General features: G+C 38.5%; 6 protein-coding genes and 1 long non-coding RNA gene across 10 annotated transcripts; 5 read left to right on the top strand and 2 right to left on the bottom strand.

Moving 5' to 3' along the window:
- Positions 1 to 12,831: 12,831 nt before the first annotated feature.
- LOC135466282 (transcription factor COE1-like) lies at positions 12,832 to 52,495 on the top strand. 3 transcript variants are annotated; one of them, XM_064743696.1, is made up of 15 exons: positions 12,832 to 13,247; positions 14,239 to 14,392; positions 16,709 to 16,772; positions 19,442 to 19,497; positions 21,918 to 21,991; positions 22,627 to 22,695; positions 35,508 to 35,589; positions 35,888 to 36,008; positions 41,922 to 42,052; positions 43,778 to 43,904; positions 45,620 to 45,708; positions 46,001 to 46,193; positions 47,901 to 48,038; positions 49,228 to 49,373; positions 49,903 to 52,495. In XM_064743696.1, the coding sequence occupies exons 1-15, from the start codon at positions 13,117 to 13,119 to the stop codon at positions 49,939 to 49,941; spliced, it is 1,614 nt and encodes a 537-aa protein (XP_064599766.1). In that variant the 5' UTR covers positions 12,832 to 13,116; the 3' UTR covers positions 49,942 to 52,495. The 3 variants fall into 3 exon arrangements, with proteins under 3 accessions (XP_064599766.1, XP_064599767.1, XP_064599764.1); XM_064743697.1 differs by having other exon boundaries at positions 35,888 to 36,020; positions 46,001 to 46,178; XM_064743694.1 differs by having other exon boundaries at positions 35,888 to 36,020.
- Positions 52,496 to 108,273: 55,778 nt separating this feature from the next.
- Positions 108,274 to 123,054, top strand: LOC135466405 (KAT8 regulatory NSL complex subunit 3-like). The gene is made up of 14 exons (XM_064743855.1): positions 108,274 to 108,371; positions 110,317 to 110,557; positions 111,173 to 111,331; positions 111,912 to 112,002; positions 112,441 to 112,524; positions 112,855 to 112,956; positions 113,413 to 113,550; positions 114,040 to 114,249; positions 114,817 to 114,888; positions 115,360 to 115,434; positions 116,043 to 116,264; positions 117,190 to 117,324; positions 118,176 to 118,302; positions 118,585 to 123,054. The coding sequence occupies exons 2-14, from the start codon at positions 110,325 to 110,327 to the stop codon at positions 120,402 to 120,404; spliced, it is 3,468 nt and encodes a 1,155-aa protein (XP_064599925.1). The 5' UTR covers positions 108,274 to 108,371; positions 110,317 to 110,324; the 3' UTR covers positions 120,405 to 123,054.
- A 1,536-nt stretch (positions 123,055 to 124,590) lies between these two features.
- Positions 124,591 to 129,937, top strand: LOC135468508 (THO complex subunit 3-like). Its single transcript, XM_064746795.1, has 6 exons — positions 124,591 to 124,767; positions 125,498 to 125,654; positions 126,250 to 126,454; positions 127,059 to 127,220; positions 128,106 to 128,206; positions 128,954 to 129,937. Exons 1-6 carry the CDS (start codon positions 124,591 to 124,593, stop codon positions 129,115 to 129,117), a joined length of 966 nt encoding a protein of 321 aa, XP_064602865.1. The 3' UTR covers positions 129,118 to 129,937.
- A 1,408-nt stretch (positions 129,938 to 131,345) lies between these two features.
- On the bottom strand, positions 131,346 to 197,199 carry LOC135468266 (reticulocyte-binding protein homolog 2a-like). Its single transcript, XM_064746420.1, is given in 40 exon segments — positions 131,346 to 132,072; positions 132,849 to 132,920; positions 133,144 to 133,278; positions 133,688 to 133,948; positions 134,538 to 134,668; positions 134,904 to 135,062; positions 135,398 to 135,478; positions 137,791 to 137,878; positions 138,252 to 138,391; positions 139,001 to 139,370; positions 139,783 to 139,902; positions 140,373 to 140,468; positions 141,492 to 141,617; positions 141,925 to 142,101; positions 142,432 to 142,617; positions 142,827 to 142,988; positions 143,349 to 143,444; positions 144,719 to 144,781; positions 145,020 to 145,067; positions 145,365 to 145,540; positions 145,542 to 145,983; positions 146,693 to 146,910; positions 148,744 to 148,786; positions 149,106 to 149,177; positions 149,500 to 149,712; positions 150,089 to 150,859; positions 150,861 to 151,013; positions 153,149 to 153,650; positions 158,039 to 158,134; positions 160,631 to 160,743; positions 161,933 to 164,998; positions 165,668 to 166,393; positions 167,553 to 167,717; positions 168,306 to 168,515; positions 171,660 to 171,758; positions 188,947 to 189,090; positions 193,115 to 193,186; positions 195,690 to 195,743; positions 196,318 to 196,404; positions 197,079 to 197,199. Coding segments are annotated over 39 exon segments (9,918 nt in total). The 5' UTR covers positions 196,342 to 196,404; positions 197,079 to 197,199; the 3' UTR covers positions 131,346 to 132,024.
- A 295-nt stretch (positions 197,200 to 197,494) lies between these two features.
- Positions 197,495 to 225,932, bottom strand: LOC135467326 (janus kinase and microtubule-interacting protein 3-like). The gene is made up of 11 exons (XM_064745095.1): positions 225,224 to 225,932; positions 224,228 to 224,266; positions 214,190 to 214,426; positions 213,662 to 213,784; positions 205,710 to 205,856; positions 204,179 to 204,349; positions 203,476 to 203,547; positions 202,985 to 203,098; positions 198,961 to 199,086; positions 198,247 to 198,330; positions 197,495 to 197,575 (listed from the first exon to the last, which is right to left on the bottom strand). The coding sequence occupies exons 1-11, from the start codon at positions 225,338 to 225,340 to the stop codon at positions 197,495 to 197,497; spliced, it is 1,311 nt and encodes a 436-aa protein (XP_064601165.1). The 5' UTR covers positions 225,341 to 225,932.
- An 11,028-nt stretch (positions 225,933 to 236,960) lies between these two features.
- LOC135469374 (uncharacterized) lies at positions 236,961 to 241,134 on the top strand. The gene is made up of 3 exons (XR_010444319.1): positions 236,961 to 237,065; positions 239,612 to 239,681; positions 240,683 to 241,134. It is a non-coding gene; the product is annotated as an uncharacterized LOC135469374 (long non-coding RNA).
- Positions 241,135 to 253,007: 11,873 nt separating this feature from the next.
- LOC135468745 (uncharacterized) lies at positions 253,008 to 274,719 on the top strand. 2 transcript variants are annotated; one of them, XM_064747150.1, is made up of 8 exons: positions 253,008 to 253,426; positions 254,181 to 254,288; positions 255,630 to 255,721; positions 262,675 to 262,871; positions 263,872 to 263,998; positions 265,369 to 265,422; positions 266,268 to 266,366; positions 272,796 to 274,719. In XM_064747150.1, exons 1-8 carry the CDS (start codon positions 253,021 to 253,023, stop codon positions 272,892 to 272,894), a joined length of 1,182 nt encoding a protein of 393 aa, XP_064603220.1. In that variant the 5' UTR covers positions 253,008 to 253,020; the 3' UTR covers positions 272,895 to 274,719. The 2 variants fall into 2 exon arrangements, with proteins under 2 accessions (XP_064603220.1, XP_064603222.1); XM_064747152.1 differs by lacking the exons at positions 266,268 to 266,366; positions 272,796 to 274,719 and adding an exon at positions 264,710 to 264,811 and having other exon boundaries at positions 265,369 to 265,418.
- The last annotated feature ends 13,639 nt before the right edge of the window (positions 274,720 to 288,358 follow it).

The raw sequence follows: 288,358 nt of genomic DNA, 5'->3' as shown, positions 1-288,358 counted from the left end.
ATAATGTGAATTGGATATGGCGATAATCCGCTGGTTTTATCCTTGAAAGCCATGCTAATAAGAGGTTAGTTTTTATATACAGCGGCTTCTAGACGAATTGGCTTATGGAGGTTGGCTTCCTAGGGACTTCTGTCGTTATTTCTAGTGCCGGGATAATAACTACATTTTCAGAACGCCGGTTTGCAAAGGCTGAAGCCAGTGGTAGCGATGGATCATTTCTGACAAATGTATACATCAATTCGGCCCTTTGATTTCCCCACAGTATAAGGGATCAAATAACAGTAGATAGAGCGCCAGCCAATGACCCATTTTCACCGAGCGACATCTTATTGATTCTGCACGCTATACCGCCAAATGGCTTGGGACTATTTATGATTATTTCACTGATGCCCTCTCCCATCACCCCCCACATTCCTAACAGAAGCCCCCATCTCCAACCCCCACCCCCAATTTTCGCACCCCATCCCAGCTTTACACTAGTCAGCAGCGGATGCCTCAGAATGTAAGAATCACCCATACAGAAAAGTTTCCATGCGACGAGTTCTATGCACTGATCATACAAGATTACACACTGCATATATATATATATATATATATATATATATATATATATATATATATATATATATATATATATATATATATATATTGGTAACAGTGATCTTTCAATCGCGCACAAGTCTGTGTGAGCTCATTAAAAAATAAGACAGATTCTTGCACAAATTTTTAGATACATTAATATATATCCATTTATATATCTATAATGTTTTTCAAATTGTCACCGTTTCAAAATGTCTGCCCGCACTTCAATTTTCCGACTGATCAGAAGCAAGGGAGACAATCGCACAAGCAGGACCAGCCTAATTAAATTTTACAGTGTAGGACATTTCCAGGAGTGATGTTGCCTGCTTTAGCGTGACCGTGAGGCCACTCGGTACTTATAACCTATACAGACGGAAAAACTAACTCCAAACCAGGCGCATGTAGCGTGAATGGAAAATGAACTCGTAATCCCCAAAGAATTTCTCGTTTCGAGGGAATAAAAAATTACCCGTTAATATAAACAAATTTTTCGATATTACGGTGCAAGTGAGCATCAATAATTTGGGATTGTTATTCATGTATCCAGGCCTCGTTATTGTTATAACACCGATAAGTCATTTTTACAACTTGTCGGCCAACCCACAAGAGACTTCGTTTCATTTCCAGGTTCGCCATTTCATTTGGAGCACTCCATGATAGATGTCAACCAATGAAAGCTCGTAGTGAAATAGATTTGATAACACTGTGGCCTTTGACATATACTCTCCTGAAAAACATCAAAGCCATCAAATAATACAGTCCAAAAAATGATAAATAACTTATTTAAGCTTTGGCATTGTTGTAAACTATTTTTTTCTTTCTGGTTATGCAGATAACTTATTTGTATTAGGACGTTTGTGATTTGAAATGATACGGCGAAATTATTTTTCCATTTAATATAGAGGTCGAAGTTTTTGCAAATTTTTTTTGTTTTTGATTTCGGCTTGAATTTTTTCTTTTCATGAATAGTCATACTGCAGTTAGTCCACATTTTTCATGTTCGCAAAGAAGCATTATATGTCATGATACGCAATAAATAAACAAATACCATGCATAATCAGAACAGAACTGAAATATAAAACGCACGTCCATTTATTTTTGGTTGTCACATTTTTAAACAAATATATTTGTACACGATGTAAAATTTGCATATATACAAGACCTACTGCATCTTCCTTCGTAGGATATAAGTATAAAGTTCTTCAAAATACCGTTAAAATTACACCTTTGAAATTTACTGTGTAACGTACACTAAAAATGATTGTTGTCCATGAATCCCGACTTGCGGCTATCTTATCTTGAAACGTAGAAATATATGTGTAATGTATATGTAAACCATTTTCAGTTCCGCGAAAGCTTGTTGGTGCAAACATGTTGATCAGAGTGTGCGTTCTCGCATTATTTCTTACCTCGTATTTGGGGATAAATGAAACAAGAAAAAATGTTTGCAGGGTTAAAGGAAACATAAAATTTGCGGGTTTAACTTCTGAAAGTGCAGTTTCAGATGTGTTCAGACTTATAAAAAGGCCCAGAATGGGAAGTTCTGTCAGTAACCTGTGTTTGGTCGTAGGTTTCTCCTGGGCTCTGCACAGTTTTCTCCCACCATATTCCTGGCCGCCGTCGTATGAGTGAAATATTCTTCAGTACGGCATAAAACAACAATCAAACAAATGAAATAAATAACTTCTAAAAATACAAAATCCTCTTCATGTGATATTATTGCAAGAACAGTTAGAATATAACCCTAACTGGAGTAAATAAACATGAGGCCGTATTGCACCGGTTACGTGTGACCATTTGCCAGCCATCACACTGTCGTTGCTGCTCTGGTTTTACTCTTCGTGCTGTACGTCTTTAATTATGTGATAGTTTTCTAAATTTACATGGAATACAGACATTGTGCGGGAAGTTGGGGATCATTGTTTCTGTAAGATGGTGTATTTGTTTCGTTCATCCGGAAGTACAATCTGGATTACTTTTTCCCTGCAATAAATGTGGCCCCAAACTTTGAGTCTGTGGACAAGATCGCGCGCCACAACAATCAACCTGCACAATCTGCATCCCATCAGTGGGCCAAGACGGCAAGGAACGAGACATCGAAGCTCTCGCAACAGGGGTGTTGGGTTTCTCCGGGTCGCGATCTGCTCCACTTTACACTTCGTACAATAACATATATTGCCACCATGTGTTGTGTACATCTGCGTGGAGAATTCATTTTGTCGGAGCCTGGTGAATGAATCGCGCTGTACATGTATTGTTATATCGTTTACAGGAAAACCCTTTAAAAGCTGTTGTTTCGTAGTTATATACACAGCTACTTTGGTAAGATGTATTTTTCTGTTCAAAATTTACTTTTGCTCTTTTGAATGTGACTGTAAACATCCCCTCTAGCGCCACAGGTAAGAGGGTGGAGGATAGGATTGTCTATTTTCAAATGTAGTTTGTCAGAAATGACTACATTTGAAAATGGCAAAGCACTATATAGGAGCTGAGACAGTATCAATGGGGAATTTCCCCCATACCAAGATGGACAGTTTTGTCCAGTCATGTTTCAACTATAAACACACATGCAGTCGTTCGGTGCATGTATAATATTATAAGCACAAAATTCAAATAAATATGAAAGTCCTAAGCCTACTTGAATAAATAGTGTAATCAATTTGCTCAATATACATGAACAAGATCAGGACTTAATGGTTTTGGCCATTTTTGACAGTTATTTTTTACAGGATGTATGTATTGCACCGAGAGGTGTCTCCAGTCCAGGGATAAAATCTTACATTTTAAAACTGACAATTTTGAAATTCCCCTCGCTTGCATTTTCAGTGAAAAACGCTCTGATTGTGTTGAAATTGAGAACGGTCAGCCTTAAATGAGGCACTGGCGGGATAAAACCGAAATGTAATTACCCGTAAACCAAAATCCTCAAATGTTCATCACTGGGTCAACACTCTACACATATATCCGAATGTTTATCACTGGGCCAACACTCTACACATATATCCGAATATTCATCACCGGGCCAACACTCTACATGTATATCCGAATGTTCATCACCGGGCCAACACTCTTCATATATATCCAAATGTTCATCACTGGGCCAACACTCTACACATATAACCGAATGTTCATCACTTGTCCAACAGTCGACACATATATCCGAATCTTCATCACTGGGCCAACACTCTACACGTATATCCGAATCTTCATCACTGGGCCAACACTCTATAGGCCTACATATATCACAGCAAGACCTGAAAAACTGTGTAGGCCTAATAATTCAAAAACTCCATCACGGGATATGTTATATAATATCTGAAAACTTGCGAAATGATATTTATTTTTTTTCTCTCTCGAAACTGTGCACTGTTCTGATTCAATTCATATCACTTCTGTGGCGGTAATGGTAAGATGAATCGTTCTGACAGAATTTATCACTGAATATATTCATTTTTGCGAAGACTCGAAATTGGGAATAATCATGCTGTCTTTGTTTCCACAGTTGTGGTATATCAAATGCATTTTTACAACAATAACAGACACGCTTACGTGAATAAGATTTCCATACGAAGAATGTCTTCTGACATATGAGAATTAAATATAGGTTAATGCGATAGCGATGATACTGTTGTGCACGAACAGCCTAAAACTAGTCTTAAAACACGCATATAATTCAACACACATACACGTATATAATTCAATAGAAAATTCGCATTCGCTAATTATTAACATTCGTCGACGATGCACATATAGATTGTAGCATGCACGTACATTCGTTAAAATTACGTATATTTTTACATATTGCAATAATTCCATAACCATGTTAATCAGTTGATATCCAACAAATAACATTATTAATATATAATTTATTTTTCCACAGTTATTTCCGCATTTTTGTTTCACTGTGGACTATATTTTCTCAGCCATGTACAAAGTGTTTTCATTTTCGTTCATGCTATCAGCTTTGGTTCAGATTCAGAGGCTATAGTTTGGAACAGCATCAGTGCTGTAATTACAAACACTATCAGTAAACATGTACACCTTAAAATTAAAGGATCCAGTAAATGTGGTGTTGGGGCAAGACTGGGGTTCCTTTAGTGTTCGCAGAGGTTTACCCCAGCGCGCGCACGTGACAGACTGTGGTTGAGTGCCCCCTGGTGGGAAAATGGATCGCACGTGAATGGCCGACAGATGGAGTGTGGCGGCCCCGGTCTAACAAAGAAAGGTTGCGACAAACATAATGGCTGCGAATTGAACTAATTGATGATACAATTGAAACGGATGGCTGGAACGCCGTCCAGGGTTTAAACGTGTCTAATGACCCCGGACGCCGCCAAGTGTGGGGGCGATTTTACCAGTTCTGTGTTCGGATGTTTAATTTGTTTGATTAATTGTATATACCTGTGTAATTACCTGACGACTTTTAACAATAGCGGAAAATTAACAAACAAATGGTGCTCAGATCAACAATTAAGTTACATTTTATTGCCAGTAGTAACAATGTTTACATGTTATACTGCCTGTGTGATGAACGCTGGTTTCATATATTAATTTTTTTATTACCGTTGATAAAGAAAATATACGCTCCATTGACGACTGAAAGTTTGACTACAAGGTTATCGATTTTAGTATACTTACTTCTTTATATATTGAAATGTTCACAAACACGCTATGATTAAACATTTATTTGATGATGTCTGACAACCACAATAAGTGCTGCAATACAAATCATTGTGTAGATCATTTCAGGAACAATATTATATTTAACAGACCTGATGGCAGGGAATATACCGTTACAATATCTACATCTATGTACATTCATATTAGAATTCGGTAAGACTTCGGTAAAAACATATTTTGTTCAAAAAATAAAAACTAATAATGTTCTGTTAATCTTGGTGGAGCCTACATGCATAAACCATATTAGGCTACAAGACCTATACTGTCATATATTCAAAATATATACTAAACTGTCTTTTGTAATTCGTATATCTCCTTTGAAGATCTAAAAATCTGTTTCTAATATTCTTGAATAATTTCATTTGAATGTTTACATTATATTTTAAGAAACATTTTTTGTTTTCGGAATAAGAATGTGCATAAATCTACGCTATATCAAACATGCTATTTATTAATTGTGCGTGGATGATTTCAATGTCCTTATGGCAGCTATATGTCTATGTCTTTGAGTAGGTATGCAGTTAAATATAAAAGCCGCAAATAATATATATATATATATATATATATATATATATATATATATATATATATATATATATATATATATATATATATATATACTTCATAATTAATAAATCTATCAAGACCTATATGCAACGTTTGAAACTCTAACCAAGCCTTGAATTTTATTTAATCGTGGATCTGTTTAATGTGGTATGAAATCGATTGGTGCCAGAAAGGTATAATTCGATTTACGAGCAATAAATGGCCATTAACGCTTTGATGTCGGATAGGTCGATAGCAAGTACCTTTTTATTCGCCCTACACTTGTAGAATACTTATGAATCAAACCGGGGACCTACCTTGTGGTTGAGAAGGGCACTTTGGCACGTGACATGGGCTGGAATGGGCGGTGCTAGCCCAGTGGGACTTGCCTCAGGGTGTAATGATCTCCCTTTAAGAATACACACACCCAGGAAAGTTATCCGATAGAAAAGTTACAGCGTATAGAAAGGCCTATACATAACTCCTCGTGGTTATGCACTACAAAAAGGCTCGAATTTGTGCCGCATATGCTTGCCAGTTGCATGGTGTTATATGCACGAGAGACAATCTGGTGCTGCTTCGTTTAACATAGAATCCTGCGCGAGATTTCCAGCTCAAGCCTCTCGTCCAACCAGCCGACCACATTGCTCCGTGCCTCTGTATTTAGACCTGCGGACACAAGTAAATAAATGTCCGTTGTCAGAAAAAAACCCCCCAATTTTTATCATCAAAAATGAGAGAATTTGATACACTGATACATCGCCAAAAAATGCCCATAATAATCCGAAATAGAATGTAAATAGACTACTAACCTAGTCCGAGACAACAAGGTGTCGAATATTTGTCAGTATACACATAATGGAACTCAAGTCGATATGGTAGGAGTCTTCATGACAGTAAACGCGCGTACTATATGCACAGCTGTTTTAGTCTACGATGTGAATGCTCTCAAAACAGTGGAACTGAGCGTATTAAACGAGTGGAGTTGAATAATCAAGAAAAATATTCGTGAATTCCCCGGGCGGGATATTGGCGTTCGGTTGTCCAGGGTGATGAGATGTGATGTGGAAATCTGTACGGGACACGGTGAACCCGGTGAAAACTATAGAGTTTCGGAACGAAAAGGTTTTAAACGAAAGGAAATACTCCCCGATGGAGGTAAAGAAATGGTGGCCGTCTGTTGTGTGTCTCAGATACCCACGTGGCCTATAGATGGTGGGATTTCGGGAGCTATAGATGGTGGCGGAATGGAACCTTCTCCCGCAGGATACGAGATCGGAGTTAGGGATTAGGAGGGGAAGGGGGTTGTGTGTGGATGCAGATGCTGTACAGTAACTGATACTCCATTTACAGCAATGTCACGCCTTTGTAAAAAACCAGGGAATTATGCATTTTGCAAGGAAATTCACTGAAAAAAAAACTCCCGTCTCGGGAATGGTCCTACTTTATACATAGTACACGGGCTGTCACAATGTAGTCGTTCACATAAAGGCAATGCTGTCGGTGTGGAAACGACCTGGTATTGACACAGAGTAAGTGTGAAAAGTGATTAGCGCAATGATATGAATGGTCAATCAGGAGTCGTTATCCTCCAAATCAATGAAATAATGTGCGACGTTATAAACCATGGCAACTTGATAATCTAATTATCCGCTGAAACAACCATGATTAATGGCATTCATCATTGTTTTTTAGCTGAAGTGTATGTACTATACACTTTATCTGAAGATAAATGTGGTGAATGCAAATATTAAGTAAAAAAGTGAAATCGATAGCTTTTTCCATCAGAGAAGAGACAAAAACAACAACAAAAATGAGTTAAACAGAGATTTAATATACGGTTCGAAGTCAGAAAATGGATATGAAAGTACTGTGCAATTTCAACAATTCTATATTGGGAACTAGGACACCTTTTAAATATCCGATCGGCTATATACTGATAGGACGTGTATCTATACTGTTGAAGTCCATAAATGACTATATACAGAACATTAAATGTGAAAACTGAGAGCATTGGCAAAGATTCGATAAGCTAATATCGCCTGCCATTCATTCACTATATACCTGTTGCTTTCAGTTAGCTTATACATTTTACTTTCTTAGACTGTTAAGCAAATAACTCCGTCTTTTGTGTGGGTTAAAGTGTTTACACGTCCTTGACGCTTTAGCTGGGCCTAAGTCAATTTACATATATGACATAAAGGTAAACCGTGAAAAGGGGTTGGATATGACAGCTGAAAGTGTAACATTGTAGATTGTCAGGTGTGATTCACTCATCCAACTCCCCGCCCATTTTCGTTAGAGTATATTACCACTTCACTGCCACCCTTATAATGTACTTTGTCATTCATATCAAGTGTCAGTCAAGTCTTTTTAAAGTATATTTGATACCCTATACCTGTAATTCGAAAATACTTTGGACAAGAAAATTTTTGGATTAAGAATATTTCCTAACGTTCAATTCTTACAAAATTCACAAATCGGATAATTACAAATAAATCTATGTATATCGGCAAAGTATTGGAGATTGAGATAAATCAGAATCCGTAGTTATGAACCATGAAAATGTGTATAGGTATACCTGCTGGTAGACACACCAGGGAAGGTTCAAACAAAAGATGCACAAGTAAATATGAATATCTCTTAACATATAAAAGAAAATTAAAATCGTTATAATTTGCATCCATGTACGTTTACTACGATTGCTCCAAGTTAACGTATAGAGCAGGTTTCCTGTTGAAAATGTTAGCATATTGACTTAAAGTCTGGTCGTCTTTTTACTGGCTTTCTCGAAGCGCCTGAACAGTGCGCACATGCAGCGGGTATGAGCCCGAAATCAGTGGGCGTGGTAGAGCGGGTGTTAACAGAACACGCTGTAGTGGGAGGGATTAACTCACGCACACGCACCTTGTCGTCAAAACACTACACGTTCCATAACCGGCAAAAAGCACACTAGACTGTTGTTGATGCTGGATGGATTAACACGATCGTGTGAGGTCTATATACTCAGCCTGAATCGACCACATGAGGCCTGTTAGCAAATAGCATAACGTACAAGTCTCAAGAGTTACAGACCTTTGATGAAGTCAAGTACAGGTGTAAAATCCGGACTCCGGGGCAGGTGTAATGATAAGAACCTTCCTGTCTACCCTCGTGTGTGGCCTTAGGGGTTTAATTTATGTATCCCTTGGTACTGACTTACGCTCTGGAAGTTTAGACATGGCATTATGCGAAAACTATATTTTTTGAGAATAATAATAGGTTAATGCGTTTATTCAATCAAATGTCCATTCACTCAGTTAAAAATTGATGATTACAATGTTTTACAAGGCTTTACCATTGTTGATTAAAAACAGAAAGTACAACTACATCTGATGAGCACACCATTCGCAATACATACAATACAATTACGACTATTTGTATGTAAGAGTCTGCACTCTGCAGTGCTCAGCGAATTAACCAGAGCAAAATACAAGCTGCTTTGTTTGCCCACTTCTAAACGACTGCAAACACATTAACGTCACATGCGCTGTGCATTACACTTTCACACAGTTGTCCAGAGAGAAGAAAAACATTATATAACAATAAGTAGAAATGTCTTTAAAAAACATATAACTATCTTGTGGTTTTCAAGCTGTCCGTCATAGTTACATGCGTGTGACGTGTGGTCTTTTTCAAACGGGCTTCATAACCATATGGATTTATATTTATATACTATACTCCTCATGTGCACCTCATATAGGCCATGTCCATATATACCTTTTCTGTCCTATAACTGAAGATGTGTGTAGACCTGAAGGTCTATGGGGAACAATTAAATATTCGTGTTCACGAAATCAGTGCACAGACTTATCCACCCATTAACGTCGTTGTTGCATTAGTTCTTTGTTGATTGATGTAGATGCATGTATACCGTGGTGTATAGGTATAACGTCACACCGCGATCGCAGTTTTGTATCGATTTTAACTCGGCACACTAAAAGAACTCTAAAACAGCACTGGAGTGCAAATTTATGAATCCCGTCAGAAAGTTATTGTCGGACGTTATAGTGTGTGATACTGTAACTCTAGCAGCCAGCTCTTCTCAAATCCCTGGGGAGTCGACGTTTTATGTTCAGCAGAAAAATAACTCCTTCTGGAATTTAGATAGTCCTAAGCAATATAAAGATGTACGGCAGTGATGTATTACATAGAGTTCATTGACCTTGGCATGTCATACGATTGATATCCCATTTAATACATAGGTATCACAGATATGATTGCTCTCAGTTAAATATCCTTCATGATACCGTATATATTGACCATTAATACAGTTAAACTGTATATACATGTATATATACATGTACACATAAGTACAGTTTTTCCTCACCACATTCACCGCTATTATGTTCTTTTTTGCTTTCTGTATATAACTTGTATATTCATTTACTGGTCTTACGACCGGTAGGGCTTCCTTACACCCGAGAAGATTGTATTACGTCTCTATAATATAAGGTATAATATAAGTGACCACGACTATGTACATATCCCGTATTGTCACAATGTCACCTGGCTGGCCCCTGAAACCTGCCCAGTCTTTTAACATTATTTTAATTCACTTGTTTTAAGCTATATACAATTGGATTTAATTCAGCTATGTATGCTTTTCACGTTTGCCTGTTTGTTCTTGTTGTTATTGCAAACCCTGAATGATGATTCCTATTTGATAGTTGTATATTAGTATATGCAAATGTATATATGGAGTGTAGGTACACAAAATTTGGTCCACCAGTGTATCAGGCAATTTTCATTAACACAGACAATATTTTTCAATACACAATTTGAATTTGTATGAAGCTCACGATGTATATATGTTTGGAGTTTGAGATAAGTATACATGACATATATTTGTCTGTGTAATATAGATGTATTTTTCCAATTATAGTATATAATGTAATTATTTTATATTTTATGCAAACCTTTGACTGTCATTGTGTTAATTTGACCCAAAAAGATATGCAATAAATTATATCTGGGTATTTGTCCTGTACAGCAGACTATGCCATTTTCGCATTAATCCCAAGTTAGCACAAGATGAAGCCTACATCTTATGTTTCAAACTTCTCAGAAGGCAGTGTTTCAAGCAACTGTATTACAAATCCTATACTTTGATATTTTCTTATCACGTAAACGATATCGTCATTATATAAGGACGGATTGATATCAGTGCTATTACCTTATGGATGTGTTGACATCTTTGGTTCTGCAATATCGGCGAAAGAAACTTTGATACGTGAATAGAAAGTGGACTGAATAAAGTATGTATGTGAATCACCACAAACACAACAGTGTAAGCTATATATACGGCTTAATTGCATTAAATGACATCAAAAAGGCTTATTTTCATCGAAATATAAAAAATGGATTTTTTTTTTACAGAATCTGTCACTGAAATAGTGTGTGTCAGGCCTGAGGGTCTATGTACATCCCGACCCCACGAAGCATGACCCCCTCACAGACTGCTCCGCCCCAGGTCACAGCCCCTTAGCGCCTGACTTAACATTTAAGGTCTCTTCACGGGTTATCGCTAACACACTGCTGATTGTCTAACACTGACTTCTCTCTTTAAGTCTATTGTTTGTGAGATCACTTAACAGGTTGGCGAGTGATAAATCAATAGGTGAGAAAGAATACAAGGAGGGGAGCGGGTCTGGTCCTATTCGTCCACTTACAAGCCCCTCGGCCTGTAGCCCGTAGACAATTGACTTTCGCTTTTTATACAACGTCGTCTTCAATGGGAGCTGAAGCGATCCCATGTCGACCAGAATTCACTCCATCTGTTCGGTATCAGCCAAGCCACCGGCTTCCCGCATCGTCTTTAATGTTCCCTTTGAACAATACCCCCGAATGCCCTCTCTGGCTACACGACCAATCCATGTTATATGGCCCTAAACAGCTGATACTGGGGCTATCACACGGCAAATTGAAATCACAGTTGTTTACTGCACGTTTCATATATGTTTGACAAGTGTATCGCCACTACGCCACTGCTACATGCCAAAATAGCATACGACCATTTGTGAAAAGAGTTCTTCAATGGTATCTCGTATTTATTTAACAGTCTGTAGACTTATATTTAATATAAAAAAACGTGCAATCTCTCGATTCAGAAGTACGTTTGCCTTTTTTGTTTTCGGATTAAAATGTATAAAAGTTACAATAAAGAACTTATAAGAGCACAACACACGAAGTTTGTTAACAATGTAGCCTTGTCGATAGAATCTGCGCTGTCTGATCGGCTTATTTCGACATTTTGGTGTTGTGAGTATAATAGTAAATAGGGAGAAATCAACAAAAAGACAATTGTAAAATATTCAAATCCTGACGGCATTATTTAATCTAGATTATCATTATGATTATAATAAAATTCATATAGTATTCATATAGTGACAGCTGAGCAATTAAACTTCTACATTCCAGTTTGAGACAAGTTTTAGTTACACAAGTATGAAATATCAAGACGTTGTGCATTATCTTCAGTTAAAACAGAAAAATGTATCAAATTTCGAACTTCTGCTTTCTACACGGATAGTACAAGGCTATGGAAATAGCAGGACGTGGCAATGATAAGAAACGTGGTAGGACTGGCAACGGTAAGAAAACGATCAGCGAGAAAACTGATAGTTGAGTTAGAGAAGATTGTAACAGATAACAACTCTTGTCGGGATGATGAGACTCTTCTCTCCACAATTCGACTGCTTTCATCGCTTCTCTGGCCTCTTTAGCTAATTACATGAATGACAAGAGCCCTGCATACAATTACAAATAACATTAAGTACAATTTGATTGGCCTGCCCATGTCACCGCCCCTTTCCGCGCCCCAAAGAGGCGGTCTCGCGCGGCTGTCAGTGAAAGGGCGCGCCTGATTGGTTGATAGGATTGAACTGACGGCTCTCTCGCTCTCCCATTGGGATCAGTGATTCCCCGAGGAGACAAATACTAGCGTCCAGCGCTGAATGGCAACAAAACAGCCCCCGAGAGAGTACGGTGGCAGATTTTCAGAGCACGCGTGCCTATGTGCATTTCCCTTGCGTTGGGCCTCGGTTCATAACCCATCGCCGGCAAATAATATTTTGGCCCCCGATCGAGAAAGCGGAGTCAAAAACTGATGTCAGTTCGTACGTGAGCATTAAACAGGGGTTCTAGGCCGGACCAACACTCCGGGGTTTAATCATACCGCGGTCAAATCGCACCGACAGCAGGATCTAGTTCCGGGATTAGGGCCATCGCTGGACAAGTGTGTGTATGTCTACTCGCTAGAGTTTTTTCATGTTCGGGCTTCAGGAGAGTTTATCCAGCCGGGTGCCCGTATCTTCGATGAAGGAAGAACCGCTATCGAGTCAGTTGAGTGCAGTAAGAAACTGGATGCAGCCCACAGTCGTGGAGCAAGGCTCGGGGAGGTGGGTACTCTTATTTTGCTTTCTCTCGCAGTTTCACAAGCTGACGCCGGTAAGGGTATACTCTATATCTGTTGTGTTTTTGCCTTAGAGATTCCACCTGACACGGTTGAGACCGGCGTTAAATTCGCCGTGATATGTTAAGATTCCCTGTGCGGTTGCGATTCGCTTCTCCGGTTGCCCATGGGTCCCTCATCGAGGGTTATTCCCTCATCTGAGTATAAGCCTGTTCACATTTGCCGGTGACGTATTGGGACTTGGGTCCCAGAGTGGCGGAAGTTTAAGCATATCTCCAGTGGTCCGTTCGCGGAATCTGTACGGTGTAATATCCCCACCGAGCTCATTGTCCTCCCATGTGTCACCGTCAAACGGAATTCAGGTGTGTTTTTGCGAAAAGAGATCGTTAAGCCAGGGACTAGCTTAATGTGTATTTGCTTAGACAGAAAAATATCCCTATTATATCGCCAGTTGGGGTCCCTGGGTGAAGTGTGTATATACCCGAGTAGTTTCGATCTAACTCTTTTCCTTGGCACGTTGGTATCGAATACTCAAAGCCCCCAAGGCTCTCTCCTCCGCTTTTTCATCCACACTAAATCATGCATGATGAGGGAGAGCAAACGCGAGCTGAAACCAGCGTTGTCAATATGTTACTGGACTGGCATACGCATCATCACCGTGCAGTTCACAAGCTTCAAGGTTCCTTTGGATTGTCATGAGCAGCATGAGCCGCATCTCACCAACACATCGGATATACCTTTTCCATTTGCCTTAAGAATTCCGGAAATATGAAGCGATTCTAAACATATTGGTTTCACGGAAGATTGGGAAATTTTAATTTTAAGGTAGCCCACCAGGGCCACAATTCCGGAACTTTTTTTTACCCCTACCTGTCACAGTCTATAACGTTGTATTCCATTGCCTCCGCCATGATGGATCCGGTCCTTTAATCAGTTAATGGTATTTTCTCTCTTTCTCTCTCCACTCTTTCTTGCAGCGTCGGCCTAGGAAGGGCGCACTATGAAAAGCAGCCGCCTAGCAACTTGCGGAAAAGTAATTTCTTCCATTTTGTCTTGGCTCTTTATGATCGTCAAGGACAGCCAGTTGAGGTGGAAAGAACAGCTTTCATAGACTTTGTGGAAAAAGATCAGGTAAGCGGGTTCCACAAACTGTAATATAAGTGTTTCATCGCTGTTTATGTTATAATACTGTAATGAATCCAGAACAAGAGATATTACGGGGCTTCATTAAGTCACGTAGTCCAAGCTGTGGCTCTGTACAGATGTTAAACAGAAGAGAGTTAAGTCACTAGATACAGTGGGCAATATATTATTCAGGATTAGATCGCCTGGCACCTGTTTATAGTGGGAACTTAAGTGGGGATGTGATAAATTATAGATTATACAATTTGGTTTTTTTTTATCTAAGTCGTAATACATTAATATTTTGAAAGTAACACAACTTGCGTTATATTTTGTGTTCTTCTGGCTTTGAAATTAAGAGAACCACCAAACAATGAGGGGGATAAGCCAAAATCCATGTAGTTACAGAGCCCTGACCTTTTAATTCCAATGATATATATATGTTCCTGTGTTAATGTTATAGGTGTCACGTGCCATGGAAATCTAACTACTGAGAGTTGCACTGAAATTACTATGCCGTTACTTTTGCTGATCAATTTTGTATTAGTTTTCTTTTGACTTGCTCTATAAACAGATATTGTTAAGCAGATGGACATATATTTCCTGGTTTAATTTTCTAGATTTTCATGTGTGTAGTACAAGTAATATCGCAGGACATTTTGTTCATATTGCCCACAGTTGAATGCTAATTACTCACCACAGCATTAATCGGACAAATCAAGTGAATGCTAATGAATTTAAAAACAGGTAAATCACGTATAGCGATAAATTTACACATGTCTGATCTGCATGTATATTGTCCCTTGAATCTCAGCCATATTAATATGGAGAAATTTTCTGTGTCTACAATCCACATACAGGTGAGGCTTTGACGTAGTAACGCTGTTTATACTCGTTTATATATGTCATGTTGTTGCCTTTGGGTGTAAAATCTTGACTAGTGTATTAAATATAAATAATGAAACCGTACGCATGTGAGCTACTTAAATGAATCGGCAATGCATAAATGATTTGTTTAAAAGTAATTATAAAATCCCTGATGTTGTTTTAGAAAATTACCAGTGAATTTCTGGCGATAACAACTTAAATAAATATGGCAATTGTGCTCATGATGGTAGCTTAAACTTACTTGAGGATATTCCTCTGAGGATTAAAAATATAAGCGTAGTGAGTAATCATGTTTGTAAGTAATCGCTAAAGTACTGAAATAATACATAATGCGCGAATTGTAACGGTTTGCTAAATATTAGCGGAATGATAACCTGAAGATAATGATTCAGGAGATGAGAATAGCTAATGCCATGAAATAGAATCACTTCAGAATGGAAAAGAATTTGATAACTTATTTGTATTGAACAGGGATAAAATAGGATAACGACGACAATTGCACATAGGAATTATAGACTTACACCATGATTATCAAACCAACACGCCAAAACAATAATTATATGTACTCTCCATGTGAAACATTTCCAAAATGATAATTACATTTACAGATGATGAACAAAAACATGAATTCACCGGTGCAGTGATTACCACTCTATATATCACTGAATGTGGGGTTTCCACCCTGCATCTCAGTTCAGCTGTGGAGAAGATTTTTACATGCCAGGTTGACACCTAATCGATTCCTCTAGGATTCTCATAACACCGTCATGGAAATCCCAATTCACATTTGTTTACAAAGCAGATATTTATAAACACCACCAACACTGTGTGGCTAAAGATGTGTCTCCATGCTATGGATAATCGCGTTTGCATTGTACAGTTTGTTTCATAAAATATGTATTGTGACTTGTAGTTCTGCTTCAAATTACGTTCTTAAATCGTGCGTTTAAAATTATAACCTTTGGCAATCTGAAAAATTCTAAGTGGAAGACATGGAATTAAAATCCATGAATATATCGTGGTTTAGTTATTATGTTAGCGTTTAACAGCTAGTTCACAGGAGCCCATTAACAGCTATACTGCGAAGGTGTTTATTTAGTTTTAAAGAGAAACAACTGTTTCCAAAGTAGTAACCAGAAATAAATTCGTTCCGATGAAAGACTAAATGGAGAAAGCAGTTGTTATGGTGTCGCGCGCAGGTGGTCTTCACAGATGACATAAAGATGAGTCTGAAATGGTCATTTGGCTATCGTTTAACCACTCGAGCGTACGGCTCTGTCACGGGACTTACGTCCGGACTGGGCAATGGGTCATTGTTCCTGGTTCCCACCCTGAGGGTAAATAGGGTAGGGACAGCAGGCCTAGTTCTGTGATCTCACCGACCAGCAACATCAGTTACAGGATTCTGTAACAGTTTCCATTTCAATATCTCCACAGGAAATCGACGGACAGAAAACTAACAATGGAATACATTACCGTGTGCAACTTTTATACGCCAATGGTAAGTGTAAATCTACTTATATTTACTTTCGTATGAACGCGTATTGTACATATTTAAGCACCTTAGAATTACACTCCAGCTGTAAGAAGATTTCTGATATTTGTAAGTCTTCTAATAAATTTACATGCTGATGAGTTTTGTCTATTTCACAACCATCATAGTTCTGGTTTCAACCTACCGTGACATCATAGGCACCACAGAATTCTATGTATATGTACAAGCTCATGAATTCATCTGTACATATAAATACACTACATTAAAGTGGTCACTTGTTACGTTTAAACCAACGGCATTTGAGGGTACACTTTCCGAGTACACATTCAGGCTATTTAAAACAAAACGAAACGTCAAAGAGTTCATCCGAAATAAGCAACATACGTATAACAGTATTTTTTAAAAGGTAAACTTCTAAGCCGTTGTCATTTTTATTCAGATAAAGTGTAGCAAGATGCGTGGAGCATACACCTGTAAAATAGATACAGTAGGCAGATGTCTTCAGTCATGAGATGAAACAAAAATGTGCAAAGGCTTTGTTCGTGAAATGTAACTCATGCGTCTAATATGTGGACGTTTACGACAAGTGACGTCTCCATTTTCTGGGTTCGTCTTAAAGGCTGAATCCAGTGAAACTGTGTGTGGCCCTGGCCTAAATGTTCCTAGAGGAAACTCGGTTATTTCCAACCCACTCCTAATCCATGAATATTGCAGAAATATGCCCGTCACAACGGATTGACTTGATGTAATCCAATTAAGAACTGGTTTGGATGACCGAGTAGCGGCAGAGCTCGGAGCGAAAGGATGTTATATTTTAATGAAGAAGAACGTGGAAAGAATATCTGTGTTAATAAATAACCAGGTAGACTCTCTGTAGGTTGAGGTGTAAGTTTAGGGGACTTCATTTTCTGTTGCGAACGAGTAATACTGGGCTAAAAACACAATGCCATCTTTCCAAAGTAATTTCGTTTTACCGCCAAGACCATTCAGATTTTTTTTTTCGCCTTCTTTTATTGCGATACATTTGTAGTGTCTATCACAGGCTGCATAACATCGGTTACACAGGTAATGTGCTTGGTAAACAAAAGGCTAGTTCGATTTCTTCTGAACGTGATAACGACATTTGCAAGCACTTGAGCTGTAAGAACCCTCGAGGAAAACTCTTGAGGTTGGATACAAGAGGCAATCATAATCCCCCCGAAGGCATGTATCGATGTCATAGCGTTATTTAATGAGGAAGCGGTATCTCTGATGTGACATGCGCACTGACAGTGTCTATACCTCGTGCCAGTGACACAGGTAATCTTATCTAGAACCTAATTGTGATAGGACAATATCCTATCTAATTGTCTATTGCATATACGATCCAGTAATCAGCCAGAGTGCTATGCATTGTACTCCAGCATCATCAACACGGCCTACATGATTATATACAATACACACAACGACCAGTTCCTTATTGTTTGTTGCCCACCATTGTTGGTCTATATTGCCGGTTTTAATGTCCCCCTATAACATGTTTATGGCGTCGTCGGTTTAATTGTCATTTCGCCTCAATGAAGCACTCGGCCGTAGCATATACACACTGATTTTATGACTGGTCTCTGCATTGAAACCCCGGGTTAGATTGCATGCCGTTTCCACATATTTTTCATTTACGAGTAGATGTTTTCTGGTAGAAATTCCTTAATTTCCCGTTGCCTATTCGACCTGCAGTCTGGGGCGTCTATTATCGGGGCGCAGGGGGCAACCCATCAGCAGTGCTGACAGCGTTTAGATCAGCACGACAGATGGGAGAGCGCCGTTAGGGCACATTCACCCCTGTACTCTCTCAGATTAGATTTACTCTACAGCTAGTGAACATGCGCTATGAATACGGGGATAGCTGGCAATCGTCAACGAGACAAGGCCAGACACAAGCCAGTCGGCTTTTATCGGACAGTTGAAATTACAGGTCAATTTTAACCTATACAACCCCTCCCCCACTCCCACAATCTTGCTCATTCACAACAATCTTCCTCTTTCATAATTGTTCGCATTCCAAATGAAAAGTATGGCAATAATGAGACAGTGCCAAAATCAGACAGCGTCAATATAAAGAAATATTTTATAATTACATCATTAGCCAATGTTATTGTGTCAATAAGTCTCCTGATCAGGGGTATTATATACACCCAACCACGTGTGAGGAATGCCCATGCTATATAACAGTGAGCATTTAGGGCTATCATTCGCTGAAAACCTGCAAATTTCCAAGTCTGTATGTACATCATGTGAAATTGTACCGTTTGAAGCTGCTAGCAAGACTTTCCGGAGTCAGTTTTATAAATTAATATTTTTACAAGGTATGTTGTTATTTCATTTAATCCGTTAAAAGGTGTTAAAGGATATGGAAAATGATATCACTCACAGATTCAAATCAAACGAAAATTTTCAGTGCGACGAGAATCCTGTTTAAATGCTACGTGTATGTATTATTCATGTGTTCGTATCGTGCATATTGCAAATATATGGTCAACATGACTTTCATAATATTTTTTTTTCCGTGAATTTTTCAGTTTTAGCAGTAAACAATATATTTAGCTAAGAAGAATGTTCTACTTTTTTCACTTTGTAAACCTTAGATATAATTGATGTCGGATCCGTCATTAACCACGATGTACTTAACTCCACAGGTGTTAGACAAGAACAAGATCTCTATGTCCGTCTCATTGATTCGGTTACTAAACAGGTAAGTGCTACGTGTTAATGACTTTTTCTGAACCTTATCCGACGTAAATCTTAACATGACAACATGGTCACCTGTGAAAGCCACCGACTTTCACCAACCACTCAGACCTGACTGATTATAAACAGACTAAGCTGCTAAACTTCACGACTGCTTTGTTAAACACTAACAGGCGTAAGAATTTTTGTCACAAGAACAAATTTTCTTTTACTTATTGTACCAGCGACAGAATTGATATTATATTCATACACGAATACATAACATAATGTTTGTTATTTTTAACTTTACCCGTACAGTTTGAATATTGGCATGTTATGAATGTAAGCTAAACTTTCGTTACCTTTTCTTTCAATATACAAAAAATATTGACATTATTAGTTAATATTTCTGTGTATCAAGATGTCTGGAACAGACGCATTCTGGAAAAAAAATAAAATTTGCATATTCTAGGCCTCTTTTTGATCATCTGATTAATTTTGATATTATATTTGAAATTCTAATTTTCGCCCTAGGGCTACGGTGTTTTCATCAAACCCGTGTTAGTCAGTCTTTCCATACGCTGCCAATGAAAGGCTACTGCCTGGGTTCTGTTCGCCATTTGCTCGCTCCGTCCATCTTGTCTAACCCAGCACTGTTACACCGGCAGAGCAATTTTCACACCTGGTTGAAGCTGCTATTGATTACGGCCGCCTAGGCTATGGGCAATATTTACCGGGGTCACCCAATTATTTCACTTCGAGTGGCCATATTTCGTTTTTGCCAAGCCGGTCTGGAAAGCTGCACATATCCCCCAACAGATGGTAAATAAAATGAATGCGTTGACAATTCCAACTGGTAGCACTGCGGAGGATGCTCTCCAATATGCATAGAATGGTGCATTTGTTTTTGTTCCCCATTATCCGCTTATTCATAGCCAAATTGGAACACTGTTAACGAATTCCGTTTTCACACTTTATTGCCCATAAATAATGTAGTGTTTTATGTTTCCATTTTCCGCTGTGGCAGAAAGATTGATGAGTTCCAGGCCGCCCTAAAGTAACTGCGGATGAATGAATGAGTAAAGAAATGAATGGCTGAAAGAAAGGAGCGAGTAAAAACCGGAACAAAAATGTTTGCAAAAACAACTCAAAATGCGGAAAGGAATTGTGTATAGCCTAGTATAAATGTGTCACATGTTGTTTGCCAATAAATGTAGATGGAATGGAAAAAATCGAAATACTCTCGCTACAGATTTATAAATATATTATAACTTGCATATTCATGCTTTTTTTTTTCTTTTGAAACAACTAAATGGTAAATACAGATTTCCAACTAAAATCGGCTATTTAACATTTATAAAACTTGAAATGGTGGGCTAGCTAAAATTGTAAATATTCAACATAACCCTTGTTTGTTATAATTCATAAGTAACAATTATAATGACGTATATCGATACTCCTTTGTCAAAGTTATAAGACAGCACTATATGGGGTCGGAATTTGTGGCATATGATCCTGGCCAGGGCGTCCAAATTTTGAGTATACGACAAATTGCTGATGTAAAATAAAATTAGCGCATATGGAGGCGAGGGGATTTAAAGATAGCCAGCAGTCAGTATCTCTGGTCACCCAAACCTTCAGCCAGCTCTCTTGTCGGCCAGTGGTCAGTATAATTATCCCAGTCAGTTTACCCTTAGTTTTGCGGCCATTATCTAATGAGAACCACAGGAGATTCATGTCAGCTTTGAAATAAAACACCATGCCGAGTTTTACCCCCAGCTTCCCTCCATAATATGCTGACTATGCCGTAGAAAGAGGGGAAATGTCCCTACTTAAATTTGCGAATGTAGAAACGGTATAAAGCTGTGAACTGCATCCATGGTTTAAAATAAACCCGAACACGGAATCATTATGAATCATGCGTGCTTCATTATCTGTGTTCCAGATCTCATGCATTTTCTTACTTGGATAATGAGATGTGCGTAATGCTGTTATTCCAAGCAGCTTAGACCAGTGTTTATAATGTTATATTTATTATACACTGAAGAACAACATATCTCGACAAAATCTGTTATAACAAGACAATGTTCTATGTATAAGGATAAACTCCTTAAATTACAACAAATGTTACCCTTACTAAAAATGTAAATAAGGTGGCTTAAGAAAACAAATTATGTTAGTATTGCTCTGCTGTATCCCCTGCCAATATAATGAGTAGGTGTTGACTGCCCGTAAGATTTATTTACTGATATTATCTCATTTGTGGTCTTTTGATTAATTAATTGATTCTGCGATTAAACATTTGCTTTATTTTACGTAATATTCAACCAAATCAAACAAAATGTAGGATAATCTTTAAACTGTTGATTAAAATGGTATTTAAGCGAGATGTGTTATTTTTTCGTATGTGCTAATTCAAAACAACCAATTCGTTTCCACTTTCAGGCAATTATATATGAAGGAACAGATAAAAATCCAGAAATGGGACGTGTGCTGCTTACGCATGAAATTATGTGCAGGTGAGTAATCGGCCAGAAATTGGTTTTGATTAACTCAAAGCGCTTTTTTTTTTTAGCACGGAATGAAATATAAATAATAAAGAAATAAATAAATCAACATAATAAGCATAAATGAATTATTTCAAAGTGTAAATTGTATGTACTTTTAGAACTGAGTGCAGTTTCTTTCACTAAACACACTTATCAGATTCCGTCTGGCCTCTTCAGGGTACAGAGGTAGGATTAGTCCAATCGATACCCTCTCTGCTTTTACTCATGGTACTTTGATCGTATCGTAACAGCCAATGGCTATAATGATAAGTTTGATGACACGATATGTTATCTCGTCACCAGTTGGTTAAACTCTGAAATGCAACATTCCATAATCCAGAGATTTTAACATGGTGTATTTCACTGAATACAGATTCCAAATCAACTCCGGTCATTGCATAACACAAACATATAGATAGTTGATTCTGTTAGATATGATGGGATATGCACATTTAACCAGGCATGTTTGGGAAAATCGTAATGTAAATACAGAAAATGTATTTAATAATCAGATAAAGCATTAGGGTATACAAATCTGCTTATGTGTCAAAAGTAATTTTTTTTATAAAAGATTCTTATGCATTTTCGGTTATATTTGTTTTCAGTCGGTGCTGTGATAAAAAGAGTTGTGGAAACAGAAATGAAACGCCCTCGGATCCCGTCATTATCGATAGGTAAGTCATTTTGATTAGGAATATTTAACGAATCACGTTCATGACGTATACACAGAATCACTCCGCTGTCGAAACGTATACCTCAGGACACTGAATGAGTGGCAAGAAATAATTAATGACATTTATTTATGCAATGCTGTGTAGAGGATGTTGGCGTGATGAAGTTGACAGCTGACAAGCACAGCTGGAAGGCGCTTCTTCAGGTGGAGCTAATTAAACAATGCCGTTACTCTTTGACCAAATAATGAGATCACTTGCAGAGAAAGTTACAAGGTCTAGACTGAACAGCATCTCTTTAATCATAGCTGATGACAGGTTGTAACGATTAATGCTGTACAGGGTACTTTCATGCATAAATCGGTTAACTGGCAAACGGTTTTATTTTCAATAGTCATTTATGTTTATGAACCAAATAATAATAATAAAAAACTTTCAGTTCAGTAATGACAATATATGCCAAAGGCATGATAGTTCCTGTTGCACAAATATGTAAATATAGCTAGTCAGTCAGAAGTATCCGTTTGTGTTTACTTGATTTTTTTCTCACTGATGATATACAACAAAGAAAGGGGTTTTAACTGGTTTAAAATGGAGTGTCATTTTGTGGCTATGTTTTTCCTAGACGTAAGGCTACACGCGGACCGTTAAAGATGTAGGATATAGATTATAAGTGCAGATGTACCTATTTTTTCTTTGTTACCGAACCCCATGTTTGTTTGATTTTCAAAGATTTATGTTTTGCTCCTGGATCCTTTGTGAATTTTACGTTAGCATTTATGGCCATTGTTTAGTGTTGTGAAATAAGGCTCTATATACATGCAGTGTATATTTGCTAGCACTTGTTGTCGTGTAATTGATATGCCCATTGTTCTATGCCCAGCCTGGGTACAACCACTACGGGTTAAAATCTAAGGTGTTTTCAAAATAAATACTGACTTTTCCACCTCGCAGACTAATAAATAAACCCCCCAACAGAAATGCATATTCTTATATGGAATTCTCCTAAGCTTAGAGACGCCTTCATAAGTACAGGTGGCAATCGGTCACAGGGGCTCATATCTTAGCCTTCTATTTAGCTCCTTTATTCTAGGTTTTGTCTTTGGAATGAAATAGGTCAAATACAGTTTGTAAGGGGACAAATTTTACATATACCCCTGTCCAAGATTCATTGAAGGAATGTACACCAAACATAAAATAAGAATTTTGACTAAAGTCACTGTACACTTATTTTAAGATTCAGCTGGGAGGAGAAATTGTGCATCTTGCCGTCATGGTTCTTATATTTCCTTACACTTTACACCACTTTTGACACCACTTGTGTTCTTTAGCCTTATGCCACCTTTTTGGTACCATATTCTGCATCCTTATTACCAGTACGCTTCAGAAATGTAGATTTGGAGTCCTTCAAAACCAATGCCTGATTTCAACATCAAACTTCATGTCGGCTTTTATTGCAGTACCCATGGAAAATATTTCTTGCCCACTGTTCATCATTTTTAAACAAAGGCACACGTCCAGCCGTCAAAGGCATTGGACCTCAGTATTATTTGCATGGCCACCCAAAATAAACGACACGCCTTTGACTTGAACAAGTCATTCTATATTCCTGGCTTGTGGAAATAGCTAGACGAAAATTGCAGACATTAGCTTGGTAAGCCTGGGAAGATACTGAGAGAAATATTGGAACGATTTCTCCCGGCTCCAGTAACTGGCGGTGTGTCCGATCGGGAGGGCTTTGAGACTGAGGGCATCAAAGCCTGGCATTTTCACCCGCCAAATGACCTGGCAAAGACTTCCTTTGTGTCCAGTCGTACATCTGTTCTCTGAGGAGTCCTTGCATTAAACGTTCTTTTCGCTTGAAACTAGCTTTGCCTGGCCAGGCCCCCGAAGTGGAGAGTCGCGGAAACAGAGCGTTTTAACTCACACTCTCACGCTAGGAATGTCTCCAGCCTTTAACTAGCCCGACCTCACCAACAGGCGCCGATCACCTTCATACAACATTAAGACATTTCTGAAATTCACGTTGCCTTGGTTACGTTTCCCCACTTCTTTAAGGTCAGAATTTTTAAATATTCATCTGTACTTTCTGTCGGCTCAAAGATTTTTGTTTCTTTTTGGTTCCATCCGGTCTGCTTTGTTTCAATTACATATCCATTTCCTGGCGAGGAAGTCTTTGAGGAGGAGGGAAAAATTCGACCCATATCCTATGGATGCAAAGCCGAGGCGAAAAAATAATACAAACCACATATATACTCCTTTTTATATGCTGTGCGTCTAGATGGCTTCCACGTGGGTAGCTGTAATGGAAAGCACGAAAGTCCCGTTATAAAAATTCTACACAAACTTGGCTTTGAATGACCTCATTCTTTTATACGGTCGGGTCTATGGAAACTTTCTTTCTTTCGTCTTTCGGCCCACATTGTCGGGGAAGGTAAAAAGTATTAATTGTGTGTGTAGCCAATGTGTATATCACAAGATTTGCTGCCTAATGTATTGGCTGGCATTGACAAAGTTAGGTTTCTCTCTTGAATGATTGATGACGAAGGTACTTCACTTCCTGATGGCTTGTCCTAACCGACGGTTTATGGTTCTCTCTTGCCGTTACGTCGGAGTGAAGATTAAAACCCCGCCTTTGTGTGTAGATATTAAGCCTGTTGTCCAACGTGGTCCAATGCCACCATGTATTATTCATGTCCATCTCTAATGATTAGCTAAGTACACAAGTGTCCTATATGAGATTTGATTCATTTTCTCCATTTTGCGCGCCTTTCAACACCTGTTCAGGGGTAAATACGCTTTTACTCTCCCTAGGCGCGAATCCAAGGCATTCGCCCATTCTCCGGGCTGTTAACAATATTTGGCGGATCACCCAAAACCAAATTTTCCACCGGCCATTATTTTTCTCTGCCGTCCGGTCCAGCGTTGAACCCTTTATCACCGAGTCACAAATTAACCCGTGACGTTTAGCCAAAGGAAAAAGGTCGTAATGAATTTCATTTTCGCCAAAGGAAAGTGGCAATTTATAGCGGCTCTCACGCACGATACGCCTGTCGCCAAGTCGCTGCGGCCGGCTGACTTCTCTCCACACACGCTGGTCGTTCATGCAATCCCCTCACACATCGGCTTCTATCGAGGAATGTCAATACATTTGCCTCATTCACTCGCTCCTTTAACAGATCAATTTTATGTCGGCCACGGCCGTGTGACTGTGAGTGTTTCTCCTCAGGAATATTGCTCTATGTCGCTATCATAACTCCAATAATACAGTTTGTGGACGGTCTGTTGGGATAAGTGGCTGTTTAAGTAGAAGCCTTGCCCCGGGCGCACGATTTAGCCCTTTGGTCACGAGTTGCCCTTCTTTCTCCTTTAACCCTGCAGTTCCTTTCGTCAAATTAAGCTTGCTTTCCGTTGAATGATCTTGTGAGGGCTTGGACACGTATTTACTCTCACCTATTAGTCGCATCCTAAGCCTATATGCACTTTATAAACCCACGGCAAGATAGACGTTACGGGATAAATATTATGATCGGGTAATCGCTCCTGTAGACCTAATTATTATTTTGTTATTAAGCCTAATTATTATCTTGTATGAAACCCATAAAACTGAAAATATCCTCACCAAGCCCCAGAACGATACACGCGGAAAATGTTGACAGCTAACAGTGTACCATGCGTGAAGTGTGCCACTGCTGATAACGTTATAAGAATGAAGCTTGAAATTCATCGCTTCCAATAATTTTCGGTCATTCGACACCCCGAGTGTTAGCTGTCTTCCCTCAGCAGACGACAACGTAGTCGAGCACACGTGACCTGGAATACGAGACTCGCCTCTCTAAAGCGAGGCTGTCAGGTCTGATTATCCCCTTTCAAACATGGTTTTTATCGAACTCTGATTATCGGCCGAGTAGAAACGTGCTCTGGCCGTTGACTAAATATGGATTCTAGGTAGGCCGTGTAAATTACTGTTTACCATTGCAGAAATGGCGTAATGAAAGGGGCACACTGGTTAATGATGTCAATTGTTCACATTATAGCATAGCAGGTTACAAATTATCTGATCTCAGACATGTACAGCATTTCCGTATTATATGCACGCTTACAATTTACAGATAATCGCATCGCTAAGTTTTGTTAGAATATTTGTGTCATTCATGACTTCTGCATTTATTTTCAGAGCAGAATAAATATAGTTTTGTCCTAAAATGCCAATAAATGCGTGTAGACTAACATCAAAGCGTGTAATAACATTCTTTGAAGAATATTCAAATTCTTCCAAATATAACACTTATATTAGAAATACCCACTAGTGTATGTAGCCTGCCTGTACTGGTATTCATTTTGCTCACCGGGATATCATTTAGTAATGAAACTCTTGTAACCAAGATAAAAAATGTTGCCAACAAACAGTTTAGTTTGCATCACAAGTCTGTTACCGGAAGTGTAGCTTTTGTTTTCTGAATGCCATGTAACCCAGGGGATGTTTTACGTTTACGAGGACATTGAAGCGTTGGTCCCTTGATGTATTGAGTTAAATACGGGGCGTGCTTGGAGGTGTTGTTATTGATTGAGCCACCTGCCGACTTGCAGTCATCGGCCGCCGCGATCCTGTTCCATTTTTCACGTTGGCATAATGTGTTGCCCTTACTAAATTACATTTGGGAAGCCAGCGTTAGATCGATCCACCTATGCTTACCGTGTCTCTATCTTCCGGGATAATGTACTTCTCCTGTTTTGTCTCATGTCCCGCTAATATTTATTCCCCTTCTCCCGTGTACAGACCAGCGGTGAACCTATCAGGAACATTTCCCTAACCTGGCTGCGCGGGATAGACACGATGGTGCGGACAGAGAGCCCGCCAACGTGTGTTCAGCTAAACGCTGGAAGTCCGCTTTCCGGAAATAACGATTCCGGCTGTTCGATCATTGATTTGATATTACCCGGTCGCCTTTTCCGTGCATCAATGGCCATAAACTCCTCAAACAAAATTAATATGGCGGTAGAGGTTTTTTATATGCTACACCAAGAGATCCGCTGAAATCCCATTCTCAGCCATTGTAACAGTTACTCTGATGGACATGTTTGGGGCGAATTTGGTTGACGTGTATCGGCCTCTCATACCGGCGGCTTGGTGGACGGAGATACCAAACTGATTGCATGTCTCCTGCCAGGAGTTTTACTATTTCCAAACAAGTTGGGATGTAGCATAGTTAGGCAATCTACAAGGCCAAGCCACTTCATTTGACGAGCACAGTGTTTGAGCCCCCAACATCAAATGTATATACAACAATAATTAATAATAATAATCTATCACCGCTTTTTACATGTTATCAAGCAGAGGTTTTCAATACTTGGTTTCTGGTTTACCCAGACGGTTATAAACTGACCCATTCTATAGACACTTTGTAGTGTTGTATGTATGTAGCAGGCATGTGCTTTAGGACTGCTCGAATCACTTTGTCTCTTTATTTTACATTAACCTTCATCCCATCAACAAACCGCATTCCCGTTGTCTCCACCGTCGGCTAGCAGAGGGTTATGATGCTGACTAGCCTCATCAACATTCCCAAAGGGGACTCCAAGACCTCGTTGTAAAGAGTTTGAGAATCTGACAACGAGCTTCAGGTGTTGGGGCAGACGGTGTAGAGCGCTGGGCGAAACAAAAACGATAGTTTGCTTTGACGAGAGCGGAGTGTATCGACTGACGGCGGGATCTCTTTGATACAGCCCCTCCTGGCCTGTAACTAGCCCCACAACCCGGGTTTACAATAGAGATGATAGCCTCCACATGGGCGGATTCCTAACCGCCATTGATACCTAGTATGAGTTGGGCCCAGTGCTTAGACAGCATTGGGTTTCAATCTTCTTCCCATTGCCGTTTTGCGTAAATGTCACAAGCTTACACTAGAAAAATATTGATGGTTAGGGTCCGGACAAGACGAGACATATGCGGCCGCCGTGACCTCTTCAGATGACCCCATCCAGATAAAGATCTGCCCCTCGGAGAGAAGTTTGCTGTTCATCGCCGCCAGTGTTTTCCTTTCTTAAGTGGGCAATTTTCAGAGAGCCCAAGCCAGTGTTTATTGACTTGGAAAATTCCTAGCACACGAATTTGAGGTCCTCGTGGAACTTGGAATCTGGTTGTCTGCTTTTCTCTTGCTATAACAGAACGCTCGCACTGGTTGCCCGTTTTCGCCTTCTCAGCCCTGCTGGAGGGTTTAACCTATCTGTCTTTGATGTGCCACCTGTCTTTGACCATTTCCTTGTCCGTCTCACCTGTATCCGTTGACTGATCCTGTTTTAATGATCTTCTCCTCAAGGTGAATGGACGTCAAGTAAGCTGCAGGTCGAATTTCTGGTTGATCCATTCTCCACAGCGCTTCTTTGACAACCGACCCTTGCATGTCTGTTTTCTGAAGTGAAACCTGAGGACTTCGTTTTGAACTGCAAAGCAATATCGGACCATGAAAACAGATTTTATAGAAAGGAGGGAACAGCATGTATATCCAGGGAAAATATTCCTCTTTGCCTAATACATGTAGATTTCAAGAATTTACCACTGTCCAGTATTTTGTTATTATACATGGTCATGATGACTAGCGAAATTTGGTCCTCAAATAAGAATATACACATTGTAAATCTTTGAAGAATCTTGCTACTTTATTGTGGACCTGTTGTCATGGCAACTCTTCTCAGTTTGGCAGCTTGACTGTAGTGGCGTGTTATTGCCAATGGAAGATGCCTTCTACATAATTTAGCTGTACCCAAACAATGCGATACAGGTAGAAATCACATCGAGTTTGGGCAAGTGTTGTCCAAGAAATCTGCAGTAGATACATAATGTAGAGGGGCTAATAGCTCATTCCAAGACAGGCGGGTCATTATCCAGAAAAATAACGTGTGTTTCAGACGCCGAGCAAAACACCATCAAATATTAATTCCAATTAAGGTAGAAGTCCAAAGCCGCCGTGCCGTATAAGCCGCCATTGGATGCGTAGAGAAGCAAAGTCTGATCCACAGTAGCAAGTTAAATAGGAAACAAAGTCGCCTGTGTATGGGCGAGCCAGCTTGATGGATAGACCCATGAAATATGAATGATTATGAAAAGATCATTCAAACCCAAGTCATTGCTTTACGGTGCATAGTCATTTGTTTTCCGCGGAACTCAGACGCATGTATTATTTACCGCTAATCCTCAAAATGTCGTCTGCCCCTTTCAAATCCTGTCTCTGCTCTTTTGTCGGCTTATGTTATACTCCGTGTGTTGATGGCTATTTTTAAGGACAAAAAATCATCATGCAATTTAAATCGCCTTGTTTTACAACAAAAGAAATGTCCGCGTAGTACGCTGGCTAGTAGAATTGCCTTTATTAATTTCTAAAAAGGCATCAGCCGTTGAGCGTTTTGTTTTATATGGTTACATCGGATTTTAAAATTGATTGACTTATTACTGGATTTTCGTTTAGCGTTTACGCGCCATTTTCTATTGACGATAGGCCGTCATTATTATTCATAAATTCTGTCAGTTTCCACATACGGTACTTATCACAATTTGAGTTTATTTTCAGATTTTGGATATCTGATATTATTTTGTAATAGATTTGTCGTTAGCTGTGTCGATATAATACTAAAACATGACATTAAAAAAGTCATAAGTTTCCTTATTGAATCATTCATAATCCAGCATTTAAGACCAGATGAAGCTCAGAGAAGTCGACCGTAGCTGCATTGTTGGCTTCCTCTAAGTAAAGACCTAAACGGTTAAGGCGTTGAGCCAATTTGACCCGGGTACAATCCGTTCCTTTGTGGCTCCTTAGCCAAGTGTTCCTCGGGGAGTATCCAGTCTGTGTGCCCTTAGTCGGCCAGTCGTTTTATACCTACTCCCCCGAGTTGTTATTAAAACAATATTATGAGCTGGTAATGTGTGATCAATGGGCGCGTGGCCTGTCCTGGGGCGACGGTGGAATTTATCACTGTCTTCCTCACCAGATCTCGCCCTGCTTACAATGGACTTGGGCTGATCCAATAGACAGTCATTGACTGGCCGTGCCTTTTTGAATTAAGGCGCCAGTTTCCCTCAAGAGTACAAATGAAATCTGTCCCCGGACCATTTGTGCTGTTTTAGGCTTTTCACCAATCTGTAGTTAGCCTGGTACTCATTTCTAGCGTAAATGTTCGTATGGATTATGGGGCATAAGGCGATTAAGAATAGGGAATTAATACCTTGTTTTTGGCCTGGCATTGTAACAATGTGTTCAGATTTTTTTGCAAAATTATGTCAGGGTTTGTTTTCCGAAAGGGATTGTATCTTTAAATCCTTTTCGGTTGGGCTTAACAGTTCCGGTAGTTGAGGCAAAACGTCTATTTCCCAGACACAAAACAGGTCACCAACAGTAGCCAGCAATAAGATAATAAAAGCCGTCACGTTCATTTATCAAGTGTTCACGGCAGTAGCTCGGAGCGCTATAACCCCCTTTTCTCTACCATAACGATCTAATCAGAGTACAGTTGCCTTCCAAGCCCATAGATTGTCCATTGTTGTATCTGACGTCCCAGATACGCCGGGCCTTTCATATGAAAATGTAATACAATTTATGAAGTGTTGCCTCAGTGGGAGAGTCGTTTATGCACCCGTTAAGCGATCGCTACGGCTTCTTTTTCCCATTTGCATGGGCCTTATCCGCATTTCATCACTGCCTTATCAGTGCCGGCTACGGGACCAGGGAACGTCTGGCAGCGAGCTCTTTGACACCATCGGTTCCGCCACGCATGCAAGCGGGGACCGAGCACCGTTAAATATTGACTGTGCTCCGATCGCTTGTCGATCAGCAGAACCCCCGCCATGTTGAAACCTTCGGTGAGCTTCTCCTAATACATCACTCTCCCAATTTACAACCTAAATTAGATCATCGCTTCTTTTCTCCACTTCCAATGACTAATAGTGGAATTTACTCATTGATTCTTCAACTCGGGCTACCAACGCCTCGCCTCCCCTCTACTGCTCACAGATCAGATTCCAACCCTAGTCCTGTCAGGCCAAACCGACGGCAAAGGCCAGCAGACAGACGGAAACACGACAAATATTAATGTAATAAGTCTTCTAACTATATTCTTGACATTTTCCTATATTCACTGAAAACCATGCAGGCTTTTCTGAATTGGGTATCAGCATACGCCAGTTAGAGACGGCTAGACTGTTTTAACAAAATACAACACGTGGAAAAAAGTTATGCTTCTCTAGACCGAGTGGCGTAGGTGCAAAAGAAGCATCTTGTTTTTTTCATGGAAAGTTGCATGTAAGTGATACTTCAGGCATTAGCAAAGGCTGATTTCTTGAGATTGTATGGCGTATGTCATGCTGGAAAAGGAGATTTTGATCTGCTTTCATCGGAACAAATTCAGCTGGCAATTTTAGTGCTTTCCGACACCCCCCGCTGTTTGAGTCACAGCGGTGATGTCTGATGGCCCCAGGAGCGGCCAGATAGAGCCCAAAGCAGGGATCTTGGAAACCGAATTAAACACTCACACTGGGACGTTTTCAATAACATTGTCAACTCATAACCCCGGATTCCCAGCAGAAGATATATAATGCATGGAACACAGTTTGTTCTGTTCATTAGATCCACGGGAGCCAGTCTTACAGACAAGGTATTTCTATTGACTTCACCAGATTCTTTCCACCAAACGGCCTTATATTTCCGATCTGGCTCCATTGTCTACAGGCAATACTTGCTAATCAACGTTTCGGCTATAAATATCACCTTTATGAGGCTTAATTCTGTCGCATTTATTACGAACGATTGAAGGGAATTCTGTGCAGTTCATTGTGTTGACCGCAATGGATTCTATTGCTGCCCTTTGTGGGCTCAGTTGGCGGCAGACTGTTTTTTCCAATCGGATCTTCGACTCTTGCTTCCCCGTTTCCGCCTGCAAGTACCATAGCTAGGTAGTAATGAGTGACTGCCCTTGGGATTCGGGGGTTGTTTGGAGGGTTTACAGGCTGATCAGGCAGGATTTACAGGATCATAGCTCTAATTAACTGTGTAGGCCTTCTACCACCCCCAGTGGACCACTCGGCAATTAGGCAGGGCTTTTTCTGGCTCCCCGCCCGTGTTACAGCAAACCGCCAAGGTCCGGTCCCAAGGTGTTCTCCTTACAAAACAGCCGCGCAATGAACAAAAGACGTGATTCGTGCACGCCATCTTCACCATACAACGTCTCCATTCACCTGCAACAAGGAAAAATTAGTCTTTTCCACTGACGTCCGAACTAATTATCCATACCATCCGGATTGGGTTTGGGATTGATGCGTCGACTCGCAGATCACGTGACGTGCTAGTTTTTGCGCTTTTATACACTCTGAACCGAAGGATGAAGTGAATCATTTATGAACCTAAGCCAAAGCTCGTTCCACTTCCAGCGAACTAAAACACTGCAGAAATATACAAGGCCGTTAAGGCAGGCCTCGCGGCGGAAACTTGCCATAGACGACCATAACTGTCCATTGAGGTGGAAATCACGAGGATCAACGCTGTACGGAGATTGCCTTTAACCAATGGCGCCCCTAAACAACGCCAACAAAGGATCGTATGTTCATAACGTTGGCTTACTTCCGTTATACTTTTGTAAAGGATGCAGGATGGTGTTAACAGTCTGCTGATGTGATTCTGCTAAAATAGAGCAGAAATTCACTTTAGGGAATTGGCTAACCACAGAAGTCTCTAAGGGATGTTGCGCCTGTCATTTGATACACCAACAAGAGACAACACACCACGTATACAAATGTTTGAAATAAAATGGGCACGAAGACATCACCGAATTTTGTGAATTTCTCATAATGTAGGTAGAATTCATCACCCAAACTTGTTTTGAAGCTAAAATTATATGACTATTCAGATTAACCAAGAATCATATCCCGTCAACAAAATTTACCTTTGTTCTTACCTATACACAGTCAGTAGTTTCCCAAATGACCATGAAGTGTAGAGTGTAGCTCAGCAAGAATTTCTCTACGTTAAAGATACATTGATTAGTATAGGCTAAGTCCTACAAAGGACCGGTAGGATAATTACTGAGCTGATTCGATGTTTGTGTAACCAGAGCCTTCATCATGCAAGCTTGTCAACATCGCTTACCCCCGGCACCGTCTGAGCCGTAGCCGCCTTCACCACCCAAATTGAAACAGCCATGCAAACTTCCACACTCGCTCCTATATCAACCCCTCACCTTAGCTCTGTTCACTTTTCCAAGACGCCCCCGGTTTTTCTGGTCTGGCGTCATAGAGGAAGTTTTCAGCGTTGTGAAGACCTGTAAAATAAAGTGCTATACACGTTTGGTTTTATACGGTTGACACATATATGAAAAAATGAGGGTAGTAAAGGGTTGTTCTGTAGAATTCGTAAAAAAAAAACAATATTTGATTATTTCATAAAAAAACAATATGCTTTGTGTTTGACGACAAGAATTCAGCCGACAACTAATGAATGGTGACGAATTTAAGTGTAGATCAAATGGAAACCAATATTTATACAAATGATTCGAGGTTGAATGCAATATGAATTCATACATGAAGCATACATCCATGTGCACGAAGGTGACAGGAAAACCATGACGGCGAGTAATCAATGAGCATTTCTTATGCTGCCCATTATTTCAAATACTGCAAAAATTTGGTAATGGTTTTCCAAGAGTGCTTTTTTCTCTCTGCGGAATAATTGACTGTAGTACTTTACCCCTCTCAAATCTTAATGTCATCAGATAGTAATATTTCATATGAATGCCGCTTTGATCATCACAAATGGATTTGATTGCCAAGCTTGAATACCTTTTAGTAGCCATTTAGATAGAGAGATAGAGCTATTTAACGCAATTCATTAATGACAATGAAGTGATCTCCACGCGTCTCCCGTTTCGAGATACAAGAAGATTCCCACAAGTGTAGCTATCATTGGACAATAATACTGTTTAACCACCAACAGATGTGCTGCCTGGAATCCTGGATAAGTCTGTGTGTTTGCCGTGTAAGTCGATTGGTCAACGTAGCCCAGTTTTAAATGTTCACGGTCCACTTGGTGTTAATTAACACCGGTTATGGCCGATATCATTTACAGTGTGAAGCTTGCACCCCAGTACTTCTCTACTGATCGACTGCCGGTACTTCATTAGTGAGAAGCTTTCACACAGATACCCACAGGCACCCCGGCGACTAAAAACAAATCCTGGTTAGATAATCCTGTCCCTAGTCATCGATACACCCGCCATGTTTGTTTATTTGTTATCAGTAGATGCGTCAAAGGCGATTAGCTTATGGAAGACCAGTCGCAGCATAATGCGATGAAAGACCTGTCGAGGATTGATTTAAACTATTTGGTGTTGGTACACAAGGGAGCAATTTCCCCCGGAATCCGGGAAACACGTGAATAGGCCACTCGGGGTGTACTATAAAGAGGTTTAGCTATTGACGCTGTAGTAACAAGTCGATCATAAATTCCACAAGACAATCATGTTCCTTGAATTATTGAAATTCTTCACTGAATTTCGACCCTGACAAAAGAATCCTTACTCTCCGGTCTCAGATATACAACCTATCCGGCTATAGAGCCTCAAGGATTAAGCGTAGGTTTAGCTATTGCTTACCCAAAATGTCTCATCCCAAAAACTATGTATGCGTACTCTAGAAAAGGTTGTTCATCTTTTATTTTGCATCATGATTTATCCCTTTTTTTCAGTTCACTATAACGTCTAGTTAAAAAGCAATATATTTTGACGTTTTTACGAAATTATTAAAGCCATACTTTCAAATTTGTATTTTGTAGGTTTTTCTTGAAGTTTTTCATGAAGTGCAATCAGAATTGCTTGAAAAATGCTGGAAACCCAAGAGATATGAGACGATTTCAAGTAAGTGTCTATACAGAGGCAAACAATTTTTACGCACCTCAGAAATATCTCAAAGAGAACAATTTTTCTGACCTGTGGAAATATATTTTCATTTATTTTGGGCATTGTTTTTATTTTAGAAGTAACTGGTATTTTTCTTAATGCTATAAAGATATCATTAAGAACCTGAAGAAATGATAAAGTTTTCTGATTGAATTGGTTGAACACATCTTGCCTAGTGACAGAAAACAGTTGAAACATTCTGAAGCACAACTTATAGCCATCAGATTTCTTCATAATGATACATTTACCGTTACAGGTAGCCGTGAGCACAACAGTTTTACTAGATGGCCCGCTATTGGCTATATCAGATAATATGTTTGTCCATAACAACTCCAAACACGGCAGGCGGAATAGGCGTCTGGATCCCACAGAGGGAGGTATGTGGAACAGTTAAGTAACAACACCAGATTTTTTACCTTCTCTATGTTTTTCAAAAATCAGATGTGTGTTTGACAAGTGCGTGAATTGAAATACAACTTTCATGTAAAGGATTCAGGGCAAGACATCAAACGTGTTCCACAAAGCTTCTTTTACCATAAGTCAAATTGTTTACATGAAATTGAAGACATTTTTGTGTAGCAAAGGAAAGATATTTCGGCCTTGGAGTGAAAAGCAAAAGTTCAGATTTTTGCCTTCAACAAAGAAATATTTACCCCAAAATTTAAAAATATTACCCGTTTTCTTAATTGTATTAATACTTTGTGAAACAAGTCATTGCTATATTAGCGTGCTTTTATATAGAAAACGTGGCGTCAAATACACATTTGGTATATTACAATCGCTGTATATACGGCTGCATTCGTGATGTTTTGTACATGCATGTTTGTTAATCCAAGGATCATGTTATCATTTGTTACAGTTCTTTATTTTTTGTCAGTAATTCCACTGCAGATTAAAAATATTTATACTTACAGATGTCGTATACGTCGTATATAAATAAAATTTGAAATGGCTAAGGTTCTTTCAGGTTTAAAACAAATCACACACAACTTTAACTCATCATTATACAGGCAGTAATAATACAGCTATGTTGTTCAGTATCAGTATATAGGTGAATTATCAGATGGAAAATATAGAAATATCCCACGGATTTATCAGTGTGACGATGTTCATCATTTCGTTCTGTCCATTGGGTACAAAACAGTTTTTATTTATTTGCAAACCAGGTATTAAGAATATATTCTTATCGTTTCATTGAAACTTATCGGTGCAATTTTGTCAGCTTTTGTACATTGTAATGACTTTGTATAATGTCAAAATAAACATTTAGAGTTTTTCACTTAACCCCCACCGTCGGAAATTACATAACAAAAGTATTAGTTACAGGGTAGAATTGGGGCGATGGTATCTCTTTGTCTCACCCCTTCGTGAGCTGGTTAACTACTGAGTGTTGATAACTTTTCGTGTTATTTGACCTGCTCTTTCACCACTCCCCGCCCTCACAGGCTCCCTACCCCACCCCCTCTCCTTGACAGCTGGGAACTGGTTAACTAGATCGGTGGTTTAATTACTTACCACTGTGATCTTGCATTAGCTATGTAGTAAAACTTGGGCTCATTGAAATAGTTTTAACTGAAACATTAGTTTTTAGAGGAGGCTATATATTTCGTTAGAATTTCTATACAACTTTATGGGGCGTATAAATATAGTAAATATTTTTTCAATGCTTACTATGAGTAAGGGAACGGAAAAAATATTAAATTTTAAAAATTAAAACCGCTTCTTAGTCAGAATACTGTTAATTCTCCTTATTTTTCAGGCATGCTGTACTAAATATTTAGCTGTCCACAGTATTGGTTCTGTTTGTTTATAGCGTCACATTTAGGTGAGAAAAAAAACACACACACACACACACGCACACCGTCCATAATTTCTCGGGAAACATGATCGGAGGCAGGTTTGCCGGCTTTGTTGTTGATGTTGGCATTGTTGACCGTCTCTTTCTGTACAGTTTGTCAGACTTTTCTGTCTACGCTGATTACTGAATTGCATGCTCCTGAGGGTTAACTGGATGTCAAGGACTGGCAACCGCTAGTATACAGAGAATACAGTATTACAACGTCTTCAACTTTCCTCGTGATTCTGTGTACGGAAGCATTAGTGCATTGATTAAATGAGATCTCTCGTGCTTTGTTAATTTTCCCAAAAGCGTATTATATTTTGGAACCAAGTAGTCGCTAGCTTACGTGGATCCCAGTAGACTGCAGTATTGGAAATATAGGAATGTAGATCTGAATAAAACTGAAAAATGTCAAATTTGAAAAGGGTATGCTGCGAATGCATGCTTGTCTTCAAAATTTCCAGAGTTGGTAGCATTTAGCTTTACTAGAGTGTTAAATGTATCTTCTCGTGCAAATGTATATCACTAAAACAGTATGTAGAGATGAGGAGAAAAAATAAATTGCAAGATATCACAGATATTTTCAATGTTTTTAAAAAGGGAAAAAGCAGGAGGTTGCCGTTTATTCATTTGTCTGTAATCAGCCTCTTTGAACACTACGACCATTTGATACAGTTGTATAACTGAATTCATCACCCAACAGTTTCAACCCTCTTCACTTATTATTGATGAAAATCCCGTATATTTGCTTTCATACAGGAGATCAGTTCCATTTATCATTCGTGAAAGCCGCACTAAATGTGGCGCATGTCTAGATCATGCCTTTGTAGGTATCAAATTTTACCCGTTAAGGCAGTATAGGCCTTCCTTTTTCTTTGGTAAAGGAGCAATGGCATTTTCTCGTATGCTCAGTTTTAATACATGTTTTGATCTGTTCTAATCGTTTATATAAAAATGCGAAAGGTTCACATTAATCTGTCTGATGGCGTGATGAATTATTTGTGCTCGCAAATGGAAGCTTTCGGCGGAATTATTAAACATATTATATGTCCGCGATTTTCCGCAGATTACTTTGAATTAAGATAATATTTGTGAAAAACTAGACGGGCTTATAACGGGCCCGAGTTGATAATTTTATATACAGCTAGGAATTAGCCTGTTAATGGATTCGGGAAAGGGAAGATCAATTAAACATCTCCACGCTTTATGAGGCTGTTCAATTATGACGTCCCGATGACATCGTGCGAGGACAATGGGTCCACAATCAGTCATAAATCTGAACGGTTTGAAAACGGAGACGTAGCTAATCAAGACAGCTTCCACAACACCTCATGTCGTGTTGAGACGGACAGCCAGCATCCCATCAAAGCAGTCTGCCAACAGTAGAAACACACCAATGTGTCCTCTCTCCACGCAGGGACAGATTGTCCTCTTCGTAGCAGTAGAGCTGTGCATGGGGATAGGGTTTGAAGAAGTGATTAGATGGTTTGGTTGAGACCACGAACCTTCGTGGTGACTCTGAATCCAAACTGCTTGGAAGAGAATGAGGTTTGATCAGTCGCAAATGTGGCTGTGAAGAATGGCCCTGTCGAGTTTCATTCATGAACTGACAGTTAGAAGTTGTGTAGAACAGTAGTGTTACCTCCGCACCATTGTGGGAGGCAGAGCGACCGGGCGAATCTTTCTAACAATGTCCCGTCTGATAAGCCAGTCGGCATTATTGCCCAGCTGTACACCGTCCCCGCTACCTTCCATCTGGTCCTTCACTTCCCCATCTGCTTCCAACAAATTCCCTTCTCGGGTAAAAATAAAGAAAATAGGTAAACATTGTTGGTGTATTTCCTCTCTAAGTCCACCTAATTCGTTCCAGCGCTGAAGAATGGTAGATTCTATCGGCTCGATTCACCGGGAAAAAGGAAAGGAAATGCGAAAATGTCCCAAAAATGCGACCATCAAACGGAAGATGGAGAGAGCTAAGAGTACGAAATACCGTGAATGTAAAATCCAAGACTTGATGTCTACACGCAGTAATTGTGCAGATATGCTGCCGAGTTTTCAGCCATCGTTAGCTCCCCTTCCCACTGAACTACTCCTAGTGGTGGGTTGAATGCCTTTGGGGAATTTGGGCTGCTGATGTGTTTAGCCGTCATGAGGAACTGATCAGGACTACGACAAGGAGAACTTTTCCTGCCCCTATCTTTCCGATAAATGGCTTGACCCGAAGAAATCCGGACTCGCTTTCCCTGCAAACAAACAAACCACTGTTTAGACAAGTGAAGCACGCTATGTCAAAGACAACTCCTCTTGTAAAAAGATAGTACCTGGGTTTCTACCACTATGTCGAATGAATAAGGAACTATTTTACCTCCTTTGAAGTCGGCTGCTGAGCACTTTTTTATGGAGCGCTAAAACAAACAGAGCCTGAGTATGATTTCGTCTCTAGGGATTGTCCAGGTTACAAATACCCAAGTTAGGGAACGACGAACAAACATGATTTTTTGCCGACCAACCTCCCGTAGAATCTAGCGGTTAAATCCCCCAGCTTGTATCTCAACACATGACAGAAGGCGTTAACCGACCAACCTCCCATAGAATTTAACGCTGATATTCTTGCACAAATTAAAAAAATATATAAGGCAACAAAAATTGATGCAAATGACCTCAAAAAATTGATGCAAATGACCTCAAAAAATTGCTGCAGTACTTATACGTTACATATGTATTAAACTTATATCAGTGTGAAATCAATGTTTTGTTTATTTTTGTGTGTGTGTGTGTTTACATGTTGTTGATTATGCAAAGTATAGCAGCGTAATTATAGATTTCGATTTATGATCATGTGGTTTAAATTGTCTATCAGTTACAAACGTGCACTTGAAATTGCCTATCAGTTACAAAAATGCACGTGAAATTTTAAAGGCATATTGAGCAATTTTATTTTTTTGAAACACATACAGCCGAGATTTCCTTCTCAAACTAGCGAAACATTATGCCCACTTCATCTAAACTTACGTAACCCATATCAAATCTATATGTAAACGTCGGTATTGTTTGCAAAACAGCATGTTATGCGAACATACAGTAGATTTTTTCGCTACCTGTATATAGCTTATCCTGCTATCCTTCCGTCTGTTTGATGATGCTTATCGATATGAATTATTCATGGCGTTATGGCGTCATTTTGCGGAGCTGGTGGCCGGGTTCGGTCTTCGCCCAAGGTGTGGTTGAGCTCCCCGCTTTGGATCGTCACGGTTCAGCCTCCCCTGTCCCAGCCTCTCATTGTACGCCAGCCCACCGGCAGTGACTCACGCCCCGCCATCTGTCCACGTATTGCTGCTACATTCTCCAAATGTTCCACTCCAGCCTTTAGAGAATGGCTTCAAAATAAACCGTTACATCGCCTTTGTTTCTATTTCCGTACTTATAAAATTTGTCACAGTTTAATGGCCCTCTCTTCCTCCATTTATCCACCCCACGATCATGCTTCATGGTAGACATATCTGATGCTCAGAACAGAGACAAGGCTGTATAATTAGTTTGTGTATGGATAAGGGCTTTATGACAATCAAAGGTGACCTTGATCTAGCGGTAGTCCATATGTGAGGTGTGTATATATTTTGCCCTATTAAGCGAACAGCACTGCAAATATTTATTCATCGCCTTAATGTCAATATTTATACAAATAAGCGAATGATCTTTATTTTGACAAGATTAGTGATTTTTTGTTTTATTGTCACGACATGTGTCTAGGTTAATGAGAGTCAGGAGTGCGTCAGACCTGGGTCCTTATGTTAAAAGACTTATTAAATTTTCCATTTTTCTGCACAGATATGATGATGTTGAACTAGGTTTTACGAGAGTCATTGTCCAAGATCATGTCAATTATACAACTTAAACCTGTTCATTGAGCTCACATATATATATATATATATATATATATATATATATATATATATATATATATATATATATATATATATATCTTCATTACCATGAATACGGCCAATTAATCTGCAGTGGTAGACACGTGGTTTGCTTTGTGGCGTTTAGTGTACTTTAGGTAGAAATAGTTTGAATGTGGCGTTTTTTGTGACTTTCTTTTATAACGTATGGATGTGTTCTTGTATCGGTTTTAAAGTGTCTTTATGTATGAGTTATTATCTGTATGTATGAGACTAGGCTTTTTAACAGTAATGTGTAATAACAAGCATGTGGGCACCAGTAATATTTAGATACTTTATATATAATGATGTAATTAACGCAATTTCCAAAATTAGAACAAAAAATTAAATGTAAACTCAGTCCAGAAAAACTGTGAGCTTATCACATATAAAAAAATAAAGGTCTGCTCGAGTAATATATTGTTTCAAAAATTTATTTCGTTCTTAACATTATCTTCGCTACATTTGGCGATACTTACCATTTGTTCTGTTGTTTTCTAATGTTACAGCCACACCCTGCATCAAAGCCATCTGTCCTAGCGAAGGCTGGACCTCCGGGGGGACCACAGTTATAATAGTTGGAGACAACTTCTTCGATGGGTTACAAGTCGTATTCGGAACAATGCTTGTTTGGAGCGAGGTAAGGAATACAGTTGCGCTTTACAGATTATTGTCGGTATTATCTGTGTACTGATAAAAATGAACAACAGCGTAAGAGCTAAGAAAGTTAATTTATTTGTTTGACTGAGGGTTTTTTTCCTGTACACAAGAATATTTCGTTTTTGCAATGGCGGTCAACACTGTGGTGGGGAGAAACCGGGCACAGTCCGGAGGAAACCCACGCCCACCTGAACGCTGCTGCAGACCTTTATGACCGGAGACAGTTTATATGACAGTGGGCATGTTTGTGGATGGAGGATACCCGAGGAAAGTTAAAGGAAGATTGTGGCCATCACATATTAAATATGATGACACATCATCGATTCACAGGGGAAAAGTTTTTGCAGTTGATACAATATATAGATTCCTAACATGATGATCGCTTTATGAGAAAATTGCTTCTGACTATTCGTTTCACCTCAGGCTTTTATCGCAATGGATTTATTATTTTTTTCATTCGATGGTTAATTGTGAATGATTAATTTCTTAACGTGATTATGCTTGGCCTTTGAGCAAACCAGTGATGAACTGTAACCCTGATTGCCGTACGTCTGCTGGCAGCGACATGCCACCATCGAAAAGCACCGACCAGTCCGTGTCTTCATTAAATTAGAGCTCGAATCCGGAACGAAGGTTCACGACATAATAACAATCATCAGATGAAATCAAGATGGTAAAATGACGGGTAAAGATGAGCTGTGAAGTCAAAAGACAAATGGCCTTTTTGTTTTGAACTTTAGTCATTGCCTGCCGAGTGACAAAGGCGAAGAAACGTTGTGGAATTGAGGAACAAAAGACATAACGCCAAGACGCTGAAATTGACGTTGTCATAATCTCACCCGTTCATCAGATCTTATCGAGATGGCTTCGTTACTGTTAGAGATCAAAACAGCCACACAAAACTGATTTAGTCGACCTGTGAGCCAACTAGTGACTGTCAAAAATGAATCATCCGTACTAACTACGGATTCCCTGAACTCACTCAGAAAACACGCCCAGAGAACAAAGTTTCAAATTTGAGTTCATTACCCTCACACAAAAACTTAACCCGTTGAAATACAGCCAGATAAATGGACATTAATGTTAAATATTTCCAGCTTAATGAAAGTTGATAGTTTTTTGCCTGTCTCCAATTTTTCCCGTAATTTTTGATTCCTTTGTTTTTCACAAAGGGTATAATTGTGAAGTAATTACTTTTTTGCCATTATATATATTTCATGTTTTATTCATGTAGCTTTGAGGAACAGACTTACCACTGGTTTCTGTGATTCAATTGGCATTTGGAAAAATATAAATCTGGACAGCAAACTATCGGACGAATTATCCATTCCTAAACTTAAGATGTAAAAAATCTAGCCGTATGACATTCCCTGTTTGAATAACGTATACAAATCCTCCCCTAGGGAATTATTGTGTATAATAACTGCATATAATGGATTTATTCTTTCTGTCGAGAAAAAAAAAGGAAGAGGGGGAAAAGAGAGAAAGACAGAGAGAGAATTTAATTTGCATCCAGCTCCTTGTATTTAATTGTTGTATACTCTTCAATTTACATATGCTGAGAAGGGGGGGGGGTATATATGATATGCAATTACTTGACATAATTTGTTGCCTCTTTCTTGGTAGTTCGCATCTTAATATAATTGGCTTATATGTTTTTCCGAGAATTCATCTTAATAATTCTTATGACTTTTTTTATCCACAGTTGTTGACGTCACACGCCATTAGAGTACAGACACCACCTCGCCATATTCCCGGAGTGGTAGAGGTCACTCTGTCGTACAAGTCAAAACAATTCTGCAAAGGTGCTCCGGGTCGGTTTGTTTATACAGGTGAGTTGTTGTAAATATTTACGTGATAACAATATCAAGTATTTAAACAACAACTTCTCATCTTTATTTAGCATCTCATTATTTATTTATTACCCTTGACAGATTACGTATTATATTGCTTTGCGCAAATCACTGGTGATATCTTCTGAAAAAGCAACTCCGAATACTTGAAGTAGTTTATTTTGTTTGTTAATTTTCGCAGCAGGACGATACCTAAATAAATTACCACTTGGCATCTGTTTCATTATGTCCACCATACAAACAAATACAAATGGGCCTATCCGATTAAAGCCAGTGCAATTTTCTCAAAGAACGATTTGTAAGGGTCGAAATTGCAATATCTAAATAACCCTTCAGTTTTCCCAATAAACAACGACAAATTCTAATCTGAAAAAAGCAAGCCGTTTAGTTATCTTCTTTTTTCACCACACACACCTAACATGGATAACTCTCATTCAAACTGATTGTAAACTGTCAATTTTCTGGAGACAATTTCCTCGACACGTTGGACCTGGCCAAGTCAAATCACAGCACCTACCAGGTCAAGGAGAAAATATCGGGTAAAGAAATTCCCTGGTTCAATTTTCTCCCCTTTTGTCGTGTTGTCAACCGTACCCGTTTAAATCCACGTTACGCTATAGAAAAACAGCAGAGTTTCAACCAAAACCAATTCTGGAGAAATTTCGGGTCAAACAGCTGCGGCGAGCAGACGATACATTCCCGCCAACTTTGCTTTATCAACCCAACGCTTCACAAACCGTTCAAAGTCCAAACTGTGTCAGCCGAACCCTTTCAGCGAGTTTAAATGGACGAATTTTTCGACTGTCATAATGTACGTGAAATGTACAGAATTATGTTTCCAAGTCGAGGACAGGGTTGTCAGAATGGAGGCGAGAGATCTTTTATAAACGTCTATTGTGGTGGTTGAATAAAGTGACAAGTGCAGACGATAACACGGTCATGATTGTCATTCGGTTCAAAGGTCACGTCCAACTCACGCCGCGAACGAGATGGCGAGCTGATGGCGTTAACGCCATTCTCCTTTGTATGGGCAAATCGACTCAGCATTCCGAAGAGACTTCTTTGACAGAGACATTGTCGAGGACACATTCGATTGTGATTTTCGTGCAAAAATTTATCCAAGCGAAATTGGGTAGAGCTGTTGGAAATAGCAGTATACGAAGTAACAGCGATGTTGTCAGCTTCAGGTGTCGTACAGACGTCAGTCCTAGCTGTCCTGATTTGTCAGCCATGATCGGGAGGAAGACAGCCCGTAAAATTTGTAGTCTTATGTTCACTTTTTTCATGGATTTTTTCAAACAGTAATAAAGATAGCCGTCATTTTTTGCCGAATTCTATCCGCTCTTGTCAGGTGAAGTTTATGTCCGTTTAGCATTTTGTTCTTACTCCACTAAAATGTCCATTGCACATCTTTCATCGTTCTGTCGGACGGGAAGAAAACACTCTGGAGCCGATATTGTTTTTTCTTTAACAGATCGTCGGATATGTTACTTTCTGAATGACTGAGGCATAACAACACGAAGTCTGAAGCAGTGATAAATGATCTACATAAATGTATACTGTAACTAAAACCGCCCTGCCTAAAGCGAATGTGTTCGCCTAATCCCTTGCCTCAAGCACACCATAACTGACTACCAAAAATGATCATGAGACCAACAGTTCTTATTTTAGCTATTGTTTTATTGTACTTACAGCATTAACAGAACCAACCATTGACTACGGGTTTCAAAGGTTAATGAAATTGATCCCCAGACATCCGGGTGATCCTGAAAGGTTACCGAAGGTGAGTTATGTCCCTTTACCTTTTATCCTAAAACGTCCAAAAAAGAGAGGAAAAATAATGCTAATGTAATATAAAACATCGAACAGACACATATATCTTCGGTTTTAAATTGGTTTTACAATGAAGATTTCCACAATGTCTTAAAAATCTGCAAAATTTTAACACTCTTTGATTGCAAGAATCGAAATGAAAACTCTTTAATTGTCTTTTGATATGCTAACCATTAACTGTGGTTGTTAAGAAAATAATTCAGTGTTGATCATAATATTGCTGTTGTTTTTTTTTCTCACAGGAAATCGTGTTAAAGCGGGCAGCCGACCTTGCCGAGGCTTTGTATAGTATGCCCCGGAATCCCAACCAACTGTCACTACCTCCACCACGCTCGCCGGCCATGAACAACAGCTCGGCCATGTCCGGCTTTAACACCTACACTGGTCAGTTGGCGGTCAGTGTCCAGGAGGCAGCTAATGGTCAGTGGGAGGAAGGTTGGTTGGTTCCTCTGTCCAACCTCCATCACAAATGTGCTATTTCGTCTATCCGAAACGCACTTCTGTTATCGTTGTGGTTGTTTTGTTGTTTTTGTTGTTGTTGTTGTTTTTTCCTCAATCTATCAGCACAGACTTCACAGATTTCGTGTATCTATCTACACCTTCTTTTGTTGTTACCATTCATCACACATTTAATGTATTTCATCTTCCTATTATGCACCTGTTTTTTGTTTAGTTTTTTGGGCTTATCTTTCAGTACCCATTCCCTTTATTTCTTCTATTCATCATACACATATTTTTCTTGTTCCCATCTTTAATCACACATTTCCAATATTCGTCAATCTTTCATACACCTCAACTGATGCTTGTCTGCTTGTCATCACAATTTCATGTATATTAGTCCGTCCTTCATGCACTTATTTTTGTTTTTCATCACACATTTCCTGTATTTTGTCTATTCGCCATGTGTCATTTTTCTTCTTTGTGTATCCTTCATCACAAATTCCCGCCAATCTGTCTATCCAACATAAACCTCCATATTCTACATTTACCTGCGTTTTTTGTTACTTTTTGTCATTACAAATGTATCACTTCCTCATGTTCAAACATTTCACACACGCGCTTCTCTATCTGTCCGCTTTTTCAGATGCCACAAATAATTATTTTTCATCCAAAAATTGCCCCTTCGTCTATCCTCCATCGAGAATGCTTTAATGTGTACATCCTGTCACAATCAACTAAAAGTGTCCGTCGTCACAAATGTGCTATTTCGAGACTACTATTTCGTTACCCTCAAATGGTCAATAGGTTACTTTTACTAAGGTAACTTTAAAATGTCGGGTGCATGTTATTAACTTGCTCTGTGTGCTTTAAGACGGTTTTATTCCTTCTTTGCAACGTCATACACAGCATATACCCGCCTTTACCTATATAGTATATAGCAATATATTTTTTCTTCACCAGTTTAAAGTCTTTCGGTTTTGTTTTTTCCTTATCCAAGTTTATTCAAAATCCAAGTCCATTAGCAGTTACTTTTAGATTTAACTCACACCTCTTTTCGCTCTCGTTTTGGCTAATGATTGTTACCGTATAGCCCACCGCAGTTAAAAGTCATTCCTGGATACCCTAGAGAACTTGGCCGGAGTATCCATGCGTTGTCATAGCAACCACGTGAAACTGTTCAGCTCTGAAAAGAACATCAGCTCCATACATTAGCGAGCTCTTCGTTATCACCGTTCTTTCTCGAAGCGCATGAATATTTTATCACACCTTTCGACTGCAAAAATTGATATCGGATATTTATCGCTTCTATTTCCATGTTAGAGAACGTCATATGTCAGGGAAAAACCTTAAAATATTGATGCGGCTAACATTGATTTGTTGGAACTCGGACATTTATTTCTAGTCTAAACTCCAATCTTGTCTTCTGAGTTTTGCCAGATTTAGTACCTCTTTGTCTCGCGGCCTTCCAGAAGGCGGTGAAAGGTTATAGATATAGATTTGAAATTCCACGCGGTATGGGATAAATGATACTTGTACGTATAAAAGCTTTGACAGACCTTTCTTTTGCGCTTAAACGGACAGATATAGTTTGTTATTTATTTGGTACGTCTAAATGGAACAATGTGCCATGAGAGAGACTGGTCCTTTTTTTGGCGTTTTTAAAAATATTTTTCAATTAACTTATGCTTTGTTTAATTGTAGGTTATGGTCGAGGTCAGAGTTCAAGCGTCTCTCCGCGAGGTTATGGCTCCAATGGTTCTACACATAGCAGCAGTAGCAGTTACAGTACGCCCAGTGTCAATGGTTACCACAGTACACCGGGAGTATTAGGCAATATGGGTAAGTTCTCTTCACTTTTTGGTTTTTAAATAATAAATTCTTACATGCATTGCGCTGTTCTATGGAGGAGAATCTTTTATATTTTTCAGAAAATCTTCAGCTTAATTTCTAAAAAATATTTTGGTTTCCCTTGTCAATCTTCCTCTGTTGGATGATTTGGGAAAGAAAAACTAATTCATTTCAGGCACTGTTTAGTCATTTGTTTATTGGTTTTTTTTTCTGTTGTTTTTTGTTTTGTTAATTTACTGAAAACCACGTTTTTTCAAACTCTGCATTATTAGTAGATGTCGTTTCATAAATCCCAAGAGGTCTTTTTTGATAGGTTGACTTTTGCTCTATGGATCTGCTCAGCAATTGGCTGGCAGCAGTATAAGTGCATGGCCTCTGATCAGGATATCGCGACATAGACATAGAGTATATGTCAATATTTTTATCCACCAAAAAATACTGTTTGGATTTAATAAACGTAGGCAGCGGATGGTCGAGGTATACACAAAGTCAATGTTTGTGCCGAATTACATTCGATGTGAAGGATATCTATCAGGAATCAATAAATTATGAGAGGCGTGTCTTTTGGGGGAAATCGTTGAAAGGGATAGGAAAAGTAAATGTTAGCCTCGACGTGCCAGCCGCGTAAGAGTGGCTCTTGCCGGCAGATCTTCTGTTTGCCCCGTGGTGCCCCTAGAGGGAAGAAGCTGACTGAATGTCAACAGATTACTCCGCGGGTGAACCTCCTCTGGGATGTCTGGTTGGAAGGGCTAAATGAAACGGATAGCAATGTTGATAAGAGGAAATGTAGAACATCCATTCTTATTGTCAATTGCCATTTTACATCCTCATTTGAGCAAATGTGATTTCCTGTGGACCCGGAAAGAATGGCTCACCAGCCCGGCCAGGCAGGTTTTTTTTCTCTTTCCTCAGTGGAGACACAAACGAACCGCCAGAGCAATGTCCAGGAACTGCGATTATGTCCATGCATGCCAAATTGCGTCAGCTGAACACTTAACATAGAGGAACTCGGTTTTCCTCTTCCACTGGCCTGTCATTTGAGTGGTCGCATTTCTTTGTCTTGTCTTTGTACTATGGATGGAGTGGTCAGTTTTTGTCCGTGCTTCTCTTTGTTTTTTTCCTTTTTTGTTATTGTATCAGCGGCATTTTAAGAGTTCCGTTTGTTCTTTTTTTTTTGCAGTAGGGCCTTCTCTTACACCTCCACAGCCCCACCAATCTGTCCCTAGCTCCAGCCCCTCCGTCGGGGGATGTGCCCCAGGGATTTTCTCCTTCTCACCTGCCAATATGATCTCTGCTGTCAAACAGAAAAGTGCTTTCGCGCCAGTGGTACGTCAAACTTCTAGCCTCGTCCATCTAATGCATCTGCGTCTTTGACACGTTTGCATGGTGGATGGGCAAGTTCCTTCCTTTGCAAGTACGTGGCTCTTGCAAACATCACGTGCATCGGTAGAGAAAACCCTACAAAAAGGCAAATAAATGTCAAACAGTTTCAAAACGGCAGCGCGTGGATGGAATCCATTTTAAAGCCTTCCGGGACAAATACCTCAAAATTCAGTGGAAATAAAAAATACAAAGAACAAATTTTACAGAAAATGAATGCTTTAGTAACATATATTTTACTTGCTTGGAATGTTTACCGTTGGTGGAAATGCTGTTTTTTAAATTCAAGTCTACTTGCCTTTTGTACGTTTTCTTGCCTGTGTTTTGCTTGGTTGTTTATAACTTTGTTTAAGTATGTTCGGTATATACTTCATCGCATTTGTACTTCTTACCTTTGATTACATTTATAGTTCTGTCATGGATTTCGTTATATAACTGAAAACAGTTCTTAATAGTTTTTTTTCTTTTCATGTAGGTATGGGAGGAATCGTATCTTCGCCATTTTCAAGTATGAATCCGTTCGCACTGCCGACCTGTAATGGACAGACGTACGGAAGCTCAATTGTGTCTCCTGCTAAGTAGTCTCCTCATCAGAGATGACTTTGTTACTTGTATCCCGGACTTCCATGAGACAAGCCAATCGGTGGTCTCCTTCTTCAGACGCATGGGCGAGTGTGTAACGCGTGACAGACATTCTATTGGCGGAAGCGTTACTACGGTGTCGTTTACAGGCAGTTGATCATGTGTTGGGTGAACTGTAAAGTTTGTCAACGCCTCTCCGAGCAGCGCTGTCATCGATCTTTGCCTCGGCTACCTCACAGTTTATTATTTGATGCTCCGTTGGGAGTGAAGTACCTCTGAACGGAGAAGAGATAGTGTTCCTGAGATGTGACTTATATGAGTGTGTATTTATTAAGATTTACAGTCAGGCCATAAAAGGCTGATTGATGAACCATGACAAGACGGATTCAGAGAGACTTAACTCACGGAAAAGTCGGAAGTGAAATTTGGACCGTTGCCAAGTGCGATCTTAACTCATTCAGGTTAATGCTGTTGATTTAAGATTTCGCGCAATTTAAGATCTTAGCGTAGTAAAACAAAAGAAAGTTGTACTATATTTAAGTTATTTTATTGAGAATGCCATCTTTGAACTTTTATTGGAAAAATTTTAAAATTGTGTATGTTTCTTCACAATGCAAAGGTCTGTCGTCAAGTATTGTGCTAGTACCTGTATATCCCTAATGTACACCCAGTCCTACTCATCCACCTTTACTGCGCATGCACATTTGGCAGCCTTTGGGTTGAAGCTTTACATTTTCCCGCCACTATTACTTTTCGTAAAACGGTGTTTAGAAGGGTTGAATGTCCTAATGGTCGATAGAGAAGCCATATGCTATGGGTATGAGATTTTGTTAAGGAATGTGTGACAAACATTGCAATCTGGTATATTTATCTTGCACTAAATCAGTATTAAGTCATTTCCACTAATTGCATAAAACCATATTTCCATACATATTATGTATGTATCGCCTGGTTATGAGTGGTAGTTTCAATCGTCATTATAAGTCAAGAGAAACTCACTTTGTCTGGAGGCTATGTTCATTAGTCGTGATATTTTTGCTAATAACCTGCTTGATTTTGATACATCATCTGAAATAGTATTTTTACGCTCACTTGGCGTGACCCCAATTTTTTGTCTTAATCGCGTGTTATTTTTTTCTGACTTCGGCTTTTTAAAGAAAAAAATTTCATAAAGGCAACAAAATCAATGGATTATCTTAAATTCCTTTTCAAACATACGTGGCGAAAATATCCTAGCATATCCGATGAAGTGCTATACAAAGTTTAAATGACAAATACTCCATTAGGTGGTTTTATCTTGACAGGCCGTTAACATGAATTGCTCTCTAGAGATTTTAACATACATTAATCAAAGGCGAATCTTTTAAAAATAATTTCTGTTTTTCAGTGTTTTTCTGTAATTTTGCTTGTATTAACCGCCGTACCTTTTACCGCATATAAATTAAACAAACGAGAATGCCTTTCATGGTATAGCAGTAAAGTCAGAGACAATCGGCACCATTCTTTAATTTGTGAGAGCTTGGTACATAATACTTACGATGTATATCAGTAAGGCCCCACCGACTGAACCCCATTTTTAGCTATCCCCTCATAATGGGTCATAGGAAATTATTTTATGTATATAGTTTGTACAGCATAATTGTGTGTCTGGTATCTGGATACGAGGAAAATCGGAATGGAAGCGAAGGTGTGTGGTTTTGTATATTTTTTTCGTTTGCATGAAGGTGTGTGATTTTTTCATAAATTATCATTCATTTGTGAAAACAAAGACGCATAATTCTCTATGGTATTTTGTGTGTGATGATGTTATACTGAGAGACTGGTTTATAAAAAAAAACTGATTACAGATATTGTGAAAAATACTCTGTCCCCTTGTGTCAAATACTGTTATAGACTGAGTTTACTTTCTCATGACATAAACATGTGGCATAGTTGCGCATGTGCATTTTCTAGTCATTTTTTCGCGCTCTCGCAACATTAAATCAGATGTGACGTTCATAATTGTGCAATATTGCAAAAATCTTTTCTATTTCTTCAATCAGCATTTTAAGTACATTAGCAGTGCATTTTCTTAAACTCTACTTTTCTTACTGGGTGCTGTTATTATGAAGTTTTTTTTTACTTCCCACTTGTTTTTGATAACACTTACCTTACCTTCCTGTTTTGCCTTATTATATTGTTTGATGGATACAGAAGATAATTCCCTGCGCCAGGTGGGATTGTTATTTGACGGGAGTTATCCGGAATATAAGAGGCTGGTCGTATAATTTGTTCGCTGAAAGACACTCAGAATATACCTTCGAAAGAATCTCAAAGAAATGCTCACTGCAAATACATAAATGCTACAACAACAACGTCACAATCAGGGCGGTGGCAAAAGTACTCTTTAAATACAACTATTTATTGACTTATTCATTGTCTATTTCTTCGAATTATGAAAAAAGGTTTTAACATTTTCATAAAGCAAAATAAATATTAAAAATCGAACCGAATTATACTTGTGTCTATGTGTTCAAGATTTTATTGTTGTGTCGCTTTAGAACTTAGACCTATCGAATAGGTTGTCGCTACAAAAAGAAGATGGTTTCCTCCCATTAAATCTTATCATTCAGTGAATTTTTTCTTAATTCTTCTTCACAGATTTTGAATCAAAGTGGTAGATTTTAATGGAATAGTATTCCGTTGCATCTTTATATTTAGTTTATCTCATGCATAAATACAAATAAAGTGACTCGCAAAAAGATATGAGTAATCAGTCTCAGGTGGCCGCAGCATATATATTCTACATAAATCTGTGCGACAGGCAATGCACCACTTTAAACTGCAAACTTGTCTGGAGTCGCCAGAATGGAGACGCACACCTCTTCTGAGGTGGAGGAAAGGAAGGTTGTTTATGCTAAATAACATTCAAATGACTCAATCCGCTCAAATTCTGTAAGCGGCTCATACGTATATTTCACGCATTTCTTTATTTTTTTTTCTAAAATAGTTACTAGCAGTCTGAATAATTGGGACCCTCAGAAAAGCGTGTATAATATACGTGGGACCATAGTTTGGGCATATTGCTATGTATGTATTCACGCATGCTTTTCTAAAGGTATTCGTAATATATAACGATCAGAGGCGGAACACTGTCATGTGCACGAGTAATCTATATCACGTGCGGTTGGTATAGCCTCCTATCGTCAGCGGCATCCATACACATTTACACAACGGGACGCCTATTTGAGTATTCTAACAATATAGCATCTGACTGCAGCCACGTTGTGTACTATGATTTTCAATTACTGTCCTAAACATTTCTGTATTAAGTGCCAGAAGTAACAACGCACATACACGTTACCACATTCAGCAAACTCGTACACGCAAAACCATTACAAAACATAACACGTTTTCATCATATTTCTTTACAACTCCATTTACAAAAGATCTGAGCTGTTAGTTTACCCCATGTTTTGGACAAGTTAGCATATATCATCAGTAAAATTCATCAGCAATGGCATTCAATGGAATCTTAAAATTTTATATCATAACCATCTTATTAAGCATATAGCAATGTCAAAAACCCCCCCACAAATCCCAGGCTTAAATTCCGTTACACTGGAGGGAGATAAGCAACATTCACAATGACTTGTTGAATGTTTCATGTACGTATCTGAAGCAGATCTCACAAGCTCGTTTGTGTGGCAAACTTCTGGGGACCATCCAGGTATCAGGACAAGCATGATTATCTGGAAATGTCAGGAGAAAAATCAGCTCTAAAAATGATTTTCTTGAGTTACATACGCCCTAAACAGAACATACAAAATCTTACATAAAAAGCTTCTCCCTGGGTAAATGATTTGGATAACAATAGCTTTGCTTCCTGATTATGAGAACAATAAAATCTCCATCGACATGGACTTACCAGCAACAAATTTAATCAAGTATTATATTTTGACACACACATGCACATGGAAATTCTTTACCCATTTGACAAACTAAAATATACCGTAAAAGTCCCTGCCTCAATCTCTCAGGTTAGGTATCAAACCCTCGAATTCAATTAAGTATGTTTGGTTCACTGCATGGTTACCATGACACATTCTGCAGTTAACAGCTACCTTTACTGTTGTCGTAGAATCCCTATAACTATTAATCGTAAATTCGCTTTTCGACATCTTCTCCTCTCCATTACATACACATTTTTTATCTAAACTGTGGAAGAAAACCATCATTCTCCCGGGATAACAAATTTTATTTTCAAACATACTGTGTCTTCATACAACGGGTTAATTCTGAGTAAACTGGCTATTAAAAGCAGAAGGATTTATTTATTTATTTGATTGGTGTTTTACGCCGTACTCAAGAATATTTCACTTATACGACGGCGGCCAGCATTATGGTGGGCGGAAACCAGGCACAGCCCGGGGGAAACCCACGACCATCCGCAGGTTGCTGACAGACCCTCCCACTTACGACCTGAGAGGAAGCTAGCATGAGCTCTTGGTGAGAGACTCCTGGGTCATAATGCTGCACTAGCACGCTAACCAAGTGAGCCACGGAGGCCCCAAAAGCAGAAGGAAGAAACGCTCATAAATTTGAAAAGGGTAATGTATTCAACATCAGTATGAGAAAAAAATGAAGAAATTTACATCATGGAATATTTATAAACGATATACAAAAGTTTCAGCAGTTTTAGCACATTATTTGTTTTTCTTTGTTTGATTTTTGATTAACACCACACTCAAGAAGTTTTCACCTATACGATTTTGAAACGATGAAACACGTGCAAAGCATGTATTTACACACATGTAGGTGTCCACTAAACTAAGATGACTAAACTTAGATTATAGACTTAGATTGACTAAACTAAACTGACCTCTGCTGTCACAGATTAGTTTTACATAAATACTGAAAAAGAGTGAAACTCCAAGAATTGAAGCCATGCGCGATAACTAAATATTTCTTCAGTTATTATGTCTCCGCCAGGATTACACACTATGGGCCAAATTACACCAGAATATATATACATGGACAGTGTTAAAACCAGCCGGTCATTGATTGCCACATATGCTAAGCTATAATGAGCTACCGTTACAACATATGCTAAACTATAGCGAACTACCGTTACAACACATGCTAATCTATAACGAACTACAGTTACAACACAGGCTATGCTATAACGAACTACCGTTACAACACAGGTTATGCTATAAGCAACTAGGATTACAAGACAACATATATATGGGACTACCATTACAAAACAGGCTATGCTATAAGGATGGACTACCATTAAAACACATGCTATGCTATAAGGAGGGACTACCACCGGAACACACGTCACGTTATAAGGAGAGACTACCATTAGAAAACATGCTATGCTATAAGGAGGGACTACCATTAGAACATGCGCCATCCTATAAGGAGAGACTACCATTAGAAGACATGCTAAGCAATAAGGAGGGACTACCATTAGAACGCAGGCTATGCTATAAGGATGGACTACCAATAGAACACAGGCTATGCTATAAGGATGGACTACCATTAAAACACATGCTATGCTATAAGGAGGGACTACCACCGGAACACACGTTACGTTATAAGGAGAGACTACCATTAGAACACATGCTATGCTATAAGGAAGAACTACCATTAGAACACACGCTATGCTATGAGGAGGGACTACCATTAGAACACAAGCTATGCGATAAGGAGAGACTACCATTAGAACACTCGCTATGCTATAAGGATGGACTATCATTAGAACACACGCTATGCTATAAGGAGGGACTACTATTAGAACACAGGCTATTCTATAAGGCGGGGCTAACATTATAACACATGCTATGCCATAAGGAGGGACATTAGAACACATGCTAAGCAATAAGGAGGAACTACCATTAGAACACATGCTAAGCAATAAGGAGGGACTACCATTGGAACATATACTATGCTATACAAGGTACTACCTTTTTAACAAATGTCACAGTAATTGTTCATAGTAATTACCATTACGTTTGAAAAAATCACATTCTATGCTATAAGGAACCACTATTACATCACATTCTATGCTATAAGGAACCACTATTACATCACATTTTATGCTATAAGGAACTACGATTACATCACACTCTATGCTATAAGGAACTACTATTACATTACATTCTAAGCTGTAACGAACTACAATTACATCACATTCTATGCTATAAGGAACTATTATTACATCACATTCTATGCTAAAAGAAACTACGATTACATCACTTTCTATGCTATAAATGGGGCCTCCATGGCTCAGTTGGTTAGCGCGCTAGCACAGCGTAATGACCCAGGAGTCTCTCACCAATGCGGTCGCTGTGAGTTCAAGTCCAGCTCATGCTGGCTTCCTCTCCGGTCGTAAGAGGGAAGGTCTTGCAGCAACCTGCGGATGGTCGTGGGTTTACCCCGGGCTGTGCCCGGTTTCCTCCCACCACAATGCTGGCCGCCGTCGTATAAGTGAAATATTCTTGAGTACGGCGTAAAACACCAATCAAATAAATAAATAAATAAATAAATAACTATGCTATAAAGAACTACGATTACATCACCTTCTATGCTATAAGGACGTACCATTACAACACATGTTATGCTCTAAGGAAATACGATTACAGCGCATGTTATGCTATAAAGAAGTACTAGAATATAGTTTACTGATTTCCACTCTCTGTCCATGCATAGGTTATATTGTGGCTTTGTATATAATAGTGTATAAAAATTTTATTTCAAGTCTAGTAAAGTATAGTAAAACTGCCTGCCATATCTGAGGTAGTTTGCCACTTTTCCCAGTTTTACGTGCAAATGCTGCTTATCAGCACCCAGGGTAATCACCCTGTGTGGTTTTTGTCGGCTCCGGTCTGGCCCCTGCTCAGTTGGCCTTCGTAAAATGCCACTTGTGCTCTCTTGAGAGATGCTATAACTAATGCCATGTTGTATACATTTCATTGGAAAACAAACATAAAACAAATAAACGTGTACATACACAATCATAGCGCTCTTTGTTTTAACAAAAGTTTCTCATCGGAATATTTTCCAACCTCTCTATACACCACTTTATGGAGCGATGCAAAGTTTCAGTATCTGCAAAGCAAGATTTCTTGAATTTCTGCAGAGCCATAAGGGAAGAAAAACACTTAAAATATGTAAATACGACATGCCTTACGAATTGGGTATTCAAATATCAGTCTAAAATTGTACAGGCTTATATTTTCACTGTAAAGTTTATAAAAACACAGATCATATTTAACTGATTTGTTTGATAGAACACGCCTGTAGAGATAGAGCATATAATTTATTTCACCTGCTGATAACAATGCACTTCTGCGCAAAATTGCGCGGTATAAGGAATGTTGCCTCTGCATTAAAGATTTCAATCTATCTATATTTCTACTGCAAGTTGTCTATCTGATTTTATTTCTTACCTAATTAAGCCAATGCATTTTTGCTTTCTATGTTCTTTATGGTTTTTCTTCTACGTTTAGTAATCTTACGAGTCAACTTCGTAGCCTACTATCGGTGCACAGATGTCTATTAGTAGCACGCGGCAGATGTGGCACCGGAAGTATTCTATACGTTCTTGTCCTTTGATGTTTTGGTGTTGACAGTGTTCAATTCTCCGTCGATGACACTGAAAATGTGACACACTCAATGTGCCCTATGTTCTAGTCCTTTCATATTCTGGCTGTTGGTCGTTGTTCAAATGTCTGATATAAAAACAGCTTGATTGTAAGCCCGAGGGTACGTCAGTTATGTCTTTCGGAGCTCACATAAATTTTTCTGTCCGAGTCCCGGCCAAATCGACCATTACTGATACAAAACTGTTATAACTATAACAATTAATGATAGTAAATAATAAAAGCAACCAATTCCCTCAAATAAAAACTAAATACGCTCAACACCCATTCCATAAAACGGTTTTACCGTGTAGTTTAATTATTCATTTGATACATTATCTGACTGGAATAGATTATCTTATATATGTATATAGGACAACGGCTATTGTAAGCTGTTTTAATAATGAATAAATGATAAATGATGACTTAACACTGACTGTAGTCCAGTCGTATCGTGTGTTAAACTTTTATACATTTAGCTATTTATTTATCTATTTATTTATTTATTTATTTGGTACCTTACGCCAGATATTTGACTAACACGAGAGCACTTATCTGTATGGTACGCTTACAGCGAAAGCAGAAGAAATGTGTTAAATAAGTATATAGACCTACTGTTATACCACAATAATCTCCTGAAAAAATATAATATTTCATTGAGAAAGAAAAAGAAAGTTGCAGGTTGAAAAGCAGGATTTGTAGCCCCCCACGCACGGATTTTGCATGGTACACACTGCGTCTGAATATCTGAATCGCTGCTCATTGCTTAAATTCTTGTCTTTTTCGTGCATAAGATAACATAAATCGTTGAAATGCTTTATTTTAGGTTTTATTGTCTATGTGTAGAAACTAGATAACGAGGAAAATTCCATTCTTATACTGAAGTGTGAAGGCTATAAGAAAGAAATTAATAGAAACAAATGTTTGGCTGGAAAAGAATTACCTGGGCTTATTAAAGTGCGAATTTACATGATGCCCAATAAGATAAAATAAGATGGATCAGTAGATTTTCCCCTGACATTTTCCATTGCCTCTCTTTGCACAAACATGCCGATTGAGTTTTTATTTCCCAAACAATGCTAAATGAATTACGTAGAATAATAATCTTCAACAGTAGATGTCACCCCGCGTACAGTTTTAACCGTCACTATATATAGAATAACCATTTTATGTTTACAAAGCCTATTAACTGGATGTCGATTACACTTAACAATATACCATTGATTCTCCATGGGGAGATTCTATATGAATTATGCAGACATAGCGAAGCACTTTTGGTATATATTACTCTACTTTCTGTATTATATATAAATCTCCTCTATCCATGCTGTTCATGCATGTGGCCTCAGTAAACACATTTTCGGGTTTTCTTAAGATTTGAATGAGTTTTTACATTCAGTCCCATTTTCTTATATTCTGACCTTTTTGTGGCATTTTTCAGTATCCTTCATGTTCATGCAAATCTTACTATGAACCAAGCATATAGGCTCTGTATGGTGTATTTAGACGCGATGACCTTCTGAAGAAACTCACACATGGTAGCCTTGCTTATAAGGATATTTTTTCTTTAAGCTGTTGAAGTTTCGGGTGATAGAGGGCGCTTTTTCGTGTTCGCTGCCATTTTGCCGTCCTGTGGTTATCTATCATTTTTCCTGTCCTTTTTCCATTTTTACGTTCGATCCTCGCTTATGTATGCATGGCTTGTCTGCTACAAATTTTTCAATTGCTCTGGCCAATTCCCTGAGTGTACGTCATATAGTTATTGTGGACAGGCTTGCCTCAGCAGTCACGAGCGTACGTGGAGGGACTGAGGCCTATCTCCGCCCCTCTCCCTCCCCGGGGACCGTCTTCTCTTCCCTATACTACATTTCTAAATTGCTGAGGTTAAGAGTCACACGATATCCGCCTGCTAGTGGGTGATTAAACTTTTAATCACATGCTACTGAAATGGAAATATTCTTGTATTTCTGACAGAATTCAATTTTTCCCTACTCCCTCGGCACCCGGTAATTGACTGGCATAGACTTCGAAATGAACATCCCCAGTGAAATTGTTGTGGGGAAAATTAGTCTTCCGCCCCCACGGGAAAGGAAATAGAAATGAAAATGGGAGCTCGTTCAGCGTGTCTCTGGAATATAACATTCTCTAAAAGGCCTTAATTGAATTTATGGATAATACTTGTAAGAAATTTAGCCATTACTTTCCATGATATATGCATTTGTCTTGTTGGTGGTTGATCTGCTGTCTCGTTTTGGCCGGTAATGCTCATTAGTACAGGTTGTATCCTAAAACCTAGGGCTCCCGGAAGAGGGCGCTGGGTCAATTTGGCTACAGCGCCGTCTAGCGTTAGAGCAGGTCCGCAGTGGCTCATAGTCCGCGTTCGTAAAACTTCCTTCCGCTCACCTTCATTTAAACACCGTCCCAACGTGCCCCTAAAATAACGAAGTAAAACTGTCTGGGAAAGGCCGTCAATGACCCGGCACGATTTCCAAATCACCCATGAGGATCTACGAAAGCGAAACAAAACCATTAATTAGGAAAACAATTTGCGGGGCTGTGATCTCGAGACTTGGTTACGGTGTGTGATGTTTTATAACCCGCTCCTGGGGCGCGGCTAACGCAGACTTTGCCCGTCTCCCGGGGACACGGACTACGGTCATTCACTAAATTAAAATTTACACATCTTTAATTTTTATATTGATAGGCTTCCTTACAGGCGCATTCAACGTGGTTTGACAAGTTGAGGTTTTTTTTGTGAGAAAAAATACTAATGAAATAATAGGAAATAAATAACATTTAAAGCACATTAATTAGACTGATGTGAACTGCGATGTGAGGGAAATGCATCGATTTCAAGCAGACACATCAGTGCAAAGATCTAAAGCAGAGTGGGGCTCGTTTAAGCCTGTTTCCTGCAAAGTGTTTGAGGTTTGGAGAAGCATAAGGAAACGTTGATCTGTTCAATGAAAATAATAAAAGCTTTGAAGTAAAGTATGACTTAGTGTTTTATGTCAAATGTTGGTAAGTTTAAGATGGCCTCTAAAAACTCCCCCCCCCCCCCCCCACAACAAAGTGTGCATGATCGTCGTCCTAGAAGTGAAACCTTCCAGTGACTGGCATAAAAACCCAATAAAAAAAATTAATATTTACTTACTTTTTTTCTCATTGGCGTTTTACGCCGTAGTCACGAATATTTCACCTGGACGACAACGGACAAGATTATGGTGGGAGGAAAGCGGAAATAACCCGAGAGAAAACCACGACCATCCGTAGGTAGCTGGCAGACTTAACACGTAAGACCGGAGAGGAAGCCAACATGAGCTGGTTTTGAACTCACAGGGACCATTTGGCGAGAGCCAATTGTGCGCCAGCACACAAACCACTGACCACGGATGCCCCCATACAAATAAATAAAAACACAAACAGTCAAACATTGACCATTCTAGAGCAATAATCCCCGAAATAAGGTAAAATTAAAAATCGAAAGAAAAAAAAAAATCAGCGTTCAACAAACGTTCGGATATAATGTTTAAGCAGTAAAACACATTCAATGACTTGTAATAATATACCTGGAGAATACATATTCATTTTCTAATTGTAAGGCTGGAGTATTCAGTAAATATTTAATAAACAGATGCATGTTTATGGCAAATGTTTATTTCGTGTTGATGTTGTTGAGCAAGATGCTTATCGATATAGACATGAGTTCATAGTTAGAAAACTTAACGTAACACTAACGCAAACGTTAAAATAAGCATATAAAAATTTTCAATCCATCAAGTTAGTGAGCAGCATGGTTAAAGGAAAAGCCCTATAAAAATAGAAGTAGGTATCACTTAATAGACCACTTAAAACTATGCATAAATATACCTTCATTTATATTTTTAGATTTTTGTGAAGAGAGATAAGGCGTTCAAACGTTTGAATTATACGGAGGGATTTATGGACCATACTATCAGAGGTTAGGAACTCTGAGGTCACAGAAAGTTTATCCAACTCTCAACACGACCCTGAGTGTTGGAGTAACTCTTTCTACTCATGACTAAAAAATTACTGAAGTAATGTTCACAAAAATTTCTTCCTTCTGGTTTTCAGGAACAAAAGGTGATGTGACGTCAGAGTTCCTAGATGCCGTCAGTATGGCTCATAAAGCCCACCATAGAATTCAAATATTTGAATGCCTGTCAACACTCTTCAAAAAATCTATAAAAAAATTAAATGGAATTATTTTTACGCATAGTTTTCAGTTGTCTGTATGACGACCCTTACTTCATATTTTAGGTTTTTTAACTATAATATATTTTTATACGATATATAAAGTTGTCCACTAACAGTGAGTATATAAATGTCACAAGGGAACAATTAGTCTCCATAGAACACGTCGTGGTGACACAAGGGGCATGAGACTATTGAATCATGCATGATCATCGTGACGTTTTGCAGGGAAGCGCACATGTCACCGTTGACGCAACACTCCACAATATAAAGCCATGCAACGTGGACATTTTGAACGAGTGCTTGTTAAACCTAAGTGGCAAATTCATTAATTTTTGAGTATAAGCTTTGACAACATTGTATGTTGAGTAATTCTAGCCCAACGAGGTCTCATAAATTGCTATTTACATCACCGCATTTTATGTATTTGCTATCACGTTATACAATATTCCTGGTTTACAATCGGTACACTTAATTTGACATACTAAAGCCAAAATATACCATTTTTCAAAGTGATTTTTCCACACCTATACACAGCTAAAACATAACGTGAATATTTTTCATTGAAAATTTAATTATACATCAGTCTAAACTCAAATAAATTCTTAAATTAATGACTAGCTGTTCAAGCAAAACAGTATAAAATATACTACGCATTATTATATATAATATACCGATTGGCTTGTGTTAATTGGTGCAGTTCCATGAAGATTTCATTAGTACCTTACGTATATTTTAATTTTAAGGACCATCTGTCAGCACTTCGAGTCAATACCCAAACGGATATACCCACGCGTCAATAAGCTGAGCTGTCCATATGTTCGTTCGATAATTTTAGGAAAGAAAAATTACGCTAAAGGCACATGGTAATCAGATAACCTATCAGCCAAATCAGCAACTGTGGAAAGAATCTAATTTATTTTGAACTATGCATGCTTCTACCATTTGGTATACACTACAAAACTATCTTCTAGTTTCTCACGAATTTGCAAAGAACTATACCGGGGGCTAATACGACATTCGCGTCCAGTTACATAATCTAACAGATAAGATTAATTTTTTTTATTTATTTCGTATATATGTTGGAAACAATACGTTTATTTATTTCTTGGATGCCTACATTTATCATTTTTGCGTATAATTTCTGCAAGATTGGGCGTATTACTCTGCGTATATTCGGTAAATATTATTATAGACCTATATAATTATACAGAGGATTGTTTCCTTGCTTAGTTTTAGGTTTACTCATCTTACATGTCTGCAATGACCTCGTCATTGCGTTTTGGCGTGTGGTCATATATACCCTTCAGATATATATATCCCGTAAATAGGTCGGGCTGGCAAATAGACAGTTGTTCATTGCGCGTGAAATTACCTCCCCCTAGAGTGCTTATCGACCTGACTAAACCTACCTCCCCGCTAACGAGATCTACTTGTGTCTGACACCTCACAAACACCACGCTAATCTCAGGAGAAATTTAACTACATTCAATTTCTAATGGCCAATCCCCACGAGTACAGCCCGCCAATGACTGGTAGCTGTTTGAACAACGAACAGGACACGTAAAATGTCGTGTTGCCCTATTGTTTATCACTCGATGTCAGCTGTTAGAAAAAACTTTTTACAAACCACACCTGAATTTCTGTCCACATTCTGTTTGATCCTCCTGTATTCATCTTTCGATGGAAAAATCGCGTTTCAATTGATTTTGTTAGATATAAACATAGACAGCAAATATTAAAGAGTTTGGTTTTAAAACACACAAGGCTGACAGAAGGGTGTTCTCCTCCGCAGTCTATTCCATTTGCTTATTGGATGGCTATTTCATGGCTCAGGGTCTGTGGATGGAACGGAACATAAAACAGAAATAAAACGTTTCAAAATTAAGCCTAGAGGGAAGACCATGAAGAATGTTTTATTCAAAAAAAAAAAATGAAATGGTACAACGCAGCGTTAAAATCATACAAGAAGATATTTAGAAGTTTTAAATTTATGTATATGATCATATCGCTGCAAGGGTTTATGAGTGATCAACGTGCATATGTTAGTTTACAAGTATCAGTAAATAGATAAATAAATTTGTAATTCTACGTCTATATGAGACCGTGTCAGCGTGCTGTTTTAAAAATTTTTTTTTTTAAATTTAAGGGGTAACTTGGGAAAAAATGACACTCTTTTTGTTTGGAATTAATGGCCTTTTTCAGTTTTAAGCTTTTGAAAGAAGCATATTGTGGACGTGTCAACTGGTGACCGACCTGCAACAAACCGGGTTTTAATCCTACACAGCAAACCCTTCCACAAAAACGTTCAATTCTTTCTTCCTCTAACAACAAGAGCTTGAAATCCGGCTCATTGTCAGTGATGTAATAATGCAGAGGAGCTGAGTTAAAATAGAAAAAAGAAGAACACATCTATAATTCATGATATTGCCCAAGCCCTACGCTGCCTTGTGGTCGCCAAGTTTATGATTTTTGACAAAGGCTGTCCGTGTTTATGGGCCGTGCGGCTCTCCGCCCGCAACTCTGACATTAACAGAACCCTATTTTCCCCTTCAAATATTCCCTTTCAGTGATCTATCTTGTCCGAGCGACATCAAACGAACATTCCTAATTCACTCGTCCCATCAATATTTCATGGCTTTATCATTTCCTAATATTTCGCTAATCAATATGGACTCCATTATTCATGGGGATCCATTGCCCGCCTCCTCGTATTCCCCACCCGTTCTGGTCAGCCTCGCGCATGCAGGTCAAATTAAAGCGGGCAATGCTCAGACTTTTCTGACTCAAATTGTGCGCTAACGTCTCTATCATAGAAGGTGTTTCGTCTTAAAGCTCTGAGAAAACTTGTCCAAGGACAGCAGTACCTCTTACATCGTCATGATACAACTGTAGGATTACGTCTCATGTTATCGACAAGTGCAATTTCAGCGTTGCACGTAGTTGCCGTTAAACCAATAAGCTGAGCTTTTTGACCTGGACAGATGCATAGCCACGTGCTACTCTGGCAGGGAGTAAAATTGAGGCTCACGGATACATTGCAAGGTCACTAATAAAATTCCGTCCGTTTTCACGTGCATATGTGGAAAATTGACCCTAAATGTCTATTGTTGGGGTAGAGATCAGCTCGCTGCTAGACGGCCCAACAGATAGCCCGACAGAAGCTCCCAGGGGGAAATACGATAATTTGGAGTGTCATATCAATTCCAGCCAACAGTGGCGAAAATTATATGCTGATTCGATCAGCCTCCACACGTCTGGATATGAAATTTCACATATCCACCATTGTAACGCAATCCGCCCTCCGTATTTACAGCTGATCGGGTTTCTACATACGACCTGAATGTTTAGCGAGAGTTATGGCGCGCACTAGTCACTGCTCATCCGTCTTCTGTTAAGGCTCGATACAAAGCGTTTTCTTTCCGACGGAAACTCTTGAAAAAGAACAACAACATACGTCTAGTCAAGCAATAATCGGTAGAAGTGACGCATATGATAAAAAAAATCTTATTTAATAAGTGATTCGTACATTTCTCTCGAAAGGTTTCATCGATCTCAAAGGTCTGTAGGAACAGGTCTAAACTACCACAACCATATTTTCCTGATTAAAAATGTTATATAGGACATCTGTTCGTGTGAAATTCTTGCGAGGTCCTGTTGAGAAATTGGAAAGGTATGTCGCTCACTCGTACCTTGCACTCTGTACATGACAAAAAGGTGAACAAACATCATGTGACGTAACAGCGTTCTCGACTCCAGCTCCAGATTGATTAGGCCCCAATATTGAGAATTCGAAAGGTTAAACTCAAAAAGTTGGCGGCGCTTTCAGTTTTATTCATGTTGTCGTATTTTCTTACATTTAACTGTGATATCTCGATTATGCAACATCACATAAATAACAACATACACATTTTGCTCCTGTTTACAGAGTCAGTTTTAATGATGGTAGACCTACAAGTCAAGTGGATTTCGTATTTTTCGATAAATATATTATATACAGCACGGCGAATAAAGGTTCTGTTATGTTTCAAAATAGAAGGAGGTCAAAAGTTTGCGTGTACTTCGTTTGTTATTTACCTATATGTTACTGATCTTAGTGTCCGGAACTGTTCTACTAATGAATGTTCGCGTTGCCTGCAACATCATGCCCTATTACTGACAAATCAGGTAAAATAGATACATACCAGCCATTCTTGAGTTTAGACGTTTGGAACCATTGTAAAATCAGTTTAGGGCAAGTAATTTATGACATTTACAGGCCCATAGTTAAATTTTTCTGTGGGAGTCAAGGAAAAATCAAGCTCGTCCGGATAAATTTCAGAAAAGAATATTGATAATCTCGCATAATTAGACCTTATGATGCTCGTATGATTCTCAAAGTGAAGTTAGTCCTGATCACTGCATGTCTGGTTAGAGCACAGAATTCCCGTTATATCGGAGGTAATAAAGTTAGCATTACTGTATGCTAAATCCGCGGATCTTGAAAATTTCATTTCGCCCAGATTTATTTATTAATTTTTTTTTATTTTTGCCCACATGTTAGTCGTTGCGCACAGTGATGGAATGACACGGAAAGACAGTTGAATATATTTAACCTCAGCATTTTATGTCGCCAACAATTTTGACGTTAGGCGATGTATATAAGCTTAAAACATACCCCTATATGGGTTTCAGTCACTTCCAATATATACCGACGTAGTCAATGTATAAACAGCATACTAACGTTGTAAGAGTCACAAATTACCGCGAGACAAATGTGTGTGCTAACTAATATCATCTAACAATGCAGAGACAGCTCATGAATATGCAAATCCGAATATGACTCCTGTTCTGCCAACAACAATTACGTTTATTTTGACAATGTAATGAATTCACACCACTCCGGGACCGACTCGGAATACGGCCCGCTATGCGGGGTTAGACGTGTTGTATAAGTCGCCCGTGAAAGGCCGTCAACTTGGTGGTACCCTCAGGATGGTAGGACCGCAGTGAGCCAGCATGGTCGGAGGTACTCACGATGGCCCTTTGACATGAGCTGTTGCGCCGTGACGAAGAGAAAAGGATGAAATCGAGGCTGATATTACACAGACTTTTGCAGATGGCCTGGGAGCGCTCTAAAATATGATTGGATAGAAAATTAGCCATTTGGTGGGCATACTGTCACAACCCGACATACATCAGGCTAGCAATGGAAAGCGATTATCCTTTCTGTAGGCGTACCCAGCTCTGGAACATTTCGAAAGTCATGATGTTCAACACAGCAATCAAGCAATCCTGGTATCCATTAAGAACTGTTGCGATGAAAATGTTTTAGGTATATAATGGGAAAAACTATTTTAAACATGTGCAAATTCGTTTATCTTAAGCAATGGAATTATTGAAAATACATTCGAAAGCATGTCGTTTGTTTTTGTGTGTGTGTTTTTTTTAGTTACGTAGGCATAATTTTAACACATAAACGAAAGCATGAAAATAATATGCAACTAATAATAATATATGCAATAAATGTGGGTATTCGTATCAAAATGGTGTCAGTACCATTATTAAAGGGTCCTGGTGTATGAACTGGAACTCAGAAGTTCCTGTTTGTGGCTTGTCACCACGTCATGCAGACTGCTGTCTTACATAGCCGCCTGTTCATCAACACCCAGACTAAGCCGGTCGCTTTCACACGAAGGTGACTAAACTCAGGGAGAACAAAATCAATTTGGGCCGAAATCTAAAGTCTAAATTTCCATGTGTCGACGTCGGAAAAGAAGGCGAGCCGATTACTGCGGAGAAAACACATGCTAATTACCCGTGTTAATGTTCTTCTCCGTGTAAAACCAAAGGATCCGCCAAGACTGAAAGAGTTAAAAACAATAGCTTGTCCAGAACCATTAGCGAGGATATTCTCCAAGAGAAACAGACATGGGAGTGTTTGACAGGAAGCCTGACTGATGAGAATTCCCTCTCTTCAAATCGGTTTATGTTCTGTTAGAGGAAACTAGGGTCGTGGTCCGATTTTAGGTCAGAGTTAAAAAGTGAATTAGTGAATAATTCAAAGTGTCAGACTAGGACGAAAAGGAGCGGCGGGAAGCGAGGCTGCGATCCTCGGCCTCAATGCTAAATCAATCATGCGCGACGAAGTGAAAACAGAATGGTGTGACGATCAGCCGGCCTTAGCCGACCCTTCATCAATGATTTATGCAGACAAGCTCCAATGGCCACTTCTGTCAAACACAATGTTGTCTCCATCTTTCATCTTCGGACATTGTCGGCTGATTGCAAAACGAACTAGGGCACAATGACGTTCCTGGACACTGTCGGGAGTTTACCTCAGTATCATGCTGAAATAATAATATTCAAAGCATTTTTTTTTTTCACATTCACAACTTCATCAGTTCAAATCCCGAAACTGGTGACTTTGCTTAAGCCCTACATTCCTTCCTTCTTTTGGGCCTGCATGACCTTGTATGAAGCAGTCGCAACATGCGCCTGATGTAACATGCATGAAGCTATACATAGATATGTCACCATACTAAGTGGGTCAGACACAGCGTTCATAATGCTTTGTAAACTGTGGTCCAACCACTTCAGGCCTGCATAGCGACTTCCCGGGTGTTACCAGATATATATATATATATATATATATATATATATATATATATATATATATATATATATATATATATATATATATATATATATATATATATATATACAAATCAGTGTCTTGATAAAACAGGAATAACACTGGGATTTAGTGTCAGATTATACTTCTTACTTTATTATGTCAAACCTGTTGTCTGGCAAAAAATGTATATCTGCAGTGTAAGCCACAAAATATAAGTGGTCACCATCAAATATCACAGTCAAACATCATCATCAAACATCACCGTCAAACATCGCCATCAAACATCACCGTCAAACATCACCATCAAACATCACCTTCAAATATCACCTTCAAACATCACCATCACACATCACCGTCAAACATTACCATCAAACATCACCGTCAAACATCACCATTAAACATCACCGTCAAACGGACAGAAACTTGGACAAATGCAATAATCCAATAAGAAAAACTTCAGAAAAGACCGGCCCCCATAGCACAGTTGGTAGAACGTCCGCTTCGAGAGCGGTAGATCCAGGGTGAATCCTGGGCCGAGTCACACCTAAGACCTTAAAAGAGGAAATTGTAACTTCCTCGTTTGGCGTTCAGCATGAAGGGGAGTGATGCAACGACTGGTTGACCCGTATCCTCATAATGGCTTGGGCAGGCTGCTTACTTGCCTTCGGTCAGGAGTCTCAGTGGAAATCCGTCCTGCAACATTGAGGCACATTACATGTACTCTAAGGATTCCTTCGTCGTCATATGACTGAAAAATTGTACGAGGTTAAACCCCAAGCACTCACTCACTTACTTCAGTATGGAGAGTAAAACGAGGGCAGCGACGACAGTGTTACGGTTCGTAAATGGTTACACGTAAACGATGAAACCCGGCATTTTGTCAATTTATTTCAGTTCGAGTTTATATTCTAACTATTTATATAAATGCCGAAAATGTAACATTTTAAACGCCACCTTGCACCTTGGCTTAAGCGCAATTAGGTAAAAAAAATTCTCTGGATTTTCTTCCAAGTTTCATTCTCTTTATCACACGATGCGTTTATTTTATCTTGACCTAAGCCTTATAGCAACATTTTTCTCAAGTGTAGCTCATTTAATGTGTAGATGAAATCATACCTCAAAGAACTGCTCATACAAGAATTTTCACGTGGATTCTGACAGCCATATCCAAGAGTTCCCGTCGGAAAAAAGCAAAACTTCCAACACAATCATAAAGTATTGAACACTTCCAACCCTTGAACAAGTCATATATCTTTCCCACCTTTTCCATGTTTAATTTTAGTGATCTGACCTGGGTAATTTGGACATTTGTTTCAACGATTTTTCCTGAGATACATAAATATTTAGAATGTGTACATTGAAAACAGTGTATATTGTGATACCCTAATTTCCTAAACATTCGAACGTTTTTCGTATACTCTAGAGTCTGGGTCAGTTGTCGCGTGGCGGTTGATAAGGAATGATTTAATTGATCTGCGCATGTAACAAGAGGTTCAACAAATCAGGGTACGCCACGAACGACAGACGCTATTACAGATAGGCCAGTCACCTGTTACAAATGCTTGAAGAGAAATGTCTACAGATTCCAAATTGAATACCATCTTTAAAGTCATTGTGGCCAACTAAATTCATAGCTTGGGAGATGGAATATCTCCAGTGGGACGATCGCTAGTCCCTGAGTTATTGTTTTAATTACTCTGACGGCCGATTACTGGGAGGTATACCCCAAGAGGTTGCCCTCCACTAGTTCATTGGCTTGCCAATTGGCGGGGTCGTCGGCGGATTGTTTAATGTCCCCTTTTGTCTTGACCCGAACTAAAGGTGCGCCAATTAATGTTTGCGTCTGGTCCCTTCGGTCTATAGAATAAGTAAGGGCAGTTGGCTCTCCATCATTGCTGGCAGTTCAAGGGTGCCTTGCATACAGATAGAGGTTAATACGGCATCAATCAGAGACTTTGTGAAGACTCTTTAATTGTTCATCAGGACAAACAACAGAGGAAATCAGCGGCGACCTATTCCCATGCAATTGGCGACAAGACAGTAATTGAAATCTAAGCATGGCTCAGCATAACAATCCCACAAGAGACGGGATTTGGCCACCGAAAATCTCCATCTTTTCTTAAACTTATCATTGAGGTCACATAGGCTAAGACACAGTTGCTTCCACCACTGGCCGAGTCAGAATTTAATCCAGTTTAATGGGGAAACGCCCTCGGTACTCAATTAGCGAGCCCACATTGTTACGCCATCTTAGCCGTCTTCGGATAGTTCCCTAAAGGCATGTATCGGAAAGACCATCGCCTTGCTTCTGCTTTCACGACTACCCCAGGACTCCTCCAATCCCCATAAAATCTTTGCCGCCACCGTATACCAACACACTATAGCAGTTGTAAAGTCTTTGATTATGTCCTTCAGAAGTGTCAACTCCCAGGGGTGCAGAACAGAAATGAACTGCCGGCTCGCAGAATACTTAAATCTGTACTCACTGATTTACAGGAAGTTTTTCTGCAGTAAACCCTTTCTGTTTGAGTCTGAATCATCCATCAAACTTCCAACAGACAAATGTACGCATAATATTGAACATTTTTGGTACATATCGTTTCCTTTAAGCGTCTTGAACGACGAACAGCCAGTATAATCTTTTTGAAGTTATCTGGGAATCTTAGCCTCTGACCATGACGATCCAGAAGGACGAGAGTCAATTCCAGACTAAGATATAAAATTACTCTCTGAAAACAAAGAATTCAGTAGATCTGCACTATTTTTCTGTCGGCCATATTAGCGCACTATTTTCCCGTTTAATGTATATAGTTGCAGGGCACTTAATACAACTTTAATATATGAATGGTTCTCACATTCATTCGTGTTCTCCGTAATCAATACCACCTAAACACATTTTTTACAGCATATAATTACAAACAAATCCTGTTGCCATTGTTCTCATACTAAATTTCGGCTAAGAGTTATTCACAAGAGAAATTTCATTAACTAAATTGTAATTAATGAGACATTTGTATCTAATCACTTATAGTTTGAGTCGATCTAGATTTCCACACGATGTTATTGATTAATTCTAGCGATATGATCTTTAATCAGGTAATGACTCGCAAACCCCAATAAAAACATTGGGCAGCTAGTTACATGGAATTTTGAGGGACAGCACATTTTCATAGATCACGCAAACCTGATGAATCCTTTCATAGGACAGGTCAAACTGGCTCCTCTAAAAATAATACATGTCAACATAATCAAGGTTTTATTTCAATTTCATTTCATTTCATTCTCCAGCCGCATTAACAACAGATGTGGGTATAATAACATATAGGGTTAGTGACGATTGTTTATAAATTCATAAGAAAGTTCTTATAAAAAACTATCATTGAAGCATCAACGATTAATGACTACATTATAAGAGATCATCAATCAAACCGATACAAAAAATACACCATACAGGGTTAAAAGTTCCAATTGAGAGTTTAATGTTACGGGCTCTAGGCGTTTTCCATGATTTTTACCGTTTAAAGGTTTAGGTTTTTGTTGGTTTAGCACGTGACACAGCCACCCCAATGACGTTTGACATCCCTGATCAATAATATGAAATGGAATCCCCAAATGTCCCATTTATCAGCATGTATTCATTTAAGCTTATTGGGCTCTGGTGTTTCTTCTTCAGTAGACACGGATATTCCATAAACACACGTGTTAACTGTCAAAACTAGATACTTATCAGGATCGTACATCATCCTGAGGTCAGAGGTCGAGCAGAGCGTGCGTCAGTCAGTGCGGACGATTTGTCATTAACGCGATCACAACCGAAGTATATATATATATATATATATATATATATATATATATATATATATATATATATATATAGTGTTCGTCAAACTCAATATTATTTTGGCTGTTGAATAGTTCGTTCATTAAACATCAGTCTTGTGGCTTTTGACTTGAGTCACCTTGTACATGTATAGGCCATGATATTTTCATTTTAGCTTTCGATTTAAAGGCTAGATTTTCGATCAAAAACATATCGTGACTGATTTAAATACTTTTCACAGATAATATGACTGATTTGGTTTCAGACTGATCTCTTAATACGGCATGTAATGTGAAACAAGGTCCGCTGACCAAATATTCTTGCTGTAACATCAAAAAACAAAACAAAAAGCCTACCCCCCCCCCCCAACCTTCACACACACACATAAAAAATCCCATCCCAATGAAGAATTCCAAACGTGTTAAGCAACAACATGATGACAAGGACTCCTGATTTGTACCACAAAAGGGAATTCAAAGAAACCGGTTCACAACGACAAGATGCAATTTTTTGTGCGACTTTATACATTTTATTTGATTGGTGTTTTACGCCGTACTCAAGAATATTTCACTTATACGACGGCGATCAGCATTATAGTGGGAGGAAACCGGGAAGAGCCCGGGGGAAACCCACGACCATCCGCAGGTGGCTGGCAGACCTTCCCACTTACGGCCGGAGAGGAAGCCAGCATGAGCTGGACTTGAACTCACAGCGACCGCATTGGTGAGAGACTCCTGGGTCATTACACTGCGCTAGCGCGCTAACCAACTGAGCCACGGAAGCCCCCAGCATTCTACTAAGACGTAATGTGAATTGACACGTTATACGACTTTGTTGAATGTGTGAATTCTGCAAAGCTGTATAGGAGGGCAGCTTAACCATTTGCTCAACCGTTGGAAAGTTTTACACGTACGGCAAATGTAAGTTACAAAACTTCCACGCAGTATATACCAAAACAAGTGCCTAAAAATCTCAGGTCGTTAGTTTTTAGAGTAAAATATCTTTACAGGAAGGACTGTTTGTGGTGGTGTGTTGTATCTGTTCATCTCGTATAGTCCTGCTCATTATTGTGTCTACGGACTAGGCCTACCTAACGTCGTACAATAAGTCAATACTAGCCACCGTAAAAGGCCTGGCAGATCCACTATTCTGTATGTGGCCGTGTATTAGAGTCGACAGACCCAAGGTGACTTCTGGCTTTCTGAAGAGACAGGATGTACTCGGCTCTGTCCGCGGCTCGAAGAGATTTTGTCCTCGTGGGACGTCCAACTCTGTGGGTTTTATTTGAACCATTGGTAGTATAATGACTTGGAGGGTCAATGTAAAGCTGTTACAAGGTGTTAGGCGGCCTGAGAGCTTTTTCATTTGCTTTTCAATCCCGACATCCCAAAGCTCCAGACGTCTTCACCTCTTCCAGCGCCCAACACCTCGTAAATCTAAGCCGAGTCCGAGCTAAAAGCATGATAACCCCTTCTCGCCACGCCGACGACGGATTTAAACACTGTAACAATGGCGAGATTAAGGAATGTCTCATCTGTTGTCCACTTTTTGAGACTTTAGCTGAAGAATTATCTGTCTCCGATCGCCTTCTCCTGTTGGATACGAAAACCAGACACATCGTCAGTTCACAGCCGTGTAACATATAAGCCTGTAAAACTGAATATAGGCCAAATGCCTCACAAACCCGCCACCTTTTCTAGGTGACAAAACCTATTTAATCATCAGAGTTGCATTTTTTAAAAAATGGCCTGGGAATTTCTGTATACTTTCATCTTCCTTATTTCCAGTTTTGGCCTTGTATACATTATCTAATTCGAGAAACCTCAATCTTGTTGGAAAAGCACAAGGTATGTTCTAGACGACTGAGAGAAATCAGTATTTACATCGTGGGCCTTGCTAGAATATAAGATAACAAAATATGTATCTCAGTGGAGCTTTGATAGTGGATGTTCATATATTTTTTTCAACGATTTAATTCAACACGACCATCACACAGCCCCTAGCCCCGGGTTATTCGGAATTAGACACAATCATGAAGCAGAGTGCCACAGATTCTAAACACAGTGTCCATATTTAATTTGTCCATGTTAAGAGGATTATACTCATTGTAAACCTTAAGAAACTTAAGAGTGAAGGCGTTTGAATAGCCTTCCACCAAACCTCAAGTATCAACATATAACAAAATCAAAAATCATTACAGATAAAAGACATGCAATGGTTTAAAGTACATGATAAAAATTTAAACACTTTGTTCCTTAGATAATATCAACTAAGTGTGATGTTACCAGCTAAAGGACATTGTCATTTCCAACGTATGGTTCATCAAAAATGCAAAACCATTAAAAGTCTTGTGTTTAGTCGATGGTTGGGTTTTGCAGGTATATTTTTTATACGAAGAATCCCATTAGTGAACCACAGAGTAGTACCACATATTTTTCCCTCACTATTGAACACTTATAGCCACTGACATTTCGTCCACAGTTCTCTTCTGTATATCACCAAAAGAGTGATCTCAACGGTAAAGTCACCCACCCTTACCTAACTTCAATATGTATGTATGCTTGGGGTTTTAGGTCGTTCACCCAGTCACATTATACTCACACCGGGCTGACGATCACGATCTGATATACCACATCTTGTCTTAATCTGTTACAAAAAAACTATAACGGTTTCGTTTATAACGGCAAGATATCTAAGGATACAGGCATATGCATGGTGTGTACATATCTCGCATATTTTAGGCTTTGTATCTTGTGTGGCGATTTCAATCTATGTCACTAGTTATTTCTTCAAAAACCATATAGACAAGGAAATTCTATAATCGCCATGTTTCAAAATTTCTTAATTTCTAGGTCGGCTTAACCCAGAGAAAGGGGCCGTAAATCAATCATGTTGAACAAAATCACCAAGTCGGATACATGACCATTTGCAATCAAAGCGCAACTGAAATACATATTTGTGACTAACGCCAATTTATAAACCAGCATGGTATGCCGTTTGAATCTACAAGTATCACTGAAAATTGTTATAACTGACTGCCCCTTTCTTCATGTCCTAATTTCGTACTCTGTATACATTTTCTTCTAGATCTTTGATGGTTTGTGATGAATGTTGCTTTGGAAATTAGTGATTACTAGTGATTACTGACCAAGGAGGTCCATTGTGGATGTCCATACAAATATCTGTGTAAAGATGGCTTGATTCAGTCCATATTAAAATTAAACAACAAGGTATATAAACTTCGAAGATGCCGATAGTAAACAAAAGTTGAATGGTTTTTAGAAATATAACATTTGTTCATGAAAATTGCTGAACATGATCAGCACCACTCATTTGTGCTATGGAACTGTATGTACTAAATATGTTTATACCTTCACATATTTGCAAATTGCTAAACTTCGCCTGTGCCAGGAGTTAACGTAGGCTGAACAGTTGATATTGACTAAACTTCATTTGAATATTTATATATTTCACGAGCTCTCTATCGTGCCTCGAAAACTTATAATTACGTCAACCGTTTTTAAATTCAAGAAACAATTTAACACTTTGTTCCATTTGTGTTGATTAAATTTCCGGATGAGTAGAGATTGGTGTCAACGCCGGAAAGAGGAATAATGCTGTAATTGGTGCGGATTTTCGCGAGCTCATTCACGTGCTCTGAACCCAGTGCTAGCGCCATGACAGCACGCTCGTTCGAAGCACCGCCACATTATCACCAGAATAGTCATTTTATGCCGCCTTCGCCGTCTTGCTTGTCCCAAGAAGTAATTTATATCGGTTTTCGTTTTACCCAGGAAGACATTATGTCGGTAAAGTCTGGTTACAATGTCATCTAAACAGTGCCTAGTCATGCCAAGGCGTGTTTGCCCAGTTTAGTTTCCCTCCATCAGTAAGAGTCCACAACACTGATGACACGGTGACGCTTTCAATCATGCAGCCCGCCGAGGGATCAGGTGCGCTAAGTGAGGCAAAAATGAAGAACAATTACCGTAACATTAACCCAGCCCTTCTGTTTTTCAACCCGTACTGACAAATCAATTTTCCCCTCAGCATTTAGTGCAGGCCCGTTCATCGCATTGGATGGCACAAAATAAGACAGCGTTCTTTGGTGGCAGCGGTGGGATGAGTAACTACCGAGATCTTATCTATTCCGACGACACTTCATTACAAGTGGTCAGGAAATCAGCCCTTCAAGTACTTCTAAACGAGCTCACATTAGTGGTATCCTTAAATCAGGCGGCAGAATCGGAGAGCATCTGCAATACGTACAGTAATCCACGAATGGACTCTATCTCGCTCCCATCTCGGATTTTCCCTGCTAAGTAGTCTGCGGTGAAATCCAGCGAATTGGATAGACAAATCAATTGACGTGCATCAAAACATTGTTTTTTTTTTCTTCCTGAAGCAATAACAATTACGTGTTATCCGGGATATTAACGTCCATTTCCTTTGTGCTTAGGATAGCTACATCAGGTCAAAAAAACAGACCGGAAGAGCCTCCACTTATGGATGCAACGATCATCTTCATGTAGTTGTGGGTGGGCAGCCTCTTTTCTCAATTGAGGTAATGATTTGAAGTCAGTCAGTGTTCCTAACACTGGCAAAGAAAATCTGCTTTCATCTGGCAGATGTTAAGCATGTCTAAAAACTGGACTTCAAAATTTCATGTTCCATTCCTAGAGTTTTTAACGACATCACAGATAGGACTCATTTTGTCTACGTCTAGGTGGAGGATGCCATCCGTGAATAACTAAAAATAAGTGTCATATATAAACCCTTTGGCAGGCTAATACGCATGCTGACGACAAGTGTTTTCCTGTCAAATCTTACAACTGGACATTTGCCTTACAGGACTAATCCATCTCCTGTCCACACAAAGTGGCCAATATCCGCCATCATGAAATCTTCAAAGGCTGGACTGTCGACCCTTAAGCTAATCCTATCTAAACACTGTAGAATCCAGTCGAGAAGTCTTAATCCCCTTGCCTGGTTCACTATAGAACAAGACATGTACACGTTAATAGTTAGTAGGGAACAAAGCGAGTGACTATGCATATGAAAGAAGGAGTCGCAGAACCGTTAGACCTTGTACGTGGTCTAACTCCCAATCTGACATTTCCTTGGCGTATTTCCTGCCATACTCAAAGTTGCTTAATTCTGAAACTCCGACTCAGGCCGACGAACACTCAAAAGATTTTAGTCATTTTTAGACTTCTCAGCGGCTGTCCATAAGCTTTGATCATAAATACAATTACATGCAATCGTATAAAACCATGTTATTTTTATTTCACACACCAAACTAACGATCCGCCAGTCGTTTTATATTTAACCCCAATTAAAACTATTCATATCTCCATGAAAAATGTGATAATCCCGTAAATTTAGGTAAAATACAATACGAATTACAGCAATACGTTAGCAATAGCAATAGGTCCTAGTAGAAAGCATATAAAATGTTGCATTACTGTAATGATACATTATTTACATATAACATCTGACTAAATATCACTCACTCAGTCTCCCCCAGATAATGGCTATTGATCATTATTCATCTTCATGTATATTTATATAACAAATGAGAGCAACAATTAATGTCGTCGTGAATGTATTTCGACATGATCTGCCCTACATACATACCGCTCTTTTATTCATCCATTATCTTAAAGTGTATTTTTCATGAAAAGCAGTTGTAGTGCTAAATATTCCTTTGACTAGCAGTTTGTCATTATCCATGTTAATTCCTATTCAAGTAAACGGAGAACAATGCTTAATGCTGCCACGATTTCCTTGAGACATTAGCTTCTACACATATATATCGTCATATGGTTCATTCATTAACTTCAAATGTGTACTTTAGTACGGAAATTTATGAATAACTATTATAGCGCTAAGTATCCATAGCTTTCTATCGCGATTCTTTTCATCTCCCCTTATACTGTCTCCAACTTTACAGTGTCCATACAGATTTGGCGCTTTGCATTAATCCGTTTTCCTCCATACTTCAACGTTTGACCTGGAATCCAGTTTTCCACAACTGACAGACACAATGTTCCCTGTCCTACGTTTTTACAAGCTTTTTGAAACGAACATCATGAGCCTTAGACAAAACCGCTGAAAGACTACAACGAATTTGTCGCCGTACAAAGACTCGTAAAACGGAAATTTATCAGCACATTGACTCTGAGTAGTGTAGCTCTTTTGGCGAGGCGTTGCTAAAAGCCGAACAGATGGACAGCGCCTGAGTCATGACTGACAGGCTCTGAACGTGAAGAGAGCTTGATGTCAGGCGCGCGCGATCTGGGTGTGAATGAAATCCTGAACTCAAACACGGGTATGGAAGTTAATTCAGATTTTACCTTCACTGAATACTTTTTCTATGTACTATACCGCCGCAATGCTCTTGTGGATTACTGGGAGGTGGTTGTTTATAAATATGTACTATAATTGACTTTAAACCTCACTTGTGAATGAAGGTCTCTAATAAAAGAGGCACAACAGTCCTGTATAGACATTTAGTGCACCGCACTATAATGGCATTGTAGAAATATGAGAAATCTGACTGGCAAATTGAAATAAATGTCGTAGTGACAACATTTAAATTAAAACCAGTAATATATCTGCCCTATGAAGTATATAAAAGACAGCAACTGAAATGCATTTATATTGATTGAAGTATTTGTCGTTGAATATCCTTGAGTACGGCGTAAACACCAATCAAATAAATTAATAAATAGTATTTGTCGATGTCATCGCTTTGTTTTCACATGACAAGAATATCTAGGATAGAAGGTAGAAAACAAAACTTTATTGACTGACTTATTTAAACCTTACTAGTTACTTACTAAATCTGGTTATCATTGTTTCATTCGAAGTCTGTATCAAGACTTGGATTCCGCATTGTACAATCTTTAACTGTCAAAAATTATGTTGAAATCTTAGAGAAAACTTCTCATTCGCGTCTAGATAAAGTTGAGAAAAGTTTTCGTCAACTACTCACAGGTTCTAATTATTTTTGTACACAAATGATATCAAGTCCTATTCTAATTTTTAAAGACTATAATTTCATGGATGAATATAACACAAAGCACTGGTCACACCGAGATGGTTATCAAAATTCCGGAATGGTAAATGGATTGGATCACGGACAGTCCACAGATTCAAATAATTGCACTGACCACATGTTGGCCTATACATACACGTGACCGCAATCAGCATACATAAAATCAATCATAGTTTTCGAATCTTGACCAGTTGTGGGATACCCTTCATTTCTTTTATTTAATTTAATGATAAGCAGAGTGATAAAGCTTGACCAGAGCTGTGGTCACTTTCTTCTTGAGCACTAACTGGCTGAAATATTAATGAGCTTGGTAATTGCGCACTATGACTGCGTCCTCATGAGACTTCCAGCGGTCAGTCTCGGACACTGGTCAGATGTCCCAAATGGTCATTGCATCAGATGGCAAAGTGCTGTCACTTGTACAGATTTGTTCCAGCCTCATTTAACAGCCACCGTTTGGCTATTACATCTCTTATGAGTTCAGTATAATTCAATAAACATCACTAAGATACCAATTATATTTCGCAGTATCTGGTTAATCTTGAAGCACCAACCGCCAATGATTCACGCATATCGTGCTGAGACAATTACTAAAATTTCAAGGTGCAATAACTCATCAGAAGTTTATTGCGTCTGGAGACAAAATTTAGCCTCCTTAAGATTTTCTTATTCCATGATTTAAAGCAAAACTAATTTTCATCTGTCGGCACATCAATATTTGAAACATTTCAAGATAACCTAAAAGCTGTGTTATTGCGAAAATTTTCTGAACATGCAGATTTTGTTCAACAATATATTTCGAATATTTGAATAAAAAATAACAAAACAAATGCGTTTTCATATCTGGTATATATCAGCATACATACGTAAATATGAAGTAGGCGAGACAGCTGGTAAGTTAGGTGTCGAAAATAGACCAAGCAACCCTCCATGAATAGCCCGCAACGTCATTATAAGCAAATTCGATAAAGTGTCAAATAAGATACCTAAACCTATGAATAATAATTCACATTCCTATAAGCAGTCACTGCAGAAAATGTAGTTGCATCAAGGCGCTTTTCGTATCGCACAACCTGACATTCATGTAAGTGTGCAAGACAAGGACCTCTCTTCGACAATTTCCGCCTTTACTCGGCTTTACTCGGTAGAGCTTTGATATCGCCCGGCTGTATTGAGCGGATGTTAAGGTTATTGATTAGCTCTGTTGAGGAGCTTGGGGTATAATTATGAAACAGGTGCCCAGGGGATAATTAAGTTATTACTTGACACACCCTTTTTAGACAGTCAATAATTGGCGGGATTTGCTTCAAGTAGAAGTGTTCACTTCAAAGAATAGCCATATTTAGCGGTTTTGGAAGCCAGTGACAAGATTTATTGCTCAGCGTGTCGCTGAAACTGTATAACCCAGGGCCTCGTGGCTAGCCCTGACAATAAGAAGCCGGGAGACTCGGCAATACCTGGAAACATGGGACCGCAATAATAACGGTGCATTCTACACGATTCTCTCCATATCTTTGAGTCCGTGGTGGTGATTACACCAGCTTTAACTCCAATATTCCACAAATTGGCGTTAAAACCTAATCAATCATTTTGCCCATTCTTGTGTAAAGGTCGGGTTTATTAGGAATTGGGAACAGAGTTTGAGTCCAACCCTAAGCACAGTCCGATTCATTGTATTGCCTACAGGAAGTCAGGCTTATGGAACCGGTTTACTCTAAAGACAAGGTCATTCTGCTCCAGGTAGACTAGCGCTATCTGGGTGGCAAGGGAAATATGGTATATATGTACAGGTGTGCTGGGAAAGAATGGTGTTTATCAAATGAGTGATAGGCACAAAAACACAGCACAGTATGCAGGTTACTCCGAGAAAGGGCCTATAATGCATTGTTGGCAAAGATCAATATTTCAACTTTTGTCAACATCATTATTACAGCTGTAAACAATACAAACCAAATTCCTGCACCTTTTTTGGCATTGGTCCAGGACTGCATGGTTAATATATGCAAAGTACGTGACGGAGCTTATATGCGAATAGGTATACGTGCTTAGAATACAACGGTCGGTACAATTATAAACAAGGTTTCTATACCGGGCCATTTTCCTCAAAATGTAAATTATTCACAGTTATCCAAAAGCTGTACACCGTTATTAAAGGACAAGAGTGTCACTTATAATGTAATACTGGACAGCAGAAATAGCTATTCCAAAATGGAAGACTATATAAGTTCTACGCATAAGTGCATATATTTCCAGTTGAAAAAAATAAACGCTCATCGGCTCTGAGAGCACAACGCTGAGAAGCTGAGAGCAAAACGAAAAAAGCTTATAAGCCGGGTATCTTATGGCCTTGTTTAGTATCGGTGAAGTGGTTTTTGTGCGGGGTCGGAGCGATCTGTGAGTCAGCCTGCACTGAGCAACTGTCCTTCCATGGCTGACCAAGTGTGACAGAGGGCGTGCTATCCCCGCCGAACAGGGGCAGATAATCGTATGGGTTCAGTGGCCACATTTAATGGATCTTGACCCCGGAGCCAACAGCGACAGAAAGAAATTATCTGCCGAAAAATGAAATCTAATCAACACTAAACAGCCTCCATGGATTCGCCGTCTTTCGGCAGCGGTCGAAACAAACGGTGGCAAATTTGGAGCCAGATCGAGTCGTCAGTTGTCACAGGTTTTGGCTCGGTCGCATAACCTTTATTATTGTGAAATGTCTTCGCTTGAATTCGAGATTAAAATTCTATTTGATGAAAACGGACACCGCATCTCTTTGGCCCGTGGAATCGAGTTTGGCAGAACAGGTCAAGCTCTTCAGAAATCCACTATAAATCAGAACAAAGATTTCGTCTCCTGTAATTCAGCAGACGACGTGATCCGAGTATTTATACGCTTATCAAAACTCCATGGGATTTATAATAAACACTCTGTGAGAGCTGATATGTACACAGCCACATACTTTAATGGGAAAGACCTTGCGTGTTTCCAACATCATAGAAAATTGTTGACTGCTTCTCTTTTTGTGATTCCGTCCTAATTTCGTACTTCATATACTTTCTAAGTTCTTTGGTGGTATGTGTATGAACGGCGTTTTGTAACTTGACCTTGCCATTATTGACCTGGAACATTCATCATGGTTGACGGTTGATATACGAATGTCTGTTTCGACGCACAGACTGACACTTAAGAAGAAATCCTTTGACAGTCTTAAAAACAAAACTTACGATATTATTGTCGATAATTACCAAAATCTACATATACATACAGTTCCTTAACTTAACTAAACATTTTAATTTCGCACTTAAGTTACTTCCACCCTGTTTGTACCAAAACAATCGCGCCTTTATATACCCCAAAGTACTTATGTCAAACCGCTTTCCAGGATTAAGTCATTGAAAGTTGGTAAGTAACTGTTGTAGAAGATATGATCCAATCTCAAACAGGAAGAAGTAAGTTGTATGACAATAAATATAAGTTTTTTGGCTCAATCTTGGATCGGGTCACACCTAAGACCTTAAAAGACGAAGTTGTAGCTTCCTCGCTTGGCGTTCAGCATTAAAGGGATAGCGCAACGACTGGGTGACCCTATCGGTATAATGGCTCGGGTGTGGAGGCTTACCTGCCTTTAGTAAATCGTCTCAGTGAAGCAGCACGAGATAAAAGAGGTGGAAATTCGTCCTGCAGCGAGGAGGCACATTACATACACTCTAAGGATTCTTTCGTCGTCATATGACTGTAAATTTATTAAATACAAGCGTCATGTCCGACATTCGTATACCATTCGTAGTCCGTAAAGGGCGTTCCAAGTCCATAATCGCAAAATCCATTTCCAAAACAACGTTTAACACTCAAAGCTCCCAAAAACAAACGTATGTAAGAAATTATACAAATAGGAAATAAAGCCAGTAACACACAAGCGAGAAGCGGTCATCAGTTTTCAATGACGTCAGGCAGACAGTTGATATTCCAGGCATGAATTCCATATCAAAGTAAAAAGAGTAAAAGAGAGTAAAACCCGATAGTGCACGTGATGGTTGGCAAGTTCGACGTTAAACTCTAAGCACTCACTCACTCTTTTAAATCGGGTCCATTCGCAACGGATATGCAAATCATAAAAAGACTCGAATATGGAGAGTAAAACCTGAGCAGCGACGATAGTGCACTTGATGGTTGGCAAATGCATGGTCACACGTAACGGCTGAAATTCGCCTATTTGTCAATTTACATTAGTTAAGGTTTTATTTTAAAATTGCTCATGCCAGTGCTTTGATTGTAACAACTTCCTCCACAACCATCGCTTAAGCAGAACTACATGAAGGTCAAACAAATGCAGTGGTGTTAGTTATTTACTCTAACAATTTCTCAAATCACCTCACATTACAGACATAAACAATAGCATCAAAACAGTGACGATATAGGTATTACGTCTCCATGGTAATAAAGATATGAAATCTTTGTGGAACTAACCTGATAACAGACGACAAACGAATCGTGTCACCGTATTACATCTTGTGACAGACGACAAACGAATCGTGCCACCGTATTACATCTCGTGACAGACGACAAGCGAATCGTGTCACCGTATTACATCTCGTGACAGACGACAAACGAATCGTGTCACCATATTACATCTTGTGATATTTTGCCTTGAATCGAAGGTAACTTCAAACATTACTAATAGTCAAAGTGGTGAAGAAACATATCTGGCGGATCATGGCAATTGGTAGCTCAAACATTTTAAGTTTGAATTCATTATTCCCGGTTAACAGGCGTTCGCTATATCTGACAAGAGAAAATATCTTCCTCAAGAAACATTTTAAAATATAGGTAGATACAGACTTAAGACATTCGTGGCCCGTTCACAGAATAAACCGAGAGTTACGTACAAGTATTAAGTATGTAGGGAAATATTACCAGATCAGCATGTGCGATCACGCAAGGCAGTTCCGTGCCTGTAAACGTTACATGTGAATGTGCTTTGTAAAACGGATATAAGGCGAGGTAAGTCTGAGTTGGAATTGCTTTGATGCGCTTGCAAGCTGTCCATTCAGTTATTATAAATACATCTATCAAAAGTTAGCGTCCCAAATAAGTCAGGAACAACAAAGTACGCCACAACAAAAATACCTGCCCTCTTTCAATTACCGTTTGCAGCAAAAATCGACCGTTAACTTCAGCTCCAATGAATCTACTAAGTAATTGATTTTCTTCACTTCCAAGACTTAAGAATGACAATAACAATTGCATTTTCGCACGGAAATGCCTCATAAAGTTTTCTTTTTGTTTTTGAAAGGCTATAGGGCTACGGCAAGTTGTAGACTTCACTACATCGTGTAAAGAAAAAAATACGACTGTTATCTAATCACACACGCCTATAAGGCTGTATTTTGTGTTGATGTCTGTCATGATATCTGTGTCGGCATGATTCCGCCCTAATTTCATACTTTACATACTTTCTTAGTTCTTTGGTAGTTTGTGTTATACGTCGTTTTGGGAATTGGCCTTGCGATTATTTAATTGGAACGTCCTTATTGTACACGACTGGTATACGAATGACAGTTTCGACGCATAGATGGTATCGATTTGCTGCAAGTTTCATCGATTTAGACCAATTTAGATCATGTTAAAATATGTTTGAACGAGATCGCCTGTTCGATCCCACCTCTCTCTGGGTCGAATGATGCGTATTTTACGTCAGGGCATTTGTTCTATCTGACGAACTGCACTGTTTTCAAACGGATCCACAAGCTTAGGTATGTCTGTGTGATGGGTGTGTCACTTTCAGAATGATAAATACATATATCTTCCCATAGTATAGCCTACATCTACAAACTCCATCATCCCATCAACTGAAAACATTAATCATACACCATTCCAGTTTATAACGCGACAACCTTACCAGATGGACATATTGGTAACGTTCAAATCAAAGTCATTACGGGTGCATGAAGAAACCATGGAATATAAGTTATAGGACAGTCGTTATCAAGAGCAAGTTAGAAGACATTACTGTTGAGTCCCACATGTAGTTAATAATAACAAGCAAAGTTCGCGAGAACCGTCTTTGTTTTGAGGGATTCATACCTGTGCTAACTGCCTGTGTTGTGAAAATTAAATTAACCGTTGTAGGAGTGGTGTTGCCATGCCAGCGCTGTAACGGTAGGAATTAGAACACAGACACATTCCAGACAATGGAAACAAGCGCTGTGGCTCAAGGCCAGTTAAAAAACACGACTGTTTGAAATTGACAGATTACAATAACAAGGTAAAAGCCCACGACTGATTAAGTTACAGCATTCAGACACGAACCAGAGGACCCCAAAGCTTTTTCAACGTCGCACCGCACAAAAAATGCTATAAGTAAAACTGACAAAAAAAGCTATGTGAGTAGGAGAGGCAGCCATTTTTCTAAGTTTACCGGATTTGTAAACTCCCATTACATATATCACTGACGGCCTGGTTCAAATATTCGCTTTGTTTAATTTTTAATTTGGCTCTTTGCAATGGGTTACCTGAGGCGCAGAGCTCCAAGAAACCAGTGACAAATCTGCCCAATAAAAGGAAGTCATTATTTAACGTTTATCTCCAGAGAGTTGTTTCACCACCTTTAGTCTGCGACTTTTTTGTATTCCTTGTCTGTCTTTTTATTGCCTTTTTCTTTTCTCTAATTTCCTAGTCTCTATCATAAATTTGCCGGATTACGCAGAAAAGCGAAATCTAAAACCAATTTTAAGTGTTAAACTAGAAAATAAATTCTGTCAATGCAAACAGTAAGGGATCTTGAAATTTCAAAGACAACGATAAAGGCCCAAACTTGAGTCATTCTGAAAGGAATTTGCCATGATAATACAGAGTTATATTCATTCCAGCGTCATTGCTATAGAAAACGTCTATCACACCAATCTCATACTTACCAGTCCAAGGTACGAGATAAACAGCAATATACGAGTGACTGTGATACGTGTCACAGAGACGAATTAACTGTCTACAATTCACTATTCCATTTATTTCAATCAGAGCGAACAGAAACAGTTTCGACTTGTGTGGGGTTTAATATCCCGGTCGTCAGTCAATTTGATATGAGAGTCTTTGCCACAACAATCCCGCAAATGTACGCCATGCTGTTCAGATCCACTCATCGGTTCTGATTAATGGCCGCTACGACATTCTGACCATTGTGCGCGAGCTGGCCGAGCGCGATTTGAGGAGGATAATGAAGGCCGTGATGAATGGAGATAGATCTGTAGCCGCCAAGAAAGAGGAGGCAATGTAACAGGGATGTCGGAGCGTGTAAACAAAAGTCTCTACAAGTGCTAGTCGCCAGATGATTGTGTCAACAACGTCACAGGACGCGTCTGATGGATGCGCACGGCATTCAGAATGATTTCTGTATTAACCGGACTGGAGATTAAATCGCACTGAAACATTGATAGGAGCAGACGATCGCCCCCATGAATAATGACAGTAAAAGAATATTTCGCCGACGATAACGGGAATTGAAGCTTGAAACGCTTTATAAACGGCCAGAGACGAGAAAGGGAATCCGGTGTTAAAGGCCAGTATTACATTATCATGTCAAAAGCGGCCAACTAATCAGGATATTGGGAGGCCCGGCTACCGGGGAAACCCTGCGCGAGGCCAACACAGGGGGCGCTGTTTAATAGAATATTGGAAAGTGTAACTATTCTCCCCCGCTAGGTGGCGTTTTTTTTTTTTTTTTTTGGCTCAAGCCGAACCGAAGTGGCGTGTTTTTTCGTCTGTTGACAGAAGCATTGGGTGGACGACCGGAGACAATGAAGGCTTTCCCGTTTCCATTGCTTAAGCGGGAGACAAACGGGAGAGACGCAGTGACCAAACAGAGACGGGTAGCTGTCGTGAATTATATTTGACAGTGTTATATTATCTAATTGATGAGCAAAGCTAGCGACCCCGTCCGCCCGCACACTCTCATAATAACTGGTATTTTCATTCTGTTTCTGCCCCTTTGATACGGCCCGGGACAACCTTAAGCCCTCTTCAAATCCCGTGCCGGTCTCGTCATGATGGAAGTGGAAGTCAAGGATATTATAAGGATCATAAAGTCAGCGGAAAACTGTGTTTTAGATATGACCATTACGCAGGCGGGTTGCGAGAAGGGTGTGCGGCAGATATGGGTTTTACCGGGCCTATTTATGGGGTAAAGTGAGTGATTGGGTAAGCGGGAATGAAGATCGAGTGGTTCGCCCCAAAGCTTTTCACAGCTGAACAAACTCAATTTCCCTGCTTCTCTGTTGAGCGAGAAAAATTATAGAGTGCTCTGGGCAGATTAGGGTTCATTCCAACAGCCTCTACCTTAGCCAGGCGGCCCTGGTCCTTGGAGACTATTTCCTATTGTTGGTAACAAATTCCATTACAGGTTAAGCGCATGAGCTATAACACGGGATAACGTATAACGCTCGTGTGACATTGTTTTAATAGCAGCTCTGGGGAGTAGGTAGAAGATTGGTCCCTTGCCGACCAGCAAACCATCTCAAGCAGTCTGGTCGGCTCCCCGAGGAGTGGATAGGTTTAAACGGAATACATCATTACACAGGCCAGGCAAATTTGACCCGCCAAGAGGGCTTTTCCCCTGATACCCTCACATAACCTACGCATTTTTCTTCCATCGGGGACGTCCCATCGCACTACAGACGATTTGTTTTTATTATCCAAGAAGCTGTATGAATATAAACACCGATACAGTATTAAGCCAATGTGGCGTTCAAGTGAGCAGGTATGTATATCGAACACAAAAGTCCATTCTCGCCACTCTCGAGACTTCAGAGTTGCCCTTAATGGTTGGGATTCCGTCAAAATTGCACTAAGATACTTTACGTAATTTTGACCAAATCCGGTCGCCAAAAATACAATACATTTTGTTGTATGGATGGGTGACTAGACCACAGGCAATGTACGTGTCAAAAGGAAGTGTTATAGCCTCACTGGTACATTGATACTTTTCTACACGCGGCAAAAGATCAAAGACAAGGCTTACTAATTAATTAGCCCCGTCGCGTGGAGGAAATACATAATCATTTTTTCATGATCGAATGTTGTGCTAGCACGCTTATAGGATGCCATAGTCTAATGACAATCTCTCTTCATCTCAATCTGCTTGATTCGAAATGGAATCGGTTTGGTTTTAGTGCGCCTGTTGTGCACATGCATTTTTTTCAGAATAGCTATGTTCTTATACGGCTCTTATTCATTGACACTTCTTGTTAAAGAGAGTAATTAAATTTGCCTACTACAAAGTTATCTGATTGTCCTATCCTAACAGCTTTTTCACCCACCTTCCTTATGGCGCATCAATTGTTAATGTGAATGGTGAGCTATATTTCCGTTCAGCACGTGATTCCACTGCTTACTCATATAGCACAATAGTGACCATCAACCAACCATCGTTGCCTTTGCCTCTTTATATATAAAATTTTCAACATTAAATAAGTTTCCGTCTTTTTGTGGTCTTGGCTGTTATATAAACAGGCTTAGACTTTGTGGTATAAAATTTCTTTATTTGATGTATTTATAAATACAAAGACCGACAGTGTTTTGCTCCATGTTTCATCGTTCCTGATTATGTGATGTCTAATTGCGTGCTCAAGGGATCGCATAACGAGGCTGTCTCGTGACATGTGCACTACCTAAACAGTGAACAGCATCAAAAGGCATCCATATGGTGACGTTGAAATAACTACATGTTAAGGTTAACGACTTCTTAGTCTGTTTTGTAAAAGCTACCAGAGAGGCCTGTACAAAAATCTCGTAGACTATACATCACTCGTGAAGCATTAATTCTACTGTTTTAACGTACACGTCAAATATTGGAACGTCAAGTTTGCAAAAATATGTATGCATTCTTGCAGTTTTACGTCGTACTTAACAATTTTTCATTAATATGAGGACGAAGAGTCCGCCGGAGTCCATGCCGCCAAAGTGCAGCCGCCTCTGAAGTATCATGCCGAAGACACCAGACATGACAACCCCTCCAGTCACATTATGCTGAAACCGGACCAACCAGGCTTGTTTCCTTGTTGTGACCTCCCAATGCTGAGCGCCAAGCAAGGCAGCAAGAAGTACCATTTTTAAAGTATGACCAGAGCCTGATTTGATCCCATGCAGGCCTCCTGACTTAATTCGAGGGTTCGTCCTAACTATTAGGCCACTGGAGCGGTTGTTTACAAAGGTAGTCAATGTTCCAAGACTTACGATACTGCCAGGACTAAATGCAATTTTATTTCATACTGGTTAATTTTGTCTTTCAGAATAAAGCCAGAAAGGGCGATATGTAGACATTTCGATTAGACCTCTCTCCTCGCCTGTTACATGCATTGATGTAAGCTGGCATATGCTGGCTTCTTCATAGTTAACCTGCATGCATGTTTGTGTGTTATAAGCACACTTTGCGGCTAAGGTATGGCCCAGAAAACACATTAATCATGAGTCTCTTATATTATTTCAACATATCGCGTTACTTGGTTTTGAACTTAAAATAGTACAGTTTAAAATGGAGCAACTACATATAGTACTCCTATACGTTGGCGATGAGTGGATTCTGATTGTCTTACTGGTCTCACTCGACAGGTTTTATACACTGGAGAACAGGAATATGGCGTACAGCTTTAGTCAAATGGCTGTCCATCAGAATAATCAGACAGGCAGCATCAGTGCCCTCTATCCGCGTGTGGTTTTGTTTATTTTAAACTTTTCGTTAGACGGCAGGTATGTTTGAAGTTTTGAGGGACTGAAAAAGAACAATTTAATAATTCAACATGAAATGCGTCGGATAGGTTTCCTGCAACACCTACAGACCTGTATAAAGCACAATTCGTAGGATTTTGTCACCATCAGTCGACCCAATGCTTACATATAATCATGTAAAAGATGTAATTTGCAGAATTATTCACTTATGGAATTTGTCAGTGTCCAATGACCATATTTAAACTTGAATCTAGCGTTAAATTGTTCAAAAAAGAATGCCCAACTAATGTCCGGTAGCGGTAACAGACATTCATTCATGTACAACGTTATATTCTAATCAACCAAAGCAAACATTTGTATGCTAACCTTTTCTGAGAAGAAGAAGAAATGTTCAGATCCATGGTTCAGACACGTGGTATTCGCTTTTAAGGCATATCCTCCAAAACTGAGAAAGTGAAAAAGTGGAAGCTGAAAATAATCCCCTATCTGGCAACGGAAAACAGTGAAGGATTTCGGGCTTAGAAAAGTAGAGGTACACTTGGCAAAACTCCTTGTATCATCGTGGCGCTGCCTTGATGACGCCTTGGCAATGTGATTCAAATAAAAAGACACCTTTACTACTCCTAGTCTCTGTTCTAAGAGAATGGTGGTCAGGAATACCGGTATAGCTCTGTCCATGTGCTCACCAATGTGTAGGAATTGGCAGCGATTCGTTTGTGTGAGTTGTGTTTTACGCCGTACTCACTTATACGACGGCGTCCAGCATTATGGTGGAAGCAAACCGACCATCCGTAGGCTGCTGCCACAACTTCCAATGCATAACCTAAGAGAAAATCAGTATGAGCTGGACGTAAATTCACAGTGACAACATTGGTGAGAGGCTCCCAGTCATTGTGCTGCGTTAGCAGACTTAGCCACGGAGGCCCCTCCGTTATGTAGAGGATTATGTGAAATCTTGACGTAATCCCCCATGGTAATTCCCTACTCCAGAAACCCTGTAATCTGAATAGTATTCCATGGCACCCAGGCGCAAGAATTTTTCCATATATTCGGACGGAGTGAAATCAGACTCGGACATAATTTTGTGCTATTTTTATCGGGAAACAATGAGGTCAGATTAATTCTGTAGAATTGCCTTATAACTACTGTGAACAAATCTGTAAACCGAGCAGAGAGTAACCCAAGACAAATCCGATGAAAGGAGGCATCTCTAAGAATTTCGTCTAGGAGTTCGCTTACGATAATGTTATCACAGTCTGGGCCACAGACTGACGAAGTGTCTGAGCCGGAAGTAGAAATATTTCCTGGCATTAATCTGATAATAACACAAGGCGCCGATCTGCACAAACTCTTTAATAATCAAAGAACGTTTGAAAAAAAATTCCGACGGCTTCGAAGACGGTCGATTTCCTGTCGCTGTAATAGTTTCGTGTCGACCCCATGACTGTCTGTCTCCTTCCGGTACCGGGTTCCATTATTCTTGCGTGTGGCAGCCAGGTACTCCAGTCAGTTTGTTCCGGCGTTTGACACGGGTAAAGGTCAAACATTAACTTATATTGCAAAAAAGTTGAGTTCTGCCATTGTCACCAAAATCACCGCGATAGAAATCTATAGCAGTTTGAACGCACTAAAGGTAGAAGATGCGTGTGGTTCATCTGTGAGATGTTGCTTTGGTGAGGAAGCACTGTAAATTCGACTACTTTGCACCTTAATAAGAAAAAACAGCTGCTAAACTGCATGCATTTCACAATAATTTATTCAATTTAAGCAGGCTAAAATTTATAAGGCAACATTAAAAGTTCTTAAAAGAACTCTGTTGAGTGACTTGAAATGTTTTTAGTTGAGCTAAAGGAATGCTTTTTGAGTATAAATAGTCCCTACCTTCACCCTGAGAAAAAATATTGGGAAGATTCATTTCACACCTCTCTCGGCCATACATTTTTTAAATGTGTCTTAAGGGTTAAACCAGGCGAAGACGCCGTTTACATGCATCGATGTATCCTACATGAAGTTTAAACAGCATACTTTTTTATTTTTGTTGTATTTTATTAGTATAACCGAGATGCACAGTTCAAAGTAAGTAAAATCGCGAATACATCGAGAAAATCGATAGTGCAACCATGTTATCGATTTTGACCAATAGGGTGCGAGTTATATATGTAACCCAGAACGCAGCTGTTTCCACCATGCGATCCACGTTTTGTCTTTTTGCCATATGAGCAGAGTACGAGTGATGAGATATGGTGTATGTTTCCGGTTTCTCTAGCTTGGCGTATTCCATCCAATGTATCAACACCTCTTTCGAAAACCTAAGGTTATATTATTTGCTGTCTTTTTTATTCAACAGACACGTCATTTGGAAATGCTGTTCGTGTATATCGTATTAATAATATACATGTATCGATAAAAATTTCACCATATCTCATAAGGTATGCACGTGCTCACTAGAACCAGCTGAACTGTGTTAGAAGTAAGGTGTGATAGAACTGTGTAATGATACTGGTGAACAAAACTTTTCATTCTTGTTTTTCCACATATAGTAAATCATTCGCTATCTAATTACAGTTTTCTTTTAGAAGGCTTGCGACGATGTATAGATGGACTGTATGCGGTTAAAAAAAACAGGTTTGCCAAAGTCACTTGAAAAAAATACTTTTTTGTCCCAAAAACATGGTTATTGTGGTGAATTACCCAGGATAACAAGCGAAAGTCACAAATTAAACCGGTAAATTATCCTTCATTATGATACTTTATTTCAAAGGTGTCGAAGGTGTTGGTTAAAATACTTGAGTCTCTTGAGAATGATGTCAACCTCCTTTATGGGCCCTTTTGTGCTGCAGTTTTCCCATGATACTATATTAAGGGCCCGTACTTCCGGCGGTGGTGTTGCAGAGGAAACTGAGAGTACTCGAGAGCAGCGCCCTCTCGTGGGATCTTGTATCACTACCCTTTCAATAAACTGTGTAATCTGCCGTGCTAAATGGTCACCAAGGGGCTTCGCAATCCGATAGTAAGCATAACACGCCAGCCAATGATCGTTATAAGGAGCAAACTATTTGACAACATGGCGCTATAGTTTTCGCCGCAAACATTGTCAAAAAGAAATGGAATTAGGGACAACAGTACAAGCTAAAGCCTGGCTCGATAAGTAATTAAGTTGAGGCGGTGGTTACAGGGATAGCGTCTCCTGGGAACGAGGTAATCTGTTCAAGGAGTTGGCTCTTACACAGCCCTTCGTCGGCTGACAACCAAAGCCAGTTTACTTCAAACCCAAAGCAGAAACCGGTGGCCGGAAAAAAGCAATTTGAGAAAAAAGGCGAGGAAAAGACAATTAGGGAGGTGAAAGATTAAAAACACGAAAAGCAACAATGCTAAAATGGATTTCTTTAGACCGTCTGTTTTAAAACATTTAAGCGAATGTTAAACTCTCTGAAAAAAAAAAATACCCCATTACGTGAGAGGTTTCTGATGTTCAGAGAACTCACTGTCCGGAAACAAAAGACATTCATCAAGGCCGAACAAACGAAAATCAACAACGAAAGCAATCCCAAATTTTGTTATATGGCTCAACCATTTACACAATTTTTGTTGTGCAAGAAGTAACTGAAAGACGTATGGAATTATGCCCGAATTCCACGCGCAGAAAATCTGATCAATATGTCTTCAATTAGAGATAAATGAGAAAAGGAAAGCACTATCTGTTTTACCATATCATAACGTTACATTTCCTCACGCTTTTCGTAAACTTGTGTACGTTATTATGGGTCGTCCATGCCGACTTAACTATTTGATAAATAAATATTGGATATTTTGCCCTTTAAGATAACAAATTTTGGTCCATCTGACTCCATTGGTGACAATGAAACTAGCATCCTGGTGATGACAAGCGGACATTAAAGTAGGAAACGATACAGGAAGCCCAAAATCGAAACGTGAAACCCAATATGAAATTAGGGAACGGTCCTGGCATATCTTCACAAACTACTGACCCCTGAAAACTGTCTTTATCCATTTTAACCATTGGCCGAGGGTCGAGCGCGCATCGATTCCCCCCAATAGGTCGCTCTACATCCAATTTGCAGTCACAACACGGCTGAGTGGAGAGGGCCTTTCAGCCAGCAAATGACAAATAGTTTTGCCAGTCAAATTGAATCGCTAGCCCCATTGTAGAGGTCGCTCCGAAGACTCTTTTTCCCCTCCCTTTGACGGGAGTTTCTCTTGCGATCACCTGGGCCAGAGCCGCCTGGATATATAGCTCCACATACGCGCGGCTATCATTGGTCTCAGTTCCGGCATAACTGAATCTCGTCAGCGCCAATTGCCAGTAAATATCTTCTCGCTGCTGTGGACCTTTTTAGACTTATCCAAGCGATTCCTGTACAGCAAACTCGTCCGATTGCTTTGCTATGATTGAACGCGACAACGATTTCCGATGACTATAGGGTGGGAAGTAAAGAGTCAGACGAAGTGTCCTATTTACCGGCCACAAGTGCGCGTGTCTCTAACGTATCAACACTGACAGGTCTTTATTACAACCAGTTGATTTCAGCTGAGTTGACTTTGCAAAGTTGATGCTACCGAAATTGTCACTGTTTACGTCTATGTTCTTGGTCTATAGCATCTGCCATTTCCATTCTTCTCTTATTTTAAGACGAATAACGAGATATAATAATAAGATAGCAACAACAGGCAACAGGCATCACTTTGACGTCAGATCTTCAAGAACATTAATTCCTAGCAACTGAACATTTTAGATGATCACATTTAACTTTCCTATACCGACATTTATCTGACCGAAAAAGCTATATAGCAATGATTTATTTAAATTGTCTGAACGGAGCTGCCGTGACGTATTAATTTCCAAGGGCCTGCTTATCAGAGACCAACACATTATTATGGCCTCATCGCCGCTTTGGATTAGCCTGGAACTAATTGTCCGTGAAGAGCATCTTCCGGCAACTCTCACACACAGCCCTTTCATCACGTGGCGGCGGTCGATGACGCTTCGGGCTGAATGGCTTTGACGCGTTTCATTGGCTCCGTATGGTGTTGTCTTTACACCGGAAACCGGAAGCCGTGAATTAATCAGCACACGCGCGCTGAGCAAGTGATTATCTTATTTAGTATTTCCGAATATGTTAAGATCCATGCAATTATTTATATTGAATGGTCACTTGATGTGCAATCATCCATATGTTGGTGTAGTCGACATGCGCTTGGATAAAAAATATTACAAACTTGACGAACACCTATATTTTGTCCCACATTCAGTATTTTGTCGCATATGTCAGTCAAATTGAAGAATTATTACTAAATATAGTTTTCTGGAAATTCTCCCTTTTCATCTTGTCAACTCATTGAGATAATGTCTAGGACAATTGTTTTGAGGACATTAAAATTGCGAATCTTATATTACTGTAAACCGCTAGATGACCCACGATCACCTGAACGATGTCCTGTAAGATGGCTGCTCTCCAATATAGACATATATATAGTCTTCCATTTTGCTGCAACTTTTATTTGAGTTTAATAGTGATTATATTACACTCTTTCTACCAGATTTATAGGTGAGTTATCACATATTATGCAACTCTTTCGATTCCATCTTGACTTTAAGTACATATTAATTATACCATTAATCCATGACCACACATACTCTTAGAAAAATCAGTAAATATCGATTCTGAATTTTGAAAGTGACACATTTTCAAAAATTCCAGCCCTCCCTGTATCTTCATTTGTTTGCGTTTTTTCACGCGATATTACATGTAATTGTGCAGAACTAAGCAAAATTTGAAGCTCGCGACATCACAATTTGTTTATGACCTTTAGCGGCCTGTTCACAATTAATTGATTGTCAAGGGATTTACAAACCACCATTTATTTCAATGTTTATTTCACTTTTACCTGTAGGGATTTTCACATCTTAGATCCTATATATAGTTATATCACATGGCTTATATGTGTTTTCCCAATCTCTGTTTTATCCATGTGGTCGCATTTCCTTGCATGTTTAGTACACTCCATGGTGTAAACGTGCTTCCAAGCGGATATCTTGCATATTTTGCATGAAGAATGACATTTCTATTCTTCCATTTTATGGCTTGGTAAAGGTTGATGAGACTGACTGTGGCATCGACTCTTGACGACCTGTACAATCCAAAATATTACAGGCGAGGTGACTTTTCGAGATTTTTGCTGAAGACCACACTACCGACAAATGGACGAAGATTCTTTGATTGGATAAACCAGTGAACAAAACTGAGAAAAACTTAAATGGTGATTGGTTCATATTTAGGAAAGATTTCTTCTCTCCTTATTCTAAACCTAATAAGTATTTCAATATTTACTCTTTTAATACAAGAGAAATATCACATCGATTAATTTGACATATGTTTTGATTTGAGGATTTATTTATGTCGACAACACCATATGTTTACGATTGAAAAGGATTTTTTTTTTATCATTTACTGATTTCCGACATTAATGAAGGGCCACGTTATACATCATCAGTTGTTTCAACATATACAATCTTTAACAACCAACGTACAGGAGTTAAATTAAGAGGTTGTGAAAGACTTAAAACGTTGCAGTTTAAAATTCTTATGTTAAGGCCATTATAGATTAGCATATAAACAAAATTAAACTTAATTTGCAAACTACCGTAGAGATTGGATACTCCAGCATGAGAGTATATCATTATAAACTTTATATTCTCTTATCGTGAGTACAATCGTTGAGATGTAGGCCTAAGACCATCTGACACTGGCCGTTCTCTCAACATGTCTCTCCTTAAGTTAGCCAATAGTAAGAAGATTTTATCTGTTTACATGCAGAATTTTTTTACGGTCATTTTAAAACTAAGACTGCATTTTCAACTGAATTCTCTCTGATTTAGCAATATTTTTTTTTTATTTTTCATTGTCTCTAGAAATATTCCAAATATTTTCTCAGCGTATGTTGAAAAGGGATGTAAGCCCTGCTTTTCATAAAGTCGATTTTTTAAAATTGGAGTAAATTGGAAGGGTAAAAAATTGGCGACACGCACTCATTTCAGGGGCCTTTCCATCATGTTTATTTTATAGTGGGCAAATATTCGGTCACGCCACAAGCTGAGAGGTCTGTTTGGATTGTAACTCGGTCTTGCTTCTAGAGAGGCTATTGCAAATGCGCTATATAAAATCCCCAGAAAAAGTCTAAATTGAGGCAGCGAGACCGTAATAGCAGCCCTCCCTTGGGTATATCGGCTTTCAGGCAGGGTTCGCTTGCCTCGGTTTATAAGGGATTATCGGAACTAGTCTAATAAAAATATTGATAGCGTCCATAACTTTTTCCGGCTTACATTCAAATCCGCCGCTAATTTCGTCAAAACTGAGAAATCAAGCGGAAAGAGTAGGATGCGCTCCTTTTTTTCTTCCCTTTTTTATTTATCCATCACGGTTTGCTGTGTTTTATGGGGAAAAAAGAAATAGATGGCAAATAGACAATGTGTATAGGTTAACCGGAGAGCGCAATGGCCCAGGGGAGGCGAGAGCAATGCAAGGGACATAACTCCGAGATGCTACCAAAATAATCTAACTAGCGAGTATGAAGAGGCAGCCTTGGTTACAAGTCTACCAAACTTCCAGAATGTTACCTGCGTGTCCTACACTGTCACCATATATATATATATATATATATATATATATATATATATATATATATATATATATATATATATATATATATATATATATATATACGCAAGAATATTTCACTTATCGACGTCCACCATCTTGATGCTTTTTGCGTTTTTCACGGATAGACTTAGTCCTATATCTGTTTATGACAAATCAGTTTGGGCACGAAATCATGTATGTGTGAATATATAAACTGATTTGTCATAAACAGATATAGACCTAAGTCTGTCCGTGAAAAACACAAAAAGTATCAAGATAGCCGACGTCGTATTATTGATATATTCTTGCGTATGGCGTAAAACACCAATCAAATAAATAAAATGTTTTTCAAACATATTTTAACTCACGTAATTCATTCCTATATTCCCTTTTGGTGTATTTGGCGGCGGCCTCGCTGACTCCATCGTTAAAAGCATGGATCCTTGACCCCTGAAGTAGCAGGTTCAAAACCAGTTGTGGAGTTAAGTCAAGAGGTATGCCAGTTACCCTATATGACCATTTGGAGTTTGTTTGGAACATTGGATGGTATTTCAACATGAAAATTGTAAGTTTCAACTCCAGAAATAATATTTTGTGACATTTATTTGCCTCTAAATGTGCACTTTTGTGGGCGAAATTTTAAGTTATTTAGGGTAGCTGTTGGAGAGTTGTGGATTACTCCGGGCAATCTGGATTCGCCCACCATCGTATAACTAATATGTCATATGTGCATACATTGTCTCACGCGCGCACCAAATTTCAGTATGACCTTGCAACAGGGCAATAAGTGACGGACTGACAACACAAAATGTGGCCACAGCATTCCGTCGGTGGGGTGGGTGGGGGGGGGGGGGATGTGGTGGTGGTCTACTCCGACTACTCCAGTTCCCTCCATCTATAAAAATTACAGCCGTCGCATAAGTGAAATATTCTCAAGTACGGTGTTAAACAACTGGCAAAGAAATAAATGTAAATTAGATTAATACGTAAAATATATCAGTTCTGTTAAATCAAATACACATTTTGCTGATACACGTTTTTCAAATTTATTATAAACGGATTTCACTACATCGTACATGGAACACATATAGTCTCATAATTATCCCTTTTCCATTTTACGTGTACAAATGTGAATCAGACTGTGTATTTCATATCATATATCTCGTTCCATTGATTAAAGGACACGGCTATTGTTAAATTTTGTTCTTAGTATTTATGCGAGACTATACTGGCCAAAATGTCAAGCAATGCCTTGCTTACAGCTGTATATTGCCTGTTATAGATAGGAACTATCTTCTGAATCCACTTGAAGACCTTGGTGAGGCTTATTTAACCTAAGTACGTGCAGTTTCTTTATGCATGTAACTATTTTTAATTTATGGCAAGTGTAATGTAACTATCAATAACAAAATGATAATATCTTTATTTAACGAAGGACACCTGGTCAATTTACAAACGAACTGTTTTTCCCAAGACCTACTAGATGCATGTCAGAATATGAATTCATCGTAACACATACTTATAAGACTGAGAAAGCAAATAATCCATGAAAACATATATATATATATAGTGAATTAAGTACATGTAGCTAAACAATAATAATAGGAAGAAGACGAAATAAAAAAAATAGCAAAACAATAAATCGCAAAAAAATAAATAATTAAATAATAAAAATAAATAAATAAAATATTGCAGTTTAATAATGAAACTATGTTGACAAGATTGAGTACTGGGTGGCAAGAAAATAAACCATTAAAGAAAAGATCTCATTTGCCATATTCGGTACCGCGATGCCTAGATTTTAGGTGAAAATGAGTGAAAAAATAAAGCGGAAGTCAGATTAAAATGGAGTAACTTAAGAGTTTGTGTTCTTATATCACTGAGGGACTAACAGAATACAGTTTGTCTCCACAGATCTAGTATAGAATCAATCTTTTAGCGTCAAATCAATCTTCTTGTCAAATTTAATCTTTCAGCGTGATCCTTTATCCATATGTGCGGAGATAACACAATTTGCTTTTCAGAAAATGCACGGTGGCACATGTCAAGGTTTCGAATTGCGGCCACTACAATAAGTGATCAGAGAGCTGGGTGAAGGCATATCACTCGATCCAGCCTTGCAACAAAAACGTCGCTGGCCAGTGTTTTGTAACCTACCCTAGATCCATGTGACAGTCCTTACCAGCCAATCACAACGACTAATTGTCGCTAGTCCCGGAAGGTTTTCCGTGGTCAGCGGTATTAATGGTGAATATTATCCCAGAATTCCTCCGAGGACGGACTGTAAATAATAGGAGCAGTTTGAACTGGTCTGCTGTTTGCCACCGAAACCCAATGGGATTACCCAGGTCTTGTCTTACAATCAAAAATCCATACACCGGTCTGGAACTACCCAGAAGCTGGTGCCAGCGACATTTCCAGTCCAATTCGGCTAAAATATTCTCTGCCATGACAACTCATTTAAGAGCGGAGGCCAGCTATCAGTAAGGTCCCTGTAGGCACTTGATCAAGTTGCTTGTTCTCACAAATAATTATTTCGGTCAAAATTCAGCCAAAATGATTTTATTCTGGCGCCCGGGAGCTGCGTGTGGATACCACGGAAACGGCTCTGGAGGCCCATTAACAAACACAGCCAAATGATATTCACACTGGACATTCATAACCTACTATTTAGAGGTGTCATATCGGACCACACATATCACAACTATATTCCACAATATAACGTACTATAGGGGAGCTGATCTACAAATAAAGACATATTATAATAAATGACCCCCAATCCCAAACGTTCTCAGAAATTGTTTAAAGGTATCCTGACGTGACATTTGTCAGAAAATGTGCACATTTGTATTTGACCATACCTCTGTCTCTATTTTGCACAGCACAACAACCAATCCATTAAAATAATCCTCAGAACACATAGTATACAGACAATATCAAGACTACACACTAATGAAATCTTTTCTAATTACACGATATTATCTCGTAAGACATGGAATGGGCAAGAACAAGCAGAACTTAGTAAATTTTCAACTTAGTGACACTGACTATTACACAAAACAAGCTTTCTACCAAGAAACAAGCTTTTGGGAAATTTCTCACAATAACAGTGTCAAAATAATTCTCTAAAGTTTACAATTTCTGTCGGTTACATTTCTTTGGCTGTTCAGTAAAGTAAAATATGATATTTTCAGCAAGCACAGGTGGGGTGCCCCACATCATCACTTGAGGGTTGTTTTACGTGATAGCTTATACACGTACATGAGAGATACAAGGAGAAATGCTCGTTTTATTCCACGCCATTGTCATATTTAGATTAGTCTTAATTGCTGGTGGTTTTGTATAGGTTCTACATATTCAATGTTTAATAACGATCATTTTTAGCCTTTTCTTGTTAAACTATGTTTAGGATAAACTAAGATATCGTCAAGAACAAATTTGCAGATACCTGACATCAAGAGACCATTAAGCATATACACATCCATTCAAGCTATAATTGAGTGTGAGCAGAAAAGGTGAAGGGTGAGCTTGAAAGGTACTAAATATACGATGAACTGACACTTGTATTTTGAAACCAGATCAGTGTCACAGTCCGCTAGGATTTAATGACGAAACTGCGCGTGTGCCAAAAGTGTTCCCCGCCATGCCGAGTCCAAACTTTCTCTCTCTTTTGGGAACTCTATCCTCAGAACCCTTAATTTAAATTAGCACTAACTTAAACTTACTCAGTTTTACTTCTAACCTATCACTGTTGTCTTACTGTTTGGCGCTGTGAATGAGTTAGGAAGGCCAGTGCCATAACAGATGTCATTCGATATGATGCTTCACCGAAGGAGTACTATATACACACAGTTTGATGACATTTGAGATCGTCTTGCATGAAGGACGACGTTGGCAAGCGTGAAATAATGTAATAAATAAGATGTAAACTACAAGTAGACCAACAAACAGGCAGACACAACGTCTCGTAAATATGCATATATAACGATATATTACATACTGGTATAAATATTCCTTATTTAACAGTCATTTAACAACACAGCTATATACTGGTGGCCTACGTATAGCAGATTACTCTCAATACCGACATTTAAACCCCAAGCACTCACTCACTCAATACCGACATAAGTACAGTGCTGTCTCACAGAAATAATGAACTGACACCAAGTTCACAGTTAAAACTGATAGAGTGTAACAGCAGATTCGGATCGGGTTGTAACGCGAGCCTCGTGCAACCCGGCAGGAAGGTTAATACTCTTCCACTGAAGTGCGCTTGTAAAAAGGTGTGTTCTGTACAAATCTTAACGTCACTCGACATGACAAGCGGTCGTTGTAACGCACGTCCAAGAAGGCATCGCAGCTAAAGAAAAATCGATCGTGCAAAACCGGGAACCGACAAATAAAGAGGGAAAACATCACAATTAACCGTTTGGGGATTTCCATGATCCTTCATATCAGTTTCAGAAGCTGAAATATATACAAGAAACCACTTTATAGGACTTCTTGTTACGTATTATACATGAACTGCCAACGTCTACACATAATAGAACGATAAAGTGATGAACGCTATACGAGAGCATGGATAATTAACATAAAACTTAATTTGATTGACCACAATAAATAATATTTGCTTACATTTTTCTTCCGCTCTACGGAACTATAAACGACAATCAATGTTTCTACATTTAGCACATCGCATAACGCCTACGTTGTTGCAATATCTTTTGGGAAATGAATCAAGTTTATTGAAGTCTCCATCCTCCGTTGTTGTTGTTCTTGTATCTTGTTATTCACTGGTATTTCAACAAATCTGATCAACAAATGTGAACAAATCTAACGCTATATACATGTATCAGTCAACAAGCTACGAAAAAAAAAAATGCTTAAATTCCAAACGCACCAAACAAGGCACTCCATATATGCTTTCATCTTTGTATACATGACTGTCTTGATCACCTTGAAGTTTGCGCATATGTTCTTTATGATGAAGCATAGAAGGATTCACATTCGTAAAGTTGTGTTGAAAAGAACTATAGAGCACTTTCAACGTGTTAACGTTTGAAAGTTTACCCTTTTATTCACTTTTCCATTGTGAGCGAAAAGGTCATCGTTGGCCAGACCACTAGCGCCTGCGGTCTGTTAGGCGCGCGATGCCAGCAATAATGGGGATTACAACGGATTAGCCCAGGAGAAATGTCAACGGCCGGATTAATGAAAAGCTGTCACCCGTCCACGTGAATATTTCATGACCATTAGGGAGGACCCTGAACCCAGGCCATTAGTAATCACACACATGCCTGTTAAATAGACCCAGAGCTTCCCATTAGATAGATATAACCCCATTCATACTTAGGAAATTTGTCCGTATAAATACGCCACCAAGACTCAACAGTTTACTAATCCAGTATGTAGTATCATGCTATCTGGAAAAGCATGAAAAAACTAGTAAAATTTCAGCTGCAGGAATTAAAATATCAGTTCATGAAACGTAAGATTTACCTTGTTCTGCTAGAAATCGGTGCAGCATAATATTTCATTTCTTTAAGTATACCTGAAAGGAAAAAACAGAAATTAATGATATGGCTAACAGTTAAAGCCTACGTTGAAACGGCAAACATTAAACAATAATTATATTAATTTCCTTTGTACGTAATTGAACCAATTCCGACAGGCGATTTCGTCTTTGTAACACATGCATACATATAGTAGTAGTGCGTGTATGGCCTTGACAGATCATGCAAGTTGCTACATAGATTTGGATTTATAAATATTTATTAGGGGTTTGTAAATTTCACCCGAACATTCCAAAATTAAGCATTTCAAATCATATTCTAATTTTGTTCTTGATTTACACAATGTATTATTTAAATACTACCCTGGCTTCTGTGATTAACTCTACATTCCTAGAACAAAAATGGAGAATAAAGCATTGCGCATAAATTTGACCAAGAAGTTTGGTACCAGTATGTCTCTCTTCTCAGTTCAGTCCCATATGTATTGATATATCTTTTGGTTTATTAATTGGTTTGATCTGTTCCATGTAATTCCTTTTCAAGCTATAGTTACCCATTATATATTTTTCACTTTTGTCTTTCAAATTCGTTGAAAAGTGGTATTGTTAAAGTGTTCATCTGGCCTTGAGGGTATACATTTCTATCACGTGCATAACGGGAGATTTGATGGGCCACATGCAGAGGTTCAGAGGAGGCAAATATACTATTTTAAAAGAGGTTATTTATTGTTTGATAATTTCATTGGTGTGTTACCGGACAAACCTCTGGAGTGAGTGAGTGAGTGCTTGGGGTTTACCGTCGTACTCAACAATTTTTCAGTCATATGACGACGAAGGAATCATTAGGGTGCATGCACGTGTAATGTGCCTCCTTGTTGCAGGACGGACTTCCACCGCTCTTTTATTTAGTGCTGCATCACTGAGACGACTTACCGAAGGCAAGTAAGCCGCCCCGCCCGAGCCATTATACTGATACGGGTCAACCAGTCGTTGCACTATCCCCTTCAAGATGAACGCCAAGCGAGGAAGTTACAACTTCCTCTTTTAAAGTCTTAGGTGTGACTCGACCAAGGATTGATCCTGGATCTACCGGTCCCGAAGCGGACGCTCTACCAACTGTGCTATCCGGGCCGGTTCAAACCTCTGGAAGTAAAGCCACAGCGGGGTTTGTGGTACTTGGACATAGATTCGAACTCTCAACCTTATCTATTATAAAATGTCCGCAGACTGCAATTCACACATCACTCAAACACCATTACAAAATTACCAAATTACACCTTACCAATTTTAAGTCAAACATGTTAAAAACTATAGCATATAATATTTTATTTTTAAAATGGACAATTTAGTGTATCAATCAGTTATCGATGAATCAATAAGAGATCGATAGAACCTTTAGTCTATCTGTTAGTCCCACATGGTCTTTTCCCACAAAAGAGACTGGTTCCAAACTTCCACCATTCGAACCAACCGCCGCACGGATTTTCTTTAAAAACATCCCCTCACCCTCTAAAAAATACTAAAATTGCTGTGGAAACAAAAACACGAATTTCCAAAATAAAAACAAAATGAACGGTAAAACAATTGCAAGTAGTCTTGTATTTTTTTTTAATAAATAGTTTGCAGTGTCGTTTATTTCAATCGTAGTGAGCACTAAAAGGCAAATGTGATTTAAAAAAAAACTGTGCCAGTAAAAAAAGAAATTGTGTTGTTGTTGTACGTCCGGTGATTATTTATCAGTTTGTGAGTTCGCAGGCGGCTAAAGTTTTCAAATTAATCCCTGGTGGTTTTAATCCCAAACAGACACAGAGACCAAACCAATTTGTCAGAGCGATATTTTCTAACCATCGTCTTGTAGGGTTACTTTTCAATTATACAACACTCTGTCTGTCTGTCGAAATAATACCCCGGATACTTCTCGACTGGGGATGATTTGTGTGCCTTTGTTCAGCGCTCACTCCGTCTTCATCGGTCATTGTCGTGCACTGAGAAGTTATCCTCGTGAGATTATGCCCCGTGAAATGGAATAACAAACACTTTAAACACTCTTTGTTCCCCCGATATCTTTTGTGACACACCTACAATTATCGGATTATTATACGGCCGTTTTCCCCATCACTGACTTAAAGGTCTATTATCCTATAAGATCTGTCCCCCAGCTGTGGAACCCACTTATAATGAGCACATTAAACATGGGGGAATTACGGCACGGAAACATTTAAGACGTCGCACATATCGTACTTGTAAGTTAGTCAGATTGGGGGGATACAGTATATCTTCATTATCAAAAACATTTTAATTAAAATTTATGCATATATATATATTTGTGTCTATTTATCTGATTAGTGTTGAAAGTCGTTATTAAGCTAATTCGGGGTTCGTACAGGTATATGAAAATGAAATTCAAGGAGTTTTCCAGGGGTTTTTTGTCATTTTCAAGGCTATAAAATTTTAACATACCATGGTGCAAATTATAGTCTATATTTTAAGTCTGAATTATAGATGCTTTAATTTGCAGGCATGTATGTTGAATTGTACGCAGGTTTTGCAAGAAATATCTGCCCTTCACCTCAGTAATGCGACACATTCTTTAACCCGGTCTTGGCTCAGTACAAAAAAAAAATGAACGCCATATATCATTTTGCAGAGCTTCCTCTGGGTCAGTATTTTTACTATTTTTTCCGCCAGTCACATTAGCCACTCAGCAGATTTTGTAGTAAATACTATTTTTCTTTAGCCATACTTCCTTAGCAGCCATGACTCTTGTAGGTCTCCTTCTGTAATTCGTTTTTAGCTGCCTTGTTGTGACTGCTAGAATCAGTTTGGTCTCTTCCAGCTATATCTTGAGTTTGTTTAACGTTACATTTAGAACAATTATCAAAATAATGGACCGTGGCTTGGCAGCATGTTTTTGTTTTTTGAAAAAAAAAACAAATCAATCCTTTTTTCAACCTATCTGTAGGATCCTAGTAAAATCTAATTTCCTCTGTCAGAAAAATTTGTTACGAAATTAATTTGTACATTCAGTTTCTTTAAATACAACATTATGACCAGCACATCGGAGTAACACAGTCTGACAGGGAAAACCAGACGGCATGCACATTTATGTAACGGCATATATTCTGAAACATTTAATTTTCTTCGGATCCAAAACAAAATATTTTATTAAGTGGAAAAGTTTCAATTTTACATGGGAGGTCATTTCATTTACAGGTCTAACTCTACCTTGATTTTTTCCCCTTTTTTGACCCCCCCCCCCCCCCCCACCCGCCCCTTGTAGATTTCTGTCAAGTAATCGCCATACAACTGTGTTGTTGTTGTTTCGCCGAGATGAAGCTGTTTGAAATGAAAGTAAGTGGATTATTTTCATATGAAAAATTACAAAAATCTGCTGAACACCCCAGAACACTCTTATGGTAGATTTTGCATAACGTTTGTATTTTTCTTAAGTAAATAAATTTGTCGTCAAAAACTTTCGCACTTTTTCAAATTGTATCCCCATTTCAAAAAATTGTTCTAAATTTTTGCGACAATGGCGAGTGCCAGCGGAAGCCCTGATTCTGGGAGAATTATCAGCGAGCTCCCGATTTACATACTCGGCGGTCAGCAGACAATATTTAAGATAGGGAAAAACTAAGATTTTCAAGGAGTTTCCAGGAATATTTGTCTTTTTTTAAGGACTTTCAAGTACTTGAAAATGAAATTGTATTTTGATCCATTACTCGTCGAAATTGACAAAAGGTGGGAGGAAAATTGTGCGCCAGCCATTTTCTCACAGCCAGTCCTGGATTTAAATATATGTAGTTATAAACCGGTTTTCGAATCATATTAGTGATGCACATAACAACTATCCAAATACAAACGTAGTGGATTAAGAATTGTGGTGCATTTGCATGGGTATGGTTTTGTCAGTCGAATGATGACTTCAATTCTTGCCAGCGGTGGCTTTTAGCACAGTGCCTTGTGTTGGTACCGATTGACAGTGAAGAGAATTAGTTGTGTGGACGAAGGGGGATAACTCAGGGCCTTCATTTTAAAGACTACCGATAGGCTACTGCCAGTTTTAAAGCGCTATATGATCCCCCAAAAAATCAAGAAATAAAAATAAAAAAGCTGAAAAGGATAAGCGTTACTGACTAACACTGTCTTAGAATATGTTAGCCTGGGAAGTTAAGCTAATGATAAGTTGAACAGCAATGAGACAGTTGATAGGCCTGCACGTAAAGGCTCAAATCTGATAGGGGTTTCTTTATGGCATAATTTTACCTATCAGTATTGTGTAAGTATTATATGTATGAGGTAATGGGTAGACGAATAGTAGGCTAACATTATATTGTCGTATGTAACAGATCAGCTGGCTTCCTCGTACGTGAGATATAAGGCCTACCAGCAACCTGAGAATGGTCGTGGGTTCTCGCCGAACTCTGCCCGTTGTCATCTCACCATAATGCTGGCCGCCGACTTATAAGTGAAATTTTCTTGAGTATGGCGTAAAACCCCATTGAAATAAATAAATTAAATATCCTATATCAACTTGAGCTTGTGCACTCTAGGCATGTTACCTCGAACGACTCCATCTCCTGTTCTTATAGTACTGTAGGAATTGGGAGCCATTTGTGTAATTCATCCTGTGCTTCAAGATGTCTTTATAATGTATTTTTCGGTATATGTATACTGTACGTGGTGGTGGTTCATGGTTATGATTAACGTAGCTATTTCGCGTTTAAATTTAAACTCTGAGCAGTCCATTGGGGCATACAAACAGAAAAACAGACACGTGAAGGCGGGTAATTAATGCAGATGTGCTATGAGTTACTCGCCCTTGTTAATATTACGGCGCCATAATTTGCACTATTTTGTTCCTTTATTTCTTTTGATATTCTCAAAACAAAGGAAAAAAATAAGATAGTATTACTTATAAAACTTCTGTTCATGCAAGACTTGGGTGTATCAATCAGGTAATTTCACCATGTGATCTAAGTTACATGAAACGATGATTCTCTTAAGAACTCTTTTCCTTTTCGCACATTTTTCCGCCACAAGGAACTTCGGCCCAAGTTTGATGGTTGACGATTCATATTCAAGAATTTGTTTTCTTGCTATATTTTCTGAAATGAAGATTGTCGGCCCTTGAACCTTGGTAGGCCTGATAACATACCTAATCAAACGTCAACTGACCTTAGTACAGAATGAGCACTATGTCGAAATGTTGGGAGTACCGCGTTTTGTTTACGTTGTTGTTGTTGCATTGGTTTTCGTATTTGCCTCACTGAGACTTGATGATAAACATTGCTTGGAACAAAACTTACTTCTGACATATATTGTGTCAGAATAGAAAATCCAGAATTTAATAGCTTCCTGCCACCAAATGCCTTATTCTTTTTGTCGTGGCACTGTTTAGAATGTGAACGTCGTCACTTTCCACCATTTGATTCGGTTTAACAACTCAGGATGTTACGACTACGTTATCATAATGACATTGTACAATAATTATAATTATCACTACCAGGTTTGCCAGCACCATCGTGTCAATATAATATCCATTCTATCAAGAGTAAAAAGAGCTTGTCAGCTCCTTTTGTACCTACCAAAGTTCGAATCCATGATGCACGAAGTGCAATGGTCTTAGTTTAGGAAGGCAAAAGACAAATCACCTAAATGTTGATGTATTTAGAATAGCTGGACTCAATTGTGTTATAAAATTCCGACAATCCTTGTATCACTGAGTTCATGCCTGTCTCTCCTAAAACATGGCGAGGATAAGTCACATTCGGATTTCATGCTGCGCGCTATATCACTTACCAGAACAGACCAGCCATGATAGTGACCTTTTTAATTTTAGGCTAAAGTGGCTTTTAATGGCTAAAAAAGTGAAAAAATTTTAAAATAATATTTTCTACTCGGTATTTTCATTTTTTTCTATTGTTTTTGCGATAAGATACTGTAAATGGGAATATTATTTGCAATGTAGAGTTTCAACAAAACAGGTATTTAATGTAGTAAGCGTGCCAGTCCTAGATTATAGCAAGTCATAAAGTGAAAATTAGCACCCACCTCCTCCGCCCTGTGTAATCTTGTGACAATTTGACTAGAAAAAAAAATAATGGCTGTATGAAATGCGAATGTGGCATATTTCAAACTCCCAACTCCCTCCCATTCATGGCAGTCAAACTTATCTCCTCTGCCTATGTCTGTGTCATTTCCAGTTGAATCTTAAATGTTACCATTGTAATTTTTTACCCTTACTTTTGAAAATAATTAACTCACTGTCTTCTTGTCCCATTAACTGCTAGAAGTTCTATGCTGCCGAGCTGCTGTATTCAAAATGTCACATGATTTTAAAATAACACTGTATCTGTTTAGATGGACCACTTTACTGTTATCTCTGTGTCACTCAGTTCAGTGAATCTGTCGATTATTTATGAGATTCACCGAGCCTGTGAATCAAACAAAACAAAATCCATGGATGGGTCTGGATGCATAATTGGTAGTATTTATTGTACTGATCTCCCTTGAAGATGCAGATCTTATTGTATGAACAAATGTTACTTCCGATTGCCTTCAAAATGTCTTGCCTTCTTTCTGTCTTGTAAATTACCATTGAGGTCATTAGAACAGCCAAGACAATGGAGATTGTGATCAGCTTATACATTAACAGTAATAAAACTGAACAACAATGGATGATATTCGGAGTACCTGTACCTGATGATAACCGGAAATCATAGTGTGATAGACAGCAGAACAATCTGCAGAGCATACAGAAGTTGTGAGCAACAACTATGAGTAGTTTTTGATATATGTTGTCGTAAAGCAAAATTATGTACTACAATATATGTTGTATTACAAAAAATTTGTTCACCTCCGTGTCAGAGCAAGTAGATCCTGTAAGGTTGAGTAAAATAGCAAGTGCGTGAAATGTCTGCAGTTTTTGATAGTAATATATTATGTGATAAGTTCTCACATAATCACCCAGTCTACATTTATAATGTCCTGAAATGGAAAAATTCATCCTTACTTGTTGGACCATGCATTTGTATGCTATTTGTCTTTGTTTTCAGTTCTTGGTATTCTCCTTATTTCTGCAGGATTGACAATGGATGTGCCAATTTCACCTGATAGTGTTGCTGGGGAGGCTAGCACATCTCCTGTGGCACGCCCCAAATCGAAGTCTTTCTTGTCTCACATTGTGGGCCAGGAACAAGAAGTGGACTTTGTCAGCATTGACCATTGTTACTCCAAACCCTGGAGTGCTCACCCAGATGCCAGTCATGCTAAGCCAGTCCGCATGCTCTTCATGGCCAAGTTGCCAAGAGGACAAAGTATAGTGTGAGTCAGCAGTTAGACAAAGATGTCTCGCCTTATTCATAGGTGTCATACTTATTTGTAGGGTGTCAAGTGCTTTGTGTGCATAAGCTATTAATAGTGATATTTTTTGTGTCCATGATTTATGTCTATAGCTGTCTTCTCAAGAGAACCACCTACCACTACAAGTCATTTGCTAGAATCTTTTACCATTAACCTGGAGATATATAGCCACAAAGAAAGGCTCTCAGGAAACTTTTATGAAGTTCTTGTAAGCTTCCCAGTATACAGTGTAAATTTTCCTTGAGTATATTTTTTTTTTGTTGGCGTGGTGGTCTTGAACAGCAGAGTTTTGAGATTTCCCCACTCTCATTGTTCTCAGGACTTGTTTCCAATAAGTGATGGTCAGCAAATCCATGCCTGAGATTGGTTGTTTAGTCTCACAAGCATGAAATAAGTGAAAAATGGTCACTGAAAAACTGTCAAATAAATAAATCTATAGTGGTCAGTTCATAGCATGCTTTGTGTTGATTTCCAGTATTTCTGTAACAAATCATGGATGATCAGTACTGAATGGCCATGAATTCATGTTTGTGTTATATGTGTAATGTCAAACTAAACCTCAATTGTATTTGTCAGTGAGCCTGATGTGGAACTTGACGTTGAAACACCACCGTTTAAGCCTGTTGTTCCATATGATCCAGTCAAGGCACGGTCAATGATGACGGAGTGTGAACGCCAAGTGACAAACAGTTGTTCTGAGGAGGGACCTGACGACTGGGAAGATAATGTCACCAGGTTGGGAGTAGGATTTATTATGTTAGAGTTGGAGTTGCTCTGAGTTCAAGTCCAGCACATGCTGGGTTCCTCTCCACTCATACGCATGTTTACCAGTTTCCAGGGTGCCAGTTTACCAGGGTGCTGATGTAAAAGTGAAATGTTCTTGAGTACTGTGTAAAACCCATTTCAAATAAATATGTAAGTAAATAAAATATTTTAGAGTTTTAAGTAATAAAGTATATTCCTTGAAAAATAATTATTCATGTTAACATTTATGTACTTGGAGGGTACTTGGGTAATTTTGTTTGCATTTAGAAATTCAGCCTTTTCCCAAATACATGGGCAATCCTGCAGCATGAATGTAGGTTGTGCGCAGAATTTGGATCCTTTGTTTCTTGGGTTTTTGTTTTTCATCAGAAATTAACAAACTAATAATTATATGAAAATGTGCAGTGTTAAGCAAGGCAAAAAAATATTATTAAAATTAAATATTAGTTTAAACAGAATATTAGAACATGATTTTACATTTTTTTAAACAAAGCGGTAAAGAACAGACTAAGGTATAAATTTGTATTAAGACAATCAACTGTTTTCACAGGACTGGTTGGACCCTACAGCAGAATCGTCTCTTCAACAAAGTTATGAAGATTTTGCAGGCTGACCGCCTTGCCAGACTGACCTATGAGGTGGTAAGTTACCAGATTTAATGAATTATTTGTGTAACTGATGCGTTTGTGTCATGTGGGATCAGGCTTTGGATCAGAGGGTTTTCATGAAGAATGGTTGCCGTGATCACCAGGGAAAGACGAATGAAAAGAGGATCTAATTTACATTTATATGAGCACAACTGCAGCATTGGAAAATTCGTTCTGAAGGAAAAATATTTGTGTTCAAACATTCTGATCACGGAATCTGATGTGATAGGGTGTCTTTTCCAACCTTAACAACCACTAATGTGTGTGTGATTAGATGTAGGCCTGATACTTAGACATTGTGTCCATGGCATAGGAGGTCTCATGAACCGAATCATTATGCATCAGGAGTTAGTGATTCAGACTGTTATAGAAATTTTGTCATTGTGTTTGTTATTTGATATATTTTATGGCCAAAATATTTTGTTGTTTCAGACAAGTAATGAGCCAGTACTGAGAAGGATAAATGTTGACAAAACAGCTAAGCGATTACGTCAAGCTTTGGGCAGTGTCACCTGGGTAAGTAAGCTCTTCTTTGTTTCACAGCAAAAATGAGACCATATAGTTGGCGCTGTATTTTGCATGAAAAAATGTATATAGTGGTGAAGAGGCTTAATTTAAAATGAAAGATCACTCCTGGTGACAAATCTGAACACATAATCAGACTCCCATATATTCGTCGCCAATCCTATCTTCTGTGAAGATACACAAATACTTATGGTACAGCATGCATTTTGATTAGTGAAATATCCTATAAAATTGTCGTTTACAATATGTTACAATGTTGTGGCAAATAGTCAGTGGTGTTTGATCACATTTAAAACCGGTTATGTGCCTTTATCTGAGCAGAACACCAAGTTGACCCAGTGGCTACATAGCGTGTTGGCAGAGAATCTGAGTTTACCTCTGAGAGCAGCTTACCTGGATGCTCTGCAGACTCTCCGAGCCAAGGTAAGTTTTATAGGACTGTATAGATCTACAAAATTTTATGTTTAGACAAATATTTCCCAATTTCAGTGTTGTTTTTTTTTTGTTGTTGTTGTTTTGAAGAGAAAAAAAAAACAGCACGAAAATGAAATTTGAAATATTTCACTTAAGTTTGCACTCGAATCAAAATTGGCTGGCAGAATCTTCCTTTAATGGGTGATGTCTTGTAGCTTGATCTTAGAGCTTTTGCTGTGTGTATAATTTCTTTGTGTTGTTTTGGCCAGCTAGATAAAATACAAGCGTTTCAGGGAGATATTGTGCTCCACAGGTTAGACTAGTATTTCTAAGTGTCAGACCTGTGTGATTTTATTTGGTCTTTGTTTAGATATTTTGCAGCTTTTTACCATATGCTGTTGATCACTCTTTATTCATAATTTGTAACACTCTTGAAGTTAAGTCCTGTTGTATGTGTTACGCAAGGTACCGACGCTAATAGACAGAATGGTGGCACCATCAGTTAGTGTGAACAGGTCAGGGACGGTGTCTGGAGAAGAACTGACAGCTCTGCTGAAGAAAGCCTGGGACCCAGTGCTACAGTATATGTCCCAGCAGAAACCGGTAAAAAATTCTGCTTACCACAGCTTCAGCTTTCTCACTAGCAACTGTTAAGGTTATCTTTCAACTTATTGTTGTCTTGTGTTAGTCCTCATCACTGATAATAGGCTCTACATTCCATAATATGCACTGTATGAACTATGTACCTCGATAGGTATCTCTCAGCCAAGTTTGCCTTCTGATGTTTTTCACAAACAGAAGGCTTCAACAATTCTGTCTGTTTATCTTGAAACATTGCTTAAGGATAACTGGACACAATCTCTCTGTGTTATATCAAAATAGAGTGTAGAAGCTATATTCTACAAACACACATTTTTCAGAACTAATTCTGTAAAGGAAAAGTTAAAACTAAGTAAGAACAAAAAGCCAGTTGGGAAGGCGTAAAATTTTAAGAGCTGCAAAAGGAAATATATCAATCTATTGGCAAATTCTTGGTGTGGTTTTGTGGTAAGAAATAATTTCAGTGTATGTCGTGTTTTTTTTTTTGTGCAGAGGAAACTGCCGGGTAACCCGCTCTTGGTAGTGGCACCCACTGGACCCTCCCACACCAACCCGCAGTACAACAAACGTACAAGATTTTGGAATGCACAGTTGTCTACCTTGGGGAAGGTCATCCCTGTGTCTGTAAACACAGGGGGGCGTGTTAGTGTGGCTCAGTGTCTGGAGCAACTGGTAGGAGCCGTCAGGACTAAAATACAGGAGGTGAGTTTTATAATTGTGTCGCATAATAACAAAACAGCCTAAGACATAGTGGTATTCAATCTGAAAACAAATTTGACATTTTAGGATGATCCAACTTTTTTAAATAGATACAATGTTGTCATAAAAAAATGGCAAAGAAGTTTCACCATCTTTTAGCACCAGTAACGTAATGAAAATTTGGCCATTGGAAATGTTTTACGATAACAGCTTAACTTGTAAGTTTATAGAGGGCCTGTTTGCACAAAACAAAACTTGAACACATTGGTTTTGGTTTGGATTCAAACCTGTTAAAGAATGATATTCACAAAGCTGAAGAAAAAAAATTTCTGAATGTGACCAAGAATGTCTTTGGTATATTTGGTATCAGACTAAATGAATATGTTTGCTTAGAATTGTTGCAAAATTTTCAGTTCATCTTGTTCCTAGTAGTACATATAGTTTCATAACTAATGAGAGATTAAACAAATAAACCATTTTCAGTTATGTCAACACATTTTTGTCCCTGCAGTGGACAAAAAGCTCAAATGAAAACTGTTAACATATCTATCCTTATGTTCTCACTGATAGCTGAAGAGTCACTTTCCAAACCGTCCCATTGTGTTACTCGGCTGGAGTGTAGGGGCATCAATTGCTTGTCAGGTAAACACTGTTCTTTTCATTTTGTCACTTCCTTGTTAGAATATTTTTGCTGTCAATTTCATTAGTAAGGGAATGCTCAGAGCAGTTTTGAGTTTTAGTTGTTCATAAGTGTGAAATAGTTTGAAGGGAGTTTGGTGATGGTGTATGTATAGGTATTGCTTCATGTGAGTTATCTCCCCTGATCCACTCAGTTTCATCAGCAGTTTTAGACATTCAGTCTTGTAAATATATAAACTTATCTAGGCTGACATGTTTATTATTTATTTGTCCCATTTCCTTTAACAGTGACACTTTCATCTATCCTCTCATTTGTTTGGAAAGGGGGAGAATTTATTTCTGAACTTTTCACATAGAATATTGGTTTTATGCTGTATACATATGGTCATGCATCTCTCTATCAAGCGTGTACAATTGTTCCAGCTCATTGACTTACAAGTATTGAGTACAGTCTGGTTTCACATTTGTTAACAGGTGTCCATGATGGAAAATGTTTCAGCTGTTGTCTGCCTGGGATTCCCGATGGTGGGCCTTCATGGGACACGAGGGGTGAGGAGTTTGTGATATGTAGCCTTCCTGATCCTGTAAATCCACATAACCACATAGTATAACTGATAGAATCCGAAGTGTGACCTAATAAATATGTCTTGACAATCTGTGTAGCAATTTGCCAAGTCTACTTTTTCTTCAACACTGATAGCACAGTTGATAGAGCGTCCGTTTTGGGGATGGTAGATCCTGGGTCAATCCTGGGTCAGGTCACACCTAAGACCTTAAAGAACAGGAAGTTGTAACTTTCTCACTTGGCATTCAGCAAATACTTGTTGATCCGTATCAGTTTAATGGCTCAGGTGGGGCGAATTACTTGCCTTCTGTAAGTTGTTTTAGTGAGACAGCACTAGATAAAAGAGCGGTGGAAATCCGTCCTGTAACAAGGAGGCACATTACATACACTAAAAAGTGCCACATGTTCTTGCAGTCATACCGACGACCATCATGTAAGTGAAAACTTCTTGGGTGTAGCAATTAACAGTTAGGAAATGATTAAATGGAATTTTAAATCTGTCAGTTAATTGATTTTGCAGGAAGTAGTAAATATGGACAGAGTGTCATTTTTGGGTATGTCATACTCTGTATCAATTATATGTTGATATCAGGACGTAGATGACCAGTTGCTGAACAACCGCACCCCAACCTACTTTGTGATTGGTCAGCATGCCAACACAAGTAACCTGGACGACATCGAGGACATGCGAGAGAAGATGAGAGCAGAGAATGGGCTGCTGGTGGTGGGAGGGGCAGATGACCTGTTACGAATGAGCCGTACCAAGAAGAAACAGGAAGGCTTAACACAGATCATGGTCGACAGATGCATCATGGTGAGTACACCCCCCCCCCCCCCCCCACTCCCAATGCCCAACCCCAAAACAAAAGAAAACAAAAACAATATTACTTCGTTTTACCAAGAATTTTTGACGTGTGGTCAGGTTTATTGGCCGAGGAAACAGAAGGGATTCTGGAGAAAATCATTGGCTTCCATCTGATCTAAAACTACAAGATCTCGCTGGTCAATCTGGGTGATCTGCTGTACCGTTACATGTACCTGTAATGACTGGAAAAAACACTTGGGATTTGGTCTTTAGCTTATGAAAATGTATTGGCAAATTATTACATTACCAGTGTTATTATTTGTGGTACTCTTCAGTGTGTACCGGCCCCGATAGCACAGTTGGTAGAGCGTCCTCTTCGGGACCAGTAGATCCAGGATCAATCCTTGATCGATTCACATCTAAGACTTTAAAATAGGAAGTTGTAACTTCCTCGCTTGGCGTTCAGCATGAAGGGGATAGTGCAACGACTGGTTGACCCTTATCAGTATAATGGCTCGGGCGGGGCAGCTTACTTGCCTTCGGTAAGTCGTCTCAGTGAAGCAGCACTAAATAAAAGAGTGGTGTAAATCCGTCCTGCAACAAGGAGGCACATTACACGTACATGCACCCTAATGATTCCTTCGTCATCATATGACTGAAAAATTGTTGAGTACGACGTTAAACCCCAAGCACTCACTCACTCACTTCAGTTTGTCTGTGGATCTACCATAATATAGTAATGATAAAAAATGTTAAAGAAGAATTAATAAAAAAAAATTGGCTTTTACTCAAGTACTGATACTGTATAGCTTTTTCTGTATATAATCACATAATGTGTGGTATTGTTGCTATACTTTACCACTGAGTATGGGTTAGTCCCAAATAAATGATATATGCTGTTTAACTGTAGTCCATTTAAACAATGTATTTTCAGGATGAGATGGCAGAGTTCCTGGGTTGTATCCTTACTGCCTCCCCCACACTGTCCCCTGACAAGCCTAAAGCTCCAGAGGTGAGAGAGAAGAGGAAGTACAGGAAGAGAAACACGGCTGACAACCCAGCTAATCAGGTAAGAGTGGGACATGGCTGGAGTATTGTCTTGATCAAGTCTCATATAGATGCCTTTCATGTGTACCACACAAGTAGGACAAGAAAGTTTATGTTTTGAGATAAAATAGCGGCTAGTTTTGTTTTCAAATAGTATTCAGCTCACAGTGTACGTGTAAGATTTTAGGAAGATAAGCATATCATGCAAAACATCTATCTTTCATGAGTTTTTGTGGTATTGCTTAGTGGTACCAGTCTGGTGAGGAATGGATGTCATCTGTTCAGTAACCCAGCCTGATAAACTAAAGCAAATCTTTGCAGATGTTTGAAGTGCATTGTTATTGGAAATTAGGTTATTGTAAAGACACACATTAAAAAGTGTATTGTAAAACAGTTTTTTATTAGCATTATGTTAAATTAATCAGTAGCTATATTTATGAAAGCCACCTTATCGGCATCAGCGTCAGGGTTTGCACACATGTAGAGCAAACTAGCACAAGGGGGATATTCCATTGTTGGTATGGTGTGTGCATATTAAATACCATAAGCTACTGAACTCCTGACTAGTGTATTGTGTATTAGAATCAACGTTAAACAAAACGTTAGGGGTGGTATCTCAAAAAGTATTGTATGTATTGACCTGAAGTTTTACATGCATATAAAGCACAATGATGTAAGGGGGATGTTCCATCGCTGATACTCTGTGAGCATATTAATTACCGTAAATTACCAAATTCACAATTTCAGTTCTTCATCCATTGAGCTGAAGTTTTACATTCATGTATCTCATATTGGCAAGCTCTTTGGTAGCATTGCTACCAATTCTAAGTTGTATTTCCCTTTCATTACTGGATTTGTTTGGATTGCTTGTAGTCTACCACAAGGAGGGCGTCAACTGGTCGCACCAATTCCCGTGTGTCTCGTGATAGTGGGAAGACACTGACAGCAGCACAGATTGCTTCCCTCAAGACTGCTTCTAAGGAGATAGAAGCTAAATCTGGTGAATGATTTTCTTGAAGCTTTGAAGAATAGGTCATGTGTTCCATTATGTGGTTCTAGTCATTCTATTTTGTAACAACTCCTTTGTAATTTACTACAAAAAGAAAGAATTGCTCCCGCCAAAAAGATATGTTTCTACCTCAGATATGTAATCTGTTTTTCAGTCCTGTATTGAAAGCTCTGTCAGAGGTGAAATGATTTGGCCTTCAAATGTGTGAAAAATTCTTGAGGAAGGTTTTAAAGAACTATTGAATAAATAAATAAATTGTCTTATATTCCATAGGTAGGAGAGCAGCACCAAAGAGAAGACAGACAATGAGTCCCACTGGTTACGTGGCTACAAAACGAGCGTTGAAGGCCTCGTCTATTGATGGTCCTACCCCTCAGAGAGAGCCGGCAAAGTCTACCCATGTCTCCCCAGATGTTCCCAAACCTCTAGTCTCTGTCCCTGGGGCCCCAGAGCTGTCCATTCTTCTTCAGAAACAGAATCGGCCCTTAGAGCCTCACCTCCTGGTGGCTGCTCAGGCAGGGCAGCGTGGACAGGAACAGTCAGGCCGAGAGGCAGGTGATGTTGTGGATGGGTTGGAGCCTGCTCGAGAGCCAGCTGGGCAAGCCTCACAGATCTTGATCCCGGCGGAGGAGCCTTCCCAGGCTGCAGAGACAAGCATGGAGGTACTGTCAGAGGAGGACACCCAACTCACAGCCCAGACGTCTGCAACCAGCTCCAAGCCTAACCTCAACTCTGTGCTGGTCAGCATTAAGTCGGCAGGGGCAGGTAACCCACCCAAAACAGGCTCTTCCAGCATGGCGTCCTCCAACCCGCTAACATTCACTATCCCTGCCTCTCTCACCACAAATCTCTATGGATTACAGAAAAGTGCTGGAAAGCCGTCAACAGTTCATTTGACGACCGGGCTGACAGGCTCTACTCAGATTCATAAGCTTCTCAGCTCTCTGGCACGATCAGGGGTGACAACTCCTGTTACAGCTACATCAACTGCTACCAAAATGTCAGTAGGTGAATCAGAGCAGCAAAGTGGTCCAGGCGCAGCAGGAACGTCTACTAGTACACATCAGACAATATACGTACAGCCTGCTGGACTAAAAGCATCAACAAGGCCTGGGGGTGGGATTGTAGTTCAGCAGGCTGGTGTGGGTGCAGTGGCAGGGCGGGGACGTGGTGGAACGACATCTAGGGGACGAGGGGGTGTGCGCGGGGGTGGAAGGTACAAAGGTAGGACAATGGTGTCTGTCGTCAACCAACCTGCAGACACCGAGAAAGTGCAGGCCATCCAGAAGCTTCAGTTTCACGACTTCCCTCTAACGACTGCTACACTGTCCCGGGGCACGACCAGCATCACACAGGCCAAGATCCTCTCCAACAATCAGCTGGACCTGGGCAAACTCCAGGCGCTTACTGAGTCTGGCAAAGCCACCACGTTCCACATTGCTCTGAACAAGAGCTTATTGGCTGGCCGTGAGGGTGGAGGCAGCTCACCTTCAGCATCCAAACCCACCGGTGCCTTCTCCATCGCATCTCTTCTCGCACAGGGCAAGACTTCGCTGGTCAATCCTCTGAACACGCTGGCTGGAGCTGCCGCTGAAAAGGACAAACTGAAAGTGGTCACCTCCACGGAGAAGGGTTCAGACAAACCAGTCAAGGTTGTTGTAACCACTGAGACACTGGGCAAGGTGTCTTCACTGCTTGAATCTCAACTAGCCAGCAGTAAGAGCCCACTGTCAACCTCAACCGCAACTGGAACAACAGCTACAAGAGTAGTGAAAGTTACCCCTGCTGTGGAGGAATCACTGACTGAGTTTACCGAGGTGGCACAAGGGCTGGGGGAAAGTGTAACTGAAGGTCAAGGGGTGGCTTCCCAGGAGTCCATGGACAGTGCTAACACCACGACGACATCAGTATCAGTGTCAGCAGAGGCTAAGGGCACAGGGACCAAGTCCTCCCCAAAGTCTACCTCACCCTCGGGGCGGGGTGCAGGTAAATCACAGACAGCTGTCACATCTTACACGTCTAAACCTGTGCTACCAACTGTGGCCTCCACTCGCACAAGACGAATCCGTACTCCCAGACAGTATGACCTGTGAAAACCTTAACATTGTACATAAGCATAGGTTCATACAGACAGTGCATTTATAGACCTTTTAAATGGAAAGGGGTCGTAAAACAATTTTGAAGGAGAAATATCTTCATTGCCAGAAGGTCTGCTCTATATTTTAATGTATGTTAACTGACATGTATGTATTAAACCTGTAAATACTTACTGACATGCTCTGAAGGAAAGAGATGAAGTGTACAGAAAATTGTAACTTAGTTTTAAGATAAGTAATGAATATATGATATTCTCATGGCTACTTGAAAAGTGGTTCTCATATAATGCATATGTTCAGTTTGAGCTCCTGCTGTTGAGCTGGTGTCGCTGCAGTTTTGTGGGAAAATGGTTGTCACCCACCAGTAAGATTAATGGCGTACCAAAGTTTCTTGGCTTCACAGTGCATATGTATTCTGATATTGGTGGCCATGGAAGTTCTGTCACATGTATTACAGGTTAAATAGGATTTGTGAGGTGCAGCCCCTGGCGATGGTTGTAACCATATTTCAGTAGACATGTATTTTATGATAATGTACAGCCAGGGTTTTAATTATACTGTGGCATACCTTTGAAATCCACAATGCTCATGACAATAGTAAGTTCATCCTTACTTATGGTTGGTGGTTCCCAAAAGCACCCTGGTTTAACAACCCATAAAACTTATCACCAATGTATAACTGAATAAATCTTGAGTGTGGCAGTAACAAGAATCAAATAAATAAATATATGTGTATTTTAATAATAATTGAAACGATTTTGCACATGTACGTGTGTCTCAGCCATCTGAAACATCTGATCACCCCTGTTTAAATACTGGTAAACCTGTATTAATGATTCACACAACTCACAAGTATGTCGTTTGTCCTGAGTTGTCTCCTTACAACTGAATTGGTACTCGACATGGTAATGGGGAAGGGATGCTGTCAAAGCAGACGTTAGCGAGTATTTATGCAGTTTGACAATAGATTAGAGAAGTAAAACTTAACAGACCTCTGTTGGTTACTGGTAAAAGTGAAATTTTGTTGAGCATGCATCGGTGTATTCAGTCAGTGAAATGTGAAAACATGACTACAAGATGAGTCAGTGTGTAATGTTGAGTTCCCATGGCACATGTTAACCAAGGCACACAGGAAACTCTTATTGTAATAATATGGCGCTTTAGAATGACTGTTGCATTTATTATGTAAATACTACATATGTGTTCATTATTTAATGACAGGTTCCCAGTGTTTTCTAGTCTAGGTTTTTACAGCCATTCAGAATAATGCATTGTTTTCCATAAGCTTTACATCTACTCATGTACTCTTTGATACCTTGTGAAGTAGTATATAAATTTAGCATTAAGTATGAGTATTGTTTTTTGTAATATCGCAGAATCTCTGTTTCTGACGCTGCTTTTAAATATATACATGTTGAGCTAAATATGTAATAATAGGTATGCATGATACATGTATTGTAATATACCAATATTATATTCACTTTGTAGCCAGATACGTGCTTCTTAATTATGACCTGTCATTGTTAAGATTTCTTCAATTACATATACGCCATGTTTATGTCATGCATTATGTAAGCTGTTAAATATTTGACATTCTGGTCAGTATGTTCTTCATTATCATTTTGAAGGCAAAAAGACATGAGAAAGTCAGGAGGCATTTTGTCATTTCTTGTTGGAATTCTTTTTTTTTTATTACTGAGGACTAGTCACTTCAGAAACGTTGTGATTTTAAAATGAAAGTATAAAACTTGTAGGACCAGTATGATGTGAAGTAGAGGATCGCAGTTTCTTGGTAGGCCTATTGTACAGGTGTATATGTTCAGTCATGTATGGATGATACAAAAGACTGATTTGAGAGCTTGCTTACAAAACCTGCAAGTGAAAATGTGTGCCAATAAGTGTTTTAAATGAGCTCATAGTAGCACATATATATGCTTATGTTATGTATACATACATTGTACAGTGTGTATCTTATGTCTGACAATATGTATGAGTACTTGTACCAGGTTCTCTAAGTTGGTCTTAAAAGGAGCACTTTTGGATGTGAAGCATACTGGACTACTTTGTTTAGTTTACGTAAGGGTTTATTTTTCAGATAAAGCCACATTACACATGATCCCCGCAAGTGAACAAGTTAACATGGCAGGCCTACTTACAAACTTCACAATATCTGACTCTTCTAGGTTGTCAGTTATGAATTGCCAAAGCCTGTACGTTGCAGTTTTATGGGAAAAACATTATATTTACATAGCAGTAATAAGAAATTGTGCTTGATATTTGTATTGTTTGTTAAGATAGCTTGTTATTGTGTCAGTTAAAGATTGCTTGCTGACATGTTGAAAAAAATTGGGGATGGATGAAGTGACAGGTACATGTAGATGTAAAATCTACATAGTTATGTTCTCAAGTTTTGGGGCGTAGTGTATCTTTGGAGTTCATCAGTCTTGATGTCTTATTTGCTTTCCAGCATTTGTTATATTGCACTGTTAACATTAACATTGTAATCTAAATAACAAAAATTCCACAGAACACAGTGTGTGTTCATCTCAGGCCTTTAAATTTTGACTCAGCATTATATTGTGGTAGTTTTCTGCAATCTTTTATTTCATTTAGCTACAGTAATGTAGGCTATGCACCAGCACTGAAAATAGGAAAAGAAAAGAGAATTACATCACTTATATATATATATATATATATATATATATATATATATATATATATATATGTATTGTTCACTAGTCTCTGAACAGTTGTTTTATACCTGTAAATAACTGAACATTATTGTATGTATATCATTGCATTTTTGTACATATCTTTGTCATTATTGTTATCACATCGCTTGCTCTCTCCTAGGCAGCTATCTTGCACAATAAGTTGCGTTGTGGTAATGCAGTGTTTTAATTGGCTAAGGCTATGTGACTTAGGTGCTTTGCTAAAATTATTTTGATGCCCATTATAACAAATCAAATGTTGACATTAATTATGGTTGCTTATCAAGTATAAAAAAAGGTGTAATTAGACCTTAACCCTTGTGCTGTTTGGGCATTTAAGTAGCAGTACTACAAGAATCCAAAGACTCACCCATAGCCACTTAGAGCAGGGTTGATTGCCATATCTCCTTTTCTTGGTTTTTTATGCAAATTTTTATTTTCCCCTTTAACACACGACAAAAATCAGAGGATGTATAAATGACAGTTTGCATAAAATTTAGGTAAAGGGGACCAGATTATGAAGTCTTACGAAAGAGCAAAATAAAACCAGTTTTTCATAACATATATATGGTTTCAGTGTTTTGTGTGTAACAAGGGAGTTCATTAATATGCACTTATATGGGTGTATTAGAAAGATGCTCACAATACAGCTGATTTACTCACTTGTATCAACTAAGTACATGTAAATGTATTGTCACGTGTGGGATTAAAATGGTAAGATTTCTATCAGTCTGCACAGGTTAATGTCAGAAGCTTGCAGAATTAATCTGTATCTTAGATATGACCTAGGGTCAGTTTCATGAAGCACAGTTAGTTAACTAATCCCTTGACTACTGTGACAGTGTATATTGTGGAGATCTGAATTACTCTTTAGCCAAGGGCTACTTATCTCTAAAGTATGCTTCATGAAATTGACCCTAGGTCATATCTAAGATACAGATTCATGTTGCAACCTTACGGCATGTATTCTGAGGACATTAGTCTGTGTAGACTGATAAAATTATAGTCTTTGTGGAGGCCTGTAATTATCCAACCCAGTCAATGTAATTTATTAATTCTTCAAAATCAACTTTAAAAGGGGCATAAATGGTACCAGAAGTTTTTCTTTCATATGTGAAGACAAAAAATCAGATAAAATTTGTTAGTGATTACCTCGTGGCTTGTTATTTACAAACATCAACAGCCATTCTTGGTCAGAGTGTGGGATGTTTGATTAACACTATTTAGGTGAACTGACAGGTTTTAACCTGAGTGGAAAGGAAGAGTTATTTGATTGTTCTTGCATTTGAGAGCTACGCTATAGTGCTGGCCTATGTAAGCCAAAATGGTGTACTCGTAGTGGGTGTTGTTTCTGGATAAAGGATGTACGTTAAATATCCCTACGTAACACTATTAGGGATATTGCAAGTCCGTTTTCGCCATCTACTTTCGACCAAATCGTGGCCCATCAAAGTGTTTTATACACAACCGACATGGCGACTTACGGGGAAAGCATGAAATCTTATTTTGCGAGTAACGGTCGAACCAGAGAACTGCAGGGTCATTCTTCTAAAGTACATTCCGTGGCTTGGAGCTGTGATGGCCGGAAACTCGCCTCAGGCTCCTTTGACAAAACAGTTATCATATTTGTGCAAGACAAAGACAGATATGTAAGTGCTTGTCACCTGCTCAGTTCCATACAGCGCTCAGTTTTCGCTACATCGTACATAATTAAAGATAACTCAGAAAGCCAAATGTCTGACTTCTTTGTTTTTTTTTTGTTCTGACATTTACATGGTCTTGGGACTAAACACCCGGCTGGGTTATATACCGTGCATCTACAGTACAAGGTCTACAGTACTGAGTTCGTTATAGATGCTGGCTCTCCCCATGAAAATCACAGTGTGCCTGCCGACCAATTCTGTCTGGTTTCCTCCTTACTTGTGATAAATCTAGTGTGCTAGCATTCTTGTACATACCTGCCCGACCTAACCTAATTCAACAACATCAGATGTATCATATTTTATTTCTGATATTTATTGTTTTGACTGACAAGGTAAATGTCAGAATGATAAATAAGGAGAGGGATCATTTAGCACAGACTGTAACTAGCGGCTGGTGTAGTTTGGTCTAGTTAATCGAAAAGTCTCACCAAGAAAGACCACATGAGCATCATCCAATACATATTAATATCACCAAGGCTCCTTGAACATTGAGAGCAGGAAAATGTGTAAATTCCATGCCCAAGCTCAGGTTTGAACCCGCACTTGGCATGTCCAAATAATCCGTACCTAATATGGGCATTCATCTGACAGACAAAATTAATTTGAAACACACTTCATCTGTAAAAATTAGAGATGAAATATTACTTTGGTTTAAACACTTATTTTTCTGCCTAAGGTGAAAGACCTGACCTTCCGTGGCCATGGGGACAGCGTGGACCAGCTGTGCTGGCATCCCACTCATCCAGATCTGTTAGCCACAGCCAGTGGGGACAAGACAGTTAGGATCTGGGACGCTCGCTCGAATCGCTCTGTCTCTACCATCAACACCAAAGGTGAGTCACATGTAGAAGTATGGGTGATGGGTGGTCAGGTAAATGTTTTATCTTTGTTGGAGTTGAACAACCAACCCATGGGATTACAGCCTACTCTTTTTGCACTGAACCTAGGGGAAAACTAAATGAAAACTAAATATTTTTTCTGTACTTGGCTGTTAGTGTGACAGACTTTTTCAAAGCACCAGAGATTCACAATGTAAACCACCTTATTTCAAGACTTAAACAAATGGGCCTACCTCAAATAATAGGGGCCAGCTGTAAGACTAGTTGGCTGTACTACAAACCAACTGGTCTTACAGCTGGCTCTACTACAAACAGTACTACCCTTCTGATACATGTAATTGGCTTGAAAACTGATTCCCATTGGTAGATGCCAGCTATGTATGTGGTTTAGTGATATGGAGAGGAAAACGTGTCACATTAAATATGATCAGAATGTGGGGTAAATTGATTTTTGTAGACAAATTTGACTATTGTGTTCTGTTGTGGAAATCATCTGCATGTAATTTTTTATTACCAATGGGAATCATATGTATGTAGAGTTTTGGTTTAATGGTTCGGAAATTTATGACTATTTATGTTCTTGTCACAGGAGAAAACATCAACATCTGTTGGTCACCAGATGGCAGCACTATTGCTGTGGGCAACAAAGATGACCTTGTCACATTCATCGACACTAAATCACATCGATCAAAAGGTGATGAACAGTTCAAGTTTGAAGTGAACGAGATTTCGTGGAACAACGAAGGGGATTTGTTTTTTCTGACCAGTGGTCAAGGCACCATCCATATACTAAGGTATGTTCTTCATTGAGCCACTGCAATCTTGATGTCAGAGGGGTTTAGAGTGCTACACTTGAAACAACAAGGCATTTCACCAATGGGGTTCACACCTACGCCCACATGACAACTAGGTAGGGGTAGTGGGGCAGCTAAGAGTAATGAAGTGAAGTAAGTATGACATGGAATAGGTATGGCATGAAGTACCAGTTAGACCTTGGCTATGTAAGTAGACTGAGTTCAGTAGATCCTTCTTGAAAGAGATTTGAGTCCAGCTTATGCTGGCTTCCTCTCCAGCTGTATGTGGGAAGGTCTGTCAGCAACCTGTGGATAGTCTGGTTTCCTGCAAGCTCTGCCTGGTTTCTTCCCACCATGATACTGGCTGGTGTCATGTAAGTGAAATATTTTTGAGTACGGCGTAAAACACCAATGAAATAAATAAATACATCAAAGACACATGCACAGTAATAAATGGTGAGAGCAAAATTACACCCAACCACAATTTAATGAAACAAAGACATAAATCAGAATCCTGGTGAAGTCTCCAGTATAATTAACATCGTCAGATTAGGAAATGAAATGCCTTGTGATGATTGAATGTTTAGACTTTCTCTTTTTCCAGCTATCCAGACCTCAAGTTACAAGCCGTCCTCAATGCTCATCCAGCCAACTGTATATGTATAGAGTTTGATCCCACGGGGCGCTACTTTGCGACAGGAAGTGCTGATGCCCTTGTCAGTCTGTGGGATGTGTCAGAATTGATTTGTGTGCGGACTTTTTCCAGGTAACTTGTAAATACTGATTAACAACTGCACAATCCCGCAGAGGAAAATGGCCTACGATGACTCAGTTTAGTCCATGAACGTTTGATGAGAGAGATTTCACCTAAAGTTTGGTATCTAAAAATGCACTTTCAGAAGCACATGAAGGCTTTAAAATTTTTTCTGAAAAGAAATTAATCCAGCCTCACAAAAAAACCTTCTGAATATCCCTAGCCTATAAGGTGGATGAATCAATCAGAATTAAGTAAAATGTGTCACTTGTAAAATGCTGAACAAGGCAAACTGCTGTTTCAATCAGAGCAAGGTTATTCAGCAAGGTTGATATTTGACGCTTTTGTCTCTGGGTCTTGGTGGTGGACCAAGCTCAGCTAGTCTTTTATGGAGTTTGCAGGAGATGACTAGCCTTACCTCAGGATCACATATATGTGTATGTCACTGCAAAAATGGTTGTCAGTTACTTGCCAAAGGCTGTGATATTCTCTGCATCTCCTCCACCCATAAAGCTGACTGCTGTCATGTAGGGGGAGAAATGTGCGAGTCCGGAATTATACCCCAATCAAATAGAGAGAAATAAAAACTGGATCAGCTGCATCCTTATATTAGTTAGGTACAGTGGTTACTCCAGGGCACTGCTAATTTCCACCGTCTTTGTGAAAGAGAAATGTTTTTGAGCGGGGCGTTAACCAATAAGGCACATTGTGTTTGTATGCTGTGAATCATACTAAATGTACAGGTTCTTCAGAGGCTTTGGTTCAGATGTTTGAAGCGCTGAGGTCATGTGTTTGAGTCCAGCACCTGCTTACCCTAGCTGATCAACTAACAAAATAAATACTATTCATGTATAAGGTAATGACCATCACATTGCATTATTGTTAATCTACCTCCAGGTTAGAATGGCCTGTTCGGACTCTCAGCTTCAGTCATGATGGCAAGATGCTGGCCTCTGCCTCTGAGGATCTGGTGATAGACATAGCTGAAGTAGAGACTGGTGAGCAAATATATGTACACTTGTCCATGTTACACACATTCATGGCAACCAGTACTAATTGCCCTCTAGTTCTTGTACCATGAACATCTCTGGTTTACATATCAAGGCCTGTCAAACACCCAGCAACAGGACTTGAAGCCATTTCATCGACATCAAATGTTCCTTTCACAAATCAAGATAATTTCCTGCCAAGTTGTTCAGAGACCCAGTAAATACTTAGTTTACACGAAATACTTTAGTTTCTGTGTCTGTGCCGAAAGTTATTGTCGTTTGTATCCTCAGAACCAGGCAAATGTTCCTATTTTTAATACAACAACGACGAGAAGAGTGACAACTATGATTCACGGGCTGCCTTTCAAAAAGAATTGATTTTGTGAAAGGAAATGAGAGAAAATAATGTGCCACACTTTGAAGATTCCGATTTTCTCACCCAAATTGAGTATAGTTATAATTCTGTTGATTTTTTTACCAACCACAAAGTTGAGTTTTAAACTCAATTTTACAAACGAAATATGAGTGTGTAAATTTGATGTGTATGAACCCATATGTGGGTGAGCAGTTTCTACAACACTGTGCTATCAAGTTAATGTCTCTATGAATATTCTTCTTTGCTCCCTGATACCAGGTTATCTAGGTTATTGTTATATACAAATGCTGAAATTTTCCAGTCTGTGTTTTGGAATTTGCAAATCTCAGAGCAGTAGTTAACAATTTAATGTACAGGTATTCACATTTTCCCACCCTCAGGTGAGAAAATAGCTGAAGTGCCGTGTGAGTCCCCCACATTCACCGTGGCTTGGCACCCCAAGCAGCACCTGCTAGCCTTTGCATGTGATGATAAACAGAGAGACAGAGACCGAGATCGTGATGCAGGAACCGTGAAGATATTTGGACTTCCTTCTGATCCTTGATCAGTGAAGAAAACTGGAGCAGGAAATCAGGATGTGCCTGGTAACGTCTGGAATGATGTAGAAAACGTACAGAAAAGGAAGCAGTACCTCTTGGCAGGAAAGGCAAAAAGACTGTTTGCATAAGCTTAACAGGGAACTGGTTAAGCAAGACTAGTAACTCTAAAGAATGTAGCTTTCAAAACTACAGTTTTATTGTCTTGGTCGAACAGAGACTGACAGATTATTTTATTGGCCATGTTAAGAAGTCCATCATCTGGTTTGCATGGAAGAGATTCTATATCATGTCTTGTTGGCATATGCAAGTGAGATTTAGCACAATATTTTTATTTGAGATGCTAATCTGTCAGATCTAAACAGTGGTTAACTGTGAGCGTAGAGTTTCACAACATTGAATTGATAATGAAAGGTGTATAACATTTAGTTTAAACGAGATGTGTCTAAATGAAATGTAACTCAATAATGATCCAGTTACATTCCATGTCTTTATCTCGGTGTGTGCACGTTATGAAAAATAAAGCAGAATGGTTTGTTCATTGTACTGAGGGAAAGCAAGAATGTTGTGATGGCTGCAGACTGATGTAGAGCAAACCTTCATAAGCGCAAGACTAATACTGAGCAATTATGTCACTGATATACCATTTGTAAAGCCTTTTTATATTCCATCGACTGAAATGGGACTGCCTTTTCATGTTCGTCTGTAAATGCATTGGTCTTGAAAGGTGAACCATTGTCATGCATTCATATGTAAATACCTCATCAAGATCAAATACATGTACACATGTATATAATCTGTAAATATTTCAGGTTTCTGTTAAATTACTTCCCACTTCTGTCAGAGTTTCATTTCTTGACTCAGTGTTGAAAACTGTTATGTACACACACCTCCTCATCATCATATGGCTGAAATAGTGTTAAGATGTAGGAATCCAAACATACATGTACGCTCGTGATTGTTGAGATAATGAGGCAGAACAGAGCTCTGGGGAAAATTACCAGACCTGGCCAAATGCCAGAAAAATTACAGGACATAAACCTGTTATCTGTATTAATGATCATTTCACTTCAGTGGTCTAGTTCATTTTTAAATTGACATATAAATGTTCTGAGTTGTACTCAGTAATATGTTATTAATGTGACTGGGGTCAGGCTTATGGTGGAATGAAAGAATGAATGATCAATGATGGCTTGAGGCCAAGTCAGCTGTATTTTAGTTCATAGGTGGTGGAAACTTGGGGTCACCACTGTACCCTGTCTGGCAAATGTACTGGACGAACACAATGCCATAAGACTGTGGTCAAGCCATAGAGATTTGATTTCAAACTGCATCTCCAATAATCAAGTGCAAATGGGCAATGTGAAATTTCTGTATAAAGGCGAAATAGTGAGATTGGCACGTTGTCAGATACATCTAGTTTCTATCTCAAAGCTCAGACCTTATCATTTTGAAGCATATACAAATTGTATCCCAAACAGGCTTCCCGCAGGTGCAAAAAGAAACCTTTCCCTCCTGTAGTGTTTCAAGCCTTAGCCGTGTTATCCACTTCAGGATTGCAAATATCATTAATTCTGCTTGGATTATACACAGTTGTAATTTTTATGTAGGATACATGTACTTAAGAGTATCTTAATCTTGGATAGCTGTTGCGGGCAGCCATTCAGGACCAAATTCACAACGCATATCTTTTTTAAGTGAACACTTAATATTAGTGTAGTATTCTATCATAATAGAAATTGAGTGTTTAAATAAGTAGTCAAGTTTCATATGAAGTCAAACTGACTTTATCGTATTGGATTGGTATTCATTAAAAAAAAGAAATGAAAAGTTGATTTATCAGGTAAAGTAGCGCCATTTATTTATTTTTTTTTTATACATAGCCATAGTACAAAAATATAAACAAACTGTCCATGTGGCATTACTGACATATCTACAATATTATAACACGGGATTTGTGCAATATAACTTATAACACAAAATATTAACAGTAACTGTATGTACAGAAGGAAGACGAAAATATGCTTTTAACCTTCTGGTTATTATTGAAAATTTCTGCTCAAACATAACTCATTTAACATGCTCAAGCTTAAAAGTCACTCATCCTCTGACCAAACTTTGTTTCTATTCACCCTTACGTGTACTTTCAAGTCATGATGTATAATGCTTTGTAATAAGTTTTTTTAACAGATATTTTTTACAATATTGCATTTTTTTTCATAAACAATTTTGTTTATAATAGGTAAAGGAAGACTTTGTTTCAGGGACATACACAACCTAAAATGAACCATGCACAAGGCAGTATATGTAAACAATTCATTGCAAACAATAGCACTTCATATGAAATTTTATTAGGTGGGATATTTTCTTTTTTTTTGAGATTGACATTGAATAACTTCATCATTCTCGATAGTGCTCTAATTTCTCAGCAAAATCAAAATGCAAAACCTTTGATTAAGTAGCACCAATATAAACATGACACAGATCTGGAATATTAAATGCATATTTCAGTGATTTTTCTCCCAAGTACATGAAAATTGCTGACTTGTTGATAGAAAAACCTGGTTTGGGAAGATCTTGTGATTTCCAGTAATACTGTGATATCAGTTAGCACTTAGGACTCTTAAGTCCTCTTGGGAAGTCCTCAGTTGAAGTATCTTCTAATCAGAACTGGTGATTCTTTGAGATGTTGATAAAGGTAATGCTTAAAGACATGCGAACTCCGCAACCTTCACACCTGGAGGACAGCCTGGACTCCTGCACAGTTAGCTCCAGAGTTTCTCGCAGGTTGCTCATGAGTCACCCTTGGAATCATACAGGGTGCCCACAGACACCTGAAGAGGTTTTTGAGTGTCCTGTCATCCCTGAAGCCACCCGATGTGTCCGCAGTCTTAAACATTTGTCTGTAAGATGACTCAGTGATTGCGTTGGGAAGTTAGTTTCAAATGGGCGCGAGATACTGCCTGAAATGAAAAAAAAACAACAACAAAATCATGAAAGATTGATAATACACAAATACACTGTACTACTCGATAATAAGACGCTTTTAATATCTCTCGATATCCTAATAACAAAGTACCTGTATGGCTGACAAAGTTATACAGCTTTACTGATTTAGGAATACAAAACCTTAACATACATGCTTCAGCTCGCGTGTCATGGAACAAAACTGTTCTTAACTCTGCTGCTTCCACAAAGCCAGTCAAAATTTGAAATAATTTTTAAAGCTTAATTTTTGGGCCCTGTAAATTAAAATTTTTACCACCTCACCAATGTTCTCTTAAGACAAATGTGACAAAATTTGTATTTCCGTCACCAAAAACTAAGCATTGTGACAGGGTTTGAAATTTTGACTTAACTCAGAACTGTCTTTGTGGAATTGGCCCTTGTTCACAAAAGATAAGAACAAACTATGGCTGCTGCTCATAACTTAGTGGCAGTTTCATGCCAGTGGCACACATAATATGGCCAGTCTCTTCACATATTCACATATGTGTTCACATATAAACAACTATATATAAAATACTTGTTACTTTGAGCCACAATGCCTCAGTGGAGTAATTCATCCATCTTTCAACACTGAACAGAATCATTTATGCGCAATGCCATACACAGCATTGTTTTTGATAACTCTGATAAATGATACTGAGGCACTCAAGACAGTGTTACAAACAATGTATCGGTCACTGTTGAACATGTTCAGTTAGTCACGCAGACACACACCAGAAATATGACTGACCTTTCTATTTTGAGCACCATGTGGAACTTCCTCGATAAAGCTGGCAGGTACGAGCCCTCGCTTTCCACTGATCTAGAAAAGAAAAAAGTCAGATATAAGTTTTGACAAAAGAAATTCACCACAACGAAAACAATGCTTTAAAGCAAAATTTTCATTTATCAACCTTTTCAGTCTTAAGTATATGAAAAGCATTTTTGAAAATATACACTGTACAAGCACTGGTAGTCATTTATAAAACAGAGGATTTCATTGAAGTTCAGATATTATATTTGGATAATGTCCATTTTTGTTTTACCTCTCCATGGTAGAATCCATCTGGTCTCAGTCTCCCGTAGACTGTGATCGTATCCCCTGCACGGAATCCTAGTTCACAACCTGTGTAATCATGAGGGGAGTGTTCTGTGGGGGAGTAGTCATAGATAGCCAGGAACTGTAACCAAGTCAAATTTTCATTTTTAAATTGACACTTAGTACAATTATCATGCTATAAGATTTATGATATAACACAGTAAATCGGGTATTCATGGATATCCAGAGCATTGTTCATATATTTGTCTGATTGGCGCTTTTAGTGCATTATTCAACGTTCCACATGAACACTGTCTGGTGTAATGTTGTAATACTCTCCATTGTTCACGAACTGCATGTATATGCATTTACAAATGGATTGTAGAAGGATCCCACACATTTTCACTCAAATGATGCATCTAAATCATCAGGTGAGTTTCACAGCAAGAAATCTATGTGTGAACATCATGGCAGTTCGCTGTTACAGATTATAAACGATAGCATTACTATCTTCCTAAGCTTGACCCTGAAGGTATACAGGGTATACTGACCGCCCGTTTGTGTCCTTGGTCATACTGGACGCTGGACAGGACAGAGGAGAGGTCAGTCTCTGAGCAGCCCTCAAAGCTGGAGTCTGACATGAGGCTGTTGTCTCTGTCCCACTCTGCCTCCACGAGAGAGGATGCCTGACCATTCACAGCCAGAGACTGGATCAGGAACTTGAGGCTCTCATCCACATCCAGATTTTCTATAACAACTTTAGACAGGTGTGGGCTCGTCACTTTCTTACACACACGTCCATTGAGGTAAATCTGTGAATAAAGAAAAGCGAAATGATTCAGTTTTTTATGACGTCTCCATGGATACCAGTCTTACTTGAGACTGACAAAGTACTATTTTGCTATTATGAAGATACAATGTCTCGCATCTTATCTAGACTAACATTCCATTTATTGCTACATCAAGGCTACAGGGCAGATACTACATCACACTTGTTACAAGGCTACCTGACTCCTATCTTATCCAATCACGTCCAGACAAAGATCCCACTTACAGCTATTACAAGGCTACAGGACTGGCTCTAAACACCCTATATTTTCCCCCAGACAACTTCATTTTTAGGGGTGAATAAAGGTCACAAAATCATACTTTTGAGCTGAAACTTACATTTTCCCAGCATGGCATCATCCTACCTGACAAATTCCAAACCCAGAACACCTTTGTGAGAACAACAGAACTCTCAGAATGAGACAAAATGTGCAACTTCATCATTGGCAAAATCACAGGTTATTTATTGTGTCTAATTGTATCTAAACAAAGATACCACTTACCAGTGTGGGCTCCAAGGCTACATGGCTCACATCTTACCCAATGTTATCTGGACAAAAAGATCACACTCACCACATATCCTGAGAGTTCCGAACCGTTGCTCCTGGCAAACTCGTCCAGCTCTGGGGGCCGCCATGACAACATCACACCATGTTCTCCCACAATTCTCTCCACCTTGAAGTCCCTGGGAGGGGATGGAGGACCTAGACATAAACAGTAACTTGTATATTATCTTTTTCATGAAGTTTGTCACCGCTTCAATAATATAAGTTTCTACAGGCTTGATACCTTTAAAACAAGTGTAGTACACTACCTTACTTTAAATACAGTAACACTTTTGAGAAAGAAGTGAGAATGAAGAGCAGTCACTGAGCAGGATGACACAATCAAGGTTCTTTTCTGAAGCGAAGCCCTGACAACACTATTCTTTTACTTTACCTTGGAAGACCGGTGCTTTCTTTTTTGGCAGTGTCAGTGATCGGTAATGAGGTTGAATGGCCACCGGTTTGTACAGCCGGGGTAAGGTCTGTGAGGTGTGAGGCAAGTCATGAGGTGAAATATTGCCATTACCATTCACTTGAGGTAGTCGACGGCGACCTGCCAATCAGAAAGAAAGATAAAACAGTCTGACTCAATGGTATCAATCACAGAATAACAGCACACATTAAATTCGTAGTGAACTTCAGACCAACAGAACAAGGAAAACACCATGCCTACATGTTACTCAACTGAACATGCACCAAGTCTTAATCATTAAACTGATCATGAAGTCTGTAAATAAACATGCAAGTTGTATTCAGAAACCATGGTGTATTAAAACATGTTTCAATGCTATAAAATGAACCAAAAAGACTCTAAAGAACTGTGATAAAGTACAACTGGTAAGTGAACAGATTTAATGACCTTGATAAATGTCAGAAAGTACGAATTACCTTCCTGGGTTGTAGGTGGGGCTGTTTTGGGACGAGTGAGTTGGATTGGTGATGGTGACTGAGGTGCTGCATTACCAGGTGCTGTCCAGGTGAAAATATGACATCAACTATATACACAAATGTAGATGTACACACAAATAAACACATATGTGCTTAGGTGATAACAGTGTTTAACAGGTGATGACTTTAAACTTACAATATGCAATAAATTATGTCAGCACAAAGCAGGAACTTATGTAAACTCACACAGGTGTGACTCGACCCAGGATTGATCCTGGATCTACCGCTCCTGAAGCAGACGCTCTACCAATGGTGCTATTCGGGCCGGTTTGACCACACATGAGTGCACCACACATGTCTGTGCACGTGACTGCAGCACCCATGTCTATACACTGCACCATCCATGTCTACACATGTGACTGCACAACTCATGTCTATACACGTGAATGCAACACCCATGTCTATACAAGTGACTGCAACACTCATGTCTATGCACGTGACTGCAGCACCCATGTCTATACACTGCACCACCCATGTCTAGACATGTGACTGCACAACTCATGTCTATACACGTGAATGCAACACTCATGTCTATACAAGTGACTGCAACACTCATGTCTATGCACGTGACTGCAGCACCCATGTCTATGCACGTGACTGCAGCACCCATGTCTATACATGTGACTGCAGCACCCATGTCTATGCATGTGACTGCAGCACCCATGTTTATACATGTGGCTGCATCACTTATGTCTGTACACGTGACTGCACCACTCATGTCTATACATGTGACTGCACCACTCATGTATATACATGTGACTGCGTCACTCATGTCTATACACGTGACTGTGCCACTCATGTCTATATACTGCATCACCCATATCTATACATGACTGTACCACGCATGTCTATGCACGTGACTGCACCATTCATGTCTATACACGTGACTGCACCACTCTTGTCTATACATGTAACTGCACCACCCAAGCATACACACGTGATTGCACCACTCATGTCTATACACTGCACCACTCATGGCCATACATGTGACTACACCACGCGTGTCTATACACTGCACCACCCATGCCTATACATGTGACTGCACCACCCATGTATATACACATGACTGCACCACTCATGTCCATACATGTGACTGCACCACTCATGTCTATACATGTGACTGTGCCACTCATGTCTATACACTGCACCACCCATATCTGTACATGTGACTGCACCGCATGTCAATGCACGTGACTGTACCACCCATGTCTATACACTGCACCACCCATGTCTATACACTGCACCACCCATGTCTATACACTGCACCACTCGTGTCTATACACGTGACTGCACCACTCATGTCTATACACGTGACTGCATCACTCATGTCTACACTGTACCACTCATGTCTACACACTTGACCGCACCACTCATGTCTATACAATTGACTGCACCACTTATGTCTATACACATGACTGCATCAACCATGTCTATACACGTGCCTGCACCAACATCTATACACGTGACTGCACCACTCATGTCTATACATGTGACTGCACCAACCAAGTCTATACACTGCACCACCCATGTCTATACATGTGACTACCACCCATGTCTATATTTATTCATTTATTTGATTGGTGTTTTACGCCGTACTCAAGAATATTTCACTTATACGACAGCGGCCAGCATTATGGTGGGTGAAAACCTGGCACAGCCCGGGGGAAACCACAACCCTCCGCAGGTTGCTGGCAGACCTTCCCCCATATGGCCGGAGAGGAAACCAGCATGAGCTGGGCTTGAACTCACAGCGACTGCATTGGTGAGAGACTCCTGGGTCATTACGCTGCGCTAGCGTGCTAACCAACTGAGAAACGGAGGCCCCCCCACGTCTATACGCGTGACTGCACCATTCATGTCTATACATGTGATTGCACCAACCATGTCTATACACATGACTGCACCACCTATGTCTATACATGCTCGTGCACATGTATAATTATCTACAGTATAGCAGATGGTGATCCGATACCTTGTGGTTAGACCCTGCTGTAACCATGCCAAATGAGTGAGAGCATTTCAGAGTGCATTTCTTTGATATACCAACCTCCTGACTTAAAGCAGTCGTTGACCAGCGAAAGCTAGATTTGAGACACTGCTACATCACTGGTCATTGGCAGTGATCATACCAGCCAGGGCGAGTGTTTTAATTGGTAAATCTCAAAGCTTTTACATGTGTAATGATGAGTGTTTACATACATATACTACAAAAACAAACAAAATAAAAAAACATTATTACAAAGCATGTATCATTTTCCTCATTTCTGCACAGTGAAAACCTATATATTCATCAGCTGGCAGTCTTCTGCCTACAACTAGCCTTGTCAACCTACCTACTCCGAGATTGTTAGCTGACTGATATAGCTCACTGTGTAACTGTAAAATGTGCTCTGGGGACTGGTCAAGGTAAGCTGGAGCTCTCTGAGGACAACAGAAACATTAGATCTGGATCAAACATCTGTGTGAAACAAGCAGGAATGTGTATGTCTGAACATTACAATATTCAAACTTTCAATTTCATATTATTCATTTTAAAGTCACAATATAGTCAAGACACAAATAACTACTACCGAAGAACTCATAAAGATGCAATAATCAAGATGTTAAAAATTTCCAAAAAATATAAAAATAATTTGTTGATGGCAGAAGGGACTAAACAGAATCTATATGAAAAGCAATAAATAAGAAAAAACAGTCATATTAAAGTCTAAACAGGTAAACAAAAAGGAGTGCATAAGGAAGAACAAATGGGGCATTAAAACATCCTATGTGCAGAATGGTCGTTACAAATCACCTGTTGTTGTTGTTGTCTTCTCTCCACCATGGAGCGCAGTATGTCCTTGTCTATAGGTAGAGGTAACAGGTAACTGGCTGGTACCAGGCCTTTCTGACCATTCACCTCAGCCTCGTAGTAACCCTGGTCATCCTTCTCGCCTGTCAAAGTGGGGGGGGGGGGGGGGGCAGATGCAGAGTACTTTTGGTAAGTATAGATGTCATTTAGAAAGTGGATTAAGTAACGGTATTATCGTTAATAGGGATAACACATTCTGAATATAGCACAGATTCTAGTGCTGAAATTAACGATAATACCGTTACTTTTGGTAACAAAAGTTAAAAACATGTGCTGCAGTTTCTGTTAGCACAGAAACTGCAGGAAAGCATCAAAAGCTAAAGAGGATCACCCATGTGGTCTGAATTTGCCAGTTAGATTTAGGACACATTTTTAAGGTGTTTGTGATTACAAAAAACATCCATTTTAACGAAATAAATGCTGGAGATTTCATCCAAGTGTGCAATGAGGATCAACCTTAACACTGACGTCGTACTAAACCAAGAGATTGGCATCAATCCACGAAAAAAGACAAGATGAATGAATTACTACACTGGAGAAGACATTTTCACTGTTCATTGAATTCTATGAATTCAGTTGAAAGCTGGATATTACATCCAATGTGAAAATCATTTGAAGTACATGTGCATGTATCTGCCACACAGGTAACTGGTAAGAATTTACGAAAACATTAGATTATTTTCTAAACACACCTTTAACATAGACCGTGTCCCCCTCATATAGCTTCAGCTCATCTCTTGGTCTGTTACTACGGGAGAACAGAGAAGGATTGTAGTTTGCCACAGCCACAAATGTCTTAGCCTGAGGATCACTGCTCTGAACATTGCTGTTCTGGAGATGGAGGGTGACCCTGGACTCAAATCTTGCTTCCCTTGCCCGCGAGTGACCGTTTGACATGGGTGAGGGCGTGATGGAGCGTGCTGTGGGTAACATACGTCGTCTGCGTTTGGAAGGGTCGACTGACGCAGACCGGGCAGGAAGTCCCTCTAGGCTAACAGAAGACTCAGAGGAGGGACGCTCAATCTGTACAGGGCGGTGGGTGCTTGACACAATCTCCGCATCCTTGATGTAAAACAACATGAATCTCGTGGTAAGGAAGTCTATTTAAACCATTAATCAGTAATTTTTAAAATTGATTGTAAAACAACATGAATCTCGTGGTAAGGAAGTCTATTTAAACCATTAATCAGTAATTTTTAAAATTCAATCTAATTCCTGGAAAGACTAATGACAATGTGGTATAAAAGCTGACTTTGAAAAAGCTGAAGTATCACATAAAATCAATTATATATTTCTGAAGGGCCAGTCTACTTCCATCTGGCAACACTGTGAATAAATGTTTATTAAATTTTACACCATCTTTTTACGTCATTATTTATTTATTTAGTGATTCTATATCAAAACGCCATAAACTCAATCAAAGGTTCTAGACTGCATACACTATAAACCAGATGTAAAGCCAAACAACACAAACCTGGAATGATATATCAGGAGAGGACACAGATCCATTCAAACCATTACTTTCCAATGGTAGTTTGTCTTCTTTCACTTTCAGTTTCTCCAATTCAGCACTCAGGGCCTGGATTTTCAAATCCTGCAGCAAGGCATATGGACAAAATACAAAATCTTCCACACACTCACAAATTTCAAAAGAATGTCATACAAGAGCAGTGTATCCTTACAGAATGGTCTCAATGCTATCCAATTTATACATCTATGTAGCCAGCTCGACTCTGTAGGAATTTCGTGCACAAGGGAGGGGTGATCCATCAAGTCACAGTATACAGGAAGATGGCAGACCAGTCTACATGGTCTATCCTCTCAAACCGAGTGTCACCCCGTTATGGCTGAAAAATTGCTGATGTGACGTTCAACCATAATCTTTCATTCATCCAAACTGAGTGTATAAACTGGAAAGTACCACAGGCTTCTTATGACACACATTGGATTTAACTGGTAAACCAGATTATAAAATCAGTGTCAAATTATAAATGAAAGCAATCAAATACTGCAACAATACCTGAAGATCTATTTAAAATTCACAACTTCACACGAACATCTAACCTTTTCTTGGCACTGTTTCATCAACTCCTCCACTTTAGACTGCAATGATGTAACTTGCTTCTCCAGCTGTTCCTTCTCGTGTTCAAGATCACCACACTGTAAGAGAAGCAATATGATTTTCAGCAATAATGGAAGGGTGCACATCCATTGATATATGGACTTCTAGTACATACCCTTTGAACCCCTCAATGTAAATATTTAAATGTCTGGAAAGCCTTTCTGAACTTTGCCTCAACTATGCTTGATGTTTAACATAACCTTAAATATTTCAGGACGATGACTCCTTTTTACAAGTTGGTCCCACTGCCTGACTGGAACTCCATGCCAAAAGCTGGGCCGACTTCAAGCTGACCCATACTTGGCCCAGTACAAAAATGGTTTTAATGTGTTATGTATTAAACAAATCCTAACAGGAATAGCCAGCTACCCATCCGTCCGTCCATCCATCCACCCACCCATCCGTCCGTCCAAGTGGACGGGTCAAACAGAATACTGGTGCCATTAGGACACCCTGTTTTCAGCATTTTAACATGGGAGAGATAGGAGAAAGTGAAATCTGGATGCCCTCCTACAACAAAAAGGCCTCAAAAAGGGATGTTTGGACACCCTCTTTTACATTTCTGGCTAACCCCCTGAAAATCTTCCAGATATTATGGAAGAAAAGGTCCAAACTACAGGTGTATACTGTTTACCAGAATATTTCAAGTACCACAAGAAGCCAACGAGTGAATAAAGCCATGCAGACACGTAATTACTTGTTTACACAAAATGTCTTAAATAACGACAGCTAAAAGACAAATAACACATCAGCAGCAATGAACAATGTAAAATGAGTAAACTTATAGGTGAAAACAATTTATAGATGATAAATTGAATGCATGATTACTGTTATGGAATTTGTCCCAAACTAAAGTATGGTGAATTCACATTATAATGACATATTACAGCGTAATCCTCAACTTCCAGGGAATTTAATTTGCCAAAGGACTAAAGAAAAACTTAAACATGCTGACAAATTACAAGTCTTTACATGGAATTTAAAGATTAATACATATTCATACGTACTAATATAAACTGAGTCTTTACCACTAAAGATTACTATAAACATTAGGCACTTGCCCTGGATTTCAAAGATTCCAACTCTGTCAACAGTTTAGATTTTTCTTCCTGATGATCTCTCTCCAGTTCTGACAGTTTTCTTGTCAGTTCATCATTATCCTCCTGCAGCACCTTTTCAGACTCCAACTACAGTGAAGATTAAGTTCCAGTTCTTTAAAAGGCTAATAAAAGTTATCCATGAATAAAACCTTCAGATCTTGAAAAAAAAATGCTACATAAGCTCATCTATCTTTCCTGGTCTGCTTATTTGTATTTGGATGATTTCCAGACAAAATATCACCATACACCCATGTGTTAATACCTGTAAAATCGTGCAGTTACAAAAACTATTTACTTTTATTTTACATAAAACTTTATATCAATGCTGTACATTCAAACTTTTAAACTTCTGAAATTTTATGCTCTCCAACATATAACTGATAGTACAAATTACCCGATCTTTCAGCGCCTTTTCTGTGACCTCAAATTGATCTTTTAACACTGCCAACTCTCCTTCTACTTTCCCATAATCCTCAAGTTTTGTCTGCAGTGCTGCAATCTCCTTCACACATACCTCCTTTTCCATGACAACAGTGTCAAGATGTGAACACTTCTGCTCAAGAGCATTTACCTGGAATATGTAGGTAGAGGACTTGTTATCCTTTTGGTGTATGAAAAGATTTAGCCACTTTCCTGAATGACTGTAAAATGTGTTTCAAGAACAAGCAGCATGATTGGATAAAGACAATAAGACGCAGCATTGTTGAACACACCTCACACGGTCAAAACAATAAGTTACTTTTACACAAAGTGAAAAAGTCACATGCTAGAAACCATCACTGTGTACATAACCATTATTGACAACAGCATCACAAATGACAACAAAAGCAACAAGAAGTGTCATTATGAAGCATAATTTGTTTACAAAAATTCAAGCTCCATGAACTAGGCCCTTCCTTACCTTTTGCAGAGTTCTGTTGTGTTGCTCTTTCAGATCAACTAATTCTTCATTAGATCCCTGCAGTCTCATCACCTCCAACTCTAGAGACTGCAGGCAATCGAGGGCATTTACTCTCATCTGTTCCACCGTTTCATATTCATCCTGCCACATCTGTACCTCCCTCTTAAGACTGCTTACCTCATTAGACTGGGAAAATAAAAATAAATATGTTCTTTCAATATTAAAGTACATTTCTTTTATTTCTTACAAGTTACCAAATAAATTAATTCAAAGTTAAAGTTCACAGAGCAACAGGTTGCTATATTTATTGTTGGCTGTAAATAACTTGACCTGCTATGCTCATGTTCAACAACTTTTTATAGCCAATATTAAGAAAAAAATCTTCTATAATTTACCTTTGATACAAGGTCACGCTCCTTCATGTGAAGGTCAGTGACCAAAGCTGCCATGTCCTTGACTCCAGTGTGAGAGGTCATCCCACTCTCCTCCACCTGTGATTTTGTCTTTTTCAATGATTCTCCTAGTTTCTGGGCGATTTCTTCATCACTCATGGAGCCCTGGAGTAATAAGTGTAGATATTTAGTCAAACTATTTTTTTCATTTATGTTATCATTTATGAGTGGGAAATCCCTTCATTTAAAGAACAAAACACAGAGCTCTTTGTAAAATATGTAGGTAGAAACATTAAAATCAGAAGGAGATTGGTGTAAATGTGTTGTCAGTTGGCCAGCTAGATTTACTTGTTATGTTACAGTTTTATCCCCTGGGCTCAATTTTTCCCCCCATCATTCACAAAGTTCAACATCACTGAATAAATTAAATTATTACAAACCTGGCATAGAAAATGAAGAAAATAAATAAATCCAATTAAATTCCTTTGGTATTCCATATTTTTAAGAACACAGAGTAAAATTTACCCTCATATCCATGATATTATCCACTGCTTTCAGTAGGGCCTCCAGAATCTCTATATATCTGCTCTTCTCCTCCAACTCATGTTCAAGCTTATTGATCTGAAATATGAATGACATTATCCATAAGACGTATGTAATTACAGAACCGTATCGTCAGTATATTTGTACAGTTATGTAAAATAAGTTATATCAGAAAATTGCTATGTTATTGTATCAACATTTTCTCCGACAAGATAAGCAAGTTACTATTCAGTAATTCTAGAGTTGCAGAGCCATGTTGACAAGTAGAAAAAGAAACTTTATTACGCTAGAATTTTTTCTAGGCTTGCACATTCATTCAATTAAAGATACCCTTCAAATAAAGGATATCTGGAACAAATTAGGCGTCAAAAAAGGCATCACTTAATATTTAACTTAACTCTCTCTTTCACCTCCTTTATCATCTATACACTTTTGAGCCAGAAATCTTTACTTCTGTACCATCTGTACCAACCATGGTTCTAAACTGCTCTGACTTGATCATTTTCCACAGAAGATATTTCAGAATTCGTTGATGATAATTATATGGGGCAACCACTAGCCTCCGTTCACAATTACATAAAAAAAAAAAAAAAAAAAACGTTTTTCTTTAAAAAAAATTAGTTCAAGAGAGGTTTGTTCAATGAGAAAACAGAACTGAGAAAGTCCAATCAGCCTTAAGACAAAATTGTCCATCCTCTTGGTCTTCAAGAAGAATATTAATGGAAAATTAAACAGAATGAAAAGTACAGTTCAGGTATATAAAATCTCACCTAACATATGTTTTAATCAACATAAATTAATCCCAAAACAAAACAAAACATGAAAGCAACCATTCCTTTGAATAAAATACCATAAAACATCAAGAACATTCCCACCTCCTCATGTTTTGAGATCATGTACACAAAGATAGAAACTTTTGAAACCAAACAAACAAAAACTGTGGGTAGTGGGATGCTTCAAAAAGATGACAGTGGAGAAGTCTAAATCGCTGAGATAGGTTTACAATATCTGACAGAAAGTTTAAACCCAGTACTGTGCCGTGAAATCACCAAAATAATCTGATAAAAAATGTTACCTCATCATGTGGCTAAACAAAATGAAAGTTTCAATAATTCAATTCATTTCTGTTTATTACAGATTTTAATTAAACAAATAATTTTAGGGCGTTGCTTTCTTTTTTTTCTTCGCACTCATTATGAAAATTCATATCAAAATATACTTCTATCACAAGAACAGACTATGAATTAAATCATTTAGAAACATTTGTGAGACTATGAACTCCTTGTTACTTTACTACCATTATTACATGTACGGCTAGAATGTAGAAACTTACAACTACCATTTTTCCGTACCTGATCTTTTAGGTTTTTGTTGTCATCTTTCGAAAGTCCAAGTTGTCTGACATTTTCTTCAGCCTGTAAGTCACAATAGACGTATGACGTGAAGGAACTCATATTTTACATACCAGAAATTAATATCACATATCCTGTTTAATTTCATTTATGGTATTAAATTACATGTAATAATTATGATTTAGAAAATCTAGCAATCCGTTCTTAACTATGCATATTTATGCGCTACAAATAGATGTAAGTGTAGTGTTTTCTTGAAAGTCATTATGTACATGTGTACAATGAGATCTATATGCTTTACCTCTCGTTTCCACCTTAGTGGGTTGTCAGCATTTAATTTTCCAGACTCCTGTGAACAAAAAATGACTAAATAACAAACGTATACAGGAAATATTTCTAGGACATTATTACCTAAAAAGCACTGGAAAAGAAAGAATGGATTATTATTAGTAAATTCCTCCTCCATGTCTCAAAATGTTTTATTTAATTGTCAAATCAAGGTGAAAATAAGTTTAAACCATCCAAACAGTAGCTTATAAGGTTATGTCACCATGAGTGATTTGACATGTGCACTGACACTTTTAGTGAGATAGTTACCAAAGTGCTATTAAATACACACTAATACATATGCACAGAAGACACTCACAGTTAGTTGCCTTTGTACATCCTCCAATCGGGTCACCAAACTGCCTGCTGTATGACCAGCAGTTATCTCCCCTGAGCCTTTTCCATCACCTCGCAGCCCAGGAGCCGGCTTTGCGCTCAAGGATGTCTCTGCTTCACTATACTCCTCGAAATATGGAACCTCGTCTGCACTGTCACCTGTCTCGTCCGTGAAATCCACGGGTGACAAGCCTGCAATAGGTCCCGCACCCCTTTGATGGCAAAGATGGCGGCAATGAGCTGGGTAATGGAGGCGGGGCACTGTTTTGGTTAGATCGTGCTTTGGTTTTGAACAAAGTTACAGTTTTGGTTTTCTTTTTAACTGGTGGCAGGTCCTGGGCACTGGAATCACTGTCGTTCTGAGACTGTTCACTCAGAAGTGTAATGTCCATGCCAATTTCCTCATGGCCAGTGCCCTTTGACCTTGTGCGTCTTGAAGGGGATTGGTCCAGCTGTCTGGCTGTTTCAATCTTCCCCCAATGAGAATCCTCTGATAATGAGTCATTTAGAGGGTCAAAGTTCATGGACTCTATTTTCTGCCACCGCTCGTCATCATCTACAGCCATCAATTTCTCGTCTGTATGGCCAGGTTTATTCACAACCTGTCGAAATAATTGTGGGAAATAGTTCAAACTTGTAATTTCCTGGGTCTAAGTACATGCAGAGATACATAGTAATTACACTTTCACTTAACAATTATACAACAGCATGTGTAGATCTGCCTTTCTGAATTACACCCAAGTGCTACTGATATATGTAACAACATGTGTAATTTGTAAAATAGTTACCCAAAGACATAAGTTACTTTGATATCCTAATTCCTCAACCTTTTCGCCTATGAAAGAGCAACTTCCAGTGCAATTTATGCACATTTTTAATTTGATTTTTGAGACAAAACTACATTGGTGGGATTGGCTACTTTTGAGGCTTCACAAAAAAGGATTCAACACAGAACAATGCCTTCATCACATGCTTGAAAACATTTAGCAATTATGCAAAAAGGTTGAAGAATTAAAATAAAACCTATATTTAAATAATTTTAATTTTTTTTTCTCTTTTAGGAAATTCTATCTTTTAGGAAAGATCAACCATTTGAGACTGCTGACATGCTTGTGGGCCTATGCTAACAGGATATTAATATTCAACCAACAAACAGATAAAGAAAATATTAAAAAAATAAAACATTAATAACATATGGCTTGATTTAACCACAGAATATAATACACAGCATTAATTTTAGCTGAACATTTATGTAATGTGCACTGTGATAAAATATTAATGTTTAGATTCAAGACTTAAAACCACCTGTACCTTTTGCATAATTTCTTCCACTTCTTCTTCACTGAGACTATTTCTTAGGCTTCTGACAATCAACTCAGAGTCTTCCTGGGATAAGGAAGGGAAGAATCCTGTTGTAGCCTTCACTTTAGACTGGGTGGGGCTTCTGCCTCCCTGATTGACAGATGCTTGTGGTTTGTGGACCACTTCTGGCTGGATCATGTTCTCATGGATCTCCACTGTGTTGACATCTGAAACGAGAAAGTGACAGTCCTAAGCATGCCACTCTAGTTAACCTCAGCACTAGTAATTGCTGTACACTCCCCTTATTCATCCTCTCACAAAGACACAATTTATTATGAATCTTTATTCTGCTTTCTACCATGGAAACTTTCTGGGATGACTGACTACCTTGAAAAACAGATACTAGTTTGAAATTAACTTAGTTGTTGCCCCAGAACAAAATGCCACAGGATTTCTACATTTGCTACGTGCTCCTATATAGATGTAATTGACCTAAACAGTTCCCATGAACCTGTGATTTCTACATTTGCTACGTGCTCCTATATAGATGTAATTGACCTAAACAGTTCCCATGAACCTGTGATTTCTACATTTGCTACGTGCTCCTATATAGATGCAACTGACCTAAACAGTTCCCATGAACCCGTGATAAAACCATGTACATGTATTCTATGTTGACTCAGGACTGGAATAACACAATGCAGAAATCTTAGCATATTACAGGGCAAGTTTTGCATGCAATTTAAACACTTATACAGCACATACCTGGATATATACCATACTGATCATGCCGCCTACCCTAGGTAGTGATCAATATACCTTGTACTTACATATACATGCATGTTATTGTTACAGATGTCTGAATCCCATGCACAATACCGGCTAATGTAAGTGCAATGAGATTGAAAGATCAACTAAATACATTCAGTACTGCATTTTCAAATACATGTATATCAAAGACATAAAAGGCATATGAATGTATTACATGAGTACCTTTAATTTACATAAGCATGTAGGCCAATAAACAAAACAGCTGTACCTGATTCATAGATTCTCAGTTAAATACAGGCTAGTTCACATTTGGCTAGGGATTGCTTCACTGCTCGCAAATGCAGGTGCATTTTACACACAGGTACTGTGTTGCACATACACTGCCATGCAACTTCACAGTTGTTGTACTAATGCATGTCAATGCAACTGCAGTCCCCAGGAAACTGCATCTGTAAGCTGTCATACCACAGGTAAATCCAGACTGAAGGTATCTATGGGTACATCTCCTAACAAAAGAGTCAAGGTCAAGGGATCTGTGCTCTCTTGGAGCTATGACATGCATTCTTACTCAATGACTGGAGTTGTAGCAAACTGCTAACTGTTTGAGGCTCTCCATGGGTGGTGTGTGTTCAATATAGTGACATATAATCTTCTCATTTTAATGCAAGCTCAAGAAGAAAACCCAGAAATATTCAGTTTAAATATCATCCCCCAAAAAAAGTCTGCTTCAAATGCTTACTTCTGTTGAAAAAAAACAACAGTTTTATCTACAAACTCCCACCTCTCAAGAGCCCCACTACTACCACAGTAGGCACTGCCCATTGTATGAATGACAATGCTGCAGTGGTAGTAGAATGTGCATTACAAAATCAATAGTAGAACAGACAGTGGCAACACAGCTGGCACTCTGGTGAAAGAGGGAAGCATTGTCCTGATCTACCTGTACACATGGGCTCAATAACTTGTCTTACAGGTCACAAGAGGTCAAACTATAGACCTAAGACAACCATGGTCATATATAATATCTGTTCAACTGATAGCAGTCCCAGACAATAGTAAGCTATTGTAATATGTACTATTACAACCTCCACATTGGCCATATCACAAGGTACTTAATACGTAACTGCATGTGGGTAATACCTGTGGGTATATTTCTGGTATTACAGGAATGTGTATCACCTGAATATACACATACATAAAACCACAGGTGGTACAGACTAAAGGCAAATAACATCATGAAAACAAAATGTGAAAATCTGAATAAAAAATCGCTTCCAGCACAATATTACCTTTTTCTTGTTCAGTTCTGATCTCTAAAGCTTTCTGTAATCTCTGAAAAAAACAAAAAAACCCATAACTCTCTGAATGAGAAAAAAAACAAAACATATTTCTGTACAAGAATGGAATATTTAACTGTTATGAAGCCACTGAAAACTTGTCAAAATAACTGATGAAACAAAAATACTCGCTGATGTGCAAGCAAAAATGTTAACTAATTATGAATTTGCTTCCATAATATCAAATACCATCCATCCCAATTCTCGTTAAAGTTTTAGAATATTTCAACCACGGGAGTTATGGATTTAGATTTATAATTAAAACTGACCTTTTTGTTTCAAATCAAATCATTACATGGAATATCAGACATTACCTGAATGGTTTCACTATAAGCATCCAACCTCTCCTTCAATCTCATAACCTCTTCTTCATGACCACAATTATTCTGTAAATACATTGTAAGATACATCAACTAACAATCACATCAGGATCAGGAGAAAATGACACATTTCATGAAATGTACAGCCTTCTTTACATGTACATATTGTAAGGTATTTCTGAAAACTTCCTAAAATTTAATAATACCTCTTCTACAAAAGTGTCAAAATCCACAGAATTTGTTCTCTTTAAATTTTACATCTGCTGTCTATAGTGCACGGATAAGATGTGGTTGTAGACAAATAGTTGCAGCCATGTACCTGATTTTGAATGTCATCGACTTTTATTTTGAATTCCTCATTGACCTTTCCTAACGGATTCCCACCTACCTGAGATTCCTCCCATGAAATTTCTCTATCCTGAAGCCGTTTGATTTCCTCTGCTGAGAGAGAGCTGTTCTCTGATTTCTCAAACAGGACGTTGCGCTTTTCCATCTCAGATTTCAGTTCTTCATTTTCTCGAGTTAGGGTAAGTATTTTTTGCTGATAATTATTGAACTGTGCTGACGAGTCCAAGTCTAGGGACATACTGGACAAGGGGGACTGGAGTTAAAAAAAAAACAAACAGAAAATTTTCTCTAAGCACATAGAAATTGTACACGCAGTGTTTAGTGTTTAGCTTTGCGAACATCCTTTGGTGATGGAACAATCATACACAAAAATGGAAAAAATTCACTGTTTTCTATCAAACAGAATTAATTAGGGTTTGTATTATGAATGCACATAAGCAGTATTTCTGCAACATCTCAAAACTAATTTTCTGGAAAACAGGATGGGCTAAGTGTCATCAAGTGATTACATGTTTTTGTTGACATTTAACTGACTCCTTGCTTCCCTGCTAGCTTGTGATAATCCCTACTGGAGTTCAAAGCTTGTGCTGTGCTAATAATCAGATTACCTGAGGATTAACTGATCTTACCCCTGGATTAGCATTCTCCAGCTCCTGTACTCTGTAACGCAAAGTCTTCTCTCGGTGTTTCAGTTTCGTCAGCTGATCCTTCAGTAGAACCACTTCCTGGTCCATTTCTCGGAGCTTTGCCTGTGAATCGATATCTCGCAGTCGGAATTCCTTCACTTCTTTGTGAAGTCCTTGCTGGCACTTTTCAAGGTCGCTGACCTGGTGTTTTAGTTTTAGTTCCGATTCCCTGACAGATCCAAGTTTTCGCTCCAGTGCCTCAATCTGGATCTGACTGTGAGATAGCTTGTACACCAAACCTGCCTTTTCCTCCTGTAGCTTATGAATCTTGTTAGACAGAGTCTGGTTCAGCTTTGCCAGCTCTTCATTCCTCTGTTGAGCTGTTCCCTTTAGCTGCTGAACAGCATTCATCTGGTCACACAAAGTTTTCTTCTCTTGCTCAGCCTCTCTCAGATGGCGATTCAACAAACTTTTAGCATCTTCCACATATTTCAACTGCTTATCTAAGGACTCAGACTTTCCTGTGATCTCTGAATTCTCCATTTCCAACTGCTGCACTCGTTTTTTCAGAGCAGTTTCGGACATAGATAGCTCTTCGACAGTAGCTACCATATTCTCTGACTTTGCTGCGTTCAATTCTCCGTCCAGTTTGTATTTTTTCAGAATCTCCTGATATCTTCCCTCATTGGCTGTCATAACTCTGAGTTTATCCTCCACGGTATTCACCTCATCTTCAAGTTTCTGGATTTTCACATGTAGCAAGCACATGTAGCAAGCGTTCTGACAGCTCAAAATTGTTGACCTGATCTTTGAGAGCCTTTTCCGAGAGCTGGAGTTTATGAATTTCCTCATTCTGTTCATGGACTAGGGTCTTCTCATGGCTGGATAGTTCAATCAACTTTTCTTTGTCTTCTTCTAATTCTCTCACCTGTCGAAATAGCCCAAAACAAAGAAATGTTACTCTCCATAAATCATAAACTCAATGACCTTAAATACCTCTGCAACAAGTTCTTCTTATACATTGCACACACAACCTGAAATTCAACTGTTTGTCACACTTCAAAGTACAATTCACAGTTTGACAGGTTTTGAGGTTTTGAAACGTCTAGCAGCTTTTATTCCTTGGAATTGACTTGACCTTATGCATGGGTGATCAAAATGCATAATGTCACATTTGAGCAGACTGAAATACTCTGGAAAAAGATTTGACTATTTTTAGTTTGCTGGGAATATCAGAGAGGTGGCACCGTTGTTGCAAATTTGTAATATACAAGAAAAAATATCTATCAGTATCTGATAACTCATTTATGAAATTAAATAAAAGTTGACATGTATGACTGAGACAAAGTTATCATGCTGTATGCATATGAACAACGCATCTAAAATTTTAACTGCTTTTCAAAAATTCAAAGCTTTTCATTCATTAATGTTTGTTTTTAAGTATTATAAATGTGTACTCAAACTTAAGTAACTTAACGTTGATAACGTTATTTAACTTCTAATTTTCTTCCTAATTTGTAAATTATTTTGTGCACCTAGTCTCTTATTCCTTATTTCTTATAAAACTCTTATTTCACTCATAAATATAGAAATAGAATAGCATATTATTCAGGCACAAGAAATTAGTAAAATCTTCCATGCATGGTTTTAATTGCTTGTCTTTATACCACATATTGGTTCTCACATATAGAGGATCTGGGTTTCCCAGGGTCTAGAAGTTCTCTCTGACAAGCTCAGGTGGCAGAATCACTAAGATAATGCCATTAAAGCCTTTTACATTGTATAGAGTGTCCTGATCACATTATAGCCTAATGTGATATCTGCTCCATCTAACCTGTGAGATATCAGCACACAATCAGGTGTTAAATATCAACTGAGCTAATTAGCGCCAGGTATGCAGTTACACTTCATTTTGAAATCTTAATCAAGCAAATAATCTATCCACAGGTTATCAGATAAGCACAAAGAAGTTTTAACTTCTTTACATATACTTGTTCGTACTATGCTGCAGACATCAGCCATTTGTGCATAATTCAAAAGCTATAAGTGTATGTCTTTATATAAACACATACATGTACATATTTCATGGACTTTCTAATGTATCCACAGGATATTTTCCATCACTTCCATAAATTCCGGTTTCCTGCGTGTTTGTATTTTAGCAAGCAACACTGCAGCCTTGGTGTATCATTTTATTTATTATTTGATTGCTGTCCTACACAGTACTCCTCAATGTATCACTTATATGTCAGCAGCCAGCTTTATGGCAAACGGAAAACCAAACAGAGCCTGGGGGAAACCCCTGACCATCCCCAGGTTGGACTGGGAAGAGTGACCACACTGTTGACAGGCTCCTGAATATTCATGACACCAAAAGCTGAATTAAAATCTCCAGGTACTAAACTCAAAAGAACTCAGAAATCTGACAGCTATGTTCATTATTTGTTTATTTATTTATTTGATTGGTGTTTTACATCGTACTCAAAAATATTACACTTATACGATGGTGGCCAGCATAATGGTGGGAGGAAACAGGGCACAGCCCTGTGGGAAAACCCACGACCATCCACAGGTTGCTGGAACGCCTTCTCACGTACGGCTGGAGAGGAAGTACTCCTTATGGTATTAATCCAAGGGAGGATTGGGTGAAAGGGCTGCATGAAGTTTAACAATGCCCAAAGCAAGAATATTATTTCTACTGTCGTTAGATGCCATATACTGCCCTTCACTGCCAAACATGAACACCACATTTAGTTATGTAGGCCGATAATCAGAATATGTGCTAGTCTTCTTGATCTTATATGTAAGACCCAGCTACAAATACACTAAACAAAGCAAACACTTTTTTGACTTTACCTTGGTGATAAGCAGAACACTGGGGAAATTAAATTTTGCGCATAGAATTTATGAGAAAGAACAAAAAAAAATGGTTAAAATAGTTGGTTAAGTGCTTGTTGATAACGAAAAAGAGAAAGAAAAAAAGAAAAAGAAAAACAATAATGTGGATTATTACAATAAAACAACAACAATCAGGAAGTTACACTTTACAAACTTTTAGCTTACCTGTTTTTTTAGCAGTTTTTCACTTTTCTCCAGCTCCCGTACCCTTTGGGTAAGAACGTCCTCTGGCTTTTCCAACATGGTGTTACCTCCCTTGTCTATACTTTCCGCTATCTCCAGCTTCCTGTTCAGAGAGCATTCAGAACCCCGAAAGGAGCCAATTTTCTGGTTCAGATCCTCATTTTTCTTCTGCAGTTCCTCAATCCTACGGTTCAAGGAGGATTCATTTTTCTTAAACTGTTCAATGGTGATTTGAAGTTCCTCCTTTTGAGACTCACGTTTTGGAAGCACTGAAGTAAGCAACACAGATTTTTTGGTCGTTGTTGGTTCACGGTTTTGAGCTGCTGCTAAACGACGATGCAAGTCCTCTTCTGACAGCCGGAGATATTCCACTTTTCGTTGTAATCTGGATTCTGATGCTTCAAGATCAATGATCCGATCGTAGAGTTTTCGAACCTGAGTATTTGGTCCTATTCCAGACTTCTCATAGAGGCGTCGTTTTAACCTGGAACAGGGCAGAGTATTCCAAATTTAAAACTAGGTTCTGTAGTACACAAATACCTCTATTACCATTCAAAGTGTATTGTAAGGCATGTCCCAGAAAATCACCTGACAATAAGTACTCAGTTCCACAATGTCTGAATTATCGCATCCTTAGTACAGGCTCCAAACTGACCAGCATAATGTATGGCACATTGTATACACTGTACCAGTTTATTCTACCATACTCCATTCAAACCACTATGTTCAACCACATGCACTACACCATAAGTCCCCAGAAATCAATCAATATCTGGGTAAAACTGATGTATGAGGTATCTCACTACCAACCCCACATTTGACGTTAATCATTTACGGCCACAGCCTGAACTGAAAAGTGCGTTCTGCAATTCACAGCTGGGTATAAGAGGGAACCCAGGAAACCAGGTAAATATATGCTTGTGTAAGGTATCGTATTTTGCCTGCACACACTGAATTACCTTAACAAACAAGCATGTATAATTAGTTTGCTCACGAGTCAACAAATGAGACCCCAAGTTATTTCTGAGACAAATACAGTGTAAAGTGAAAGCTAATATTTCCAACAGCACAGCTGTAATGAAGCCTGTCAGGTGTAGTGTGGGCCCGGTCAGGTAAAAATCCCGGTGAAATTCTGCCTGCCCTTAGAGGCTACAATGAGCGTGGGTAGGGCTGGGCAAGCATGAGCCTGTTGGGGGTTAAAATCAGGGTAATTGATGCCGCTAGTAAGATTACCCTTTTATACTTGTCCAGCCTAAATTCTTAAGCCACTCACCCTTACTTATCACCCCATAACCAGACTATGTCACATAAACCAATACCCCCTCCCCTTTATAACAGTACAATATAATCAGTTAATATCAAGCAATATTAGTCAGAGCTAAGAACATGTGTGACTTCATATTAGTTGTAAAATGCACTTAAGAATGATTTATTTGTTTTATGACCGTTGTAAACAAGACCTGGATTGTGGCCAGAGATTATATCTGATAACCCAGAAGTCCTTCAAAAGAAACTTTACAACCTAGGACAGAGTGGAGAGCAGGGAGCAGCTTAGGTCACTGATAAGGTAAGGCAACATCGACTATACATATTCCACAATGCTGGAAACATTGAGCATTTTGTTAATGAACAACTCTGACCACACAGTGCTCATTTGTGTGTTTGTATGGCATATATACACCTACAGAGCCACTTTATTTGGGGTAAATGTCAATAACAGAAATCTACATTGTACACATAAACATTAAATATGAAAATTAAGATATATTAGCATTTACTGAACAATATAGCAATCAATCTACCCCCACTCCCCCTCCATCCCCAATAGAAAGTAAAACACTTATAAACAGTTCTAATATTTACTGATATATTCATGAATGCCTCACATTTAAATAACTTTAACCTAGCTAAAAGATGAGGTTTGTAACTGCATGCAAACTTATGTCATTTAACAAAGTTACATGTAGGTAATACTCATTAAAAAGTAAATAAAAATGTAGACTATGAGACCAAATTGATTGGTTCGCCTGGACCAGGTGAGACTTGAGCCAGGTGTTTAATCAGTTGACAGGTGTTACACCCAAACTCACGCCTCAATGGTTCAAATCATACAGGTGTCAAACAATCTGCGTTGATGGCCAGTAAAGTGCAATGAGGTTCAGGTAGCATATACAGATTATGCAGCATAACAAATAAGGTTCCTCATAAAGAATACAAAGACTGTATTTACTCTTCTGCTAAACTACAAATTACACAGAACTGAACATATGGACTCTTTAGGGGGTTTTTTTTCTATGATTTTTTTTCTTTAAATTTAATGAAAAATTGATTTTAACTTTTCTCAAAAACTTTCACTGATGTGGTATATTGTGAATAATTCCAAACCTTCATCAAAGCACCATAATTGTAGTTTTATGAGCACAGCGTCTCCCATAAAACCATCTGTACAGTAGACAATCCTGATACCTTTCCAAATGAGCTTTCCCATATTGTGATACCATAACTTGGGCATGTGCCACAACCTTATCTTTAAGCATGGTTAGTACCAAATTACAATGGTCTTAACATGATATCAAGATGTACTTCAGCTTACAGACTGCACACTTGATGTTTCACTTGGACAACAAGCACATGCTATGTGGTAGCATTCCTTGACCCACAACTGTCAAGACATTAACCCCCTTAAGTGGGTTTCCTTGTACAAGACACACTGCCTACACATGAGCATGCCCCAGAGAATACTCTCCACATCAAGTGTGTAGTATGCTACTCACATTGTGAAGGCCGTAGTTTGCATGTATATGTATGCTAGGGGTTTTACAGCTTACTTATCAATTGTTAGCAGTTTGCAGGATTACACACAAACAACAAGACCCGCTTTACGGAACTTACTCAGATTTTTCGTTAAATTTTTCGTAAATGATGTAGACTCTAAGTTATATAACAGCACAATTAAGGCAACTGTTTAGGACAGTTATAAAAATTGACTGATCAGAATTCACACAGTTGCATGAAAGCTGGCCAGATGGCGATGTCATCAAGAAAGTTTTTCTGGGATTGTGTATTACTTCGAATCAATTCTGACCAATGCACATCCATAGCATGCTCATATAGACGTTTGAAAATTAAAAAAACTTAAACAGTACAAAAAAAAAATGATCTTTTGAAAAGAAATAGCTCTTTCATATTATCACATTTACAAATGTATCTTAAGTACTGAAGCCAGGGGATAATGTTATCAATGGTTGTTTTCCAATTCAATAATTAAAACTCATTTGATCTGATTGGCCAGTTTGACAAATTTCAACCTTTTAAATACCAGTATGCAATAATGACCTACATATTTGTTGATAAAGTGCAAATAAAAAAGCAAAAAGGAAACGTTATTTTCTGAAGCACCCTACATGTAAAGTCACATATGATTTTCCAGAATCATCACCTAACATGAATTCTCATGACATATTATAAACTGAAATCAAGAGAATATGTTGGTGACTAGTGGACTGTCTACTGTCAGTTGATACATGTATACTCTGGCTTCTGTTAAGTGCACTATGCTAACACTTGCTCTAAAGTTTTGTATGTATTCTGAACATATATCTGGCATACTTCATGTTTTCCTTTCCTCTTTTTTTCTCACGATAATAAAATTGTAGAAACATAAAAGTATGGCCGGTCTAGTTGATAAATATAGATAATATTATATCCACAACACGATAATTAATCTCTCTGATGATAAAACGTGTTGTATTACTTCTTAAAAAAAAAAAAGAGGATAAAAAGTGAATAATACTAGGAATAATTAATGCAAACAATGAATAAAAACACATTAAATCTACTAAAAGGTGTTACAAGTTTTTTCTTCCATCCAGTAGAAATACAAGCTTTATCCTGAATGCAGATGTGAACAATGGTATGTATGTTAATTACCTGCTTCATAGTCTCCTTATGAATGCATGAATAAGCAATCACCGACCCTGTGTTAATACACACCATCTAATCAGAATGCAACACCACAAACGTGACACTATTAATGTTATTTCCATGTCTCTTTGTTTTATGTGTTTTTGCTTTTCTGGTTTGGTGTCATGTAATCATGTTTAAGTTAGGGTAACAGCGTAATAAGATACATGTCCATTAATAATAATGTAAGATAATAACACAGAAATTACACATTGTTGCATAATATGACATACAAATGAATAGTCGCATACTGGCAGGAAAATTTTGTTTCACACATAGTATAAAAATAAACTCTGCCTAAAATAAGCAGCCATTTTGTACGTTTAGTGCACAATAGTGCATAGGAAAAAAAAGACAAAATCGTTAAACTTGTTAAAAAATATCATTTTGCTAAATCAGTACTAGATTTCAATTGTTTTAATTACAAGGTGCATTTCTGTAAAGTTTGGAAACCTGAAAAATTCCTTTACAAAAAATAGCTGAAATACTGGCACTGTGGTATTATGCCAAAATAAAATTCAAATAAAATAAGAGCCACATGTATTCTAAGAAAGCAATACAAGTTCTTTGCAGATTTCAAAAGCCTTCAATAATTTTAATTATCTTAAGATACATCCTGAGGATGCCCAAAATTTTTAATATGAAAGTCAATAAATGCTAATCAAGTTAAAGAAATGTTGGAAGATTTCATGTTCCCTCCTTACTTTATGCTACAAGTTTTTTCACATGAGTGATTTGTGAATCCACAGAATCAAAATGTTTAAATAGTCATTAAATTTTAGTGCAAAGGTACAAATCAAATAAAATGAGTTGGGTCATATTTCCTTTTGATATATTGCATTCCCTAAATCCCACTGAGTAAATTCGATCTGAGCCACCGAGTCAACTACATAACAGTAATAGCCTTACCTGCTCTCTTTCTCCTGTAGGCTGTCCACCTTCTCTCTCAACTCCATCACCAATGTCTCGTATTCAACCAGCGACAAGTTCTGATTTTCTTCAAGACTGCAAATGATAAAATGCCGAAAATGCTCAATTTAAATACTGTAAGTCTTATTACATATCTCTTATGTCAGGCCACTGAATTCTGTGAACAAAGAGTGCCTTGTTCTATGATCAGATCTCTGCAAGCAGTCGCCTGTTTTCTTCATCACCACATAAATCAAATACATCACCCTAGTCAGTTAACCGTGTACCCATGCAAACAAACTAAGCTACGCTGTAGCTGTTAATTTATTCATATCACAAGTTATACACTATTCGCAGATTCATGTCTGCCACGCGTATCACTGTATGCATAATATCAAGATCACATTAGTAACCTTCACAATTAAAAAAAAAGAGGATGCAGAAGAAAGTTTCGAAAGAATTTACCTGCAAAACTATATCAGAGAATTGTGGTCAATCATTAAGCTTCAACACAGACATCTTGGGAGCTCAAAAATCCTCAGATGTTCACATGAACACAGCCCCTTTACCTCCAGGTTCTTCAGTCATGTTAACGAACACAGGTAAGCTATTTTCACCTCCTATGACTGGTTGTGATTAGCTGTCCTAACAGGTGTTATTTAAATATATTAATATACATACACATACTATCCCATCTGACAATTACTGGCAATGCAAGCTGCACTCAACATTATCATAAAAGCCACTCCTATCAACTATAGTATACATATACATGTTATATGGTAAAAGACAAAGGATTGTGCTTACCTGTTTTCATAAGCCTGAGAACTTATTGTTACACCAACTTATTTTATTTTCTTCTTTGTGTGTTTCTCTCTCTTTATTTTTTTTTTGTGTGTGTTACTTTGGTCCTTTTTTTTACAACATGTAACTTACAATATCCTAAATAACTTACAGTCCTACATAAGGTTGCCCAACCAGTGGCTCACACAACATGATATATATGTTAACCTCCATACCTCAACCTTTTCCTTTAATTATGCACATACTGTATAACTGGGCACATTATGGCCTGAGATATGGTGGTCAGAATATTATTATACTAGAGTCCCATTCTGCCAAAATTCATAAACACACGTACATGTAATGATTTTTTGAAAGTATTGAAGTTGTCCATTTAAACAAATGTAGCTTTATCTAATGTCAAATAATTTTCACATATCTAAAGGAGAAATCCAGCGCAGAATTCTACTAAATCTTGCTTCACTACACACATGATTTGACACCACGACCGTACATGAAAACCCTCTCTATATGAGAAGAAAACCATGCTAAAATCCATGTGTCAAACCTTGCTAACTCAAGCCAGTAAGCCACCGTCATAGCCACACTGATGATGTCATGTCATCACTACACATGAATCTTACTTGTGTCTGAATGTTATGTAGCTACTGTCACTAACAGAAAGAAGTTTTTTCCTAAGGTCCAAAATACTGAAAACTCTTTTCTAAACTTTAGCTCAATTATGTGAGCAATCATCTGGCATTTTGTCAAGGTCTCAGGGTTATCAGTTGGGATGCCATGATGCCAGCATCATAACCTTGATGTCAATACTTTTGATCTGCTCTAACTTGTTTAAAAGAAAAAAAATCAAAAAAAGAATTTTTCACAGTTCTTCTACTAGAGTATAATGCTTTTTAATAACTCTTCTCTAAGGTCCTCTAAATTTATATCCTTCTTTAAAATGACTATCTTAAGTATCTTCACTGAAGAGTGAGAGTTACATGTCATAATGGGTAAGATTAGCAGATAATGAGCTCAGCTGACTGATTACTGATAAAGGTCATCAGTTACACATTTAGACTTTATATAATAGGGTGTCTTTTTAAATAACTGTGGGCATGATTGAGTTTATACATACATATATATATATATATATATATATATATATATATATGGCCAAAAGTCACGAGTGGCACATGGATAGGTGATATTACAAGGCTGTGTGGCTGCATATTACAGTGTGAAGAAATCTTGATATATATATATATATATATATATATATATATATGTGCAGCTGGACTCTTAAATCTAATTCCAGTTTAATAAGGCTTTTAATATTATCACATGGTGGAGCTGGAGTTGGTGGAGAATGCAATACATTTACAATGTAACATCTTACGCATGTTAAAGTCAGCTGTTTTTTGCATATGTACACGCGCATGTTCATCTTGACGCAGTTTTCCAGTTAACTATCCGCTTAACAAAGAAACACTGAAAAGGGGCATATCTAAAAAGACAGAATTAGCAGGTATTGCATTACTTTCTGACTGCCAAAATTTCCTAGGTGTAAATCCACTGTCTGCATGTATATATGGTGGTGATGTCATGGCGACTTACTGTGCTAGACAGGCATACAGTACAATGTACATAAACAAGGCAATGCCTTTCCCTATATACATAATTATGTCAAGATGAACATCTTGCTTTCAACAGACACAAAATAATTGACTCTCTTTTGCCTGAAGACATAGATAAAGATTGATACAGGGTGAAGTGTTTTAATGAAGAGATAAAGTTTTCAACACTTACCTAGAATCCATGGTCAATCCTGAAAGTTTGAGGAAATTAATTCTGTCCTGCAGTTCAGCCTCTGCTTGGGCCAAATCAGAGAATTTCTGATGGAGTGTTGATGTCTTTTTCCCCTGTACACAACAGTTCAAAACAAAACCGGGCTTCAAACCATGCTACAGTAACAGTTCACATAAAATAATCCCAGAATTTAAATGCTGCAAATCAAATTTCAGACACAACAGATATGTAATACACTTTTGATTAAAAGCCTTTATATCCTAAAAAAATAAACCGAAACAAAAAAAAAAAATTATCTGTCTTTGTAAAAACGATGCCCATTATGACTGAGTTCTATGTCAAAGGAAGATTGCAAACTACGTTGTAAATTCATTTCCTTATGTTATCTCTGGCTCACATTGCTCTTATGTCACCGCAAATTAGCAAAAAGACCTCACCATGAACATAAATGTGATTTTAACTCAGCAATTTAATGATCTTAATAATGCTTACTGAAATGTCAGAGATTTCTCAAACTGAACAAACAGGCATTGGACAAGCATCCATACTTGGTGTAATAAATGATCAGGTACAAAGCTCTGGTAGAGCCTCAATGTGACTGTTGACTAAGTTGTAACTACATGAGCACACAGCTTACTGATATACATTCTATGTTAACGATAGTTACATGTAGTTGTAGAACGTAATTACAACCAACTTAGCCTACAACTGCTATATGGAATAGGGCTCTGGTCTTTATTGTGTTAGATCTCAATGATTTACACTGAATGGCGGGCCATGAAATTTGGGTGGGTGACGGAACCCAAAAATCGGTTATGGCTTTTAAGCCTTGAATAACCGATCATTCTGTTTCACCATGATGCGAAAACAGACCGATCATTCGCGAAAATTGGTGATCAGGAAGCCTGGGTAACTCTAATTTACCCCCTGAGCGCTACGCAGTTCAAGTGCTGCAATTGTAGGAAAGTTCCGGGGGACAGATGAGCGTATCCGATTTATCGGTCTGCAAAATTACACTCCACGTAACCAAGGTGCGAACGATCGTTCCATTCATGTCAAATTCCGTAGCCTGGAATGGTCCACTGCCTGTAAATCATTTGGATGCTTGCTGAAATAATTGGGAAACTAACAAATAAGTTCTACACGACTGAGCTGAAGATCAACTACAAATTGAAAATACCAGTGCTGATAATTCTACATAAGACAACATGCTCTAGAGGCTGGTATTGCAACTTGTAAATACAGTAATGGAGTATTAAGCGCTTAATATTGACCAATCTCCAACCAATGACATAAACTTACCTGAATATCACCTCTGCTGCCTGGGCTTCCATCAAGGACTTCTTCTCGTAGACAGGCAGTAATCTCATCCAATGCTTCCCGGAAAGTCACAAACTGTTCATTTAATTCCTCCAGATTTTTACGTAATACTTTTTGTTCCCCTTCTAACACATGTACTGTCTCCAAGAGTTCTTTCTGAGTCATCTCTGAGTATTTTTTGTGAGGTAAATTAATGACTGGTCCCTTTGGCAACTGAGCACTTTGACGAAGCTGATGAAAGTTATTACGCATACTCTCGATCTCTCTACAATACAGCGCTTCTCGCTTTTTCAATTCCTCCAAAGTGTCTCTCAAAGCAGCCATCTCTTGCAGAGAATTTGATTTATTATGTCGACTAGAAATTGAATCCTTATTAAGTTTTCCATTCAACTGGTCAACTTTTGCTCTATAAATGATTTCTTTGGTGATGAACTCAGACTTTGTTTCCTCAATGGTTATTTTTTGCAGTCTCTCTGACTGAGCCCAAGTCTGATCTAGTGCATGTTTCAGTTCCTCAATTTCAATGAGCAATCGTTCTCTTTCCTGTAAAAGTTCATCCAGACTTGAATCCTGGGAAATATTGCTCATTTGAGCATGAGTTTGGCTTTCTGTCTCTGAGCCTTCTGCAGTGCGATTCTCAAAACTTTCCTGATGACTGAGGACTTGTTTTGAGGCAGTGGATGGTTGGAATGTAAAACTACATGTGCTTTGGTACCGTTTTGGTTCAGCCTTAGCTTCAATCTGGTTGTCACTGGTAATACCAGAAATTTTGGAAAAAGATTCAGATTCTGGTTGAAGAGATTTTAAAGCATCAACCAACATTTCCAGTTGGCTGATCTTTTCTTTCTGTTGAGCATTTTCATTGGTCAGTTTCTGGGTTACTTCTTCTCTAGTTTTGTTCAGCTCTAGTTGTTTTTCTAACTGAAGACTGACATCGTCTATTTTGGCGTGAAGGGCATTGACTTTCACAGCAGTCTCTTCCTGAAGAGTTTGCTTCGTAATTTTCTCCGCTTCTTTGAGTTCACTGATCTTTCCCTCATAAGCTTCCCTTTGTTTTCTCTCATTGTTCTCAAGCTCTCCAATGGTCTGCTCATACTCTGTCTGAATCTCCTCCAGTTTTTCCTGGGTTGCCTCTAGCTCAGCCTGCAGGTCTTCAACATTGCCCTCGTTTCTGTGCTCACCCACATCTCTCAGTTCGCTCCTTACTTGGTCACACTCCTCTTGAAGCTCTTGTACTTTGAGCTGCAGTTCTTCAATGCGTTCCTCAGAGGCTTCCAGATCTTCCTCCAGTTCATGCTCCCGTTGTTTCTGTGTCGTCAGGGCTTCTGTGAGATTCTCTTCTGTCTCCAGCAACATGGTGATCTTCTGCTTGTCCTTCGTCCTCACATTCTCCAAGTTCGCCATTTCCTCACGAAGTTTATTGTACTTTTCCTGCCACTCTCGGAGTGTGCTTTGTAAGGATTCTGTGGCGTCTTCTGTCGTGTGCAATTTATTCTGGAGCTCAGGAAGAACTGAGGTTGCCTCCTCAGCTCTAGCCAACTGAGCCTTCAACAGTTCTTCTGACTGCTCCAGTTCCATCACGCGTTCCATGAGTTTGTCCTCGGCTTTTTCCAATAGTGTGACTTTTTCACGGAGAGATTCACCATCTACTTGCATCTTTGATTGTCTCTGAACCAGTAAAGACAAGCTCTGGTTCTCTTCCTCAAGCTGTTGGTTTTTCTCAAATAATGCAGATGAGGTTTTGTTTACACTTTCCTGTTTAGCATTTACAGATGAACTCTCCTCATGACTAGCCTGTAACTGCTGCTCTAACTGAGAATTGGCTTGCTCAAGTTCACAGACTCTTTCGGAGAATTTGGCTTCAGCATCCTGAAGAACTTCAACTTTCTTCTCCAAGTACTCCAAATCTGACAGTCTAGATTTGAGTTTGCTGTTTTTGGCTAAGAGCTCTTCTCTCTCTGTATTCAGGGCAGCCAGCTTCTCCTTTAGCTCTTTGTTCTGTTTTTCAAGGGAGCTAACCTTTGCCCTGAGTTCCCTCACCCTAGTCCTCAGGTCATTCAGTTGACGTTCAGTCTCTGGATTAGGGACTGATTTATGAGATCCTTCCCTACCAGAACCAGAACTTCTAGACTGTTTGGATTTTTTCTCAAGTTCTTTATTTTTAGTCTCTAGATCATGAATTTTGTCCAGTAATTTTTCTTCCAGTTTCTGATAATTAGAAATATTCCTCTCCAATTTGTCAACCTCAGATTTGTACTTCATCTCAGTCTCCTCTAATTTATCCTTCAAATCAAACTCACGATTTTCTAAAGAATTCATTCGATTGAGCAAATCATGTTCAGAATTCTTCATTTCTTCCAACTTCTGTTCGTACCTAGCCATGTTTTCAACTGTTACAACAGAGTTCTCGTACAGTGCAAGTTTAGCTCGCAAATGTTTTTCTTCCTGTTCCATTTCGAACACTGTTTCACTGAGTTTGATTTCCGTTTCTCGCAAAACATCAAGTTTTTCTTGAAGAGATTCAATTTTGGAATTTTTCTCCTCAGACACAAGCTGAAGTCTATTTTCCAATTCCTCCACTTTTGCACCAAGGTCAGAGGGTGAACTCTCACGACCAATCATGTTTAAGTTTGATTCTGACCTGCTACCAGTCTTGGGTCCTGAGGAGATAGGAGAAAACACAACTTCGTCAATTAAGGCTGCATCAGCCTCGTCTTCACGCAGTTTGTTTTTCAGCTGATGATTGGTCAGATCAAGGGTTCGCACTTTCTCCTCTAAATGCATAATCCGACTGGTGTCCTCTTCCGCTACAGCCTGCCAGTTCTTCTTCAGCGTGGCTTCACTGTCTTCCAATTCTTCCACTTTTTGTTCTAAGTCACGATTTTTGGACTGTAAATTTTCTACTGTAGATTCCAAAGATGCCACAAGGTCAAAGTCAACTGCTACTTGGTCCTTCAGCTCTAAGCGGTGATTTAGCGAGGCTTCGATTGACTCCAACTCAGCAATGCGCTTAGCTTGAGCAGCTTCCAAATCAACCAGTGAATTCAACTGCAAGAGAGAAACACAAAAAATATATTTAGCTTTAAATGAATGATAGATAACTTGTATAGCCTACTGTCTGGCTTACATGTTCATCCTCAATACTGAACAAAATTATCAGTCCCCATGGTGGATGAAACCACATGTACACAAAACAAGAAAAGAAGTCAGTCCTGACGGTATTGGTCACAGTAGGCTACATGTGCCCATGTGTAATGCCCACGTGCTTTATAAAACCTATAATGGTTATAGTAAAGTTTGTTTAAAGTGAACTGTGCAGGTGTCATTTTTGAATATACAAGTATTTATGGTCTCAATTGTCTCAAAGGCACTTCTCCTTTCTCCAGAAATAGCAGAATACAACACAGGGGTGCAAAAATTGTACCACACTAATTGCTATAAGTATAAATGCAAGGTACAGCTCAAGGCATGAGAAAGTTAGACAAATAGACAAAAAAAAACCTCTTGCCACAATATTTTTAGTGAATACTGAAAAAGAAATAAAACATTTCCATCTATGTAAAAACTGTTTAAAATGTTTACTCAATTTGAAAGTTCAACTGTAATATATATGTGTGTCTTTTTTATCACTATAAAAGATTAATACAATCAACTCAATAAAAAACATATTTGTTATGTTATGTTAAACATATGCCTGAACATCCAGGTATAACTCACCTTCTCTTGCAAACTTTCCTCCACAAGGTCTCTGTCCGCAAGCTGGTCACGCAAGTCGCGTATTGTCTTCTGATAGCTGCTGATTTTCTTTTTGTAATCCACCTCTTTCTTCTCAGTGACCTCTAAATTGTCCCTCAGTTCTCCTTCACTGGATTCAAGGTCATTAATAGTGTCCTCTGCCAAGCGTAATTTTTTCCTCAACTGCTCAATCTGGGCGTTGGCATTATCTAGATCTTGTTGCAGGTCCTCCACACTGTGTTTTGAAGAGCTATCTCCCTTTGGTTCCAGAATCAAAGATCTCAGTCGTTCATCCACTTTGGGACTCCCTTTCTCACGGAGCTGATTGCGTAGTGTCATGTTCTCCTCTTTAATCACGCCCATTTCCTGTCCAAGTTGCCGAATCTGCTCCAGCACATCTCCGTCAAACAGTAAATTTTTCAGGTGGTTTATCTCAGAGTTCTTTTCATCAAGTTCAGATTGTAAGTGAGCTATCTCCTCCCTAAGAGTGGTCAAAGTCTCTGAGGCATCCTCATGGTTCTCAGAGATGCCATGACGGTTGCTGAGCCTGTCCAGCTCCACTTTTAACCTCTCTATTTGGTCAGTTAGACTGTCCACCTGAGTGGTCAGCTCAGTGTTCTCTGTCCGAGATTTGTAAATCTCCTTCTCTAGGGACAAGTTTTTCTCCATCAACTCTGTCTCTGATTTTTCACAGCTGCTGACTTTGGCCTGCAAAATAAAAATGGTTGCTTAAGATACTAAGATAAACAGTTCATTAAACGGTCCGAAATATGAACCTTCGTTACAGTTTAAGGATCTCTAACCAACCCATAAGCAAAAATGTTTGTCTACCAGTTGCAAATCAATTACAATCACTATTAAACAATGCAAATGAGCCATACACTATTCAGAACAAAGAGGGCTCGCAAAATCACCTGCTCAATTTGCTACCAAATTTTCAGACTGAATGTGAATGAAATGAATACCTAATAAACTTAAATTGTATTTGTATGATGACTGGAGAAACAATTACAGACGTTCATCCATATCATCTTGCTTGCCGATCAAGTTGGCTGGTCATTCTACCTCACGTGCATACATGTATTGTAAAATGTATCAGTGCCAAATTTCCTTGATGAATCTTCTTGAGTGCAGCGTTAACATCAATTACATGAATAAATTTTAACAGTCATCGTAGTAAGTGAAAAGTACTATGACATTTAGAAACAAAATGATAATTTGAATTATAAAACAAAAATTTTAAGAATGAACAAATACATGGATCTGTTTGGAAAGCTGCAAATGTGAATTTAATGAAGATGGTTACTCCAAATGTTGTTGGGCTATCTGAAAAAATCTCGGCCGCCAAATTTCCAATGTAGGCTGCCCGAAGGGCTTCCAGATTATTTCAGATTTTGCGAGCCCTGACAAGCAGTAACATGCCTATGTACTTATCTGTTTCATTGAGGTTTTATATTAATGTCAGGTTTGAGAGGGGGGTTGAGGTACTTGGCATAGAGCCCAGTGGAAACCTTCCTCCTTTTCCAGGCATGTATCAAACCTCCTGATGTAAAGCTCCAATTTTTTTTTCTTTTCAAAGTAAATTCGACTGTAGCAAGAGTGAAACCTTGAATAAGGACCAGCACTTGTGGAGAGAAGTAAAGAAAATGGCCAATGCTGTCATGTGGTAGAGGGATGTTGATTCAATCTACTTTTGTCAATAAACATCTAAGATGAAGGTCAACCACAAACACAGGCACCGTCCTATTTTTTACTCCCTCACTTCACTTTTGGCATACAAATTGCAACATGCCAACTTCACATACAGAAGCCTTTATCACTAAATCTACAAAACAGTGAGATGAACATGATCAAGGGAGATAACTACCCTAAGTTTCTCCATCTCCTCCTGAACTTCTGCATCCTCAGCCAGGATAATAATACGACCATGCTCAGAGCCTTCCAGCCTCTCCTCCAGAGAGTGTTTATCCTGCTGTAGACATATCACCTTGGACTGTAACTCCCATGCTGTTTTCTCAAGATTGTCTGCTCTCTGAAGACAGACAATTGGAATTACAGAAGAAATGCTTGAGCAATTATACGGTCAAACATTAAATTATTACTTTTATTCTATTCATGTATTGCTGTAAAAAATGCAGTATTCCATCTGATATGGTGACATTCAGTCAAAAAAAATATCAATATTTGTTATCTAGATGGGAAAGTTCCCAAAAAGATAAGATCAGGAAAGGTTTACAGTTTGAGTTTCTAAGTGTAAACTCAAACTTTTTCCATTTACATGTGTAGCCAAACCATTTGACATCATTTAATTCACAGAAGTCAAAACAAAAACACAGACACAGACTTATTAAATTTGTCAGCGAGAGACTTCTGTAATAATCAATATCTTGAGAAAATTTATCTGTTGCTGCTTAATTCAGATGTGGTTTAAACATGTACAGACCACATTGTACACATCATCACAAATTACTGACAAAGGGTCTGTATATGTCATAAATCTGATGAGAAGTTTTGACATTTTCATTTTTGAAGTGAACAAATAGAATGAAACAAATTCTGAATTTGAATAAACAGAATTCATGAACCTAGTTATGGATATTTACAGTTTAGCAATCCTAACCTTTTCAGCCTGTTCTAGTTTTTCCAGCCTCTCTTTGAGGATTCGTCCCCCCGTGGACGGGTCATCAGCAAGCTGGTGTAGCTGTGCCCTCAGAGATTCCATCACTTCCCTATCCCTCTCTCTCGCACTGTCAGACATGCTGAGTTTGTCCTTGTAGACCTCAACAGCTTTGTTCACGTCTTGGAAGACATTCTCCAACTTGAGGATTCGCTGAAAAGTGAACAAAAATGTGGTTAAATATCAGGTAACTTCAAAGCCATTTTTACAACAAAAAATCACTACATTAAAAATACAACTTTTGCGCTGTTGAGCATTCTCTTAACACAGAGTTGCTAATTGGTTTGAACATTCTTGCAATTAGTATGTTGCAGTGACATTAACACAAAAATCTTGCTGGGTTCTATGAGATTTTTCAGTTGACACTCAATGGCATTCTATGCCAGAGGTTAATCCTTTCCCTCAACTTTGAGGATCAATTTTGAATAATACTTCCCTTGTAAAAAAAAAAAAAAAAAAAAAGATAACTGTTTGCAAATCTAGAACAACTAGCCCAAAAACTATCAAAAAATACTACACATAAATAAGGAAGAAACACCTCTTTGATGAAGCAGAGATGATCCATCCAAATGATTTAACTGGTCCTTTTACTCTGATTGTGATACTTCTGATCTGACTGATCTTTAAAACCATATCTACATTATGTGTCTCTTCATAATGTTTACATAAAGTGTGAATATTTAAGCAAAACATAACTGTCAACTGGGCTGATAATGCATAATGCATATTAAACAATTGCATCTGCTTGGCATGTTCATGCACTGATGTGGGGTGGGAAAGGGGAGGTAACAACAATGTTACAATAGCTGCAAATTTATACAAATCTGAAACCAAATGTCAAACAAAAATGAAAATTCCCCATGAATTATTCAGGCACAATTAAGATCTGTTGTCATATAAATGATACTCCCTTCAGCACAGCACAAACTTGATGATCACATGTATGAAACATTCAAATACTGCTCATCAATAATCATTTATGGACCACTTGTTCATGCATGTACATACTATATGTTATGATGAACTGATACAGTGCAAGTCCCTCACACGCCCCGGTATGCATGTGGTAGTGTAACATGACATAAACATACTATATGTTATGATGAACTGATACAGTGCAAGTCCCTCACACGCCCCGGTATGCATGTGGTAGTGTAACATGACATAAACATACTGTATGTTATGACTGACTGATACAGTGCAAGTCCCTCACACGCCCCGGTATGCATGTGGTAGTGTAACATGACATAAACATACTATATGTTATGATGAACTGATACAGCGCAAGTCCCTCACACGCCCCGGTATGCATGTGGTAGTGTAACATGACATGTACATACTGCATGTTGTGAAGGACTGATACAGTGGAAGTCCCTCACATGCCCCGGTATGCATGGTGTAACATGACATGTTGTGAAGGACTGATACAGTGCAAGTCCCTCACATGTCCCAGTACGCATGTGGTAGTGTAACATGACGTACTCATTGTATTACACAATTCAAATTTGTATCGCAAATTATTCACACATCTAATATTTATAAACTATTGTATAATTTACTTTGTTTACAACATACTTATTTTATAGGCACTAGTTCACTGTTGACTAAAAATCACTTTAATTTCCATACATTTTTGAAACAAACTTTGAAATGCTGTTAATATTGGCACATGAATTAATAGATTGCATATGATCATTTAATGTACATGTATTTGTTCTAAAATTCACTCAAAAAGTATATTTTCTGAGGCAAATAAAGGACATAAAATATTTCTTCTGATGCTGACATTTACATTTTTCTACCCTTTTCAAGCAAACTCCCTATCCAAGCAAACCTCAAAACACCTTTCAAAGATCAATGGAATCAAGCCAATTAAAATATCTTATTCATGATCTTAAACTCCCAGTAAGTTAACTGTTTGTTTACTCCTAGACTAATTTTAAACTGAAACAAAATTCCAATGTCAAATGCCAATGCTTTGTTTTATTTTTTGTTAGGTGGAATGTTAAAAAAGTGTAAAATATTTCCCTAGTTAATGTTGCTGATACTGTGGTTAACACAACAGTAAATGCACAACCCCACAGTGCCTGCCTGTATGCATAAGCCTGGGGCATGTCTGTGCATAACAGTACCTACCATTATCATGATCATCCCTAGTGATATCGTAAATATTTTACTTCACAACAGAAGTATGTAGAATATATACATGTACACTGAATACAACTTCATTTTGATATTCCTGGTAGAAACACCATGTGAAAGTCAGTAAGAGACAAAGACAGGTATTCCAACATCCCCTAACTGATTTTACTTGATTCTTAATCTCAAACATGCTATCTGATTTTCCACTCATTCACAAGCATAAAAGCCAACTGATCACTAAAATGCTCCATCAATGCTGTAATTTCACGCATACTGTGATTAGCGCTGTAAACAAGCCCTGTTTTGCTTCATGAATTCTCAATTTAAGAATACTTAAAGGTCTGAACATAAGAACTGGTAATTAACGATCTAAATGAAAACTGATAAGACTAAATGATAACAAATTTTATACCATACAGTACACACAATGACTGTGTTATGACCTGGATAAAACTGGAATGCCTTGATGCCATCCAAGTATGAAGTTTAACAAAGGCATGAAGTTTTTTAAGCAGCATGCAAAATTTACAAAAATGTTTCATTTTATTTATTTCATTATCATTTACATTTTAATATTTCTCTTTTATATGCCAAAAAATGATAGCTAGTATTATGAGTAGGGGAATGCCAGGAAGAGCATGCAATGAGAGATACAACCATACAATACCAGTCACCTGACAAACTTCGCTTGGCCTAGCAGACCCAATGGATATTGCATTTGAACACGACTACAATGCTCAAGGTGTACAGGCCTATTTTCTGAATTTCGTTCAGAACTAACAGCTGATCAGCTGTAAGTGCCCCATATTATTTCTGCCATAATTTGATTGACAGAATGTTTCATACTAAGCTCATTTTTTTCCGCATAAATATACATACATTTAAATAAGATTTAGGAAGCATCTTCTTGCTACCTTAGACATAACACACCTTAGAATCCACAGACACTTTTTTAACTTGTGTAACCACTAGCTAAAACATACAGTACATATGACTGAATGCACCCAGTGACAGGACGAATTAACTACATGTATATAATTTCTTTAATCTTTTGCAACCAAAATTCCCAGTTGCACATAAACAGATTTTGCATATGTGCATAATTGTACCTGAAAGCAAACATGTTCATGAGAATGGTTATCAGGTGGGTCTTACCTTCTGTGCAGCGGTCAGTTGACTGGTCAAAGCAGTGGTCAGATCAGTGTCGCACGAACAGCCTGGTTTCTCTTCCTCCCCATCTTCTTTAGACACATCCTGAAAAACACAAAGAATGCCACCAGATGGGTTAAGTGTCGGTCTCCATGGCAACACAGAAGAACATCAGGGAAGTGGTCATTAAGCCTGCATCTTAAGCCTCCTGGGTGACAAGGAAAGCTGTTATATAACTGTGTATAACATCAGCTGAGGGTGTGAGGCTTGCTCCTTGCACACTTGTTGCCTTATATCCCTGCCCCAGGCCTAGACAACATTAATTCAGATCACACTGCACTGTGCTTAAAGACCACATGTTCTAGGGTACAAGTGACTCTCAAAATGAAATATCACATACTCAAATGCCTGCTACTTCAGGACAGAAGAACACTTCATACATTGCACATCAAATTTTTAAATCCTCAGCAAATATACCCTAGATGATCTCAAACTTTGCCCATTTTTTATATCATCTCATGTTCCAAGAAAACCTCAAAATATAAGCGTCAAGTCTGACATTCATATACCATTCGTAGTCCGTAAAGGGCGTTCCAAAACACCTTTCTAAAATCAATAAACTCTCAGAATCAGGAAAAATGGGCAAGTTAGTCAGGAATGAAATTTAGGGTTATACAAAGTCTTTATAAAACCCATGTAAAAAATCAAAGAATCCTTAGAACTTAGTCCACATGTATACTATAGAAATGTATCAGCAGATATATGTATGGGAATCAGTCTGTGAAAGTCAATATCAGCCCATTAACCTCATGTACATGAACATGCATCAGAGTATACAAAAGAATACCTGGCAGGCGTTTATACAATACCAACCAGTTGCAATCACAAGCCTGTACAATTACCAAACTGTTAATCCCCTGAATCAGCCTATAATATCACGCATCAGAATGCACTATACATGTACACTGACAGACTAAATCCCAGAAGGTGATGTACCTTTACACAAATACATGTGCATGTACACCAAGCTGTACCAGCCCTTTAGACTATGGAAACTATATAGACTATAGACAGATGCTTATCACACATTGAGGGATGCTGATTGCACAGAGACAATACAGTATCCTGGAGACATCCAAGGTTTTACTATCAGAAGATAAAAATAATGGGCCTTTCAATACCTGAGCTGAGTACCCCCAGGCCTGGGGCAGAACGCACTTTTGCTACATACAAACAACTGCCGTAGATGAATATCAGATCCAGACAAGATCTATACAAATGTGACTATAAAATGCGACAAAAGGAAAAAAATAATGACCCAAAAATTATAGACTGCCTGATACTGTCAGTAACAATTAAACCACAAATGTTTTAAAGTCATAACTTTTCTGCATGTTCTGCGCACAAATATTTCCATTCATATTAAATTTGTTCAATACAATAATTATCCATGAGACAACTACTAAAATCAGAGCTGCCGTGTAATCTGGAGCATGGAACTGTGAATCATGAGCAGAGAGTCACTTATTCCTCAAAACATCTACTCTAAACAGAGATTTAGCCAGAACTTGAAATCAGAACCTCTCATTTCCAGTTTTCTCCTATTTTCCTTTTCTCTCCCATGTTAATTTTATCAGAGTAGGGCGTCTCGAGGACTCTGAGACACCCCTTGGCTAAACCTACGACCCTAAATGACCTAAACATTCATTCATGACTAAGTTCCTAACTTTTCCTGATTTTTGGGAGTTCTTTTGATTTTAGAACTGTTTGTTTGGAAGGTAACATGATATCCTACATGGAAAATGTAAGTCTCATTAACAAAAATAATATTTTATGAGATATACTTGCCTCTAAAAATGCACTTTTTGAAATTTTAAGTGACTTACAGTATGTGCATGGAGAAACATACGCCAAGTCCATTTTATCCATTTTGACAAGAAGAATTTCGGGTTTATTTATTTATACAATCATTTATTTGTTTGGTGTTTAAAAAAGAGTGCATCGAACAAACCGTGAATCTTCATCTGGTACCTAACAAACCTTCAGACATAAAACTGCAAGATTACAAATGACAGCTTGAGTCCAGATTATGATCCCACTGGTCAGTGGCAGATTGAATTACATGGACACCACCAAAGAACATTTTAACCAAATGATTAAGCCAGCCACCCTGCCTTATACATACCAGTTTTAATAGTTGTATATATCCATACAGATGAAAATGCGTATACTCAATAAGCATGCTAACATAGCAGGAGCTTTACAAACACAGCATGACTGAAGCAATTATCACACATACTTGACATTTACTATAATACCTGTACTGGGATGTGATAGTCTGCCTCTCACTCTTGTAATGAAAACCACAAAGAGACATGTGTTTTACCCAATCAGAGGTGGGGTAAGAGTGTAGCAAGGCAAGTATGTGCTCTTTCACAGATGCCAAACAAAAGCCTATTTTAAGCATCCACTAGTCTCTAACCATAGCTGCTGGGCATGCATACATTGTGTCAGTGACACACTCTTACGCCTTTTTGTGTATGCAAATAAATAACATAATTTTTACAACTGTAAGTGTAAAATAGTGAAACATTTAATGATAGGCAGGCATGGTCAGATCCTGGTGAAATTAATGCACAAAGAAATATATATTCATGTAGATATATGTAGACATGTATATACTATACACAGAATTAAAAAAACCAATTAGCATCGGACATAATCTAGTCGACGGACACAAATATAGTTTTTATACAGGTATGCCTCCTAAAATTTGTGAAAATGTCCATATATCATTAGTATTTTTACATGTTTCCACAGAATGTTATTGATGACAGTACACCGTACCAGTCTGCTATAATTACCTTTAACCAATACAATAGCAACTTTAGTTAGGCTTTTATATCTAATAGTCTTGTATATCAAAATATTACTTCAAAATTTTTTTTTTTATTTAAGTCACTTTCACTAAGGTGATTATGGGATTGTCATCACTGAAGAATTAAACACGCAAATACATGACATACATTTTTCCTCTTCACACTAAGTTACTTCAGCTTTTATTGTGCTGACTCAGTCCACTGATCTGCAGTGCTTCTTTTTTCTGCCTGATAAGTGTGTGTGGTGTTGATAAGACATGTGCACTGAAGTCGGCTTATGATAAGCTATTGTCTGATGAACACAGTGTTTCCTGGATCACAGGCAATGCATCTCGCACAAGCCGGATAAACAACAGATTACCTTCCAATTCTTCCCTAAAATCCATAACACTTCATGACACAGACAAAATACCCTTCTCAGACAAGAAAATCTCATTGCTCAAGGTGTCAGACTTTCTTGGCTTTGTACATAATGGCGAGTACTTTATAATATGACAGATTGACAAAGCTTTGATTCGCGAGTAATTACCACTGTCAAATAACCAAAACTGTGACAAAGTGGTTACTGTAGAATAATGCTATCAAGCTTTCTTTTATTAGAAGAAAAAACAATTTTTTTCCCAAGCTAATGGATGTAAATTTGGACACCTTCTAAGGGATATTTAATAACTCAGTGTCTTGTTTACTTCTTTTGTTTTTTTTTTCTTCACTGAGTGTCAAACAGCAGAAGTACAGATACATATACGAGGTCATGAAATTTGGGTGTTTGACGTAACCAAAAAATCGGTTACGGGTTTTAAGCCTTGAATAACTGATCGTTCCATTCCGACGCGAAAACAGACCAAGTGTTTACACAAATTGGTTGCGTGAACACGTGGCTGACTCATTCGCATATGAAGTTGGTTGTATTGCAGTATGGTCAGTGATCAAACATGTCCAGTGAAATCCCAGCTTTCCTTCACAAAAGGCGCTTGTTTTTTTGCCAACGAATAAGTACTCAAAGAACCTGGAAGGAGGTGGCTCTAACAACTGTTACAACTTCTATTTTGTCGCAGCTGTCGTGATATCATGTGGAGGATGGCCGGCAATCTTGTGTAGGTAACTCTATGCTGAGCAGGCACAGATGAGCGTAACCGATTTATCGGTACGCACAATTACACTATAAGTAACCAACACGGGAACGATCATTTCATTCATGTCAAATTTCGTGGCCTGTATACATAGTAAGTCACATGAAGACACATTGAGATTTCATGATCAGTATGCTGGCAGTAGGTCAATCAATTTTGTTTCCACCACTTTTATCTAGGAAATAAACAGCCACCAGGATTGAAACTGCCGCAAATTTGCTCACAGATTAATGATTTTAAATTCAACTATTGGTGAAGATTACCAGAGTATGGTTAAGGCCCACAGATGATCAAAGCCACATGTACGTTGCATGTAGACATACTATATAAATGGTGTTATAAGCACTCCAACATCTATGATACTTTGACATTTTACTGTGTATTTAATGGTGTTTACAGGCATCCTACATCTATGATACTTGTAGACTTTCTAGGAATTTAATGGTGTTTACAGGTATCCTATATTCCTGCTGTTATTTATATTTATGTTTGCAGGTAAACTTTATTTTCAATGTTTGCAGGTATCCTATATTAAGGCAATTACAGGCATTCAGCATTTGTGTAATACATTCAGAAACCTCATATTAATATAAGTTACATAGTACATACTGTCTACATTAGTGAACATCAAATGTTTATCATTCCCTAAGTGGATCAATGTCATTGGTGTTTCACAGAAAATACTACAGCTGTAGTTGTCAACGATTGTTTACTGTCCTCAGACCAGTTTAAGTGAGTAGCTGTATTAGACAATCCAAACACTAACCCACACACCTAATCAATCTCCTGCAGAGTTCTAGTTAATTACCCAGCCCATACAATTTGCCCATAACGATCACACATAACACCTCACCTTAACTTCTCACAGCATCAATACATCTGCGTGCAGCCTTTCAATAAAGCCTATATATAACTAATACCCTCGACAATGTCACCCCAACATTTGCCCTTCACAAAGGCAAAGCTGAATCATGGGGAAGCTGCAACATATACAGCCAGACATTACCTATGTACTCACCTGTACTAAACAAACGGTCTCTGCACATAACAAATTTCACTATCTCCAACAGTGTAGACCACATCCATGCAAGACCCACCCTCTTCACCTTATATACCCATTCTATATACATACAGAACACAAAATTGAACTAACATTTTGCACTACAATCTTCGTGGGCCATTTCGGCTGCAAGTGACTTCTTTGTTTTATGAACACTCATTGGAGGAGCAATTCAAAGTGCTACCAGCAATCTGGTTAGACAATGATCTTTAACTTCACACCAGGTAGTTTGTCTGGTACTTGACATCACATGGTTTCCTAAATGTAACTCCTAGTTTCCTTGGTCATTATTGTTTTTCGGACAGAATAACATCATGACGGTATAATTTTTAATTGTTAAGATGTACACAAATCTTTTTTTTTAATTTTTTTTAGCCACAACGACATCCATACCTAGGCATAGATACACAGCTGGAATCAAATTACTTTGAAATTAACACCTGTACTTCAATGATTTTTGCAGCCTAAATATGCAGGTCAAGATGTATTTTCACGAGCCAGTGGCTATAGGCCTATACAGTCTTAATGGCATATTTCATCCAGTAATGTAACAGCAACTATTTTGGAATCTAGTACAGATCCCAGAGCCCATCAGTCTTATCATGCACTTCGTAAACTTTGTGAAATTTGTGAACAAAGCTTGGGGGAATTTCAATTAAAAGCCATGATACTGGTCAAAAGGTTATCAATGTGCTGTGATTCACAGGAAAATCCCCATGAAGTTGGTTGATGTGCATGCAAATCACATCTTCAATATCATGGACCTAACACATGTACATATGGTTGCCTGCATCTTGAGTCGTTCAGGTCAAAGATTTGTAATTACCAATCCTGGTTAATTAATTAAATCTGTGTACAATCTGTGTCAGGTAGGACAAACTATTTTTAGACTAAGCTAATCCATAGACACACAAGCAGCAAGACTTCCTCATAAACACTTACCACACAACTTCCTCGCACATCACCTCATCTCATGTATATCTAAACATTCTCATTAATAAACATCACACAATTTATGGCATCTAATGGAGCAATAAATCATTTACTATAAATAGGCAACTGCCAACATCGGTATTTTTTTTAATATATGGTGTAACAATGAAGATAAACAAAAATATCCTGACTCTACCTTTGATGATCAGATGCACATTCTGCATGTACTTCTAATTCCAGTAAGGTATCAAAAAAAGCACAAGCACTTGAAAGTTTATGCATAGCCATTATAAGGTGGCCACCTTGCCAAATGCACAACTGGAATACACATATATCTCCAGGTATATTGATATGTCACTTATGATAAAAAACCGAAAATAAAATTCTCAGAAAGACCTGTAGAAATATTCCAAATATAGTTCTGTGACTTTTCATGTTGGTGAAAAAATCTAATTAAACCAATAAGTCAATGAAATTATTATTAAAATAGCAACAAAGTGCATGTTCTTGGGCAGATTTTTGCCTCTATTTATAACAAATTCATAAAAATATATCTGAAGATTTGAAGTCAATATGGTTTAAGTATACACAGATGGACATAAGCATTTATTTATAAATTCTGAACCACGTGAAGGTCATGCATTCTTAAGGGCATTTCCCTCAAACCAGGCTGGTTATAACCTGTGGTTTTATGGCCGGAGGAAACCACATAACCTTGGCTCAGCCAAGCCGACAGCTAAAGTAATATTGTTAGCCTGACTGATGAACATCAAGTCAAAGTCAAACAGAAATGGTGTGGATGTTGTGCATCTGCTCTTCTTCTATTGTCTATCTTACATCTACCTGCACAAATGGTTGTGGTACTGTGTAGACCAAGTACAAAATTAATATGAGCAGTTTCACTGTTTTCTTTCACCATTTACAAGTTCTCTTTTAAGCAATATCATGGAAAAATTCTGTCAAATGCTGACAATTCTTCCATTACACTGTTGAAAATCAAGAAAAAAATGTTCTTTCCCCACATTTCCTATCTCCATCAGGCAATTGTTATTTCAACATCTGCTTGACAATCTGCACCTGATTGTTGTAACTTTTATCTAATTTGTTAACCGCTTAGATGCCTGTATGATATTTGCCACATGTTGATATGTTTTACACTATCAACCACTCCTTGCAAATTGAGGTTAGCTCTAGCAATGTTAAGATCAAAGCACTTTAGAAGCCAAAACACCTGTGATATACATGAACATGAACAATAAGTGAATGACAGGTCAGCCATGATTGCCACACATGTACAAAGTGGTCACCTTTACATATCAGGATATAAGGCATATGGACACAGGTGGCATTTTACACCTTTCCAGATTATATCAAAGAGAATGTGAGAGATAAAAAAGGAAACAGCTAAATACTTGGTAAATGTTTCATAGGTCATCAACAGGTTATTAGATGTTCAAATGAATCATAATGGTACAAAATAAATATCATAATGAAGTAAATCAAAACTATCCAAACCAATCTGAGTAAAAAAATACTGTAATGACATAGACAGTTAAAATAATTTCAACACATGCAAAGAATCAAGTACATACCCGACCAGGGTAAAAGCAGCGAGAAAGCTCCTTGAACTTCATGAAGCCTGTGTATCTATGGCCACCTACATGCATACAATGCTGAATGTGCAGTTCCTAGTATACCTAAACATTTCACACCTGTAACTAACTACAGTTGCACATGTATGTAACAACTGTGTTACAACATTTACATGTACATAGTCACTGCACCCCACAGCAATCAACCTGGACTGAAATTTTCAACAATTTCCTACCAACTATATAGCCTTTGCTAATTTAAATTCTTTGAGGCTCCTCTTATTTGGAAAGCTAATTTAATTAGATCAAACCAGGTGATTTGAATAATCTCTCGGATAAGAGTATGTAAATAGCGCACTGACTCGGCATCACCTATATGGAAATACATCGACTATGAATTCATTAGTGGTTTTAGACAATTCTGAAAATTTGCCAATTATCATTTTTCTGGATAAATCTGTATAATCTCTCAAAGTTATGTCTCTTGATGACGTTGCTTAAAATGCCTAAGCATTGGTGACATATCATTTCCCCAGATACTAACCCAGTAATTAATACACGGGGACAGGTTGACCTAGGGGTAGTGTTGCAGCATTTATTAATCTACATCTCTTACATGTATAGACATGAAGACCAGATTAATATACTGTGCATACATGCAGTCTTGATGCACCTGTGCACATGTCATCCGAAGATTAAATTGAGCTGTCACATAAATGAAAAAATCTGCAAATACATTACTTCTACAGGAGAATTTCAGCAGCTACATGTATATCTAAATGCAGGTTGACATATAGGTGATCATATTAGGTTTAAACAACAGTGATTTCTGCAGGAAAACCACTAGCCTTTAACTAACCAACTCGATCTCCCTTTGTTGGCTGTGACTTTATTTGATGGAGTTTCTCAGGTACCTGAGGCAATGAGATCATTTCCCCCATAAACCTGAGAAATGAACTATTCTCATGTACTACAGAAAACGCCACTGACACAAATAAACAAAAAAAAAAAATGACATTCTCATTTTTTTTTTGAGTACTGGAGGCTCAAATTTGACAAGTATAGTTTAAGATACCATTTGTGCCAAATTTTTCTTTATATAATTTAGATTTTAGTGTAGACATACAGTTTTGAGGTGCATGTAATAAATGTTATAGGGGTCAAAATGAAAATGATTAGTTGCATGAAATGATTAGGTGGAGCAAGGCCACCTGCCTTGATCATGGAAAGGGTCAGTCAAAAAAATCATTATGAAATTATTCAATATACAGGGTGTCCCAGAAGTCGCCCACCATCCAGGTTGAGGTTGAATGCTTGAGCTACAGAGTGGTGTGTTGCCCAATCTCCTCTTCCAAACATAAAAACCAATTCAACTCTTTCTTGTATTGTTAGTTTATTAGCCATAATTAAATCAGTATGAAACCTGAGAGACAGAAAAAAATGAAAATCAGGATGGTGCACGACTTCTGGGACACCCTGTACATTTAGCCGCAAGTATAAACTGTCAGGCTTACAAAACATAACATATTTTATGCCCAGACAAAATTATGTTCCCTATTAAAATAATACAAAATCAAAATTCAAAATACAAATACAAAATTCATTGTGACTGTAAAAAATGTGATGTACATGTATCGAAACATAGCATTAAAGCAGTGCTAGCCACTTGTTAACATCACCCAGTATACAGAGTTTGACATGCATTATTTTTTCATTAATCATTTCTGCTGATTTGTCAAGCTTGCTACACACTGGTGCCATACGGCTCACAAATACCTGCTCAACTTAAGTATTTACAAAACAGCTAGAAAAAAAAATGGGAACAGATCTTATGTTATCTGGCAGCTGATATTTAGGTCAAGTATCCCCTTAAGGTAAATTCTTTGTATGTTGCTGTGAAGAAGTTTTATTGGCTAATCTAGTGACATACTAAGGAACATCTTCAAGTAAACAATGTCTCAGTCATATACACTTAATGTGTAACTGTAACACAATGTTAACTTCCATTTTCTGGGAATTACAAAAATCAGAATAAAAAAACAAAAAAAAAGGCAACACAATCTACTGTGAAATCCTCACACCAATTTATACATGAAGCATTATTCTAATTGTCCCATTCTGGATATTATTAATTTTCAAACTCTCAATCCCAATATTAACCAATATTTACATTAATCTAAAAACGCACATGTATCTACAGAGCAGTAACATGTATCAACCTAAGAGTAAAGTCCAATACAAAGGTGCTATTACTGGAAGACACTATATCGAAATACACACATGTATACACAATACTTCCAAACATATTTATTTATCTATTTATTTGCCTGGTGTTTTACGCCGTACTCAAGAATATTTCGCTTATGCAACAGCTGCCAGCATTATGGTGTGTGGAAACCTGGCAGAGCCCGGGGGAAACCCACGACCATCTGCAGGGTACGTGCTGTCAGATCTTCCTACATACCAAACACATATATATCTTGAACATATATCAAACATTTACTGTAATTCTTCACCCTTTTTGCACACTTGCAAGGTGTTCATTCAAACATATTCTGAAAGTATTATTCAATGGAGATCAATAAAATTTATATATTTTTTTTTGAAGCCATCAAAAAAAAAATTTCAAAGATGCATAAATCGCAGTGAAAGTTGCTCTTTCACCTGCGAAACGGTTAAGGAATTAATGTAATATTTGCATCATCATTTAAGCCAGTGTAGAATCTTCAATAAATCCACAGAAAATGAATACTCTATATGCTAAAAATGTCAGACATACAGTACAGTACATGTGAAAATCCATCCATTTTCTGACAGCTGTTATGAATGTCTAATGGCATATTTACATGTATATGTCAATGTTCTTCAACATTAATGCAGATGAAAGGCAGTGAATAATCCTTTGTTAACACATGTATATGTTAATGGAAGCTTATTCATATAAGTAGTATGGTTCTTTTGGCTTTTATAATGCCCATACATAAATATATTTACATAAACATGTACTGCCAGAAAAAAAACCTGTACTTTTTTTCATAATTACCAGAATTAAAATATTCTGTAATGTGAAAGAAGTAAACACCATGTTTGTTAATAATCATGCATAAAAATGGGAAATTTTCTTCTGTTTGATTCTTGAACATATATCAAACATTTACTGTAATTCTTCACCCTTCTTGCACACTTGCAAGGTGTTTATTCAAACATATTCTGAAAGTATTATTCAAAAATTTTACATTAATACAGGCGTTAAAATGTAAATACACTAACAGCCAATGTATTCAATAAGTTATTAATATAATGTTTTGTAAATGTACATGTATCGTCCCTTAGGCTACAACAATTAATGACCGGTAGATATTTTAGTTTATTCGCAAATGTTTGCATACTTTATATGAGCTATAGCACCAAAAAAAAACCACATACTGGTAAATTAAATCTCTTGAAGTTTTTAATGTAAATTTAAAAAAAAAAACAAAGGCTAGCAAATTAAGTAATTAACACAACATTTAACTCCTTCTGGTTTCATAATTAAACTTTTTACCCCAGGTCTACTCACGAGACACATGGCTCAAAACAGTTGGACAGTCTCCAAAAGTATACAAGTACATGTAATGTCTAATGAATTACTTTCAAAGCATGACCTTATTTTGTTAATTGCCTTAATTATCACAGCATTATAGCCTACCTGGAATTTGGCATGTGTTTCTCTTAGCTAGCGACTCAGATAATTAATATATGCAGGGGCATGGACATGTGTATTCAAACTTTATCATGAATAAGAATAACTTAACAACATTTATGTAAAATTAAACTGCCTGTTCCCAAATGGCAAATGTACAAGTCGATATGTCATCAGTATTAAATGGACAAATGTATATAATAGGCAAATTTGCAATTCTACAACATATATTTAAAACTCGTTCCTCATAATGCAATGAAAGGAATTTATTTATTTTTAATTTATTTGATTGGTGTTTTATGCCGTACTCAAGAATATTTCAGTTATACGACGGCGGCCAGCATTATGGTGGGTGGAAAGCGGACAGAGCCCAGGGGAAACCCACGACCATGCGCAGGTTGCTGGAAGACCTTCCCACATACTGCCGGAGAGGAAGACAGCATGAGCTGGACTTGAACTCACAGCGACCGCATTGGTCATTACGCTGCACTAGAACGCTAACGAACTGAGTCACAGAGGCTCCCAATGAAAAGAAACTTTCATTAAATTAACCTTTAATGGTATTTTTGTTATTTCCCTTGACTGAGAAACCATAAAGTGTACTGCATTTTCTTCTCTGAGTAATGAAGAGCCTGGGACGATAATGCTATCATATTAATTCTTCCCGCATTTAAATCTTTCAAAGAGCCAAGAGGTAATTTATTTCATTATCTATGATGAAGGCAATCTCAGAATCTATAGGGGTTTTCCCTACACATCCACATCTAGAGATACAAAATAAGTCTTACCTGTACAGTAAGGCGAAGAGCTCACTATAATTTGTGGCTATAATTTATACCTGAACACATATTTATGAGTTTAGACAGAACGCTGTCAGTTTCACTTTTAACTTTTAACATGTACTGATCCTATTAATTATCATTATGAAGTCAACAAATGGGTGGTGGCTATATACATGCGTGTCAACAGTGGATCATACACGTTTGTCACTGAGACCATGATGTTGAGATTAACACTGGCACAGGCCTAGCGTACTGGACCCATGCAGTCTGAACTGAGCACAACAAGCAAACACCTACATGTATGAGGCCAAATGTGTACTGACAGATGAAATGAAGTGGGAATCTTGACATATGCATTTACACTTATTTGGTCTATAAACTGTTGCATACTGCTGCATAACAAGCTCGCTGTTGATTAAAAGTTACATGGAGTTTGCATGAAAAGGACAGAATCTGCCAGCCAATGTAATGCAGAGATTTAAATTACAAGTACACAGGGGGAAAAAAGCATGTTATCATTCCCAAATGGATGCAGACTTAGTCATCCAATTACAAAGACTGGGAACAGGGAAAGCAGAATGTTTGACAGACAGATTGAAAAAAACAAAAAAACAACAAAATAAGACAATACCTTACAACTTATGAGCAACTCCAAAGCAATGCATTTGTAAGTCTGGCAAATCTATACCTCACATTACGAGTCAATCATTTGACGATATCATTTCAAATTATAAACAATTATTAAGGTGTAGGTGTCATAAAGAAAACTATATTGATAACTTTTATTTATAATTTTTTTTCGTTTTATTATTTGATTGATGTTTTATGTCATACTCAAGAATATTTCACTTATACAATGACGACCAGCATTATGGTGAGAGGAAATCGAACAGAGCCCACTAGAAACCCACGATCAAGCACAGTTTACTGCTATTTAGATTTATGCGCTCATACAGATAAACAATGTGTATGTATTTCATATAGGTAAATAAATACATGTATTACTTTTTTACAGGTATTAATTTCCTCTAACACATCCAGAAGTCCTTCAACAACTAAATGTGAATATCAGAACGCATATATGTCATTTTTCTGACTGTATAACTTGGATGTGTACATTTATTACAACTACACTGGTTTTATTTGATTATTGTTTACCAACTACCCAGAGAAGAGATGAGCAAGTGCATGGGCATAGATCTTAGATATTTATTTCCGATACATACATCTGTGATGACATGCCTTATCAAGATTAGAGCTGTCACTCTCTCATGTCAGAGGCTGCTAACACCTGTAGACCTGAAAACTACGACCACATGGACTTTACCCTCACATTCCAGCACACAACATCAGACAACAGGGCAAATAAAACAAAGAAGTGTACATCAACAAGTACCTGTTATTTAAGCAAGCTCATGTAATAATGACACACAGCTTAGACATGGGTCTTGTAAAAAAAAAAAAAGAGCAGCTGCAGGGATTGTAGACAAGACAACAACATGATTGTGAAGACAGACAGTTACATATTGATAAAGTGTGTCTAACATCAAACACCTCAAGAACAGCAGACAACACTGATATTATGTAATTTACAGCCTGTTGAGAAATTGTTATAAAGCCAGAAGAGATTGTGAAATGCCTCATGCATGATGTATGTGTGTAATACATATATGTAAGCCGCACATGGGCAGAATTGAGATATACATCAACACACACTTGCATGGCCATATGCACGTATAGTGATTATTGTATATATGTATATTGAATGGAGGTGAATGATGTATGATTGTATGATGCCTCTAAGGTACCAGGAATACATACAGTTCCACATAACAATGGGTGAGGGTATAAACTCTGCTTTGTATAATGGGCTGTTCATGTTAAATACAATAGTAATACACACATGATAGTATGAATCTCAAACACTGATACACATGTATGCCTTTATCCAGGTCAATTCATAATCCTGGGTGGCAACAGAGCCACCTGCAGGTCATTCTCTTATAACATGTCCCATAGATCAGAGGGACTGGAGATCCTCAAGGTAAATAGTGAACAGACCAGAGGTGTGACCCTCAATGTAAACACTGATGACACTCCTCTCAGGTACCCGTGCTGATATCGTTATAAATACACAGAGGAGTTATATACTGGCATATACTATAACACAAATGAAGTCATTCTAGAAATTGACCCTTATGAAAAAAGTCCTCAAATATAACTGTAAGATTTAATATTACTTAATGTTGTATCATTTCAGAAAATACACATTTTCGCCAGCAAAATTGTGAAGAAAATGTCTAAATTCTCTCCTTTTAGTGAAGGAGACTCTGGATTGATCAGCCATTTTTTCTGTCCAGTCTTAACATTGCTTTCAGGAGTATCACTAAACATTATAACTGTACTTTCAAATACTTTAAACCGAAAAGCCTCATGTTTGCTGAAAGTTCTGACACATGCACATAGAAGTGACACATAGCTAAATGAAAAAGCTTAGCACTGGTTAACAACTTTAACACCTGTGTCATAAGCTTGTCCTCCAAACAATATAACCTGAAAAGGCAAAGGACACACTTTACTTTTCAGATTTGGATATATTTACTTTCAGATCAAGCTTAATTAACCACCTGCAGCCTGAATTTAGGCAAAGCCTTGACCTAACCTCTCTTTTTAATTCTAAAAGGAATTTAGCCTTTAGATTTCCACAAGACACATCTGGATCTAAGTGATTCTGAATTTAATACAATATATGTGACAAGTAGTTAAAATGAAATCCCTATACAAATGTGTGATACCTGAACACTTAGTTTATTCGATCTTCTGAACTTGTACTTGGAGAAGACCTGTATGTGGACACAGATATCTGTCCAGGATATAGCTATATACAGGCAGACAAAGATACTGTATACACAACAACAACAACCGCATGCTCGAAATTAAGGAAATCCAGAGATGCTTGATTTAATCAAATCTCAGAATTCAAAATGCTAAGCAAGAAATGACTTGAATTTTTTTTGAAACATATACATGTGGATACATTAATGTATTTATAAGGACTATAAACATTTAGTACTGATACATGTTGGATTTGTCCATAATACCAGAATCTGGATGTAAAACTAATACCATTAGCACTCCAACATTCAAACTCTACTGGGTTCAATCCAGATATTTAACAGGACATTTTTGCTTTATCTCGGAGTAGGTTCATATTCGGAGATTAAATATCAGTAGTCAAACAAGGTAAAAACCGCTTTAAATCAGCATACCTGTGCAGCTATCAACGTTAAATGACAAGCATAAGGCAGGCAGACAAGATAAAAGTTTGCCTGGGCCTCAAAAATTCCCAGCACAAATCTGTCCTCCCTAGTAAAACCATTCTACAGGTGAGCTAGTCTAGTCCAAATTAAATGGATTCCTAGCAGGTACTTCAAACAAACAAGACCTACTTTAGTACCACACTTGCCGAGTTAGTCACTCTGAAGTAATCAACTATACACGCAAGTTGGGAGCTCACCTCGCAGGGTCCCAACAAATGTATATATAGATCAGTCTAGCTAAGTTTGCCAGCTGCACCAGTACGTATCCCGTTAATTAGGAAATCCAGAAGGGAAATGTCAACTTACCTGTAGAGCACCTAACATACTATGCGGATTACCTAGGACATTACAGTAATTAATTATTTTTGCAATGGGAGGAGTTGGGGGTAGTTTGATAAAAGGCGTAACATGCACAAGGTCAGGAAAGGGAATTTCCCAAAATGTTAGGATCAATAGGAAAATGTTATTAATCTTACCATGGCTGCAGCAATTAAAGCAAATGGTTCGTCATTAGCACCTTTCCCATACATGTTTCCCCACATTTCCTTACAAAACACCTGACATTTTGCTGTCAGGAATGTGACGTCTGACTGCCACCACGATGCTGCCAGCCAATATTTGTAGCCACACAGTTCGCCCGTCAGAGCAGCTCTAACCCACTAATGTGTACAAACACAAGACTCCTACACATTACACACGCGTTGAGGGCCAGGCTACCCCGGAATCATCTCTCAAACTCCTTATCAAAATCTTCCTCCAAACATCATTATCTGAGATTTCTCAAATAATCCAGGCCAACTGACTCTGTTGAAGGAGCTACGAAAATCTCCTCCTGCGACAAACACAACAACAAATATGCCAAATTGCCAGCCAGTTCGAAGGCCTGAATACAATTTGTGAAGACACTGGAATGTGTACGGTATCAAGTGGCCTTAAGATAAATACCCTTTTTCACTTCTGCCAGTGGGCAATCCAGGTTAGCTCTGCTTAAGAATTCAGAGGCTTTATTTAAGTAAAGGAATGCTTTCTAACCTTTCATTCTCCAAACTATGTTATCATTCGAACAAAAGTACTGTTTTGCTTTTTTTTGAACAAAAGCACCATTGAAAAAAAAATCCTAATGACAATTATGTTTGTGCATTTGGCCATCTTTCATTACACTCTGAGACAAACCTTTTTGTCAGTTCTAATTGTTTGTTATCTGGTCCTCATTCATTAACTACTCTTGCTTGTTGACTGACATCACACATGTCCACTTCGAGTGACAGTCAGACAAACCATGAAGCCACCACACGATCTGCAGCTATTTTTACACATTCTTTTCCCTGTTCATCACAATGTTTCAATCCCTTAGTAAATCTCAATTTTATTTTTAACCTACTACATGGTGCTGTAAATATACTAAAATGAGCAGTTGTAGTACAGTACCCATGCCATAGTACTGACTAAAATCTAAACTGTTAACACTGAGTATTTTAGGTTACTTTATAAGGTCTTACTGTCACATTCCTGTACATGAGTGTTACAGACTGATAGAATACACTTAATAACCCTTAGGTGATAAACTGTTTCATTCAAATCCACTTAGGCTATGGGGCAAATTTACTGATGCAACTGTATAACTGTATCACTGAGATGGTATAAGCACACTCCACAGGAACAGGTAAAATATACATAAATATTTACATTTATTACATAGGCAACAGACTTCTCATACATGTACATGCACATAACATAAATGTACACTATACTTGCTCAGGTATGGTGTACCCAGAGAAATGTACGTAACTGAACATTGCTAAGGCCAGGTATAGAGACTGACCCTGGCTGCCTCTGGCCTGACTCCACGAGCCAAATCTCCTAGGTTAACCCCTTGTTTAGGCAGCTGGGTGGCAGAGATAAGGATAACACTCACCTGACTGGACGGGCCAGATGATATCGCAGAGGTTGTTGTTGTTGTAGCAGGGCTTGATAGCAGCCTCTCGTCTCTATGAGAAGCGTTCTGCCAGGGCGAGGATTCAGTCGGCTCATTCCCGAAAGACTTGGAATTTTTCAGCGTCTGGGAAAAAAACAAGGTCCAGCCGTGCGAATTAACATTTTAAGTAGCTCCACGAGCGAGGATGTTGACCTGATTGTCCCTGTATGTCTGTGACACAAGGTCTTACTGCACATATATGCACACAATTCACCTGGCTATTCTTTGTATGTACACATCTAACTCAGACTGGCAGAACCATTACATGTACAGCCTATATCTGTGGAGTTTTTCACAAAACTCATCTCCCTGATGTTTCCAGAGTCAATACAAACATCTCCCTTTTTGCAGCAGATCTCCCACACATCCATAAACCCTCTATGCCTTTTCTGAGAGCTGAACTATATTCATCAACAATATTCAAACTCAAGACCTGCATCCGTTTTTGTCACGCTACAATGGGTTTTAATACACTGAGGTATTATAAGGGGTGTGCTCAGGGACTGAGACACACTTTTCACCTTACAAAGGAGAAATCACGTATACACAGAAGAGCTTCCCATCTAAACCCACAAAAAAATTGATTTAACTTAATATAGAACTAATAGCTGATAAGAGACTGTTCTGAAAAGCTTTCACAGTATTATAAAACAACTGCAGAGGTAATGGTATAATGAATGTTAGTTACAGATACTGACACCTGGGACACAGATTGGCACATGCCATGTACCCAGAAACAATAATGACAGTGTGTGTTTTTTCTAGATAAAAACATATATCGGCTGACATACTGTCATTATAATATTCAAGATGATATGTAATGTGATTAAAGTGTCAAAATTACGCTTTACTAATTGAGCACCTGTGAGTGAATACTATCTGTTATTCTTGTATGCACACGTTTTTCCACAATAATATTGTCATGTGTAGAATGGGGTGTGGATTGACACTTGGAAATGTCTGTCATGTACGGCCTGACGTCAATACTATTTGCACTGATTTCCATAAAACAACATATCAATTTTGTTACGCATACAGCATGAGCCTGAGAGTACTTAATATTAAGGCAAAAAACTTTTAGAAGGAAATGAATTTCAAACTTACTTTTTACAGCTGCCATATATATTCTGTATTAATAACAAAATATTGCATTCTGTGGGTTTAAATAAACGAAACTGAAAGTCAAATTAACCATGTTTCTCTGCAATTTTATGTGATATTTAAGACAAAGGTGATGTCATCAGAACTGATAAATATTCAACCTTATTCAACCAAACGGTTTTTCAAACTGTCACTCATCAACATGTACATGACCAAATGTAAAGGATACTGTTGTGAATAAGTCAACCAAACGTCTCACAGATTGGTTACATATGTTGAATCAGTTGCTTTCACAGAGAACGGAATGAAAGGTTAGCATTGATTTTCACAAACTTTGCTGAGCAGCCGTCTACATCCTTATGTGCCAATGATCCATAATTTTCGCCCATACATTAACTTTTCTACTTCAAGTCAATCTGTAACTCTTGAAAAAAATTGCAGAAAAAAAAAGAAATTCAAAGGATCTCACGGTACTCCTGCATTCGCATAAGTTAACGGCTTTTAGAGGAAAAAATACACAAAATTCAGTTTGAATCCCTTAAACTGAAAATTTATGACCATGCTCCAATAGCCTATTTAACACAAAATGACTTGGTGATTTTTCTATAAAGTACAAATTGTGCCCTTAAATACTGACAAATATAGATTTCAAACCTAACACAAGTTGAGCACTCGCATGCATGGAAATTCAGCAAATTAAATTTACAAATGGTTTACAGGCAAATTTTCTGGTCGATCTGATTATCAAAACATCAGTGGTATAAGCCGGTTAATTGTCCCCATCTTGCTGCAGTCAGATGGAAGTGGTCAAATAGTAACCGGTGGAATACAGTATTTTATGGTGTGATTAATGATCAGTTGATTGTTAAAATAACGAGGTCAAGTGTTGTAGACAAGCAGCCATGATGCAAACGAATGACCATTTCAGCTCTTGACCTTGCAAAGGTCATGTATGTAAGTACATGTATTAGCCATGTGGTTATCACTTTTTTCTTTAAACGACAAAAATCATGACCTGAAACAATTCAAGTACATATAAGTTGGCAAACATATATGAAGAGAATCAGATTTTCTTTTTCTATCCATGTTTGTAGTACACCGGAATGAAGTAAATTTAAGGTTGGCTGTGTTCTGGTAGGAAGCCATGACTTCCTCCCCTTGACAAGCAGTCAGCTTGACACCTGTTACACTATACCTGATCTCATCACTGCAAAAACAACACAATCTATCAATTATCCTCTTCTCTTTTAGACACCCAGGCTATCTCTTCCTCAAACATGAATTCTCATCAGTGACTTCATTATTGGTGCCTAACGTGTAACAGGCCACAGATTGGATTGTCACGGTAACAGGACATCCTGGATTGCTATGGCAACAAACCTCTACTTCCTCATTAAAGGACCCTCTACAAGTCAGGATGCAACCATCTATTGTCATCAGAAGTTAACCCACTGCCAGATAAACAAATACATCAACCCAAGAAAAGACTTCCTTAATCAATCATCTAATCTACTGATTAAAAACAACCAACTCCAAGTCAAATGTCAGCTCCAGCACGTACATGTATACGTACTTCCCAAATTGACTAGATTGCAAAGGTTAGACACAGCACTGTATTATCAATTGCTCAAATTTTCCACTTCCCACACTATTATTACAGCATTTATACTCTATACATAATTAGCATAGCTTTCAATATTTTTGATAAACTATACATCCCCAAAAAAAAAATGTGTTCAGAATTTCTTTATGAATTCCTCAACTTCTTTCATTGGTTATTACCGTGAGAAAGTTTTTAAAGGCTCAGTGATGGACAGCAAAAAATCCTGCACTCTACTGTGTTTGTATGTATGCAGGAATCCAAGGACTATAAGGTGTTCAAGACAGGTAATGTATTACCTAGTATCTAATGTGGACACCATTTCTTGTATTTGTACCTGGAAATGTTGTCATCACTCACCACATTTTCCCTCAGGTGAGCTGGAAATGGTAATAGCTAACTTATAATACTGTATTTTATACTACCATAAGAAGAACCAGTCTTACGGACCTGATCAAGTCTGTTTTTCTGTATTATTAACATCGAAAAATAAGGTGACAAATAAGGTGGTAAAACTTAAGATGACACATAGAAAAAAATATGCATGTATGAATGTGAATAAACCATCGACAGCCAAATGTAGGTTTAGTTGACAGCATTATAAGGATTTTAAGCAGGTACTTTGATGAGGTTATTCTGAACTACTGAGTCTGCATCCCTACTTGCTCAGACATTAAAATATTAACTAAAATGAAATATTAATATCAGGGACCCCTTTCAAATAGGGTATGTAGCACAACATATGGTGACATAAGTCATTTATAAACTGTACTGCTTGCCATGACTTTTAAAGTTTTAATGTTTTAAAGTTATCTTTTGTGCATGTTTCAATCTGATTAAAACTTAAACATTAGACATGGCAAATAAAAAGATCAGTGACTTAATCAACAATATGACTTGTTGCAAAGGAATTTCACCACTGTCAGTGTTTACAGCCAGACTTCACCTGTCTACTGAAAAATTCCGCAATGCTTCAGCCAGTCTTAGACAGACATACAAATGTACAGACAGACAAAATACCAGTCATTCTTAGCCATTTGGAGATAAGACGTTAACATTTGAGCGTATAGATTTGGTGCATGTACATGTTGCATATTCAGGATTAGCTTTGTATGAAAGAAAATGTTTTACACGTTTGTAAAAGTGATGTTAAAAAAATACCTTTTTACAAAGAGATTAGCTAGACAATGTCAGTCAGTTTAAACAAATTTCTTGCATAAACATTAATATTAAGGAGAGCAGTCAGTAAATCTCAATGTTCTCAATGTTTAACAATTAAACCCCACAGGAGAATAGAAAGTCAATGGTTTGCATGCAAATATTTCAGTTCTGATCTGTAACTATAAAAGTACTACTGTTGACTGAGAAGAAGCTAACCACTGGGAGAAGAGAAGAAGAGTTGTCTACCTTGTCTAGAATTCCCAGGAAAGCATGAGCCTTCAGAAGTGCCAATTTACTCTGATCACTGCCAGCTATATCCTGCAAGTACAAAATAGATGTGTCACATTTAGACACACCAGATTAATATGATAGTAGAAAAAAAGGAGATATACACATTATATTCCACATGTAATGAACATGTGGATGAATGGCATCAATACACCAATTGTGACATATTGACTTACACAAACATATGGTCTATAGGTTCAGGCATTTGGACAATTTTAGGGATAGACATGTCAACATAGCATGTACAGCAGAGAAAGTAGCACCATGAATAGTATTGCCAACTGAAAACATGTAAAATATCCCAAACATATGCTGACTGCATACTAATATTTAGATATCTATCTACGCTAAACGAGTAGACAGATAAATGGTCAGCTGGTGTTCTAGCTAAGGATTCCAACGGAAGGCATGCTTCAAGTTAAAAAAAATAGAACTTCTTACAACAAAGGCTCAGAAACATGTTTAAGACAGGTACAGGTAGTTGTCATAGCAACAAAGAAAACAATCAAAAGGTAGGTTTCAAAAGGTAGGCCTATCAATTTCAAATGGTGCTAAATAATGACAGTATTCTGGGTCATCAGCTGAAATACACACCATAGCCAGAAGCTCCTGGGCTTATATTTTTATACCTTGTATCAAATACTTTTTAAAAAATACGGCATTTGATTGAAATATAATGTATATTCCATGCCATGTTCCAGATTTCCTTGGAGATAATACTACATGTACATTTCACTGCCATTACCACATGTTGTCTTTCATCAGTCTAGCTTACTAAAATGCTAAGATCTTTCTGAGCCACAGTGCCCAAAGTCACAGTGGCAATACACAAATCCTAGCAAAAGCCAGATTTCAATATGCTGTGCTGACAAGTGAAAAAAGTTACAAATTTGCAAATCTATACATTTATAAAAACCTACAGTATTTCAATCTTGCAGTCTAGTTTTTGTTTTATATTTTACACATGACAAACAGTGGTAGTGTTATTACAGCTCTTGAGGGACCTGTTAACTTAAACAGTTTGGTTTTTATTTAGCGTCACAGTTAATGTGTGGAAACATACACTTTGGCATTAAATTGACTAAAATAGAGCAGAATAATAATAAAAATTACACTCTGATAAAGATACGGATGTCTTCTTTCAAAATAGTTAGAACCTTTAAACCTTGGTTAGGTAATACAGACTGAAAATGTGAAATGAAGACTTAATGATGTGAAGTCACGACCTACCTATATTCCATGTAAATGTAACTGAGGTGAATCAGAGAGCGCTTGCTATCACCTGTCTCACTATTACTATACATCTATACATGTTATAGCTAAACACTGGCCATCTGTGGCTGTTGACATAAAGGTATTATGTTCACAACAGCTATTTGTCACAGACCTGTACAGGTATAGCTTTTCATGCAGGAATACCAGTGTATACAGGGATCAACAACACAAAACACAGCATGGTCTTCTCATGTAAACAAGTGTTAACAACATCCAAACAACCTACCATTCTGCCAGAAGCCGTTAGTTGAGTATCATTTTGATCTGAGAGATGTGAATTATTGGTCAGTTCTGTATATCATGGCTGTTTATGATGTATATCCGTTTCACCAAAGGAATTAAACGTAATCATTTCAACTGGAAGCTGGTACATGTAAATGAGTCATTGTGACGGCGGGACGAGTAGAAAAAAAAAAACCCAGCAGGAACTGGTCACATGTGAACTAAACCGATACCACAACCCTATCATACACCTGCGTACACAGAAGTTATCTCTCATTCACAACCAAATTAGGTCTATAAAAGTTCAATGATAATGAACTCTGACATGTCAGGATCATAGGCCATATGGTTGAGAGACAGCATGACCAGTGAAACCACATTCCCCCATGCAATCCCACAATGGTATCTTCCATGTTTGCTTCATACCCCTTATAATTTATTTAAGACTAGCCCAGCTCAAGACAAAGCTAACCTAACACATAAACATGGGGTCCACAGGTGAGATGTATTAAGTGTGGCAGGTAGGAAAGGTGACAAAATACTGTGGTTCATGACTAGAACGAGATATTGATTTCAGTCACCCTGGCAGCTAAATATCCAGTAACACCTGTGAACTGATAAATTAACTGAGACATCCTGACCTATTTAATCATGATAACATTTGTTCACTTATTTTACCAATATTTTATTTCACGCAGTACTACAGAATATTACACACATGAGACAACTCATGAGACAGCTTTTTGGGCCAACTCCATCAATTAAGTGAAATATTCTAGTGTGCAACATAAAACACCAACCCAAAAAAATGAATCATCAACGAGATAGAAACTTGTTCTTGTAACATGCCAATATATAGCTATTCTGTCAAAATACATTTCCACTAAAAAGTTACAACCTTCATTGTAGACTTCATTCAAAAATTTTCCTAATTCAAAATATATTAGAGATGATACTACTCAATACTCAAAATGCCCTAATAAAAGACCCTTTAACGGCTTTGGTTAAGGTAAGACATGATAGCATGAGAGCTCACCATATGGTTTTTAACTTCCTCTAGTTGCTGTAGCAAGTCTTGAAAATCAATATCCTACAACACAATAACATGAGAAATAGGTGAGGCCAATGTTTCCAAACAAACATACTGTAACAAAAATTAAGGAACTATTGAAAAGTAAATAAAATGCCAAAAATTTAACATCCACATATAGGCAAGATTTTTTTCCCATCAGTTAATCCAAAATACCAGACTGAGTAATGTTCTGAATTTCCCTATTTAAAATGGGACTGTATCTTCCTTGGCATTCACCACATGTAGATGGCAATCAAAGCTATTACGCACATCTGTATCCAAATGTTTACACAAAATCAGATAAAATATATATGTACATATGTACATGTATGTATAGTGTATTGTATGCAGCTGTGAATAAACAGGGGTCTGTACATGTACCACAGAGGATGTATTAAGTTGGAACAACAATTACCTTGTATGTAATATAAACAGAAATTTTAAAATAACATGGATGAGTATTCTTCAAAACAATTTTGAAACAGTTTCTTTGTCAAAATGTATGCGTTCATTAAATCAAATGTTTTCTTTTAACTTCACTGACATTGATTCTGAACCAAATTAGACCTGACTTTCTATCGATCCTACTCACTTGCTGTTTAGCTTCCATCAGCATTTCCTCCAGGCCTTGAATGCCATTGCTCGATCTGCTTTTATCTGGGCTGGAGGTAGCCAATGGCTGTTGACAGAAAATGAACAGAAGATAAGAAATTTTAGTATTAATTTGTGTCATATATGTATTTTGGTCAATTACAGAGAAAGTTGTCACTGCTCTGTGTGACTTTAGCAAAGTGTACTGACTTAGTATGGCATAGTGGTAGGTTTACTTTCGTGCAAGATACATGTACAATACTCTGATGAAGTATCATTGTGTGGATAGCTAACATAACCTCATGAGGGTGATCATCTAAACAACTGGCTTTCATCTTCAATCTGGTTTACAGTGCTGCCTCACTGCAATGTCATGAAGCAAAAAAGGATGCCCCTCCCATTTATAGTGCACTGAAATCAGGCTGACCAGTACATGCGCTCTTCCCTTATGCTGAGCTTGAGGTGGGTTCAGTATCAAGGGGGCCAACATATTTACTGTCCTAGACATGGTAAATGACTGAATTGTCCAAATTTTCTCACTAAAACTGGCACCAGACATTTTGAGAAGCCCAGCAGCATCCTCACGTTCAATTCAGAAATTGCTCCATTTAGAACAATTGCAAGGCTCAAGCCAGAAACTCAGACTAATGCCTGGACTGAAAGCCTGGCATTTTGGGACAAGAATCAGTGATGTAACCATGGTGACACTAACAGCAAAGGGTGGCTCTAATTTAAATCTACAGATACCAAAAGACTACTTACACCAGGGATTTCCCCATCATCACTTCCTTCCAGTTCAAGAAATTTAAATTCCAGCTCCTCTTCCCTTTCATGGGCTTCTTTTAATTCCTGCCTCAAATGGTGTTTTACTTTTTCCAGTTCTTTTACCTGAATAAGAAAGATACACTCATACATGCCAGTACTCAAATGTGCAGAAACTATGATTTTTTCTTTTATTTTCATTCCACAAGTTTCTTTGGTCGTATTAAGAAAGAGATGGACAGTTGAATGAAAAGAGTAATAATGCTCTTAAGTGAATCATTAAAATAACTGTTTTATTCACATTTCTTTCAAAGTGTGTGAAAAGCATACACAAGCTTTTCAAGCCATCTAAAATCTGTCTAGATGTGGAATCTACACTTAACTTATTGATCCATCATTCTTCTGATACATCTAGCCTACCATTTGTAACTTACCCTGTTCTCCAGCTCTTTGTTATCTGTTTGTAAAGTTTCTTTCTCCACTAGCCAATTACTGTCCTGGAGATCAATCAAATGCACTATTCAGTATGGGCACACTAGTAATATGGTGACATCAATGCCTATGGACGCTATGCATTATGGGTTTTGAAATGGGGTAACAACTGACTATGAAATGAGAATATAAATTGTTACCTTTATACAGACATTAAGAAGCTAATATTGTTTGTTATCCATCACACCATATTTCTGTCAGAGAAATAAACTCAGTTGCAGCTGTTGTGGGTTTCATTTTTTGTTTGCATGATTTCCTGAATACTAGTAGTGTATGTACAAAATGCCAATTTGAGTCCTTCAATGTACTATTTCTAATAATCTTTCCTACTTTTTTTATTTAACTTTAATGTTGGTCGGATTTCATAGTCACCATATCCACTAAATCACTGGTCACATTTTCCATCAGTCATCCTAGTTATCCTGCTTCAAATCAATGTGCTATGAACTCAATTCAGCCGTGACATCAATACACTACAGGTTTATCATCATACCCTGACAAAATATTGAATAAAAGGCAATACTGATATGGTAGGTTTCCACAATATTTTGTCTGTTCCTTTGTGGGAAAACAATCACAGTTTCTAACATTATCATTTGAAATTATAACATCTTCACCTTAAATTCCTTTTAGTGGAAGTGATTTTCTTAAATTACCTCAACAATATAGTACTTACCTTACCAGACAGTTTCAGGAACTTTTCAAGGTTTTCGATCTTACACTGAGCTTTAAACAAGTCCGATTCCAAAGCTGATCGAGACTACAAAAGAAAATGAAATATTTATAAATGAATACACAGCAGAAAATGTTAAAAGTTATGTGTGAATTTAAAATCTGTATACAATAAGTAAGCCTGATTGGGATGTTCTCAGTAAACAATTCCGTGCTGTGCAGAGCAAGGGAGAAAACTCTGGAAGAAAAATGTACATTTTTTGTAAAATGTGAGTCCTGCAGGACAAAGTAATCATTCAATGAACCAAACTCCAAAGAAAGGAAAAGAAAAACAATGGTAGGGAAGTCAAATGTATACTCAACTGATAACCAACTCAAATTTCGAGTCAAACGCCTCAATTTAACATATTAGGTTAATCAAATTCATTTGCAAAATCCTCTCTGTTTCTCACCACTTAACTTTTATTTTCCTGAGTATTTTCAAGAACCTGGTTACTTAGAAAAAAAAATTACCAACAATAAAGTACTTCACAACATCTACATATTCAATGCACTTCAGTGAAGATTGGCACAACATAATGGAGCTCACCAGGCATGAGATCACTACATGTGGCAACTGACCCTCATTCCTGTAATACCAGTATCATGAACAACACAACTAAGGAATATCTTCAAAGGTTTCTAAATTCAGAAACATAGAGCTACAGGACTTCCTCACCTTATTTTCTCTCTGAGGATCTTGACACATGTCAGAGTGACATTGGAGAAGGGCATAGGACTTCTCCAAGTCTAAATGCTCTCTTGCCAGGCGTCTGTAATTCTGCTGGAATTCTTCTTTAGCAAACTATATAGATGAGAAAAAAAACATCTTTATAATTACATGCATCCTGTATATTATTAATTTCCTTGTATTAAATTGTTCACTTAAACATAAAAAATTTACTTACATAATAGAAAATACTGGGGTGGATGGCATAATTCTCTGGTATCACCCAAACCATACCACATATCATTACAACCCTGAGAAAACTAGAGATAACCACAGAACCACAGTGGTGAAGAATCTGTGAAACTGCTGGATGTCTTCATCCACTTATCACCCAAACCATACTACACATCATTACAGCCCTGAGAAAGCTAGAACTAACCACAGAACCTCAGTGGTGAAGAATCTGTGAAACTGCTGGATGTCTTCATCCATATATCATCCAAACCATACCACACATCATCATAGCCCTGAGAAAACTAGAACTAACCACAGAACCTCAGTGGTGAAGAATCTGTGAACTGCTGAATGTCTTCATCCACATATCACCCAAACCATACCACACATCATTACAACCCTGAGAAAACTAGAGATAACCACAGAACCTCAGTGGTGAAGAATCTGTGAAACTGCTGGATGTCTTCATCCATATATCATCCAAACCATACCACACATCATAACAACCCTGAGAAAACTAGAACTAACCACAGAACCTCAGTGGTGAAGAATCTGTGAAACTGCTGGATGTCTTCATCCATATATCATCCAAACCATACCACACATCATAACAACCCTGAGAAAACTAGAGATAACCACAGAACCTCAGTGGTGAAGAATCTGTGAATCTGCTGGATATCTTCATCCACATATCACCCAAACCATACCACACATCATTACAACCCTGAGAAAACTAGAGATAACCACAGAACCTCAGTGGTGAAGAATCTGTGAAACTGCTGGATGTCTTCATCCACATATCACCCAAACTATACCACACATCATAACAACCCTGAGAAAACTAGAACTAACCACAGAACCTCAGTGGTGAAGAATCTGTGAAACTGCTGGATGTCTTCATCCACATATCATCCAAACCATACTACACATCATTAGCAGCCCTGAGAAAACTAGAACTAACCACAGAACCTCAGTGGTGAAGAATCTGTGAAACTGCTGGATGTCTTCATCCATATATCATCCAAACCATACCACACATCATAACAACCCTGAGAAAACTAGAGATAACCACAGAACCTCAGTGGTGAAGAATCTGTGAATCTGCTGGATATCTTCATCCATATATCATCCAAACCATACCACACATCATTACAACCCTGAGAAAACTAGAACTAACCACAGAACCTCAGTGGTGAAGAATCTGTGAAACTGCTGGATGTCTTCATCCACATATCATCCAAACCATACTACACATCATTACAGCCCTGAGAAAACTAGAACTAACCACAGAACCTCAGTGGTGAAGAATCTGTGAAACTGCTGGATGTCTTCATCCACATATCACCCAAACTATACCACACATCATTACAACCCTGAGAAAACTAGAACTAACCACAGAACCTCAGTAGTGAAGAATCTGTGAAACTGCTGGATGTTTTCATCCACATATCATCCAAACCATACCACACATCATAACAACCCTGAGAAAACTAGAACTAACCACAGAACCTCAGTGGTGAAGAATATGTGAAACTGCTGGAGGTCTTCATCCACATATCACCCAAACCATACTACACATCATAACAACCCTGAGAAAGCTAGAGATAACCACAGAACCTCAGTGGTGAAGAATCTGTGAACTGCTGGATGTCTTCATCCACTTATCACCCAAACCATACTACACATCATTACAGCCCTGAGAAAACTAGAACTAACCACAGAACCTCAGTGGTGAAGAATCTGTGAAACTGCTGGATGTCTTCATCCACACATCACCCAAACCATACCACACATCATAACAACCCTGAGAAAACTAGAACTAACCACAGAACCTCAGTAGTGAAGAATCTGTGAAACTGCTGGATGTCTTCATCCACATATCACCCAAACTATACCACACATCATTACAACCCTGAGAAAACTAGAACTAACCACAGAACCTCAGTGGTGAAGAATCTGTGAAACTGCTGGATGTCTTCATCCACACATCACCCAAACCATACCACACATCATAACAACCCTGAGAAAACTAGAACTAACCACAGAACCTCAGTGGTGAAGAATATGTGAAACTGCTGGAGGTCTTCATCCACATATCACCCAAACCATACCACACATCATAACAACCCTGAGAAAGCTAGAGATAACCACAGAACCTCAGTGGTGAAGAATCTGTGAACTGCTGGATGTCTTCATCCACTTATCACCCAAACCATACCACACATCATTACAGCCCTGAGAAAACTAGAACTAACCACAGAACCTCAGTGGTGAAGAATCTGTGAAACTGCTGGATGCCTTCATCCACATATCATCCAAACCATACCACACATCATTACAACCCTGAGAAAACTAGAACTAACCACAGAACCTCAGTAGTGAAGAATCTGTGAAACTGCTGGATGTTTTCATCCACATATCATCCAAACCATACCACACATCATAACAACCCTGAGAAAACTAGAACTAACCACAGAACCTCAGTGGTGAAGAATATGTGAAACTGCTGGAGGTCTTCATCCACATATCACCCAAACCATACTACACATCATAACAACCCTGAGAAAGCTAGAGATAACCACAGAACCTCAGTGGTGAAGAATCTGTGAACTGCTGGATGTCTTCATCCACTTATCACCCAAACCATACTACACATCATTACAGCCCTGAGAAAACTAGAACTAACCACAGAACCTCAGTGGTGAAGAATCTGTGAAACTGCTGGATGTCTTCATCCACACATCACCCAAACCATACCACACATCATAACAACCCTGAGAAAACTAGAACTAACCACAGAACCTCAGTAGTGAAGAATCTGTGAAACTGCTGGATGTCTTCATCCACATATCACCCAAACTATACCACACATCATTACAACCCTGAGAAAACTAGAACTAACCACAGAACCTCAGTGGTGAAGAATCTGTGAAACTGCTGGATGTCTTCATCCACACATCACCCAAACCATACCACACATCATAACAACCCTGAGAAAACTAGAACTAACCACAGAACCTCAGTGGTGAAGAATATGTGAAACTGCTGGAGGTCTTCATCCACATATCACCCAAACCATACCACACATCATAACAACCCTGAGAAAGCTAGAACTAACCACAGAACCTCAGTGGTGAAGAATATGTGAAACTGCTGGAGGTCTTCATCCACATATCACCCAAACCATACCACACATCATTACAGCCCTGAGAAAACTAGAACTAACCACAGAACCTCAGTGGTGAAGAATCTGTGAAACTGCTGGATGCCTTCATCCACTTATCACCCAAACCATACCACACATCATTACAGCCCTGAGAAAACTAGAACTAACCACAGAACCTCAGTGGTGAAGAATCTGTGAAACTGCTGGATGTCTTCATCCACTTATCACCCAAACCATACCACACATCATTACAGCCCTGAGAAAACTAGAACTAACCACAGAACCTCAGTGGTGAAGAATCTGTGAAACTGCTGGATGCCTTCATCCACATGACCAAGAGCATATGCAAATTTTCCAGAAAAATCCTTATAAACTCAATATTAATGAGGCTGGCCCTAAAGGCCAAAGCAGCGTGACAGTGCAAATGCGTGACAAAGCATATTCACACAAGGTAAGGGAACAGCACACCAAATTCTAATATTTAAATGGTTAACTGGAGAAAAAAATGACTAACTCTTACACACTGATTTATTTTTTTACAAAAGTAGATCACGGTTCTTACAAAGACATCAAGCCAAAATTATAACCATGCTATTAATTTGACACTACTTTCAGAGGATGAAAACTACACACCTCATCCCAGCTGTCATCATCAAGACTGTTGTCAAAGGAGAGGGAGGAGACTTCAGAATCCACAGACTGGTTATCCTCATCATATCCATATGCCGTCTCCTTCACTCCCGCTAACTGAAATACGCAAAGGTATAGTATTAATATCATATTATCATATTAATCCTTACAAATTTTCATTCTTAAGCCCAAATAGTTTTACAAGAACATAAGATTCATCTTTTTTGTTGGTCGGCCATCTTGGTTGGATTTTAATCTATTGCGAAAGAATGACGTCAGCAATATTTCAGCCATATCATGGCAACTTGCCAACAAATAGGGTTTCAAGTTATTCCATCCCTGTAATAATGGGTGAAACAAAAGAAAGCGATTTATCATAAAATTAAATACAATGGAAAACTCTGAAATAAATGACATCAAAACAAAGAGTTAGGTAGCACTGTATTCATTATTAATTATAGAAACTGCTAAATTATTGATGTAAAACTCCTTACCATTTCTTGTGATCTTTCTTGTCTCCGTCTCCTCTTCCGATACTGAATGAGTTCTATCCGCCTGTCTTTCTCCTGAAACAGGGAAAGGACAAAGTAATAAATTTTCAGAAGCATTTTAAAATTCCAATTTGTTTGCTTCATGTTTAATGTTGCCTAAACCATCATTTTCGTTACATCATGAAGATGTCTTCTTGTAGCAGGTATGGTTTTGCCTCACTGCAACACCATGTCATGATGGAGACACCAGGCCCCTAGTCACAGACTGCTGACAACGGGCGAACCAGTAACAGTAAACTGCCCTGCTGTGCAACCTCTAGAACAGAAGGGTAAGATTACCGCTGATTTACTATATCCCCTTATGACCAGCACCAACCCTAAAAGTGCCCAAATTATCTTTCAAGATGTTGCCCTAATTCCTCCACCTTTTCGCATATAAAAAAGCAACTTTCAGTGCAATATATGCACCTTTTTAATTTGACTTTGAAGACACAAAACTACAAATACCCTCAGAATATCGTTAAATCTACATGCACACGTTTCAAACATGTTGAAGAATTACAGTAAGTGTGATTGGACTTGGTCTTAAACCTGGGCCTCATGAAAATTAGCTTCAAGTTTAAGTCCGCATCTCATTAATACCCTATCACACATGTTCACCTACATGAACTGCAAATTTTATGCACAAGTATAGTGCAGAGCTTACTGAACATGTTTGCTTGAGTGCAGCAATGACTTTGTTCTGCTCCGTCAGCTGTTTGTAGAGATCTTCAATCTCGCTGGTCTGATCTTCTAGACCCTCCTTATCACTCCGCTCCTGGGTCAGCTGACGGGTCACATGACTTAGTTTACGTCTGCTCTGCTCACAATGCTCCTTCTAAAAGTTAAAACAGTTATAACCATATTTGTCTCATGTGGCTCAATTATATCTGATATATACTTAGGGCTTTCCCAAAACAATTTCATTTATTTGCTTACTTTTCTTTGTTTATTTTCTAATTTTTACTTTCAAATGCCACATTCATTCAACCATCAGCACTTTGTGGCACCTTTCTGATAGCAGCTGCAAGGAATCTTGAAAGGATAGGGATTATACTGCGTAATTCCAAAACTCGGATATCAAAGCGTTTGACGGTAACTCTTCAAATATTTTCCAACCAAGTACAAATTTGCGAGTTTTCTAAAACTACTCTATCTTAAAGGAGAAGAAAATTTAAATATCAAACAAATACCATGGAAAAGAGTATGCATTTCCTTGCAAGTGCATGCCATAAAAACAATGCTAATGTGTTCCTCAAGTTAATAAATTATAAATAAAGGCAGAGCCAAAACCCGCGGTGGACGACTTCATTTTTTCGGTGCAACTCTTCTTCCCAGAACGTAGCAAAAAGAACAGTTCTTTATCCGCTTGATGATCGGGAAGCCCGAATGTTGGACGTAGGTTCCGAGTTTACGTGAACAAGCCGGCAGTTTTAGTGACTCTCATTGGCTGAGAGGCAGCACACCCCCAGCATAAATTACAGGGTGTTAAAAATGGACTCAGCGATTTATGCCAGCTTTGCTGTTTTCAGGCTTCATGTTTATGGCGAGAAAAAATCACACAATTATGCAGCAGGCTGCACCAGATAGAAAAAAATGTGCTCTTTTCAGCCTATATTGTCATTTTTTTAAATTTTCTTCTCCTTTAAATGTAATGCTTTGATTCAATCACCAATTTTCATATTAGTCTGTACCAGCTGGCTAACATTTGATGAGTAGAGAAAAGAATCTTTTTTTCCGCATCAGGTACCCGAGCAGCCTTATGATGCCAAGACAAGATGCCAGTGAGAGCTGGATTCAAACACATGTACTGGATTCAGTGGTCATGAGTGGGCAAGGTGCCTTGCAGCAGCCAAGCCAGTGAGTGCACACAAATGAATTTATTGGTAAAGGAATTTCAGGATTTAATGTTACAAGTCTCTTGGAACCACTGAGCCGTTAATGATGTCAAGCAGCAGTCAAGCCAGTGAAAGCTGGATTCACACACATGATGATTTTGGTAAAGAGTATTGCGGTTTCACGGGAATGGCACCTCCAATCAATGAGCCAATAAGGACCTTTGCTAATCATTTATTTTCATCTTGGCTTGGTCATGTATTAAAGGTGCCTAGGGTTAAATAACTAACAAATTTTCTTAATTTAATGTTTCTTATTTTCAACAAATTGCAAACTAAAATCAACAGGGAAGTATATGATACCAGTTTTCTGTTTTCTTCTGACAGAGCCTTTAGCTGGTCCTCAAGGCAGCGTTTTACCGAGGTTAACTCCATGCTCTTCTCCACATATTTCTTGCTGCGGTCTTGCAGTGGTTTGCTGCGACGCTCCATTTCTGACAAACGTTTCATCTGCAGTGGAAAAACAGAAACACTTACTGTATGTGATCTAAAATTTCAAACATGAAAAAGTTACTAAGTTTGCCTGATTCTGAGAGTTCTATACATTTCAGAATGATGAGTCAAGGCGTGTTTGGAAGGAAGCATGATGTCGTACAGGAACAATGTGAATTCCAGCTCAAAAAGTAGTATTTTACAATGTAAGACCTTAATATGTCTATGAAAATGCAATTTTGACATAATTTTTTTAGAGCAAACACATAAAGTGCTCTTGAAACAAAACACTAAACAGAGCCAGGTGGGAGTCTCAGATGACCTACAATACTAATGTTAAACACATAAGATGAAAGGTTAAAAACATGTTAACAACGTCATCTGTAATTAGCAGAAGGGCAAAACAGGATTATTTAACATGTTGATATATTAATAACACTTTTCTCCATTTTTTTCTGAATTATTGAATGACTGTGCCGAACACCATCAACAATATTTCTTCCATAAAAAATATGGCATATGTTTTTCTGAACAAGATCTCAAATTCTAAACTACTACCATACTTTTACAATGTTCATCTTACTGATCCTGTTGAGAATCAGAAACATATCTGATATTACATGTACCACAGTGCTCCCCGGAAGACATTAAAACAGTGCTTCTCAGGAGAAACTCACATTACCACATTAATCGTTTGAGGAAACTTGCATTACCACATTGCTCATCAGGAGAAACCCACATCACCTTATGGTTCCTTAGGGGAACCTTGTGTTGTTGCATTGCTCCTCTTGGGAAACCCACATTACCACATTGCTCCTTCACAGAAATTGATATTACCACATTGCTCCTTTGGAGAAACTGATATTGCCACGTTGCTTCTTAGAAGAAACTGATATTACCAGGCTGCTCTTCAGGAGAAACCGGTATTACCACACTGTTCCTTAGGAGAAATTCATATTACCACATTGCTCGTCAGGAGAAACTGATATTACCACACTGCTCTTAAGGAGAAACTGATCTTACCATACTGTTCTTCAGGAGATAATGATATTACCACATTGTTCTTCAGGAGAAACTGATACTACATACACTGCACTTATACAGCTGAAAATTATACTTCAGGATGTAAAAGGTTGTACATATTTTGGATGTTGCACTTTATATCTAATAGCACAAGTTAGTGTGCTACATATCCCTTAAATTAAGTGTCAAATGAACAAAGACAGCCCTCAAATCATGTTCATAACATATGTGTTTGTTCCATTACGAACACAATACATCAATTACTATCCACCCGTTTCAAAGAGAGTAAAACAGAGGCTCCTGAAAGCTGTCCAGTCATGTTCCACAGACTGCCTATTTCATCTACATCAAACAGAAGTGCTATGGTAAGGTTACATTCAAAGCACCAAGTAATTTTCAGGTTTGGCGTTTTTTTTCATAATTCATAATGAAGGTTCAGCATGGTAAGCTATATTTAGTGGACAAAAGCAACATGTGAAAGAATATGAAAACAGAAATAGCTGAAACATAATTTGAAAACCCTGTTGTCATGCTATTGTGATCTTCAAGGATGAAGCATGTATTCTTAGTGGGATACAGCAATAAGTGAAATGACTATCGAGAAATGAAATGTATGAATAAATAAAACAATAGATACAATGTCTAGGATTACATAACACCTGATGATCATGCACATACAGTTTGGCAAAACATCAACACAAGTGCACCTCTGAAATTGCCATCATAAACAAGACCAATACAAATCAAAAGAACACGTTGCTACTTGCAAGTAAAGAAGGAACCATATCGGCAGGCATGCCATCCGGCACAAAGGGAACAAAAGAAGCCGGCTCATCACCGACGTTGCTGAACATGTGGTCGCAGACAGCAGACATTGTGCCGCAGTGCACTGCAGCTGAGGAACTCAGGAGTGCCGTCTCTGATCAAGCACAGCGCGTACTTGTTGGAGACAATGGAATTCCTGTTTTAGCCCTACAGTCACATGACTCCTTAAAGGCTGGCTGGCTGGTGACTTGACAGGCTTTCCCGTTGAGAAGCATTTCACGATGGATCAGTTGCCATCAGAAGACGACAGTCTCAAGTTCCCCTAGGAAAAACCCCACTTAATTGGTTAAGATTGCAGAGTAATGCAGCATCTGCCATCAGATATCAGATGTTTGTTACATAGAATATTTCCCTCGAAGAAAAAAAAGTTATTGATTAACCTCAAATACACTTGTAAAATATCCATCGATTCATTACATAATGGCAAACATGCACTGAACAGACTATATAAGGCTACCACAAAAAAACAACAACAATAATTAGGAAGACAGATTTAGAGGAAAGAGCACATCAATTCAGCAGAAAAATGAGAAAAAATTGGGAAGAAAGAGCCTTAAATTCATTGATGGAGATGGAGAGCCTTTCATTTCCTCTGCTTGAGCATAACAATCTTTACAAGATATCAATCAAGCGAAATGCACAGAAACATCTTCAAGGTCTTAATGAGAAACAATTCACAATAAATTGATTTCCATTTTTTGTCTCATGCAGATGTTACAAGACGTCCATCAACAATCATATCAACCTGTAAAATCAACAGGACTTGATGACCCTTTCAAATTTAATCACTAGGCTGGAACTTCAACACAAGGCTAGTCCCAAAGGACAGGTCCTTACAAAGATTCGCCATCCCATCGCTTCCTGAGTTCACTGGGTATTACACAGCGCCAGCAGCCATTCATCTCTCTATCGCATTTCTTCTGCAGGCAATTTCCATGCCCCTAAATATTTCATGACACACAGAAGTGTTATAACCAAAAACCAAAATTCTCATTGCATAACCCTACCCCTCATAAGCAGTGTTCCTGCATCTGAAGTTCTCCTCCCTACCTGTAATAAACAACCACTCCAAGGCTCTACCAAAGGAGATGTTTTAATGCTATAGTTCATGAAAAATGGGCTCCAAGAGTAGCCAAGACTTAGGGAAGTATCCTTATTTGAGAAAACAGTTTCAAACTGCTGGTAAAGCATTGTGAGAACACAATCTCAAACAAACTATGATTTGCAAATGAACAGCACAACATTTTCAATTGTCATATAATATGCTTTGTTTAAATCAAGGAACAAAGGGTTTTGCCCCCCTGTTTCACTAAAAACATAAGAAAAAAACAAAAAAATGAGTCTAGATATCTGAAATACACTCCTTCCCTTTCCCCCAACATTTCCAAAAATAAATGAATTCAATGCTTAATTATGAAAATAACAGACAGGCTGATTCCGATATACAAACCCCCCATACACCACCCACCACTTCCTCCCATCTAATATTGTTGAAGGAAAAGTATAGAGCGATGTTGTTTGTGCTTCTGATGGACAGGGGCTTCATATGACTGGTAATGAAGTCAAATCATTTTTATAACATCAACCCATCTGTACATATACTTGTTAACTCAAGAGGTTTGTTCAAGTATTTTGACCCAGTCTTAATCGTTTTGGGTTCTGCTTCAAGTTGGCTATTTTAGAGGAAATTAGAGAGTTAAAGTGTTCAAGTCAATTGGCAAAAATTCACTAATAAAATGACTGCTCTCATAACTAGTTTTATTTGGCCATTCTGTAATCAATGAACTAACCACTTAATCCAATATAACCTTTGTTCCCTCATAATGTGATCAAGACAACTTGAGATTTGGCAATTGCTGGACACAGATGTAAAACTTCATTAGCATTGCCTGCTGCAGCTTCTAACACCAAATGCTGCGTGTTAATGGATGCAAATGACAGAGGAGCACTTGCCAATCATGACAATGCAGCCTAGGAAAGGTTAAGTTAACCCTAATCTGCAGACAAGAGCTGGTAGCGCAGTGAGGCAGCTGCACATGTACTCATGATACTGCAGTCACCAGCATAGAATTCTGACTAGCACAAAAATGTATAGTGTTCTTATCTGCTTGTGTTGCCTGCTCTTCCATGTGTTCCATCAAAATTCCAGTCATACCAGGCAATGAATGCGTATGTACACACATCTACTATTGTATACCACATCCTCTTAACAACGCATTCCAAATGCCACATGCAGTTTAAAGTCAAGCCAATGTATATTCCCACTTGTGAATTAATATGACCAATATTAACAGTGTACAACAATAAATGTTTTTTTGTGTTTATGGGTAAGATAATCTTTCAGTTACTTTGACGAGCTGACCACTTCTATCCAGAAGATAAAAGATACCAGTAAGCATCAAATAACTCAATCATGAAATAGAATACTGTACATGTACCTCAAAAATACAGAGCTACAGTGCAAGTCACCATCCACGTACAATGATCATGTACTGTAGCATGTTCACACGATTTTCTAACACACCTGCATCATATGTTATTCTTCAACCAATTTATAGAAGTACTGAATACTACTGATAGATTAAGACCCTGTGGCGACTTGAAGTTTTCAGACTAAGCAGAGGTACAGGTACAGTAACATCACCTCCACAGCCACGTGCATGCTAACCCATAAAAAGTTAATGCCCAAAATTATCACGTGTCACCAGAAATTTAACATTTATCAATGGACACACTTTGCTTGTTTCTGATTGATTCATCCAAAATACTGGGCAACTCAAGACATTCTTTGTGAAGCTTGCTTAATTTCTCCTCTAAAAAAAATCAAGCACTGGCATCACAAAGATCATTTTAATGCATTTGTGCACTTCTGAAAGTGCATTTTTACCTACCAAACTTTAGGTCAAATACAGCATATTTTTATATAAGTATTAATGGCATTGTACATGTATACACAGCAGTTAGATGTGATACATGTGTACATCATATTATATCATGTTTAACTCCAAGCTCAGGATCAACATGCGTTTGTTCAATCAACAATTCAGTTCTTTACCTGAAACACCACACTTCCCACATTCCATGATCAGATGAACCGCAATAAAGGTGAAAACCACAGCTGAGCTACCATGAACCATTTTCAAAGGTACACCAGAGAAGTGAGGAGATGAGACATTCTTCCCTTATATCCTAAATAATTCAGTCGAAGTGTTAGTGGCTTGATCAATAAGTCAGTAGGCCTTACAGTGTGATCTGTAGGAAAACCCGGTCAAAATGAACATCTGGTCAGAGTCTTGACATTAAGAAAATACAACAGGACATCATCAATATGTCCTTACAGATACTCCAGTAACAACGGCAAATTTGGTTTCTGTAGCAAACATATATTTTACGTTGTTTAATGTAATTTTAATGAGCATGAGTTAGACAGTGAATGTGACAAGGGCATGTACATGCCAGAGCACTGAATTGTGTAAATAAATTAATTACATTTGTGTTTTACATTGGAAAGAAATTTTTTTACCAACTACAGCAAAGGCTTTTTTTTATTTACTTGATCTGTGTGCAAGGAAAGTAGAAATCCTCACCCTTCACCAAGTACCTGATGTAAATGATTCAAACAGGAGACCTCATTTATCAAGGTATTACTGTCTGTAGCATGTCCATTGTTTCCAGACAATCAAGTCACCAAGGGCCATTAAAGGAACTTATGATGGTTTGATATAAGTCATCACATGACTTTTTAGTCACAGCTTTGCTTTAATGTCACAATGGTAATATTTCAGTGATATCATGGCAACAACGCTATAGATGCAAGGAAACAGTTGCTTTGATTCACAAGGTCATCTAGTTTGAATTGGTTACGAGTGATCTGGATCAGTTCCGTTGGTTTTCATTACAGCTTTACAAATCCTGAACTGAACAAATGCATGTGCTCAAACAAAACTGTGCCTGGAAGCTTCTCTAATTACAATTCCTCCCTGTTAGCCGGTGACGGGTAGCTCATTCAACAACGCCATTGCCACTGCAACCTCAGGCACACATAAGGACACAACTGAATGGGACCAGGTTCATTTGTGCTGCTAAAGCATTGCCAGGGTCAGACAATGCATATCCCTGTGTTAATAGCAGATTAACATGGCTGCACTTTTGTTCCCAGGAGTTTTGTGTCTAAAGCTGAATAATACATTTCACCTTAGCATTCTTCAAGTGACACATTTTCCTCGATTGATTACTCTAAATGAGCTAAAATCTTGTCCACTAAAGTGCATTTTTAGATGCAACTATATGTCACAAAATATTATTTTTGGTGCTGAAACTTACAATTTTCCAGTAGAATATCCCTTCATGTTCCAAGGAAACATCAAAAACACCTTTCTAAACTCTCAGAATCGGAAAAATGGGCAAGTTAGTCATGGACATAATTTATGGTCATTTAGGGTAATTCAAGTACCTCAGAGGCCACCTACAGCTTTTTTGGAAAGTTTGATGAATTTTTCAACATTTGTCAAAAAAGAGTTGGCAACAAAAGCATCACTTTAAGGCATATTTATATGTGCTTCTGAAAGTGCATTTTTACATTTACGTGAAAATACAGTTTTCATTGTTATTACTGTTATTGTATTATCACGATTTGATTAAAAAAAAAGTCTTTTTACCTATGTTTAAATGTCAAAGTAAATCTTGCTCACTGATTAGAACTCCTAGAGTATTTCAACTGCATGTTAATCCTAATCACAAATCTCAGTCCTACATTACAACTCCAACAAAATCACTCAGTCAATGTCGGGCAAGAGGAAAATGTCACTCTAAAATGTTTTTCACAAAGTTTATATCATCCTCCTCTCAGGCTAGCCTAAAAGGGTAGAGTATCATAATGAATAGTACATTTCAATATCACTGAATGAAAAAATGATCAGTGAAAAAGTGATCAATGAAACAGCCCAAAATAAATAAACATACATGTAAAACATCCGCTTAAAAAACTTTCAAACCATTTCCATGGACCAAAATCACTTCCTTAGAGTGTGATTAGTTTATGTGAGCCCTCTAAGATTTTTTTTTTTTTTTTTGATTGGTGTTTTACGCCGTACTCAAGAATATTTCACTTATACAACGGCGGTCAGCATTATGGTGGGTGGAAACTGGGCAGAGCCCGGGGGAAACCCATGACCATCCGCAGGTTGCTGGCAGACCTTCCCACTTACGGCCGGAGAGGAAGCCAGCATGAGCTGGACTTGAACTCACAGCGACCGCATTGGTGAGAGGTTCCTGGGTCATTACGCTGTGCTAGCACGCTAACCGACTGAGCCGAGCCCTCTAAGAGACCTGGAGCCTGTTTTATTGGTGTTTTGTTAAAGACCATACTCAAGACCATCTAAGCAGCGACATTAGCACTATTAAACACTAATTGCCACCAAGGCACTGAGCACTGAAATTGACTCTTTAAAAAAATTATTCCTTGTCATGAAATGTAATGAACCAATCTTTTGTTGTGTCCGATGATTCAATGACAAACATTTTTAAAGTGCAGTCACATCATTCACCATGATAGAATTTGTGAAACTAGTCCCAGGTCACTTTGAAATCTGACTACAAAACTCACCACAGCACTGCCCTACACAAAAGAAAGCAGCACCTCTGACTGCTTATGAACAACACAACATCTTGACGAAACATTATTGGTGAAAACTGTGACAAACAGATATCTCACATCAAATGATACAAATATGAAATTCAAAGAAACTTTTGCTGCCCTGTTCACATTTAATAGCAATTGTGAGATTTGTACCTACACAACAATCATCCCCATCGGATCACACATACACCCTTGTTGCACTACATGTAGCTTATGCCTGACCGGACACTTGACTTTTCAGTTTAGTATCACGTGTTAACTGTTCAAATTATAACCCTCCCCATCTGCTTTCCAGCTAATATTCAATGATTTGATTTACTTGCCCAAAAAGACTCACCAGAATGGCATTTTGCTCTGTTAGTGCATGGGTTCTTCTCTTTTCCTCCTCCAGACACCTCTCAAGAGAGGGAACTCTAGGAACCACTCTCTTCTTATCACTAGTGTCTTCAATTGGAGGTAACTGTGAATTAAAACAAAAACACATCTTCTCAGTTAATGTTATGAAATGGCAACTAAGTTATGGAAAATAATGTAGTATAAGTACTGTATACATTTCCACATTGTAGACATCTTGAAAGTAAAGAAACGATTGAATAAATGAATGAAGGATCACCGCTTCACGCCACATTCTCCGCAGTCTTGCAGCGATGTTGTGATGAGAACATTATATGAAGTGAAAAGAAAGTTCAAGAATTTGTACATTTTACTTCACAGATGTTTAATAAGCTGTGCGCAAGCATTCTAAAACAAGAAGAAGGATAATAAGTACCTGACAAACCAACTGAGGTACGGCCACAGCCAAACCGACAAGAGCTGCACACTTTCATTCAAACCATGATTAAAACAGATATCCTAAGGTACATACGTGAAACGCATTAGAAGCCAATCCATCTTCAGGTTGACTGGAATCTTTGCCCCCATTTTTACCACAGGCCTGAGATGATAAATCCTTGTCACAGGTTGTCTCCCCTGATGGAGAAGTTTTCAGGGCAGGTGATTGTGCTGACCACTTGTCAGGAGGGACTGGTACTGCTGAAGCTGAGTGACCCAGCTGGCGCTCAAGCTGGGAAATTATCCTGTCTTTAGACTTCAACTCCTCAATCTGAAAACATACAGAATGTAACTCGATTTACATTTTATGACCGTATCTTCCAACAACCAAAAATCAGGCAAACTGAAAATATCTGACCACAATCATACAGGTTTTGTACGTTCCAAGTAATCTTGACTATGTTGTGTACACACCAAGCAATCTACCATGTCCATCAAAATCGAACCTAGTCAAACTCTGATATTCCTGGAAGTCAAGATATTCATGGTATCAAACCACTGGACAGACTGTGACACGCTGATGAACTTGAAGGGTTTTAACTTTTGAGTGTGTGACCACTCAGAATATCAGGCCAGTACAGCTATCAATATTTCTGTCTCTGGATTATTATGATATATAGGACAGGTATATCGTGATTCTACTGAACACTGAGAACAATCCAAAAGAATCTACGATTTATTATAGCCAGTATGTAAATAAATGGCTGCTACAGCTTCACTATAGGATGTTGACACAAAATGAAATTAAAGAGAATATCATCATTCAGAGTGATTTTGAAGTGCATGAGCAAATAAAACACAAAATGAACAAAAAAAAAAACAAAAAAAACCAACAAAAAAAAAAATAAACAGAAAGGATATACATAAATTAACATCAAATTTAGCCCCCTTTGACTCTACATGTACATTATATATCAACATACAAGATACCTGTACAAAGATTATATTGAAGTAAAGGATACCGTTAGTAATATACTGGAATATATGTACACATGTATAATGTCACAGATCACTCACCATGCTAAAATCCATGATGCATTCATCACAATCAATATATCAGACACACCAACACAATACATGTATTTCTCCCATTCAATAAATCTATTGTTTTAAGACTGCCAGGTACAGGATGACTGGCCAGTACAGCCCCTTGTATGGCCTGTACACTCCACCATGGGAGATGTACAAAACCTCCAAAGCACATGAGTCTAATCCACTGGTTTTCCCAGCCAGGCCTTGCACCCTGCTTTCAGGACCATGTGCTTGGTGTTAGCCTAAATGACCCTACTGACCCCTAGGGACTATTTTACACTGACAACTTGGACTAGTGTCCAGCAGTGGTCAGACCTCTGAACCAAACCCAATGAGCACAGAGCTATAAGGGTATAATCCAGCTCATCAAAACTTCTGCACATTTTCTTCCCCTCTGATCAAATATTTCTGAAGATTTAAATTCCCTAAGCTAATACCCTTCAGTCATTAACGGTGATAACAAAGCCCCTAGAAATCAGCTCAGGAAAGTGTTGATTGGCTCGCTATTATCTGACAGAGAAACGCAAATATTTATCTGTTTAACAAACATCTCACTTCAATATTATCTGAAAATGCGTTGTCATAGATGGACAGCTCTCTGGTTTATCTTCAAGCTTAAACTTCACAGCTATTTTTCACAAACATAACATTTGATAAATCATGTCCATATCTACGCAGGTCCTCAATCTATGGGGACTACCTCAATAACTGATCCTCTATAGTCCCTGACATGTGCATCATGCGTTATTCACACACTACAGTTCACAAAGAATTTACTTGAAATCTGAAAAATGAATGCTGCAAGTGCATATGTAATGGTGCACATTAAATGCTGTGCTGTTTAAGCTTCCATATTATTTAAACAAAGTACTTTAAAAACAAAAGAAAGAAAAAAAAAGCATAATAAATGAATTTTTTTAATGGGTACCAGACGCTATTAATCATTCATGGAAAACAAGGTTATCAATTGACTGACTGATAGTGGATGAATGTTTCTTGGTTAAAGCATTTGCATGGTCACTCAATTTTTAAACAAGCACCGACAGTTTCTAAATTACATGTATTGTGCTAGAAAAAAAAATCTATCGTCTTGCCATTCTCAAACAGCAGCCAAACAGAGAGGATTCTAATAAAAATGTTCTGTCATGTGCATTACTTGTTGTAAACATTCATATCGTGTACCATGTGTTACATAACATCTTAAAGTCAGATTTAACCTTTAAAATCTAACGACCATGCAATCTTAATTTAAACAAGTACAGCTATCCGAAGTGTAACCAATGATACCCACTTGCTGGACAGCTTGCAGGCATGCTTATTTACCTACACGTTTGTTGACAAACAGTGTGAGAGTGTCTGTCAGGGTTAGTTGGCCAGCCCAGCTAAGACATGTCAGACATTAAGTCTAAATGTAGATGTACATAACAGCTCATCTCCTCAGCTTCCACAATCTAACCCATCTCTACAATACACAGACTTGTTCAATACAGGACAGTCAACAAGCAAACACCAGGTTAAACCATGAAGACATGTCCAAGTCCATGGGCTGAGCTTAAAGATTGACACCCGATATCTCTCACTATTACAGCATATCGTTTTCTGTACTTTCAGGCTAAAATCTGTCTATAGCTGCTGCTGTAGCTAATATCAATTAACTTCAATGTTGACAGGTCAAACAGTCTTGACTGCCTCTGTTGACAATTAGTAGTACTGGATCACTGGGGCACTTGTTAAATGTGAATCTTAAGCTTCTGTGATTTTACATCAGGAGTCTGATCATTACAGATAATACAGGGGGATAATATTTAATGTGCCCTGTCTGCATCCAGACCGTGCCCTCTCCCTGCTAAATTTCTGTACGGTGGGTTACTCCTACCATAAATCTCACTGTATCATGTACACACTGTGTACAGTGAAATATCTGATGTTTAATAACATACAAAAACCATGCATGAGAATAAACAGTTCTGAAATATTCTAAAGTTTCATCCCAAAAGTCTGAGATATATCTGACTCCACCTGTTGCACTATTAGTCACTACATCTAAAGATTCACAATCAAACAAATAAATAAATGATTACATCCTGGTTTGCAGGTGAAGGAAACGATATACTTGTGAATACCACATACATTTTACACATATGTCCAATATCATGTGAAGGGGCCAATAAACAAAACTAAAAGAGAAGTCAACAGTAGTGAAATAACTACAGTAAATTACATCTACAACTACCTGTACCAATTTTTTTTTTTTTTTTTTTTTTTTACTGAATAAAAAGATCTGCATTTTGACACGGAATTTACGAACAACACTGATATGTTAGATCAGTAATGTGACTCCAAACACTTCTGCTTCCATTCTCTCCTTTGACAGAAAGTATTTCACAAGTTTGCTTCTGTATTAGGTATGGTGGTCCATAAAGCCTGCCTTACTTATAATTCCGCAATTTGACTGCATTTAAAAAAAAAATTCTACACAAAAAAAAAAGATAAAAAAAAGATAGCTTCAGATATTGTTTCCTGTAGTTTTTCTACCGATGATTATCTGGTACTTAATTTTTGTTTTTCTTCACTTCCTTAACTTTGTACATCAAAAAAAGATGGCAACGGTACATTAATTTAATACGGCAATAATTATATATATATATATATATATATATATATATATTCCACACCTGATCACTCATACAGGTACATCTACACTGTCAACATAATAACTCCTCTGTCAAAGAACTGGCTCAGCAAAGCTTTTGAGAATTCTATTTTAAACAGCATATGTCTGTAAATGGATAATCTTGTATTTGTTCCAATGGCAAGTTGTGAGAAGATCCTTTTTTTTTTCTCTCTGTTTTCCCTGACAATTACCACCTGTCTCTGCTAGTGGGTGATACAACTGTACTAGAAGTGTGCACACTTACCCTGTTTTCTTCCATGGGGAGTGATTCAACACCCAGCACATGCAGAGGGATCTGTCTGCAGACAACATGCTTCACACCTACACCACAGCATCACCGAAGACACTTGTTTTGTTTGACAACACATTTGACCGGTGAAAACATGTAAATAAATTGTACTGTATCAGCACTTTCATTATCACCAACTCCGATGGGGGGAAACCTTCTGGTCCGTAGCCCCTACTAACTATGTACAGTCATGCAGATAGCGACATGGCGGTCAACATATACATCCAAAACTAATGTTCTCTGAGCCAGACGAAATCCATATTATATCACAAAGGCCATGTCCAATGGAATTTGACCCAATCAAGCTGAAGTAACACAGTCACACACACTTTATACAGTCCAGCTGACAACCTGATGGAAGTTCAAACCAGGCAGTGCAGGCCCTTGCATTACAAATTGCTACAAAAATTATTCCTTTTACCAATCCTAACCATTAAGGACAAATGATGGTCCTGGCAAATTTCCACTTCACAGCAGTCAAAATTCATCGTGCCTAAAGTTAGTGAGGTCACCTATGGTTTCATATATGTAGAGGATTTGGTTGACCAGTTATCCATCACCCCATGACTGGTCAGCTTAAGCCATGATCACCACAGATGTGTAGCAGCATTTCACCACCATACTGTTGGCATATAAATATTCCAAACCCTTTGTGGCTGTTTAAATCCTAGCCTGTAGACTGGCTGACTGTCAGGTGCTATCGAAAGTCATACCCACGGCCAATTCACTCATACAACTCCTATAGATAATGGCACAGTCTGCTGTAGGAATCCTACGAACAGAGTTGATTACGAAAATTCCTAGTCACACAGAGGGAATTTCTTCACAGGTCTGGTGCAATGCTTCTTTCCCATGGCATCAAGCTGAATGTATATATACAAGTGTACATACGGTTGGGGAGCTGATGCAGCAGGGAGGCTGGACAGATCTATGTGCACCTCACAAAACACATGCCTCTCACACAGCTATCTGGCATGATGAGTCTGTGTAGTAAGTCTGCCTCTCTGATGTTAAGCCTATAATGCCCCATCTCTCCCTCTGTGAGCTGTACCATCCCAAATCTCCAAGTCTCCCAGCATAAAGACTACAGGCTCTATAAATATCCCCCTGGTCCCCATTGGGCTGCCAGTAGAAGATAAGCCATCTCCCAGACTGGCTGCACCCCCACAATTCCCCCTCCCTCTATATATAGATTGTCCTCAATCCTGTTGGAGTTGCTGTGTTTACATGGGGGATAAATGGTCCATGGAATTTCCATTACCTCTCAATGTGCACCTGTAAATTACCCAGGTCTATAGGAGCAGACAGCAAACCACATCAGGCATGGTACTAGTATGGTACCACTGTGACTATTCAGTCAGAAGCCATATCCGGAAAACTTCTAATATGGATATAATAACTGCACTTTCTGTATGTATAGTAATATTGGGAGTAAATTAATTAATAGTAATCAACAAAGTTACAGGTAAAAAAATACCATGGTTTCAAATAAATACTTTCTACAAACCTGACATGAAGTTATTAACTGCAGTTCCCAATCAAGCAGCTGGGAAAATATAATAAGTGGAGAAAAATGTTTTGAAGTACTTTATTCTTTCCACACCTGCATTATTACAGCCATTCTTTTTTTTTCCATATGTTCAATTGTATGTGTTTGTATACAATGTGCAATATATAACAATTTATGACACATTGCATGAATGCTGCACAACGACAGAACAATGGATAAATAGTATCAAAAAATATGTACAAGGTCATTACATCAACAGTTACTACATTGCACAACAAAAAACTTTCAATGGCTCCTCATGATGAGACAATAAATGTTGAAATATTTTAAGCAAAAAAAAAAAACAATGTAACCATTGTTCAATGTGAATTTTGTCTGCTTTTGTCGTTTTCTTTCTTACTGTTAATATGTATACTTTGTATTCACGCCCAACTCGTCTTTTGTATATTTATTGTAACTACTACTCTGTACCGAAACTACTACTTTTTTTTTATTGTTAACCTTAAATTTTTGGTAAGTTTCAAATTTAAGTAAGTGGGTGTGTGAATGAGAGCCTCAGTTTATCAAACCTTATCAAGTCTCCGGCCGTAAGTTGGAAGGTCTGCCAGCAACCTGTGGATGGACAAGGGTTTACTCGGGGCACTGCCCGGTTTCCTCCCACCAAAATGCTGCCTGCCATCATATAAGTGGAATATTTTAGAGTACAGTGTAAAACACCAATCAAATAAATAAATAATTAAACAAATAAATAAATGTACGCAGTAGATGTGTATCCCATTTCAACTCAGTCCCTAGATGGGTGTTGTAATCTCACAGATGGGTGTTGAAATCTCACAGATGGGTGTTGTTATCTCACAGATGGGTGTTGTAATCTCACAGACGGGTGTCGTAATCTCACAGATGGGTGTTATCTCACAGATGGGTGTTATCTCACAGATGGGTGTTGTAATCTCACAGATGGGTGTTGTTATCTCACAGATGGGTGTTGTAATCTCACAGAGGGGTGTTGTTATCTCACAGATGGGTATTGTAATCTCACAGATGGGTGTTGTTATCTCACAGATGGGTGTTCTAATCCAACAGGTACTGTATGCGTGTTCCAATCCAAACAAAGCACCATACAAGTGTTCTAATCCAAGCAATACACCAGATAAGTGTTCCAATCCAAACAATGCACCAGATAAGTGTTCCAATCCAGCCCATGCACCAGATAAGTGTTCCAATCCAACCCATGCATCAGATAATTTTTCCCATCTAACCCATGCACCAGATGGGTGTTCCAATCCAACCCATGCACCAGATAGGTGTTCCAATCAAACCCATGCACCAGATAATTTTCCCCATCTAACCCATGCACCAGATAAGTGTTCCAATCCATCCCATGCACCAGATAATTTTTCCCATCTAACCCATGCACCAGATGGGTGTTCCAATCCAACCCATGCACCAGATAGGTGTTCCAATCCAAACCATGCACCAGATAGGTGTTCCAATCCAACCCATGCACCAGATGGGCATTTCAATCCAAACAATGCACCAGATGGGCATTTCAATCCAAACAATGCACCAGATAGGTGTCCCAGTCCAACCCATGCACCAGATGAGCATTTCAATCCAAACAATGCATCAGTAGGGAATAATGTCTTGAAATAAATTATGATTTATCCAAGAACCATAGATGAATGAACGAACGACAAATGTCACGACTGAATTGCCCTCTGAATTGTGAGCCTTTAGCAGTGATGTTAGCATACTTAGGTCACGAGGAGCACCAAACAATTTTGACTTCACCATCATCAGTGAAATGGAAATGTTTTGCACTACCAGCGTTTGCTTTGATGAGTCAGGCATTTTATGAAACACGCCACTTTTGCTACAAGCCTGAAGATCCTATCTCCGGTTAATCGGACATCTGGACCAATGAAAAGTAGGATACTTTAACATACATGGCGCTTTCCATTATTTTGATCCAGCAGTATTGTCATCCGGTATGAGCAATGAGAACTGAGAAACTGAGGACGATAACTACACAATTTTCTTAGCTGCGTTGAATCTAAAGACTGTTTATAAATGTAGACTCAAGCATCCTCTATAAGACAATTTGCGTGGCGGAATCATTTGACAGCGATGTTATTTCAATGAAATGCTGCTTACAGACAGACATTTTTGGCGAACATGGCCGACAGCGCTTGAGCGATCACACGCCTCCAACGTGACGCACTGGATGAGTCTCCCAATTCAACCCATGCACTACATAGGTTTTCCAGTTCAACCCATGAAGGAGAAAGATGTTCCAATCCAACCCATGCACAATGGGAGCTGAAACCCAACCAATGGTCCTGAGATGGGTGGTCCATTCCAACCAGCATAGATGCAAATTCATAGATCTTGCTCAGTATCCTCATTTGTTCAGGCCTATTATCATAATGTGTTCAGAGGTATTATGAAACAAGTGCTCTGGAGTACTGCAACAAAATATAAGGTGTATAAGGTGTTCAGATTTCTCACTGGATTTATTTATTTAGCTGACTAGTGTTTTACGCCACACTCACAAATATTTCATTTATACTACCCCGGCCAATATTATGGTGGGAGGAAACTGGGCTGATCCAACCCACGACCATCCACAGGCTGCTAAGAGACCTGCCCGTGTACGGCCGGAGAGGACACCAGCACGCACTAGGCTTGAACTCATAACGACCACACTCCTCGGTCATTGCACCACACTGGTACACTAACCACCTCAGCAACAGAGGCTCCGCTTCCCACTAGACGTATGTTATATCATCATAATGCGTTGTGGCTGCTTAATGTGAAAAGGAGTCTTGAATTAACACAAAAGTAAGGTTTCATGCTTATTATCAGAAGATGTCCTGGTTAATAACAGTGTGTCATGATTTACTAAGTGTTCTGGCTTATCACCATACTGTTGTCATGGTAATCACACACAATTATGAACAACTGGTTTTGATTCACCACCTTTGTCGCTCACAAATGGCACAATTCCAAGAGATTCTCAGTGGCACTTATATAACTATAGTGTAGCCCTAAAACTTTCTTACAGCTTTTTTACTTCTGGTGAAGCACATGTGCATGGTAACAGTATTCATGAACTGTGCAATATACATGCAGAAGCTACAGATAAACAATCAGGCTAACAGCCACGTCAGGCAACAATTTATACAGACACCATACATGCTTCATCAACCACATACATTACCTTCTTTTCTGTATAACACTTAAAGTCATGAAAATGTTTTTATTTCAAGATACATGTATTATTAAGCGATCAAAATTAATGCAATACGACATTTCAAGTAATCTTTACTATTAAAACTTCATGTAAGATTACCCAAGCGGTCTTGCGACTGCTGTGAATCACTTTTGAATTTGAATTTTGCGACACACTAATTCTTCAAAGAGCAATTTCGAGTGCAATTTATCCACCTTTGTAATTTGAGTTTGGAGACAAAACTACATTGGTTGGATTGGCCAGTTTCAGGGCTTTAGAAAAAGTATGATTTTAATTGTCCACAAAGAAGAATGCCTTCAGAATATGCTTTAGCAAATATGTGAAAACGCTGAAGAACTACAGCACACACGTGTGCACGTACATGTACATACATCTGCACTGTCAAACAACAGCTGGAGATTAATAATAAATCTTGCAATTTTGGCAAATTTATATTTTCATGCTAAATATGCAAAACTTACATGTAAAACAGATCAAACTGAGTTTCACTTAAGAGCCATCTGAGAGCTGGCAAAATCAAAATGCACACAAAATGTTACTGAACATGTAGATATTTGGAGCAGTTATTGCATGGAAAAGGCCAAAAAACAATGGGTCACAAAATTCATTAAACATACAAAACATAGGAGCAACTGAATTAGGCTACTTTTAAAATATGAGAAAAGGTTCTACAAAGTGAGCCGACACACACAATTGTATGAAAATCAAGCAATAATTGGAGTATTTGCATGGACACCAAAATGTGACAGACAAACAGACCCAAATTACTATGATTTGCTCTTGAGGAAGCATGGAAAAAATATACACATGACAGTCGCTAGTTCAATGCATTTTTGCCTATACTGGATGCTCTTCATTAGCATGATATAACTTTTGATTAGAGAATATTAACATCATGAACATGATGGAGACGCTCATCATGTCCTCATAAATGTTAACATGACACACCATGTCATTAAATGAAATTTAAAGATCTAAGTCATCCCACAACAGGTAATTAAGGCTGTTTAATCATCAGCATTAAATATGAACAATTCAATTTCATTAAATATTTTGAATGGCGCATATGAAGGAAAACATGGACATAAGCAATCAGGCAGTACTTCAGGAATCTTGCTTGTAAGGTGCCATCAGCTCTCAGACCCCCAGTACCACATATATAAAACACACATACATTAACTTCAAAACACACATGTAGCCAGCCTTGACTGGGAAAGTTTACACTCATATTTTAAGCCACTGCACTTTTCACTCCAAAATATTGATCACAGATCATACATGTAAACGACAAATTTTGTAGGCTCTATATATTACCTTGTGATGGCCACCTTCACTTCCACTATCACATGTTTCCTAAAAGTTGTAAATATCTGGTTTTCAGATTTTGACAGAGGTGGATGCACATATAGCAAAAAAAAAAGCATTATGGTAAGATTTATTTATCAGGAGATATATTCATCTCATTAAAATGATCTGAGAACTGATCAGCAGGTCAGTGCAAATCATGTCATGTACGTACCATACCCACTGAACAGACTGGCTAATGAAATTCCCACACATGCACGTTTCACAGGCAACATTTTTTACAATACTCTAGAAAAGCGTTCCTCTCATTAATTACCATTTGCAGCTTTGACAAATTCCCATCTTTCAATTAAGAAATGCATCTAGAATTTACACAAGTTTTGATCATAATTCTTCATTCTTCAACTAATGGGTTTTGGATCATTTTGGCAGGTGTATGAGCAAGAATAAAGTTTACCACACCTAAATTTTAGCTTCTTCCAAGTGACACAGAATTTCAATCTGATTATCCACTCACTTACATGTAAAAGTTTTCTGTGAAGTTCGATGAATTTCTCATCAGAAAATCTTAAGCGTTACCATCAGTAAGTATCACTTTAAGGCTTTATGTTTTTCTGACAGTGTATTTTTACATGATAAACTTAGGGTGAAATATGGACGTCACTTTTTCCTTATTTTAATACGGGTACACTACACTGTATCTATTTTGTTGGGGATCTATGGGAAATATGGTAAAAACGGAATAATAATAGCTGTACACGTTCATGGAAAACTTTCAACAAATGTCACTCATCACAAATACTTCACAATAATGACCACTGAATAAAACTGGAAAGAGACAGCACAAAATAATGACCATGAAAGACTGAAGTTGTAGTGTTTCTTAACTGATTCCATAATTACCAAGGGAAGACAAAAAACACACATCACGACATGTTTGATCTAGTATAGTACAATACATTAAATAAAGTGTAATTAAATTGATCAGTGAGCCAAAATACTTACAACGTGCACAAGATTACCCAAAGTGGCATAAACTGTGACCGATCGATGTACAGAGTCATCTGCTCGCTTGACGGCCGTGCGATTCGGTAAGAGGCACACAGTGGGACAAGATTCCATTGTACAGAGCAAGAGACATGGAGCGGAGGTGCTTTACGAAAGATGGTAAACGAAAAACTGAGGCCCCTTAGCCGCCTGCGGTGGATATTTAGGCTCAGGCCTATGCCAGATCAATTGGCAAATTCTTCAGCTAACAACCCTACGTCACATGTGTCTAGTTTTTTTGGCAGATTTCCCCAAAAACCTGGCCTATCCCCTGCGGTAACCTGGCAACATGCAGTAAGAACAACAGCCAGTGTTTTAGATCAGGCATTTCCTTCACACTGACTTACTCCAGCTTCTTAGTCAGAACATGCTTCAACGTGTACATGTAACTCTGACTGGTAAGATAATATATCTACATGTACATGTATCATAAGTACACAGGCTTATGGCCTGTAACAACAACTATATTGTGAAATATACTTCTGACATCAGTTGTAGGGCATTTTACATATTGACATAAACAATGAATATGCTTACATACTTATTCAATTATGGTGCTCAATGGTACATTCTTGAAAACGGCTGAAGATATGCATGACTCTAAGCGCTGAAATCAGTTTACATTACAGATTACAATGTACATGTAGTTCATGTGAATGCATGTTCACAATGATGTAGTTCATGTGAATGCATGTTCACAATGATGTAGTTCATGTGAATGCATGTTCACAATGATGTAGTTCATGTGAATGCATGTTCACAATGATGTAGTTCATGTGAATGCATGTTCACAATGATGTAGTTCATGTGAATGTATGTTCACAATGATGTAGTTCATGTGAATGCATGTTCACAATAATGTACATGTATTGAAAGATGTGCACTTTAAGCAGAGTTCTTCTAACAGCTCTCAAATTGATTTTAAAAGCTTATTTAATAATAACATTATTAATAATTCCATGAAATTTTTTACCAACTATTCAAACTGGTGGACAAAAGGATGATGAGTTGGTGTATATGGGAAGCTATAAATGTGATTTACTGTTAAAGAGTTATGCACTAGTATATATACTTGTTGAATTTCACATGGGTTTTCACCAACTTTAAACAAGATAACTGTAAATAACATAAAATTTCATCCTTGGCTAGTTTGTCTAGAAGGTTGGGTAATATTCTACTGAAAAACTATATGATTCAGTGCTCACAGTTTAAGACATTTATACCAAAACTGATATTTCTGGAGGCAAATCATAGTTCATTTACAGAAGCTGTTGAAGAATTTAATGAAATTATAGGATTACAAAATGATGGATCATTACATTCCTCTGTAAGTTGTTAACCTATGTTTGGTATTTCAGACTTTAAAACTATCTGGTTGAACTTCCTACTAGGGATTAAGATGTTTTTCTCACTGTTGTCAATTTTGTTCACACATTTTTTTCTCTGATTTAAAAAAACTTAAAAACTCAAAGTAAACCATTTCTAAACTATTCATAAATGTAAAATGAGATTGAACTAGATAACTCAATATATAATGAAATGCTATTTCCAAAATGGGCTTTAATAAGCATCCTGTAATAAAACTGACAGCTTAAAACTGAGAGGATAAAATTTGCACATCGTTGATCAACTTAATACAGGCTATAAAAGAAATGTCTCCACAAAAATATTACAATGTGGTAACCATGGAAACAGCATACTACAAGCTGCCTGATGTAACTGTAATATTGGGTGTGTGTTTTGACATACCAGTACCAGCTGATGCAGATCAGCCTGCACCTCTCACTGGGTCGAGTGTCTGCTTAGGTCACTAATTCACATAGACCAAGATCAAATACAAAGAGGCAAAATTTTAATCCATGTAGTTGAATGAAACATAATTTATTGCTACATGAACTGTATCTTCTTCACTCAGTATTAACAAAAGAATCAAATTATGGCTTTAAGGCATGATAACAATATACAATCAATAGTATTTGCTCCCTTACATTACCTATTGAAGCCTGTGTCCATTCTAATATAAAATAAGGCAAAAAACAAAATTTGAAAATGAAAGACACATTCAAAAGAAAACCCACAGGTAAAAAAAAAAGAATATGTCTACAAGTACAAGTAACTAGTATATAATTGTACATGAATTGATACAGGAATAGTCCAGACACCAAGTAAAAGCAATTTACATGCACATTGGAATTTTCTCATTATAACATTACTAAAAGTCCTTCAGAGTTTGCCCAGAAAGCAACTGAAGACAAGGAAGGAAAAGACCCGAAATTTAATCAACTCAGGCAAAAACATGGAAGGGGGTCAGAAATAGTTGATTTCTTTTGCTTGATTACAAGCAAGACTTGCATCGAAAACGTTTGTCCACAAAGCAAGAAAAGTAAGACGAAAATCAGAGCCTGTTAAGATCAAATCAAGATTATAAGCAAGGAAAAAAAAATTTTAATTCAGCGGGCAAGGAAAGAAAAGACTGCAATTTGTCAACAACAAAGCATAGCAAGGAGAAGAGTCCAAATTTGCAAAAAACAATGAGAGCTAACTTAAGTAAGGAAAACATCAGAATTTGTCAAGAACAAAGCAATGCAAGCAAGGAAAAGATCAGAATCTTAAAGAACAAAAAAAGGCAAGCCCGGAAAAGATCAGCAGAGGGACGAACAAGACACCACAGTAATAACATACCTCAAATCTGTGTGTTAATGTTTGTCAAAGCAATGCCATTTCTGTGTACCAAAAAAAAAAGACGTTCTGTTTAAAAATAAATGACTAGTATTTGTATATTATGTATTTACATGCAAAATAGGACAAAGATGACAATCAATGCATGGGCAAAATACAGTGCTGCAAAATACTTACCTATTTTTTTGATGGTTCTACACAGTAACAAAGTAATGAAAGGTGAAGTTTACAAATGTTAAAAGCTACTGGATTAAGCCTATAAGGACAAAAGAGTGAGGAGTGAGCGCTTGGGGTTTCATGCCGTACTTAACAATTTTTCAGTCATATGACGACGAAGGAATTCTTAGAGTGCATATAATGTACCTCCCTGTTGCAGGATGGATTTCCACCGCTCTTATCTAGTGCTGCTTCACTGAGACGTCTTACTGAAAGCAAGTAAGCCACCCCGCCAAAGCCACTATACTGATACGGGTCAACCAGTTGTTGCACTATCCGCTTCAGCATGAAGAGGATTCTTTCCAAGCGGAACTTTCCAGCACTGGAACTACCAGTTTTTAAATTTTCTTTTATTTCAAAATTTTTAAGCAAAATGACAAAACAGTGCACATTTACCTTGATTTAAAGCCAGGTTAAATGTATACTGTGTTGTCATGTTTCTTCAGATATATATGTATAAGCAAAGAAGGGTACATGTAAAGTACTATGCTTTTACACGTGCCAGTAGTATAAAAAGACAAGACAATTACAAAACAATAGGTTCATTCCTTGTTGTTATTTCTGATTTCTACATCAGGTCTCGTATGCATAGAAAAACTGGACATGAAAATCTCTTGGTTAAAGTATGTATGAACGAATACATGTAAATGTTTCAATAGCATGCTGACACTTAGAGAAGGAAAGAGTTATTCCCCTTCACCTGCAGCCCCCTCCAGCAGCCAGCCTGGAAGTGATGATGTGGCAGCATATACAGTGCCAGTAAACAACCTAACTGCTGACTCATCCACTATCAATATCCTTCCCTGTTATATGACATAACACATGACACTGTCCAACATACATGCATACTCAGTCAGGACATGTGGAATTAAAAAAATACCATCCAATGGACTCAAAACCCTTTAAGTCAGAATGTTTACAAGGACGAGTGAGGGAAAAAAATAAAACAAGGTCACTGAACATCAATAAGGTTCTTAATCATGAGAAAGTGTAAGTGTGGTGTAAGTTTGAAGAACTAGGGATAAACTTTTATAACAACTCTAAATGGATTAACAAGCAAATGGACGCCGACTGCTATGACAATACCCTATCCCCAGACCAATATTGGTCAAGGGGTAAAAAAATAAAAAATTTAGATATTCAGACTTAAATTCAACCAGACATTCTTTCTTACACATGTACTTACACAACTGCTAGTATCTTAAAAAACCAAGTCACTGCAATACTGATAGCACATAAATTATGACATGGATATTAATTATTCTTACAACCTGATTAAACAGCAGGTGTAATTCAAGAACGTTAAATGTACTACCTCCATATTTAATATTTCTGACATTTATTTGGTGGTAGACTGAAAAGGTAAATGTCTGAATGTTAAGTAAAGAGGGAGATCATTTAGCTCAGTGAATTTAGGCATGAGGTAGTCAGGTAAAGTACTGATTAATACCTGCCGGCTGATCAGTCCCTGACCGCTGAAGCTACAGCAGTTGGTTCAAACCCAGCCCTCACACCTTCTCCTGCTGCTTACTTTGGTAAAGAGGTTTGTCATGTATGTACCTGGCTAAGGGTGGGGTGGCTTACTCTGTGCATTCCAGTTTCTGCCATCATAATCATGACCTCCTTACTTCAACTAAAATAAAAATCTGGAGTGCAACATTAATACCAATCAAATGATAAACAAATGAGTAAAAAAAGAAGAAAAAAAGCCTTGATAAAACGTATCAAATGTACTCATGTATAACTATAAATTAAGTTTAATTAAAATTATCATTGTGTTGTCTTCAACATTTAGTAACCTACCATTTTTGCAAAATCAATTATGGCTGTATTCACTTCTTGGCTTACAGGTCCTGTGTTTAGAAATATATGCGAAGCCTGGAAATCCACAGCAGGACAAGGACAATGCATCACCAACCACTCCCCATCATATCCCCTGCCCCGAAATAAATACTACTTTGACAGGTACAGGAAAAAGTGCCATATCAATAACTTAGTAACTTTTTAAATAATGTACATATGTATTGTAGAAGATTTGTCAGTATGTCTTGCACCAACCTACAAATTGTTTGCAGGCATGCATGCATAATCTGGATTCGTCCGCTGTTGTATTAGCATTCACATCATATAATTTTATAAATAAGATAAATAAAATTGTTAACATCCCATCAACAGATGAAACATAATCTATAGACATTTAAAACTTAAGAAATGTAATTATGTTAACATAACTGTTAGTTTCTTCAAGTTTCTTCACATCACATACCATTCTTCTACTTTTTGAATAAGCTCTTGCTTTGTTCAATCTTCCATCTTTAGTTCCATAGCTTCTTCTTCGTTTCCACATCCTGTTATCTTCCATATGCAACTCAGGATCCCCCGACATGTCAACCACACCTACTTCTTGTCCTCGTAACTCCATCACATGATCATCCAACCACTGATCCACACGCCGCTGCTTACCAGCTTTTGTGTCACCATTGGTGTAATGAAGAATACCATCTTTCCGATCTAGCTCCCACTCATTATTTTGAATAGCACGTTCAAAATTCTCAGATGTCAGCATTTTTTTTCGTAGCAGAGGTTGACGCTATTTCAGTCTTTTCTTTTTTGACTTTCCTAATTACATAAGTCTATATGGCTATCAATTATTGTATGTCCATGGGCAGATGTAGAGTGATGAATACTGAATAACAGTAAGCTCCAATATGTTCAGGTCCTTATCTGAAATATAAAGTTTACTCATTTATCTGTCCATCTACTTATCTGTCCATCATTTATCTGTCCATCTACTTATCTGTCCATCTAAAAAAATGTCTTTATGTTTGCGGGAAATTTACTTTTTTACATTTGTACTGGGTTTTCCTTCGAAATATACAAAAGACAAGTAATTGCTCTTTAGAACGTCTTTCTTAAACTTTGTTCACAGTGACCCTCTTACTTAGTCTTAATTTGACCCTGCATTTTAATGGTTTACAGGCCTTTCTGCCATAGTGGTTAGCATGCTAGTGCAGCATAATGCCCCAAGAGCCTCTCACCAATGCAGTCGCTAAGAGTTCATGCAGCACATGCTGGTTTCGGTCATTCGTGGGAAGGTTCCTAAGCAACCTGCGGATGATCGTGGGTTTACCCTGAGCTGTGCCCAGTTTCCTCCCACCATAATGCTGGCCGCCATTAACGTTTATCACCAATCAAATAAATCAATAAATTTCAGAGGTTCAAACTGTCTGTTAATTATTCACAACATTGACCATGAAGTTCGTGAACATCACAAAACTTGTAAAGCGAAACACAGGGCCAAGGCGATGGGGTGCTTCTTATGACTGTATTACAATGACACCATCTCGTGTCCCTGTCACTATCGGAGTGACATGTCTGAAGAAGGTTTCAACGCGACGGCGCAGACTTCTACATTTTTACAACCGATCTCAGCTGGCTTTCGCACATGACAAATCGTATTTATATCATTACTACAGCATTAAAGGGCATTATTATGCGGATTATGACTGGGCAGTACACGCACATAGCCAAAAAACACCCTCCATCTACAACAAACGCTTCCTCTTACAGCTTCTCAGAGCGGCGCGCGAGACTACTTATGACCGGCGGTGTAATGAAAAAGTAGACATATGAGTAGGAATGAAAAGTAGGATTTTAATGTCACTTTTTTGTAATTCCCGTCAACGTAATACATTCTGTCCAGCTACATTTTAAGTTATGTTACATATAACAAACATGTGAGGCTCGAATAAGGTTTTTACAAAAGTTTCTTACAAGTAAATACAAACAACACGAAAAATCAAATTTTATTCAGAAGAGGTACAAGTCTGACTTTTGATAAAACTAAAACTTAGCGCCACCTGTTGAGTTAGTTACTTCGTCTGCTAAAAAACAACTTAAGGCGTTAAGAATGATATTTACAATAACTTTTACACTGTTTGCACTTTGGACAACTTCATGCGATGGACGTATTACTAGGGAGGAGGATGTAGAAATCGAAGGTATTTTAGAGAAGGCATTTTTTCAGAAGACAACAGCGTTAGTCAGTTTTTATGTTATGGATCAAGATGAGACATCGCCATTTGAAAAAGTGAAACGTTCAAATTTTGCTGAAATTCACCCACCAGGATTCTTGCTTGATGAGAAAATCTTGCTCATTCGTTTACATAATGAGGCTCGACGGAATACAGATCCACCTTCAACAAATATGGCATATGTCGAGTGGATTATTGATTCTGATTTAGAAATCACGGCTTCTTCGTTGGCTGCACGTTGTGACATTCTACCAGACATGACAATGGATAGGCGCTTTTCTCAGAATTTACACTACCAACTTCGCTATCCGAGGGAGCCTAGTCATATTCCAGTGAGATACAATGTCACTTTGGCTATCACAGATTGGTTGTCTGAGAGAAAGAACTATGATTATTATACAAATACATGTGCAAATGGAACAACATGTGATAATTATTTGCGCCTGATATGGTCGGACAATCGCAAAGTTGCGTGTAGTGTTCGCTTCTGTCCAGTTATTAAAAACACCCTGGAACCGGCAACGCAAGCGTATTTAACAACCTGTGTATATCAGATGGCGGATAAACGAATGGATGAAGATCTGCTTGTTGATCGACCTTATCAGACGGGCTCTGTTGTACCGAACTGCAAACCCGACACCCCAGTATTTGTAAACAAACTGTGCCGCACTGAACCCGTGTGTGACGGAATGGTTTGTGACAATAATACAGTAGAAAATTTGAATTTGTATCACGAGTTTTGTTACTGTGCCACACCGAATCTCAACTTACTTGTCGCGGCACGCAGCAGTGCCACACTGACCGTGAATACATTTGAGTTATCGGCCTGCCTAACTTCAGATAAACTATCATTTATATTTGTTGCCATAGTATCTTACCTATAGCTGTAACTCAACGATGACGTGATTGTTGTGTGCCTCTGTTGTCATAATATAGAGTATAGAAGAAAAAATACCAGTTTATGTTTAAGACGTCATTACAAATAAAATGCCTTACAAAGGAACCTTGCTTTTTTCTTTTTTTTTTTTTGCATGGTACAGGTAGGCCTATATATACCTGTAACCTACATGCCTAAATGATGTAGGAATTGTTCGCAGTTTTTCCAAGGCCCCATGCAGTGGACATTCCGGAAAATAAATAGCCTTTTGTGGTTACGCTAACGATGAGAGCCAGAATTGGGGGTGCCACGCTGGTCCAATCGTTGACGGAAAAAATGTAAATACTAGAGAGGTTATTAAGAAATATAAAATATATGCCTCACAAATTTTTTTTTCTCACGGAAGGCACAGAAGGAACTGTAAAGGTCTGTTATGCAACAACCTGCGATACTCCGATCTGGATGCCCGGTTTCTTACCACCATATATATTACAGTCAGATAGAACAGTTGGTAGAGCGTCCGCTTCGGGAGCTGTAGATCCAGGATCAATCCTGAGTCGAGTTACACCTAAGACTTTAAAAGAGGACGTTGTAACTTCCTCGCTTGGCGTTCATCTTGAAGGGGATAGTGCAACGACTGGTTGACCCGTATCAGTATAATGGCTCGGGCGGGGCGGCTTACATTCTTTCGGTAAGTCGTCTCAGTGAAGCAGCACTAGATAAAAGAGCGGTGGAAATCCGTCCTGTAAAAAGGAGGCACATTACATGCACCATAAGGATTCCTTCGTCGTCATATGACTGAAAACTTGTTAAGTACGACGTTAAACCCCAAGCACTCACTCACTCACTCCCACCATATAATGCTGGCCGCAATCGCACATCTGAAATATTCTTATGTATACGATGTCAAACACCAATCAAATAAATAAATAAAGGAATATTAAAGCGACCTGCATGATCAATATTTACAAACCGCCCGTATATAGGCCTTTGAGTTTGCTACATACATGGGACATTGGCAAAACAAGTTAGTGAATCCAGGTATTTATTTTGTATGAAGTTTAAAGTGTCCTAGGTATCACGCAAGAGTGGCCTGGTACATGTATATAGGGATGATACAACGGTCTGACTGCTGCTTACACATATAAATCATGTCCGCGTGTGCTCACATGGCCTTGCATGTTTGGATGTATATAGTTGGTTATAGAGCATTGTCACTCACCCACATTCCAGGTTTAGTGCGATTCCTTATCTGGTATCACTGTGTATGGTGCACTGAACTAAAGCTAAGAACTAAATTTACTAATGTGCCTCGATCCATATATTGAGAATAACTAAGTGCATGTATTTGTTATATATGCACAAACCTATGTCAGCAGATTTCCGGAAAGGTTACTCTGAAATGGACCGTATTTTTAGTTTAAATTAGGTGATAGGCCTCTTTAAATTAAAAACAAATGAAGTATTTTACTGTGCCTTTATCAACCTGAGTAAGGCGTTCAACATGGTGTGTTGGAGTGCACTACATATATGGACATACCTTTTAGAAACGGGATTATCTGGAAAAATTCTACATGTTATTAAGAATATTAGTACAAACATACCAAATCATGTGCAGCAATGCATAATTCTTCTTCAGATCTCTTTGTTTGCAAAACTGGCTTACACCAAGGAGAAAATTTATCTCCAGTACTCTTTTCCCTGTATACAAACCTTGAGAACTATTTTTGCATCAGTGATGGCTTAGGAATTCAGATGGACTTTGTTCATCTTTCTTAATACATGAAATTTTATATACTTATGTATGTTGATGATACCGCCCAACTGTCCGAATCCTGAACTGGACTAAATACCACTAAATTGTCATAAGCTTTAAATATTTAGGGTTGATTTTTAGTAAAAATGGACAGTTTATAAAAACGATGATTAAAGAATGATATAAAACAAGCAAATAAAGCCGATCAATTCCTGATGAAAAGGCTACAAGTAAACATTTATCAATAGGTTGTCCCCTGCAGGTTTTTGATCAAGCTACGTTTTACAAGTATTACTCTTCGGAAGTGAAGTAAGTTTGTGGTTTTGAAAACAGTGAAACACTTGACACATTGGAATGTAAACTGTTAAAACTGATTTTGAACTTATAGGCGTATACCTTGCTCGACACCAAGTTATATGGTGGAGAACAGGGCAACTGCCCTGTAGGTATTATTAGTTCGCGTATGATTAGATTTTGGACAAAATTGCATATTCTTCACCAAAAAAAGATACACCTATAAGTAAATTATTGAGTACTTTCAACGGGAATCGGTTGTCACAAACGGAACATATATGTCACTAGATGCAACTGAGCCAAAAAGTCATGTTTTAATCTTTTAACAAACGGTGGTTTGCAAATGTTTGTATCACGGCAGATTAAAGGCCAATTTCAGCAAAAATGAACTGGCAAAATTCAAGCATCTACCAAAGAAATATTTTTAAGAGGGATTAAAAATAACTTCGGCCTCGAAAACGATACAGTCAATTTTTCATTTGTTAAAGTCAAATCTTCATTAAAATTTCGGACGTCTAATTAACCACTGCATGTACTTACCAGTTCTAACTGGTCAAATACTCCTTGGTCACAAAATAAAAAAAAAAACAAGAACGTGTATAAATTACGCGTAATTTAGACATTGGGGATGAATACCACTATGTTGTACGGAGTGTGCTAAATTAAACAAAGAAAAAGTCCCTTTTCTGTCAAATTCTGCCATACTCAGCCCACTATGTTCAAATTAAGAAAACGCTTTGAGTCAAAAAAATGGCCGTAGTTCAAACTAAGTTATCAAAATTTGTTACTGTAATTAAGCGTAAAACCGCCGTTTACATAAGATCTACAAATTGTCCATGCTATTGCTCTTATGTTATGTTCTTGCTCTGAGCCGTAGAAAGATTATATAGGCTTACTTATACTTACTGGCAAACTATTTAAAGACTATAATATAAATCCCAATGAAATATTTAATGGCCGATCCTTTCACTGTGAACTTATCTCCCCGCTGTATATGAATTGTACTGATTATAGTTTAGTTGGATAGTAGCGAAAAGTCATGCATGTATACATATGTAAGTTTAGTTCTGTGTGATTTTCGGTACCCAGTATACTCTATAAATCACAAAAAAATTCGACATTCAACATTATGATAAAAACCTCTGTAAACTCGATATTTATATTCTTAGGCTCTTTGTGATAGAAAACATGCAGGCATGGCTTCATAAAACATTAGCATCGTTTAGAGGTCTGAGTATTATCGTCTTGGTAAAAATAGGCCTATGCCAAAAAATAGGGCAAATACTGCACAGAGTTTTGCTGAGTGCTGAAGGCCTTTCATAGGAACTAATATACGTGAGTTTTCTCTCTGAGTTTTAATGCTAAGTTACAATGCCCAGTTTTAAAAATTACAAAAATACAATGACAATGTAACGACATGAACGCTTTTCCTCCTAGGTTAAAATAGGCCTATCTGATTTGAAAAAATTAAAAGAAATGTTTTAACATCCAATTCAGAACAGTGAAGAACGCAATGAACATTCACTTTGGTGTACCCGGTATGTTTTTATACGGTTAACCCCCCCCCCCCCACCTCCGACACACACACACAAACACACTTTTGAAAGTGCGGAACATACAGATGTAGGCCTACACTTAGCTAAGCAATAGGTTGGTTTGCATATTACCATTTAACGGCTTGATTCACCACGAGACTTAGGAACACGTGATTTATTAGGTGTAGTGAATTTAGAAAGCGATTTTGGTGTTGGAGGCGAGTACATCCAACAAGGCATTTCTGTTAACAAAATTACCACCAGGTGGCGTTACATACTTTTCGATAAAAAAATTTGCGGGAACGAGGGAAGTTTCGTATCAAGAGCCGGGATTAGGCGCAGATGGATGACTTCTTGTCAAAACCCCTCTTCACGATGTGATCTTATCATGAAGTTCCATTAACACAAGGTCTGGTATGGATAAAAATGTTTCTCCGGAATGGTCAAAGTATATTGTTCATCTGAAATTTGACATTGAAACAGTTCAAAATGCGACCTGTTGTTGTTGTTGAATGATGAATAGGCTTGTTGCCTAAGCCCTCGACTTGTTTAGTGTAGCTTTAGATCTTGCTGATTTTCCTTTTGTTTATGTACTTTGAAGCAGACTGTGCTAGAATAAGAGGGAGTGGTGAGGACTAGGATTAGATTTACATGTTGATTTCCACGTGCATTCTGACGTCATTTTTTTCTCACGGTCACGTGGTTTTACTGATTTTTCATTGGTTAAAATTGAATTGGGAGATGTTCAAATTTTATACCAAGAAAAACAGCATAAATAAGACGTTCATAATTCTAGATTCTGTCATGTGCCAGTGTTAGTTTTATAACATAGCTGCAGTGTATAATTCGCGATTTATACTTTTTTTTTGAAGGGATTTACTTGTTGTGAAATGCTCTGGATTCAAATTTTCATCAGGCAGCATGCTGGGTGCGCAGCGGGTTGCTTATATCACTACACCACTTGAACTGATATGCAAGAACATAGTTTTTGGATGCCTTTAAGACAGATGAACATGGTAAAGGTTGAATGCGCATGAGCATGTCACATGCCTTTGTCAGGTGAACTACATCTGAAAATGGTCTCCTCCATATTTGGCCAGCCTCTTTCAGTGGAGCATGAATGAATTGTCGTGCAGTAGAATGACATCTATTTATTAAGAAACCTGCCTTTCACATTGAGCATCTTGAGAAAGGGTCAGCGAGTAACAAAAGCATCAGTCTTTATAACTGCTCTTGTATACTTTAAGCTGCTGATTTTTGTTCTCGGCACACTTATTTTGGTGTTTCTTTCCAGAAACAGGTTTTCAGTGAAACTGACCTTACATCCTGTACCACACGGTCAAATGAGCTCCAACTACTTTACATCTCAGACTTTCATTTAAGAGTTTTTTTCCATAAATAACAGCTGAAAAAGTTGGTTAACAACACAGGCAACACCATCATCTTTAAAACTTCCTTTAGGTAGATGAATATCTACAGTTCTTGAAATATACGCAGGTCTGAGGCCAGGAGAACTTTGGTTCTGCCAGTGGGAGATTTGGTTGAACCAATGGTGTTTAACAAACACTGGTTTGACTGACGTGTGGTTCACCTCCACTGAATTCAGTTTACCTAATACCAGTGAACTTATCTTCACTGATAAACAGTCATCGAAAAATGAAGCGCAAAGCTAGCTGAGACAGTACTTGCCTAGCACTCCGCTTCGATGTGACTTAGGTACACATGGAAAATTTTAGTAAAAGTAACAGCTCCAGTCTGTCCCAACATTTAATGCATGCTAAATATAAGGATAGGTTCGAGCTGTTGCCTTTAGTGAAATCGTCAGGCTACTGCATGTATCCAGGTCATATCAAAGCTGGATACTACACAAGTAGTGTCCCTGCTAGCTTTGGGCTACTGAAAAATGTACCCTCTACTAGATGTTTTACATTTTAATGACAATATGTCTTAGCACAGCTTGGTTATATTGCGTAAATAAAACTAAAGGACCAGCGAAGATTAAGAAACAGGAGATCTCAACCTATGACACTTATCCAATCGGCCATTTACACTGTGAAAATGGTTAATTTAGACGCCTGCTCTACTGGTTATGCTGGAAAATTAACACGGTGTTATCTCATTAACTTTTTCTTTTCTTTGGTAACTGTCTTATGTTAATTATGTGGTGAGGGATTCAGGGAGTCTGGAACAGCCTGGGCAATCAGATCTGGCTTCAGTGTATATCAGAAGGTAGTTATATTGAGCCAAACCAGAGTCTCAGGCATACATGTTTAAAAGATGTATTACCAGAAAGGCTTCCCAGGTTTTCTTTATTTTCCTTTCTGCAGAATTTCGATGAAATCCACTATTTTTTTAATATTTTTTTAAAAATTTTATATCACGTGTGATTACTGGCCACTTTTTGTACTGTCACTTGGAAGTATGGTTGAAGGGACAGCTAGTTCAGCCTATGAACTGGCTCTTGAAATCCCATTCTCAATGCAAAGGGGATTTCCAGAGGGGGGGGGGGAAAGGGGATTTCCAGAAATATATGATTGTGAAACTTGTATTACTTCACAGCATTGTTAATTGTGGAATGAGAGGATTGGAAGGAACTATGACCTTATCTATCATGTCCTGTGTTCAAGGAAGGGGACGGTGGTTTAGATAAACAGATGTATGCACAGAGCTATGCTCTCAGCCTTATCAACAACAAGAACATTGAGCTGTGGAAGCCTAAAAAAGATTTTGAGAATTTCAGTTACAACATAGCCAAATCTGTTTCATGACTGATAGTTCAAGGTCAGTATAATATTGTTAACTTTAGTAACAGGATTCAGGGCTCGAGTTAGCCTGCAAATGGCGAAAAGCAGGTGAAAAATGGCATATTGCAGGTCAATTTTTCTCAAATTAGTTGGCGCTAGAATTGTAAAAAATTTATTGATATCTCAGTGTAATGTTTGATTTTTTTTTCAGATCCTGTTTGGTCATTGTGTGATATATGTATATGCATGATTGCTGCAAGTTTTTCAAAGTTGCCGATAGTGTAAGTGACCAGTGTGAGTTGTCAGATTGTTGTGATTTATAGGCAAATGCATCTTACCTCACATTTTTACATCATCCCTGTGAAACCACACCTGGATGTATCTGTCACTGTTCTGTCACTGTCATATTAACGAGAATGACAATCTTGAGTACGGCATAAAACACCAATCAAATAAATAAATAAATATTCTTTGCATGATTGGATGAGTAAAGATTTTGTCTGAGCTCTGAAATGAGCACAACAGTGCTTTAGTTATTCTGATAGTAATACATAATGTTGATGTCCAAGTCTCTCAGTGTAAAGAGCCTGAACTGTCTATCTTGATTAATTTTTAAGTGAACTGATGTCATATTACGCTTCAGATCAAAGTACATGCATAATAGTTGATATTATATTTGAAATGTAATTTAATTTGATTTGTTTGTTGAATTCAATTTCTTGAATTGTTGAAAGAAAAACTCTAGAGATCACTTGAATTTGGTTATCACCCCTCATGATGCTCAAAACTTTAAAGACAAGCTTTTTTCTGCTCCTTCCTAAATATATTTTTTCATGTTATGTTTATATATTTTATATCTCTTTATATTAAATCTTGGTCATGGGTTTCCCCCATGCTCTTCCCAGTTTCCTCCCACCATAATACTGGCCGTTATCATAAAAGTGAAATATTTTTGAGCGCTGCGTAAAACACCAGTCAAATAAATGAATAAATAATTTAAATCTTAAAGCATGTTTTTTTAGGCTGTGTTTCCTGAGCACCCACTTGTACATTGTCTTGTAAAATGATGCGTAAGTTATGTTAGAAAGCCTAAAAACAGAGTCTCGGCACACAGGGTTGTCATTATTATGATGTTGTTAAGGGGCAGCTTTGTATTGTGTCAGGGGTTACAAATTTATTTTGTCTAATTTTATATAAAAAAAAAATTTGGTAAAATAGATTTTATGTGATAGAGCATGGTATGGCAAGTGAAGTTTTACATTAAAGAACTTTGCATTTCCAGAGTTTAAGATGGCCAGCCATTATCCAGGTTATCCGACTGTGACACCTAGTAATGGAGTTGTGACCGTACCATGCACTTACACCTACCGGCAGGATAACTACCACCCACAGCCCGTACCATCTGGGTTCCCACAGCCTGTGTACAGCCCACCTATGGCACTTCCACCCATGCCACTGCCCACTTACCAGGCGGCATACCTGATGCCCGGTCCCCAGCAGCCTGCAAATAACTACCCCCACATCAAACCTGCACAGACCAAGCAGTCAGGTCAACCAATGTATATTTCACAGGTGAAGGTTTCCCGGCAGACCTGGTCAGGTCATACTATATCTCCTGGAAACCACCATGAAAATGGAGGGTACGATTCACATATGATCTACAAGACAAGGGACACTACTCTTGATGGGAAGCCTAAATGTCACAGAGAAAAGCTGGAGAAGCTGATGATGAAAGATAAGGATTACTGTGCAAAGTGTGACCGACTTTATAGGTATGTGCATGTTTCACAGGTTAATTGTCAGATGTTTAAACAAGGTATAAAGTTTTAGAGGCCAAATGTCACAAAAACAACATTACAATTTGATGAAGAATCGTGTCGTTTATGTTGCCCAGATGTTGCATCACTGTTAGTAGCACATCAAACAATGACGTATTTAAAAGAGTGTTTTATCTGTTTTGAGTTGATTAGATAAAGTTAAACAAATGCTGGACTAACAACATCTTTGTTCTGAAATTTACTTTTGTCCTCCCAAAAGCTACATGTTTCTTCCATCAGTAAACATGAGGATATGAATTGATGTGGTACATGTATATGTTTGTGTACACTATTTTGATACATAACGAAATCAATAAAAATGCAGAAAATGTGTGTACATGAAATATTAAATGTTGGATGTCATTTCCAGCCAGTATATTAACAGAGACTAAGGCAGCATCTGAGTATCAATCTTCCTTTTCCAGGACATTTTCCATATTGTTCAAAGTGTATGGGGCAATGGAAGCTACCAATGAGAATATAATGAACCGTTTTCTGCACCTGAGAGAAGAGGACAGAAAGTTCATTATGGCACACGGTGACTTGGAAAGCTTTCTTATCAGCTCTGAGTACTTTGAGAAAGACGATGGAAGGATTGTCCTGAAATATGATGTACCACTGAGCACAGGACTTAGGTATGTTGTGTCTTATTTAATTCCCATAATTATTTTGGTGAGGAGGATATGGCATAGTTCTAAGTTACTTATCTCCATCCATGAGGCACAGGTTAAATCCCTGGCCTTGGACAGGGTATCTGCAAATTTTCATCTATAAAACTGACTGCCATTGGATGAGGGAAATTAATCCCAACATTGAGGTCATTTCATGTTGATATAAGCAAGAATAGTATGGTATAGCATGCATGTAAGTATATATTCATCACATTCATCAATAATATTTCAAAGATAGGTTTACACCGTAGTCTCCTGTTTCCTCCTCCCATAAAACTAATAGCCAATGGAATTTTACACGGCCATGTCTGGATTTTCTCTTTCACCTTTGCTCTTTATTCCTTTCTTATATTTGTGAGAAAATTGTGAGAAAGGAATTAGACATCATTCAGATCATTGAGTATAATAATTACAGGTATGAAGTAAAAGAATTCGTGCCTAAGAATGAAGAAGTACCGATATCAGGTCAAGAAATAGAGGAGTATCAGATGTCCGAATATGCTGAACACAGCAGGCAGTACGCAGACGTGCATCAGTTTGTTGGGGAGGACCTGTATGCGTCCAGCAATCAGCCTTACAATGAAGGGGAAGAATTTCGGGAACAGTGCATAGGAAACACTCAGGAAGTATGCGTGATAGGAAATGGTATTGTACAGAGAGAGAATAGTTTAAAAAGCGTGGCTGCTGAGGATGATAATGAGGAAGTGGAGTGTGAAGAGTATAACACCATGCTGGACAGCTCCATTGAAGACTGGGTGAATGGGATTGATCTCTGTGAAGAACCTCCATGTGCTGGATCAGAGGTCATTGGTGGGGACACACTGACTGGTGAGACTTTGGCAGTACCTGTTTTACAGCTTATCTGAAACTGTACTAACATTCTTTTAATTTGCTATCATTCACTGGATTACCTGTCTAATGAGTTTTCTGGGAAAAACTATATTCTGGCCTTTCAGTGACTCACAAGGTGCAGGCTGAAATCCTGACAGAGAATTTGTGGATTCCCGTGCTCTCCTTGTAACTGGACAATAATCACACGATTAAACTCTTGTGGCCATTTGCACAGTAAAGTATTCAGTAAAGATTCCCTCTTTTCCACCAATATGATGTACGTGTCACATGAAAAAGTTTTTTTATCTTGCCATGGTTGATAGTTAACGCCGAGTATTTTGGTTGCCTCCATCTGTAATCTGACTCTGATCACATAAGAAAAAAGCTTCAGAGTAAACAACAATGGTTCTTGGCAAGAAAGTTGACATGTTTGAATCCATACCCTGCTGATTAAGCTGCAGTTAACATGATAAAGGATGTTTGATTTGAATATGTCTTTCACTGTGCTAGATTTGGTCAAGTTTAAATTTTATAACTGGATAAAATTTGGGTACACAAGCTACATAAATACATATGTATGTAAATAATAGATGTTTTTTTTATATACAGTTAATAGCTGGTGAACACAACACCATTTTTTTTCATGTATAAATGCTTAAAAAAATTGTTTATTTTACAGAAATGAGCAATAAAGAGAATAAAGTGAATGGGCAGACGACTTTTGAAGAGAAGGTCATGGAGAATGGAATAACCGTACAATACGGCAACACGGCGTGTGCCAAGGGCAAAATCTTAACAAATGGAATATCTGGTGATGCTAAAGCAGAAGGGACTGCTACCATCAAAGAAAATGGCCATTTTAACAAAGATTGCAGCTTAGGTATGGAAAGTTCTGATATTTTGTCCACTCACCGAGATTTTAACAATGCATATTTGGAAACAGGAAACCCATTGTTGCAGGATAATCATCTCTTGCAAGACCCGGCAGATAGCTTCCACAGTGGCTCAGAAGACATACATGGAAGTTCAAATAAGAATAGTATTCAAGATTCATCTTTCAAAGTTCTGAAAAAGGGCATAGAAATTCAGCAAGAAGCTATCTGGAAGGAAAACAATGTACCCACTGATGAGAAAGAGAAGGTGGCTGAAAGTTTACATGACAACAAAGCTGCTGCTCCTAAGCAGAAGGGTAAAGTGTGTGTGCAGAGAGAGATAAATGCTGCACATTCAGGACAAAAGCCTGGCAAGGTTGTATTTGATGACAGAATTGTGGAAGCTACTTCAGTCAGGAATGGTGTTGATGAGGTGGATGGAGCCCTCCCTCAGAAAACTAGTTCTAACAAGCTGTTGGCTCAGGAAATTATGGAAAGTATTTTTGATATGGCTTATTGTAAAGCCAAAACAAACCTAACGAATGTAAAGGGGAAATCTACATCGTCAGGAAATTGGAATACATGGTCTGTGCAAACTGACTATGAAGACGACAGCTCCATCTACCCTGCTACTGATAATCACCTCTCCACAATTGTTGATAGTACACAAAGAACACAAGCATTCTGCCGCAGTATTGTGTTGGACACAATTTCAAACTCCTGCAATCTAGCAGAAAAAACCTCTCCCACAAGAAGTCAGACATCTGCAAAGAAAATAGTGGACGCTAGCCCTAGTCCTTTGTCCAAAATTGACATGTCAGTGCAGAAACTTAGTCCACATGCTGTCGAGTTCACACCGTCGTTTAACTTAGAGAGAGGTGTGCACAGTGGATGTCAAAAGTTAACAGATGCCCAACCTAGGTACAGCAGTAGTTACATGGACAATCTCTCTGTTAGCCAGGTATCTGCTGTCAATTTTCAGCCTCACCCAGTAGAATGTTGGAACAAAAAAGTTCCACTTTGCACTAAAGAAACTCAAACGGGATCTCACTATAATGATGTTCTGAAAAGGGCAATAACTGCTGAGGTAAGTCCCTGAACATGCAGTTTTATATTATGGAAGAAGTTATTCAGCACAGTACCAGTTGAATTTTCATGCCATTACTGTGACTGAAGTAATATTGCAATAGAAGCACATGTACAATTCAAGTGTGTGATTGTAGGTTAAAAAATGGTAGAAGGTACTTTTGCTTTGGCTCGACAGGGTTGCGAGCCTCTCCATCTTTAATAGCAGGAGAGCATACACCAATTACCTGTTTTGACTGCGAGTCAGATGATTAATTGGATACTCGACAAAGGTTTTGGGTTCACCCCAGACACTCTGGTTTGTGCCACCTGTAAACCAGATTTGTCTTATGAATGAAAAATTCTTGATTATGGCTTTGAAACCCCAATCGAATATGTATGCCACAGTGATGCATATATGTGTGATTCAGTTCTGCTTTTTACAAGTTACATGTATGCATCTCCAAATTCATGTAACCGAGGTGGTTAGCATGCTAGCGCGGGGCAATGACTCAGGGGCCCATTTCGCTAATAACTGCAGTACTAGTCGCCATGGAAGTTAAGTGCATGTAACGTTACGAGCGCTTTGTGAAACGGGTCCTTTATCATCAATGCATTTGCTGTGAGTTCAAGAACAGCTCGTACTGGCATCCTCTCCAGGTATATGTGGTAAGACCTGCAGATGGTCGTGGGTTTCTTCCCCCAGCTCTGCCCGGTTTCCTCCATCAATGATATTGCTGGCTGCCCTCATATGATTGAAATATTCCTGAGTACAGTGTACAACACCAGTTAAATAAATAAACAAATGAAAATTCATGTACATATTACAGAAAAGGGTTGTGAAGCTCCAAGGTCAGGTGTTGGGGATGTTATTGCGACAAGAGTTCCAGGGGGCCTCATTTCACAGGTATATACTTGTATGTAGTGAAAGGAGAATCCTTCTTGTGTCAACCATTAATAATACATTTCCAAGCTGGCCACAGTACCGTCATTATCGCCTTGTCTTCATACCCCATACTGTTTGTGTTGAGACCCATTAGTATCATGTACTAAGAAGTCATATCAACTATGACAACTACATACAGTGTACGGTATAAATGTGTATTGATTACCATTGTCTCCGAGTAGCTTGTCGCAAGTTTGTCGTGTGGTACATAATTTAGTTACGGTGGTGTCCAATGTGAAACAGCTTTTGACTGCAATGACACCAGAACCAACATTCCACCAAGGCCTACATGTAGTATACAGAAACCAAGCCAACCTGTTCTTATCAGCCAGCCTATGTCTTCAGACTTACTTTAGTTTATTTGACATCAGGACTCAAGAAGTCAATAGGGGCCTCTTTGGCCCAGGTGGTTAGCAGGCCAGCACGGTGCATTGACTCGGGAGCCTCTTACCAATGCAGTCGCTGTGAGTTCAAGTGCAGCTCATGCTTGCTATCTCTCTGACCATACGTGGAAAGGCCAGTCGTCAACCTGGGATTGTCATGTGTTTCTTTCGTGCACTGTCAGTTTTCCTCCCACCATAATGTTGATCACCGTCGTATAAGTGAAATATTCTTGAACATGGCATAAAACACTAAGCAAATAAATAAATCAACAGCAGGGGTTCATATAGTCGTCTGAACGACCTGACAGGTTTCCTCCCACTGGCATCCGGTGACGCTAATATCTTCAGCTCCTTTCAAGGCAAGTATGCCTTTGCCTCCAGGTTTCGTTTTCAGGAGTCCGAAGTTTGATAAATGACTTATAGTAGCGAAATTAAAACCTTCTTTTCCATGGACATTTACCAGCGACATTGGTTCAATATAAAAACATCTTTTTTATTCAAAGGCAGAACATGGAAAATTGTGTCAGACAGGACTTCAGCCATTCAGGCTGGTGAGATCCAACCATATTTGTTGTGAAAAAAGTGACAATTCAGTATTCACTGATACAAAAAATAGCATTGTATTTTATCTCTGTAAATATGTAGCTTCTCTGTTTAAAGATCATAGTTAATACTCCATGTTGTAAATCACTATGTGGGTTTCCTAATATTCTAATTACCGGTGGCTGATTGAAGTCTTTGTTTATTTTGACAGGTAAGGATAATATTTCAAGGGAATTTAGATATTGCACAGAGCATTCATCTGGATGCACTATTGAGATTAGTTTGCATGATTTTTGGTTTTCTCAAATGTTTTTTTCTCCTTTGGATAATTTTTGACAATTCCTTTCACAAACTTAAGAGTGACAACCACATATTCCATAGGCCATTAATGCATGACCATTTTGTCTTGATTCATGACTACTGAATATTTTTTAATGTCAAGTAATTAGTAATGTCAAGCGATGAGCAGTTGCTCTTGTGAATTCCGTCATTCTAGACTGATGCTGTAGGTTGTAAGCTTTCTGTGCAGGTCTTCACACTTTACTGGACTGGTATCCTGAAATGCATGTAACAGTATCTGCATTGTGTGCCAACTGCCAGGTTACAATATCAACAAGGAGGCCAACTTGAGTTCATATATAGATAGTGACAATTACTTCAATGAATGAAGTATAGTAATGTATAAAAACAGTCAATTTTAGTATCTCAAATGGTTTGTCAAAACCAAAAAATCAGTTTCAGTTGAAAGAAAAATTCAATTTTGCCCAGAAAGTGGCAGTCGGTACATGAAAAAATTACTTCTATGAACCCCTGCAACAGGTCAATAGACCCAGTCACAGGGCCAATAACACAACAGTATATTATAACGTACACAAGAGTGTCTTGTAAAAACAAAAGGCTAAGAGATAACTTAAAAATAAAGACTAGGGGTAAAAGCATGTAGTAAAATCTTTCTGCGTCATAGTATACAAATAAGGATTTATATATATATATATAAAACAGGATCAATTGATGTTACAAGTCAGATATTTTAAAATCTGTCAACTTCAAAATAATGCAGTCTTACACTGTTTCTGAAAGACCCAAGACTGATAAAATTATCAAGGCTATACAATTGAATACAACACTACTTAGAATTGAACCATAAGCCTCACCCTGACCAAATTAAACTGTTTTGCACGACTGCATGTACAGGTACATGTAGCTACTTTCATGTAGTATTGTGTTGTTGACAGGCACAGGTAGGTTGTGCTAGTTTGAAGGTACCCACTAATATATTTTTGTATGAGGATTTTTTTATTCTTCATTACAGTGCAGCTGAATCTGGTAACAATAACTCTGGAAGTTTTGCCAGACTGAAGCAAGAGTGTAAGAAAATAAAGGTTAGTTGATTAAATGTGTATATGTACATAGATATATACATGCAATAATTTGCTGGTAAATATATTCAGTTCTCAACAATCGGGAAACAATGCTCGTTGAAACGAACCTGTGTGAATGTACCAGAGGTTATTCATGTATATCGTGTAGAAATAGTGTATAAAGTTAATTGGTTGAAACATGGTTTTCCACATTTATTTTTTTCATTTCTTTTTTCTCTGTGAGTCTATTATCATAACACTTACACAAACATTATAAAAAAGGTTTCAAGATATTTTGGTATAATTGATTACAAAATGTAATCAGTGCTGGTTAAATGTGAGCAGTGAAACTTAGCAATCAAAGACCCCATTTCTGTTGTTCTGCGCCAGAGTTTAAAACTGTATGTGTTGAAAATACTGAGAAAAGGCAGTTTACGTAATGAGAAAGCCTATCTCCGACTGCAGCCTTGTTCATAATACTATCATTGTGCATTTTGAGTGTCGAATTACTGGTTACAGGCACTTGAAGCTTTGCATCAGCTGAGGTTGTGGAGATGTCAGGAAAGCTTCTTTGGGAATTCCTGAATGTCAATGTATTATCATATTACTCCCAGATATATGTTTCTTGAGTTAATTGTAGGATTTCAGTTGTGTTAGACATCACATGTCATGGTGTCATTTCCAGTAAATATTGAATGAATCCCTCCCTCAACCCGAGGAAACCCCAGTCAGTTCTGTGGAAAGTTCAATTACAGATCCATTCCATTAGGTATAAAGTAATTTCCTGACAAACCATTTAGTTGCATGACAAGATACATTTGGATTGCGAACAGGTATTCAAGTCAAGACAGCTCTTTTCAACTATAGTTTCGACTCGTCGTTTGATGTTCTTTTTTTCTAAAAGTGTTTTATTGTGTAGTAATCGTGGGATAATTATGTTGATCATTGATCATTGGGACATTACAAAGAATGGCCTGAGGCATGATTGAAGTAGTGTTTCAGACTTCTGACAAGCCACGCATTGGCATCTTTCATGTATCTTACAATGGCTTTGTCTGATCATTTGTATGCTTTCTGGTACTGTAATTTGTAAATGACTTATAGCTTATTATCACATGCCCTTTAGACCTTGTGAAGACAGGATTATGGAATCTCATATTTAAGAACTTAATACATTTTACCCACATTAATCTGACTATGCATGTGCGTACATTTAACTACAGCTGTGTCAGTGATGATGAGTAGGTCTGGTGACATTTAATCTAGGCTTGCCAGAACACAGGAACAGTATCAAAAGGTTATTTTTACGAACTACAGAAACGAAATTTATTAAACAGAACATAAGAGCAATAGAGCTTTTTTTAACATTAGATGTAATTAGCGACCAGAATGCAAGACACGAAATTCCATGTAGGAGTCGGTGTTACAGCTATTCCTTAATGTCTATAGTTGTGATTTAAATATTGTGCAATGGGGTACATGAGATCTGGAGATTTGCTTGACTGTACGGTTGCAAGATAGAATGTTGCAGCAAGCTGATATACGTTATGCTGCTTTGTGTTTTTAGCAGAACTGTATTGCATTACTACACACATCTTTTTATATTGATGTTTGGTGTGAGTTCAACTCTGGCATTGGGCAAGGAATTTTTAGCTCGCCTTAGAAAAGAGGGAAAGGTATTGTGATAGGGTGATTAGATGCTGTCGGTGTTGTGTCCACTTTGCTGAAAGTTTTTGGCAGATCATAGAGTTGCAGTGGCCACCTATAGTATACAGATAACCAGTTGTTCGTAGCGATTTGCATATCAAAGTCTTTTACCTCATAGCTCAACATTTTGCTCAGCTATTCACAGGGTTGCATTTGCCTCCCATAGTACATGGATTGCCAAATGCAGTTCACGATTTGCATATCAAGGACCAGAGTGGTAAAGTTGTTCACTAACGCCCTCCCCACAGTGTCTTTTACCACCACATTGATTTACAACTCCATAACATATGAAGTCACTGCTCTGCAATCCTTACACATGATAAACAATCATAGTTGTGACAGTATAATAATTTTAGTCTTTCTTGTTGATCTGATAACATCTTAGCGCTATCCAATAGGAGGATAATATCTCTGAATGACATTGTCAGTCGTCTACTTTTTTTCGGTTTAGAGGTCAATATTTAAATGTATCACATGACTTGAACATTACACAGTTCTACAAACTGCTCAATCAGGCGAGTTACAGGTATTCTCTGCATGCCTTGTTCCTCTCTCTCTCTTTCCTTTGCTGTGCTTTGATAGTTGGCGCTCTCCGATCTGTTTTGCACAGTCCTTCACTTTATGAAGGTCAAACATGGAAGGTTCATCAGTTAATACTGTCTGTTTTCTCCGCCCCAGAAATGACTACTGCCATGGTAATCAGGAGCGGTAGATCCAGGATCAATCCTGGGTCAAGTTGCACCTAATACTTTAAAAGAGGAAGTTGTAAATTCCTTGCTTGGCGTTTAGCATGAAGGGGATAGTGCAACAACTGGTTGACCCATATCAGTATAATGGCTCAGGCAGGGTGGCTTACTTGCCTTCGGTAAGCCGTCTCAGTGAAGCAGCGGTGAAAATTCGTCCTGCAACAAGGAGGCACATTACATGTACTCTAAGGATTCCTTCATCGTCATATGACCAAAAAATTGTTAAATACGACGTTAAACCCCAAGCACCCACTCACTCACTCATTAAGTAATAAAATGGATTTAAAATTTCAATCTTGCCAGTAGAAGCTGAAGCAAACAAAATTAAAGTTTTGTAATGGTTAGCTTTGTCTCTTGTCTCTCTTTCTCATTGGAATAAATTGTTATGCTGTGTTCTTCTAATTTAGACACAAGTGTCCTTCCATGCAAGTGCAATAGAAAGAGGGTTAAGCCTGGAGGAGTTGCCTGACATGGAGGTATGGTTGACCCTGAATGGTGCACAGAAGAATCTCACAGTAGATGAAGACGCTGAAATAGTCCCTAGTCATGAAGAAGTATCTCTTGCAGTAAGTCAACAGAATGTGGAGAGATCTGAAGAGAAATCCAAACAGTTGCAATGTGGATTGAAGTCGAGGGTTAATTGGACTGAAGAATATAGCGAGAGTGCATCCCGTCTGCCAGTTCCACAAGTGCTAAAGGTTGAGGGGAAACCAAGTGCTTCTGCAGATAAAAATATCTCTTCTAATGTTGTCCAAGGAGAAATAACATTACGTGTTAATGGACAAACTTTAGCAAATCCTGGGCCATCTGTAGAACCAGAGGTAACAGATGCTCTGAATGAAGGAACTGATCAGTTAGTTGACAGTGTGCACTGTATGAAAAGTCCACAGCCTGCTTCAGAATCTACACAACCTCAAGTGGGAGCCGCTTCAGGAAATATTCAAGGCGTTCCATCAGGACTTCAGTCTCAGCCTACTGATGGACAGAGTTCCTCTGCTTTGCAAAGTTCTGCTGCTGGACAAACAACTTCATCCATACCCACCTTCTCTTCTTCAAAACGAAAAGCACCTGTTGATGTGAATTATCTTATGGACGAGGTGAAGGCCAAGCTTCTAAGCAGGTACCCATTCCTGGCTGGTCAGCCTGAAGTGTTAGCATCGCTTGTGGCTCAGCAGACTGCCATCCTTCAGTATTACATGGCTCAGGGTGTGACAAACCCTTCAGCTGGGAACATTGTAAATACGGCAACTGTGAGAGCTGCCACTCCACCACAGGCGCCTCCAGGATTAACCTCAACAGATATGGTGAATAAGACTACAACTAGTCTAGCTTCCTGCATGTCCACGTCTGCCTTACCAAATGTTGCCCCCAGCAATGCTGTTACAGTGGACAGAAGAGATATGGTGTCAAGGCAATCTTCCTCAGAATTCACTGAGGCTCCCAGCATGAAGAAGCCACCTGGGATCTCATCATTACCTAGTAGCTCCTCTGTGCCAGGACTGAGTAACTTTGTACATCTTCAAAACAAACCTGGAAACGCCAAGAACAATGTACCATCATCAAACTCATTGGGTTTTCAAAACCAACAAAGACTCATGAATGTATCACCACAACTAGTCCCTCAAAGTAAACCTGACAACAATGAAGGGCAGAGTGTTCTGGCACAACCCACATACACATTGGCTGAAGTTGTGCCAAGGAATACAGAGGTGCATCCTGTCACACATCAATCAGCACCTCCTGGAACATTTGATGATGTTGGGGATTCATTACCAAGTAAAAATCAAGCTGAAAAATCTGAACCACAGGGCACCTCAGCACAAGCGTTGACAAGAGCGTCTTCAGCTTCAACAACGAAAGATACTCGCAGAAACACAACTTACCTATCTAAATCAGATTCTAGCAGTAACCATGATAACTTCAGAATGCAAAGCAGCATATTGACGGAACCTGCTTCTCAAAGCTTTGAGGACTGTGTGACACCAAAGCCATCTTCCCCAGCTCCAGGTCCTGCACAAAGTGAGGGAAGCAAACCTGTAAAAGAACCCCCATTGCCATCATCATCTTCTGTTCCACGACAAAGCTCAAATACAAGTATACCAGAAGTGATCAAAAGTAACCAGACGGACAGAAGAGTTGAACCTAACATTTCAACCAACAGCCCTGAACTTGCACCAAACCAGGAGGTGCTTCAGCCAATGGAAAATTTGTCCAGTGCGTCTGAAAAAGTCATGAAGTTTCCACTTCTGCCACCGTCGGCTCAGCCATGGATGCAGCAGTTTCAGTCTTACCATTACCCAGCCTCAGGGCAGATAGCACCCAGGTCAATGCCCCCTGGGTGGCCCAGGTATTCAAGTCCTGCTGCAATGAATTTCCAGGGTTGTGGATCATTGCCTTTTCAGTGTATGGGAAGTTGGAGAAATCCCATGTATCCACAACTGCCAGTCTTTCAAAACATGCCAGGGAGAAACAATGGGTCCAGCACTTGGCTACCTCCCAATTCTCAAGGCTCATACCTTCTGCCTCAGAGACCAAATCCTCATCCAGGTTTCAGCACATATGAGACGCAGCCATCTTTTCCTCCAGAGTCAAGGATGCTTCAAAGTAAACCCGTGAACATGCATGGACAAGGGGATTCCCCAGTCCAGCAATCTGACTGGCCACATTCTCAGTCCCATATGTCAGATCCAAATCCAAATGTGAAGAACTGGAGAGACTGTCTGGACCCAAAACTCCCAGTATTTCAGAAAACAAAAAGTGATACTGCACCTCAGAATCCATCAGGTGGGAATTTTTATGATGAAGGCACCAGTGGTTCCCAGAAAGAGATCTGGGATGATGTAGAAGACTTTCCAGAGCTGAAGGTGTGTGGTTACAATCCCAAAAGAGAGCTGGATTATGGCACATCCACTGATAAAGCTGAGAAATCAGAAGCAGGTACATGTAATCAGGTTACCAACATCCCAGGGTTGACAGGAGCCATGCTGGATGGCATGAGAAGACAGGTCAAGAGAAACACTACTGCACCAGGTGGTGGAAGTGCCAACTCACAAACAATATCAACAACAGACTGGTGTTCCACATGTAAGGGGCAAGCTGTGACTAAACATGCTTCTTTCATGTACACGGAATAAATCACACAGTAGTTTCAAGTGCACAAGACACATGAGCACGTGTCCCTCTAGGCTTCATCAGTTTAAGTTTTTGTTTTACTGGTAAAATTAATTTCTTTTTCACGTTGCCTTAAAAAAAAAAGCCTTGAAAAACATGGAAATAAAAAAAAACATTTTATTTTTATTTTTTGGGTTTGCTCATCCATAAAAACCAATATAAAATTAGTGTTGCCTTATGTATGTTAAAGTATTGCTATACTCAATGCGTGGTGATGTGCACTTGAAATTGCCAATTGACTTACTGCAAAAACAGGGTATTTCTAGATGAGTAAATTGTTTATAGCATAATGGAGGGCCTTCGTGGCTGAAGGGTTTAGCATGCTAGCGAGGCATAATAACCCAGGAGTATCTCATAATGCAAGTGAGTTCAAGTCCAGCTCATGTCGGCTCTTTCTTCGGCCATGCGTGGGAAGGCCTATCAGCAACTTGCGGATTATTGTAGGGTTCCTACCACCATAATGTTGGCTGCCATTGTATAAGTGAAATAGTCTTGAGTACGGCATAAAAAAGTAAATAAGTGTATTTATAGCATAGTGCAGTTATGTACATAGTATAACCTTCAATTTTTTGAAAGAGTTTAGAAGTATTGCTTGATATTGTTTTATAATAAATGTGATCATTGACTGATATATGCTCTGTACTTGTGTTATTCTCTGTATCAATAGCCAAGAAGCCACCAGCTAACCAGGACTCTGCCTGTGAAAAATCTGTACAATACAAGTCAACTGCAGCAGATGACACAAATCCTCTCATGTGTGGAAGCTCTACAAGAGGTTTGAACCTTTATGTTCCTTAAGGGCAGGCTTTGGCTGTCTGCCTAATAATTTATGCATAATTTTGTGATTATGTCTAGATTAACATACTTTATTCATGTTTCTTTCAAAGTTTGCATTCTTTCCAAGTACATCAAACCCTTTGATAGAAATACAAACCCTGTAAGATGTACAAGGATAAAAAAAATCATTACATATTTGGTGTAATCCCCAAAAAGTTTAGGAAGAAGAAATCAAATTTGGTGAGAGGGGCCTCCGTTGCCAAGGTGGTTAGCAGGCCAGCATGGCACAATGACCAAAAAGCCTCTCACCAATACAGTCAATGTGCACATGCTAACTTCCTGTGTGGTCATACTTATGAAGGTCTGCCAGCAATCTGCAGATGGTTGTGGGTTTAGCCTGTGCTCTGCTCGGTTTCTTCCACCATAAGGTTGGCTGATGCTATACGTGAAATATAATTGTGTATAACGCTAAACACCAATGAAATGAATATATATTTGGTGAAAAGAAGAAATGATTATGTACTTGTATTTAATATAATTCCTTGTGTTTAATTTCTCATCTTCCTCTTGGACTAGCATCAAAGTGAACTGTTTGATCACTGGATGCGTGATTGCTTTTGTAAGATTGGTGTTCTTCTGAATCTGAATTCTGTTTTAAGCTCAGGATTGCTGTTTACATACTCGTTCACCAGGAGCTGGGGGTCTCAACACAATCCCTATGAGTGGGAAGAGATCAGTTTCCTCCAAAGCAGCTGCTGCTGATGAAACCAACCCTCTCCTTATGGCACGCTCTGAGAAAGGTTAATCCAGCAAACATGGCCTCTTCCGACAGAAAATAACATTAGTGAACTTGTGGTTACGATATATATGCTATCAAGAGCCATGATGCATTGTAAGACGTAATTATCTCTTCAATTCCATTTTCATAGAGAAAAATTACCAAAGTGTTGCTGGGTCTCTTGCTTTGCTTAGCTGTCATTAACTGACGAAATAGTGTCAAGTCATGATTTTCCTTTCATTCCATTGTGATATAGAAAAATTGCCAAATGTTTCTAGGGTTCTTGCTTGTTTAGCTGTCCTAGACTGCCAAAGTGCATATAACGAGAATTTCAGTGATTCAAAAGTTTGTAATTGAGTTCAGTTGTAAGTACTGATTTGGAACGGTAACCTGTGCGAACAAGGCTGATATTTTGTGAAAGGTAATTTGTGCTGTCCGAAAAGAATAGCTAAAATTGAATTGGGTTTTCACTGATTTCACTTTTTTGTGAAGAAACTTGGTATCTTTTAAATAAGCGTCTTTATCATTTTTGGACATATATGAAATCCTTTGTGGTTGCAGACGTAGGAGGCCTTAGCAGTGCTGATGGGCTGACAAACATCGGACTAGATGAACACCCACATCCAGAAGACAATGAAGAAGAGTGGACTCAGGTAGGACAGCTGGAATTGGTTTACACAATGTATTGAGAAATTTATTGTATTGCAATCTTTATAAAAAACTCCAGAGTGTGGTCAGGGTACTTAAATCATTTCGTTCTAGAAGATTGGGTTCAGGATCAGACTTGCAGAGTTCCCCTGCTACCAGTCCGGGCCAAGTCCAAAACGGGTAATGTTGATCCCATTTTGGTCACATGTTTTCAGATCCGGAAACTGTGTTGATTGTTTCCTGAATAGGACACAAGCAACTGTTACCTGAATTGGACACCTGTAACTATTTCCTAAATGGGAAGCATTAAAGAGTCTCTTAAACAGGCGACTTTCCAATGTTCCCTGACATTGATATGTTACTTTAAATATAGGGAACAAAAATAATAATTTATGAAGAAAACTAGGTGGGTCGGTAATTAAATATAATTAAACCATTTGTTGGTAAACTACATTTACATGTACTCTATTCTGTCTGTATATTTTTAAGTTACATCATCTCATATATATTAATTTAGGACATTGCTTAGGCAGATATATGGTATATAGAAAAGTAGGCATGTATTAGTACTTCTTTTCCACGCAAAACTATCCATGACAGCGCATATGTTTATCTAATTGCATGTAAATGCTGGAATGTATGGATAGCAGATAATCTGTCATATTTAAAGTCCAGAAATACAGTTGGGTATCTTGTTTATTTACAAGTACATAATTATAAGCAATGTACGAGCGTAAATGTGTGTTGGTAGTAGTGGTGCTAGTGGTGTGGGAAGATGGGTGATTTGGGGTACAGGTAAACGTAGGCTGTAGGGGCAGCCCTCCAGGGGCATTGAAGTGGCCCAAGCATGCTGGTCAAAAAATCATGTTTAACACAAACCATCAAGAACCAAGAAAGTCTTTAAAGTGCTAAATGACGGATTCATGCGAAGAGAAGAAGTCAGCAGTTTTCTGTGATGTTCGAAAAACGCAAGAAGTGTTCTAGGGGAATGAATGGAATCAGTATCCAAATCTACCATGCTATTTTAGTTCTCAATAACCGAAATACATAGCTGAGTTGTGCTTTGATTGCAACTTTTCATACATGTATATCCAAGGTGGCGATCTATATATGGTCGGTAGACCCAAGAAAAGCAGGATTAGACACAGTTATGAAGCAGAGCGCGTTGCCAGAGATTCTGGACACTCTAGCTGTCCATATTCACCCTACAAGAAAATGATGCCCATTTTAAAACTCATGTAAACAGCTCAAGATGTGGAATATCTTCTTTATGCTGTGCTATGTTTATGTATGCAAACCCTTCACTCAATACATGCAGTATTTCTTTGGATACCACCATTAACAATAGCTACCTATATATACTGCTAACAGTTTAGCCTTACTGTGATAAGGGTTTAATTAAGAGACTTATAAACACCTCAGATCAATACATGTACACTTCCAGAAAGTTGAGAAAGTATATGAAGTAAGATTAGATGGAAAATGTAAATAAAGTAGGACTATTTTAGTGTGGCTCTGGAGGGGTGGTTAAATTCGTTGTTGTGATTGTTTTTCTCTGATATGTGACTGATTCTCTGCATACATTTTTAGTGTGGCTGGTTGCAATATAACATCAGCCTGGATTGATGTTTTGATGGACCATTTGAGCTGACATTACTGCCTTTCCAATCTTGTACAGTCAGCGTATATGAAGTCTATAAAGATGCATGCTTGAATCTAGATATGTTCTGTATTTGTTGAAAATGGGAACAAATAACACAGGGGGAGAATCTTTTCTGTCAAAACCGGCTGAATTTTTTTCTACTAGCTGACCCTCCTGAGTCAACAGATTATATTTGACCCTTATATGAACATTTTTCACAGGATGTTGTGGATTTTCATCTTGTCTAATTTTTGACCAATATGCCCAGATCTTATCTTCCTACTCTTAATGGTTAACCAGTAGCAGAAAGTTGAGGATTCTGATGAAATCCTATTCCTGTTAATAGATCAAAGATTTATAGACACCTGTTTGGTGGTGATCTTCTGAGGCGTTAGGTATTATAATGTAAGGGTACTTCACATCTTATTTTATTTTTGGGAAAAGTGATTGACAATTTATTTGAATATACTACTTTTATGTTTGATACTAGAGATTTCGCTCTAAATATGCCATTGAAGTGCATATGATTAATATGACAATAAACATGAAGGAGGTACGCATGTTATCACAGTATCTGTTACATTACAGCACACTAAAAGTTGAATACAAAATTGTACATAGATGAAATTCAAATGGTTCTATAAACTAATTCCAACATGTACATGTATACTGTATACAGCTGCGGTTTTCTTACCTGATTTAGGGCATGGTCAGCGTGTTCAAGTGTAACTCTGGAAGCTCTTTAGAGAGCCATGTCACTTGCCATAGCCATTTTAACAAGGTTTGATATTGGTAAGGAACCAGTAGAGAAAAGTGTAGGGGGCTTCATTTTTATTCCACATGCTGAAGCCAGTCAGAGGGACAGCTTGGACAACATTCCTGACCACCTTGTCATTGCCATGTGCACAACATCTGCTGTGTCCATCAAGAGAATGGGGATTAAATGCGTATGTCTACATGTGAGAGGACGGGACAGACTGGGGCAGACACATGTACCATGGTTCAGGTGTGGGGTATATGTATCTCTCTGAGGAAGGATGAGACCCTCTTCATTAGCCATCTGGTCATGGGACTTTAGGTGTGAGAGGACGGGACAGACTGGGGCAGACACATGTACCATGGTTCAGGTGTGGGGTATATGTATCTCTCTGAGGAAGGATGAGACCCTCTTCATTAGCCATCTGGTCATGGGACTTCAGGTGTGAGAGGACGGGTCAGACTGGGGCAGACACATGTACCGTGGTTCAATATTGGGGCATATATATCTCTCTGAGGAAGGATGAGACCCTCTTCATTAGCCATCTGGTCATGGGACATTAGGTGTGAGAAGACGGGACAGACTGGGCAGACACATGTACCATGGTTCAGGTGTGGGGTATATGTATCTCTCTGAGGAAGGATGAGACCCTCTTCATTAGCCATCTGGTCATGGGACTTTAGGTGTGAGAGGACGGGACAGACTGGGGCAGACACATGTACCATGGTTCAGGTGTGGGGTATATGTATCTCTCTGAGGAAGGATGAGACCCTCTTCATTAGCCATCTGGTCATGGGACTTTAGGTGTGAGAAGACGGGACAGACTGGGGCAGACACATGCACCTTGGTTCAGGTGTGGGGTATATGTATCTCTCTGAGGAAAGATGAGACCTTCTTCATTAGCCATCTGGTCATGGGACATTAGGTGTGAGAAGACGGGACAGACTGGGGTAGACACATTTACCATGGTTCAGGTGTAGGGTATATGTATCTCTCTGAGGAAAGATGAGACCCTCTTCATTAGCCATCTGGTCATGGGACATTAGGTGTGAGAGGACGGGACAGACTGGGGCAGACACATGTACCGTGGTTCAATATTGGGGCATATGTATCTCTCTGAGGAAGGATGAGACCTTCTTCATTAGCCATTTGGTCATGGGACTTTAGGTGTGAGAGGACGGGACAGACTGGGGCAGACACATGTACCATGGTTCAGGTGTGGGGTATATGTATCTCTCTGAGGAAGGATGAGACCCTCTTCATTAGCCATCTGGTCATGGGACTTTAGGTGTGAGAAGACGGGACAGACTGGGGCAGACACATGTACCGTGGTTCAGGTTTGGGGCATATATATCTCTCTGAGGAAGGATGAGACCCTCTTCATTAGCCATCTGGTCATGGGACAGTAGGTGTGAGAGGACGGGACAGACTGGGGCAGACAAATGTACCATGGTTCAGGTGTAGGGTATATGTATCTCTTTGAGGAAAGATGAGACCTTCTTCATTAGCCATTTGGTCATGGGACTTTAGGTGTGAGAGGACGGGACAGACTGGGGCAGACACATGTACCGTGGTTCAGGTTTGGGGTATATGTATCTCTCTGAGGAAAGATGAGACCCTCTTCATTAGCCATCTGGTCATGGGACATTAGGTGTGAGAGGACGGGACAGACTGGGGCAGACAAATGTACCATGGTTCAGGTGTAGGGTATATGTATCTCTCTGAGGAAAGATGAGACCCTCTTCATTAGCCATCTGGTCATGGGACTTTAGGTGTGAGAGGACGGAACAGACTGGGGCAGACACATGTACCGTGGTTCAGGTGTAGGGTATATGTATCTCTCTGAGGAAAGATGAGACCTTCTTCATTAGCCATTTGGTCATGGGACTTTAGGTGTGAGAGGACGGAACAGACTGGGGCAGACACATGTACCGTGGTTCAGGTGTAGGGTATATGTATCTCTCTGAGGAAAGATGAGACCTTCTTCATTAGCCATTTGGTCATGGGACTTTAGGTGTGAGAGGACGGGACAGACTGGGGATGGCACATGTACCTTGGTTCAATAGTGGGGTATATGTATCTCTCTGAGGAAAGATGAGACCTTCTTCATTAGCCATCTGGTCATGGGACATTAGGTGTGAGAGGACGGGACAGACTGGGGCAGACACATGTACCGTGGTTCAGGTGTAGGGTATATGTATCTCTCTGAGGAAAGATGAGACCCTCTTCATTAGCCATCTGGTCATGGGACTTTAGGTGTGAGAGGACGGAACAGACTGGGGCAGACACATGTACCGTGGTTCAATATTGGGGCATATATATCTCTCTGAGGAAGGATGAGACCCTCTTCATTAGCCATCTGGTCATGGGACTTTAGGTGTGAGAGGACGGGACAGACTGGGGCAGACACATGTACCTTGGCTCAATAGTGGGGTATATGTATCTCTCTGAGGAAAGATGAGACCCTCTTCATTAGCCATCTGGTCATGGGACTTTAGGTGTGAGAGGACGGAACAGACTGGGGCAGACACATGTACCGTGGTTCAGGTTTGGGGCATATATATCTCTCTGAGGAAGGATGAGACCCTCTTCATTAGCCATCTGGTCATGGGACTTTAGGTGTTAGAGGACGGGACAGACTGGGGCAGACACATGTACCTTGGCTCAATAGTGGGGTATATGGATCTCTCTGAGGAAGGATGAGACCCTCTTCATTAGCCATCTGGTCATGGGACATTAGGTGTGAGAGGACGGGACAGACTGGGGCAGACACATGTACCGTGGTTCAGGTGTGGGGTATATGTATCTCTCTGAGGAAAGATGAGACCTTCTTCATTAGCCATCTGGTCATGGGACTTTAGGTGTGAGAGGACATGAAACTTGAACCCCAAACTGTCAAATAACAGGAAAATAATGCCTTTGAGGAGAGGTCTGCATTAGTAGAACATCTAACACTCAACTCCTTGTGGGCACTTTTTAGATGGTGTCAAATTTGACTTAATTTATTCAAAGCAATACAGCAGGCACTCAGTGGGAAAGGTACAAAAGACCTATATTAATTATAGGTAATTAGACGTAAGGATAGTTATAGAAACTGGTTATCACAAGTGCTTGTTATCAGCATAAATGATAATCTTCAAACTGTAACATATCAGCATATTAATTTTAGTGGGTCACTTTTACATGTATACATGTATGTGTGTTTATATTAATAAGAAAGAAAAACTGAGTGAATGTTTTTATGACCATATATAAAAAATTTGTAGATCTCATACACTGAACTGCATAATAAAGTATTAGTATCACAGTCGAAAAGTAATATTTTCATGTAGTTCAGCGATGTTATATCAGTTACATATCGGTTTTGAATGTTGTCATTTCAATAAGACATATTTTAAATATTTCCCATTCAGGAAACATGTTTGTGTATTTGTACATGTTTCCAGTTCAGGAAACTACATGTACAAAGCAATACCAGCCAGATGGCCTGGAAAACGTTTCCTGTTTTGGAAACATCACAGTGTGTTTCCTATACAGGCAGCATACGATATGTCTCCTGTTGAGGAAACGCTTGTCTGTGCTTATAGAATGTGTCCAATTTAGGAAACAATCATTAAAAAATTAAATACCTTAGAATAACGAAGGCTAATGACAAAGAAATGTGCTATATTATAACAAGTATATACTTAAATTGTGCAAGAGTTCATTGTGCAGCAAGGTGCAGGAGCAGAGAAAAATGAAACCGAATTTTTATAATGACATTTATGTAGTTGGCTATTGTCAGAATTCCAATATTACATAAAGTCATAGAAATGAATTTATGTACTGGGTCAGATTTATCAACCAAGTTTTACTTTCTTTCATTTTACATTTTACTTTCTTTCATTTTTGTTTAGGGCACTCATGTCCTAATTCAGAAATGTTTCCTGACTTGGAGTGGACTGGGTACTGTTGTTATCATTGGCTTTGTTACAATGGATGGTCAAGTCTGCTGACTTGTGTGGCCTGACATGAAGTCTGCTGGAGATCTCTTGCGTTCCATCAATATGTCATACATGGGAAAGTCAACCAGTTACTTTGCCAACTTTGGTGATTTGCCCAAAGCAATCCAATGTCTTCCACCCATAAATCTGAGTGAAATATTCTTGGGTGTGGTGCTAAACTACAATAAAATTAAAAGAGTCCTAGCCTATTGATACTTCGATATTCCCTAAATGACCATTAATTTCGTCCTTGACCAACTTGCTCATTTTTCCTGATTCTAAGAGTTCTATAGATTTTAGAAAGCTGTTTTGAGGTTTGCTTGAAACATGGGATGACATTCTACTGGAAAATTGTGAGTGTCAACACCAAAAATAACATTCTGTGACATTTATTTGCCTTTAAAAATGCACTTTTGCAGAGGAAATTTTGGGTCATTTACTTCGTTTCATTTCCCCAAACAGCAGAAATGGTAGATGATATGTGAGAAAAGTTAGTCACCATAATGCTTGCTGCTATTCTTGAGTACGATGTAAAACACCAATCATATAAATAAATGCATAAGTAATGCATTTTAGGTGGGTAAGAAAAAGAGGAAGGACACCTCATCCACTGCTGTGCCGAAGTCGAAAAAGAAGGGTAAAGTAGGAGTCGCTGCCTCCAGACCTTACATTCCAGGCATGAATTACGCTCCGAGGCCTGCACAGCAAAACAAGGCCAGCAACTTTGAGCGTCTTCTCAGCATCCTTCAGCAGAGGTTTCCACAGCTCAACAGGTGTGTTTTAATTCATTCTATTGCTTGTTTAGTAAACTTCATTTTCGTGAATAAACTTAAAGAAGCTCAATATACGACAATTTTGAAAATCACACACTATGTGTTGGCATTGATATTTATGTAATATGTGTCAGGTTTTTTTCCATAAATAGATTTTACATTTCAGTCTTTGTTACATTACATTTGTAATGGAATTCTTTGATGACATCCATGCAAGTTTGAGATCATCCAGCCAACAGGGTGGATGTTAATAGTTATAAGAATGTTGTTATGTAAATGTTGAATATACCACATAAAATAATCTTGAAAAATATGAAGTATTTAACTAACCTCAAGCCTTTATGATATGGAATATTTAACTGTTCACAGCAGCATTGTTCATAGTACAAAAAAGCAAACTTTGCTCTTCGTAAATCAGGTGAATTCTGCAGTCAGATCAGCAATGATATTCACATATTTTTAATCACTGAAACTTGGTTCAGAATAAAGTTGCAGCCGCTCAACCAACTTTAAAATGGCTGAAAGGTTTTGACTTCCATTTATCATCAAATTATCATGGAAATTCAGCATATCATTGTGAAACTTTAGTGACTTTTTATCATGAGTGGAAAGCCTATCAAAAGTGGACATTGGTGAACTCCATTTTACCTCGTTATTTACCTCTATGCAGAGTTTCAGTTTATATATACAAGTCTTTACAGTTTTCTTTTGCAACATTTAAATTGTACATTTGTACGTGGGAAGGTATGCAACCTGCGGATGGTTGTGGGTTTCCCCTGGGCTCTGCCCAGTTTCCTCCTGCCATAATGCTGGTCATCATAAGTGAAATATACATGAGCATGGCGTTAAACACCAATTAAATAAATAATAAGTAAATAAATTGGTCATGTAGTTTATCTGCTGAGTAGAAAACCTATGTAAATGAGCCTTATATCGGATTGGTTTTGGTCATTGCCATTTCATGTTTTAAAAACCTGGGGTGTTTGTTTCATACCTGTAGACCTGAGCTAATTGAAGTGATCCAGCAGGTACGCAGTAAGAAAGGCTCTCTGACTGGGCTCTCCATGGAACAGATAGTTGAGGAGTGCAGACCTTACAGCGAGCGCAAAATTAACATGAAATCCAAGGTATGTGAAAAAGTGCTGAGTACATTGAAAGTCTTCCCAGTCTTAAAATGCCATGTTGGCAAAGTTTGAAGTGAACATCTGTTATGATTTATAAAAACAGCCTCCAAGAATGTTTAACTTGACACAGTTGAATAGTATTTGTATCTGACCATTACATATTTAATGCATGTTGATATAGCCTGTGTGTCCATTCGTTTTGTCGGCCGTAAGTGGGAAGGTCTGCCAGCAACCTGCGGATGGTCGTGGGTTTCCCCCGGGCTCTGCCCGGTTTCCACCCACCATAATGCTGGCCGCCGTCGTATAAGTGAAATATTCTTGAGTACGGCGTAAAACACCAATCAAAAAAAAAAAAAAAACAAAAAAAAAAAAAAAATCCATTCGTTTTGTCTTGTCAACACAAGTGCTCCAGTCTGAAGTTCAAATTGGATTTTTGTGAAACTGCCAATGTGTTGAGGACAATGTGTGTATTTGCATGAGTTTCTTGGTTCATTTCTGGCAATTGTTTTCCAAGTTAAAGCTGCCTACCTAAAATGAGAACTTTTCAGCACAACATTTTTAGTTTTCATTTATGTTTAGTGGATTTAGCAGATTTTGGGAGCCCCAGTGTCAGAGGTGTTAGCGTGTTTGTGCAGCACTGTGAGTTGGAAGCCTCTCACCAGTGTGGTTGCTGTGATAAAGTCCAGCTCATGCTGGCTTCCTCTCTACCCGTAGGTTGGAAGGTCTGTCAGTAACCAGTGGGTGATTATTGGCTTCCCCCCTGACTCTGCCTAGTTTACTTCCATCATAATGCTGGCCACTGTCTTATTATTTACGGTATAAAGCACCAATCAAATAAATAAATCAGTGGTGTAGATGAGTTAAGGGCAGTATCTAGATGTGTATGAGCTTATTTGGTTTCATTTGTGTGACATTTTTTTTCCAAGTTATCACTGTTCAAAGATAAAATCTAAACTTTAAATCTTCACAAATAACAGCTTTTTTGACTTATACATAGCAGGAAGGCTTCTCCTTGTGATGACTTTTGTTGTAAAATGATTGATATTAATTGATTGCAATATTGTAAGTTTATGTTATGTTATAGGGGGGCCTCTGTGGCTCGGTAGGTTAGCGCGCTAGCGCAGCATAATGACCTGGGAGCCTCTCACCAATGCGGTCGCTGTGAGTTCAAGTCCATCTCATGCTTGCTTCCTCTCTGGCTGTATGTGGAAAGGTCATCCAGCACCTGTGGATGATCGTGGGTTTCCTCCCACCGTAATGTTGGCCGCCATTGTATAGGTGAAATATTCTTGAGTATGATGTAAAACACCAATCAAATAAATAAATAAATAAATGTTATGGTATAGATAGATGCTCATGTTGTGTTTTTTCAGAGCCCTGTTCACAAACCAGCCAGTCACGACCTGACACCAATCTCCCCGACTCCTGTGAGTAAAAAGACCTATTGGCAAGCAAAATGTCCTTCAGGGATGCCCTTACGGGCAAACTAATTTTTTCTACCCATGAACAACTCTTGGCAATATCATTTAGCTTTATTTCACTCTCTGTTCCTCGCTATAATTTTGCAGACAACGAGCAGTGATGGCTGTTGCGCCACACGCTGTCAGACTGATTACATACATGCACATCTACATGTAAGTCATCAACTATGAACAGGTCGCACACAGCCATTATCCACTTGTTTTATAGCAGTGAATAGCTTTTCACACATCTCACTTTTTGCCTTTGAGATTTTCCCTGTGACTGAGTAGTACCCTCCATTATTTTCCTGCCCATATTTAGGATAATTCCTGATGAAGGAGAATAAAATCTTTGTGGCATGTAAACCTCTCAAAATTATGTGAAATATAGGGGTAGATTTAAACATGGACATTTTAAAGCACAAATGTGTAATTTATTGTATAAATTATTACATTCATTTATATAAGTTAAATTTTCTGAAACCATGCATGACAATATGAAATTTTACAGTGAGTTATTTGATCATGTTGAAATATGCGCATTGGCTCTGCAAACCAACACATTTTTGTGAAGAAATTGTCCACTCAGTTTAGAAATTGCATTTAGTCATGCAATATTTGGCTCGGTGTAGCCATGTGAATTGGTAGGCCTAATCTCCTTTTACCAGTTACTTAATTTGTGGCAGGCGAACTCGATTAAAGCAACCCCTTCTGCAAATCACTTGTCCTTGGGGCAGCTGTTTCAAAAAATGAGGTTCCAGCACTGATTGGCTGTGCATCAGGAAGTTCACCAGAGATATTCTGTATTTCAGGCAAACGATGAAGAAGTAGATAATTGTGTGATTTGCTTTGATGACCTCTCCTTGGCTCCCGTTAAAACTCTGGAGTGTGGACACCAATTCCATGAAAAGGTAGGCAAGCTTGACCCTTTGTCCTGAAGGCAGAAAAGGGAGATCACTGCTGGTTTAGATTGCTCAATGCATGCACTTGAAGTTAGTCATCCACTCCAGCCATGTCCCTGAAGTGATGCTTAGTGGGAAAATCGGGTACCCGAATCACTTCACACATATTTCCTCCTTAGGAGAGAAGGTAGTAGAGGAACATAGTCCATTAGAATGAATGAATGAATGATTATGGCTTAATGCCACATCGGCAATATTTCAGCCATATCGTGGCGAGAACAATAGTCCATTAGAAGTAATCCATACACTGTACCCCTCACAGCATGTGTACTGCTCTATTTATGCTCACTTTACATCACTGCTGCAACTAGACAAGCTTGATCTTTTGGGCCTGTGCGCGCATGTAGGCTTGTTTAGACTTAGAATCACCACTGGTGTCCTCACGTAGAACTATTTAATCAGCATTCATTTATAAAATTGTTCAAGTGTTGATTAGAATATATGCATATTGTAGATAAAGAAAATGTATGCGTATAAAGTATTATTAAAAACACAGTGACCTCAGTCACAGGCACCTCGGCGCTGGTCAAGATTTCTGTACGAAATTGCTAGTGACGTGAAATAAACTAGTGGCACATGCGCTGTAGGAAGTATGCCATGGGTCAGACTTGTCAGGTGGTGGCGGTGGTGTAAAGCGAGCATAGAGAGCGATGCACACACTGAAAGGAGTGTGGGTTAGTTTGCGTATTTCAAAATTTGCTGTTGATGATTTCAAAGTGTCATTTCTAGGTTGAGAAATGTACACTCAACAAATCTCAGCAACAAAGAAAAAGGTGTAACAAAAGACAGCGAATGTGGAAAGTAATGTTTTGTATTTTCACCATCTTGTTAAATGAAAAAAACAATGATCAGTGCGTTTCATACATGTAATCTGAGTAAGCGTTTATCTGAGGGACCGGGAAGTTTCTTAGCCATGGAACTTCTAAATACATCTTTACATGTATTTCGGACATGTACATGTAGGTTAATTTAAAACAAAGTTAGTGAGGGGAGGAGATTCACTGGAATCAACCTGCCTATCCATCTGTCTGTCTGTAGTCACAATTTTATCCATGCATCTCCTCTCAAACTACTTCACCAATTTTGATAAAATTTGCCATACCTCTTACCTGTCACCTGAACTCGTGCATGATTAAATCATTTTCATAATTACCCCCATTTAGTACTTTGCATCCGAGTCCTTTTCCATGTATTCAGATTTGTGCATGCAACTCTTCCTGAAGTACTGAACCTATTGCCATGAAACTTAGCATACATCTTCCCTATTGTCTAAACTTATGCATGCTAAAGTTATCTTACAGTTGGGTAATTATTTTCATAATTTTTTCCGGTACTTAGTGCAATAAAGGATTTTCATATTACTCCTGCTTAAGTATTACACCAATTTACCTGATCACTTTCTCTGTTCAGTTTTAATATTCCATTTGCCACAGCAGAATACAACTGCTCACTTCCCGCCAGATTCCGACGACTTGCTGATTGCTATCATAACTTTCCTGTGTTGAAATAATTGAAGTAACAGTTAAACAAGGAAGTGACTGTTACCAAAGTCGTGTCTTTTCAAAGACACATAAGAGATAAAATGACTGTGACACAATCCCTGGAAATCACATACTGTTCACGTTTCACAAGCCATCATTCAAGGTTTTCAGCAGTGGCAGTACTGAAGCACATTTCTTAGTCAAATAATCTGACCGTTGTTAAACAGTCTTCTCCTTGAGTTCCTTATTGCCACCAATTTCTGTGCGAAGTCGTGTATCAGAAACCAGTTGTGTAGATTTGATTGCCTTATTCAATGACCTACAGTCCGACACACATGTAATAGGCAGCTAAAGGGGATCAGCTGATCCATAGGTGAGTTTGGAGAACGAAGTTTCCAGGAATATACAGTTGTCAATTCCCTCAGACATAGCCAAGGTTTCTGCTGCCCCCCCCCCCCCCCCCCCCCCCCCCCCGCCTGATTTTCTTTGACTGCCAGTGCAGCACAAAGAATTTTCCAGCTTCATCCCTCGATAATATCAGGTGTCCTCCTTGAGTCCCTATTATCAGACAGAGTTGTTCAGTGAAGCATCACTGAAAAGTTTGACCTTTTCATTGAGTAACTGAAACTTCACAACAACATGCTCCGATTTCACTTTCTTTATCACTTTGTTGAACATTTTGCAACATTTTGAACTGTTGCGTTTCTGACACACAAAGTGGATGCATCAAAAGATATGCCTGGTCTTCTCTGGCATTCTAGCCATAGAAGTTGTCCAATTATTGACCTGTACATGTCAACTTCTGGTACACTTAATGGCAAGTCATGGTGGACTCTTTTGTCCCAGTTCATCATTTCTAGTGGACTCGCACTGTCGACAAACTGCTTTTGATGCAGCATGATGTTGCCAGTTTCGTCATGTCCAGTCTCAGTTCCTACATTCCCACGGAAATTTCCTTCCTCTTCCCTTCCAACGTTGAAAGCAAATCTAATATTGGGAATCACAAAAGTTTCCAAGTTTTTGTTTTCACCCAAAACAAAGTCATCTACATGGCTTGCTAACATCCCATTTCCTGAGCCTTTATCATGTGGCCAGTAAAATACTGCTGGATCAAGCACTGAGACATGCGTATCACTGTTTGACCACGACCTAAGCACTTTTGTGTACCAGTGAAGTGATGCATCTCCTAAGCCATAGACACTCGTTTGAAGTTTCCAAACGGCACCCACACATTTTGCTTCTTTGGGTGGCCTGATCCAAATGTCACTGGATAGGCTAGACCCTCTAGCAACAGTTCTCTCTTTGGGAAGGATTTCATTAGGACTGTTTTTCAATGTGTAAATCCACCTGGTGAAAATACATTTTTGTCCCTTATCACATACGGCGGCATACGCATCATTATTTATCTCTGTAATTCTGTAGATTTGGCTTCAGAAAAGTCAATATCACTAACCTCAAGTATGCTGTCATCACTTTGGTTAATTTGTTCTACCTTTTCAAATTCTGTTACTCTGCTCAAGTCAGATTCTTTTACACCAGCTTTATCTGACAGCTTTGAATACTGCAAGTTATACCATAGTTTATTCAGCTTACCTGTGGCTTTACCAGCCCTGCTTAAAACTGTGGCGGAATGTAATGTGCCTGAATCACTATCCCTAAACTGAACTTTGTTGTCTGGACGAGTTTTTAAACTTTCTGAGCTATTCTCTGACATATTTGACATATTTTCATGGTTGCACAATTCCTCTTTTTTTTCTACTTTGTCATAACATTCAACAGGTGTACCAGTTTTGCATAATCTAGTCTGGTGAACTCGTACACAATTCCACCATGTCTGACAAAAATTACAACTCCATCACTTCCAATGACAATACCAGGGCCCTTTCATTCTGGACTGTCACATGACAGTGGATGAGTTTGTTTTCTCACGGCTCAAGGATACGTTCAGAATGCTCAGATTCAGCATGAGCTGTCCTTGCAGCATGCAACGCTCTTATATGCTTTCCTAAAACCAGCACTTTGAGTGGTACCTTCTAAAGCTGGAAGTTTCTCACTTAAAACTGAAGGCAGATTTGGGGAGTGACTAGGCACCACATACATTTCTGGTACATGTACATGCAGTATAAACCACAGCACATGATCTCGTCTTTGATACAAATACTTCGTAGTCACTACATTGTTGCAAACAATGTCATATTGCATGCTTCTGTTTCCCCTTCTATCAGTTCCTGTTCGGTACTGTTTTCGTCAATGGTGATATTCACAGAATTACTGGTTTGATTCAGACAGCCTTTTGCTCAGTGAAACACACTTTTACATATTGCACAATGGGTACGTTTTCCATACCTGTTCAAAGGGATTGTACCTTTTGACACCTGACCTCCTCTAAATTGACTTTGTGCAGCTTTTCTGCTTTTGTCCCTATCAAACCGTCGCGTAAAAAAACATCTTCGCCTGTCATAGCCTCAGAATTTTGCAATCCAAAATAGAATATTCTTTTAAGAGCACTCTTCGTGGTGCCAAAAGTCAGCTCATCACAGGCCGTAAGAGCAAGCAGTTGCTCTTTTATGCTTAGGCCTACATTGTCTAGCAACTTGAATGCTAGAACTGCATCAGGTAAGGCCATGTTGTACTTTCTAGCCTTGTTATGTATTTGCTTGTTATGTAGTCAGCCATTGAAGTGTTGCTACGCTTCCGGAAATTCTCGAATCAGGAGTATGCCTCAAAGGTTGAACCTTTCATTTCCCTCTGAAATACAGAGTCCAGCTTGTCAGTCAACAATGCCATTCCTCAGTCTTCATCCAAATCGTCAGTCGGTATTCTGATCACTAGTTGCCTGGCTTTATAAGTCAGAGAAAGGGAGACTGCTGATGCTTGCTTAGCCTATGGTAAGTCCGTCACTCGGCGCCAAATTTCATTTTCATTTTTCTAGGTTTCAAAAGAGTCTTCCTCAAAGCAGGGCAGTTGTTTGCATTTCCTAGCCATCTTTTAAGCCTTCGCGAACCAAGGACTGGTAGTAATGTCACTATTTTTAAGTTCTCACTGAGTTCACAACACAGGATCACTTTCTCTGTGCAGAGGTTTAATACTCCATTTGCCACAGCAAACACATCGCCATCTTCCCATGACTTAGGTTATTTTGCATTGGTCTCATAACTCTCCTGTGTTGAAGGTATGAAAGTAACCATTAAACCAGGCAGTGACTGTTATCACTTTGTGTATATGTTTTATAGCACATAAACATCTACATGCTTAACAAGCTTGTATTTTTCTTTTCTTTCTTTCTTTTATTCTTGGGAAATTATTGGGGGGTGGAGGGAGGGCAATGCATGTGTTTCAGACATCTAGATTCTAGTTTATTATTGTGTTCATGTCATGCTTTCAGACCAATGAAGTCACAAGATCAATCCACTTCTTGCTGGTTTAGCAGCAATTCACAGAAGCTGCCCGTTGATTACAATTTTTTTTATAACCATGTATGATAACTATATCTGAGGGATGTCCAAGAAGTAAGAGAAATAAAACCTTGGATAATTCCTAGGAAACAGTCCAAACCAGGGAATGGTCGGTTCATCCAGCTTTGCTTCACATTAGCATAGTCCACCTGACAATGTTAGCGTGAATATCCTGACAGACACACTTACATGCCCGGTCAAGGTCTTTACTCTCTTCAGAACTCATTTCTCCTTCAGTCCCCCTCCACCTCTACCCTCCACCCCCTCTACCCTCCACATAAGGTTACTGGACCAACTTTTTGCTCTCAGTAACCTGATCATAACAGTCTGCTCACCAGAGGTCACTATAGCTGCAGGCTCAAATTGTGAATAAAAATCAATGTTACCAGACTGTGACCAACACTTGAGAGTTTTATTGACTGGATCTTGTTAGGAAATATGATGAGTGTAGAGCATAAGTATCAGTGATGCTGGAAACTCCCTGAAGCATGCTCACTGCTTTTGGCAGACATGTCACAACTGTGGTGGCCGTAGTGTTATCCTCTCTAGTGGAATCAAGACCATTAACATGGGTTTGTTTCTGTGTCATGCACACGTATACTGACGTTGTCGCTGTTATTTACGGAGATAATGGATCTAGGATGCTGCTGTGTATGCTTACTTCTGCGACCAGGATCCACTTGTGAAAAGCTTGATAAACCATTTTTCAGAAGTTTAGCTATTCATGTAGTATACAAATCACAGCACCTTGCACTGTAATTATCTAGACACCTGACCCGTTAGGTTGGGTGGTCTGCCTCAAAGTCGTGAGACCTGGGATCAAACCCAGTTGGGATCATACGAAAGGCTTTAAAAGTGGTATTTACTATTAAGGAGGTTAGAGCAAGGAAACAAGACTGGTTTGCCCGGTGTTGGTATAATGTTACTGGTTGGGGTCATGGGAAAGATACTTCAGTGGCAGCAGCCGGCTCTGCCACAAGAAGAAACAATACATATTTACACATACCCAATGACTCCCCCTCATATCACTGAAAAATTGTTAAGTATTATGTAAAACCTCAGGCATACATACTTACATGCATACCTAGACAACACCATTTGTATAAAATGTGATTTTATGAGAGCTTTGTTAAGTACCATTCCTTGCAGTAGTGTGTTACTGAGCATAATTTTTGGGACTAGAGAATTGGTTCAAGTCTACAGTTAATAAAGAAAACATGGGATCATAGCATAATATAAATTTAGTTTCTCCTTTTGATTTTCTCATTGTCTCGGTTGCTTTGTGATATCAAGCTTGACCCATCCTAAATGGATGATAAGATTGTGTGGTTTATGTGAAAAATTTAATCAGCTCGAATTTTTGTACTTTGAAATGAATGTGTCCACAGACATGTTAGCTGTCCTATATGCGTGTGTATATACAGGTATTGTCCTAATTGCAGTGTATCAAGTGTTGGGTGTTCACTCGCGAGAGAACCTGTCCCACCTGTCGTCAACACGCCCTGTTTCCAGAGGAATTCCCTAAACTAGGAAAAGACTGATCTCCTGTCTGGAAAACTTGACCTGTCTGTCAGGAAATGAAGGCTTATTTGATTATAAGACGGGAGATTAATTTCGTGACCAGCTCACACTGCTGAGGAGAAAATTGTCAGAATCTTCACAAATTATGGTCTGATTTTGGACTGTGTCAGTGTGTGAACAAAATGCTGCCAGCAAGTACCAGTATGGACAACTCCAGGAGGAGAAAAAGACCAAGATGTATATGGTAGAAATAAAAACATGGCTTGTCATGGAATAGGTTGATATGTTGGAAGACATATACAGTATATGGGCTAGGTAATATATGACCTTAAAATCAGTTGGTTGAGAAAGTGTATTCTGGTCAACTCTGAACTGTCTTTTAGATGGTATATTTTTTGTCACGAAGTAACTGAAGCTTTTTACGCTTTGATATTTTTCTATGGTTTTTTTTTTTTTTTCTCATAACTATCCTCCTTCCATTCAGAGGGAAAATGCAGGAGTTTAATTTGTACTTGAGTGATATGAGATTCAGTGAATATTCATGATTTATGTTCAGGTTATGCCAAGGTTTATTGTCACAGTGATAGAAGAGTATACCCCAAAAGAAAAACCCATTTGTGTGTTTGGGTACTTCTGTGTTACTTTTTGGTGTTTCTAATCTTGTCATTGATCATTTTTATGTTAATTGTGTGGTGCTGAAAACATATTTGACTGTATTACATGTACATTTGTATTGTTATATTGAATTGCAGTATCTTATATGCAGATAAAAAGCAACAGCTAATAAGCTGAAGGTAGTAATTTTGTTTGGGAAATAGGTTTGTCTGGAGAACAGTATTTGCAGTTGCACTAATATACGGGTCTCCAGTTCGTGTTCACGGAACAGCATTCAGCCATTTAAGCTCAACCACAGTTAGTTCCATTGACCGAGTGGATGAAGAATCATGCTGATTAGTATGGAAGATATTGTGTGAAGACTGGCTTAAGCAAGTAGCCCAAGGACATGTTACCGTATTACCTTTAAAAATGGCAGTCATTTTGCAGCCAGAGTCCAGTATTAGTAAATTAAAGCAACATTCCGCGACAGCACCTTGCTAGTGGTAATCCTAAGATTGGGTTAAAAAGCAGTTTATTTTTTCATTGATACACCAAATAATCCATTTACGTTACTCTGAGTACATTATGTGAAAAAAGGGGAATTTGACCATATTGGGATTTAGGTTTCGTTTACAATTCAAAGACCTGCACGTTTCCAAGGAAAACTGAGGGCCCCCTGCAGTTAGTCGTGTCGTTTCCGTTTCTGAGTAAATACCCGTGAATGTCCAACTTATGTACATGTGTGCAGTTTGCAGGTGATAATTGATACGGTCTCCAGGTATGGATTTCTACAGCCCACCACCTGTCATCTTCTCAGACACGGATTACAAAGAAGAAAACTTGACACACAAACTACAGTTTTGGTTTACGGCGTCATGCACACTTCTTAAATTAGTCGTATTGTGTTCTAATTATTCTGCTTCTGCCCAAGGAAGTTTTCTTCACTTTTTTTTTGTCTTCCTTTTTGTGATTTTTGTTCTATTCTACTATTGTTGCTGAATATGTAGTGTTTCAAAGTTGATCAGGGCTAGTTCTCCATTATGTGCTCATTTTAACGCCTTAGTTGAGAAAGCATTACTTACAAAATAGCAAAGGGGATATTTTCTTGTTCCGTATCGAGTCATGTGGTGAAGAGGTTACTTTAAATAGTTCACCTGCGGTACAGCAAAAGGTGATAGCAATGCCGATATCTTCAACATTTTTTACAGATTAGTTTTTGGTCTGAATAATTGGGATAAAATATTCATGCAACACGACTGTCTGAAAATAAAGAAGAGTTATCTCTGCGGAAGAGTTAATTATTTTCTTTTTTAAATAGTGATTTGCTCAATTGGCGTAAGTGCTGTGCTCCTCAGAAATACGTGCGATGTGATTAAACGTAAAACGTGTATCACGGGAAGATGAACAAACACATGGGGACATTTTTCACCGTCTCTTTTCAGCCCGTCTGCTGAGAAAAGCTATTTGCGGGTGGAAAAGACACAGGAGCAAAGGGAGTGCATTACAAACTGCAGGACAAGATTGCATTTACTGTTGGAGACAATGGCTGGAGTCTGTTGTTTTCCTGATGGCTGACTGCGTTGTGGAAAGCACCAGCTGTTGATGACAATAATTGACACTGAAAGATGTTCCAAGGCAGACGCTCATCAAGTTTCAGATGCGTCTATTTTGGTCTATTTTAGGGCTACAGTTGTACTGGCTTGCCATGTATTCTGTGACACTTTCGCTGTGGGATCAGGAAAAGGTGGATAATTATTTAAAAAAAAATAACATCCGACCATGACAAATTGTAAATGAGGAACTTTTCTCGACTACAGTATTTCTGACCAAAGGTGGTCAAAGCTTGGTCAATTGCGCATTACTGTCTTTGTGATGACGATTTGGCAACCTGGTAATGCGTTGTACTCGGGTTCTACAAGGGAACTATCGTCAATCCGGCTTGCGCGGGAAATCCGACCTCACTGGGACAGATTGGGTGAATTCGTTGTGCGTATAATCTTGTTCAGGGGTGGACGTTATTGGCTCGTTTAACAGTTGGTCGGCATCAGTAGCAGGCACCGCGATTCTCAAGCATGAGGTTGAACGCCGATGGCGGTGTTTTTGTGTTTAATAGACCGAACACTTTTTAGGAAACAATGAACACAGATAATTCTCCTTTTTAAAAGTCGGTTGCAGACGGGGATATATATGTAGCAATCCTAAAATTATAACATATAGTCAATTGATAAAAGTAGACTCTTATTAACAGGGCGATTTTAGAATGAATCTGTATGGGTTTTGTGTCGCATTGACCATCGGCCTTTTGCCTCGGGGCCATGAAAGCCAACCGAGGCAATACCAAAACGCTCTAACATATGATTAAAGTGTTATCGTCTTGCCTCGGAACTGGCTCAGTTCTGAATGTTAAAGCAACCCTAAGGTTACAAACGAACTACTGTGAAAACACTCGGTTGATAATGTGTTTATTAATACACTAATATATGATCCAAATATTGTGAAATTTCTGCCATAATTGAACAGTTGCAGGCACTGAATCGCCATTCTACTGCAAAAGGTTTGCTATATCCCCATTAGCTCACCAGCACAAAGTAGGGAGATGAATTATGTGAGAGGGGAGAAAAGTTGCTGTTGGTATCCGGTTTAAGATTTTTTTCTGTAAGGTTTTCATATAGGTCTACAGTTTCTTATCCTATCTAGAGAAGCTAATTGTCTCTACAACAACTTCACCAAATTTATGAAGTGCAATTACCACCCACTGTTCACGGATTGCCAAATGCAGTTCTCGATTTGCATACAAATACCACTGCCCTCAATGACACACATGTATTTTACCACCGCGACGATTTACAGCTATAACATACTAAATTCTCTTCTCTGGAATGATGATGCATACTTATTTATGACACTATAATAACTTTTGCCTTTCTTGTTGATTTAAAACTCGACCAGTATAGCTTTAGTGCTGGGCCGCATTGATTGTATTGTGGCCTTAACATACTGCACAGACGACAGCGTTCACACTATACGTTTTTTTGGTACGGCATTGCTATAAACAATCGATGCCAATATATCAAGCTCTTTACACCTCTCCGCTATCTTTTTGCGGAAGAGCATTCTCGTAATCATGTACGTCCGTACTTCCGTTCGCCTGTCCGTCTGCTGAGAAATCGAAAAAAATATATTTTAATCTTATTGATATTCTATTCAGTTGACGACTATCGAAAATGAATAAAAATGTCTCTAGTGTCAGACTCACTACTTGGCTGGTGAACATGTCTTATTATTTGTCGATCTGAATTCAGTAAAATTATAGGCTATACGGTACATAGATTCAACAGGTTTGCATAAATTCATTCCTGTGATCTCAGGTGTTCAGTTATGTACAGTGCAGATGCTACAGGTGATTAAAGCGCTGGTTCACAGCGACTATTAGACCTACTCCGCTTCGGTGGCCTAGTCGTTAAGATAGTCCGCCTCGAAGTCGTAAGACAAACCCTTGCAGGGTCATACCAAAAACTTTAAAAGTGGTACTCGCATGACGTTCAGCTCGGAGAGGTTATACCAAGGAATCAGGATGACTGGTTGGTCCGTTGTCCGTGGATGCGTGGTGTCATGTCGGGTATCTCCAGCATAATACTACATTGGCGTTAACACACTGGCGGCTTAAACTCGACTTGCCACAATAAAACACAGTATGATAATGATTCCTCATCGTCATGTGACTGAAAAATTCGAATCAGCTTAATTCCGGACAACCTAGTCCCACCGACCCAATAACTTGATGTCCACGAAAACGTAAGTTCCTGAGAATGCCTTTAAACATCAGTCAAATAAATCAATAAATGTTTATGAGTATCTGTTCTATATATGCATGTTTGTGTACCTCTTGGCGGTTCGTCGTTGTCGTGTATCCTTAATCACGTCAGCTCCTAATGTCATTTCCTATCACGAAGCTGAGAAAAGTTGTGCCCACGCACGTAATGCAGTTGATATTGTATGAGCATTTTGTAAATATGGCAATATCTGTTACCTCATAAGAGGGAATTGGGCGACCCCAGGGAAGACATACTTTCTAGATATTCTAGGTTTTCTTGATCTCCATAAGTACAATATAAACGACAATAGCACAGAGAATATAACCAAAGCAGGGCAAATAATGCAATGGTTGGCAAATAGTCAGACGGAACCGTTGAAATACTCTTGTCAATTTACCTCAGTTTGCATTTTATTCTAAAAGTGGATGTAAATGCTTAAATAGCTGCAAATTACACATTCCATAGCACCATGGATTGAACAAGTAGCTAACAAAAATATGCAGTGATGTTAATTGTAATATATTAGACGTCACTGGTCTAGAATTACTCAAAATTCAGTGTGGTCGTCACAAATGTTTATTACTGGAAAATGTGATCCTACAGATTCATAAATATTTTGGTGGGGCACACCCTGGCTTGGAGGTGAGCATATATAAGGCGGTACCGCGGAAGTACTGACACTAAGAGAGGCTACATCTCTTTTGTCTTTAACGTTTAACGTTATCAACGTTAAACCGTAAGTAACAAACATACAAATCCCCGAAGTGAATTGATGCTCTTTCATAACAAAGCAGGACATATAGATTACAAGTGATGTAAGTAAGTTGTATTTATTATATCTGTGTCATGCGGGATATTGAAAAATCCCTATCAGAGCTATAGTTGTTATGGAATTTGGTCTTCACTTTACGAGTGTACATATGCTAAAATAAAAAAAAAAAACATGATCCGGACAACTTAAACCTGTCATCACGTTTTCATCTATCTTGTGCATTTTCCGCCTTTCGCATTTCATGTATATTTTATCATTTTTTCACGAGTTGCGTGTGTTTTTAATTAAAACGGGCTGAATGATAAAAGCCGGTGGTCTAGTCGTGACTCAACCCAGTCGGCGGCCTAGTAAAGCAAGATTTAACTGTGTTGATATTGGTATCTAGTCAGCCTGCGCGGCCTTTATCGTATTTTGAGCTCTTCCACTATGGCGCGAGAACCACAATCCGAGCTTTGAATGGCTCAGCTAGATGACACACTGTTGGTCCGATATCGACATCCGACCAACACACTAGGAGAAAGAGGTCATCAATGCGTTATCTCGAATCGCGTAGCCACAATCTGTGCCCAAATGCTTTCGCTGGCAGAGCTGGAGAAGCATTGTTCGGGTAATGCTCGGAACTGCGTGGGGTAGGCAGGACTGGGTCGGGGACACAGGGGCAGCACACCTATTTGCTTTAGAGCAGGTGGCCAGTAATGAAACCCTGAGCTCTAACAAAACACTTGAATGGCTATCGATCAGAAATCTTAAGTTGAATCGATTAACAACTCGCCTCTGATACTAGCTTCATTCGCCTTGTCAGTCCGCTCGAGATAGCCAAATCTTTCTTGAGCCCCCAATCGCTCGATATTTATAGTAAAAAAACTATATACATTTGTCACATGGACTTTCCCTCGGAGGTCTCACCACCAACGACCTTCAACGAGTAACATGAGGATATTTTTAGTTTAATCATGATCAAATATGATGAAGATTTCTCCTAAATTCACATCAAATGTTTAATGATTAGATATTCCAACCTTCAAAGAAACTCTGTCTTTATGCTATCATACCTACCATAACCATATTGGCGTTATGTGAGTATGAACCGTTTATTATATATTCTTTACGAATGCTCCTGGTGTAAGTTTAAATCGGTGAACATCGCTGTCCATCGCTTCAAGGGATTTGACAATCATTCACATCACATATTTAGTTATATACTTGATAGATGTTACACGTTATGATCTGAAATAATTCATTTAGGCAACGGCTTGTGTGTAGGCCTAGGGTCCGTGAGGTGGAAGCCAACAAAGAATGTCGTGTCTTGAAAAGCATGCTCACCCAACAAGATCTGAACGCACGATCTTCAATGGTCAAGGTTTGACAATGGTACTAAGCCACTGTCCTCTTTGTGCGCAGTGTCGTACACGTGTTCATCAGAAGGAAGATTAAGCATAGCCTTACCATAAGCAAAAAATAAACGAGTGAATATCACTTGATGCTTTTCGATGGAACACACAGAAACAATTCTATTATCTGGAATATCCATTGCTTGATGTAAAAACCGTAACTATAAGTCTGAACCTGTTAGGAAAGAAAAACCCCAAGAATGATTAAATTATGAAAAAACAAAGATTTTTTAGTACCAGGCAGAAAGAATGTTGTTTCGAGATGTCCGGTTGTTTGCCGTAAGTGCGATTTGAACCATGATTATGATGATGATATTTGGCAATTTGGGAGCTCGTGTTGAACACGTTATTCCTAATGAAGTTTTGAACTTATGTTATGTATATTATGTATTTAGTTTCTCTGACAGCTTTTCCTCTTTAATGCAAACACGTTTTGTGTTTACTGGAGAACGTGTTTCAAATAATAACCGCTTTTCCAAAGAAACTGCCCAACATTATTAAGCGTCCACAAAGCCTGTGGAAGAACAGAGAGACACACCCATAGTCCATATCAGTGCCCTGAAATTTACAAGATGCAAACTCAGTGTATTTAATCATAAGCTCATGAAGCTATAAGGTATTCAAGAAACAAACTGGTAAAGCGTAACTAAGAAGGCTTTTTTTATTTATTTCTTTGTTTATTTAATTGGTGGCGAGGTATACACTATATCTTTGTGAAAGATAATGATAGAGTAAGACTGTTTTTACCTTTAAGGAAAAAGAGTTCGAATTCGGAACTTCCCTATTGGAGGAGAAGTTTCTTAGTCATCCTACTGAAAAAATATGTCTCTTTACATCAGAAATTCTCAGGTGGGATTTATATTTTCTTGATATAATAATAATTTATTTTCCTGTGAAAAATTATCTCTGCCTCATGTTGAGATATCATCGTCTCATATATGCACCAACCTCAGAAACACATATTTCACGTTTAATCGCCTAACCAGCATGTCACATATTTATCAGAGGAAGGAACAGAAGACGGTGCGTAGGCTGACACGATCTGGTTACCCATTAAACTCACAGTATAACCCATACCCATACCTTTCATCCCACCTTTATCTCATTGCATCCATCAGAGGTGGTTTTGTGTTAAACGCCTTTCGGGAATTGGCCTCGTCATTATTGACCAGGAACGTTTATTTTGGGTGACGGTTGGTATACGAATGTCGACGCATAGATTCCGTATTGTTCTGGGCCCATTTGTTCGAAAGTGTATTAGCTAATACTGGTATTTATTTTTAAATTTTTAACCAAACTCAGCAGCCAGTGCAGTTGTCCAAAGTCAAAGCATAACAGCAGCAGTTTGAGTTCATATTTAGCTCATATATAAAATTGAAGACATGACTTACAATTATATCTGATACTGAGTCTAATAAACCAGTTTTGAACAACCAGGGCAAGGTTTCACAGTGGAAGTAAACGTAATCATGACACCCAAAGCTGTATACGGTGAAAGTCCTTTTGAAATATCTTTATGTCTTGGTTCTCCTGCACCGACAAGTTGTGTCATGCAATGTGTAGGATCAAACGACAATTTCAACATTATTCTGTCCAAATTATATTGCAGCACACCTTTCTCAGTCTAGATATGACAAAGTGAAGTCATCTGGCGTTAAACATGACGGACGACACCGTCACGGTACACTGACCCTGTTTGTACCAGTTCTTGGCCTATCCTTTTGTAAAACCAGAAGGGAACATACCTGAGCATTCGAGTCCTTAGCCAAAAGAGAATGTACCAAGATTATAAGAACCGGAATCTGGCCTGATTTCACCCAGCTCTCCCCCTGTAACACGATACTCAACTTCAACCAGTTAACCAATCCAGTTCCGATCGACTGATTTCAAATTGTTTATCTAGAGGAGGTAGTGGTTGGGGGGTGTGGGGGGGGGGGGTAGGATGGGGGGAGGGCACTAATTAAAATACACACACATATATGTGTGTATGATTTATAAAGAAAATTCGTATCGCGCTTTGATAGCTCATGCATCGAAGGCGGCAATCCGACACCGGCATTACTGTATAGAAGAGTTACGGGCTTAGGTCACTGAATTTGAGCTGCGACAATCTCACCTTTCAAATCACCATGTGGGGGAGAAAAAATGTACTTAAAATCATTTCACTTAAGATTCCACACTTAGATTGAGTGATGTCAGTTCCCATGGTAACCTTATGTGAGAAGGCCCAGGAGCAGAAACAAAGAGGTACGATGCATTATCGGATTTCCGCTTGTGTTTTTTATCTTCTGTTATCTGTGTTTGATTAAATAAACTTAACAAACAAATCATACGGAGCGGTAAATGTATATTTACTCATTTCCTTTTCTGCATTGATTCCTGAGCAACTGTATTTAAGGGTGCATTTACAATGGTCTGTTTGACCTGGATACACAGTGGTGGAGAATGAGCGACTTGGACAGTTCACAACAACGTGTAAATTATATGTTGTAGTGACCAAACAGAATTGCCATTCTCCGCAGCAAACGTGCCAAACAGCTTTCTGAGAACACACCCTGAAACGTTCTGGCGTGGAGAAAACCGGAATCCAGTGCAAGGTCAGGTCAAAATTCTTGTTTTAAAACACCATCCGAACCATTTTTCTCGTAACCAGCTGGAACGGATTTCAAGCGCGTAATGTTATGGATAAAAACCTATCACCGGCAGAGACAGCGACCCAATATACAACTGAGCCAGCGAGGGTCCAGTATGACTACTGAAACCTTGCATGAACTATTAGGGAGGATTCACAGAGGCATCATCTGCTTCGGCTTTTTTTTTACCACTCCCTACTTGACTCTGCAAACAGCCCTTAAGCGCTCGTAGTATCAGGTTGTGCGTGGGCATCAGTATGTATTACATCAGACGGTTGTCCAAATATGTTAATTTCAACTCCAATTTCAAGTTACGTTATAAGACAACTTTTAAATGCACTATACACAGTGCAATAGGGGGATTGTGTTTGTGATAGTATCTGATTGAAATACTAAATCAAGTCCTCGCTGGCAGAATTAGGGTCATTTGGCTGTTGTTATATACAGGTTCTCCAGACCTCATATCAGCAAGGTCAGGTGTTTTCCAGTCCATTCAGCTCTTCTTGGTTTGACTGCAACTTTATGTCGAAAGGATTGCCATGTGGGCTGGTGAAGGGCGGTGGTTCCCCCGGGCTGTACCCAGTTTACGCCAACCGTAATCCTTATCTCTATGATATGTATCAATGAAAAGCTCTCGAGTACGGTGTTACATATAGTAATTGTTAATAAATAACTCTCGAACATCTGTTGTTACTGAAAAATTCATCTTAGTGCCCAGTTCGCACTGGAAAGTGTTCACATCTGAATCACAAATCACTTCCAACAAAAACTGAGCATGTTTTAATCGAGTGAGTGCGGCGAACACAGGCTTTTCTCCACAATAATTCTAGGCGTATGAAATTAAGGTAACATTAATTCATGGCGGATTTCTCTCGTTTTACTTCATGCCAAAACAAAGTATTATGGTCTTTTAATAAAAATGAACCTGTATATGTATAAGAATTTGAAAAATTTTACTGGCAAGACGTTGGGGAAGTATAAACTGAATGACCGTCATAACAGCAAAAGCCTAAGCTATACAAATGATCATCATGACCTTGAGTGTCAGAGGTCATGGAGAACCACAAACTACGTGCTTCGAAAACCCACAGCGACAGTGAATCTTGTGAAAGTTCATGTGCTGTGATCGTGTGAAATTCAACTTTTCTGAGGACTGTCACGGTTGCATTTTTCTCGTAAATCTTGGATACATCACGTCAATGTCTGGATCTTCCCTTCCATTATTTTGAATGGCATGTTACCATTTATAACTCGCATGCGCAATTGTGTCAGGTGGGGGAATCGCTCGAACGCGTAAACGTATTACTGCACTGCCACACCGCATCAGTTTTAGCAGTAGTTTTATGTTCAAATATTTCAACTTCGATTATGAAGAGTAGTTTTCTCCTAGAAAGATCCACTTACCGCCATGACAAGTTTTAAGTAGCTACATTCTCTTAAGCGATTTAAGTGTTTCTTTGGTAAAATGTATAGTTTGTGCCATAGCAAGAAGTGTGGCTGTGTGCTCTTGTTATGTCACACCATTCTTCGGTATGGAGTAGCCACTTAGTGTACCATCATGCACCTACCACTTACAACATACGAAAGATGGGAAACATGTGCCGTTTTATTCTTGAATTGTATGGTGTTTGTTGAGCAGCATGATTGACTGGTGCGACTAGCCGTTTATAACCGAACATGCCATTACAACCTGATCAAATTGCCCAGCGGTTTTATTTTCAATACAAAGGCAGTATTATTAGTATAAATAAGCTTTATTCTGTTAGGAACATTTATCCATATGTATATGAAGGTTCCATTACGAAAGTGGAAGTGCCTCTATATGTGTGCGTTCATTCTTATGGAATTATATCCAAGATAGCCCCAGTTGTACTGATTCAGGTGTACCCAAAATCTTTAATATCTAGGTAAAACAACTGAACGCCACATCTGTATATATCTATGCCATGTACTTAGATCAGTAAAGGACACATTTTGAGAGTCTCATATTGATTTCCAGTCCATGTATGTTGAAGAACTCCACTGCCAAATATAAGATTGACGATCCTCAGACGGTCAAAGATTTAATATCTACAGGTATGGAATGATGCCTACACAAAATTCTAGTGAATTCGTGTTCATTTATTAGTTTCTTGTATGCACAGAATTTTCTAAACAGTCATTTGGTTGTCTGTATTGCTTATTTAACTGAATGTGGACAACAGCGCATATTCTTTGCTATTCCATCTCTGTTTTCCTGATACATGGAATGGTTTTTGCAAGTACATACAGTGTTCCCTAATGAATCGATTGGCGTTGTATTATCGGAAGGCAAACATAATTGTGTAATTGCAGACAAATTTTCATATTGATAGGAGTAGTTGCTAATTAAGTCTAATTACCCTAACTTTCATCTTATCATCAAACGCCGACGCCAACAGTTATACACACATTTAACCTGCTTATCCAAGCAATGAAAAGGTAACACGCTAACGACGAGGGTCACCAGCACTTCACGGCAAGAGCTTAGTGGACAGTGGGGAGATCCCGGCGCAATACAGGTACCGTCCTGTCCTCTCGCGACATGTGCCCCAAGGCGTTTTCACACAAGAATCAATGCTCTTTCCGTCATATGTTATATTAACCATCCTTACTTGTTGCCACGAAACGGTTAACTGTCTTCAAGGAAAAAAAGTCCCACATAACATGCAGTTGCCTTCCAAACTGTATCTCCAGTAATCTCAGCTGAAATCTGAACTTAGGGCCATACGTTCTTGTACAGATACCAAAGAAAGTAACACCCGCTGGAAATATCATAAACAAAAAAATCTTCCGCGCATGTGCTGAAAACTCCATTGAGGCCACACCTATGCCATCTCTATTTAAATGCTTTTGGAAGCGCCGTTGTTTTATTGATTTACGTGTGCTTGGGACCTGGTTCAGGTTTTGCCCGGTAAGACAACAAGCCCATGGCCAGTCACGGTAGTAGCTTGGAACAGTACGACATCAAAGGCGGGTTGAAGTCGACATCGTCCTACTCTCTCCCTCCACGACCAGGTGCGGGCTGTCCACGTGATTACAGCGGGGTTAAAGAGGCAGTTAAGACGAATAACTCGACAGTCAGTCGGCAAGCCTTTTAGTCCGCGTAGTTACAGGCGTTATGGCTAGTCACCCGCTAAACTTTTTTCGTTTACTTGTTGTACTATTTCTACATTGTCTTCTGATGTCAACAGAAGGTAAGTTTAATTTTTTAAAACATTGCTCTTCATACTGTTCTCTCTTCTTTTCAGTGAAAGCGTTAATGGGTTTCTCCAATAGAAATGGATTAAATGCTTTCCACACTGCTTTTTCTACAGAAAACATTGACGGGTTTTTCAAGGAGCAGTGAATTAGATGATTTAGCCTTAGTCAGCAACTAAGGAAATGTTTCTTTGAGCCATACAAGGCTCTTGGCATTATTTAACTCAGAAGGGAAATTTTGCTCTATCCAGCATCTCTCAAGATTCCTTGTAATAAGCTTTACTTGGATTTAGCGTATCGATGACTGATATGTTGTCGACTTACAGTATAGCCATAATTAGTCATTTTTCCATGCTGCTCGCAATGAAGCTTTCACAGAATGTATTATCGCCGATTAACTTGGTTGCTGTTGTGTGCTTTATCACTGCACAAGCTGAAGTTCAGCGGTAATAATGTTGCAAGTCATTGAATTCTTCACCGGTTGTGCAGATATGGCCGTGTTGAAGACATTGGTTAACCTCTGGAAAGTTAGAAAAAAAAGAAGTAGCAAACAATGTATATTGGCAAGACCAAAGAAAATGGTCTGGATCTTTGACAGTTTGTTCTTTGAAGACTTTCTTGCATTATTTTTGTTTGAGTTCCTTTTAAACCTGTTCCTGTTTCTCGTTCCATACATGATAAATAGAGACAAAGAGATTGATCTTCAAAGAATCTTATGCTTTGATACAGTCACAATGTACTGTTACTGCACCCGACATAGCTTTGAGTGCGATTGGCTGTGTTCTCATGCAGTTTTGCTTCTTCATCTTTACCGGCTCTAAATTTTTGCACTTACACAAGTGAAACCCTGTCGTTTCGACTGTATGGTCCAAAACTTGATTTTGTCTTGGAGTAATTCTGACTTCACATGATCATGTTATCCATAAATAACAGCAGCAACATCGGTCGCCTTTTCGATTCCCCTGACTGCGTTTCTACGCTGCATTCGGCTGTTTGTCCTCAATTAAGGCCATTTTCTTTTTTCACAAAAGTAGGTATTAGATATTTCTGCTCATTTTAAAAGTAATAATTAAAGTTGTGAGTCGTTGAAATACGATGTACATGCATCTGAAGACCGTTTAAGGTGGCCTGATGGGTTGAGCGTCTGCCTCGAAGCTGGGAGACCTGAGATCTGACATACTTAAGACTTAAAAAATGGTACTTGTCCCTGCCTTGCTTGACGCTCAGCACTGATTGGCTCTGTCTCAGTATAATACGACTGTGTGGGGCATAATATCTGGTGTCTTTGGCATGATATCTCTGCCACTCAAGTGGCAGCAGCAATATGGCGGTCTGGATCCGCCCTACTTCAAGGAAACACAGCAAATGTACATACCTAATGAGGCAGAAAAACGACTGAAATGATTGAAAAAGTGTAAAGTACGATGCTGGTTTTAATCATCTGGTTCCATAAGTTAGTCTTTTCGTCACGATGTGGAGGGTAGGCAGTTCAATTAGATAATAACCAGATGATTTAAAGTCGGAATTATTTCGGAAACCATTTTTTATGTACAGCTTCAACATTGCGGAAAGCCCACTAGAAAAGACCGAGGTCCAGGTTAGTAAATGAATGAGTGGAAATCTTTATGTTTTTTTATAATCTGGGAAGAATGAAACAGATCTCAGATCTATAGCGGATAATACTTTGTGGAACAAATACTGTGCCTGTCAGCTTGTTCAAATCATTGTATAACAGACACATTGATGCACAATTAAATACTGCATTCACCAAAAAGGAGTTGCAGAAGCTGAAGACAGATATGCATTTACATTCAGTTGACAGACTGATGTGTGACATCGTGTTGCGGATTAGCTTCGTGTTTATATATCATATCGGTACGACGTTAAACCCCAAGCATACATACACATGTTTACTTCGATGAAGTAACATAGAGTACAGTGATAAATAAGATGATCACCTTATATACTTGGCACACTGTTCGTCTTAAAATCAACGAAAAGTTAAACTTCACTGTTTTTGGATGCGACTATCGCCTCTGTATACCTCGCTCTGTCTGTCCGTCGGCTGAACAGTTGATCCGTATCATTGTTGACATATAATCTATCGAAATGGGCCTTTGTTCATCGAGGCGCCTGCGCCCAAGACGACATAAACGTTTTGCGGAATGCTGAAGCTGTTGTAATTTTGCGCTTGCTATATATGTTTATTAACTTTAATTATTTATTTGACTGATATTTTACGCCGTACTGAAGAATATTTCACTTATACGACGGTGGCCAGCTACTTATTAACGACAAAAATCATGTTTATACATGTGTACTGCTCTTTTACCTGTTTGTCTGTCTGTCGGTCGTTTGGTCGGTGATTCGGTAAATCTTTGACATCCCATCTTTATACATAGGCCATTCACTTAACGAGCGACGTGAGCACAAGGCGACGTCCAATTGTTTCAAGATATCGTGGTTTCTCCGACTTTGCGCTTCTTTGTTTGTTTCTTTGTTTTACGCACTAGTCAAAATATTTCACTTATATGATGGCGCATTATAATAGACCGAATGACGTTTATTGTATAGTGATATCGTACGCGAAGCACTAAAATCAACAACCGCCCATGAGTGACGAGGCTTTACCAGAGGGAGGGTCTTGAGGTGCATTTACAGAGGTCACATCTCTTGAAAATGCCCATGGTGACTTCGTGAATCCAGTGAAAAAAAGTGATAAAGTGGACTTAGCGGCATTTGTCTGTATGATAAGTTGTAGCACGCACGCACGAAAATAGCCTTTCTCTGAAGTCTCTTGTATCACGTCTTCTTTTGACTGTGCCACAGGTGTTTTGTTCAGATGTTCTATCATAGATACTGCTTGGGATTTATCAGTGACATTGTCTCGCCCAGCGGTAGGTGGTTATGTTTGCATATTTTGTCTGATAAGAAATGACATATGTGCAAAGAATACACGCTGTAGTAGTCACGAAGTGACCAGAAAGGGCCATCTTTTTACCAGCAAATACCTTTTGATGGGTTTTCCCAGTCGTTTGGGTTGTCTTTATGCCAAAC

Source organism: Liolophura sinensis, chromosome 6 (genome assembly GCF_032854445.1).
Source record: "Liolophura sinensis isolate JHLJ2023 chromosome 6, CUHK_Ljap_v2, whole genome shotgun sequence".
Taxonomy (NCBI): domain Eukaryota; kingdom Metazoa; phylum Mollusca; class Polyplacophora; order Chitonida; family Chitonidae; genus Liolophura; species Liolophura sinensis.
The sequence above is the reverse complement of the archived record's forward strand: the minus strand, read 5'-3'. Positions and strand labels throughout refer to the sequence as shown.

Bases quoted from the DNA above. Each gene is read 5' to 3' on its own strand.
- LOC135466282 (XM_064743694.1), top strand. From the start codon at position 13,117: ATGTTCGGGCTTCAGGAGAGTTTATCCAGCCGGGTGCCCGTATCTTCG. The intron at 42,053-43,777 runs GTAAGGAATACA...TTTTATCCACAG, and splicing joins CAATGCTTGTTTGGAGCGAG to TTGTTGACGTCACACGCCAT. The intron at 46,194-47,900 runs GTTGGTTGGTTC...GTTTAATTGTAG, and splicing joins TAATGGTCAGTGGGAGGAAG to GTTATGGTCGAGGTCAGAGT.
- LOC135466405 (XM_064743855.1), top strand. From the start codon at position 110,325: ATGGATGTGCCAATTTCACCTGATAGTGTTGCTGGGGAGGCTAGCACA. The intron at 111,332-111,911 runs GTTGGGAGTAGG...CTGTTTTCACAG, and splicing joins TGGGAAGATAATGTCACCAG to GACTGGTTGGACCCTACAGC. The intron at 112,957-113,412 runs GTAAGTTTTATA...GTGTTACGCAAG, and splicing joins TGCAGACTCTCCGAGCCAAG to GTACCGACGCTAATAGACAG.
- LOC135468508 (XM_064746795.1), top strand. From the start codon at position 124,591: ATGGCGACTTACGGGGAAAGCATGAAATCTTATTTTGCGAGTAACGGT. The intron at 125,655-126,249 runs GTGAGTCACATG...TTCTTGTCACAG, and splicing joins CTCTACCATCAACACCAAAG to GAGAAAACATCAACATCTGT. The intron at 128,207-128,953 runs GTGAGCAAATAT...TCCCACCCTCAG, and splicing joins CATAGCTGAAGTAGAGACTG to GTGAGAAAATAGCTGAAGTG.
- LOC135467326 (XM_064745095.1), bottom strand. From the start codon at position 225,340: ATGGAATCTTGTCCCACTGTGTGCCTCTTACCGAATCGCACGGCCGTC. The intron at 224,267-225,223 runs GTAAGTATTTTG...TACAACTTTTAG, and splicing joins TGGGTAATCTTGTGCACGTT to GAAACATGTGATAGTGGAAG. The intron at 203,099-203,475 runs GTAAGGAGTTTT...TGCGTATTTCAG, and splicing joins AAGAAAGATCACAAGAAATG to TTAGCGGGAGTGAAGGAGAC.
- LOC135468745 (XM_064747150.1), top strand. From the start codon at position 253,021: ATGTCAGATCCAAATCCAAATGTGAAGAACTGGAGAGACTGTCTGGAC. The intron at 263,999-265,368 runs GTATGTGAAAAA...GTGTTTTTTCAG, and splicing joins AAATTAACATGAAATCCAAG to AGCCCTGTTCACAAACCAGC. The intron at 265,423-266,267 runs GTGAGTAAAAAG...TCTGTATTTCAG, and splicing joins CACCAATCTCCCCGACTCCT to GCAAACGATGAAGAAGTAGA.